Source organism: Tubulanus polymorphus, chromosome 2 (assembly GCF_964204645.1).
Source record: "Tubulanus polymorphus chromosome 2, tnTubPoly1.2, whole genome shotgun sequence".
In the NCBI taxonomy this organism is placed as follows: domain Eukaryota; kingdom Metazoa; phylum Nemertea; class Palaeonemertea; order Tubulaniformes; family Tubulanidae; genus Tubulanus; species Tubulanus polymorphus.
The window spans coordinates 28,236,388-28,453,990 of record NC_134026.1 but is presented as its reverse complement, the minus strand read 5'-3'; the positions used below and the strand labels follow the sequence as shown (position 1 = coordinate 28,453,990).

Genomic DNA, 217,603 nt, shown 5'->3' with positions numbered 1-217,603 from the left:
CTGAAATTTTATAATAAATATATCAAATCTACTTGTGTCACTCAGTTCGCGGATGCAACGTGGCTTTGAACATGATGAATTCTACTACTGAGTTGCTGATAGTTGGTCGACCTTACAACAGTTACATCGTCCTGTTGACTGTTGCACACAAGTCTGGAAGCTACCGTACCTTGACATTGGTCATTCTCCTTGTCCTGTTGTTGTTGGGAGCCTTTGGGAATTCAGCTACCTTTCTGATAATGATAAGTCGTAGATTCCGCAGTTTATCTTACGCTAATTATCTGATCGTTTTGTCCGCGAGTGATTTTGTGTTTTGTCTCGATTTTACGTTGATGCCGGTGTTGCAATTTGTCTTATTGCGCGTAAGAATCGGGCCGATCATGAGATCACTGATCAGTTGTCAAATCTATGAAATTTTTATGGGATTGATATCATCAAACAGTTCGTGGTTAATAGTGGCGATATCTCTAGAACGTGCGGCGGTTGTGCTCTTCCCGTTCACATCTCGTTTGATATGTACACCTAGATTCGCCCGATGTACGATTGTTATTATTTTCGTAATGAACACATTAGTAGTTGGTTTATACCCAGGAGTAATAATGGATTTTTATGACCAGTTTGGATGCTTCTATGAAATATTTGGCCAATTTATATATTTCATGACATTTGTGGTGTATGTTTACCTGCTACCTTTAGTTTTGATTATAACATCAAATTGTGTTATAGTAGTTCAGTTGTTCAGAGGTTCAGAAATGATTTCGTCTGATAAGAAAACTACGAAAGCAAAACGTACGACAATAATGCTTGTAACAGTTTCACTAGCATTCGCAATTTTCACGCTACCATCGTCTATCGCTGTATTCTTACCAATCTCCGAGGACCAGCGGGAATTTCTGTTCGATGTATTCACACAGTTCCAATTGTGCAACTATGTGGTCAATTTCTACATATATCTTTTACTGGGGCGAGAAATTCGTGAATATTTCTGTACGAAGATTTGCTGCATGAAGCAAACAAAATAAAATGAATCACCCATCTCTGTCGCTTGAAACTGTGTAGATGATGTACCCATTTGATTAATAGGCCATAGTTTTTCGGGGTTCATTGTATTCGTGTTGTGTAAATGGGTTCACATAGCCAGGCCTGGATCTTATCACTTGATATACAAAATGACCCCGATATTCATTTATATGTTAAAATGGAACTACATGTACATAATATGATAATTCACCATCGAATGTATTAAAAGTTTAATTATCAAAACTAATATTTGATTAAGATTTTCTTGGCCACTCCAGAATGCTTAATTAGAATGAATACACAAGAATAAATGTCAAACAAGAATCTCACACTGAAAAAAGAAACATGATTCGAAGAAGAATATGGCCACGGGTTGATTTCGACCAGGCACCGCGAGTCTACACTACCAGGAAAATTATCATCAGTCATGAAATTGAAAAAATATGTTTGGTTGGTCATTTACGACGTGTTTGTCTGACCAAAGAATTGTAATGACCTTAACATAACATATTCATATTCATATAATCTATGACCATGTCTATATTTGCTTACATTTTACACGTGAAAGGGCAAGCATTCAAATATCCTGTCTGGACGCTTTTGTATATACATATTTAGCGTTATAGCGTGCATTCCTATCAAAATCGTGACGACTGAAAAATAACATATGCACATCTGCAGTGTTAGTTATGGTTATGATGTTTTGACCAAAATTTTGAACAATTGTCGTATTAATCACCATATCTTATCGTATTTGATGTGAGAACATTGCGTAGTTTATTATTCGTAGACGTACGCGTATTACGAATCACCTGGTAACCGCGGACTGATTTAACGTTTCATTAATTAGTTACATACGGACGATACGATGAATTGACCTTTGATTATATCACGTACTGGAGACAACTGCATTTTGCTGGTGATTTCACTGTTGTTACGTTACTGTTGTGGTTATGAATTGTAATGTTGTTACGCTGGAGCATGAATCGAATGGAATAGACGATTAAGGTGAGATACATGTGATACAAGTATTTAAAAAAACTACGAAATTTTGTATTTAAATCGATATCTTATCAATATTAATTGTTTGATACATTCTTACATTTGTACGTTATATCATAACCCGGATATAATTGATAAGCTTTTTATTTTACTATGTCATTGTACTAAGCCTACGACCCCAATAGATTAATGATAAAGGGAATCGTGAAATTATAACTTGAAGAGAATAGTGAAGCACATTGTGTATTTGTTTTGTAGGCATGGGCAACGAAGAGAGTTTACAGAATCTGGATGAGGATTTCGACGAGGAACCGTCGTTACAGCGTTCAAATGAAACTCCAGTACAACATCCCAAGAAAACGAAAAATGTCAGCATAAATCTAGTTCCCACTGAACATATCATTGACGATAAAAATCTGGACTTGAATCGAGCAGGTGGCTGGGGAAAATTGACTAAACTATACAATACTCCGAAGGCCAAGGCGGTTTTAGCATTCAAGGAAGCGGCCAGAAAACAACAGAAGCAAATGAGTGTACCTTCAATGCGATACGATACGTTGAACTATGGAAAGTGGGAACCAAACGGGTCGCCATGGTCAAGTGACCCCAGAGATTGGGGATATGAGACAATTCCAGACTCGTATCCGATGATGAACGAATATTACCATCATCCAAATGTTCCCGATGATATGACGAAGGAATCGGAATTACCGACGAAATATGAATCATTAAATGACCTATATACGAATTACTCTGAATGGAAGGTCAGATTTCGTAGCTCGCCAAAACATGGCATCCATATAAATACTCGACCGATAAACAGAGCTGCTTATCGAGATCTGACGAAGAAGACAGTGAATCAAGGAGAGTGGGCAAATTATTGACTTGTTGTATTATATGAGAAATGATTAACGTAATTGGATATACAGATTACACACGGACTGATTATTCAAAAGAATATGAACATTTTTATTTACAGCACTATTTACAAAATAGCTAATATCATTCGTATGTGTTCGGGGCGACTAAATAAGATAAGATAGATGTAGATTTCATAATTGAATTAGTTCAATCGAAGTGGGTTTTTATAATGTGTGATAAGGGTACACCACGACGTATTGATCTGTCAATTGCCTCCATCAGAGAGCGCCAATTCTTCCGAGCTGACGTGCCTATCTTCATGCTGTGTCCGTCCCATGACGTAGAAATAGCATGACTTTGGTCCAACTTCGGTACATCATCGTTTATAGCGAATTCAACCAAACAAGTCGATTCGGTTCGGCTACGAGGTTTTCTCGTTTCCTCGAAATTAGTAAATGGATTCAGCGGGACACCGCCTGCAGTCGTTGCCCCGCTATGGTGAGGTACTGAAATTCCAGACGCTAACAGCACTGAAATATTAGAAACAAAATCGAACCCATTCATGTGGAAAACAATTATCAAAATAGAAACCAATACGATACTTTTACGATACCTTTGCTTGTCTCTGGGCCATAATCTGGCCCTAATGGATTGAAGTGTGAATTATTTAGTCCTTGATAACGTCTTTTTGGCAGCATGACAGGTCGCCTCTGCATAATACAATATCAATCACATTTCACCTTCAGCCTTAATGATTATGTGATAAGCAATGTGGTTTTCCAACTAGATATTATCATGCCATAAAATTGGAGTAATAAAATACATGCAAACCTTTTCACCAGCTAACGTTATCTTCGTCAGCTTTCGACTGTAACTTTCATCAGAGTAAACGTTTACTGACATGCTCCAAACAGATTCCTCCGAGTACCTGAACGTTTTTTCGAATATAGTTCCAATCGGCAATGAGCACGGGAATACCGTCTCGCCATCTTCTGATCTATATCTTATAATAAGCTGGCAGTTGTCGCTATTTCGAAGATATATGAATCTATCGCAGGGTTCACGTGACCGTGTCGACATGCTGTATTCGTCCAGTTTTACGAGTTCCATATTTGCACTAATTTCTCGTTTTTCAGGTGAAATATTACAATAACACCTGAATATGGCGATAGATTGGTTTAGATATTGCGACGTCTGATTAACGATATCTGTGTAAACTTCGCTCTTAATTTCCGAACAAATGACAAGATAGCTATAAAAAGAAAGGGGGAAAACATTGAATAAAACCTGTATACGAAATACAAATTATGAATAGCTGTTTATCAAGGCTCGCTGCAATGTTTTACTTACGTGCCGAATTTATTTCCAATGAATTTCAACCAGCCGTCAGTTCTATTAAACAACATATTACAAGACAAATACACACTATGCGTCACATCTTCCCAAGAACAGCCCCCAACTGGTGAAGCTGCGTCCGAGAATAGAATATGTATGTCTCTTTTGCATTTATTGAACATTTTCTCGTCGAATAAATTGCTCTTGAAGATTATCGGTGAAGCAATGGCCACGCGTTCAGAGCCGGGTAAGATCGAAATAAAACTTCCCAAAGTCACTTGGCTCAGATCCAAAGAGCGACATGATCTCTTAACTAACGAAATGGCGTCTCTTGTCAGAGCACATTTCTGAAAAGTCAGTAATATGTTCTGGCTATCATCGGGCTCGTAAAAAAGCAGATCGTGGCTATTTTGAAATAATTTACCCGAATATTGATACACTGTCCTGGTGTTTTCTGCCCGTTGAATTCTAATACCAGATGCTCATTCATCGGTTTTTTCGTTGGTACACTTTCTAAATATACAGTAGCAGTCGAGACAGTCAGATATTCTGGATCGGCAGGACGCCATCTGGGATCTACGAATAAGACATACATACATTGCTGAAAAGACGACATTCCGAGTGTTTGGCATTTTATTTCATAATCAACATGTTTACGTGGATCTTTTACAAAAACTTGTTCAATTCAATCGCATATTTCGTTCAGTATTCATTGTTACCTTCAGATATCAGTCGTTGTGATTCTTTGGCCCCATTATGAACTGGTGAATCTACAATTCATAATATTAAACTGATACCGAAATTCCGTGATACAAAAATTACGTAAACAGTGTATATAGATTGGTAGGTTATTCAGATCATTACCCATTAGCTCACGAAGCAAAATCTTGATCTCGTCACTGCTCGCCATGTCGCTTCCGTCGTTGAATTTCGAAAAGTCTAGTATTACGGTCTTGTCATCCAATGATGGAACGGGATGACAACGTTTATCACGTACGATAATAATCAGTTTTTTATCCCCGGCTTTCATACGTAACTGCGTTAGTTCATTGTCGACGATTTTGTCGAGAATGACCACGTATTTCGATGCGATTTCTAACGACGTCGAACTGGGTCGAGTTTCGCTGACGCAATGCCGGGGGTTATCGTAAAACATTGATAATTTGCCACCAGCTTTGTCTTTAAGCGTTTTCTTTAAATCTTTGAAAAAAGACTCAGATGTATTGGTGTCATATCCAAACCAAATCTTCGATTTACCAGTACATTGACTGCTGTTTTGTGCCTCTAACCGTTCTCGTGTTCTAGCTTCGGCGGCCAAGAGAACGATCTCTCCTTCGGCAGCATACATTCTTCACAACACTCACTATATCGGCTTATCCTCTCTCAAAAATGTGATCTTGCGCTCAACCTGACAGTAAAAACCATGACGAAGAATTCAATAGTAGTCGGATGAAACACTCACCCGTGTACGCTGTAGCTAGTCGCGACTTCTTCGATCAAGTAATGAATAGTTGATGCTTTTTACTACCAGCGATTAAGTTATGATTGATTTTGATACCAGAATCGTGAACAAATGAATTCCTGTATGTTTGACTTGGGCACCTCTATCTAGAAGCAGGCTGTCATACATAAAAATGTCGCATGTAATGATATATCATACCTAAATTTTCCATTTTACCTACCGTATATTTTCTATGAATGTATTCCAGGGTAAATTTGGAAGCTCTTTTGTTCAATAACGAATGAATAGTTGACCTGAATCGTTCGAATGAATGACTCCGGGAAATTCCCCGGTACTGTTTTTATCGAGTGATTAGAATCGTTTATCACAACAACTAGGTTTGTGGTACACTGAAGAAGATATCTTTATTATTGACTGTTGATACAACTAGGATACTGTATTTTACGATAACGAGAAAAGAATCCCAATAGCGATCGTTCATTTTTTAGAAGCTAATTTTAGTGTGTTCAGTTCAATAGATGGGAAAGCCTTCAGCCGTTTCGATGACATTTCGGTAATATTTGGCTCTTTTGGCGTTTCCGTTTGTTTAGTTCGTAAAATCTTCTCCCGATTGAGGGCTACTGCACCGAGTCGACATTGTTGCTCACTCGATGTCAACGACTCTAAACTGAACAAATCATCAGGCGCTGTTTCACTGATAGACGCTACCGAAAAATGAAAACGACAAATCTTTATCAGAATTGTTTATACGGCATAATGATGATAAAAATAATTTGATCATCTTTATCTATGATACCTACCGCTTCGCTGTCGGAAAGTTACGAAGGTGTGTTCATGATCTTCCTCTGGTTGTGACGGCAGTGACCAACGACGATGATACCTACGAGACACTGGAGGCCAAACCCTCTGCTCCTAGATAAACATCAAAACATTAATATATTCAACGAAATAATTCTATTATGTACATCTCATGGGCGTAGTTTCGAAGGGACTTTCGGGTGTTTTTTATTCAGTTCGTATACTATCTAAACAATCCGAGGTTTAACTTATCGATGAGAATACACGAAAAGATGAGTCTTGATCTCTGGATTCCTGCATCTGCAAAGAAATATTATCTGTATCATTTAGAAACATTCTTACCGTTGGTGACACCGATATTTTAGCTAGAAGTGTCTGAAAATTCGAATCAGAATAGAAAGCGCTTTTGAAGGACCATGCCTCAGATCGACGATACACGCAAGTTATGACATGGTTTGACGAGAAGTCGCTGCGGCTGTCGACATCAAACACTTGAGGCAAAACACATCGCTCGTCTTTTCGGTTGAGTTTGAGTGTTGTGACGGCGTAGCACGTACTATTCGGCAACCGTACAATCACGTCTTGGTAATTGAAACCATAATGAGAGATATATTCATCCAGACGTACGACGTCACATGTCAGGATGAGTTTTCTGTCGTAAGCGGTGTTATAGGCAGTACTGACGTCATTATTCTCGATGATGACGTCATCTGTACTATAACTGACGATTATTCTGGCGAATGCTCGGTTGATTTCGTTGCTGATGATGCTTGCAAAACTGATGAAATTTGCAACGGTAGATTTGCCACTTGTTACTAGATACCTACATAAATTGGATATTCGAAATTTGATAAATAAACAAAAGTTTTATGTGTGGAAACTTGATTTTACTACATCGCTTATATGCGTATATACATACGTTCCATATTTCATCGCCACAAATTGTAACGTAGTTCCACTTGCGATATTATATATATCGCTAGCTCTCTTCGGAAATCGAATAAGACATGACGTATCTGTAACGTCACACCAGGGAGACGAGCCAACAGGCGACTGACTTGATGAATATAAAATTCGGACGTCCAAATTCATCGTCTCGTGTTCATAATTCAGGAGTATGGTCGATATTAAGGGCAAGTCTGTATGAAGGATGTCATCATTAGCAGGATAAGGACCGATAGTGATATATGTCCCTCGGTGGATGTCTTTGTACAAGAATGGATCCGTTGAACTTATCTTTTGCACGAAATCTATTGTCTTTTCAGTTATGGTTGTTTTCTAAAAGAAGAAAGTTTTCTTGAATCGATTACGAATTATCCATTGCAGATTTACATATTCAAAGTTACCTGTATAAAGAAACACGTTTTGCCGACATCTTTAGTTGGACCTTGTACATCAAAAGTCACTGTTAGGTCGTCGATAATGTTGATTATTTTCGGTAGCCTTTCTAAGCATGTTACAGTGGGACTTGAATAAATGTAATCAGCATGACTTTCACCTTTGGTCCCTTAATAAAATCAGATTGAATAAAAAGTGTCTCTAAATGCTCGACCGAATTCGAACAGGTCTCATAACCTGATTTGAACCTTACAGCCTCAGAACTCACACAGCGAAAAAACTTATTTCCTGTTTATGCATTTCGGTGTTTAGCTCGTCCCATATCGCACCCGGCGTAACAAGAAACATCGAAACTTACCTACAGCGCCACCAAGTAATGTTGTTTAAAAAGCTGTCATAGAATCATATGATATATCAAAATGACGGTGATATTGATCAGACACGTGACGGCTTTTAGTGTGTGTCGGTGGTTCTTGTTATCTACTGGTACATAATCACGAAACAGGCCAGAAAAGCCTGTCCGTTTCATTTTCATTTCGTGCTGTGTGCGCAGGGCTATGTATATACATGTATTATACCTTTGAGTGCCGTAGCTCTGGCTTGAATCTTCGACCCTAAAAATTACAGTAAAATGTTATATAACGTAACGTGACGTATCGATCTCCTACAGTATACATAATAATGTTTTCATAGAGAATAACATGTACATTATCATCCACTGACCTATTAATTCACCAGCCAAAGTGCGCAACTCTTGACTTTGACAAAATATTGTATAGTCCAAATTGCACTGGCTGAAATCGAAAGTTGTATATTCTATGCTACACGGTATAGGTGGAAGTGAACATGATTCAACCTTGATAAACATCAACTTGGGAATTATCCAAAGATTGGTATTTTGCAGACGATTCCCTATTTCTGACAGGGCATGGTCGATTCGATACTGGAACCATGCATCATTCTCGACAGATGCATCTAATATAATCAAAAAATCAGTCGCAAATTCGAAAATCGATTCAAACGCCTCGATAGCCTTTTTATCTTCGTAGATTTTTCGATAATTTCCGTGAAAACAAATTGAACTTTGTTGCGTAGTCCGTTTATAGAATCGAAGGATGTTTCGGAGTAGCTGATAGGGCCGTACTGTGGTCGCCTTTGTTGGATATGCCGCCCACAATACCCGTTTATATTCCTGATGCTTAATCACCAAATCGTAGCCACCGTCTTCGCGTTTTTTGTATGAAACCACGCGTTTGTTTTCCATGATTCCAGTAATATATTCAAACCAATAACATACACTGAACCTCGCGTTTACATATAACTAACTTCCTCATTAAGAAACAATATTATAGTCCGACTAACCACCCACAATCTGCGTCAACACGTCGCGGATTTCTCAATCTACAAGTCAGTTTTTTTACCGTTTATGATACCAGCTCTATACAAATTACAAGTATTCTACGTATCGAGTACTCTGTCCCTGATAAGAACAGAAGCGACCATGATAAGCAATTGTGCTTAAATGCTCATTTACGGACACATTCATTATGTAAGGGACAGTCAGTGATATTTGTTGTTTAATCTTCAGCAGCTATGAATTTCTTACATCGGATAGGAACTGCACGATTCTGACTCCTTAAATGCGGTTATCGAATAGAGAATATACGAAAAAATATCCTTAGCAGAGAATACAATTTTATTGTTTCTTTCATAATTTACAGTGGTTGAATAGATTTAAAGATTTGTCATTGAAATTGGTCAAAATATATAGTTCCTTTATCGAAGAGACATTCGTTTCATATGTAATACCATAGAATACGTATATACACATATAAATATATACATTTATACACTGTTTGTCCATTTGACGAAACAATATTCTGAAAGCTATGGCGAATGTATCACTTGATACTTTCGAAGAACTGTTGAAATTTTTGTCTCGAATTCGATCGTACAGGAAGTTTATCTCCGTTGAAATCATTAAGTTTATCCGGATCTACAGTCAAGTTATCGTCGCATGACATAGCCCGCGACTTCCACGTTTCAATCTGAGCGTCCGTCCACTTCGATGTTTTGGTTGACGTTTCGTCGAGCGAATATCTATGTTGGTACCTCCCGCTACCGTTCTGCCGATCGTTACTAGATACCGTTAAATCATCAGCTTCAGCTGATCTTGCTGCTGCTACATTTAAATCATTTACACCTGTGTACGCTTCCTCGACAACTGGAAATTAGAAATTGTTTTTAAAAATTGGCCACTGTCGTCCTCGGGACCCGGTTCAGTTCTTGATTAAATTTGAGTCAGAAACTAACTGTGAGTTAGCTGACTATGCGTTAGTTTTGCGTGCCACAGTTCTCATTTAACTCAGAGCTAAAGGTTAATCAAGAACTGTGAAACCGGGTTCGGGATTAGATATATATATATATAACACGTCAATAACTTACGGTCGAATTCAGATAACTCGCTGGATGCCAAATCGGGAGGAGGGGAAGTCCAACATTTGGAGTAAACGTGATTCAAGGGCGGCCAGGTTTTACGACACTGAATAAATCAAAAATATCTATGAAAAATATCTATGAATCTATAGACAGGCAGTTTAAAAACATATTCGTTAAACCAATGGTCGTACCTTAGCCTGTGAACCAGTGCATATCTTAGCCAGGAGATTATTGTGATCTTTATCGGAGTAGAATTTAACGCGGAAGCGCCAGTTTGTACGATATTTCAGTTTGCCTAGAAATGAAGATTGTTCTGGATGATCCAAATGAAACTCGTGTAGAAACGAGAAGTCATTACCGGACTCGTCACAGCTGTATTTCATCGTTGCATAACAATCGTTATCTTCGAGACGAACGATAACGCCTTGAAAGTAGTTCCCGTAATATTCGACCGGTGTGTCGAGGCGAGCGATTTCGCACCTAAGCTGTAGATGTTGGGTCGCTAGGGGATATTTAGGTAAGTCATCGTAATGAACGATGAGGCGGGCGAAATTTGAGTTCATGTATTTACTGGTTAAGTTGGCAACTGCGCATGCAATTTGCGAGTTTTCTACGGACGTCGAACAAATCATGTATCTGAAATGAAAAAAAAGTAATAATAAAGGGATTGTGAGGTATATTCCACGACTGTTGGCCAGTCATCAATCAAAAATCTACTAACGTTCCGCATTGAAACGAATCGTATTGAAACCAACCATCACATAAACCACGTCTGGTCTCTAGTGCATCGCTCTTTGACGTAGTGCTACTTTTCGGAAAACCGCATATCAACGATGACCTTTCAGTGACGTCATTCCATTTCGCGCCTACTAGGGAGATACTATCGCTGTGAAGCACACGGACGTATTTTTGCAGGCAATTTTTGAATTTTTGATCGAAAATAAGCAGTGAAGCATTGAATTTCAGTTGGTATTCGGTGGGTGGAGATGGGAGTATTGAAAATACTGTTCCAAGTTCAATATTCTCAAAGATACCCTTTGACTCTTCATTCATGACCAAATCGCGCGCCTGATCGCTTAGATTACATTTCTGAAAATAAAGGGAAAACATCACAAAATCCACTGAACATTTGAGCTGATAATCATACAGCATAGATCATGATAATAGTGTATATAAACCTGTATTAGGAATGTGCTGTAGGCTGAATCAGTGTCAATGGATTTGAACGTTACATTTACTCCAGCTATAGATTTGCTTTCTGGGAGATTATTCAGATATAGGCCTACCAGTGATGGATGTGCGTATAGATAATCAACATCTTTTTCATAAGTCATTTCTATAATAACAAAATTAGATTAAGAATGAATATTGGAAAACCCACAATGGAATACCGGTTACAAACTAAATGTATAAGTATTGATCACATAACCATTATCAAATACATTATCTAATCAATATTAACTTGAAAAAAGAAACCCAACCGGTGTATACAACTTTTACTTCCTGGTGAAAATGGATAGAATCATTTGTGAAGCAATTTTTGTATGCATCCCACTTGTGACTCATTCCAAGAATCTAAAGTCACCTCTTGAAATATCTCTGATTTATCTTTATGGCTTACAAATCTTTGCACTTGACTTGTTGATGAATGCTTTAAAATTTCTTACCCGGAATTGCACTTTTTGCCCCGACAAATATAGAATCTAAAGTATTGACATTTCCAATGTGAATATCCAAATCTGGTGGAGAAAATAAATAATGATCAAAATACACCAAAGGCCTCCATCATTATAGACCTAGGGCGAAATATTACAGCCAGGAAGTGTTGCAGTTTGAAGATATCCTGATTTTTCCTCAGAAAAGTGGATTTAATTTTTGCAAAATGATTCCAAGATACGTAAGATGATACTATTTCATGAACAGTTTTGTAGAACATAAGGGCCTAGTTTCATTGAGGATGCATTATCTCATCTCAGAATGAAGTAAGAACTTACCGAGGAGTTCTTTTATGAGGACTTTGATTTGGTTGTTTTTACTTAGATCTTCCTTGTCCCAGTCTGTTCTCGAAAAGTCTAATGTAAGAAAGTTCACATTGTCCGTCGATATATCACTAAGATCAGCCTGACTGTCCATTTTTACGAATATCATGCGGCATTTGTATTGTTTGTTTTTATAACTGCTGATTGCACTCGATCTCTGGAAATTGAATCCAATATCCGTCTTATGATTTGCATCGAAAAGTACCACATACTTGCTAACAGCTTTTAAGCTTTTCTCCATGAAATAATTGTCTGGTTCAGTAAGGTGCGATTCACATTCTTGGAACAGACATTCTATCTGTCCGCAAAGTTCCTTGTCAAAAAACCTTTCGAGTCTTTTCACGAAGTGACGCCTCCGATTCGGATATGTTATCCACACTTTGCATTTATAGCAACATTTACTTGCGTCGTGTACGAATCCAAAATCATCAGTTATCGTTGCTGCAGACTCGTTCGGGTTGGCACGTTTTTTGAAATGTTTTGAAAGCACATTTTTCACTCGAGTAAACATTTTATTCGACGCCATTACAACGTCGAGAATTATGAGCTACACGCGACGATGTCTGCTTGTAAACTAAAAGGGAATTTCCCCGAAAAGGAATTTCTGCGCGCACGAGTTCCGGGTTTATTTGTTCAGTTATCAACGAGTTCTAAAACTTACTTCACCTTATTTACTGTCACCCCAGAACTATTATCGAGTAATATCAAAAACTATATCAATATGTACTTATTGGGTTTTCCCCACAAAAATGCACCCCTCTAAAGACGATACCGAGCTGACGTTAAGTCTCCGTATATTTCACCACGTTTGACCAAATGCTCCATCATTTTAGCTAAAATTGATGTTTGCTTCGATTCCAAAAATCACAATCTCATATCTTATAGATGTTTTGGGTCGCCGTCTGAAGTTGGTCGTTGTCAAGTGTTTATATCAGTGTCGACAATCATCACATCATGTCGAATGTGTGCGACTTTTTCACTTAGTCAGTTTCATACGATGTACGTGATAATCGACAATTGCTTGAATAAATATATGACGTATAAGGATAATTGAATTTGCTTGATGTTTTCATTTCATAACATATTCTTCTGAAATTAGCCTGCAAGATGTTTCGTCCTCTAAGGCAGCCTTGAATACATTTCGAAGAAGTGACCACAGACCATAGCAGTGACCATAAAGGTGGTGATTATAGATCCGATAGATGATGCCCAAAGCGAAACCAATCATTCAAAGAAACTTTTTCAAAGCTGATTATTTTATTAACGACGTTTATGTCTAAAGCATCGAATTACACAAATTATAAATTAACATCATTGAACATAAATACGAATAATTCTTGTGAATAAACGTTCATTTTTTAACCACAAAGCATTAACTAATTACAAGCATTGAGAGGTGCTAATTACGACAACATTAGACACAGGTCATTTATGTCGGAATACAAACTGGCAGATGAAATGTGTTTTGAATACGTCTGAGAAGTGAAAAATATGTAATCAATCATAAATTCAACACAAATGAAAATTACATTAAAAAAATCCTTCCAGTAAATCAACGCCCATACGATGTCCATACGATCAAATTAAGCAGAATTATTCTGATGAATCAGTTTTTTGGTAGGTATATATCGCATTCTCGTATCATAACTACAAGGTGTTGAAGAGAATAATTGGTGTGTTAGCTTTGAACACTGTAAAAAGCGTAACTTGCACGTCTTTAATTTACTTGGAGGATTTTCCACCAAAGAGACTTTTCTTAGTAGTTGGTTTTTCGCCCGGTGCCTGAAATGTACATAACAAGACATATTATAAACATGTATATAGTAGATAGATATACATTTAATATGTATTCATATATATGGTACCCGGTATATGTACACGTATAATCTTTATCGCGCAAGACCCAAAATGGTTATTCCTATCAGATGTTGCTCGCTGTTCATATGTTCGAATGTATCATAACTACATTGAAACTCGTTTTTTTTCAACCTCTGATATAATGATGATATAATGGTTAATCGGTTATCACAAACATACAATTAGGTCATTTGGCCCAAATATGTCAGTTTCAATAAATTCATACTGGATATATATGATCGGTCATAACGAATCATTTGCTAGTCCCCTGAAGTTTGTTGCAACAAGGTTCCAATGTTGTCAAATAAAAGTAGGCAAACGAATGATATTGTACATACCAGTGTACCAAATAACATCTTCGCTTTATCCTCCTCCTGTTGAACATCAGTCACTGGATCCTCATTTTTCGTCCTCATATGAAGTTTTTGTTTGATTGCCTATCGCCAATAATAAGATATTACGAAAATTGAACTGAAATTTTCACAATTCTGACCATGAGTGAGTCGTACAAACCTGGGAGACTAGAACTCTTTTGCAAGTGTTTTTAACAGCCATCATTAAATCCAACCACGTCCATGTTTGATTATGATATTCTAATGTTGGTAATACTATAGTTATATCATGAACATCTTCGATGTTCTTCTCCTTTCCACCCTGAACAGAGAGAAAAACAGAACATAGGTTAAAATCCCCTGCTGAATATCCGGCTTGGTAAAAACTCCACCCTGGATGGAAATTCATCAATTTTCTCATGTTGATTATGAAAACCTTAGATAGATTTCAGAATTGTAATTGCATAGCTTTATTAACTCTAGACGACAATAATTTCATTAATAACATGAACAATATAATAACTGAAGCACGATAAAGAAAAGTTACTTTATGGAAAATAATTAGATTCTAGTGGTATGAATTGGTTCATTGAAAATACTGAACTCAGGAAAATTTTTTTCTAGGGGATTTTCAACTGTTTTTCAAAAATCATAACGTATAGATTGGAATCAAGCAGATTGAAACATACCTTGTAACTGAGTCTCACAGGAATCTCAGAGATTTTCACGAACAGGAATGTATTATTTTGCGCAGCTCTTTCCTTCATCTTATCGATATTATCACCTAACACATCGCAATACTTTTTAAAAGCGGACTTGCTTTCTTTCTCAGCCTTCTTTGCATCTTTCTTCTTTTGTTTACTGATCGCCTCAACATCTTCATCTGTAATAAATACAAAAAGATGTGTACAAAAAATTACAGGTTCGTGTCTTCAAATCAATGTAGGTAAAAATTCCCAAATCTTCATTGTAGGTAAAAATCCCCACTTGGTGATTTTTTCAAGAACATTTCAAAGCGAGATATTTTTTCAATTCTATTCATTTGCAATAAAACTGCAGTATATTTAAACTGTGCAATGAATTTTCTTTTTGTTGCAATAAATTCTTCGAATCAAATAACTGATTTAAGGGATTTTGCTTACCATCTTCATTGTCAATATTCTTGCCAGGAAAGAAGAACGTCATCATAGCTCGAAAGAACTGATATGTCAATTGGATCGTGAGAGGTACGCAGTTTAACTCGAGGTGTTCTCTAACAGTTATACCAGCAACTGGTGGTTTGACACGGCAATATATACGCAGAGCAATCTGGTTTTCCAGCTGATCTTTTGGCACAATTACCTCCTATATATACAGTAATAAAATGCATGAACTGAATGAAATTCACATTAATTTCACATATTAGCAAACAAACCTTATATATGGTATTTGGAAGAAGGTTTTGCATCTTCAGCCAACCAACCTCCAATCGATGATATAAAGAATCATCATTATTGTTCACTTTACAATACCTGAACGAATACAAAATAAACACAGAATACAAATTTTCACACGTTCATAAAAATTATTCCATTGTAGGTAGAAATCCCCTGGGTAAAAATCCCCTAGGTAAAGATCCCCTAGGTAAAAAATCCCCTAATATTCAAAGTAGGTAAAAATCCCCACTTGTTGATTTTCAAGAAATTTCAAAGCAAGATGTTTCTCCAATTTTGTTAATTTGCAAAGAGACTTAAATATGTTTTTGAACTGTGCGATGAAATTTTTTGTTGCGAGAAATTCTTAAGTTAACTCTTAGCATAAAATAAAGTGTCAGAATTAATTTAAGAATAATGAACTTCTTATTTGTAGTATCTTAAAATTTGAACTGGGATATTTTGAACTGTGAACTCTAGTTAACTCGTGGTATATTTCAGCTGTGCGATGCTATGAATTATTAGAAATAATGAACTTTTAGCTTCAAATATTTTAGATTCAAGCTAGTGTAATATAGGCTATTCATAATGTGCAATGAACCCTTTCATTAAGCTGTGCGATCACTTTAAGTACTAATTTAGTATCAATGAACTGTTAATTTGGAGTGTTTTAATTCAAATAGTATACACTATAGTTTGTATGCTCATGATGAAATACTTATGATGTTCCACAGTAAAATATGAATAAATTTGATATATGTATCAACAAATATCAATTGATTGATCTTAAGATTGTATCTACTTGGACTGCATTCAAAAGGAGGGGGATTTTTACCTACTTTGAAGGATTGGGGATTTTTACCGATAACCAAACTATTCATCAACAACGAGGGTTGTAGGTAAAAATCCCCTCATTTTATATTACATTATGTAATATTCCAGTTCGAATTTTGAATATTACAAATAAAAGGTTCATTAATTTTAAAAATTTATTTAAGAATTTATTCTGATGAAATAGTTCAAATATATTGCAGTTTTAGTGAAATGAATTGGAGAAGTATGAATGGCCATTTTTTTCCTTTGCCATTTTTCCATTCATCATGAAATATGGCTATCTTGCTTTCCAATGTTCTTGACAAATTACCAAGTGGGAATTTTTACCTACTTTGAAGATTTGGGGATTTTTACCTAGGAGATTTTTACCAAGGGGATTTTAACCTACACTCAGTGGCAATCCATTCAAAATGTGGGAAATCAATTTTGGTCTAATGTGAAGAATTGGGAATTATTACGTAGATAGATCACTTACAAGAAATTACGAAGGACAATATCGGTTATACCGATTTGTCCATCTGTTTCAGTCAGTCTCCATTTTGCGTGTTTAAAACAAACTTCATTTCTTCGAATGACCGCAACTTGTCTCGCTGAAAATACACACAAACCATGAAAGTAATGATTAGTATCTGGTTTATTCATTTATATGGGTAACAGGTAATAATTCCCCAGTAAAAATCCCACAAAGTGAAAGTCTCCCCAAATTTAATTTCACAACAAAATTTAACAACCAATATTACTTATGTTGAAAAATCTAATAGATTTCAAATTCTCTGTTGTGATGGAATTTATTTGTAATAGTCAAAATTCGAGCTGGAATATTCTTGACCTCTCTTGACTCTTTTTTTTACTTGTGGTATATTTCGAAAATTATATTTCACTGTGCGATGTAATGGAATGGGATGCAATGAACATAGAAATAATAAACTTTTAATTTGAAATGTTTTAAATTCAAGTTAGTGTAATATATTTGTACTGTAAGATAAATGGTGATATAAGTGTAAACGAAAATCCACTGAACAAACATCTGAGAAACAAAAACTATTTTTGTGTTTTAAATAAAAAAACCAAATATATTGGGCTTGATGACTAAAATGCTATATTCAATTATTTATTCATAATCTATATCTATGTAAATACTAATACTAATTAGTCATCAGACTTAGTGGTGCCTTATACTATAGTAGACAAAGAGGTTTTTTTTCAAACATGTCCTAATCCTGTTCATATTTCACACAAAACAGTCATAATCTAATCAGTAAGTCCCCAATCTCATGAATGACCATCAAAGACAGATATGCTCCAAATAATAAAAGACCTACTTAATCACTAGAAAAACAATATACAACCCAAACTTCAAGCAGGTTTGCAGTTTTGTTTTGTCCACACACTTGATTATTCAAACAATGCTTTGCTCCACTAGCAACAAAACGTTTCCAGTAATTAACGCCTAATTGATTAGCAAGTGGATTGTTTGGTAGCATTGTTGACTGAGATACAATGTCACTTACTGAGCACTAACTATCTCAGTTTGCCTGGCACTAGACACCACACAGGTGTCCTGAGATCTGCCTATAAAAACCAGACCAACTCCATCAACCTAACTCACTACTTCACCAGACTTCACCAGTCACACTAAGGCAACTACAGATTGAGGATTAAAGGATTGGATTTACTAATGGAATAAAAAGGATTTACTAATGACTTTTTTGGTAAGACGCGTGTCACGGAAGGTTAACTTAGGAAAAGAAAAAAAAACTTTGGCTACAAAAAAACATTGGCTACTTTAGGAAAAAGCAACTGAGAACCAGGAGCAACTGAGAACCATAAAATACATCATCTAACTTAAGTAAACGAAATTAACGTAGAAATGTAGGACTCAATTCTTTATCTTTGTTCCAAGGTAGTTTAGGAAGTCTAGCTTAATTAATATACCTCTTCTTTATACGTCTCTCTAAATTACTACAGCTAAAAAACTACAGCTCACCACATTTTAGAGTTATAACTAATGCATTTTAGAGAAATTTTAGAGTTTCAATATATATGATAGTATCTGGGGTAAAAAAAACTTAGGACTAAAAACTAAATTCTAATAAAGATAAATATGTGTATCAATAATGTTGCTGAAATAAGCCTAAAACTATACTTAAATAAAAGATCAGTTTTAATGATATGGATCCTTTAAGGATAATCTTCTCACAATATATTTGGGTTTTTCACCCTTTCACGAGTCACTCTCCTCATCATCCCTCTATATCTGGGTGTGTCATAAGTCAAAAATGCAAGTTCTCTATTTCTCTACAATGGTTGGCCTGATTAGTACATTCCAAAAAGAATTATTACATAACTAAAAGATTAGTGAATAGGACCAGAACATAAAGGATTTCATTGTGGTTTAATCCTAGTGGCAACTAAAACATAATTAATCAATTGTCAGTGATTTTAGGGAATTTGGAAATCTTAGAAGCAGAGGCTATGCATATGGTCGGTCCTATGTATAAGCATTACAGCTTTAGGATCGAAGGCAAGGACAGTTATTGCATGTACCTTGTACTTATATTGGCTTGCTTTATGAAACAAAAAGAGTTAGCACATATGAGTACTGGGGACACCGAAATAACAAGTACATCAACTTAAATGCTTTAGAGTAAACAATTTAGGTCAAAAATGTTGTTAGATGCAACTGGGAACCTAGATCTTGAAACTGCAGAATCTGGGTGGTGGCATAATGTGTCAGTCTACACTGCCAGGAAGTGTCAACCTGGCAGCAACCAGGCTTCATGGATTGTTACATCATTATCTGGATATTAACACTTCTGTGTTTCTCTACAGACATTAGTGCTGGTCAGGTCATGAGTAGCACATGACTGTAGGGGAACTCATGAGAGTAATTAGACAACAACTTTAAAGACCATGGAGAGGTGTCACGCAGGGAAAAGCTGACTATCTATGTCCTCAACATTTATTGTGCTGATTGCTGAAAATATTAGCACATATATGTAGGGGAAATAGTTCTGAGCAGTGTCATCATATCTTTGTCGTCAACTAATTGCATTACAAATCGGACCCAATACAGACTTTGTGCTGGTTAGAGACATTTCATTAGCACATGTCTGTGCTGGTATCGTTTGTATATTAAACAACGCAGTTTTGAAAAGCTGCTTGATTTTAGAAGGAAACCATAATATTTTCCTCTACATTCATTGCGCTGGTTAGATAAATAGTTACTAGCACATGTATGTGGGGGGATAGATTTTGGTACACACAGCACTGGAGCTAGTCTGAATGAAAATGTGTGAATTATATCCAGGAAAGCAAAATTAGCAGAACTCTTTGACCCTACATTCATTGTGCTGGTTTTTATTGACTATATTAGCACATGAATGTGGGGAAAATGATTTTTTGTCAAAATACAATCAAGTTGTGTCATTAGTCATTGGCATGTACCTTGACATTGTTGTGCTTGTTGTTGTATTTACTAGCACATGTATGTGGGGGAATATGACGTGACCTTTACAAAAGTTACAAAACTCAAAATCCTTTTTGTGTGATATCATCATCTCATTGTTAATGACTTTAGACTCTACATATGTGAGCTTGTGATTCCTGATAATTAGCACATGTATGTGGGGAAAAACGTCTTAACATTTACTCCAGATTCTGATCTATCATTGTCAAAATTAGTTGGCTAGGTTTTCCCCTCAAACATCGGGCTTGTGTGTGATTTAAAATTAGCACATGTTTGTGGGGAAATTGCAGTTCACCTTCTCCTGCAGTCAAGTTTTCACTGTAAATGTACATGTGTCATAATCGTTCCGTACTGGACTTGGGCATCTTCAACGAAATAATATTTACTGTTACTGGTGCAACCTTTGTGAATTAGTTACTATATCACAGGTTTGCGCTAGGGATAGTTCATATTTCCATCATCTAGAATATATTTTAGCATCAAACAAGTCCCATCGCAAGTCCGTGAGTGGGTCATGTTAAAAAACCCTATCACAGGCTTGCGTTGGCACTTGTTTATTGCATGGTACAACACGAATGGAACCTCATGTGTCATTGTTGGACCGTCTTAGCTAATAGATATCTACTAGACAGGAGATTTCTTAAAACTTGAGGATTCTTTCAGATGGACCACCATAACTTGGATTGTGCTGGTTACTCCATATTACATTAGCACATGCAAGTGCTGGTGATAGATTTGAATGGGCAACAATGAAACAGTCTAACAAACAGTCAACTATCTGTGACCATAACTTGCATTGTGCTGGTGTGTGAAATAGATTATTAGCACATGCAAGTGCTGGTCATAGATTTGAACTTGCATGTTATTATTTTGAAATTTACAGCAATTGGATCATTCAATGGATATATATATATATATATATATGTTGATGGTTTCCGATCCCGATACATACCTTGTGCTAGTTCTTTCATGATACTAGCACAGGTCTGTGCTGGGATTGGAGACTTTTGAGCTGTTTTTTGAACTGTTTCAGGTCTGTTACCATAACTTGCATCGTGCTGGTTTTGCTATGTTATTAGCACATGCAAGTGCTGGTCGTAGATTTGAACTTGCATGTTATTATTTTGAAATTTACAGCAATTGGATGGATTCAATGGATATATATATATATATATGTTGATGGTTTCCGATCCCGATACATACCTTGTGCTAGTTCTTTCATGATACTAGCACAGGTCTGTGCTGGGATTGGAGACTTTTGAGCTGTTTTTTGAACTGTTTCAGGTCTGTTACCATAACTTGCATTGTGCTGGTTTTGCTATGTTATTAGCACATGCAAGTGCTGGTCGTAGATTTGATTCTTGCTCATTAGGATTTTGTGACACGTGAATTGAATAAGAACAAACCCATCAGTCTGTTGCCAATATCCATGTGCCAATTCTTGTACATATAAGTGAAATGGCACATTAGATGTTGGAGATTGGCGATACTAATCTACATAGCTAGCACTCAAGGAGAGAATACATTTGCCTTCGAAATGATGAAAATATGTTGATTTGATTTTTAAAAAAATGGATCTATACCGCCGACTTACCTTTTGATGTCTTTTCTTGGACCTTAGTTTGTGCTAAGTGCATTTCTTTAAAACAGCTCAACATAATTCCCAGTTCCTCATTTGATGAGACAATTTTTTCTTTTAATTCATTAATCTGCTGCTCCAGTTCTCCACTAACGACCAACAAACTGAAAAATTGTCATAGAAGATAAGAGATATGAAGGGGGCATCAAGTTATTATCAAATAGTACTTACCCCTCATTGAACGGATTTTCATCTAGTTCCCGGTGTTTGTTGTACAACTCACGCTCTAATTCTCTTAGACGGAGAACCATTTTACGCAGAGACTCTTGTAGGGCGAGGATTGGTGTTTTCTGGTCTTCAATTCGTGTCAGATGTAGTTCAAATCTCATCGATTGTAATTTGTCAGTTTGTGCCTGGTGTCATCGAAAAGATGTTAGTTTTTATGAGAATATACATTATGAATTATGTCTAAACTATTACTGCACTGAACCACAATTTGAATAAAATGTTCATTGAAGTTTTCACGCCATCGCTCTTGAAATAAAAGAATAAAGAATAAAATCCTAACTTACCTTTTTCTTCGGCTCCACGTACAGCAGAAGGTTGTTTAGAAGGTCCAGTATCATGAGGTACTGCAACTGTAAATTAACATTTACTTCAATATAAACGTGAACCATTTCTGAACATTTGTAATATGTGATATTACTATACCGAATTGGTACAAATATTTAGGTCATGGTGCAGCAAAGTCAGTGAGTCCACGCCTTCTTCTTTCTCAAACATGTTCTTCTGGCTTTCGATTGGCTTGAAAAGAAACAAACAATACTTGAAGTGTTTTGTACATCTTGTTAGATAATTGTTGTGACGAGTATGTTTCATGACAGTTACCGGCAATGGAACTTCAGTAAAGGATGTGGGATCTGCTTCACTATAACTTGCATAAAAGATATGACATTTACATTTAGATATGATCCGTTGTAGTTGTTTTGGGTTTTCTCCATCCTAAAATCAGAGCACCGGTATTAGAAAAGATTATGACAGAAAAATAAATATCCTACCAACTCATTCCCAAATGATGATTACCTCACATGACTGTTCTGAAGATACGGTTACCACACCACCAACTGAGTGTCCACTTCCAGCCATCTCAGCTATACTCTCATCATCATCTTCTGAGTGGTCCATAATGTGTTCCTCAGTCAACCACATGACATCTTCATCATCTATACCTCTATCTACTGTTGCATAATACTGAAAATACATAACTCATGCACATATAATCAGTTCATACTTGAATAATATAGTTTGCATGATTTACTTACTTGCATGCCCTCTACACTGCCAACCCAAGTTTTCTTGTCTTTAAGTTGTCGATCTCTCCAGACTGGTTGATGCTGACAAGCTAAAATCTCAGCCTTTGAAGCACATACAATGACGTATCCAGCCGACTCAGGACCAGCAAGCATCACTTGACTATTATGCAATTCAACTGAAAAGATCGAGCGAAAAGCTCTGGAGCATCTATTTCAAGCTCTATAATAGATAATAATTAACAACTATGAGGTTTATGAAGTCTTACTCAGCCAATTTTTCTTCAGAACATCAGCTGTCTCACAAGCTGCTATACCATGAAGCTGATCAACATGGTCCCCAGAAGGCTGTAATAGGAATGAACAAACCCCCAAATCACCATTCCACCTGATGATGGCTGTTAGTCAACAGCTGAAACGTTGTGGTGTCGTAATAATAAAGTTGATAGTATAATTTCAAATTCGAAGTGTGGGATTTCTTCATTTATCTACAGTTTACACGGATTATAGTGTTTATTCGACAACAAACCCCTTTACCTTCACAAGTAATGAATGAATGAAAATGATTAGTAGCAAAATAGAGCAGAGAAAAATGTTACCTCCTCAGTGAAGGCAACAAACTTGCTGTCTGTTTCAGCTACAAGTTTCTGTAACATGGAATGTGCATGTCCACTCTGAATGCGACTGGCTGGTGTACCACTTGTCAGGTTTGACGAAGAGTTTGTCAAGGAGTACGTTCTTCCTTTCTAATAAGAAAATGAGTATTTTTATTATCACTACTTGCAGATAATCATGGCATTATCTTTTTCATAGTTTATCTATAGCTTACCATAGGCGTAGAAGCATTGTCAACTTTGAATGTTTTCACAGCATCTGAAGACAAATTTCGTCTACATTCCTGAGCTTTAGCATAACCGTCGTAAAGACCAAATATTATATTTCTGTTATCAATGTTCCAAGCTCCTTTCAGACCATAGATAGAAGCGTAGTGCATAGGCTGGTCCTAAAAATTAACAAAGCGTATGTTAATCCAAATATTACTGAAATTCATTGAATATCTTAAGCAGTAAAGAATAAAATATACCTCAATACTGGGATCAACACCGTCAATGGGGGTAGGTGATTGTTGACTAGGATCTGAATATGGTTCCTCTTCACGCGAGTACACTAACTTTGATAAACTCATAAAGAATGTTCGGCGGACAGGAGATCTCATTGATCTGTTTCCCTAAAAACAAATCAGAGGATTTATATGGATTATTCCTAACTGTCAACAAACTATACGCATATCTATATAACAGATCTTACATTTAGAGATATGTTATGCCCATCGTCAGTGCAACACAAACAGCTACTTATCTGTTCCATCTCAAAATGCAGTTTTTTAACTCCCCATGTTGACTCCTGTCGATGATACAATCCATCGCCTTTATCATCCACTATTGTCTGTGGAAAACAAGCGTTCAGGTTTAACGAGCTTCCAGTCATGTTCATGCCCAACTGCTTGGCGAATGATGCCCAGTAAAATCCCTCAAATGTATTAAAGTTCATTGACACTGAAACATTCCTGTAATGTAAGTATTCAATAACATTCATGGATCTAGTAACAGATCTTTATATGACTTGAAATATCGGCCAAACATACTTAAAATGTTTTCCCAAAGGTGGTTTGCGTTTCTTCACATTGTTGAATAGAAATCCTCGACAAATTGGCCGGGAAACCTTTTGCATACAACTCTGAAATTAATACAAATTACCAGCATTTAATGCATCCAATAGTTGCTAACACTAAGAAGTCCTAATTTTGGCTGCAAATATCTAGATATCATACCTTGATTTTCTCGAGGAATCTCATCGTACTTGAATAGAACAAACAGCGAGGAATATCATCAAAACCTTCTTCATCAACTTGTGGTGGCTTTGTCTCAAAACTGATCGACATATTGACATTTTGAGATCGAAATGATGAATACGAGTCGTGTTCCTGTACGAATCAAAACACGAATTTCATCTTGATGAAATATGTGAATAATCTCTCGTGAATACATTTTCTGACTTACAGCAAGTGAGTATTCCGGCACTTTATCTGGAGCACATGGTGTAACGGAGTGGTGGTCATTCGGGTCACCACGACACAGCCATTCAAGAGCAATACTGCAAATAAAATATACAGTATCATAAGAGGCATCATTTTCTTAAGAAAGTATCATTTGACATAACCAGAATTTACTTACCAGAATTTCAGGTTTGGCAAATGTATCAAGTTACAGTCATCATATTTAGAGGCTGTTCGTACGTAGATGTCCAAATTACCATCAAAATCGAATTTCCCTAGTTTAGAAGATATCTGATTAGTGTCTATTTTCCTAATACAAGAACCACATAGAAATCAAATCGTCTGAATTCACTGATTTTACTATATTCAAACCTGGTGTCCAGTTGAGCTGTAATGCTGTCCACGTCCAATCCATAAACTCTGTTACATTGTATGGATCCAAAGAAGCGTGATACAACCAAGACATGTGATGTAGTTTCATCAACAACTGACCGTGAAGCAAAAGACGAAATTTATCCCAAATAGGCATTGGACGACTTGGATCGACGGATGGTTTGTTAACCATGTCTAAGGCTAAGTTAACCTGAGCAAGACATGGTTCCCAGTTAGCACCATAAGCAATGCGGAAGGTGTCAACCTCTGCAATATACGAAATCAACAATACCAGAGAATACCAGAGAAATATAAGACAACAAATTAACGTATTGTGCCTACCACTTATGAAATCATGATAGAATTTTAGCGCTGGCATATTTTTCTGAACCACTAAATCGTCCCAAGGTTCTGGAAGTGCAACCACAGCAGATCGCTTTGCTTGTAAAAGAAAGACCGAGTTTTAAAAATAGTGAATTGTCATATATGTACATGAATAGTCATAATGTAAAACATATAAACCCAACTGACCTCTATCAACACCTTGTTGTTCAGCCGCCATGAATCGACCTCGAACAAGCATTTCTCTTACATCCAGAAATGATTGAGGATAATCCCGGAAATCAATCATCCATGAATCAACTTTAACATTGACAAACCGACAGAACAACGTTACAAAATCTAAACCTTCCTCCGGATATGGACTAGAAGGAGAGGAAACGATATCATCAGGAAGGAAATGTAAGTCAATTACTAATTGAGAAAAGCACATATGAACAAGTACCTTTCTTTATCAATGTCTTGCATGTTTTTGATGCAGTTCTCTTTGCCATGAACTGATCGATCAGCAAGCGCAGTAATTTCAAGATTTTCCATGCGCCATGCAAAAAGATTCGTACGTATTGCGTGTGAAGTGTATAGTTTTTGTGACCTTTCAACGTATACTTTAGCATTGCTGTGCAGCAATGAATTGTGCAAATCAGTCTGCATCTGGTTAGCTGGAAAAACAAATTGATTCTTCATGAATAACTCTAGATCCGGAAGTATGATTGTAATTGACGCTTGATCCAAGTACAAGAATACCCGATAAACTACTTACAAACTTGGGCAAGTCCACGCTCTTTCTTGATTTCATTAATGCGTTTTTCAAGGACATTAAACCGTTTTTCACTCTCACTGGCTTCATCTTTCGCAAGCTTCAAAAAGAAATACGCGTAATTCTATCACCATTTTGTTAAGAATGAATAGTATTTGCTGAAATTTGTCTAAATACACAATTACAAACCATATAGTTATCTCCAAGCTTGACTTGAAATATATCATCTTTGATAAGGACACGAATATTCTGGAAATTCATAGATGTTAATAACTTAAACGATCTACCCCATAAGCCCTATGCAAATAACAAAGCCGAGATCATAGATCACTTAATTTACCTTGAAAATAAGTACAAGATCGGGTGGCAAAGGACTGTCAATGGTAAATTCTTTCTTCTTTGAAAAGTGCAGTGTCTTTAAAAACTTTTTGATATTCAATGCCTACATTATGAAAGTAGTCATTTATTTGTAAAGACAAATCGTTTATGGCAATTTCATTTCCGTGTAGAATTACTAATTCATTACCTGTTCAAGACATGCAGCAAAATTGTATTTATGCGGAAATATCACTGACAGGTCATCAAAAGACACCTTCCTATAAAACAATAATTTCATTAATTCAAGAAAGGTCTTTTAAAAATACCCGGTAAATAGTCAGAAATGCTCAGACAAACCATGCTTTGTTCGTAGGTAGCTCTAAGCCTTCAAATGATTTTCTCATAGCTGCTAATTCTGTACTGTGATGAGCTGTATATATCACAACTCCCTGAAAAACAATAAATGAAAATATCGTTGTATCACACAGAAGTTTACAATCTACAATACAATGACAAAAAGCACATATAGCCTACTTTGATTTCAAATATATCATGTTGATCGAAGGCGATGCTACATTCATCCAACATCAATGCAATTTTGGTCCTAGTTATGCTCATTGTTAGGTCTGGTGTACTGAAAGCTATCCGATGATCTTTAGACACCTGAGCTGCTATCATAGTATTTCCTCTCATGTTCATAGAAATGCTAAATGAAGATTTAGCAGTTGATTCAGTTTGTTCAGTAACTGGTGGCAAATTCATTGATTTCTCATCTTTATCTCTTTGTAAAGCTAAAAAGAAAGATTAAGTTTTAGAAGCCCTTATTTGAAGTTATACTTTTGAGAATTTGCTTAGGCTACCTGCTACTATGACTGCTTTTGTCTGCAAAGTCTCTTGTATTATCGTATGAAGACACATGTGAAATCCTGGATTCCACAGAACATACGTTTCTTCCAAAACATGCACAGCTATAACCTATAAATAACAATTAACTTGGAAACATTGCGGACATACAAAAAATCATCCAGAAACAAAAATTTGGAGAACACATTACCTTCGATTTGAATTTTGCATTGACCTTGACTGTTTTTAAATGCATTACATAATCATGTATGGCATCGGACTTCTTTATCACAATATACTGATCGAAAATGATGAAAATAGAATAGAATAGTATCAGTAATCCAACATCAAACTAAAATTTCTGGCTTCTTTATCAAGTTGCATCTGTTCAGTTTTTGATACTAATATATCTTATGTTGTTTACATTTGATGTACATTTCTTCTTTACTTATAGCTGTAAAGATTTTTATAAGTATAGATAGTGTTTTTCAAGCAGAAACATTAGATACATTGGAGCAGTGACGATTACATAGGCTCTAACTGAGGACAATTCATACCTTATCACATTGACTAGTGTACACAACTTTAGCACCAGATAGAATCAAGTTAGCAGTGGATGAGGTGAGACTAAATGTGCTCTGATCCAAATGGTAGTGTGCATAAACTGGAAAAAGATGAGTTACATGGATTGTCATGCGATTAGCAGAAACGAAATATCATTGTGACTGTTTTCAATAGGAACTGCGAATAAAGATACTTTTTAAAGTCAAAACATTTAATGAATTGAGGGCGTACAGATGAAGATTGGATTCTATAGCCAGTATGAATAGTACACAGCCAGCTGCTATCAAAAGAAATTACAGATATATAGTAATAATTTCAAGCTGCTGTTACAGATTATATTTGCAAGTGCAAGATCTAGTGAAAATTGTTGCAATATAACAGCTTTGTCATTCACACGCACACAAAAAAGTTTTTATCAGTTGTGTTATGAAATGAAATGCTGCCTGCCTTTCAAAGAAAGCCCAATGAGTTTACCTCCTTTGTGGGGTAGATTAAACCTGGATAACTTAATTTTAAGCCCATAAATTCGAAATGTAATAAGGAGAAAGCGCTTTCTGGCTTCACCCTTACTGAGTCCAACTTTAACAACAACCAAGCTGAAAATGAGCACAATTCACATAATATGTATATAGTATGTGATCTCCTTCGCGATAATATTAATTATGCAGCATATCTCACCTTTCTGACTGCTACAAGCCAGAATATTTACATCTGTACATTTGAACTGTACATCACATCCTTGTAATGCAGTAAATGGATCGGTCTTGTCCGATTTATCATCACCAGATATAACTAAACATTCCTCACTCAAATTCTCTCTATCAATGAGCTGTGCCCCTGAATCAGGAGGGGATGGAGAGCTTGATTTTCGTTTAATCATAGTGAGAAAAAGTTGACGCGCGATTTCGATAAACCGCGATGACCATTCCACTTGCAAACTGCATATTGTAGTTTGCAGTTGGGTCTTTCCTTCTTCGCGATTCAGCTACAAATGAGAGATGAAATAATGTTTCGTTTTAAATCGTATCGAAACACGTTCCATACATTCCATATTTGAAACTAACCTTTAATGTAAGAGTACCGAGGTAGAGCACTGTGTTCCAGTGATGATATTGGTCACAAAGTTCATCAACAGCTATCTGCGATTCAGCTAACTTACAGTATAAACCATCCAGTTGTAAATTAGTATCAACTTTATTGCTCTTTACGGAAGAAGACCCTATGAATTATGAAAATAATTCTAATCAAATTGGATCATTTGAAGCAGACCGAAAATATCAAGAGCCATAATACAATTTAAAACCTTGTGCACTCGGAACCATGATGAATTCTAGTTTAGTATGCTTTAAACCAGCTGTAAATCCACTGCATTCAGCTTGAGCAACAGAGGTGGCCAGGTCCCAAATCTGTACGCGACAGCTTAAGACCTTCTTTGATAGGAAATCCTTCAGAGGTTTGTTTTTACTGTAAATAAATTAGATCATCTTATGAGATTTACCGTAGCATATTGTAACACGTAGATAATTCTCTTTTTTCTCTGTATATAGATATCATATAATTTTCTCTAAATATACATATCATGTAAAGCCAATGAGCAAATTCGTTACACATTTATATATATATATATACATATTATATCATTATCGATTCAAAAATAAAAAATACCAGTATCAATGACTACCTTTCGTTTGCAGATTTCGATTTCACTTTTTTCTTCCTCGGAGGTATAATATTAGCCAGGACATTCGACCAATATAATATTTCCTCATGGTGATAAAGCAGATATGCTGAATAGACTTGGCTCTGAATATCTACACCGGTATCTTTCAGCTGAAGAATGAATCATTAATCGCATATAAACTATATGTACCAGGTTTACCGTAACCAACAAACAAGCAAACCTTCAACATACTTTCAATTCAGTTTGGACTCTGTTCAGATTGGCAAACCTGGCTTGAGGTGAACTTGTCCTGAAATCCACGACGGAAAAGTTTGCGAAGAGTACATTATCATTGTCAGATTGGCGTCCACCGTCAAACTGTATTTGACGCATTGTGACAACCAGATGCCTACAAAGATGACATACAAAGATACAAAATTATCAACGGTGAAACTTTCTATTTCAACAACTGACATTCGTAACTCCTACAGATAAACCGCAAGATAGACTCCGTAATAACACACTTTAATTGCACATGATGCTATAATAAGTATGAAGTTAATACATTTTCACATGATTATCTAAAACATGCAAATATATGTATAAACATACATATCACATTTAGAGATTTGAAGGTAGATGGAGTTGAAAAAAAAAACATATTTCATACGATCCAATGAATCATAATTATGATCCAATTTATCATAACATAAGGTAATTCGAAAAATTAGCTGAGGGAAAAGAGAAAATGATTAATTATTTTTCACTCCCAAACAAAACCAGCATCCAATATAAGCAGAGATGATGAAGCCAAGATGCAGTATATCCAAATACATGTACCTGTCATCCTCATCAAGTTTTCTAATATCAATGAAATAAAACATTGTAACATTTACCAGATACACGGACAATAGAACAAATCATAAGTGACTAATCATATAGACACCTCTTACCTCTGTGTTGAATCTCTTGTTATATTGACTATCGTATCTTCCAGCAATATTCCAACATTCTGTAGAGAGTAAAATACATGTTAAATTTCATCTTACCGGTATTATGATATCAATATAAATTTATTTTACTTACATTAGGTGCATACTGCTTCAGCGTTTCAATTTTTTCATCAATCGATGAATTCGTAGCTGGTGCACTGGAAATCAGTTGGGTGTTTTCTGTTGGTTTATCACTCTTTAATGTTTGTAACTGTGATAGGAATCCTTCTGTGAACATAAGATGTGGCTTCGTAACAGAAAACTGGACACTCTGAAATGAACAGAATAATATTTTGAGACTTGTGAGGAGTTTAAGAAATAGAATGTGCTATAGTCAAAATTCTACCACCCTAAATCAGAATTTGCTTACGTACCTTAGGGGGCAAAACCACTCCCCTTTCTAATTCTACAGTAATTGACTGGCTGAAAGATACTTCCGCAATGCATGGCTGAGGACTTTTGTTCTAATCAAGAAGTAATAAAACGTGTAGGATTTAATAGATATATGTTGAAACATTCAGACAATATTTTTTTCAAAAGCAATTTGCTAATTGAGAGTATTTTTGCACTGAGTGATTACTAACAGCATCGATGATATATGAACTTGAAATTTTTATATATGGCCATACATTACATGTACAGGTATATGGAAGCGTCATTACTTTACAGGGTCATCTTTACTTATCAAGATACCTTTAACACTTTTCCTGATACACATTTGATGTGGAAATTGGCACCAATACTAAAAAAGAGTAAGAACATATATTTCAATGAATAATTGATGAATCAATCTAAACAGAATATAGAACAGAATAACAGAACAGAATTCATCAGAATAAAAACAACAACATGATAAAGTGCAACAACAGCAGTTGATAAATGGGTATCTTAACAGTAGATTGAGCCACTGGCTGAGCTGAATACACCACAGAATTCAAATCAATGTCATCAATCAATGACAATTTCTTTAGTTCTGTGCCACGTTTAACCCTTAGCCCCGTAAAACATAGCAATGACATGCAATGATGGCCGTGTTAGGTCTAATCAACTGAGGCTAATCCCTAGAAATTAGTTGCAAGCTAATTCTTATAATGAATTGAAAACAATCATTTCCTAAATCATTTCAGATTCCGTGATCCCACATGGCAATACAATGTATATGATTTCAGCTGATGCATGAAAATATGCGAACGCTCACTGATAACACGAGTTTCAGCTAATGTACATATGTCCAATGTAAATCGGTGTTTTATTGATTTTTTGATGAGAGCTGGATACCCTTGGAATCGACTCATCGGATTAATAGAAACAAGCGACCACACTGACATGACCATCAGTCGTACGTAGAGAGAGCTGTGCAGGAAAAAATATCATCAGTATATCACTAGTGATGAACTATTTGTCACTGATGGCGAGTCAACCATGGTTGCAGGATATTCAATGAAATCAGGCCACAATTTTTATATATCTTCTTACTAAATCAGTCACTTTCATTCTAAGAAAAAGACTCTCAGATTTTAGTTGAACAGGTACAGCTCTGAGGTCGGTGTAGTGCAAGCGGCATGATTACCGTACAGTAATCTGTACACATTGAGCTCAGATTGATCATAATGTAAAGGAATGGTTTGATACTCTGGAAGGGATTTGATTGTATTCTGCACAATCTGTCTGGATAAAAATGAACTTTTCCATATTCATAACTATCAGTATCTAAGTAAATAGCTCGAACAACTGTGACATATGTGAAAAAATTGTACGCTTCATCACCCGCTGGACTTATATCATTTAATAACATAACGTCACGCGCAGCTGACCTTTTTTCTGATGTCAGACAATCCAAGCAGATCTCTTGAACAGTTAGATGTAGAAGACATTCTGGGAACGGAGCTTTCAGTAACATGAACTGAACATTCTTCACGTATACACCACAAAACTGGAAAAAAAGATGACAATAACACTAAGCTCTTAAATGAAAACAACACCTGAAATGCACAGAAACTCAAACTCGATAAAAAGATCAGACATATTCAGATGAAATAACGAAGCAGTTCGGTCAAATTATGTCCATAGCAAAAATCTATATCATCGCACAATATAGCTGCTACTTCCTTAAAAAGTGTAGCGTATAATAGCACTAGCACTGGACGTTAGTAACACAAAGAATACTACACTACCCCGAGCTCATCAATCTTAGTTTCTCATCAAAACACCAGAGGCACAAATTGAGAAGGTAGCCAACCATGTAATTAAGCCTACCAGTCAATTTTACTCATACAGATAGCTTTAAAATAATCTATGTATATTGATATAAGCTTCGTACTAAAGTGCTAGGAACAAACATCTATCTAAAACTGCCTCTGACAGATGAATAAAAATAATAATATCGCCGCAATATTACGCATCTTATATCATTCTCAATAAAATTTTGCTCACTCTCATTTCCCATTAATCTCAATGATAAAGTGGGTTTTTTTGTAGTGAATAAGCAGTAAAACGTACCTGAAGTATAGAAACAAGAGTCACTATATGACTACCACGAGGTTTATTTGATATTTTGTTTGAAGGAGGGGTTTTGGGTGCTGCTGGTGGTGTCGGTGATTTTTCTTGCAGCTCCGTTTGGATTCGGATTTCTCCCAAGCAAAGTGCCAGCGGCGTTCTACAATTTATAAGAAGTAGATTCCTGATTGTTGATCAGTAAAAATCAAAGATCTATATTCAAAAAAATCGAATTATTAGTATAAACCAATAATGAGGTGAAATGTGAAAATCATTTGAAACTACAAAGTATAAGGTGAAATGTTTTTTGGTTTAAGATTTGATGCTGACATTTCAGAATGCGTGCTGCATTGAAAGTTCAAATTCATTTAGAATGGAGGTTGTAAGACCATGTTTTTACGGGAAAAATCAAAAGTAAAATGGCAATCTTGTAAACATACAGCATATCATATGTACAAATCTCCTATCTTCTCCCTATGCTGGTCAGGTATCAATGACAAAATAGAAAAAACATACATTTGTTAGAGTGCGTTTGTCTTATCATTAGCTATGGCTATTGTAACAATAGAACCTGTCTGGAAGAATTTGGATTTATGCGGGCGGCATACTGTAGCTCATCACAACTGACCACATCAACCATCCATCCAGACTGTATATAGAATTATACACTGGAAAAACTGCTCCAATCACACGGTTCTTTTATACAAAAATATATCGACGTGAAACCTATTCTATGAAACTAATACATCACGCGTTTACGCGAACGGAGGACAACTATGGCTATAACAAAAGCTTATTTGATAGAATGATGCATGTGGAAAAGATTCTAATCGGAACAATCATAGCAGTTGATTTCATTTGACAATGACACGGTTGACAATCCGACAGAAATCGAAAAAAAGTTATGCCTAGAATCACGAGCACGCACAACGACCAATACAGAATCAATTGGCAATTATGATTTACAGCTCCGTAGCTTGATGTATGATGTAAGAGGAATCGCGGGTTTCCGTTGTTTCGGTGACGATGGGGAAAAATCTCATCAATTACGACCCGAACTACTTAACCATATTATTGACAGAAACAACAGATTTGCCTGGAAATTCTGAGAAAATAATGATTCTCGACTGAACCGATGAATAATACACGCGCGTATATGCGGTGGATGCATTACGGACTGATATTATGTGAATAACCAGCAAAACAAATTGTTGAATGAATATTTCAATAATTAAGACTCTTATATTTCACTTTTATAGGTGTAAATAGAACAGTTCAATGACGTCAATTATTGTAGTACTTATTAATAGTCAATAGAATCTATTGTGCAACTATACGCCTATTGATAAGTATTTATAAGCACAATGCTTAGCCAATCATGTACTTATGCATAACGAATCACAAAAATAACCAGTCTTTGTGACGTATTACCTCAGCCAAAATGCCTCGAGGTATTTATGTTTTATTACTATAATAATGCTACTACAAGGTATCTATCTACACGGTATAATATTTACCACGGTAGAATATAAAAGAAAATGTGTTACACTTTCAAATTCAAAAGCAGACTGTCTGCTACAAAGAGCAACAGTTTTTTATTCAATTCGAAATGAATTCAAAAAATCATACGAAAAAGAAATGGTTCGATGGCTATTTGATATATGAAGTAGTGAAAACAGTTGATGATGAAAACATTTAGATAACTACATGGGCGGCCCACTGGCAAATGTAGGTGGTAGAATTGATGGCAGTTTTCCATCTGATTATGTGTCGGCACGCTGAAACCCAAAGAGGAGTGGCACAGAAAACATAATCGGGCAGGCAGCAGCTCTCTCTGTCGATGAGAGGGTATTAATCCGTATAACACGTTCATTGATCAGATCTGATTAATATCATTTGATAAGGAATAATTGACACAATGAATCCAATATGTCGTTTAATACACCGTGCTCGTGGAACCTCTCGTAGCGGACACGCTATCAGTTTTGCCTATACGAGAGATGAGACGATACCGTTTTTAATCAAAGCATTAGGTGATATAAACAAAAGGCTCACTTAAAACCACTCACTGGTTTCCATGGCAATTCACCAAAGTAATACGGATAAGGTTGCTCTTTCGGCACTTGTGAAAGTGACAGTTTTTCATTTCATTTTCGATAAATTCTTTTTGCCACGGATTACTGCCGACAAACGCATCATTTTTTGAGCCGAGTCGGAGTTGAAAAAAAAGAGCGAGTCACTGAATTAACAAATATCGAGTTCAGTGCAATTTCAACAGATAAATCGATAATGCTTCATTAGGTTTTTTTCTATGGGTAATTAATTATCAATGAATTGACGAGGAATTATGACGACGATGCATATCTATATAAAGCATATATTATCAGACACCTATGATACACTCATCTAGTGGTTGCACTCTCATTCCACTCACTGTTCATTTTCTTGAGAAACTAGAGCACCTTGTCATATCGCCATGGTTACCTAATCTAATCCATGGACTCATAAGATGGCCCATCGTCTAGCGTCGCTTTTAATGATATAATCGGTGACTGCTGCACGCGGTAAAACATGTTAAGAATTATTTGCGATATCGCAATGGACCGATGTTAATGAAGTACGTTAGATTGAATATGTCTAATTTCACCTCGAGACGAAAATAAGGGACATTGACCTTTCTTTCTTTCTTAAATTCCTTGTACTTATAGAATTGCAAATATGATCGAGGTATTTTCCGAACCAACGGTACTTCGGCCTATGAGGATCCGAAGCGCGATATCTATTTCGTAAAAGAACCCTCGGGTTTTATTCATAGCCGCAGGCAGCGACGGAAAAATGTTTCGCAGTTTCCCCTAGTTAATATCATATCAACGACGTCAGTTCGAATTCGTATCAGAATGGTTTCAAATAACGGTTTGTGCATCCAAACGAAACTTGTCACACATCATTAGTGAATAAACACATACAATATCGATTTATATAGAAATAGTTCTGCATCTCGACTTCCCCTTTTCTCGCTAAATTCAGTCGCTCATGAAAATCAAAGAAGAAAATCCGAGGATGCGTATTTTTGACTCGACGAAATTAAATATGAGAATATTCTACATAGCGATCGGAGTTTCTTGTATTTTCATTCCCAATGCGAATAGAGCGGTAAAAATCACTGACAAAATGATGGTAAAGACTATTTCGAGTCAAAATGTGCAAAATATCAACGGACAGACGTACACAGTCTATCACGATGCTAACGACAAATATCCGAGTTTCATATCAAACACTCGCGGAATTTCTGTAAAATCTAAACTTCACTGCGCCGCGTTCTGCGCTTCATACACTGTTTGCAAAGGTTTCCTGTTCGCTACTGCGTCCAAAACGAAAAACTGTTCGCTTCTGAGCAAATTTTCCGGTTATAAATTCGATCAAATGGGAGTCATTTTAGGAGTTACAAAAGGTAAATTGATTATATTCTACTACCAGTAAATTGCTATGAAATTCGAGTTTTATTAATATCTGTAGAGTTATATTATCATTTTCTTGTCATTCCAGTGCTGAGAGTAGTTAAGGCAAAACCATGGATTACTGGAAATAAGCAGAACCTCCTACGCAACTAAATTCATGGAAATCGTTTTAACGGTTTAAAACTATTTAGAAACTTCTACACAAAAGGAAGTAATTTCAAATCGATCGAGATGTTTTAAATATGTGTTTAATGAAAGGCATCAACGGCCTGCATCGGGGTAAATTTATTGAGGATACAGACAGCGCATAACGTAGGTTTATGAATATAGCTGAATACTCTTACTCAAGCCTACTTAGGAGAATTGAATATGCTCATCAGGACCCATTAGAAAACGCGACTTTATGAAAATGTTAATCTTCTGATGTATATACTAACGACACTTTATGGAAGACACTCACTTGATCTCATTATTGACAAAACTACTTGAAATCCAGATACAATCTATCTCCTGAAAAAGTAGATAATTTAAAGAATATGTAAGGAGAATATTTTGATTGATCAAAAAAGGAATAGTGTGCCAGCAAATAAAAAATGTCTAAGACATAATACCACAATATAGAGCAAGTTTTTCATTAGTAGGATCAGACAACATCCCAACTTAAGATGGATGAGGCCACATCAAGATTTGGAAGCTTACTTACAAGGTCTGCGCTATTCTTCAGTAGAAACTGTACTCTCTTTAGATTGAAGAAGCCAACTTTCCCAATTCTGACATCTATACGGAGATACTTGCTAATCAACCAGGTCAAAACCCATGCAATTAACCTGAAATAAATCCCTAATTACATTTCAAAGACAATCAACGAACATCAATACAAACTAATTATCAATATTGCAAGTGAGAGAAATCCCACTATAATTCAGCCAAAGATATTCAGTTCATGAATAACAGATTTTGAGCAACATTTTGGCTTAAGACTTCAAGCCATCATCAAGTGTACTGATACAGAATATATTTATAAGACATTTATAAGGCAAAGGTACATTGCAATAGTACTTCATTGTTGCAAGGGTTGTCAAACATAGTATCTTATTCCATCAGCAACTATTCAAATATATCAGCCTCGATGATCAACAGGAATGGAGCAATTGATAATTAGGCAGTGAAAGTGAAACCAGTAATGGAAGATAGTAAAATTTAATTTGAATCAAATGGTCTGAGAGTGAAGGGCAGAGAGCGAAGCAATCATAGAACACCACCGAGATAAGCACGCAATGAAATAATTTTTTACTCTCAGGAAGATAACCAGAGAAACGAATCAATTTTAATATGCTCTACATCTGTCATGCCAAATAGGTGTGCAAAAAAATAGTTAATACGCCACTATCTACAGCCGACAGAATACGTTCGGCATATATTTACGCACCTAGTAACGAACCACAACAAAAACAAAATAAAGATCAACGCCCAAATGATTGTCGTCATCGTCAACGCTCATAATCGGCTGCGAAACGCAATAATTTCTCATCAGCTTCTGCTAAAAATTCGACGGATCATGGGCGCCGCCATTTTGGATTTAATGGGTCAATATCGATCATGTGACGTGAATTGGCGAATCACAGGCGTCTTTCCTTACCGCCTTGTTGTTCTTACAGTCGCCATTACCGTCGCCATTTTCTGCAATTACTGGATGATTTTGACGGTTTTAGCTCGATTTATGGACCTATTCGTCACGTAGTTAGGTTTCGAAATATTTGAACCCCGTATTAGACCATGGAGTGACCATGAGTCACCCAAATCCGCTGATAAACGGCTGTAGTCTCGAGGATTGCTACACTAATCTCTTCGCACTGGTAAGTTCCAAAATAGTGTCGTTGGTTTGACGTGAAATGATGAACTCTTCTTCCGTTTCGTTCTCAATGATTTAGTTATTTATCGGTATCTGCGCGAAATATCTTTCGGGTGATTTCGAATTGGGATTCGGTGTCTTTTTGTTTGCGAGAACGTGACTGAAATTTCGTAAACGATGCCAAATTGTTGACCCATTTTGACAGATGCTAAATCTAGGTAGCGCTACTGACATCGGATGAAAGCATCGATAGATTATTTTAGCCGGAATCAAATATTGGTAGGGAAAGACTGCAGTTCAGTCCACCTTTCTGCTGTGTGCTTATGATAGCAAAACTAAGGGTTTAGGCATTATTGGCGGTATGTTGGACACTTGAAGTGCTACCCTTGAACTTTCTTATTCCAGTACACATGCATTGCTTGACTGATTGACAGAGAATATTTTTTGGATATTGATTTCTTTGAACGCTATTTTAGATTCGTTTGGAATATGTTTTTGCCGTTGCTATACTATAGCTAGATAGAACGGCTTTTGACTGGTATTGGATTGCTGTCACGGCTAAATAATAGGATTATTTCGGGTAATTTGTATCATACGAGCTTAACGTTAATCATCATATATATTTCAGACTGATTTGACAGGAATCAAATGGAGGAAGCTATGTGCTGAAAACGATAACGTATTGTTAGTGGATCCCCTGGACGATCCAGTGCTGCTGACGTTCAGTCGGTGCATCCAGAATGATATCCTCTGCATCTGGAAGAGGGTTCCTCGAGCCAGCGTTCATCACAGAGGACCGGCCGAATTGTCACACGGCAAAGAATTGTGGATATTCTGGTACGGCAAAGACGAGCCGACGAATATCGATGAATTGATATCGAAGGATTTAACGCGTAAGTAAAATCAAATAACCATCTCATCGAGGCACCGGATTAGGAGACTACTATTTGAGAGTAGTTCGACTTCTCCCAAAAATATAGAAATAAGAAACATTACGGCGCAAGTTAGATATAGGTGAGAAATAGTGCTATTCATGTGCATTGGTTCGGGTTTAGAATATGGTGAGGTTAGGTGATAATAGTCTGCGCTATTTCTACTAATATCCGACTTTTGCCCAATTTAAGATACGTCAGGTAGTCTGGTCCACGTATCCGAGAAATGATACCAAATCTTTACGCCTCATCGGTAACGCTTCATTTTAATTCGTCAGAGTAGCTCCATTGTATTGGGCTGAAGATATGGTATCTAAAACGAACGTTGTGTTGTTAAGTAAGCATTGCTGAGAAGAGTATGTTTATGAGTGGAAGGATGTTTTCAGTGCTTGCAGTTTAAAGCTGTTGGATATTATGATCACCTGTGTGTGTTGTATGGAGTGCACTGTGTAATATGTGCCATTTACATGTTAACCTGAATCTACCGATAGTGTAAACAACGTGGTTCTCCTCGTGGTGAATGAAACGCAACAAAACGCGAGCAAAATTCAACTACGATCGAACTCAAGTCATCACAACATAACTTAATACGTTAGACCATCATTATGTTGATACCCGAATGACATCTTCCATTTAGTGGATTGAATTAGAAATACAAATTGGGACTAAAACAACTTATATAATATGGTAACTTGTGTGAGTTTGAGTAGTGGATCTTTTTTGAGCGCGAGATGTTTTTATAAATTATTTTGAAAATTTCCCAACCTACTGAACGTCGGCAAATGGTAGGTTCGATGATTATTTTGCCTCTTGTCGAGAAGTGACCTGAACCATCTGTTTGAGTATAATTCCTAGATTGTGTCCAGTTTCATGAAAATGTGTGTAAAACTTATTGAAAACGATTAAACCAATATTGCGAGTTAAACTTTTTTTTTAGAAGCTGGACAATAACGTTATGTATGATCAGATGCTGAATTGATTTATCGGTTTAATATCTTTCTCTTTCCTTCTGTTTTAGAACTTGATCGCGGAACCTGGGATAATGGATTGTCTTACGAGTGTCGAACGTTGTTATTCAAAGCCTTGCATAATCTCATTGAGAGGTATGAATTTAACGCTTTACTGAAACAAACATTGATTAAATTTATCACTTTGCCTGTGATTTTTTGATGTATTCTACGTATCTATAGGTAGGCAGCTGATTGGGGAATTCCGGACTTATTTTCCCTGGTCGAGGGTCAGGGAAATATCAGAGAATTTTGGATTCTTTGATCTGTAATAACCCTGTATGTAAAATTGTTTTTGTGGCGATATTGATTTGATTTTCTTTTTCCTGAATCTGGTGTATTATCTGATGATGATACTATTGGGAAATTCGATATTATGATGCATCAGTTGTATTGTTGATTAGGCATTGCAGGAAGTGAAACAAACACCTCCTCGTCTCCCCCCATTAAATACCAGTTAAATGTGCTTACCAGGAACTTTAGATGTATTGTTCATCATTAAAAGATCTCACTGAGATTGATCGTACCTGGGATACCAGTTATAATCAATCAGTCCATATTAGCATTGTGTGAATTACTGATAAGAAGAAAATATCTTGGCGCTTGTTCTTAAAACATGTTATTTTCAATGTTGGTCCTATACACTTGCTGGGAATGAAATGGGGCAAAGATGAGAAATCGAAGTACATAAGAATTGTTTACAGATTTTTAGTTCGAGTTCATTTGTACAAAATCGGAAATTTCGGTCCTGTTTTAAGTGAAGAATCTTCCGCCTGGCCTGAACCGGCAAGCTGAGTACCTGAACCTTATTGATACCTAAAAAAAAGTCGCAAGTAATTAGGGCCCTAAGAAAATATGTATTGTCCATATTAGCTGCAATTGATAAAGAATCTATTTGTCCTCGTTCGGACTAATGAATTGCTATTAATTGAGTTTGTATAGTGTGGTTATACCCGGTTAAAAGCATTTTCCCTCCGCGATGCAGGCCAATGACTTTACCGATGGGATCGCAGTCATTTCATGGTGGCCATAAATCATCAATGGTCTGTCGTCGTTGAGTTTAGTTGTAACAGAAGTAGCGCGATGGTTGCGTTGACGAATAGATGCGTCTCGTCACGGTATTGAAATACACGACCAACCAACCGACCGTCTTCTTCAACCGACCATCTTCACGGTGAAGACACTAGAAATTGATTAATCTTACATTATGCGCGATCATTCATAATCTTAATCTGAAGTCGTGCATATAAACATACACTGATTAGATCGACGATCCTATTGCTATTGACGCCTGGTAGTTTTTTTCGAGTGGCGAATTAAATTGATCAGCAAAATAGCGCCAATAAGTAGAAAAAAACAGCGCTATACTTCGGTATTGTCAGCGCGTACATGTTTAGGACGTGCACCGCAGTTGTCATTCGACTATCGTCGCTGATGGCTAGATAAATCAAAGTCTTGCACGCTCTGCTTTAGCCCGAATCCTTAATTACATCCACTAACTCCATTATCATACAATGATCTATTCAGTGAGTGATTCGCGGCTATTCGCAGCCACGATCTTTAATATAACCCGGTCGGTCGCATATTCACCAGGGTGGATTATTTCGACGGGGACCTAACTACCACTACTATTCGAGCTCAACTACGTGCTACCCAAAAATATCTTAATACTCTGAAAATCTGAATAAACTCTTGTTCATTTTCAATTGAGCTGCCATTTTCTATGTCAAATTCATCTTTATATGGTAAACTGATACGATTAGAGTGTGTTTTGATATTACCAGAAATGTCGATCGCGTACTGAGATAGCGATTTAATGGATTTTAGAAAAAAACTATTTAATTTAATCTTACGCCATCAATCATCTGGAATATTTAGTATTTTACCGCATTGAGAGCGAATTGTTTATTTGTCTATTGTGTCGTTTGTGTATCTGTTTCAACTTATAGTCATCAGAGTCTAGTCGGCGTAACGCAGTCATCGAGGGTTGGTTCATGTTGAACAATATGTATATTGTATCGACGTATAAGAGAGATGACAACTCAATCTACGGGTTCCTCCGGTGTACTGCACAGTTATTCAGTCACATAATCTATTTATTAGCTGTAATCACCGGAGGCTAGTGAGATTGCAGTTGTGTGTGTGTGTGTGAACGAAATTTGTGCAGTTGATACGTGTGCATCATAATGTCACACATACACTGATACCATGGTGATGCAAATAAATACGTTTGTCCTAGAAAAAAAAATGAAGCTTTATTAATAAGGCTTGTCTCGTAGCTGTGGTAACCGAATCACAATATAGAATATCTTATCTCGTAATTGATTATCGCGTTAATCAACTTCTTTTTTTTTTTTTTTTCTAAATTGAAGGTGTTTGTTGTCGCACAGTTTCGTCCGACTCGGCAAATGGTTTGTTCAGCCTTACGATTGGACTTCCGGGCTTTTCGAGAAAAGGTAAGTCGGTTATACGGCAGACATCGGTCGAAAAACGCTTTATTCACATTTATATATTTATTTCCATCGACATGAAACTTAGAACATAAAAGATCGTGTTTAGATAGCGTTAAAAACCCTTGTAGTTCCTCAGCCTAAGTATCTAGAAAATGTGAAACGAGCAGAACGGCGTATTTTGCTCATTTGCGTTCATAGCTTCGATGTCTTTTCTTTTTTTTTATTGTGCCACTGTATGACCCTGTCGCTGTAGGTTGTATAGCGCAGTCATTGAAAACCTATTGTGGTAGGTCACTGCGGATTGAGATTAATTTGTGAACATATTATTGATCTGAGAGTATACACGACAAACGGGCAATACCACTACATCATTATACACGCAAGCTAGGCATCTGTGTCGAGTGTTGAAATCTATTGACGTTAGTCGGTTGGCGGCTGGCAGTATGTTGTCTGTTTGCCCTGGAGACGTAGAACCTTCGCCGCATAATAGACCGGGTCTTGATCCATCCACACGGCTGGCGCGCAGTGTCGCCGTGCGGTAGACTATTGTAATGCATAGCAATACAAACCATCCTCATTTATCGGCTCTCAAATGTGAGAGTCGATTGAGTTTCTTATATGGATCAGGAAAAATCACGGATTTCCGGATCTATCTTTCCCCGCGAGGAAAATAGGGGAATTCTGTCTTTTTGTAAACATCGGGGAATTTTAATTTTTGATATTTCTTTCATGCCGGTGACGAGTGGCATAATTAACTTCTCGAGAAGAGACAGCCCGCACTGAGGATATCTTATCATTTGATCAGGGAATTCTTGGTCCAGGAAGTATTGGGGGGGGGGAATTTTGGCCATCCTGTAAAATACTGGGGTCAGTTGCTCAAAAGTTGGTTTGAGTTAAAAAAGTAGTGGATAAATGCCATAAAGTGACAATTGAATTTGCGCTGTCACTATTGTATTTGTTCGACCAGGTAACTGTAACCACGTTTAGACTGACCGGCCAGCTGTAAATTATTTCATTCATGTCGCGGCATTTTTCCGTCCTATCTTTCGTGTACAATAATTTCAACTATTATCAGAAAACGACCACTAGAGGTTTTTTAATTGCTTTTTCGTTTTGTGAACCGGTTTCGTAGGGCTTCACGGCCGCCGCCGATGTTCGCAATGCTCGGATATTCCGGTATCGGTAGCGCTTCTTATAGCCGATTTCAAGTCTTCCGCATCGCGTCAAATACATTACAACTGTCACAGAATATAAATTAATAATTCAGTTGTGTTGTCGTATGATGATACATACACGCAGTGTGCGTTATGTAGCCGGCGCGCGTGGGAATCATGCCTGCTGATTGAAAACTGATTACGGAATCCTGGCGCTTATTTAATAATGAAATCGCTTTGTTTTATATCATGAAGAACAAAAGATAACATAAATCGGTTACGTTTGACCCTTTTGTGAATAAGCGTTGAATGTTATTTTTTCCCCGTGATGTGTCATGTAAGAAGCATTCGAAAGCTGAAGAAGTTGAAAATGTGTTAAATATACATGTGTTGTGTATATGTGTGTAGAATCTACTCCCGCTGAGAGTAGACCTGTATAATAGTTTTCCCTCTCTCTCTCTGTATTATGATTATTCTGGTTGATTTGTATTGTATGGTATAAGCAGGTGGGCTAACTACCACAGTCTACTGGAGACCTACAAAACAAGCATTCTCTGAATATTTACAATTTAGGCCATTTACTGTGTATTGTAGTGTATAGGTGTCTAATTATCGTTGTTACGATACAACTTGACGAAAGCGCGAAATGATTTTTATTAGAGAAACTAATTTAAACTCGTTTTGTGACTTTTAGTTGATAATGATTTATTTCAATTTTATGGTCAAATGTCAAGTAATGTTTTTGTTGCGTAACCACCTACTTGTAATGACTGTTATGTATCGCGGATTTATCAATATATCCATGTCCAACATTTGCTTTCAAAAATACTTAGCCGTGACATGTACAGAATAAAGCCATTGAATATCAGACATATGATAATGGTATTTATTTATACAGTTGCGAAATAGATCGATTTTTCTTCGGGATTTTTTCTGAGAGTCTTCATTACTTTCGCGCATAGTGTAGGTGCATATGATTCGGTGTGTTATCATCGGCTGTGTACTGTATCTGCCGGACACGTTGCTGTGTACTGTATCTGCGCGGCACGTTGCCACTTGTCCAGACTAGTACAACAAGATCAAACACACCAGACACCATCTATATATGTACTAAGGCATGATGACAAACAAATAGAAAATCAAAGTTTTCATCTGCGCAGTGTCCTGACTCTCATCGCATGGAATAACACACTCACACATATCAGTTAATATTATTCACATAATTCCACCTGTATTGAATGAGTTGAATTCATTATGTATTTATGAGTTCTATGTCTAATCTGCGGTGTGTATATCATCCTACATAAATACATTATTCATTTCGATGAAGTTAAACGAATGTATTTTTACATGCAGAAATTCAATACTGTATTCTATAATCAAAGTGTAAATATTTACGATTCAGCTGGGTTTATATAAATCAATGTTGTAATATGCAATATTTCATATCTGTAGATAATGATACATTATAAAGAATCAATTGATCAATTTATTCTCTGTATGGTAAATATATGATATATGATAGCTTTGTCCTGTTCTTTGACTGAATGTTTCGAAATATTTTTAGGTTCTCGAATCTTTTCTCTCATATCATTCAGTATTTCTTCTTGTTTATATTTTCAGTCCACATTTTTCCATTGCATTTTCCTTCTTTCTCCACGGGGAGAGTACAGTGTGCTCAAGTATCGATGTCCGACAACATCCGCCTGTGCACCGCCTTACGCAGGAACTCCTCAACTCCGCTCAGGATCCATCAACTGAAATACAAGGTAAAAAGATTCCTCAACGATTCACGGCCATTCTAGGGGTCAAATTGATATGAAATGTGAAAATGTGAAAATCATGCGATCGATTTAAAAAGTGTCTCATATTTTTATCCCCTTTTTTATGCCATGTTTACTGAACAGCTCGAAATTTATGCTCATCAGTAACTGCTATGTGAAAATCATGGTATTTCGTTGCGAAAATGATAAGAAGATTCCTGAGTTCATCAATCTGTCCCCTGACTATTTTTATGTTGCCTCATGTTTTGACTTACGAATATGATATTGACTTCTGGTTTATTTTATTGTTGCTATCGTTATTGCAGTGATTCTGGCCCCTTATGGCCTAGCGGGCACGTTGACCGGGCAGAGTTACCGCGACTCAGACCCGTATACCCGCAAACTAATGGATGATTGGAGGCAGTTCTATCCGATAATGAATGTCAGAGATAAAGAGTATCCGAACTCGGATGAGAAGCTGCCAAATATGGTCGAGGTGAAAGTCGGTATGTATCTGAAAAGCAGGTCTACATGAAAGTCATGTTCATATGTATGAGGGGCTTGTTAGATTGTGTATCGAATAAGTTTGGTATTTTCGTTAAAATTTCAAATTAACACCAAGAGTAGCGTACCATCCTTGATTAAGTGTGGTATTAAGTAATTCCTTCATAGCAGAGTTTGACTGAACTGCAGTCAGACCGATAGTCGTACTGTTCCTGCCTGATCCTCAAGTCGGAACTTTAGTCTCGTTCCTGCTTATAAAATTTCCGAACGTTTTTAGTCAGTTTCTGATGGATTAATTTCAGGTGGAGTTCGGATGCGTTACCCATCGTGTTTCGTGCTGGTCACCGATATGGACGATACTACGCCGCACATGGCCACCCCGAACCACCCGGTAACCGGTAACATCCGTCGTCAGGTGTCGATCGTCTCCAATTCGTCGTTGACTCCTCCGACTTCGCCGTGCGATCAAACGAACGTTTGCGGCGGAGAAGCCGGCGCCAAATTATCGGGTTTATGCGGAGGTAACGTGGTCGATCCCGCCGGACGTACGCCGAACGGTCGACTGATGGGTAACCATGTGATCGAACGCGTTACGCAGGATGTAAGCGTCGCTCCTCAGGGCCGGCGTCAACCGGTTCAAAACATGGAAAACCCGGACGATCCAGCGAACTGGGATTGCACCGACCCGACTCATAAAAGTCATTGTGGCTGTTCAAAGTAAGAATTATATCCCGGACTTATTTTTGTTAATATCGCCGACTATTTCCAGTCCTAATGAATATGGGTAAGATACACCTTCCACCCATCAACTCTGAAGATGAATGGAACGATTCCTCCCGAAAAGTGTAGGAGAACAAAAAAAATATTCCCGAACAGCTAGAGCATATTCTGGTCGAAACGAATGATACGCCAGAAGAGATATTTTGGAATCGGCAAAGACCAATCGAAACCTGCCTCGGTACTCGTCGGCTCTAGAACTGGGTCCCTAGACTCGAAACTATCACCGAAATCTAATGATGGTGATGTTATAAAAAGCCATCCACATTGCCTGTTGTATAATGTGACCAATTCATGGATAGAATAACCCGGGCTTATGTAGAATGTGATTTCTGATTGGCTAAAGATGAGAAAGTAATTATACACATGGTATTAACAAGTACACATTTCATTTCAGGTTGAAGTTGAATAAGCCGCGTCCAGTCGGACTTAGTTCTCAGAATAAGGATAAAGCGTCGATGATTCCCGGTGGCAAGTATACGAAACTGGAGAAAGGCGACAAATCGGAGAAACTGCAATCGAAACATTCGCGTGTGAATTCATTTCATCGCCGATCGCACGTCAGCGAGGATATTATACAAAACGACGTCGATCTCGTCATGCAGAGGATCGCTAATCCTTCGTTAACGAACTTTAAAGGTCCGGCGACCGGCAGCAGCGGCAGCAGCAGCGGTGGAGGTGGCGCTAGCGGTAATAATATCCCACCACCGATACGGACTACGAACTACGAGCAGCAGGGCGTGGAATCACCGCATTCTGCTGCTCCGTCGCCGCTAGTCGCGTCGCACAGTCAACCGGCGGTGAATGCGGCCGCCGCGACTGACGCGACGATGCCGACGCTCAGCCCCCACCCGCCGACTACCAGCGCCGCCAACAACGCCGCCGCCGTCAATAAACTCGATAAAGATCCGAATCGTCACCACCACCAGTCAATCGCGCAAAATGAATCTCAACAACAAAACGGAATAATCAATAACAACATCATCAATCACCATCAAAATAATCAATCATCATCGTCTGCGAACTCGAACCCAGCGGCGGATATAGTTTACGGCAAACCACCGGGTTCCGTACCGAAAACTGAACCGTACACGCCTACATATCACATGAACGGTAGCGTCGATAGCTGCGCGTCGAAATCCGAGAAAACCACATCGTTCAGCGACGGATTATTACCGACGTGGATGGACGCGACGAAACACACCGATAAAAAAGGATTTAAACGGCCAGTCTTGCCGGGAACGTCTGTGGAAGGCGATGAGGTCAGCGAGTGTAAATCGTTGTACGATTTCTCATCACTGAATACCTGGTAAGTGCTGTATGTTGTTCAGGGTTCTTACTGATCAGGGAATCCGGATTTATTTTTTTCAGCAGGGAAACTGTTCATGAAACTGATGAAAAAAGGTCATGGAATTAGAATTTTGGTGTTTTGTTGTTCTCGGCGGGGCTTGAGAAGGAATACTTGGTATCTTTTCATCAGGGAATGCTGCAGTGAATTTTGTTCTGATATCACTTTAAGATTGATATGCTTTTAAAGCAATAATAATTCGGCACGATAGTTTAGAATGAGTCTTCTGTACTCACTGTAGTTTTGATCTAAGAGGATAGATTTGTGTTGACAAACTTAAATTTTCTCAATTTTAGGCTACAACATCCGGTGAAGAAGTTAAAATCAGACAGTTGTGGCAAACTGGATAATTCACGGACTATGAATCAAATGAATAGTGGATTTAATTGCCTCGCCGGTACGCGTGCACCGATGAGGAGTCCGTCTCATATGTCTAATGCGCCGAATAATCACGATATTTACGACCCGTACGAATTCCGCGAGGATTTTGACCCCGGTGCGTCGTTGCAGTGGAGTTCGTTGCGACATCGCGACGACTTCTTCCCGCGTCCGTCGCCGTTCGGAATCAAAGAGGAGGATAATAAAGATTTTAAGAATCGGAAAGACGAAAAATCGGGCAGCGTCGGAGCTGGAGGCGGTATGTACAGTAGTTTGTCAACACGCCACCTGGTGTTGTGACTAATAATAGAGTTTTATCCGGTCGAAATAAGTGAAACTGAACTTTTTTGGCCCAGTTGCAGAGTCTTGATATCAGTCCAAAAGTGGTCTTATATCTGCAGACTATTCTTTAGTAGTTAGGTTGGCTCTAGAACTAAAAGTTGGTCTTAAATTGTTAAACCTGTCTTTTTACTCAAGCTGATTGTTAGTCACACATTTATTATATATGAATGTTTTATGTAAGTGCCTTAAAGCATTGTTTATCGAATAAGGCACCAAATATGGTAAATGATGATAATGATAATATGTATTGTAGACATGACAGCTGCCTCGCCACATACTCCGACTGCGCCTACTAGTCTAATGAGTGAGAAGGATTTAGTACCGGCTTACGGTGATCTCGATCATATATTTGACACGTCGGGAGACGAGAGCAATGATGATACAGTAAGTTTCACGATTGTATGCGGCATTTCGATAACGATAAACAGAAGATTGAGTGTAAATTTTCTGATTGCGTGTTTCAGGCTGTCAGCCCTGTCATTATTCGGGGTGGCATCGTAAGTACGAGTGTAACTCTGTGCCTGCCTGCCCTGTGTTTTCATAACTATTTTGAATTTTGCTAATTATTTGAACTTGGAATTGATGATTGATATGTTGCGTATCTGGATGAATTGTAGTATATTTCCAAGTCTGATAGTACGCGCGCTAGATCTGATTTCTTCTATGTATTAGTTTCAGGAACCTTCAGCGATAAAGATAACCGAGGATTGTAATACTAAAATAAACAAGGGCAGCAGTTTAAACAGCAGCACTGGTTCAGAAATGATAGGTTAGTTTAAACACTTACAACATAAACTGGATCATGCGGACGTTATTTGTCCTGGACCAGATCATAGTCAAATTTTTGCCTCGGTTAAAAAATGCTTGTGTGGTCGAGGTATATCAGATATTGTCAATACTTGAAGAGATGAAACTATTCAAGTATATATTTGTTGTTTGAAATTCAGGTCCGACGGAACTGTCTCGGATGTTTCCCACTCCGCCTTCATTAGAGAACAACACTGCTCCATCACCTGCTGATAATGCTCACGATCATCTGATGATCATGGATCATCATATGTATACTCCGAAACCAGAACCGATTCTAACGCCGGAGGAACCGGAAAAGGTAGGTCATTTTGACCTGATTAAAAATTAGATAAACAGAACGGCATATGGGCCCTCAGCAGAAATACACAACTATTTAGAATGTGATCATTCATTATTTTCTATTATGGACCTTAGAAATAGTGATTGTCAATCTAGGAGGCCATACATATACACATACCTGATGAGGCTAAAGCGACTCAGCGAAATAGATTGTACTGTAATGTGCTATTTTCAAGGATGAATTTGATTATTGTTGTGGCTTTATTGATCGATCGACTCTAGCAAAGGTCTATACAAGTCATTAGTATATGTAGTTCACTTCAAATGCTTTTACGCTTGAGTAGTGGAACCAGGTCCTTAAGAGGTCTTTTCTTGAATGTATTTTAAAGTTAATTTTCAATCCGTAGGACTGGTCGTACGCGTTCAAGATTACGCCGGTGTCAATGTTCGTCGGTTCGCCGAAATATAACCCGATCGAGCTGCCTAGTTCTCATTCACCGTCAGTTCATATCCCAGCGACGTGTTTCTATAAACCGTCGTGGCAGTATCCGTTGCCTATGATCGAGAAGCAGCCTATGAGGTAAGGTATTTTAGTAATTATTCGTCGAAAAGTCTTGAAATTAATTTCAAAAGTCATTCTATTTTTGTCTGGGACAATGGTTTCTAGTCTAATCAGCTAAGTACCCATTGGCTAAACATATTAATTGCCATTGTAAACATCTATGAACTTTAACATTCTCTCCTTGAATACTCCTTAAATGGGGAACGCAAAAGTAACAACCTTGAGGCATTACTCAACTAGTAGAAAACTTCACTCATAGATTATTGAATGTCCTCTTATTTAAGTATAAAAGTATTGCTGAATTGTTATAAGTATATAGTTGAAATGTTGAATTGACTAGCTCTATCAAATCAGATTTTATTTTACATGCTTAGAGTGTGATTTTCATACACAAACACGTGCATAGCGTTTAATCAATGGTTTTGTCCTCTGTTTTTCAGTCAGTACAACAGTTTGCCGTCCATGGATAATATATCGTGTCGGGGACCGCCGGAGCGGATGATGGCGATGGAAACATCGCCGGCCATGTTCCAGGGCGGTTCGCAACAACGGACGCCTCTTAGTTACGAACTACAATCGCCGGCTTCCAACGCTTCGTCGTACATGAATAAAAACCTGAGCTCGATCGACAACCACGGCACGAACAGTCAGATACCCGAGGCTCACGGTCTCATAGTCAACATCGTATTGTCCGATTCCATAGTGAACATATTTCGCGATCACAACTTCGACAGTTGTAACATCTGCGTGTGTAACTTAAGTATAAAAGGTGCTGATTCGGGATTATATTTAGCCGATCCAATGGGCATGTACGAACCGCAGGACCGGTGCTCGTGCGGTTTCAGCGCGGTGGTCAACCGTCGCTACGGATACTGCTCGGGATTGTTTTACGAGGACGAAGTCGACGTCACCGGAATACGCGACGACCGCTACGACCGACGCAAACCGTCGTTGCTGTCGTTGGCGGCCGATAATAATAACCAGCAGGGCAAGGACCCAACTGCGGCGAGTGAGGACGTGCCGCATGATATACTGCATTTACTACAGGATCAAGTCGCTAATGTATTTACGTCGTGTTCTGTGTTACGTATGTTGGAACAATTACGGATTAGCGCGATGAACAATAGCAATACAAGTGGATTAGTCAATGTGCTAGAAGTCAAAGGTAAGCGCTGGGCTTAAACTACTACAGTCAAACCCGCTTAAATCATTATCAGCTTATGTTATTTAAGGTGAACTTGTACGTAGACATATGTAAAACGTCATGATTTTAAAATCGGATTTTTCATGAACCAAATAAATTTGGTCGGCCCCAAATGATGCGTAACCCCTTAAAGCTTTCAATTGTTTTTGGAATCCAAGGAATTGATAAGCACAAAATTCACAATTTTCACTGGTAAGCTTCCCTGGAGTTGCCATGTTTGTTTTGAATGAAGAGTAGTGACATCTAGCCTATCAGATATCAGGCAAACGAAATAACAACAAAGACGTTTAATTACTGTTGCGTGATTGGTGTAATGACATGAATTTGAATATACATCTGAATCCTGTATCATTAAGTCAATCGCTTTAAAACCTTTTCAAAAATGCCTCATGGCAGTTGCTTGGAAAACTTTTCCGGGTATGGAAATGTTTGGGAATTTGATAAATTTTCCATTAATCCTGGAAGTATTTGGGATATCCATTTAATACTTAATGTAGCATTGCAAAGGTCAATCAACTCTCTTCAGCTATCTTTCTTGAAAATCACCGTCATCTAACTAGTCACCACAAAACTGTTGATGTTGGTGTGTCTGTCAATGAAGGCTCCGTTTTCTAAAGGGAAAACTAAAATCACTGTAACTGTAGGCATTTATGTGATTTGTTTCATTTCGTGCTGTTTTGCAGATACTCGACGTGTGTGTTTGAGTGCCTTTGAACAGGGTAAACAAGCGATGGATAACTGTTCTCCTACGAAACTAGACGATCCGCATAAATTATCGTCAATTCATAAATGGCCGCATGTGCCAGGTTAGTACTAATTACATTGAAATTGTTATTTAATGAAATATTTTGAATTCTACCAGCGGAATTCCTCTTGCTGAGTAAAGGTATGATATCACTGATCGTTGAGTCGGTGAATCTTTCAAACCATAATGAACTTCAATATCGGTTCAGTATCAATGAACAGCTGTAGCAGCTGCGTATGTAAAATAATCGTTGTGAGCACTTGCGTATAGGAAATGTTAACAATTGAGTTGATTGAAATCTATTTTGTGAAGCAGATGATATTCAGAAATATTCGATCTTGAATAATTTTTTCATATTTGATGCGCGTTCAATAATGTGAATATCATTTAGAACCGATCATCTATAGACATATCGTATGCATAGATAATATGGTGCATGTACAATGCACGGAGGAACCTCATTAGAACAGATTTCAGGGAGTTTAACAATAATGGCTTCGATTTAAGACTGTATAGCCAATCTATCACCTTTAGATCAGTCTTAGACCAATTTTGGACTTAAACCTGGGCCAACCAGAAAATATGTTTACAACAAATAGTTCACAGCATTCAGTATGAAATAATTGAAAGAAATTCTAGGTTTACAAAAAATTGTTATAGCTGAGGTTTTTTTAAGAAGATCCATTATTACAAAAGTTATCTAAATCATCCGAAATCTATCAATATAAATAGTATATAATTAATCAACGTTTTTGATTTTCTAGCCAAAGTGCCTGCCAATACTCAGGATATGGTACGAATGTTAAAGTCACTACAACCTCTTCTCCAAGATGCCATACAGAAAAAACGTACGACTCGGTTATGGGAGGCGACGTACACGATCACAGGTCCGCTGACGTGGAAGGATTTCCATAAATTAGCGGGTCGTGGGGCGGATGAAGCGTGCGAGCCACAGCCTATTCCTCCATTACTCGTTAAATATGAGAAGGATTGGTTATCATTATCGCCTTACGCCATACGTTACTGGGTACGTCTTCTATTGACAGTGATTATTCAAACTCATGAACAACTAGAAACTGATGATATCGAATCCTACACGAAGGATGAAAAATGAGAGCGTAAAATGTTTCCTTCAGTTAGTAGTTTATTCGAAGTTTCGACTATATTCTTAAAGCCATGGTAATGTGACAAAATTGAGATATTACAATCCAGAACCAAGATACTGATAAAGTAATATTCATGAACACAATTGATCCAGTCTAAAACTAAGAACGGAGCTAGATTGGTTGTCTTGGTTTATTCTAAAACGGAACGGCCCGTAGAACAGATTTTTCACTAGTTTTCCTGAAGATGACTTCAGACGAGTCGAAACATTGAATAAATTACTTGCTGAAAGAAACATTTTTGAAACTGAGTGAATTAATGTAGATGAAAGGAATTAATGAGTGTTTTTTCTCCCAGGGAAACTTCAAGTGAATTAATGTAGATGAAAGGAATTAAAGAGTGTTTTTTCTCCCAATTTTTAGGAGAAGTTATTTCTGGAACCATACTGTCATACGAAGGATATCGCTTACGTTGTCGTTGCACCCGAGAACGACTATGTGATTAATCATGTTCGGACGTTTTTCAAACAACTCGGAGTTATTTACGAACAATGTCGATTAGGTCGACACTGTCCCGTCGATAAAGTGCTTCGCGACGGCATTCTACGCGTCGGCAAAAAGGCGGCGAAGAAGTTGGCCGGCTACGAAGTCGATGACTGGTTCATGAATTTGGGTTCGTCGCCCACTGCTCATAGGTTGAGGTTGTACGCTCAAGCCTGTAGATACCATTTAGGTAAGTTTCTCCGTACAAATGACAAATGATGATGACCAGATTGACACGAGTAACAACTGAAATGTTGTTTATTTGCAGCACCGCATTTGGCAGAACAGAATCTGGATAAAACGCTATTCGAATCGAGCTCAAAGCGAACGCCACCTCCCCCGCCACCTCCACCGATGACTCAACCATCACCTCATCCACCGTCGTCACTAGACGGACAACAACAGAACCAACAACAACTCAATCAGTCGACTTCAGTGTCAACGCCGCAATCTCAAGATGAAAAAGGTTCGTTAGTCTATGGGATATTATTCTGACAATGATAATGTGAGCTTCTGGGCCTTTGAAATCAACAGACCAACATTTTATTTAACGATATTTAGTATTTCATTCTACATCTTATTGTAAATTAATTCGTGAATAGAAATATATACATGTTATGAGGACCTCTGCCAAAACCTGTCCCATAAGTTATCATGCGATAACGTGGTCAAAATTACATTTAAATTCAAAGAACTTTCTTCAAGATTTTTGCCTCCCACACAGATATTATGCAAATCTTTTCTCTTGATAAAGAGATTAGGGTTCATATGTAGTGCAATTTTTGTTCATTGCTCATAAAATTTTGAAAAATTATGGATGGATTTTAATCGAATGTCAGAAATCCAGGCTTGCGAACTATTGCCACATCGGAGTGTAGTGATAACTTATGCGAAATTGTCAATGAATATTTTTTCCTGATTTCCAGATGCTGAAACGGTCAATCAACCGGAGCGTGCCACGCAGAGCGAAACCGAATCGGATGATAAAGATGGCGCCAGTTGTCCTACGCTGGTTATTTATATGGTAGATCCATATTGTTACGGACAGGATTACGAGACGACTAGTCGCTTATCGATGCTCGGATTAACGCGTGTTTTCCATCAGATGAAACAGAATTTACCCGAACAAATGCAATGCAATATACAGTTACAGGTAACAATACACGGTCAATTCGTATTTGCGATTCAATTTACTTAGTGTAATTTGTCGATGCTTTGATGGAAAAGTTTTGACCAAATAGTTACGATCATCATGCAATCATTCTATTTTACAGATCATCCCACTGCAGACGATTTTAGATAAGACTACAGCAGATACACAATTACAACTGCTGAAGTCGTTAGCATTTTCTGTATTCACGCAGAGTAAACGTCTGTTGGTGCACCAGATGGTGGGCAGGTCCCTCACTGGATTTGGACCAATTTCTGGCGGTGATGAGTTTCTCAAGAGTAAAGAGGTTAGTTCAATGCATCATCGGTATGAAATTGTATTCTCAATTTGAAAAGATTGTTGGTGGCTGGAGACGAATTGTCGGAAAGTGGCATACTGCGAATGTCTAGTCTTCCATCTAGTTCAAGATTTACCTGGCAGATGGCAGCACTGACTTGAAACAGCTGGGAATTGTTTCTAAATGTCGGAGTCAGTTCATAAATCGGCTAGCGAAGTAATTGACGATTTAAGAGTGGCACTGTGGCAGGATTTTGATTCAAAATAGTATGGAGGGGCTTACTTAATGCAAACCGCTGGACTAAGGCTAATACTATTTGAGAGTAGTTTCTATTCTATGAGCCTGACCACTATGAATATACTTAAGTACTTGTAAATGAGTACTTGTAAAATCAGTATGATTTATTGTTGATTTTTTAAAGAAAAAACCATCATTTTGATGTCAAATGTCTCAATTTGATGAAAACTATAATTAGAGATATCAGGTAGTCTGAAGGGGAACTCTAGGGGTTGTTGGTGAGTTTTTCAGGAATATATATTTTTTCAGCTTTCAAAGGGAGCGACTCCTCGACTGCATAGTCCGCTGTATATATTAGGAATGCCGTTGGATCGACCGTCTCTGATTGATTCCGGTGATAACGTCAGTTCCAGTTCGTTATTCTGCTGTTATTGTTTGTCGGAGGATCAGCGTTGGTTGCTGGCGACGATCACCGACGAACGCGGCGAACTATTTCAAAACTGCACGATCAACATCGAGATTCCGAATCGCAACCGTCGTAAAAAGGCGTCGGCGCGTAAAATCGGGCTTCAAAAACTGTGGGATTTCATCCTGGGAGTGATATCCATGACTACTATTCCATGGCGACTGGTCGTTCACCGTATCGGGCGTCTCGGTCACGGTGAACTGAAAGGATGGGCCGGACTATTGAGTAAAAAGAACCTGCTGCGAGTGAGTAAACGTATAAAAGAGATCTGCGGATCGTGTTCGCATCTCAGTAACAACGAGACGCCGTGTATACTGAGCGCGTGTTTAGTGTCGATGGAACCGCAGGGAACGTTCCAAGTGATGCCTGATCTGTTGAAAGAGGAAGAGAAACAAGCTAGTTATCGTCCGTTGACGACGCCTCGTGACGCGTCGGCCACACACATCCTCGTATTTCCAACATCAGCTACTGCTCAGGTATTTACAACTCATTTTATGAACTTATCATTGTTACAACTCATTACGCAATGTAAGTTGTTTGTTAGGTATTGAATTCTGACAATAGTGACCGAATTCATGTCAAAATCGTTCAGCTTTTAGGTAATTTAGTTTTTGATGTTCCCCCACCTGGAGCCTAATCGTGTAAGAAGAAATATTTCTTGTCATTTTCACGATCATAATTGCATAGTTTTGTCGGTGAAATTTGCGGATATGATTCAATTAAGATCAATTGCTACTAAGTATGAAACGTTTGAAGTATCAATGACTGGAGCTGTCAGAATAATGAGAAAGTTGTGATAATAACTTGTATAAATCATTGCAGGCTAATACTCAAGTCTACCAACAACAAGATCAGATTGACTTCTCATCAGCCATGGATGACGTAGGTTTAGACGATGAAGACATCAATCTAGCGATTGAAGATCACGATTTCAATTCATTCTTCGGTCTACAAGATTTTCCCTCGCCCGAAGGTTCGCCTCAAGGTGGTCCAACATCGCCCTCTGGCGGATTAGGTCTCGGAGTCGGAGGACACCATTCTCCGTCTCAGTTCTCCGGTATCGGTAAAAGCGGACTTGGTCTTCCACTAGATCCGCAAGAGGAGTCACCAAATCTGTTGCAGCAACCTCTCGCAATGGGTTATTACGTATCCACGGCTAAGGTTGGACCGATGCCTAAATGGTTCTGGTCATCCTGTCCACACCAGGAACACGTTTGTCCCGTGTGCTTCAAGGTATGTACATGTATTTGATTTTGATATTTTGATTTGTGTGAAAAGATATTCTTTAAGTTGAAACTCTTAAGGTTCCGAGTGAAAAGTGCTGGTTTTTACAATGAAAAAGAGATGATGTGAAAATTCTGCTATTCACTAATCCGGTGTGTGATAGTACTTGATCGCGGTTTTATGATCTAATCATTGCTCTGCTTTTGTTATAGTTCGCCCTTCATATCCACAGTCCATCTGTCCAACAAATACAAGATGATCTTTTCCATACGACGCAGACCAAAGTGAATCATCCTCTCGATTCTAGTTTTACCTGTGATGTCCTCCGGTAAGGTTCAAACCGCATTTAAAATATGTTCGATCTGGATTTGTGGAAAACCGGAATGATCCGAATTAAGTGAGTTCTATCGTACAATACAGTTTTCAAAACGAAATGTTTGTTGATTTTTATTTCAGATACGTGCTGGAAATGTATAACGCATTATCATGGCTGACAATGGACATGTCGACGAACGATCGAAGGTCTTGTTTGCCTATTCATTTCGTGGTGTTAATGCAGATGTATCACGCGCTAAACGCATTCGTGTGATCGCCACGCACGAGACCCGAGCATTTCGTAATCGCTACGAATGGATCGCGCCCGATTTAAATTCAGTAAACATTACTGATTACACATAGTCATTAGAAGATATATTGCGAAAAATATATATTCAAAATATTCAGGCTGTGATATTATAGTATTGTGAAAAAAAAATGCGGTTTTCGCGCATTTGAAAAGGATTTTTAAACATAAAAGCTCGACTTGAAAAATTAAACGTGAAAAACGGCAGCTAGCAGCGAGACGGGAGAAAAAAAGCAAGAATCTTAAATGCGGTCGTACGTATATACTCAGGAGTATGCTGTCGACGGGGTAAAGAGAGAAATGAAGTTGTGATATAAATTATTTAATTTAAAAGAAGAAAAAAAAAACATTGGGGGATACACACGTGTGTACAATACAGGTTGGATGAATCACAATGAAAATCAACGGCATGAACTTGATTACTGACGATGATTAAGTGCCATAAGGGATATATTTATATGAAACTACTCCGACCGGAGTTCTCCGTGCGTTAACTGGGATTAACTCCGGGAGTCCTGCTGAAGTATAAGATGACAAACTGTAAAAACTCGGCTCAAATTTAAACCGCGGCCGGGGATATTTTTACTTCTGGTCTCAATCGGTTATTTATTAGATATGATGATTACTGATGAAGTGATGTTGTTCGGTGCTATTGCACACATGCGCGCGCGCGCGCGCGCACAGACACATCGGGTACTCGCAGTGAGTACAACGTTGAAAATACTCTTTGAAACTTTAAGCATTTGCTCGGTCATCGTTGTTTAATAATAAGTCGCGTATCGATCAACTTTATCGTTTTGCGCGTATTTGAATATTTTTGGTTCGTAACACGGTATGAATCTTCAGTTGTGAAATATTCCATGATATGTGAACCTGCTATTATCATAAACAGCGTTTTAATGATTGTGTATATTTTCCAAGCACGGCGACAATAGGCGTGTGAAATGAAATTGTGCCGATTTTGTATATATTTATTATGATAAATTAAATGATATTATTATTATTAGGTAACCTATAAAGTAAGATTGTAGTTGAAAACTAAGGATCTGTAATAAGAGATACGACGATAATGATAGGCATTGGGATGAATGCAGAGGATTTTGGACAATTCCTCTTCATTTTGTCTTTAGCAATTCGTGAAAGACAATAGCATTATAATTATTTATGGGTTAAATTATTGTCAAAACATATTACGACTGTATGTAACTTCCTGCAGATAGGATATTATTATGAATATAGAATCGGTCTCTTGTTTGTTTGTATATTTTGTACATAATTGTTTTAAGAGATGAAAAATCTTTGTTATTACATTATTAAACGTATGATAATGAATGACCATGTGGTTTATCCCTAATAGATCATTATGTACCGTATATATGTATTATCATGTCATATCATTTCAATTTCGTGTCACACACCATTTGACGACAACTACAACGTGCTGCCAACTTCTTCATTACCCCACCAATAATTCTCAAACGCTGTTTCTTTCGAGTGAAACTTTGACAAATTTTTGGTAACCACTTTCGAAAAACTGATCAGATCTTTGTGTCATCGTCGTATAGCAGGGTTCTTGCGGGTTTTGGAAAGTTTTGGAAAAAGGAATTTTTTTCAATTTTTAGAAAATCTGGGTATGAAAAAGGTATGGAAAATGAAATTTGGAAATCCGTAAGAACCCTGATATTCAATAAGACCGTATTATGTATCAATGAAGTTACATAATACTAGTAATATATAATGTTTTATATCGGAGATTGCGCTATTAAGTTTCACCGTTATGAGTTAGGCTTTGACGATAGAGTTAACAATTTGAAAATGAAATAATCTAACTCCATAAAAAATTAAAGTTAAATTCAACTATAGATCCGGCTTCAGATTTCGGTTCTTTTAACGGAGACTAATCATCTATTCTTATTCCCTCTCATTAGTTGACATATTATATGATTTTTAGATGGCTTGTAGCTGAATTTGTGTAAGGCTCATTTGAGTTTCATGCCAAAGAGTTACTGTGATATGAGGTTGAATTAAAGGCCAGTAGCTTTATCTTAACTGTGGATACCCGTCATTGGTAAGGAATCTTTCGGACACCTCTGAAACATTTAAAACTAAACATATACTCATGAAATGTTGGATAAAAGTTCAGCTATTAAAACTGAAACACGGCGCATTTTTGAAGTTGCATTTTACTCTAAATTGTGCTTTCTGAATTGTTAAAGATGTCGGGTAAACAATTACGTAGTGATGCATTGAGTTTTAAAACGGATGTGTACATTCCCGAGAGCGTATTTTATAATGAATTTTTGAGCAGATAACAGACAAACCGTGAAAATTCGAATCTTTTCAAAATTATAAATCGCAGGTAGATCAGAGTGTAAGATGAAACATTTTTTCGAATCAAATTTCAGTTTAGATTACTTCTGTGTGGGTTGTTAATCCGGTTAAAACCATTTATCTGTGATAAATAAATCAAAAATTCAGACTAGACGGCTATTGTAGTGATTATAGCCATCGTGCAATAAGATATTGAATCCACTGAATTTCCCCCCATGTTTTAGCATCTTACAGTGCTGTTAAACAGATTTCATAAATTTTCATTCCAGTAAATTTTCCCAACTGTAATAAACGTCATTTAGATATTTTATATTCATCAAAATTGTAGCTCAATTGGTTTGACTCCTCCGCTCAGGTCAACTTGGTAAACATCTCGTCGGTTAATTTTACTAAAATTTATTTGGAAAAAAACCTATTTCCGTGATACACTGTGAAATATTTTGCAGTCCCATTATAACTGAGTATGGCGGAGTCTACTGTTTGACTGCGGGCATGTTTCTTGTTTCTTCCTATAGGGTAAAATAGGCCTAGAAATTGGTGAATGAATGTTCGGCAGAAAGTATTCGATGATATTTCTGTCAAGTGCTCAAATGACAGCAAAATCTACTATTACAATGACTTAAGTAAATGTGTCTAAAATGAAATAATGTGCATGCAATTTATACAGCAAAATCGTCCCAATGAATTTATCAATATGGTGACTGACCGAGATTAGCATTTTCTAATTTATTTTTTTTTCTGTACCATTTTGCATTTCAAGACTAGAAATAATCATGTCACTTGTAAATCCAACATTTCCGGAATATAGGAAGTTCGATTTAGTTCATTATTTTGTTTATTAACGGGTAATTGTGATTAGGATGAAGTTGTCATATCTTCCTGCAACATTCTTCATGAACTCGCAACCATTTCGTCATCAAAAAGTATTTATGATATTTTGTAAATAGATCGGAAGAATGGAAAATGTTTGTCCAGCATCATCAACGATCACAGAGTTTTTAACTGATACTATTGATAGGGTAGAAAATCATTCTAGCTGTTAACTTTATTGGAGAATTCTTCAGAAGTACTTTTCACGGTGGAAATTTTTATGCTCCCTGTTTCTTCCAGGCATCGTCGGAATATCTTCAATTATTCTCTACTCAACGCGTACTAGTGAACATATATTTCTGAGAACATGAAGTTATTTGTTGGTTTGGTACTCAAGATCTCTCTTGTGTTCTCTTTGAAAAAGAGCTAAATTCACATTGTAAGAAAACACTGTATTTTTGTACATTGTTATATCTAATAATAATAATAATAATAATGATAATAATAATAATAATAGTAATAATGATAATAAAAACTGAGCGGATATAATATTGGTAGGCTCTGTGATGTAAATTTAAATGTCCTCCACACTCATGGAAAATAATTACAATTATATCAGAAATGTATGTATTCTATACATTAACTCTATGTGAGTTATTTTTCGTAGCTAGTCAAATGAAAAATATTGAAAAAAACATTGTACTAGCTAATGAAAAATAAATGTCGGATTATGTAAAAAATACACAGGTGTTAACGTTTGTTTCATGCTTTTAACATTTGGATAATTTTGCATCTACTCGGTAAGACAAGCCGAGGAGTGCTGCCACCTAAGTGAAAAGCCACTGTCAGATCGGCGCTACAGTTCAAAAGAGGATTCCCCACTACACCAGTATGATTACCCATGAAAGTTCAGATAAAGCAGACATTATGTATAAATCAAAGAGTGGTCCGTGAAAAGAATTCCTTAATGATAAATATTCCACAGGGCTGTACACCGAAAGAAGACCCCATATTGGGTGGCATGGCTTAACTCTTAAGGTTTGATCGGTACAGATGTTATATCTTTAAAGCGGGGCTTAACTCAATTGAAAATTAGCTCCCGGGTTAAAGTTAATACCAGTCTATAAAACCGGCGCCTGATGTTTATAACAGTCCACATTGGGGCAGCATGGCTTATTAACCTTAATTGGTCATCTGATGTAAACATACAAGGCCACACCAAGGCGAGCATGGTTGACTAACCCTAGACTGTTACTGTGTTTCTATTCCCCATTGTTAGATATAATCCCAACATTTCACCAATCGGCCAACTCCATATCTGAGACTGACATTTCGTTACGTCATGGTTAGACAGGACCTACATCTCTCAATTACCACGAGTGCAATACGGGCTGCAAAACAACTAATTACAGGAAAAATTTATGTCCAATTATTACCGCCGGCACATATAATACAACAGAAAAATAGTGTAAAAAAGTTCATCTTTATTCAAGAACATTCAACAACTGATTTATATACTAATTCACAGGAGATATTCCAGCAAATCACTGACACAGTTGGAAACAATACAAATATAGGTTATTTACAAAATCTTAGTAGGGATAGTCTCCCCATGATTGCTTTTATTACAACAACCAACAAAAACATGAACATGCATGGTTTTTATGCTGAAATTCTTAAATATTACTGTTACTAACTACACTTTATCCTTTTCAACTTCAAGTGACAGCTCAACCCTGAATTCATGTGATAGCAAGCTATGAAAATATTCTATGAATAACAATGAGATCTATGAATTTGTGGTTAACATTTCAAATTAGAAAATGAATGATATCAAACAATTCGAAGAAGCAATGTTACAAGCATTAGCATCGCCAAATGAAGCTCTAGCTCTCAAACGTCTGACCGTGGGTTGATTTATACAGTATTTACACCCTAATTAAACAATTGAGTTGGCCGCTATCGTGAAAATTGACACAACTTTGTTGTATTTCTCATATTGAAAATTGTATCTCGCTACAATAGTTGATATGTTGATAAAGTATAACCTAAAACCAAAATATTTTCCTTGATACAATGAGAATCTATTCTAGTGGGACAAAAAATAATTATTTGTTTCTCTATATCTAGTAATTTCAGTAATTTAATCAAATTGTTCCGTGACATCTTCTCTATGAAACATCTGTACATGCTATGTAGCTAATGAAACAAATATAGTATGAATAATTGAAAAGCAAACTGGTGTAGAATAATACGCACAATAAAAATCTCTAATCAGGCGGCGATCAAAAACAATAAAATATGAAATGCAAAATAAGCTGATCTAAGAATCTTAACTCTGTTGAATGAAGAATTGAGCAGTTACCACTTACTCAAAAACAACAGAAAATTCATTCTATTTACACATGATAATATCAACAAAATAAACAGTTCCTTACATGAAAAAACTAAATGCGTTAATAAGCTAAGCAAAGCTGAATTCAAAATTGCATCGTGTTTTTGTGAGAAAAATAACTTTCTGATACACCATAAAAGTACCCAACACTAAGGTCAGTATTATGCTTTTGATGTGAACAAATACAATGCAATAATGTATAAAATAGTAATGTATGATGTGAATGCCTTCAGTAATAATTGACACGCTGATATACAGGTATAACAAATACATTGAATCTTATAACTATGTATAAAATTGTTAAATACAAATCGACGAATATTACAATAGATGAATATATATCTATATAGCAGCACACATACGATATCACATCTGTTCATAATCCAGGGTCGAGGAAAAACACAATCAGATTGAATATTCATAATTAACCAGCAGGTCATGAAATAATCTACCAGACTAGAGCCGTGTCCAGTTCGCAGTTGCCTTCTCCCCAGAAAACAAACCTCCATATATTCACTTGCATTTGCTGTAATGCATTATTAATACCATGACATCAAATCATCTAAACATGGATCAAGTCCATAATCTACTTAACTACAACAGACATAAATACTAAAACTCGATCAGCGCTCTTTATATGAGACATCAACTGTTTAATTTCATCCAATATTCATTTTATACAAATTCAATAATGTCAACAACCAACAGTAACAAGTTTTTCAACCTTTTTTCTTCACATTAAAGTTTGAAGCATCTAAATTGATAATCGTTAAGTATCTAATAAATGTAATAACAAGAATATGAAATATGCATAGAAGTATATCAATTCATTTAGGTCTGTTGCATGAGGAATTATGCGGGTGGGTTCATTTCTTTTAATTTGGTTGGAACTGAACGGGGGTTAAGGGCCTTCTCCCCGGAAAAAATTTGATGCTCAGATACGGCCCCAACCCCTCAGACTCCAGGGTCCAGTTCCACAGTTCTGAGTTAAGATTTGACCCTGGGTTAAAACATTGAAAATGAACTAACTTTAACTCAGAGTTAACTCTAACTCACAACTGTGGAACTGGGTCCAGGCCTGTTGTGGACAGGAAAAACTAAAATTTAGTTTTTCATTAACACATTCTGTTACATAAAGAACCCTCCTCTGCAGTAATCAATTATTACATACCGTAGACCATCCCTATACGTATTCAATTCCTCTAAAATAGATCAGTTTCAAATTCCTAGATATTTTTTGAAATATTACACAACTTCAAAAATAAACAAACTTTATGTTTAATAAAAAGAGCCGAATGAATGATTTTTTGCTGCAGGAGTTTACAACATATTCATACTGGTACATCAAAAGTATAACATTATTTACAGGTTTATCCATAATAATATATATTTACTACCTGACATTTACCCGGTTATATCAAAAAACGCTCATACAAAATATCCCTGCCATTTCCATCACCTTATGCTCAGCAAGACATAACCACACTATAAGTCACATTTTCATTCAGCAATATATCGCTGTAAGTACAAACATTAGAACTCCCTCAACTTAGCAATTCATGTGTCTTTACTCAATCAAAAAGTCCACATACTTAATTTTAGTACAGACAAATTAATCTAACAAAAGCAAAAATGATGTTATCAAGAACATTTTTCAAAAGAGAAACTAAGCTTCATTTTATCAAAGAAAAACCCGCAATTCTTAGAATATTACAGATGGAAGTCAGTTGGAAGTAGACTCGATGTTGCTGCCATTCAAATTGACTGGTAAGCTTGATGTTTTGCTGCCAAAACTAGAGAAGTTTTCCACAATTTAACCACAGCAAGTTCTAGTAAAACTTATAGTGATCTAGTCAACTATGATTAACCGGCGAATGTAAAAAATATTGCTAACCTTTGATTTACGTATATGAGTACCAGTAAAAGATGCCACCTCGGTTCAGTCTTAAAATTGTTAAATTCTTACAATGTATAGTAAATATGTAGTTAATATGGCACGTTTATTGCATGATAATATGAATATTGATATAAAATTGAACTACATTGCACTAGTCTACTACAGCAGAAAATAATGACTTTTGGATATTTCCTATTTCAAGTTAGTGGTATATTTTTCAGGGCTAAAATCTACTAATTTCAATAAACCTTCCTATCTGAAGCGAAACAAATCACTCTTCTCCTCAATCTATGTACACAATAATTTTATATCCATATGTACAACAAAATACTATATCAGACAAATTCATCACATCAGTAGAAGATAGTTTCACTATATCAAAATGCACCATTTACACGACTTCAAAAGATGGAATCAAAGATCTGTCGAAGTTAAAAACATACATACAGCGTGTATGAATCCTTCATTACCTTCAATTCAGAACAAATTTGTCGTAGAAAATTTGTCTTTTTCTATGAGAGACCAAGAAGCTCTCTCGAACTTTTTCATGACAAATATTATCACAATCGCCACAAACTCATAACAGTCACAATCATCGATAACACAATCCAACAATTCACAGTCACGTTCAAACCGCTACACATAGCGTATTCTTCACTACATGATCCAATTTTAAATCCAGGCTTGTAATATTTATCATTCACTTGCAAATAATATTGTCTAATGTGCTCTTGCAATACAAAGCGAACCTTCACGGTTATTTTTCTATAATGCCCAGTACCCTGCAAAGATAAATTCAATTTAACAGGTTATAAGTTTGATAAGTATATTTATTCCATTGGAATGAACAGCATTCAAAACCACAACTAACCTCTATGATAATCTCAGTATTGTCACTGTTATGAATGGGTGTATGGTTCGGTCCATGAAGAAGTTGAATGAAGTTTATTGGATTTGCATAAAATGATAAACTAATCGTAACATTCTCATCACCAACGTTGGCATATTGATTTGTTATATTAAACCTTTCTGGATCATCTGAAACGCAGTAAATGAAAATTGTGATAGATCATGTTTGTCTGTTCAATCAGTGAGTCGCTAAATTCACCCTGGATTAGAAAGTACAAATTCTTTTGTAATGAAGATAAGCTAATTAGCTCATACAATAGAGAGTTTGTTACAGTATATGTATATGATAAGATATGTAGATGTAACATTTTCCTTACATAAAACTGTAAAACCAACAGTGGCAAATTTCAACATTTCACGTGGCAATGTAGCCAGACATTTCCCCATTTTGCCATCATCCGCTTGTTTGTTAATCATAGTAGGTAAAACTGGATGCGTGGAATAAGCTGTAAACGAACTAACAACTCTGAAAAAGGAAAAGAAAATAAAGTACTGGTACTGTACTACCGTACTACTCAATCAACAAACATGTATTAGGTAATTGAAGAAGAATTTCTTTAAGAACACAGCACAATGTTTCCTTATTCATCGAGCAGCAGAAATGCCACAAAAATTCGTAAGTCATCAATGAGGAGAACTTACCCATCAAATTGTGTAAGATTCAAATATTTCTTAGTATATCTGGTACTATTCATTTCTCGATCGCCAATAATAACATCAATATACGGAGGCATAGACAGTGATGTCGCCACACACCTAGAAAAACAGACATGAAAAATCATGTTGGATATAAAATATTCAACGAAGTCCTCAATGAATTGAGTAAATGATGGATGAGCTCAGTGACGGATACTGTCACGTTTTGATAGAGCTCTGATGATGGCTTAATGAATTCCAGTCACGTTGAGAGCGCCGGATCATGTCATATGTTTATACGAGCAGCAGGTCTTCTCTATACTCTCATATCCGAAAGGAATCGACGACTGCTACGCCAGTAATTTCTTGTCACCTCAGTGCGCGAGGTTAATGGCATTTAACATGTGCGTATAACAACCATGTTTGATTTCATAAACCAGTTTTTCTTGATTTGAAATAAATAATCGATCAATAAAAACTACATAGACGAACCCCATTTTCTGCATATGTTTGAATTAGCAGTATAGGAGTGGTAGATCTAGTAATTGGTGCCCATTATAAACTACTGAAGGCTGTAAATACTTCTAATGTTTTACAGAGCCTAGCACACATCTATTAATTGAGGCTATTAATATTATGTTTAGTGGCAAGGTGTACCCAGAACTGTGTAACTCAACAACTGTTGTACAGGGGCTGATCGATCGAGCCTCAGTTCCTGAAAACCGCTCAGTCCAGTATCGCAGCACCACACAGGGTCCTCCATCAGAACATTTTGATATTTTACCAATCTGATGTCAGATTTGATTTTCCACACATCTGAAATACTGGTAGATATCCTTCCATCGCACTGCTCAAGCATTATTGGCAGTTTGGCTTGATTTGTGCTCCTATTGTAGATGTTTTTTCTTCCAATAACGTCATCACACAGTGAATATTCCATGATTCTATGTGATTGCGTAATTATTTCATTTGATTAATGCCTTTTACTATTATTTGGGAGCGCACAAACCATTGGCATTCAGAAGATGAATGAAGGGTACAGCAGCGAAGATACGCCACGACAGCTGAGCAGTATTATTAATTGGCAAGTGACCAGGCTGAATATATACCCCTAGACTTCATCCACGTCAGAAATATAAATGCAGTCTGTTATTACAGGCAATGTTATCTTACAATTATCCTACGTACATTCTCTTAATACAGAATTTATTAATGGGTAGAGGTAGATAAACAACTCTCTCTTCTCTTATAGAACCTCAGGGAGTAAAAACCACTTTTCTTCACAGATCGAAATCATAAATCCATAAATCCTCTGCCACTTAACGCATGGAAGGAGCCATACATATAAATATCCTCTCAATGATGTGAATTCGAGTCTTAAAACTGATCAACCTCAACATAACCCCACACATTTTTTATCGTTGATTTAATGTTGGAAAAAAAAAGAACTAAACATTCTTAAGACTGAAATGCCGAGCTCTTAGACGAAATTAAAAATTCAACTGATTCTAAACAGCTGTTAGGTGAAAGTGCAGTCGTCTGGTTCGGCGTCTATAGCGATATATCAATTAACCCCTTACCTTACAGCTCTATAATTAGATCCATTGTTTCTCAAGTCTAACACAACACTTGCAGATTCATTCAATGATACGAAATTCAAACTATTATTTTTTGCTTGAGGTAGATGTTGCTGCCATACCACTGATTCTATTGGTCCTGAAAATATCCATGGGAAAATAAGGTAGTCATTCTTATCAGGTAAAAGAACATTTTTCTCTTTATTAATAATGAACAAAAATCCCCCAGGAATAGCCGAGGGAAGAGCTGGAGATGGATTTCCACGAGCTAACCTTGTTTATAATAAATGTCAGTCAAAAATGATCTGAAGCATGGAAAAATAGTCCTGATATATGAAACAGATAGTGCAATGTATTTTCAACCAGTCACGGGTGACTGCACAAGTTCACTTCAAACAACAGGCGTGGACTGATATACACCACGCCACAGTACAGATACCATACAAAAAATAAAACCAGCAAACGACCAGAGGATTGAGCATTAATGGTTAGGAGGTAACAGAACTTTAAAGTCCACACCTGCACTACTAACATCAATTCATGTAAACTTCAGTTCAATGTATTGATGAATCATTTACATTGGGTTAATTGCCGTTCACTCAAATTACATGTGAAATACACGGATAGTTTGTTAAGACATCAATAGATCGGGTAAAACCAGTTCAAAATGTTATATATTTCACATCTGTTACCCATGATCACATGTTCGTCAGAAAGATGATTCATATCGAATTTCAATTGCTGAAATATCAAGAAAGTCGTACCGGTAAATATCGATATCATTTTTATACTTACCATAAATCATTATCTTCTTCATCATTTTATATCCTGATAGTTTGCTACATCCATAAATTCCGGAATCTCCGCCATTTACGCCTGAAACATCAATTACGAAACAATATCTACATTATCTACAATCATTTCCCAGAATTGTCAACACAGAAATCAACATGCAATAAACAATTTTTAATCCAACATTTGATTACGCTGAATTATGATGGTCACAACCCCCACTCACGAGAGCTTGTTTCATTTGCAAGTGTTTACAAATCTCATGAAATGGTCATCAATGTAAGCTTAGAGGTGCACTTTTCTGATCTGAATGACTGCGTTGTCAAACATTTCACAAAATACTCGAATCTTGGAGTAATTCAGTCTGATTACTCTAAGCTCAAATACAGTAGAAGGAAGAACCTCGAATCTTTAGGGAGCGAATATTCACAGACGGATCAAGCCTCAGATCCTGAGTGCTGCTTATAACCCAGAAAATTTAGAAATTTTATCGACGCCAGATGCAACCTGTTTGTGGGGAAGTCAAATTTTATTTTCCATACATCCTAACTTATTATTATTATTAATATTATCATTATCTAAATTCGGGGATCATATTATATCTGAGCTTCGTTCATTCATACCGCTCAAATGGTAATGGTGGTATGCTCGATCTGCCCCTGATATTTTAGAAGTGAAACATCTCCAAGTGACCCTATTCTATAGTTATCGATATAATCCGACACTGATTTATTAAATCATTCATTAGTGTAGCAGCAGTGGGTGCTATAAATTTGATTTTATTACTGACGGATCATTGATAATTGAAACTTACGTTCAATACTGAGCACTAGTTCAGCGATGCCGTTACTATCGTCGCTGGTTGAAATGTATCTCCTGCTGGAGACGCAATAACGACATAGTCTCGTGCTATTGGTCAAATAATACCGCTGACCATTGTCTAATTCACGGAATATGAACAAATCGCTCGACTTCGTGCCGATGGTTTCCTACAAAGAAAAGAACAAAATGAACTCGAAAGTTCATCAATCAACGCCTTGAAGATGAACTAATACACATTGCTTAAATTGTCGAAATTATATGATACAATATGATATAAATAATTGATTTGAATTAGTCTAAAATAGACCCAATATTACCTAAAAAGTGCATATCGGCTCATACAGTAGGCCTACCCCTTAAATAACGCATAGAAGTTTATAGTAATATATAAAGATATTTTTGTAGGGTTTTACGGCGTCAAATTATCCTAACCTCATTTTCTCCCAACGTCACAAATAAAGTTTCAGGGAACCCTGTTTTGTTCCCGATGGGTGTGGTGAATAGAAACATTAATACAAAATCAATCAACCAAAAAACATAAGAAGTCAAGGTAAAAAAAATGAGTTTCAAGGAAATCTATAGACATTTGATAAATGTTACATAAATACTTTTTTCTAGTTCTGCCTAGAAACGTAATGGAATCATATTTCAATATTTAGAGCTGTTTCCGTGTACTGTGATAAATATTTTGACACGAGTATATTTGGAGAATACCACGCACGGAAAATATAAACCCATTAGCAAAGGAAATACGTGTACAGGTTTTATGCAAAAGGCAGAAATTTAGGAGGGAGATCACGCATGTGCATAAACTACAAATCAGAATACTACTAACCATATTGTTTCAAGGACATGAAGTTTAACTGAATTATGCACTTCAACATTATTAAGTCCTGGAACTAGCTCCCAAATGGATTCAGTCAACAGGAAAATTCATATACTATGTAAGGAATTTGCTGACATTTTTGACTAGATTTTCAATGTAATCGATCATATGAATGGAGAGAAATGTGTGAACATATCTGATGAACCTTATTAAGCTACGACATTTCAAGAATGCAAACCGAAGTCTCCAACATAGAAATACCAATCAGGGAGGTGGTGCCAGATTCTAGAATACGCCATGATATATATTTATATTAAAATACCATTCTATTCATTCTTTACAATAAAAAACGGCAACGATAAACTTTTTTCAGATACATAATTTTGGCAGCTCTCCGAGTAGTGGAATCACTGTCAATAGGCTGAAGTAATTTTATGCCCCGCACTTTGTACACAATATATGGGTACATTCATACTGTACGTGTGTGTTATTTCGAAACAGATTTTTGTGAACCGTTCGCGACAAAACAAAATCAGATTTCAGATGTGAGTAGGAGTCGGGACACGTGCAGATCCATTGAATCACGAGTACCTCCTACTAATAACTATCATTATTCCGAGCCAAATCATCCCACATTTCAAAAATAAAAAACTTCACAAAGCCCACAACGCAAACAAATCCAGTAGATTTTGAGGTGAAGAACTCTTCTAAACGTTATCTATAGTGAACAACAAGGTTATATATAGGCCTACAACCATGCATAAAATTTCATTCAAAAAATGTTGGATTTTATTTAGGGTGATATCATTTGGATTGGGTACAGCTATTCAAAGAGCTCTGCATCAGATTACAACATTCAGTGAATAAGATTAAATTGATAAGACGATCTAGAGACTACTTATACAGCACCAAAAAATGTGTCAAAAATCTACCTTATCAGATCAAATACTAAAAACATGTAGATAAGATAATTGAAGAGATATTATAGGTCGCAGGTGGTGTATATATTCATATGACATTTTGTGGTTGTCATAATAGACACAGATATCATTATCCAATTATTTTACCGACTTTTTCCATAAATTACAGCAATTAATGTACGTATATTATACAACGCGAAGCACCAGCATATCTCAAATCGAGCCCTCATACCTTAACACGCTAGGAAAAAATGTTGTTATTCAATTTGTTGATTCATAAATGAATCGTGTATTTTTTACAATTCTATATATGCGAATCAAAGTTGAAGGATGGAGTGGAGGAGTAGGCATAAGAATGCGTAATAATAGGGCGAAGAATACTGAATGAAGATATCAACCCGGCGTGCTTCCTTACTCCTACATAAAATAAATATTTATAGGACTAAAGAACACTCCTTGCTTCTAGAAATACATATCGAGGAAAGGCCACAGCAGACAGACTGAGGAGTAGCGTTTTAAATGTATCTCTACCCGCTCACAGATACCGCAGACCTTTGAAGCCTCACACATATTAGTAATCTAGCTGTAAATTTGTCAGGTTCAAGAGAATCGTTGCTCTCCTCTTTACTGCTAACCGTATCAAAAATTTTTTTCCGTGATTTCGAGTTCTTGCGCAATCATGAGCCTACTACCGATCGTACTGATCTACGCGAAAGGGAAATCCTGCGATAAAAATTCGTGAAAAACCCCAAACGATTTATTGAAACTACTTCTCGCAGGCATCATCAGGTGGAATTCCACTTTATAAATATACATTTGAATCTGTAACATCGATCTATATGATCTATATACCACGTACAGACAACGTACTGCCGAGGATAATGAATATAACTGCTGTAAATGTAATCAACGAACTATTTCAAGACCGACTTTAAAGTTCTAGGTCCAGACAAACAGCATTACGGACCTGGTTTGAACCGATCAGTGGCCTGACGGGGAGACAAGAGTTTGACCTCAGTAGCTTATTGATATCACGTACGTCAATCATAGTTGATTACTTTACGAATTACTTCCACGACCAATTAACACAGGAAGTATCATTATGCATGTACAGAGAGATATATAATCAACCTAACCCATATGATACTGACATTAAACTCGTGTGCTTCACTTTCAAAGATTGCAGATATCTCTAAATCTGCTCGAATCTCTAGTAGATAAAATTAACTCTTAATCAGTTGAAATGTAATGATGTTAATGGAATCGTTTACTAAATGTTTAACAGTAATAACCTCGGGCCTGCGGTACTTGCTGAGAAAGTTGGGGGAGACCTGAAGGTATCACATCACCCCACCTCTACTTGTTCCATTCATGATATATCCTGGCAGACGTTCAAGGGCGCAAATTTACACTCTCCCGCCGATAATACCATTCTTAAGTACAATGATAAGAGTTCAATGAGGTTGGTATGTAAACCATTACTTCTTCAATCCCCGTGAAATCCAGTACGTTACTTAAAACACTGTATTTAGACTCACCCATAACCCCGTAAGAGCTGATACCCACAACAGATACAAAGTTTTCTAAATCGAACATGAAAATGATCTGCTTGCATGGTTTACGGTTATTCGAGTCCGTGCAGCTTAATATCGATATTTCAAGTGGATTTTGAGTAATTCTGATATTCATTGCAAGTAGGATAAATACTCACATTACAAAATTATTCCAAATGATATGAAACTTTCATACATTACTGAAGTCTGTATCTGGGTAGATATACATCTTCTAAAGTCTATCCAAAATTATTTGATCTACCACGAAAAAAACCTCATACCTTCGTTAATAACCTCAAACAGAAAAAGATTCTTAACAACGTTGAAGTCTGAATGTAAAAACAGAAAAAAAAAACGCTAACTAACCCTTAAATAACGAAAGTCAGGTGAACTAACAAGCTGTTTCATAGAAAGGTGAGCATTCAAGACCCCCGAATAAAAAATAACTGGATAATTTTCACGCCGTGATTACTGGTGAAAGATCTGCTCCAGGCTGCAGAAAACAATCAACATTATTTATAGCGCTATTCTATTGTTTCTGCATCTAGTAAGTACATAGGGCACACTGAACAGCTATAGACTTTAGTTTAAACGCTTCACTGCACTTTTTGTTTCCACTGCTGTAAGGTGTATACCTCCTCTCTCTCACTCTCTCATACCCGGTGTGTGAAATACATGAAGTTTCTATTCACAAATGTCTGAATAATAACGATCGAAGTAAAAAAAGGAAGATTTACGAATTTCGAAAACCGCCGATAATAATTACATTCCTATCTGAAAAAGAATTCAGGCAATAAATGTCGGTTGGAGATCGATAGTTCTTTGAAATTAATATCCCGAACGTAATCAAATTGCGAAAAAATAATTCTAGACCACCAGAATCGATGGTAGGGGAGGAGAGTGCAATATGGGAAATATTCGCGGCGACAGACTTGAGGAGGGTTCACGGTTGGTTTGTTTACTTACATAACATCTCATAGTTAGAGTTTCACCCACTGCCACGCCAGGATTCCATTCAAATCCGAGCCCATTCACATTACCTACAAACAGAAGACATAACAAGATATGCATAAAGTAAATATTCGTACTGGTACAAAAAGGAATTTTCCGGTCTTTAGAAGGGGTTCGAAAGGTCAGAGTATCAAAGTACGCAAGTAATTGGATTATTTCTGTAATGAATAGATGGATTAATAGCAGACATTAAAAAAGAAGAGAGGCCAGACAAGTGACACAGCAAAAATAGCTGAAAATAACAACATCTGGACGAATGCAAAATTCAGCAATCGATTTTTCATATCCATCAGTCAGTTCTCCTCGCACAGATTTCAGGACAATTACTGTTACCATGGTAACAACTGTCACAAACAACATCTCGTGGTAATCGCAAAAACATGTGTAATCTTAATCTATTGGTTTTCGATATATTGAAGTGTGGACTGAATATTCGATATAACACTATTCATTGAATATCCGCTGAAATTTTAGATTTACATTTTAGATTTTAATTGTCTATCGGGCCTAATGATAGGGTGATATTCAGTTGCAGTGTTAGAAAGCCTGTATTGACTATTTGTGACCCTAGATCCAGTTATGTCAACACCATATGTGCGTAACATGACCATATGAGTAATGCATACATATGTTCAAATCCTACTAAACATTTTTTATAATAATGACAGAAATTGTGTCAATATCAATATCGTCGATGTAGGGTATAGATTTTTGACGGGACATTGTCAATTTTTACAATCTATGAACTCGTTATGATTCAGCCTTTTCAGAACAGTTCGCTACCTGTGCAACAATGAAACATACCAAGAGATAGAGAGAGTATCTATAACAAACATCCGACTTTAAAAAGGAAAGTGCGTTATTCAACTCCTATCTATCGGACGAACTAACAGAAAGAACATTGATCTCATATCTCGTAATGCATACACATTCATATGTGAAGAATGACATTGAGAAAATGCCTTCAAAATTCAGGCAAGATTCAGTATAGATTCATGCCCTAATAATAACATTTCTTTTGAAATTAATTCCCATCAGAATGCATATGAAGCGTGTACAAGCATGCAGTCAAAAAGATAGCACGGAGTAGAAACTCTGTAACCACAGTGACCACAGGTACAGAACAGTACTGATCTGTCTATACGCGTGACAAATCATTACTAAATTGATAGTTATTAGATACCACAGAGTATTAGCAATGTATCGGGCCCCGAGGCTTCATAACACAATACAATACAATACAATACAGTAAGGTACCATAAACATTTCTTCTGCTGATATCATCAATTCATCAGTTACTCTAACAGAATATTCCAATTTATCAGATATGTAATAATAACTATTAGCGATAGATTATATGATTAGATGCAAGTGAACTTTGCGTGTGGTACCTTATCGACATGTATCATGTATTCACAGTCCAGGCACGTTTTAAGCCCAGGTGTGATGTAGACTGTGATAGACCTTATTTAACCGATTCAACCGCTATTACATAATGCTTGTAACAGTAAATCGCTGCTCGGGTGTAAGACAAGCATTTTCTGAACATTGACGAAAATCGACCAGAAATTCAATACCAAAATTGACGTGGACGTTCAGATCTTGGTGCTGTGTCTGTGGAGCTGTGATGACCAAATCTGTGACACATAAAACACATTTCCGTACAATACGTTTATAAGTACTAGCGGGCACAGATCCAGTCTATTACTGGCCCAATACGGTCAAGTGCCCTTTGAAATTTTGACCGCCATATTTTTGACGGCACATTTGACATCATATGTTAATCTCTAAAAACACTCTGAATGCCAAAAAATAAACCTAAAATTTCAAAATTGTGTGGATAGGTCTAAAGGAAGCGCCTTTATTTCACAGTGCCCTAAATCATCTTCCAATTAGCTTTAACCCTGGATTGACACCGACAGGCCCAGCTAGGGCTGGGGCAGCAGGGCTAACAGCATTGATACTTAAAAAATACCAATCATCCAATGACGAATTTCTGGATTCAGTTTCACAAAAAGATTTAACTTTAATTTCTTCATCAATTCTATTGATCTTAAATCCATTTAGGATTCATCCTTTTTGTGAAACTGAGTCCAGGAAAAATATCCAAACACTTCGCGCCTTTCAACGGTTTATATTTTTGAAAATAACACCCCTTAGGCTTAGAACAGGACTAGTTATGGGAAATCAGAGCAAGTCTTACTCTCTACCCTCTACCTTCTGGTAAAAAATGAGCACCCTCAGTCAGCCCAGGCACGTCGACATCAGGGTTTGCTTGCTAAAAAGCTGATCTACTGGAATATCTACCGGTAGTCTATGCCGACACTACTAATAGGCTAGAGTAGGCAACCGCCCAACATTGAATTATACCATCGAGATATTAGTATACCTGGGCTATACAAAACTTACATTGATTTCACACTTTTACTTGAAAAAAAATGAATGAACTAAGGATTCATTTGATTTGATGAAAAGAAAGTGTAAAATAGCGTTAACAATTGTACTTACCACTGTAAACCAACAATACATGTATCACAGATAATATCCTTAATAGGTTTTTCATCGTTATTTTGTAATCACTTGGAAGGAAAGCCGGCATATAAAACGATAACCAAACCATGACATTCAGCAGGTACCGGCGACTTCATAACTGACTTCACTGACACCAACGCTTCCACGTTACGCCATCTGGGTTTTATACCGAAAACTATTACTTCCGGGATTGGAAAAACCCAAATCTACAAGCCGACTACTTCGGCTAGGTTCGAATCCTGTTTAATTCTGCTCCTTCGCTGCAGGAAAAATCACCAGAAATGCGTTCAATTCTCTTAATAAATGATTTTATTACAAATATCAAAAAGAATCACTGATACAAACATGTTTTTGTGACACGGAATCTTTAAAAATTCACATCATGAACACTTCTCGATCAAGTAGTATTTATTGAAGTGTATGAATTGAGTATTACAAAAATATAGAAAGTAAAGGAGCGCTCAATGTAAATCGCGTACTTCTAAATTCGTTCATTCAAAAATCTCTCTAAATTCTCGGACACAAGGTCTCCACCTGGCAAAACGCTTGAAACATTACAATCTAAACACTCGATTCAGGTGCGATAAATGCTGGTTCTTTGTAGTATTTATATTCAGTTACACGTTAAACTCTTATTGATCAAATGAAGAGAGATGACACGAATAGTTCTAAATAAATTTAAGGAGTGTCGTTGGCAGGATTACTATTTCAGTTCAAAGAATGAGCTAAATGTCAAAAATTGATTATCTTTCATATGTACGGTATATATGAGTATATCGTAAGTAGAAATCTGCCTGTAATTCAAGGCATATTCGCCTGAGGTCATCATTGATTCATGGAAACGTTTTCCACATTTTAATTTCAATTATTCTAACAGCTAAACGATATTGTAAATATACACCACGCATTTATATATAATATATATATATATATATATATATATATATATATATATATATATATATATATATATATATATATATATATATATATATATATATATATATATATATATATATATATATATATATATATATATATATATATATATATATATATATATATATATATATATATATATATATATATATATATATATATATATATTATATATAAATGCGTGGTGTATATTTACAATATCGTTTAGCTGTTAGAATAATTGAAATTAAAATGTGGAAAACGTTTCCATGAATCAATGATGACCTCAGGCGAATATGCCTTGAATTACAGGCAGATTTCTACTTACGATATACTCATATATACCGTACATATGAAAGATAATCAATTTTTTTTAATAATAATTTTGAATAATATATATATATATATATATATATATATATATATATATATATATATATATATATATATATATATATATATATATATATATATATATATATATATATATATATATATATATATATATATATATATATATATATATATATATATATATATATTTGAAGTTAAAAATCAATAAGGCTAATCTAAGCATTTTAGGAGCCGTTCCCCTTTACCAAAACAGAAACCTTATTGATAAAACATACATAATAAAATACTTGTACTGGCAGCGTGCATAAAAGCTAGAAATTCCATAATATTTGTACGAGATAATAAAACCATTGTGACAGTCACAGTCTGCGCCACTGATTCAATAAAACGTTAAAAATGGATCAGCCTTGTACACAGATAATGTAAATAACAATCGTTTCCACAGAAAAATTACCAGTCTAAAAACTTCTGAGCTTTTATCGTTATTACAAAAGGATATTTTGACTTGAACGCCCGGGATTATATGGGGGACGTGCAGAAATATTAGCATACAGACAATATGCCAATTCAGACCTGAAAATTCAATTCGTTGAAGTGGTCTTTCCGCTAATATCGACGTATACAAACATGTTTACTTATTCAAGAATTTCAGGAATGAAAAAGTACTATCTACTCTTTGAGTTTCAACATCAAGTACAATCCCTGTTAACTACATGCGATTAATAAAAATGTCTATTGCACTTGTGTCTATTCCGATAGAAAATTGAAACATTAGAAATGATAAGTCTCTTGTTCCAATCACTGTTTTATACTCGGATATTTTTTAGCTTGGAATTTAGAAATACAAATTTCGAAGCATGATTTGCCCAGGAAGCAGTCGAAAAAAACATTGGCTTCAATTTTGGCACTTTTCACATATTGGTGAATAAACGAATTATCAACTTGATTAAAAACATCTTTGGACGAATCAGATACTAAATTGGCAGTGGTGGGAACGGTTTTGTAGACATTTATTATTAATCACAATTCAATCATCCTCAGTACTACCGTCATCTAATCAGGCTTAAAACATACTATAAACAATTAGTATAAATTACTGTCATTGACGAACGTGATGTAATTACATTTTTACGATTCTACTTTATATCGATACAAACAATTTACTATAATACTGGTAAGCACATCGAAAATACATCATCATACATTATGAGATTATATAATAGTAAATGACTATACATATGTCAATAATACATTTATTCACATATCAATCATGTGAAGATATCACTTTACATTTCATTAAAAAAGAATTTAGATCTTTTTTCCTTTGGTTTATCATATTTACTCTGTGGCGATTAAGTATTTTAAAGTTATTTGTGAATAGCACCAACGAATTCGGACATTGCACCGCCGATCTGGTTTGTTAATTCATACATGTTGCTCGCTCTAGGGGCGTCTTCAGCAGCTGTAACGACAGAAATACGACAAGATCAGGAATGGAAGAATGTGGGCGAGTTGTTCAGGCATTTCACTGAATGCCAGGGGCCGGTTGCATAGTCATGGCTTTATAGACTTAAGACCAGTCTAAGACCAACTTAGTTCTATAGCTAATCTAACAACTTAAGACCAAACTTAAGATTTAAGACCACTTTTGGACTTAAGTCCCGACTGTGCAACTGGCCCCTGGTCATGGGTTTAAACCTAAAACTTCACTGTAGTGTCGCTAAGCAACACACAATTTATCTTCATTGCCTCTCTCTACCCAGCAGCAAATGGTAACATGACTTCTGAACACTAGTAGTTAGAATGTCACTTCTTCCAGGGACTGATACGCAGAAATATAGGCTAGGTGTAATAATTGTCCTCAGTAAGATGATTTTTGTTAAAAGTTTGTATACCTTAAAAATAATACTTTATTATGCTGAGGTTCGAAGCAACCATATTATACTGCCTCTCTTGAAAAGGAGGTAATGTACCTTGAAATCGATCGACTGTATTTGTGATTTTCAGTAATTGTGATTTCACATATATACAACATTTGAAGGATGAATGAACACTGTTGTGTTTGTTTGGTTATGGCTGTTATGAGTGTTACTGATCATTCATTGTAGATATTGGGCACTCGTTCAAATATTCTTAAAATCATCATCGACCCTATTGTAAATGATCATAACAGAAATTTGCCATTACGAAGACAATGTTCCCAGAGTAAACTAACCTGTTTGAGATATATTTTGGGGAATATCAGTTTGTAACTGTTCCATTAGATACTGTAATTCAGCCTCTTCCTCCGGGTTACAACACGATTGAACCATCGATGGAATATTAAACCTCGTTCGACTCATCAGATCACTCGGCGCGCTCGTTCCAAAAGTGTCGAACTCGTAAAACCGATCCTCGCGATAATCATCGATCTCGACGGGACTCGCGAACATCGGCGTTCGTAAATCACTTAATGGAATGTTCGTTGTTGGAATGACGTTGACTTTCGGGGTACTGATCGCCATCATTCCGTCGAGATTACGAACGAACGGTGGTTTAAACCGAGCTGATTGCGACTGATAAGGAGGTGGATCAACTAGTATTCTCTGAGGTGAAGATAACGGTGGCCGCGTTATTGTCAAATCGACATTATTCAGCGTACTCCCCGCAGCAGCAGCAGCACCAGCACCAGCAGCAGCACCAGCACCGCTGTTGTATGTTACAGCGTTGCCTTTCCGAGATTCTTCATTCTTAAAATGATCAAAGACAGTCATAAACATTCTGAATTCAAAATACTATCAAGTAAACCCTATCAATAGTAAATAAAGCTTCTCTTATCAAACTGCTTTGTTGAACAGAGTCCAATTTTTCAAGATTTCTACCATTTCACCTCATATCCGAAACAGACCATTGGAGTATTTTAAATGTGCTTACAAAGACATTATTTATTCAAAGAGTTTTTGATGAGTCACTTTTCAAAATAGATTTTGTGAATTGTTTCCATGTTCAGCGCTTTAAAATGATAAATAATCATAATCATCATAACTACTATTATTATCATTACCTGTTGAAGTAATGTCTTTAAACGACTGACTTGTTTCTCGAGTCGCTGATTGTATGACTCTAAAATCTCTTGTTTGGCTTCGAGGTGATCTTTCTGTTTCTGTAAAACTTTGACGCGTTCGTTTTCGACGCGGCTATCCACGGTAGATGGCTCTTCGTACGAGATATCGTGTAAACGCTCAATCTCGTCCAACAGGTCCCTGTGAAAATGAGATAATTGTGAAAAATTTGAGGAGTTGATACAGGATTTTATTCGATGAAATGTAACTCCTGAAAGTTTGTTCGGTTTTTGCTACTATGGATTTTCCTCTATTTGAACTCTCTACCAAAGATTTGATTCAACCAGTACCTGTTTTCATCCTCTAAATGACCAATGATGCTTTCAAGTTCATTTCGTTGACCTACCGGCATAGGTTTACTCGATAGTTGTGGTGGGGGAGTGAAACTAGTCTAAATGAAATACGCATGCAAAAACGAAGTGATAAAAACTGAACAGTGAAAGCAGCAAATGCAAAAAAAGTGAAAATCTGTCATTGATTTCTGTCAACTCCTGATATACTGTCCACATCGGTGATTCAGAATTTCAGTGGTATAGAGAGTATGTCGGTATATCGGGTCGAATTTTGACTAGTTCAAAGACAAAATACAGATTCTCTGTTCTCAGAGAAAACCTGGCATTAGGTGGGGTTGATGACATTATCAGGGGTTGACTGTACTCACTTGTTGTATCTGCTGTTGTAATTGTAAATCAATGTGTGGTATATTTTCTTTCTCTGCGTATTTCTCGATGCTACCAAAATATTCATCGAAATCCATACCATTAGCACCAGCAGCTAAACTGGACCCGCAATCAGAGTTACTGCCTGCACCTCCTCCATCAGGTGCGCTTTCAAAAACAAAAATCAGACAGGTTAGGAACCGACATAATTTAGTTCATATGGAAGGCATCACTGCGCTTAAACTTACAAATCATCCCAGTCATAACTGACATCCGCAGGAGCTGTCGTACCAGTATTCTGATTTATTGGTAAATAGCTCGGCTTGTTGATTTTCTTCTTGTATTTTTTACTGATATTATTGCGTATTGTTTTCAGTACAGCTTTTGTGTTTTCCTTCGATGTTGTCTGAAATATTTTGATTAAAGGTAATGATGAAGAAGCATTTAACTATTTTCTGTGAGAAACCGTATACAGTAGACTCCGATTGCCTCTGATTCGCGTGTGCCCCAGACAATTTACAAATTTCCTACTGAAATCATGGACTTTACAATAAAAGTTTGTAGAATTCATCATGATAATGACCCATCCCTGCTCTGATTCGCATACCTCGCAAAGAATTCATTGGTCCCGCAAGATCCGAGGCTAGCACAGTCTACTGAATTAACGTATATATATAAGGGAAATTGAAAGCGTGAAGAATCTTACAGAGACACAGTATTCCTGTGTAGGATGAGTGACTTTGTGTTTACTGTTGACGCGTCCAGTGTAGAAACAAGTTTGACACATGTCAAAATTGAAACATTTCAGACATCGATACCTACAGAATAAAACCATACAAATTACAGAGATCGATTCATTACCATTGAATTCTAGCACTGTCCTTCAGGCTTCTAATTCCATATACATTTAGGTATTGTTATCATATTATTTTCTGTTTGTACATATTTACATTCCAATTATTATTCTGTATATCAAAATTCATTTGTTTCAATTACTTGGCATTTTGCGACCAGTCATTTCAATTTACTAATATTACAAATACTACAATATCACTTGATATCTCTCAGTCACTAACCTCAATCCAGTGATTGGATTTACTTTACATAGTTTACATTTCACATCGTGTTTGACAGTTTCAGCTGAGGTTATTCTATGCAACGTTGGAAGCCATACAATTGTCTGTGGTTCCTCAAACATCCAATCGAGAAATGCTTCTTCATGGATACCAATTCCATTCGCCACCTTAAAAATATTTATCAGGTACGTCAGGGTTTATACATATTAGTGAATACAAAATTTCCTGATTTTCCTTGACCCTTGACAAAAATTCCTCAGTGGAGGCCGCTTCTAATCAAGAGATTCTTTGTGCCACTCATCACCAAAAATTCAAATTTGCAGATCTTCAAGAAGTCACAATTCCTTGAATTTCCCTAATGGGAAAAATAACTAGAATTCCCTAATCTGCAAGAACCATAATTCATCTAGAGTTTTATCTTAAGTCACCGCAGAAATAAATCTCACCCTCTGAAAGCAGTTATCAACGGCTGCACCTACACTCATACCTCCAAATGGACTAGATTCATTTAACAGATCAACAAGCTGAAAAAAATACAAGTATAAATAAATCATGATGAACTCAGGCAGCAACAGAGGGTGGTACAAAACCTCTATACACCTCTTACCTGCATCAGATCTCTTAGAAATATACCGAACCGTTTCCTATCAATCACGTTTCCATTGCTACTCGCTTGTCGAAAAAAATCTACAATGAAAATACCGCAAAATGCTACGTATAAACGACTGTCGGATTATCAACAGAACATAACATTAAATCTATAAATCCTAGATTAGGGTAACCCTTTCACAAATAATGATTTACTGATACATTTTCATTAAGGGATCATCCAATAAGTATGTATATGCATCAAGAGAATTCTGGAAGAGGGCAAAAAATTGGATACTTCTAATTATACACTTAATGCTTAAAATTGCCCAATATAAGGGGAAGGATTTTACAATATGAAATGAACACGGAGCAGTTTTATGAGAAAATTAAGCTAAAATTTTCGAGTTAAGTTGCTTTTGGTTAGTTCATGTTTTCAATGAGCACATCATGAACGTTTTCGTAAAACCGGGCCCTGCCCTCGAATGTTTGAAATATACCCTACTCACACTTGTATTTTTCGATTAATCGTCCAGCTGATAGTGTGGCTAGAGCGATCATTACCGATAGAGACCGAATAGCTCCAGTACGATGCCTGAAATATAATATCATACAATCTATGGGTTTTGCTCACTAACTCTGAAACACTGAGATTAATGTCAATCTACCAGTCAAGTAGATGGACTGGTAAATGCGATTGATCCACTTACACGTCGTATAAATTCAGAATCCAGTTCAAAATCAATTCAGCGTTCAACGAAACGTCAAACTGTAATAAACGATCTTTCTTAATCTTTCGACACAAATCGATCAACAAATTCTCCAGTTCACCGCACGTCATCGGAGCTTCATCGATCGATCTCGCGGTGTATCTGTGTTTATCAAATACTACCGTGATCGTATGCAAATCAAACAAATCAACTGAAAAAAAAAAAACACAATAAATCATACTATAATCAGGGGGGGGCCTCTTTCTGTCCATTTACAAATCCCCTGAATTTCCATGTGATTACACAAAAATCCCTGATAGAGAATTCATTCATTGATTCACATATTGATAAAGAAACACATGGTCAATAACATATCCAAATTCCCAGAGTTTTCCAGGATTTTTACAAAATTTGTCAAATTCCCTGATTTGTTTTCTAGATTTTTCGCCTAAGCAATGTCAAATACTTGGTACTGTATGCTAATGGTGAAGTGACAGCGGTGAAGCTGTTATCTACGTAGGGTAAAGTATTTACTGTTTTGCTGTAGGCGAATATTTTACAAACAAGTAACCATGAACTTTCCCAATTTCATCTGTTTTATTAAAACTACTTACGTTGAAGTTTTTTCTGCAAATATATAAGCTTCAAAGAAGTTCTGTAAGCAGCATATTTTATTCGATCGAAATCACCTAGAAAAAAGTAGGTACTTAATGAATCAAGCTCTGATTGTAATCTATAATTCATCCCACGACTAATGCACACTTACCGAGATCTTCAAATATCTTTTCATAGATCGGATGATCCCATTGAGTCCTTTCATACTGATGGCTGAAAGTACACGATAATGATGGTTTGAATTACAAGTGCTACATATCGGTCGAAGGCAATTAAGAAAATTGTCGATGGGATATACTACTTTTTGTACATACTTCATGTAATATGGAATTCCTTTCGGACTGTCTTGTCTTTCCCATCCTTCCATAATCCGATCTGTTGTTGTGAATGAAAAAATAGTTTTAAAATGGATCATTTCTAATGTTAATGTTAAATTCACTGAGAGATGGCCATAAAACCACAGGGGCTCGTATCAGAGTTGTACTGTAGGTAATGTAAAAACGATAATCTGTTAATTCAATGTCTACAGTATAAAAGTTATTTCATATATACGATTGGATTAACAGATTATCGTTTTTACATTACTTACTACTCTGATACGACCCCTGTGCATTAAATTGCTGTTTTACTCGAACAAACTCTAGATATAGGCCTATGTTGGATCGAAAATGTATTGATTGGGATTGTTGAATTGATTGACAGAAATCCTGTTCTTAGATTAATTATACCGTAAAGTTCATCAGAAGACTTCACAAAAGCCATTTTAATTCTTCAAAATTCACTCTGCAGTGGTTTATTTCATCGTCGTCATCATCACCGATGTAGCTAACTTTCTAATCAAAAAAAATCAAAATCAAAGTTTTCGTTTGTTTACAAAATTCTTCCATGTAGGGCATTCTTATGAACCCGCTGCATATATGGCGTCACAAGTCCCGAGGCTTGTCGCGGCAAATTGGGGCCTGACACGCAATGTGGTGAACATAAAATGAAAATCGATTGTATGCTATGGAAATGGAATGTCGACTACGTTCAAATATTTTTAACACAGTCAATCCCGATTTCAAGATCAAAAAATCTCACTCCGCTCCTACGATCGGTGTACGTTTCCCTGTTATCACTGCGATGCTGTCCGCACTGGGCAGGGCCTGTAGGGGCGGAAATAGAGGGGAAGGGGTTCAACCCCCTATAAATTTGACAGAAATCCTAAGTGAAACTTTTTTTTAAAAGTAAGTTGAAAATAAAATAAACATAAGTGTTATTTGCCCATGATGACAATACAATGGTATTTTGATTGTGGTATGTGTATTTATGATTAATGGATATTCGTAGAAATCGTACCATATTCCGTCTTGAGAATTTGAAAATTGTCAAGTGGAGGCCGTTTCTTGCATCGTCATTAACATTTCGAGTCGATGTAGGCCGTCCTTTGGCCGAACGGTTCCGATTTCAAAACAAGTGTACTAAAATTCGACGCGAGAAAGGATAACTATGAATAATCGGTGCCCCTCCCAGTTAGCGGAGCCTTGTCAGTCCTTGCTGATTTCAAATATAATCAAATATTGAATGAATTACACCGAGTGCCCCGTAAAATTAATATTACAAATACCCCGATTATTGTATGATTTGTTTGGGAAAGATAAAGATAATTGATAAACTTGAGGCGTTTCGCGTATCGGCCCGACTGGGGCGGCCCGGCGGTACGGTACAACTTTTGACTTCTGAGAGCATTTAATCTAGGCCGGGTAGAAGATAGAATTGGTCAGTGTGGTCGATTTATGAATTTACAATGGTGAATCCTTTTTTGGTCTGACACTAAACGCGGTATATCGTTTTCATGTTCGAGAAGTTTGAATTGGTCAGTGGTGGTCAGTGATGGTCAATTCATAAATTTGCAATGGTGAATCATTTTAGTCTGGGACTAAACGCAGTATATCGTTCTCTGATCGAGAAGTTTGGATTGGTCAGTGGCGGTCAGTGATGGTAAATTAATGAACTTATTAAAGAAATCTGTGGTTTGAATAGAACAGCGATCAGTTGGCTGACTTGGCCAACTTGTCACACCCCGCGCAATTTAAAATGACTTGATATATTATGTCTGCTGACTAGCTTTATCTCCCGATAGCTGTCATCATAAAGCAAACGTTGTATCGTAGCTATCTCGGTATGATAGTCTCTTTCTTCCCTGTGCCCAGGGCAGGAACGTTTTAAGCCTAAACGGGCTTAAATGTAGAAAAGTTATAACATGACTTGAAAGTTTGGTTTGAGGCATGATCATAAAAACTTTCAAATCATGATATCACTTTTCTATATTTCAACCCCTTTCAATGAAGACTTTTTGGATTCAATACAGTTTAAAATGGATTCAAAATCAATGCTAGCCGGGTCAACTGCCAGAGTCTTTTCCTAGCCGCACCCTTTCATTCCCGGCTTATGATGTAACTAATAGTTCAATCTCTAGAATAAGACGAAGATAGACCCTAGTTCAATCTCTAGAATAAGACGAAGATAGACCCTAGTTCAATCTCTAGAATAAGACGAAGATAGACCCAAAACAGAATCCAGTATTTCTAGATTTTCAATCAATGTCCCTATGGCAGCTAGGCACTGAATTGACAACAGGGAATGAATGGATGCAAAACAATTTCTAAAAATTATCCTAGATTACGAAATTAAAGGCATCAATCTAAAGATATATGTCAGTCACCAATAACTATCAAAATCATTGCCCTCCTGTGCATCTGTAATTTAGTGAAAGTACCGGTATTGTCAATATATTTGGACAATACGTTAAGATAGAATAGAAATTCATTGCCCATTGGAATACTAGAATGATATTATCTCATTCAGGTTTTACACGTCGTATCATTGGCTCTAAAGCGTTCGATCGAGGCAAACATATATCTTCGTTCCGCTTGTAGTATATGTAGTCTGCATTTTACTCGGGGCCATGTTCTACGCTGATCCTTAAGATTGACTACACGCTATTCTTCAGAGTATGCGAATATGCCGCGAAATCTTAACTCTTCAATGGCATTTTATTAGGCGCCAAAAATCAAATTTTTGAGTGATGTGTCTCAAATAGATCACGAAACATTAATTCATTTAGAAATAAAATAAGACACTTCATAATAGTAAACCATTTACCACTGGTAAACAAGTTTAGAATTAAAAGGTTAGGGGTAGCGGGGTAATGGTTACGACGTTTCGTTTTTACTACTATAGTAGAAGCCTCATATGGCCTTAATACGACGCTCACTAATGCTCCCGATGCCATACCGGTGATTTAAACCGAACCCGGAAAAGTTTTTCAATTTTTGGAGGTACATTTCGGGGTACATTTCAAATCGTAAATGATTTATAAAACAGTAAATTTGTTTAATCTGCACCGTGTGTGTGATTATCTAATGGTTAGATGAGCAATTGTAAGAATCTTCCTAAAGCTTGCCTTTGATAAAGAAAGCGATCTCCAAGTCCAAGAAGCCACGTAAAATAAAATAAATAAACAAAAGCCAACTGCAAAAAACAAACGAACGAACCTCAGCTCAAACAGATTAATCGCAATCATAAACTGTTAACTGACACTAACAATTAGAATTTCAGGCATCCGAATCGCTATCCAGCCGACAATGAATTCGTGACTCGTCAATTAGCCAATATTATTATTTAAGCCACTTTTTAAGGCCACATTCCTATGGGATGTTGATGTTTATATCTGATTCTAATCTAGGCACCTAGAAATCATTCATTTTAATCTCACTTTTTCCCTGGACACTTTCTGTCTTTTCAGGTTTTTTTTTAGTGTATTTTGAAAATTACAACACCACTTCCTAAGAAACCATGTCTGACACAGAAGAAGCAATGAAAGATATATTCAATGAATGTCAGAAAGGTTTACACAGCCATGGCCAGTTAATCAAAAGATTACAGAAAATACAAGCCAAGGTATCCCATCATTAACAAACTAACCACTGCAAATCTTGTAAATTTGTATAGGCCGATAGTGGGTTTTTATCTTATCTATTCTCCACATCTAAGTGCAGCAATTCTTCTAAAAAGTCATTTTCATGTAACGGGCTGACCTAAGGCGTGATGCTGTTGCATTCACCATCAGTGCTGAGTTACAAGCAGGTTCCAGTCCTGCTTGCTGCTCATTCATGCAGGCAACACTTCTAAGGCCATCCTGTGGTGAGGTTAAATGAACAATTAAATGGGGTTAGTTTTGGAGAACTAAGATTCGAATGATGTAAAGCAATATAAACCAACAAACTATAAAATCATATCTTGATTTTGTTTTTCTCAGGTTGAAAGCAATGATTTCATTTCTACCTTCATAAACTTAATGAAACACAGTATGATTATCTATAAACGAGAACCGGCCGTCGAAAGAACGATTGATTTCATTGCGAAATTCACGGTTTCAACACCTGCCATCGATCAAAAGGTTAGCGATTCAAACAAAGATGATGAGATGGATGGATCCGTTGATTCAGAGGAAAGTGAAACAGAAAATGAATTTCTCAATAAGATTATCGACTTTCTGCTCAAGGTATGCGAACAATTACTGACATCAAAATTTAAAAAAATAAAATATGATTTCATGACAGGGTTTGTAGTGTGGCTGACAAATTCTGAAAGGTGTTAAATTTTGAAAAAAAAAATAAAATTAGACCGCGATTAGTGCTGATTCAGGCAAAATCCTTTAAGTGCTGAAAAGTACTTTCTGGGCTCAATGTCTTCACAGGAAATTATTGAATGCAAATGTGATGAATATTTCAGTCGCATCAAGCTTCCCATCATGCCGTGCGTTTCCGTTCCTGTCAACTGATTAATAAATTATTGCGCAACATGGGTGAAGACGCTCAGATCGACGATAACTTATACGACAGTATTTATCAGGCGATGTTAGAACGAATGAGAGATAAATTTCCGTTAGTTCGCGTTCAAGCCGTTCTTAGTCTAACCCGTCTACAGGACCCGACTGACAAAGATTGTCCGATTATAAATGGTATGATTGTTAAATCTGATGCATCTGATAATGACAATGAAAACTTTTGAATACATTATTCAGTGAAAATTGGAATGAATATTTTATCTTGCAGCGTATCTGTTCATGTTATCGTGTGATCCGAATCAAGATGTTCGTAAAGCTGTTCTACAGTCGATCGCTACGTCCACTCAGACGCTACCTCAGATTCTCGAGCGAACGCGCGACGTAAAGGACGTCGTCCGTAAAGCGTCGTTCATCGTCATAGCCGAGAAAATTCACATAAAAGCGCTCACGATCGCTCAACGGATTAAACTTCTGAAGGATGGACTCGGAGATAGGTCAGGTAAATGTAACGAGGACGCACGCAGTGGACTGCGGCAATCGAGGATTCCGCTTTGACACGCGAGATCCACCAGGTGGCAATAGTGTACTAATATATCCACGCTGGATTTCTTCTCAAGTTCAACTACAGTAGAGGTTTATCTGCTGATATGATTTGTTTAAATTTTGATTTGGGAGGTTGTGTAATATGGATGAAAAAGAGAAATTGAAAAATTATTCTATTGCTGGTCTGTTGCTGTCATTCATTATTACGATTGGTGAATAATTTCCCGAATTTCAATTTCAGATGTAGTAAAAGAAGCGTGTGCTTCACAGTTATTACAAGCTTGGTTGCGTCTGTACGGCGGAAACATTTTAGAATTGCTCAATTGTTTGGACGTTGAAGATGCGGAATCGATGAAAACTACCGAACTAGCGCTTCAAACTATGTTTAAGAAGTCGCAGTCCGCCCAACTTGTAGATGACTTTGATTTATTAGATGAAAAGTAAGTAGTGATGCTATCGCGATGTGTCGTATTCATACTGTGAGACCATGGAATATGATATATCCTACAACCGAGGTCAGATGACACATTTACCTGATGGTAAGCTTTCACTAAGTGTTTAGTAGCTTAATCAGGTAAATAGAAAATTTATCTGATGATGCCAATATACAAGATAAAATAAAAAGTTGATCTTCATAGGACTACCTGCCTTCACGTTCATTGAATTCAATAACACTGTGTAACTGTGTATATTTATTTCAGGCTGGTTATCCCTGTTGACAATCTGACGTGTGAAAGTGTTTTCTACTGGCGCTGTTTAAGTGAATATATCCGTTCAGGTGAACAAGCCGATGATCTAATCGATCGACTGGTGCCGACTGTATCTGAATTCTGTCAGTACGTCGCGTCTTACGCAGCGGTTTACGAACGAGAAACGGATCTAGACATACGCCTAGAACAGGAGTATATATTACAACAGTTGTTGTTCCTGGCCGGTGTACTTGATCTGAGCGATGAGGTTGGCAGGTAATTTACCAAACAATCGTGAACAGGGCCCAGTTTCACGAAAAGGTTTAATTCAAATTTTTGGTTTAATTGCTATTGGCAGCTTCATGTTTTCAATGAGGACAAAGATTAAAACTTTTACTCGAGTATTTTAAGCTTTAACGTTTCATGAAATGTTCATAATTGAAGATGATGGTTTTTTCTTCAGGAAATCGTTGGAGAAATTGATACACGATTTGCTCGTTTCTGATAAAGTCAGTTACACAACGGTTAAACCAATTTTGATGCTGTTGGTTAAGCTGAAAAAAGATGACAAACTACGAATACAGTACCTCGTAGAGGTCATAGCAGATATTAGAGAACCGATAACTACTGTGGAGACCTCTATTAGTGCTGATGAACAACGCCGACTTGACATTCGCGTATGTATTTATAACAATCATTACTTCCCAATCTTAGAACAATTCTTACTTTACAAAGCTTGCGAAATCGTAAGGTGAATAAGCTGATTACAACAGATTGAATGTTTGTTCAGATTGCTGCCATCCGCGTGAAGTTAAATGAATTGCGCGAGGAGCTCGAAATCAGTATCAATGAACAAGATTTCGGCAAAGCTTCTGAACTCAAAAATGAAATCAACAAACTGGATGAAGAGAAAGAAAACTTACTGAATGACGCAAAACCGCAATCTCAGGAAATCCGTACCGAGAAGGTATGTTTCTAATGATCCTTTCTCATAGATTTACCCGGTGATTACATATTCTAATTACCTGGTATCTGTTTGTTTAGAATGATGCGCAAACAATGTTAAAATGTTTGACTATTACGGCCGAGATGCTTCTAGAGGTGACATTACCAAACCTAACACCAGCCTTACAGACACTCACCGAAGTTCTGGTACGTTTAACGCAAACTCGGTCACTTTCTTTGCCCACGTTATGTAAAGTTTTGTTTACGCATGTATATTTCGATTGATTTGTAGATCATTCCCGGAATACAGAATGCGGATCCAGCTGTGCGAAATGTTGCCGTTAAGAGTCTCGGATTGTGTTGTCAGATGAGCAAAACAGCAGCTAGGGCTCATTTCTTATTGTTTATTCAGGTATTTAATCTGATCTTGTTTCTGGTGCAACTAAACACGTAAGTAGACGCACTTCAACCAGTAATGTATGTGAATGTATTTGTAGATAGCGACTGTGGATACAGTTACAGTACAAGTTTCCGCTTTAGTATCCATCATCGATATGCTGTTAACGTTCGGTCTGGACGCGTTTAAAATCGGAGAAGAAAATGACGAAAATGAGAAGGAGAATGAAGCGGATCCCGATGATCGGAACGACGATGAGGATACTGACGATTTTTTCGAATCAGATGAAAAAAAGACGAGCAATAAATCTAACCAGAGCGTGAATAGTCTGGTAACGATTCTAACTGCATTGTTGGATAGTGAGGTATTTTGCTGGTATAGCACACAGTCGAGTTTAATTTTTCACCTGGTTCATAATGAAATAGCGAAGGTAACTTTGAAATTTGTAGATATCTGAAATGCGAACAGTTGCGGCTGAAGGTTTAGCTAAGTTATTGATATCGGGTCGAATGGTGTCTTCGAAGCTGCTGTCCCGTCTTATATTACTGTGGTATAACCCGACTACGGAGGATGATATACATCTGCGACATTGTCTCGGAACTTTCTTCCCTGAATTTGCGTTTACTCGTCGGTATGTATGTGAACCGCGTTCTCGTGAGGGATTTCGTTGAACCTCAAACCAAAATGTTCCGTTTCTTTCTACTAGAGCGAACCAGGAACTCATCGAAGAAGCGTTTATGCCCACGCTTAAAACATTGTTCAATGCACCGGTGTTTAGTCCGTTGAGTACGATAAATGCCGGCAATGTTGCAGATTTAATGGTACAGCTTACTAGTACGTGGCATTTAACAGATAAAAACAAGACGAATATTGATCCTCAGGTATGTTAAGTATTTCTCCTATAAGAATTTGTGTAATTTATCATGTTTTATGAATTTTTATACATGTATTTTGGAATAATGAATATTTCAGGACTGTAGCCTTCACAGCAGTTTAGCCATCAAGTTGTGTAACGAAATTCTGAATGATCCGAGTTCATTTAACGTGCGAACATTGGCAAAGATTTTAACAAATCTGACTTTAAATGAAACCAATGAGACCGATAATCGAGATATTCACGCCATGATGGAACAGGTTATCGTGGTAAGCTGATACTTTCAACTCAGATAAATCATCACATTGCTTTAAGTCGCCACTTTTTTTGAGTCCCATTCCAGCAATTTACAAAGCGTAAGTTGTCATTTAGATAATTCCAACATGATGATTGCCCCACCTAGGTCAACAAATTTGACTGTATTTAAAAAACATTGTCAACTTTCAATTCCCAATTGATTCATGTCATTAAGATATATGAAACTTAATTACTTTCAGGCTGTGAAAGATAAAGTTTCTCTAAAAATCTGTGAAAGATTTCTCAAAACTGTCGCAGACTTATTGCAAAACCTTCATCCTGAAGAAGGAGAAACTGCCATGGATACAACTCGATTAGCTCCAACTGAGGTGAAAATTTACTTGTAATTGTTTTTTTCCCAATTTATTCAAGAAATAAAACGTTTCATATTTGCAAATTCTTATCTGTTCAGACAACTTTGGTGGAAACAACAAATATTACAGAAAAAGATGCTTCAATTGTAAATGGTAAGTCTTACTAAGATATAACGCCGAGCTCCATATCGAAGAAAGTAAGTTACCGGTGGGTAAATATTTGTCAATACTGTTTTTCAGGGGATGGAAAGAAAAAGAGGGGAAAAAAGGTTTTGCGTTCATTAGCAGAGCAGTCAATGGATTTTAGCGCAATGGAAATGAGGTATATAAAGCCCTTCTCATGGAAATCTTATCTAGAATCAGACATGATTGTTTCATGTTTTGTTTATTCATTTCCAGTCAACTTGAAGATACAGTATTTGGATCGCCCGATGTACGGCAGTCCAATAGGTCAAGACGTTCAAAGAGAACTCTCTCATCAGATCCGACTAAACTTAATTTAGAAAAAACTCTTCTTGAAGATGAAGAAATGGAAATTTCAGAACCTCAGAGTATGTATTTATGATTTATGATGATCAGTTATTATTCTAAGTGATTTAACTTGTTCTAATTGCGATATCATTTTTAGCTGCCTTGAAGGAAAAGAATTGATTGTTAACATAAATGAGGAATCAGTTCAAACATCTATGCAACAGAAATCCTACCACGCCTTCTATATGTACATGTATAATGGTGTATTTGTCTAAAACGAATATTGCATTTACTTTTAATGGAATTGTTATTTTCGTCTTTATATTTAATAAATTAATTATCTACATTTAAAGTGTTACACATTTAGTTGTTATACCAAAGGATCTTTTGACATTACACAAGTGTGAAAGAGTGGAAACTGAACATGGAAGTCCGGTAGTTCCTTTTATCCATTTCCCGGTTGAGTTTTAGTGCTGTGTTAAGATTTTGATAATTTTCTCCGGCCGCAAATAGGTAAATAGTTAGTCTAGTACCTAGCCGTTGTTCTGAAACAACAGTTGTACGGAACCGAAACAATGACTGGTATTCAGACTAGTAAATAGTTTGCCAAGTACGGCCATTCTAAGACTTTGGAAAGCCATTCTAAGACTTAGGAAAGCGAGTATTATGTTAGTTCACGTTTTCCCCGCTATCGCTATAGATAGTGGCAGCACTAGACAGTCGAGGTCGTTATTTCACTGCGGCGGGATAGACATTGAATGCTATCGTATAATGCTTTATTCTATGAAATTATTCTCTTAATAATGAATTTAGCCCCACTTTTGAATATAAAAAGATTCCAATTTGTTATATCCAATAATGGACTTTGGTTATAAAGATAAGTAGGCTTATTGACATCGTGTCACAGGGTCAGTCTATCCATGAATTGCCAAGAGCAGTGATTGAGCAGTTACGTCTACCATGGGTGCGATTCATTATTAAGTACCACCACTTTTTCTGCACTTAAGTACTGAAAAGCGCTTCATTTTATACAACGAACCGTGTAGGTATATCAAATTTAAGGAAGATGTAGAAAACCTGTTTGTCCCAAAGGAAAACACTGATTCATGCCCAAGGTGTTGCAGCTCCTATGAAATTTCCTCCAAACGTTCTCAGAAAATCAAACCAAAATAATTACTTGAAATGGTCTGTATTTATAATACACAATAACTGTACAATTTACTTACAATTCAATTATTAATATAATACAATCTACAAGTGTGGGTTCCAACATTACTTGGTTTACAGTAGAGTGGGTTTTCTAACAATTTGTTTTTCAACAATGCAGTTCTTATATAGACAGAATACACATCAACACCATAAAAGTATGATGTTTGCAAATAACATAAAATAATCCATATACGTCAAGATTCCAAGGAGAAAAAACGTTTCAATTACCGAAACTCTATCTGATACATGGGAAAGTGTGCAAGTTTTTTTAAGTGCCAAATCCAGGAGAAATAAGCAAAGCACAACTATACCTGATATTATTGTTCAGGGCTTATACGTAATATCTATGATATCTAAAACCATACCTTTTACTCGATGATGCAATCAATAAATCTGTAGGATTTGTTCAGACAGCCGTTGTAACAAAATATTGGCTTTTGAATATATTGAACAAATGCAAACAAGCTTTATATCAATTATAAGGTTGACAGCGGGATACACGCCCTCATGTAGTAGGCAAATATGTATATTTATATATATATATACCCTGTACAAACCCTGCATCTCATTCATCTTTTTAATCAACTAGGCTAGTAGGATAAAACATTGCCATTGAAGTTAACAAATAGCATTTGGCAGTGTTAAGGCTTTATGTTAGTGGAATCATGTGAAATGTTCACGTATACACAACACAGTATTATAATTGATATCGACCGAACAATTAAAATAGAATTACTTCCTGGTTGCTGAATACAGATCCCCGAAAAAAATCACAAATACAGAAACTTCATACATGTACATTAGCATGGAACCAAAATATAAATTCTTATGATCGATACAGAAATTACAAAATAACATCAAACTTTTAAAAAGATTTGTCAACAAGTTTCCAATAACTTCGAATTCCATTTTTAACTAGAACGTTGAATAATAATAACATAGAAGAAATAATGGATAAAACATCCAAAACAAACATAAACTCAGTCATGATGCATTAGGCAACGATTTGTGAACGATATTTTTTTGCGAAAACTATTTCAATATTTAGCATAATCATGAAGTAAGAATCAAAATCATTGGAAAATTATTCATAAGAGATGATCATTTTGTTAAAAACAAGAAAAAAGTCAAACACGAAACCATTTATAGAATCATGGGAAATACAGTAATCTTTAAATATGCAACGGCACTTTTACGTAAATAAAAATGTAACAGAATTTCTTGCTGAGAGGACGAGGAAGGTTCAGGAATTTATTACGAAGCCATGTATATAACTCGGAAATGATAAGCTTTAACGTTTATACCTAGTTTTAATGAGAGAGGCTCTACGCGCTGAAGTACGCGGTGACAGTGGACTAGTTTCAACTTTACGCTTCTTCGCCGGAGAAGCATCGGACAGTTCAGGAGAAGATTTACTGCGAGCGTGACGTTTACCGCCTTCCGACGACCGAGGTGCGAGCGTCTGCCCTTCACTGCGTCGACGCGTTACATTAGCCGTTTTAAACTGCACATTGTGCATCGTTTGGGGCTTTTTGAATTCGATCTCGCCGCTATCTATAACACCGGAATCGTCGCCATTATTGATGAAATTTTCCTCGGATTTTCTACGTTTCGTCGCCGAATTATCATCATTCGCGTTAGAATCGACGGCAACGTCATCGGCTGAAACGAGCAGCGACTCATCGATATCATCTATAAAACTTTCGTCGTCGGTTGTTTTTGAAGCCGATGAATTCACATCGGGGAACACATATTTTTCGAATGAGAACAATTGTTTAGGTTTTCTAGCGCGTTTACTCTGTCGCGTACCCCCTCCGTTCAAGCTGCCTGTAGAATTTGTCCGATCGTGGACGCTGCTTTTAGATTCGTCGAAATTAATCGCTCGGACAGTTGCGCTGTTCGGCTGCTGCGTAGTTGAGGAACCGTTGAATCGTTTCTGTCGGATTTGGAATTCTTTCCAACGTTTCGCGTCCTGCAAAGTCGGCTTCGCATTCAAAAGTCGGAGCTTTTGCGGAACTAACACATCAGCGAGTTGTTGCGAGTTGTTTCTACTGTGCAAGTGCTCCAGAAAATCATTCACCGAAAAGAACTTGTCGCACTCGACGCATTTCAGACATTGGGCAGTTTTCGTTCCGTATAAATCCAAACGTAGTTCACCTATTTGTGAGCACCCGCCATTCTGTTTTACATTCTCTGATAACGGATTATCGTAATGTTCAACGATCATTATTCGAGAATTATTCTTCGTTGTTGCCGTTTTATTATTTTCGGGACTAGATGGAGCACATTTTTTCGGCGATGTATACTCATCGCTGAGTTCGATTACTTCAATTTCATCAACGCTAGCTTGTTGTAAAGTCCGACAGATATTTACTGGACTCTGAAAATATTTTTTATTCACATTTTCAGTTTCATCCGTCTCAACAGGGGCACTACTATCAACATCTTTGCACGTGGGCACGGTTGGTTCTTCTTTTAAAAGAACAACTTCATCTTCAATGTTTTCCGACGAAGTTTCATTTTTAGTCAAACGCTCATTGGTCGTTCCAACATTATCAGAGTCATCATTTTCTATTTGCGCCGAACTATTTATGGAAATTTTCGGAATATCATCTACGACACTCTTAACATCAGTTTTTGTATGTGTATCACGATCGTTCTCAGCTGATGTTTTTCGATTGATAATAACGGGAACAGCGTTCAAAGATGGCTTTGAAACAGTTATTATTTTCGAAGTACTTTTCACATCTGTAGACAGAAAAGATGGCTTCACGATGGTCAGATCGGCTTTTTTACAATTGTTGATTTTCACACCTTTACCAGTTACTTTCAAGGGGGATTTGCCGTTGTTTCCAGAAACACTGACTACTTTAGTAACTGGCACTGATTTAGGTGCTTTAATCCGAATTACGTTATTATCTTTTGAAACCGAATTAAAACCAACACCAGGAACGCTGATGTCTATTTTTGTTTTGCTGTTACTGCGTTGCTTTCGGCCTACTTTCAGGATTTCACTTCGGAGATACTTGGCTCGATTTCGTAATTTACGAATCTGTTCCAAGCGATCGGTCGTATCATCAGAGTCTGAACTCGTTGCTGTATTCACATCACTGTCAGAACTTTCCAAGTACATAGCAGTCTTTTCAGGTGAACTGAAACAAAATTTTATGACATTTTGAGATGACTGTCCTAAACCTGAGGAGGTTGTCGAGTTGTTAATCTGGTGTTAAATCAGTAAACATGAAGACAGATAGTATTTGGAGGTTATCTATATTTCAATAAAAGTACAAGCTTTCGCTACTTAAGTATAGCAGCTTCATCCGGCAAATGAACATTTATATTATAGTTTGGTAAGGTATAAGGTACCTGACTTTACCTTTTCAACACTCAATAACCAGGGAACCAGTTCCCAAATCTAAACTCAGAACTGTGGGACCCGGTCCTGATAAAGCTACTATGCACTGACAGGGAAAGTTTGTAATTTTTGATTAATTCAAGTTAACCTAGTACTAAAGTACTACCTGACATTTACGAATTCATCTTAAATTTATGAATTCGTTTCGCAAGAATAACATACCTCGGTTTACCCTTAATTGCAGCCTTAGCTTCTTTCAGATTCACCAGTAACTTAATCGGTTTTTTCTTTTCCGGTCGACGGTTGACGTTGTTTTTACGTTGTCTAGCGAGTCGTTGTTGTTTACGCCTGCGCTGCCATCGAGCCAACGTTCCGCCGCGCTTTCGTTTTCCTTTCCCGATTTCTTCGTTCGACGTGATTGAACTCGCCGGAATCGACATCTCGTCGTCGGAATCGACATCCTCTTCCGGTTCGTCTTTGATATCGGTACGAGACGCCCGCGGCGGAGGATTCACGTAATAACCGATCAGAATCTCGGCGACCTCTTTCGTGACGATCAACGTGCTACGCGACGCGGCTGCATGCGCGTAACGAATCAGGAAGTCGCGCTGAAGTTCGGTGGAATTCGTGAATTCTAAGTTGAGGGCGCGACAGCGATTTTTTAACAAACCAGTCGGCTTCGCCGGAAGAACTTGTTTATGGATATCGACGAGACGAACGTATTCCTTGCCTTTGATGTAAAGCCCCGGTAAATCGTTCCAGAACATATTCACCATTATAAGATCAGGCACGCCGGGGTCGGTGACTTCAGGCGCGTCGCTGACCAGTTTCTTCATGAATTGAGATTTAAACATGCTCTCCGGTTTACCGATCGTGAAATTGTTGCCCTGCGGATGGTTATGAATAGCGGTGCTGCGCGAGTGATCCGACGAAATGCTCGATACTGAATCCGACTTCGAAAAATTGGTCGAATTGGACGCGTCTCCCGCGCCTGTCATGTCGATCTGTGATTTATCATCGATCCCCTCGAAATCTAATTTACGCGTTTTCGTAATGGACGAATAGCCTTGACTAGAATTCACTGACTTCTCGGGAGACTGAAAATTCAATATCGAGTTTATATTTACACATTCGCTGAACAGATCGCTGGTGTCGAGATCGAACAGGTCGTGAGGAGTGCTATCGTTCGCCAAGTCGGCTCCGAGTTCCGACGGCTGATGTAGAGCTTCTTTCGCTTCGGTTGTCGGTAGCGAGTGAGTTACGTCAGTAGTTGGTACCGGGCTCGATGTTACTACCGTATCATTTATAAGAACGTCACTATTCGTCGACATACCCGACAACATCGGCGGATTATGGAGAAGAGTTTCGCTAATGGTCGAAGTTGAAATGTCTTGCGCGACTTCAGACGGACCGGAACCATCCGCATTTATCTGATGATCGGTTGCGATTTTCAGATCGGGATCGCCGGTCAGTAACTTCGCCGCTTTCTCGACGCCGAACGTAGCGAGGAACTCTTTCACCTGCTCGGGAGTAAGATTGAATCCCATGTTGTCGAGTTCCTGCGAGAGATCTGCCGCTGCGTGGTTCGGTTCCGCGTGTCCGTGCACGTCGTTACAAAGAGTCTCGAGGAAATTGCTCTCCTCTTCGGTTACGCCGACCGCGAGTTTTCCCTTCGGAATCGACGGGTTGAAATCGGGCGCGAGATCGAGATGATCGATCTCCGACGTTAGATTCCCGACGGCGTTTCCGCTACTAGTAGGAATGCTACTAAATACGTCATCATTGTGCAATTCATTCTCTGCATCCAAATATGGAACGGGATACTTTGGTGGATTGATGAGGTTCTCTTCTTTTTTCTGTTGCGCGGCGACAAATTTCGCCTTCGCCTCCAGATATGTAGCGTCTAAACCGGGCAGGAATTCCGCCGAATTCGACGGTCGAATTCCTTTCGTTTGAAGATTGTCGACATCCGGACGAGCGCGACGCCTCGGTTTTTTCGTCGCGTAAAACACGAACTGATTTTGAAAACTGGACGTTCCTGTGATTTTAACCCTGTCGTCGTTTCGCATACGCAGCGACTGCTGGTGCTCTTTCTTACGCAGAGAACGACTTTCTTTACCGTAAAACGAGCCGGGGGACGATGGCTCTGATTTTATACTGTCACTAGCCGCCATTTCGCTGCTCGTGTCGATAGTTTCGAACTTCAGTTCTTCGCCGCCGAGTTCAAAGTTCACAATCTCGCCGGGTTCCGATTTGATCAATTTTTCCGGGGAGAAATCGGACGTCTCCGAACTATCGAGAGATAACTTCTTCTTTTTCTTCTTATTTTTGTCGATTCGTCGTTTGTATTTGCGCGATTTAGACGATTCCGATTCGCGCATCTTTTTCAAACGAAGCAGTTCCTTCTTTTTCTTTTTCTCCTGTTTTTCTTCCAACTTCTTCTGCTCTTTTTCCTCTTTGATTTCGCGTTTTTCTTCTTGTTTCGTGAATGCGACCACCTGATAGAAGGAATGCAGGCAGTAATCGTGATCGCGCAGCGGATGAGGGCGAAGGTTCTCGTGAATCTGCGTCGCCGCGTGATGAGACAACGGTCGAACTCCTTCGATCCGCGAACGCGCCGAAGACACTTTATACTTGTTCCGTTCTTTCGGCGGTCGACCAACTGGACGATTCTGAGCGCGCAGCAATTGTTGCGCGAGTTCACTTTGGTACAACGAAGAAATACCATTGTTATTCAACTGTTGCATGGAAACAGTCGTCGGTAATCCGGTGAATGTCTGTACAATCTGAGGTACAGGTTTAATTAACGCCGACTTATTTACAGTAGGTACCGCGGTCGCTGTAGCCGATGCTTGGATCAACTCAGCTATTTCATTCGTCTTCGAATCCGACTGTATTTCCGGAGATACGTTGGCACTGGATTCCGTTGGAGTCGTTTGTACACTGCTGAACGGTACCGGAGTTATCGGCGATTCCGGTAAACTCGGAGTCAGTCGATACCTGCTGAACTTATTCGGACTTGAGAACCCTACCTTAAGCGAAGCGTCGGCCGGAGAAACGACATCGATGATTTCATTGTTATCGTCGACATTTTTCCGACAATCAGTAACAGGCGCGATCTTTCCGGTACCGGATAAATCGTCGATAATTCCGCCGTTTAGAGTTGTTAACGACGTGCTACCGACGTTACCTGTAACTAATTGAAACGAGCCGGCGAATCCTAACGATGACGACTGGGCGCCTTTAAAAAGATTAGTTCGTCGAGCTGGATTTACGACCGGATTTTGTACGGTACTAGTCGTCGGCACGAGAATCGTACCCATATTTGTCTGATTAACGCTGGTGAATGTTTGTCCGGCGAGTCGTGGCGTTAGAATCGTACCGGCAGAGGGAACGTTTTTATTTACAGGAACGGCGATCACGGGAACGGCGATCATCGGTCTCTGTCCGGGAATAACCGTACCGAGCATACGCGTCGCACTCAACGGTGACGTCGGTAACGCCCGAATTATTGGATGAGTTCGAACTGGACTAACGACATTATTCACTACGATACTCGACGAAGTCGCGTCATTTAACGAAACTTTTGGCGCTTCAAAAGTGGGTTCCGTTTCTTCCGGTAGCGAGTCATTTACGTTTGAATTAGAATCAGCACCGGGCACTGCACTAACCGTAACAGACTCGACGGTAGAGTCCGATTTATCTGGTGGAGAATTCTTATTATCAGCGCCGACCTTATTACAGTCAGTTAGATCAGTTTTATCCACAGATACCGACGAATCATTCGTAATGGGCGGTGTATCTATATCAGGTTTCAGCGAGGATACATCATCTACAGAGACTGTAACATCAGGATGTGGTAACTCGGCACTTCGACAATCCCCATCGGGCGGTTTCGGTTCCTCCAGTTCATTATTCATAGCTTTGTCTTCAACGCGGTCGACAATAGAACTAGAGTTTGAAACAGACGCGTTATTATCGTCCAGATTTTCAACATTCTCCGCACAGTTAGAACACGTATCGTTAGCCACATTCTCGTCATCAACATTCTGACTATCGGTACTATCAACGCAATCAGCGTCGATAACAGGATTATCCGTCGAACGTTCTTCATTCGGAGTTACAGCCGATGAACAGTTATCAACTAATGCAGAGTTGTTTAGTGCGGCGACCGAACCTTCTACACAAGTCTCTAATTCAGACTCGAGTTGACACTGGTTAGTTTTACTCACTTCAACGCGATGTTTGAGATCATTAGCTGCCGGTGAGTTATTAGTATCACACGTATCCGATGATACACCGTTCAGCTCATTGAGTTTAACGGTCGCGGTATCATTTTGGGCGTCTTTCTCGAAATCATCGATTCCCGCGGCACTCGGTGCTGAACCTAACGAATGATCTTCACAGTTGACGAATGGACATTTCGTTCGATTGTTTATAGATCGATCGTGCGATTGCGTATCGTCAGTAGCGACTGGCGATCGCGACTGATCTACGAGATCCATCGAATCTAGCGAACGACTGCCGCTTAAATCCCCGTTCGCCGAACTACGACCCGCACGTGAATCCTCCTCTGACACCGCGGCGTTTAAAATAACGCCGTTATTTACCGCGTTCGAAATATCGGCTGATGAGGAATCGACAGGAACGGAATCGGGTGAAGATTCCTCGTCGTCGCTTCGCGAGTTCGCGGTAATATTACGAGATTCGTCGCGTTCGAGGATGGATTTCTGTTTCGCGCGTTCTACGTCCTCATCGTCGCTTTCATCGTCGTCGCCGTTCAAATCATCGGTCATCGTTTTATCGTCATTGGCGGAGAACGCGACGAAGTTCGCGTATGAATGATCGAGGTAGCAGCTGTTACCGGTGGTCGCCGGGTCGCCGCACGACGTACGACGACTGAACCACACGCGCGATTCGTTGTTACTGCGCGTACGCACACGATGCCCCGCGACCGGCGGCGCCCTCGCGCCGCGACTCGGCTGCTCGCGTCCATGATTACCCGCTACGAAACTACGACTTCGCTTCACCTGTGGGGCGTGATCCGAGTTCGTTTTACGCCGCGATCGTGTAACGCGATCGGAGGAATCGTCGTCCGCCGTCTCTCCATCATCAGTGGTGGCACTTTGTAGAGCAGCAGCAGCGGCCAATACATCGAGCGGGTTGAACGTATCGATGTTATTGTGCATTGCGACACCCAGAGGAGTCGTATACTTGGGTGCCTTCTTGATAAAACATAATACACGTGACTTATCAACGAATCTGAAAATATACGAAACGAATAATCGATCAACAGCAGAAACATAGATTATATACATTTCATTCATCCACGCGAAAGGAAATTCTTGTAATGACTAAGCGTTGGTAAACCAGCCATTAAAAACTGGATTCTTGTGAGAGAGAGAGCAATAGACAGGATATCGTCATATCAGGTTATGGCAACAGGCCTTTAACCCTTTGTTACGACTGACATAGCCGATATATCCTCCCAATGGGACGCACATCGAGGCTTAGGCGAGTATCTATGACAAACACCAGATCTATTCGACGCGCTAGAAACTACCGAATATGTATCGCCGCAGTATTACATCGAATCGATGCTTTATCAACTTTTATCGCCAATTATCAATAGTAAAAACGTAAATAAGCGGCGCAGACTTCAATCAACTGCAGTAAACTCTTACAGTTATTACTAACGGAACAAAGGTTTCATATTCGGTTTCATCACTCCACGATGAGTTGTACGTGATTTCTGTAACGAGCTCACAATTACAGAAAGTAGATTTCTTATAATAGTGCGTTACATACGAGCTTAACTATAATCCCCATTAACATGAGCGCGTTTCAAATTTTTCAGGATCTTCACCGCGCAGAATAATATAATAATACACACGAGGCATGATCGCGCAATAAAAATAAACTAGCTAAAAGATTAGTGTTTTTTTTTCTACCCATCTCTGGTTAATACGTATGACGTATGCAAGGACTTTATAGTAATCATTTGATTAGTTTATAGCAGTACGCAGCAATTCTACTGATGTCGTCAGGCATCGGTAGACTCTATATATTTATTATTAGTGCCCGAGCTCTATGTGTGTGTGTGTGTGTGTGTGTGTGTGCGCGCGCGAGTGTGTGTGGTGCCATGAGGCATTGATTAATATATCTGTGTTGATATGAAAACCACCACCATTTAATAATAACACGCTTTTACGTTTCAATATCCAATGTTTCCAATTTGGAAATGATCGAGCGAGCGCTGAAAATTGCGCCGGAGATCTTAGGAGAAAATTAATCAGAATATCTACCTGGGGAAAACAGTCACGTGGATCTATTTCAAAAACGGCTCATTATTTGAAATAAGCCGCTCAAATATTCATCAACGATTTATACATAGACGGTGACAGCGCAGACGAGTGGTGGTTTTCACTTCCGGACCTCGGGAAAATTCGCGAACGGTTCAACCGAAAAACCCGTATAAAATGTGTAGTTAAAGAACTATAAATCTCGGCGGTCGTCTCTCGCGACGATGTCATGCTTGGAAACTCCGGCGTTGTCAAGACTGTGGCGCGATAGTTACCGCACGGCGATATATCAAACAGCCAACAACAGCTTCACGTTGATAATTCACCGGCGAAAAATAGAACCGACTCATCGACTCAAACTATAGAGCTAAAACCACATTAATTTCATACGAAACAAGAGAATTAATTAACAGCGTTTGAAATAATGACGGAACGCGATGCATTTATATAGAATCATACGCATAACATATCTCAACCACATCCTAAGGCACAAATAAAACAATAGACACGCGTGTATGTACAATGATGATTACGCAAACATACTACGAACTTGTTGTGGGGAACTCTTAGCTAAATCACTAACACACGGGGGGGGGGGAGGGGGGAGGGTAGGTAGAGGGGGTAGTCTATCTAACGACATTCCTTCTCACTGGTTGAAGTCATTTTCTATAAAGTGACTTAAAATTAGATAGGATTATAATTGAGCCGAACTATGTTGTATATAGCACCTGTAAAACTATAATAGCAGACTATTATACGCTTAATGAGCAGCCCGCAACTCATATTCACACGCAGTATGTTTCACAACATTAGCCTTCCACTCAAGGAAGGTGCGATCTACATACGTTTTTAGTGTTGAATCACAGATGACCCTGTTTCACTGTTGAGATTACAATGTCTCTGCCATTATAGCCCTTGTATTATTATTCTCTAGCAAAATGTCTACACCTGCAAAATATGATTCATATAAAGCGTATTAACATTTTTTATCCGTGTTGACGTGACAGTTAAGTAATCTTACGCCGAAATATCAAAAATGTTCATCGAATATCCCCTGTACATCAGACCAGCGGAGTATAAGATCGTTTTAAAGATATCTCCTCCGTGCACGGCGAGTCAAACAGTACCTTTATTCATGATCTAATGACTGACGGTCGTATTCAATACATAACGAGATACAAGAATAATCCAAATTTTTGATTCAATGACAACCGAACCAATAATAAGAAGCACCTCTACTCTTTCAGTAGTGACTGCCGACTTCAACATTATCAACTATCCATTGGAGTTAATGCTGAACACCAACAGGCTTTCTGATGAAATGTATTAGTTACATCAGCTTCAGTCAGTCCATGTATGACTATCAGTGCTCATAATCATATCCAAATATAGAACATCAAAGGAAATGGCGATTTTCACCTCACCAATTTTCGCCGCGATACGGGGAGTTAAAATATATACGTACGCGCATTTCATGACAACCGAAAAACTAATCACGTCATTTTAAGATCGCTAACTGTATTTTTTCGACAGAAATTATAGCGTCGCAAATGTATATTTACGGCGTTGCGTTTAAATTGAAAAATGACGTGTTACGATCTGTAGAGAATTGTTTACGCAACTCGCACGTTACACTAGATAATCATTCTGATCTATTAGTCGTGTTTGTTATTTTATGAAATCGATCGAACGTCCTTTTCAAATATATATATATATATATATATATATATATATATATATATATATATATATATATATGTTCAAATGTTGTATTTTACGGGAAGAGTTCCATCGAATTCTGTCTTTCAAAAGAACGACACCATTACACAACAATCCAATACGTTAGATATTGATACGCTTTTTATCAGTCGCTGCAAACAATAAACAATCGCGACAACATCGGTCGGTAGATCCGTTCGAAATCTACTGTCTACTCGCGAATAAGGGCGCAGCTAGATATCATAGATAAATATTTATGAAACCGCAAAATCGCGTGATCTTAGAGAGTTCGGATAAATAGTTGAAAATCCATATCCGCGCAAATACAGTAAAAATCCCATTTACAAATGAGTAGATATTGCCACAAATATTTTCTGGAGCTACATTTGTAGAAATTTGTACAAAATTTATTGTACAAGTTTATTCATTCATTTGAAAATGAGATTTTCGTTATTTTGCTCGAATCTATGCGTTTTCAAAAATGACGCGACCCTGGAAACAATGACGAGCCCAATTCGCTCTATACAAAGTGAATAGAAATTGTAACAATTCACGTCAATAACCAATTGATTTCCATTCATCGAATTGGATAATCTTTCGGGCGGTAGAGCATACACTGGCAAGCGAGTATTACATTCCATTCAGCTTATGAAGCAGGCACTGTTTCGTGTATACAGCCTGATTGATTCCCATACTCATTCGCTCGAAGATTCCGTCAGAAATGAGCGCCGAAATAAAGCGTTAACTCGCTCTCTCTCTCTCGTTATTTCCATGTCGCCAGAGCAGCTAAAAATCACCACGCAACTAGATGAAAACAAGTATTGTATTACTATCACGCAAAAAACGGGGTGTTCTCAATTCCCGGCACCCCCCCAGCCCGGCACCCCCTCTCCCCGTCGTAAACTCCCTTATTCAACCCGTATACCTCTTTTATGTATTTCCACAGTGTTCAAAACAACAGACCGCATTACACAAACAAGCCTGCACTATGTTTTTAATAATTCATCAAGAGTTATTTCAATGCACCAGTTGGGGCATACGTATTACACAATACATTCTACTCGAATAAGAATTATCCTTAATCATTCTACGGAATAAACTAGAACATTACGAGAACTGCTCGCTGGTTTAATCTCAGTTTAACGACATATTCGGCTAAACAGGGTTTCGTCGTTTATGCAGGACACTCGATAGTACCATAGAATAGCCCGTATATTCTGACGCGGAGAAAAGATAGGCATAATTAGTTTAAAACCCACCAGAGGCAAAATTAAATCTTATTCATCAAAAATTAAAACCAAAATACCAAAACGTTTCGGACTCTCTGTAGAGATCATCGTCTCGGGCCAGTTGCATAGTCATGGCTTAGACTTAAGACCTGTCTAAGACCAACTTAGTTCTATAGCTAATCTAACAACTTAAGACCATTCTTAAGATTTAAGACCACTTTTGGAGTTAAGTCACGACTGTGCAACTGGCCCCTGGGGTCAGTTGCACAGTCATGACTTAAGTACAAAAGTGGTCTTAAATCTTAGGACTGGTCTTAATTTGTTCGATTGGCTATAGAACTAAGTTGGTCTTAGACTGGTCTTAAGTCTAAGCCATGACTATGCAACTGGCCCCAGGTGTCTAATACCCTCAGCTAGTCATTTTATTCATACACCTGACGATGATCTCTATAGCGAGAGGCCGAAAAATTGTGTCTCTAGGTTTTAATTTTTTATAAATAAAACTTTTCAATCATTATACAGAGGGTTTTTAACTCAATATCTACACACCGACTACACCTTATCAAACCGAACCTAGAAATTTCCAGTAGTCGCGAGGGAAAATCATTAATGAGAATTCAGTTGAATTTAATTTTCATTATCGAAACTGTTGCCGAGCTGTTTAAATATATCATGATAGATGCAAACAAACATAGGCCTATAGCAAATGATAACCTTTATTCAATACCATTTAGCTAAACGTCAGGCCTTCAGTTTCATTGACTGAAATTGTACGTGGGTACCAAAAACGATACATTTTCAAACGCGATCAAATTCATACCCGTACACATCAGTTCTTGCTTTTATCTAAAGAGAAAAAAACATACCAACTAGACCTACATAACCAGCAGTACCATATATAACTATCAGTACCACCATACGCCTGCGTTATGTCTTTGTTCGCCAATCAGTTACACATTACAGATGTTGCTCCAGAATTACATGTTCAATCATTATAGATTTATAGTGTTATCAGTTTATACCCATATAGGCCTTACACGCACACATACACCGCGCTGGAACCACCGCCGGTTTATCACTAGTAAACCATCATTCACGCAAACTCTCCCAGCAGTGACATATATCAAATATTGCATACATATCTCCTCACCTCGATAGAAGAAACGTATTTTGAGTAGTTATTTTTTTTCTAATCAAATCCCATCACGAGGAAAGTGAAATTGATTCAAAACATATATATATATATATATATATATATATATATATATATATATACATATATATATATATATATATATATATATTCTTCATGTCAGTAATGTATAAACGTGGAATGTCAATATTCGGTTATAAATAATCGAGTTTGTCACAGGTTCAATAGCTCGTGTGTTGAATATGAGCCTTCACTTCGTGAGTTTATTATATTGTAACGAGTAATGTTTGATACATGCATGAATCGACTAGGCCCCCTCTATGTATGTCCTGCGCGATCGAGATGATGACTGTATAAAATGCATCATCTTTTTGAGAACATCGCCGGCGCAGCTAAACCATAGACAGGGCGGCCACTTTCATTTGACTCGCCTTTTCCCACACTACTCCCTGACATGCACGTTGTTTTTCCTGACTTCTGATCTGCTAAGAATCCAATCAATTAAATACGTATCTCATAGACGGAAACTGTTTGATTACACGCACGATCTAGCAATCTCAACAAATTTCCCTAAGTTTTACCTGATTTCCAGGTTTAAGTAGCCACCCTACTAAACATTTAAGCCAGGCCTAGGTTGCAACTGCTTGCGAGTTGTTGCAACGCGATTGTCAACCGTGCCAGTCACGATGAGTCATACACGGTCCACTTTCTGTCACTCCCAGTCGCAACTGATAAACCCGGCTCTTGCAACAGATAGAAACTAGTCACACACCGAGGGTTGCGTCACAACTATAGTCGTCAGTCGACCGGCGCCCGCCTTAAGAAACTCACTGAAACGAGACTCGAATTACAATTTTTCTCTATTGTTGATTGAAATTTAACGGTAGATTATGTTTCTCACGTGTACACGGCTCTGATTCTCGAGTCACGCCGGTAAATTGGTTACCTAGTTACTGAATACACACGCCTTCCTGATAAACGCTAATGAAATGCGGAAAAAAAACCTATAAAATCTCAACCGAAGAATGCACTACCCGGATATCATAAAAAGCCATCAATATCGATAATAAAACCTTCGAAAAATCATTACAGCCAAATATTCATTATTCATGATTAAAACTGTCTTAGACTACCGAAGTCGAAGTCAAAATGTCACCTTCAGGGAACGTGTACTGGCTTTGTTAATCAGACGCAGTTTGTAGATCAACAAATACCAAATAATGATTAACCATGTGACGCATTAGTAATCTCTCTATACACGTAATAAACAACATTCAGATCAAATTTTCTATTGCATAAATCTGGAAGCCGAACAAGTCGCTATACTACACTATAATCAATTCACTGAAACCTTAGGCCGAGCATTCCTACCCGATTTTTACCTCGTTTTAGAGCAGTGTACTTTTTATTGACCCCCATATGATTTGTACTTCCTCATCTGTTATACAGCGCTCATCCAGTTGATGGATCGCTTCGAACATTTGAACGGTTTTTTCTGCTGTACAGAATGAGAGAGACAGACTCAATAGGACAAACATCCTATATGAAACAAGCATAACAATGTATCTTGTTGAGACTCGCGCTAAAGGTACTGAGCAAGAAAATTCGAAGTATTCAATTTTTGGAAATTCCAATATGTAAACAAATAGGCCTACAATATCAGAGAACTGTGAACTCTACAGGGCCCAATATACAGACGCTATCATAATATGAGCAACTAGAAACATAACATAATTTCCTAGGATACGATATATCAGAAAATCTGTCATCTGTTATACATTACAGCCAGTTGAGTAATCATATAGTCCATAAAAAAACCTCTCGGCAAGCTGCTAACATCATCGAATCAGTCATCATTTATTAACCTTTTTAGAGCCAGAAACAATTTTGAAATGCCTTCAAAACCATGACGACAATAAATCTGTTTTTAGTTTTAATAATTCACTGGCTTCTTTACGAGATTAAGTTCTTCCTCGAAACGGTTTTTAATTTCGAAGAAAATATTAACGCAATTATGAAGTTGACGCAAATCGCAAATGAAATGCGGCGCGATAGCGATGGAACCTGGGGGTGGGTAAGTCCTTCGTGGCTTTATAGACAGACACATACTGGTTCGTGGAATATATCTGTAAAGCCTGCAATTTGTGCATTCAGCATTCCCGTGTAAACTGCATCGGATCAATACTCTTGACAGAACTCTGGCTTCATATCAGCTCCACCAACCAAATATAAGTATCTAGGTTTATTACGGACTTCATCTAAACTAAGACGCGAATCATGATTCATTTACTCATCGTAATCAGATATCATTGATCGTTAATGTTATACGATTATGAAAAAAACAACAACAACCAGATTTCAAAATGAAATCTAGACCTGCAGAGAAAATCAATGATTGAGGAATTGTTTCAAATGATACAAAAACTGGTAAAATACATTACAAATATAGTAACATATATACAACATTTCTTCAAATTATCTTTAATCATGATTTTTAAAGGTTGCAGGACCAAATAAATAAAACAAAGATGCGCACCTTTATATACGAAAAACTGACATTGTATAGGCCTACAAGTTTTTACCATTTTGCACTTAGGCCAAATTTTTTTTAGTAGACTGTAACAAATCAAAAATAAGCTGATATCTGATCAACGCGCACTCGGAATATGCTGCACCAAAATAATCCATTCATATTGATATTTCAGTGAGCATCTGTAGCATACGTACAAGTGAAGTTCTATCGTATTCGAGAAAAATGAGTTATATAGAACTATTAGGCCTAGCGAGACCTTTACTGCGCCTGTATATACCGTAATGTATAAAATAAATGCGACACATGGTTGTATTGCGTTTTTAAATTTCAAGCTTATTATCATACTGAGGCAACGGAAATATAGGTTGCTCACCTAAAGACCCTTCTGAAAACAGCGCAGGCTTATAAACAATCTGTGTTTCTGACAAATACCACTATGAATTGTGAACAGACTTTACCTTTACAAAACCGAGGTACGAAATAGGTTTCTGAATCACAATGGTATCAGTTTTAACTAGCATCTCTACTATCTAGGCATATACCATAATACACGAAGCTATTGACTGGGAATTCCAAACCTGTTTCTACACTACGAAACAACGCAGTCAATTCATGTGCGTACAGATCAATGCTTAATATGAGTTAGTATAGAGACCCGCGATAATGAACGTCTATTGACAAATCCGATGCTTTATCAATCGAAAACAACTATATCACGACGAAAATAATATCTCAACTTCGATATTTCAGTTCGAACGTTTGCAGTAAATTCACCCGATAGGAACGTTTCATCTATTGTCATCGTTCATACCTGACTACACAACCAGATGGAACACGTGAATGTAACAGTACATCATCACCGTACATCGGGGTTCACTGTAAACAAAGACAGCCCATTCTGTCACCAGGATAATCCTACTCACGTGTACATGTGTACACAATGAACAGAACAACTCTATATGAAAAACAGGTTTTGCCAGAGACGGGGCAAAATGACTCAAATCATTAACGCATAACTATATATGGAAGATCGAACTGAAAATAGGGTATGATGTTCTATTACTGGAATAGATCAAAATATACATAGGCTTTGAAGATAATAAATAAACCGATGATTGTATATATTTACAGTCAAACTCGCCCAAAATCGTCACAGTTGGGATTATCATTGGGGTTGCCGGCTTATCCTAATGATGACTTACGCTTAGTAAATAGAATCTGAAATACATCTAGGACCCAAAAATAGAGATGACTTGAGTAATGTGATGACCTATCCAACAGGTGACTTATACTTAGAGATTGAATCGGAAATACAAATTCAGGACTAAAAAACAAATGATATAAGAAATGCAACTTATATTAAGCAAATTGAATTGGAAATAAAATTTGAGACAAAAAACAGTGATGACTTAAGCATTGTGTTGACTTATCTGATGTAGGCCTATACATATTGACATGGTAACTACTATTATAAATAAATCAAGAATCACTTGGTCTCATCGAACGAGGAGTCTTTGAATTTAATAATGTAACTGATCGATGTGGCACTGCATGCATGAAGTGTCAAAGAGATAACCTGTACTTTACTTACCAAGAGTCTTCTTTCTAATTCATAGGCCTACAACTTCTTTTCTTTCTTTCTTAGGAAGTGTGCCTTTGATTATTATGTAATCCAGATAGGTTTGAATATTCTCTATATTGTTAACCTAGAAGATAAAAATAACCCCATTTACACACATCATAGTTCTTGACATTTTAACGAGGCCAACAAATCCACAATAACGTATGCCAACATGGCATAGCATATCGTACAGCACATGTAGAATGCTACAAAAAAATGGTTATGGAATTATCAGAGAATCAATAATTAATAGTATCCAGTTAGGTTATCCGCTCAAAAACTGTGTAACAACATATCCTGAAAATTCAAGCGTATTAAAATACCAAAAGTATACATTTAAGATTCTGCGATTAGGCCTACATTTTGACTTAGTTGAAAAACTATACTATCAATCTTAAAAACAGCATATAAAATTTAGATCACTTTTTAACTTCGAATATGGATTTGAAAAATTGAAATAAATAGGGGTACGAAATTTAATGCAATAGCACTACCATCAACATTCTCCGGTCTAGAAAATTCTAATAATTCGGACAATAAATGCCAAACGAAAATAACAATCAACAGAAATAAAGTCCTAGTGAAAATCCAAGAAGCCAGTGTGTAGCGAGACTATGCATAGTATGAGGTCATTACAAAATATAAGTTTTCTTAAAGAGAATTAAACATTTTCTAATAAAGCACCTTTTGGACGGATAATCCGGTATATATAATCCAAACAGCGCCTGGTGTTTTGTGCGGATTATGCTGCAAAACAGTTGAAAATTAGTGAATTATCGGAGCGCGATGTTAACACCGTGCACCACCATTCCGCCATTACACTCTATCACGTGATCTCATGAATAAATTGACGCAATTTTCAAACTTTGCGATCAAAATGCAACCCTTTTTAGTCCAAAAAATACAGTTTGACATAGTCTGTGAATTTCTCTAATATCCGCTTTATTACTAGAACACTTGATCTAATCGTATTTCGGGTATAGAAACACGATATAAGCGATTTTATTGCGAAATCGCCAGGCTAGACTGCAAGTCATGTGATCAACAAAATGGCGACTGATCATAATAATTGTTGAAAGGGTTTATATTATTTCTGGCATTTCTTGTACCAAAAGGAAGGATATAGCAGTTGAGTTACGACATCATGTAAGTTCCTATTTTATTCAGCTTTTTGCCGCATGTAGTATTCGTTGTGCTTGACATTTTGGTATTTATTTGTAATTCGAATTTGTTTGCAGCCAGGTCGTTTGACATCGACTAGCGTTCACTTTTAGGATCTAGTGCAAATCATAAGACAAAGTGAAAGTTCTATAGTTACTACTAACCAAACCGAGACCAAAAAGAAAAAGAAAATCCGCTTGCTTTGATATCATTATCCTGAGAGTTAGTACTATGATTTCAGAGAAATCAACCACCATTAGAATGAGTTCCAGGGACGCTCTCCGCGCCCCCAACCCCATCCCTTAGGTTGTGATTTATGCACTCAAGCTATATATACCTAGGGGTACAATGGTTGACTCGCCCTAATAATTAAGATTGTGGTCACTCCACTCCGCACCTCTGATGTGGCTTAATTAATTGGCCTTCATAAGAAAGCCAATTCGACTATTATTATTATCTTTTCTCATTTGTTTATGATATTCATCACCCTGGACATGCTGGATGTATTTGTATTTAAAATCTTTAATGCTGTCTTTGATGAAATTGACCTGATGTAACACTGACGCCACAGGTTGCAGCTGTCCGATTATCACTTGAGATGCGGACTCAAGCAATTAGATCATAGGCTTTTATAGCGCTCAGATTCAAACTTAGTAACTGTGGAACTGGGTCCAGATTCAAATAAAAGTTGGACTAAATTGAACAAATTTCCAAGTCTAATTAAATCTGGGTCCTAACAACTGACAATCCAAACCAGATTTTTGTCATCTCCACTTGGTACCCAGATTTTAACCCCTGTAATTACAGGGCAAGTTGATGAAGAGTACCTCATTTTAAATTACCTCACAAAAGCCTATGACCAGAAAGTGCTATAGATCCATCTCTGATTAATGGTGCAGTAATATCTATCATTGTAGGCTACAATATATCAATTTTAGTAAAGATCGGATGTAATTTTTAAAATGTCTCAAGCTTCTTACTACAGTCTAACTCGCTTAGTCATCGTAGCTTGTACCATGATTATGTTGACGATCATGCTTACGGTAATAAACTACTGATGACATTTCTGGATTATCAAAGTAGGAAATTCAATACAAAACTTCAATGGGAAACTTTGACCTTTTTATCTGGAAGGCATTTCATTTAGTTTCACTTAAGCGTGAACATATTCTGTTATAGTCTTGAGATAAATGCATATTTTGAATGATTGCTTCTTATTCCCATTTCCAGTCAATAGAAATTATTAAGGCACAGTTATCATATTCAGAGTCATATTTTTAAAGCTGTAGATTTGTAATTACCATAAACGTATTGTATTTCCAAAACGGAAGGTCAAGTTGGTCACATGATGTATGATTAAACGAGAGTGTAAAACCAGAATGTGGAAAGTTCCATTAGTACAGTGTATATGCTTATCGTTTTTGCAGGTATTTTCTATCATTCTTAGAATTTTTGTGAGGGTATGGATGTGCCCGATATCCCAGTAATTACATTTGATAAGTGTTACGATGCTCTTTTGGAGCAAGAAGAAACATGTTGGACGACTCCAGAGGGACTTCAAGATCACGAAACTGAATCTGCGGGTTCAATACTTTTGAAGTAAGTCATCCACTTTTCCAGTCATTGTAAATTAGTTAATGATTTTGCTATACCTTAGATTCTCTTCTTTTTCTATTTCTAGAGCTGCTAAAACCCATAGTTCGATCAATCAATATTTCAGCAAGTTCAAGTAAGTAGTTCCCTACCAAAGAAAATTCTTGGATTGACAAGTAAAATTATTTTTCTATCTTTTTCTTTATTGTGCTCAATTTATGTATCTGTAAATAAGCAGCTGACATAGACCAAATTATTGAGGTCAATAGTAATCAGTAAATGATAAAATCAAATGCCATCAGTGAGCTTTCCGGCCTGACACAAAAAGTTTTTTACCCTCGTATCTTAGGTACTATATGTAGTACCTAGAATACTGGGATCGAAAGTTTTTGTGTCAGGCCCTGTGATTAATTCCTAAGAAGATTTCTGCCATTTTGTTGCGTTTAATTTTGTTTGTTCATGCTACTATGACTGAATTATCTAATTGTTTATTGAAGGCCTCACAAATGTCGAGCAAAATTGACTTCAATTGGATGTAAGACCAGTTTCAGTAGTGTTAGAGTAGTAAGTGAATTAGATTGATTCTATCACAACCAGATATGATTTATCATATTTAAAATCCTCCATCACAACAATCATTGTTAAAGGTACGTGGTAGCATCAAAGATTTGACTTTAGAAGAAGGAGCGATGACCAGAGACAGAAAAGAAAAGCTGGATGTGAAAAGACTGTCCGATGATGTATGTTTCTTTAAAGAATAATCTGCCAAATTATTTAACTCCTTTTAAATTCAATCTTTCTTACAAATATTTCATTTCTTTGATTTTTCTGATAGGATCACTGTCTATATAAGGATGCTTTTTTATGTGCATTATATCCAAAACTGTGTGCACCAGATCTACCTTCCCCTACCCCACCAAAGATGATCCCTCGGCGGCACTCTGTTGCTGAATACAGGCTTGAAATGCATCAGATTCCAGTTGATAATCCACAAATGGAAGTCGATGATTGTGATGAAAATACATCTGTCATATCATCAGAAACATTGTGCGATCTAATACGACATGCATTTGGTTTGGACCGTGATGCTACTAAACATTACGATCGGATGATTGCTGGAATGTTGCATAAGAAATCTCATGCACGGGTAAGATTGAGATATTGACTGTATCTATAACCAAACTGCAACTATATAGGCCTATGGACATTACATGTGGGCATTTATGAATTTTCAGCTACTGGCTGAAGAATTAAAAATGCAGCTAACACAACTAGAAAATAATAATGATCCTTTCTATAATCCACACAATTTTGTGGTAAGTTCATTTCAGAATTAATTGCTAGTACCGTTAAGCTTACAGAACACTGAAGATTTCTTTTTCTGCTTATTAGAGTCCACATGCCTATGATCAATGGCAGCAATGGCGTCGTAAACAGATAATGCTTTTAGTCAGTAAATTCTGGACTAGTTCTCTTCCACACCAATCATTCTATAGATTGTCTTTACCTTCTCGCCATCAGCAGTATCATGCACTTATGAAGAAACTCCTGAGGTATTGTGACATTTCTACTGTACTATTTATGGTATAAATTGGTAATATTAAAGTATGCTATGTTGTGTGTATTGATAGATATGAAAGTACATACAGATTCCAAGTGGATGGAGTTGAGAATGAAACTATCAAACCGACATATCCACAATCTTCTGCTACAAAACGTCTCCTGAAAGAATTTGGATTAAGATATGGCGTTGTATGTTTTGAAAATTGTGTCAGGAGCTAGATCTACATGATTGTCATTTATGGTCACATTTTCATCTTCTATTTTCAGTGTGACATGTTCCAGAAAGTCATATACCTTCAATATTTGACTGAGAATTTTGAGCATTACCCATGGTTTGTGAACCATGTTTCAACCATAATCGATGAAATTAGCCTAATGCTTCCTGCAAGCCAACAAAACATTGTCATGGTAAAAAAAGAGGTGAGGGTGATCTATTCTAAATCTATGTACATTGTGATAATAATTGTATTTGAAAATGTTCACAATTTTACAATCTTTTATCTTTTAGCTCGAGATTTTAACTGAAACATTGACATATCTGCATAAACAATGTGAGAACTCACTGACAAGGGTAAAGCGCTTGTTTCCTGGCAACAAACCGTCTGATGGTATCAGTAAGTATTCATCACTAATTACGGTGTACTTTAATCGTAGGATAAAGATGGTTAAAGTCTGATAATGTCATATTTGCTTTTATTGAAGCTGCGTTCTTAGATCTGTTGGAGAAGCTGTTACTTATGAAATCATTTTTTGCCGGAAAAGAAGATATATCAGTCAAAGATTACGTGCTCAAATATATGAGGGTAGGGAATCATTGTATTTTAGTAAATATTTTCATCAATTTTTCTTACTATTTGCAATATTACATATTGATTTCAGGAAAGTTTCTCCACAGCATATGAAAGACATAAAATGTTGCTGATTGATGAACTTGAATTAGATACATTTCTTACTTCAATTCACCCATGCCTTGTATGTATTTCCTTATTAGTTCTTTTAATAGATTGGTTTACTCCTAATTATGTATTCATGTATTCATTTTAACACATTTTAGTTGAACAAACTTCTGCATAAGATAGAAGATGAAGTAACTGATTATAAGGCAAATTATAATCACAGTTTTAAAAGGTAATAAGAAAATATTGGTGTAAACCCTCTATTTTATAAAAACCATTGATGTACCTGTACATGTATATAGTATTTTTGTGGTAATTTCAGATATTGTAATATTGCTGCTGAGGCTGCTCAAACATTCTACATGCTTTTGATGGCTGATGTCGCACTACTGTGTGAAGAATTTATCAATAAACCAGTTAGTATTCATTATCTAAAAATTGCCTGGAAAGCACTGTATGACTTAATAATCTGGTGCTATTTTTCAGCCAAATGACGAGAATATGGTATTGATGATAAGTTTAGCTTACAGTCTGAAGTGCTTTGATGAGGAATGGAACTGTTTTCTGACAGATGAGTAAGTATGTTATGCACAAATTTTTCAATTTCAATCAATATTTAAAAGTATGTATATAAGCACGCATTCATGTATCTTGATTTTCAGCATGAAGACCTGGCATAGTAGTTTCTATCCTTTAGGGCAAGTTTGGTTATCGACAATCAAAACGCATTTACAGTGTCTTGTAATAGACACTATTGAGCACGAAGAGGTAATCTATTTTGCAGTCTATTTTGAGAAAATGTATGTCTTTTGTCTTCGTCTGTCTGTTACAATTACCTCATTTTACAGTTTGATGTCATTACTATTCCATATGAACCTTCAGCTGTGATATCAACCACTCACCATCGTCTCAGATCAAGTTTGGCATCTTTAACACAGTCTTGGAATTCTGCCTTCAGTTCACATGTACAGTCCAATTCAAATTCGCCTCGAGAGGTAAAGCAATGTGTTGTGATTTTTATTAGCCTTTTCTATTCAGTATCATAGTTTTAGTTTAGGCTTATTGTCTATTTGCGTTTTGCAGCAATCAACTCCAAGATCAAAAAGGCGCACACCAATCCAACAAATTGGTTCTGAGACACCAATTCCAGAAAACTTGGAAGCTTCGCTTACTGATAACCAAACAACAGTTTCGGTTGATCTTCATCCGATTCCTCATCAGATTTCAACTCCTCTTGCTATAAAAAAAGATATCATGCATGTCACAGAGCCAGTTTTAAGCACGTCTCTAGATCCCAACATTTTCCGCGATGCTCCAAAGATTGAAATACGACAGATGTCTTGTGATGATACTGATGTTTTATTCTTCAGCAGAACAAACCGTCTTCATCATAGTATATCCTCTCCCACCATGCGACAGCATCAAAAATCAAAATCTAAAAGAATATCATTTTCCTCTCGTTCAGAAACATTAGATACATCTTCTGAAACATCAGAAGTGTCTACTGGAAAAACTTCACAAGAATTTGAGAATCAGTTGATAACTGAATTCATGCATAAACATCATGCAAATGCATACAGTGAACTTAGTCCAGAGGAGCAAAGGAAACTGAAAAAAGTTGTGCGACTTATGATTGAGACAGTTTCCAGTAATGAATATCTAAACGTACATGAAAGTGATGACAAAACAGTAGGTGATCCAGTTACAGAGAATATTCATGACCATAGTATTTATACATATATGAGTGATTTGATGAGATTTCCAAGGATGATCGCTTCATCACCATCAGCAAACTTGGTCTACCATTCTCCAACAAGCAATCAAAATAAAAAGAAAACCCCTAGAAGACTGAAACCTATTCCTGTATCAAAAGTTGAAGTGTCTGAAGTTGGGGCTGAGAAACCTAAAGACACAAATTTTGATGCAAGTAGCAAACCCGGGACTAGCCAGATGGACAAATCAGTGGATTCACATAAAGTCAATGATCCTAGCTACTTAGAACGCTTTAGCTCTGCTGTTAGAAGTTTGAAGGATAGTTTATTTCAATGGGGTAATGACAAAAAAGACATTGAACATTCCATAAAAGATTGTGGTGAATATGAAAATGAAAAATGTCCGGCCCAAGACGACCAATCAAAAGCAAAAGTTTCATCCGGAAATCCAAGCGATCCAAAACTCCTGCTGGTCACTAGTTCAATGCTTGATGTTGCAATAATAATTCACAGATATACTAAATTTGCTCAGTGTTTATTATTTGGAACACTGATGCCATTGTTGCCTAGTCTACAAGTGGGTGGCAATCTAATCGACAACCCTCTATTCATCGAGACAATGCAGATAAGAGAAAAATTGTACAGTAAATTCGTTTTAGTAAGTGTTGATTACGGTACTACATGTATGTTGCATCTTCGAAGCTCCTCTCATTATCTTGAGGGTTACTAATGGCAAATTTTTAACAGGGAGTATGTGCTGCTGTGATACTATACTGTGATAATTTGATGTGTATTGATTTGTGTGGTGCTGCAACTAGACTAGGAATTAAGATTCTAGGACGAAAGGTAAAATGTTCTTTCTTTAACATGTATGCAAATGCATCACTTTATCGTTTCATTGCAATCAATTATACATTCTATCTCATTACTTTCAGATGATAAATCATTTGAGTGTCCAGTTCAATAGTGGACTTATATGGGGTTGCCGTCATTCAAAAGATCCTGATGGTGATTGTTTTAGATACATTGACTGTAATGCCAAAGTCATAGCTGATAAGTATGAGCCTATAACGAAAGAAGTAAGTAAACTTGATGCCTTGTGGAATTAAGTCGTTTCTTTGCAATTTGATTGTTATATACTTTTCATTGTTCTTTATGTAGATGTGTTTTCGAATTAACAATATGTACAGCTTACTGCAACTCATCACTAAGATCCAGAACTCTGTCGAAAAAGCTGCTGATGTTGAAGGCATGACAACTCTTAAGAAGGAGGCTCCACAAACTGAGAATGATAATTATGATTATGGAAGAGAACATGGTAATGATCATTCATTTTATAACACACTACACGTATGTAGTAATTACTAACGTCAGCATCTCAAAATTTAGACTTTGTTTTACAGGGTTTGAAGTAGTGAAATCGTATACACCTCCTTCTATTACAGAAGAGGAAGATGAAAGTGACAATATTGAAGATGAAAAACCTGTTGAAAATACACTGCTGAATGAACAAACATTTCAAATGTGCATGCAGCATGTCCAGTCTTTACTCATGGCACAGTTGAAATTGCTGGCTTACCGAGTATGTTTTGTTATTAATGTCTATTTGAAATTTTCATTTATTGAATTCTCTTTGTTCTTTTCCAAATGTTTCAACTACCTGATGAACTAATACACAATTACAGGTGAACCTATTCATCAAAGAGACTTTGCAACTATTGTTGGATTTACCAATGAAATCTGAATCAATCTCTTATCGCATGAAACCTGTTTTGGAATTTCTGGAGATTAATTTCAAAGCTCTTAGTCGTTGGTTATATGGTGATATGCTACGTCGTGTACAAACTGAACTCTGGCATTTATTGGTAGCAAATATGTCAAATGAGGTCGACAAACTCACCCAGAGTCCAGGCAACACTGAAAGAAAGGCAAAAATCATGATCCAGGCATTAGCTGTAAGTTGATATCATATAGAATAAATTTAGAGTGACACCCAATACTGATATTTATGAAAAAAGAAAATCTGACTTTACAGGTTCTGATTCAGTTTATGCATGAGAACGGGAGTGGAATGAATTTACAGGAGCTAGTAGATGATACAGTAAGATTGATTTAGATTGAAAAATGAAAAATTGAAGAAGTCTGTTAGATTTGTCAATATGTAATATATTTTCATTTCTAGGAAACGGTTTTGTTGAAGTTGAATCTGTATTCAGAATCAACAGCAAAACTGATTGCGTTGTATCGTCAACTGAGTGATGCATTTGATGATGATGTTGATAGCACTGATAGCTCAATGCCACCTCCAGATTACATGGAATTTATGCAGCACGATTTGCATGCTATTAGGAAATGTTTCAGTGGTAAACAGCTCATTGACTGGATTAAGAAACATCCAATGGATAAATTCGTTTCGAGTAAGCATTTTTTCTTAATATACCATGTATATATGTATAAATTTTAAAGAATTTAATCTATACATTCTGCTGATCATGGTAATTCTGTAGAAGACACGACAACAAGCGATGAACAAGCCGTCATGACACTAGCTCAGACACTTCTAGATGAAGGTGTTATTTGCAGCGTTGATGACCATGATATGATGGCATGGGGGAACAGCAGTGGTATGTAGATGAATATCTTCAATTTTACAAACAGTCTTCTGTTTCGTCTCAATGATAACTGAAGAATTTCTTGATCTTACAGGTGTTAGTTCTGTTCCTAGTGAGACATCCTCTTTAGAAAGTGGATATTATCCACCGATAACGCCATGCACTTCTGCATCTGTATCAAGAGCTATGACATTATCGTATTCTACCGAAAGTGAGAAAGATTCTGACTGTGATGAAAAGCATACAGATAGAAATCTGTCAGATGAGAATGTACTCAAACCAGAGCAGTTAGAATGTCAACAGGGAATCAAGATTATTGTTTCAAATCATCAGAACGAGAGTACATCATTGCAGGCCGGTAATTCTTTAATTGAGAATGGTCACATATACGAGACCAGTGAACATTGTGAACATGAGAGTGTTACTATTGAAACAAACAATAATTCAAGTAAAGATGTGTCGCATTCAAGTCCGGATGATCAGTTAAACAGTGTGTCAATTTGTGATATTGAAAATGACGCTGCTGAAAATGATGAGGAAGTTATTGCTGAGGTTTCTTTGATTCGTGAAAAAGATGAATGTAAAAAAGAGTCTAACGATGAAAATCTTGTATCTGTAATTGAAAATATTGCTAGGTTGACTCCGCTAGATCGAGCGGGATCTAGTAACTCTGTAAGGTTTACACTTAATCAGACAGATGGCGTATCTGATGCTAGCTCCAGAACTGTAACGCCTGCTTCTACGATTTCGCAGCATTCTTCGTTTAGTAATCTGTCTATCAGTCCATCAGTATTGTTTTACCCTTCCACCAAACAGTATTACTGTTTTACGAACAATTTAGACATCAGCCTCGATGTGCGAAGTATAACTAGCTCAAAACTTGAAGATTTCTTGACGCGAATTCAGGCCCATCCACAGTGCCGTAATGAAGGCACGCTACTACGCTCAGCGATCGAAAAGAAAATTCCCGCAATATTCTTGGTTACTATTTTGTATACACGTAGAAAGAGGGACAAATTGGCAAAAAATTTTATCTCTAGAGTTCCGAAAGATGAGATTTACAGCGTAAAACATCCCGACAAAGTTGAACCTACTGGTTGCTTCGGTTGAAATCAATTTTTTTATGAAATAATAGTTCTGATCTTTACCACCACATTCTATTTTTCTGTAACTGAATTCTTGTTATTCATCTACGTTAATTCACGAATATGATTAACGATGCTCCACAGATTTTCACACCTAGGTTGTTCAATTTATGTCTAGTCCGACCATGATTGCATTTTGTGTTTTAAATTTTTGACTAGTAGAATGGTTGATGGTTGTATTCCAATGGCTGTTATCGTAATTATTCCAGCCAATTATCAATCTATAGTTAGGATCAAGGGCTCGCTGTAATGTAAGAGATGTTAGGATAACCGGTGCTAAATATATACAATGTGATATTATATTCATTGTATAATGAATTTGTTTGTATTTATGAATCTTCATTATATTTACATCATACCTAATGTGCTTCGATCAAACGTATCCGTGATACATATTTTTGGTGATATTTACCTAGTTTTGATACCTATATAAATTCAATTCTAGATGATTTTTGTCATTATGAGAATCAAAGAGAAATAAATACATGAAATTGAAATGAATAATCTATTACGTATCCCTTTGCGTCTGATTCGTATCGCGGATTTCCAAAATGGATTTCAATCGGTTCTTTCGGATCTCAATTGACTCGGGCGCGGTTCTAGGTATGAAAGATTGGCAAGGAGGATTACGAGTGGTTCAGTTGATAGAAGACCTTACCACGAGGCACGAAGGTGTGACGCATTGGTGGAGTCCTCCCCTAAACGTCTTTGAAAAATAGATGTTTAAAGGTTTAACACTTCATGTCCTTAGAATTTGGTCATCAGTACTCCTGCGAAGGAAGCTTCGCTTTTTGGAGGTTGCCATTTGGAATCTCATTTCGATGAATTCGGGTTCATCTGTTTTACGCATGTATGATACGCATAGAATTTCTTTATTGATAACGCCACTGCGTAGGAAAGAGCGTAGATCCTGTGTTGTGGTTCACCGTCTGTTGGTTGGAAACAGTATTTGGCGCGAACCAATGATTTCAGCAGTGATTCCTCCTCAATCGCGATGATCATATTCGCGCGTAATTTCACCGGCTCTATCCCATTAACGACCTACCCCGAAGTAATAACGATCCATCTCCGCCACATTGCTCGCTTATAATTTTTGATGTCAGTCATTATCCGATCAATTTAATATTTCATTAACAATATGATTTTCCTATAAAAGACAGGAATTATTAAATCCTATTCATTGTCAATAGCGCAAGAAATACAGATCATTCCTGCACGCATTCCTTAGTGAATGCGATCGCGCGCAAAAATCCCGTTTCCGCCGACTCGTCTTGATATATTAAACTTTGTTATGAGATGGTTGACATTTATCGTCATTCCGTCTATTCAATTCTCTACTTAATTAAATCTGAGGCCTCTTTTCATCGAGCCTGGTTCGCATTTAATGACGATTATTAAGGCACGTTAGGAGCGCCGCCGGTGACACCAGAGTTTAATAACCGAGTAATTTGCCAAACACGGCTGTCAGTTGGCGGGAACCTTGCATTACAGACGACAGCCGCAATAAACGCTGAAAAAACTCGTCAGCCAAATCTCAGCCATCAAACGCGTCCCATCATATATAACAGCGTAGAGGAGAAATTCGTCGGAAATTCGGGGAAAGTCGAATAGTTAGACATCATTTCGCCGCGAATACACATTATACATCCATTAACGCCTTATTTCAGCGAATTAGGAATGCCAATTACACAGTCAAACATGTCTCCGTCTTATCAACCGAATTCTCTCTATTTTTAGCTGACTAATGTAGAAGAATAGGGAAATGAACTATTCTAATCACTGGATTATGGCAATTATCTAGTCTCCGAAAAGATGATAGAACGCATTTGAAAATATTTTGAAGTAATGTAAATCTGTAAATTTCATGGATTGTGGTGGTATGATTGGCATTTCTGGTCATCTGTAGTCTTCATCGCAAAACTACGATTAAAATTCATTTCTGGTAATGGCTGTCGTTAAAAAACATGATCCACGTGTGACACTTGATTGATGAGCAGAGGACGCTTCTCATTTCCTGTTCTTATTACCTGCTAGTTTATTAAAGGATATGGATGCCATCTCCGCGCTGTCGTTTATATTTACAAATAAAATTTCAAACAAAAAGGGCCTGCCTCAGAAAAAGAAATGACAAACAACAGTCGTAGTGTCACTATGAATTCGATTTATATGAGGTCAAACTGATAACAGCTTCCTTTGTGAACCCACAGGCATGACGTGAAACTTCAAAGCCATAAACGATGATGAAGATTATTTTGTTTTCATATATATATATATATTATACTTAATCATGATATTTCTGCTGATAAACGAAAATGTACACCATACATACATATATACATATATATTAGATATTTACAAGACAAGACGTAACAAAAATGACTAGAATATAATAACAGATTTTTGTGACAGACACAAAAATGTCAAAAATATATTCGCAAATTCAATCAGAGCTGATTCTTAAGGTTGGAGAAATTGTCGTTTTCGTTTGTTCTATTTCCGCTGTGGTAGAATAGGAATTAAAAAGTTCCGACTGCTGATTCGCAACGGAAGAAGTCGCATGAAAGTTCATGTACTGTTGCATGACGGGAGATGACGTTTCGCTTCGTCTCTCGTCTGTTTCGTCGTTTTCACTGGCGGAATCAGCCTCGTCATCGTCACCGCCATCTCCAACGCGAAGTAAATTTAATTTAGCGAGTTTTGCGTGTTGTTGTTCAAGATTCTGTTTTCTCCATTTGATACGCCTGTTCTGGAACCAAACTTTCACCTGGGCTTCTGTGAGGTTGAGACTAGATGCCAAGTAAAATCTGCAATCAGAAAACATGTTATATCGTAGAAATATGAGTAAAAATGTGTCGTTTCAGTTTTCTAATTCCTTTCCTATTCACTTTCCCAGATGAATGACCTGGCATTCTATCACCAAACAACGCGAAACTTAACTGACACGATTCGCTACTTATTCGTAGAATTCTGTTTTATCATGGTTTTAATTGACTTGGTTTATTTAACCGTGCACAGTAAAATAGCGCAAAAAGCTTACCTTTCTGTTCCGACCATATACTGCTGTAACTCAAATTCCGTTTCCAGTCGCTCTAATTGTTCAGGTGTAAAGATAGTTCGCACCCGTTTACTTTTTGTCGGCTTCCAGTCTGTTTTCCCGCAGATCTTTTCCACTTTTTCTGTAAGACACAAAGAAATTATTTCGTTAAATAAGACATATCGTTTTAGAAAATCGAATTAGAAAACAAATTAGAAGTTTATTTCTGTGTTGTAATCAACCTATTATTCACGATTCAACAGTTACAAAATTAACATTTACATTTGCTTTCAGCTGAAATATAAACTATGAGATTTCAATGTTGCACAGCAAAGTCTAACAGAAAGTTAATAAGAACAGAGTGTAAAAGGAGAAGCAAGAGCTCAGTGAAGTTTGATATCTACCGCACATTTTCCCCGTCAATATTTTCTCAAGATAATTTGACCCCTTGGCTCGTTAATCGGCCGTTATTCCGATTCAATTATTCATAGAGAATTTCACCTAAACCAATAATTAGATTGTAATTTGTAAAAGGGTAAACGATGAGGTTTGCATCCGTATTGAATAGCATCGTTTAATAATTCATAATGATGTAGTGATTATAACACCTCGTCTCATTACAGACGCGCGCTCAAACATGTGCCAAATGGCTTCTCAATTCGATCAGATCAATGATGAGAGGTTGAATTGTATTTCGATCCAAAGTTTCGAGAACGTGCGACTTAGAAATTGAAACTGTAGGAGGAGGTGAATGATCATCAGTGAATAATCTCAGGACCCTCATTTTCACAGTTTGACGACTGATTTTATGTGTTCGTTTTCAGCGTTTTAACCCTAATTGTGGAGTCATTGCCCAAATCAAATACATATCAATATCTTCAAGAGCCGTTGAATTGAGTTTAGAACGAAAACTGCGCAAGAATGAACCAGCATGAGAAAGATCACGATTCATAAAACACTTTATTCATGTTGAAGCGATATAGAGCGAATCCCACAATAATAACGAACAAAAAGTCCGAAAATGAAACTGAAGCTAATAGCAGTTTATTGAGAATAAACTACTAGCTTCAGTTACATTTTCGGACTGTTTTTGTTATTATTGTGGGATTCTCTCTACAGCGTTAGAAAGATTTGTTAAGAATCCAACCGCTGGTGAAAGTAAAAGAAACGTCGATTTTGTCAGGACAGAATACGAAAATGTGTCAAAAGAAATACAATAATACTAACAAGTGCAACGTTCGAAGTGGTTGATGTGAATATATTTGACATTGTTTCTGATGTAACTCAATAATTGCTATTCATTTGTTTTCGATTCGTTTAATTATACGAAACTATAGCGCAATGAAATATTGGCTCGACGCGCAACCAGATGTCGAAAAGCATCTGAAAATGAGATTAATTGCTTACAATTGATATTTCAATGATATTAATTTCATACAGGTGGAAATACTCTATAATGAGCAGTTTAACACGAGAACATTGAACATTCTAAAATCTATATCGGTTATAGATATATCAGTCGGGAATAGGGAATAAACATTTCACAATTCGGTGACAAATGAAAAAGGACACGAGCAGATCCCGTATTTTGATTTATTTGAAAAGTATCCAAAATTGTATTGAAAATATTACAATCCATATCCTAAATACGGTGCAGAAAAGTCAAAAATGTAACTAGCATGAAACTATATGAAAATACATTATTTAGAAACCTATTTCCACAATTCTACATATAGACACTGCCTCGAGGGAGGAAGCTATAAGATTTATTTCTGAATATTAAATTTTATTAATGCTATTGACGCTTAAATTTACGAATATAACCCAATTTTCGACCACGGCTATTAATTATCGTATTGAAGTATTCGTCACTCGAGATTCGAGTTGGCACTTGTCGAACTAGAATTCTCAGCCCATCAGCTGTTGAATGAATGAAATAATATTTATTTCGAAAGATAACTTGAAATGTCTGTCTTTTATTTTTCACAATCTGCCCCATCGTCGCGCCGCGTGCCCCGCATTTTGTTTATATTTCCGGTGAACTCGCGCTGTCGCATGTCAGCTGGTGTATAAGAAAAACTAATTTTCAATATCTTTTACGGCATGAATTAACTTCTTAATTTCTTTTTGTGTTGTACTGAAATTGATCACTAAATGCTACTAAATCATCCATGAAAATTGCGACTCTTCCCGGCATAAAAGTTTTCATTCCGTGACAATTCTTATTAACGTAAATGTTGCGGACAATGTCAATAGTTTTGAAAATTCGCAGAACTTTTGCAGCGCAATCACAAAATATTAGATAGAAAATAAAAAAGCAAGGTCTCCTCGGCCGCATACAGAGTAACATAGTTTCTGTATGTTTTATACAATGATTAGTTTTCTTTTTAAACAGATGTTGAAATATTACACCTCGTAAGAAAATCGCATCACTGAGTGATTGAGAGGCGCGGTTAAAATCAAACGTAATCGATGTTTGTTTATCAATCAGGGCAATTTAATTGGTATTACAGTTATAACAAGTTATAGCAGTAGTGCCTTAGTTTCATTGAATCATATTACAGTAGTGTCTTAGATATATCAAATTATATTGTAGTAGTGCCTTAGAATTTATAAACGTTTATTCAGAATTCTGTTTAAATTTGGAAAGATTTGTTTTCCTTTGTAGATATTTATTCAATTTGTCAATGACGATTTTTCTAAAAGTTAGAAAAGCGAAGCTTAGCCTAAAGAACGATTGATTTGATGCTAATATATAATCCCACACTACAATAAAAAATTAAGGAGCCCGAAATAGTAGTTTATTACGCTTCGATTATATCTTGATAGTCATCTTCAGAGGAATACTGAATAATAAATAAATAATGGTGACAATCGTCAAAACCCTCTTGATCTCATAATCCTTGTATGAATAAATCACTTTAAACATGCATTCGTTTTAGAATCCATGGTTTAAAAAAACTTTCACTTCAGCTCAGATTCATTCGGTCTTACCTTTTTGTGAATGTAGATCTGCAACTGATTGATTAGTGTTGAATCTCATGTGCGATGTTAAAGCGTTCAGATACGGGTGAGATTCGAACCTGCGATGTCTTCTGTGGATGATATTATCATTTTCCTCGTCGCTAGATCTGTTGTTATCGCTGCTGATATTATTAGCTGAATCATTGCCCAGTATAGCGTCGATAGTGAATGACCGGCCCTTGGACGCGGTTCCTACTGCTGCTGCTGCTGCTGAGAATGCTGAGCTATGATGTCCCCCGGATGGTGCGGTCAGCGAGGTCGGTGGCAGGAAAGCCGGATGAATCGGCATCGATGCTTCGATGGATCTAAACGCGTACGAAAACGCCGGATGAAAAAACGGCGACGCCGCCAAATTCGTAAATTGCTGTTGTGTCGAAGAATGCATTCTGAATCCGTTCAGCTTTTGAGTTTAAAAATGTCTTTAAAGTCGAAATACACGAATATCAATAGCGAGTAATGGAAAGTGTTTCCGAGAGAAAAATTGATCGCCTGCTCGAATCGGAAGTCTTCGGGCAAGTGTTTTCCGCCACACGCTGTGCGCCGTTTTTATACGGTCACGGAAGCTATTATACACCAATTACCCGCCCCTCGGAACAATGGACAACGATCCACCGTTAATGAATTCTAGTGTACACAATAAGTGTCGTACAAGTGGATAATGACACCTGGTTCGCAAACTCCCATCTATTAATAATAAGATGAGCGAGCGCTTCCCCGAATATATTTATCTCCGAGTACCAATATAATTTTCGAGAGGTTATGCGAAATTTAATTCTCCAATTATAGATTCGTGTTGAAGTATTCTAATCGAATAACCTTTATGGTTTTTACAGGTGATTATTCATAAAACAATGTGCCGTCTGTATTGAAATAAATTTTATTGCTTTTCGATACGTGTAATTCATTATCATAAAAGTGGTACGACGAAGAGAAATATTTAGTGCAAAATGCCCTAAATCGCAATATCATCATGTCAATATATCGAAGATCCTAATAAAGAAACAAAGATTAAATCGTAAAATAAATGAATAAATCAAACACGAAAATAATGCCGAAATAATGTAGGAATTGATAGAGTTTGATTAGTTAAAGGTTTTTGTAAACCAGTTCCAGAGTAGAAATTTTGCTGAGTTCAGTTTTAGTTCTTAATTCGTCTTACAAATAAAAAGTTACCCCAGGTAAGTAGTTTCTTAAATAAAATAATGACTCTGGAACTGGGCCCATAAGTGTCACTGTAATTTCACATAAATACTGTGTAATATTTACATGACAGTGTATTAGCATATAAGTCATTTGAAACAATGAAATACGTAGATTTCGCAAATAAGTGTTTGATTATTATTATATTGATCATTTGCATGATTCGACGCGTCTCCTAGGCCTTATCTACAGATCGGCCCCATAGGATCAGCGATGGGCGTCGACTCGGTAATAAAATAGCAAATTGAATTTCACATGTCGTCACTTTGTGAAATCACAAACGAATTTCTCGCTTAGTTGTGATTTCATTTCACGAGATTAATTGAGTTGCTTCGTTTCTAGGAGGATTATGGCAGTTGATTTGCTTATAATTGAACGACCGCGGCGGCGCATTACCACTATCAGCCGTGACGTAACAGCATTATTTAACACAAATTTAAATTCAAATGGACAATAGGTGTTATCGATATCGGTATAGAAATGATATGCCCGATGATCTTTTCCGTTATTTTCTTACTTTATATAGCATAGTCTCAATAAATTGAATATGCATTTTCAAATAAAATTGGAAAGTTTTATTTGCCTGTTTCAACTCGCGCATTTTGTCAGTTTCACAAATAGAAATAATCAATCCCTGTGATCGAATACCTTACTCGACTCTATTGTACAGATGTATACTTATAAGCTACTATAGTTAACGCCCAGTTAAAATTACTTCAGTTTCAAATATTTCAATCTAAATCTGTATTCTCAACCCAGAACCGCGGAATGCTGATTTCGACTTATGGAGAATTTCGAAGTTGCTAATTCTTAGATGGTGATAATACCGCGGTATCCAAGCGTTATCTTTGATTTTGCGACTCATCGTGAAATTGTTTTGAGAAAGATTTGCACATCCTTTTTTATTGAAGATCACTAATAACAGAAATGTTTTTCTTAAGATTATCTATTAAATTGGATTAACCAGCGGCTCCTTAGTAGTCTTTAAGTGACCGGGTGATTTTGTTTTTCTAACGTTTTCTTGTGAACGAGATTCGATAAGGTCACTTAGTCAGTAATAAAGACTTAATAAGGTGTTTTCAAAGGTGACGGCGATGGTTGTGGAGTGTGTTTGTACGGCGCGGTCGCTAAGCCGGTCCGAAACGACCGACCCCACACATACACAATTACCAGCGAAACCAATGGTCCGTTAAAATGATAATTAAACATTGAACGATTTTCAACCAAACAAATCCAGACTCGTAATTACAACAATTAAGAAACTCTAAATTCTAAATTGATTCGACCAGATTTTCTCGAAGAAAATATGATGGTTCCGATAACTGAAATTCGTGTAAGGATCATTTGATAGATACTTATTTCAAAAAACTCTACATCTGGTAACGTAAGCGAAATATACTCGTGACAAAAATTCTAGATGACCAAAGCCGCTGTATTTCTTCTAAAACACGTATAAAGCGCTAAAGATATATCGATTAAAATGCTTTTCGTGTTGACGACAATCGAATTCAGGATTACATGCAAATGACCCCAACTATAGTAAATACACGTTACTTTAAAGGACCCCGAAATTTTGATTAAGTGAACGGGCACAATACATCATCAATTCAGAGGCGGACACGCATGTGGTCTAATCGATTTACTGACTGAAACTATATAAATCAGTTTGGCTATTGATGACAAGTACGTATATATGGTTTTTTGATTGAAATTGAATATCTTTACTATCTCAATATCTTATGTCTACAATTGATAATTGATCAAATCTAGACATAGCGTCAACTAAACCGATGATGACTAACATTTCTAAAACGTACGATCGTTCCTGTTACGTTCTGGATCATTATCCGATGATCCCTTAACCAGTGCATTTCATTTCCTGATTGTTGGGATCCAGTCACGAGTGACACGTTTCCTAAATTTCTCTTGTCTTAAACTTTTCGTAAATTCTACGATTGCGATGCGACTCAAAAAGGGGACCATTTCTGACCGCTTTCTTGGATTCAACACCTGTGCAAATTTACTAAACACACAATTAAATTATTCATAAAGGATATAATCGTTTGTGACTTCACAATTGAAGTTGAAGTCGTTACTGTGTATTTGTTTGTTTGTTTATGGACCTCTGATAAAGACACGAAGACACGTGTGGGATCTGCTGATCTCTATTCATATGACAAGCGTATAATAGATGATTTATTAAAATCTGTCTGAAGTGTACTTATGGAACTTCATTTTAGATAGATAGCCATTATCGAAGAAATACACGTATAAGTCAGGTTAAGCCCATTGGTCACCCGAGTGTAGACGCCCGTGATATATAGATTTCTTCCAGAACACTTCTAGATCAAGTCAAAGAAGACTTGCCCAGACCAAGATAGAACATTAGGCATATTTGTTTCGTCCTATTGCGGACGGGGATATCTCAAAAACACCAGTATGACAACAAACAGATCATTAACGTATCAAACGTTGATCAGATTTAACAAAATTTGATATAAGCAGTTTTTCAACATTCGAAAGACCGAAATTCAGTAGATTAAGTTGGTATAAATAAGTACACTGATAATTGTGGAATTCATTTTTGTTTGGATATTCCGATAAACTTAGTCAAAGAAGATTTGCCCGGACGAAGATAGAATATTAGGCATATTTGTTTTAAGGTCCTATTGGCGGGCGGGAAATCCCAAAAACACAAATATCAATAAATCAAAAATTAATCAAATTGAAAAAAAATCATGTTATTAGTTTCAGTTGGTATAAGCACACTGATGATTGTGGAATTTTTGTTCAATATTCCAATAACCATCTTCAAATGTCTTTGTGAAACCAGGTTGGTTTAAGACAACAGTTTCAAAGATTTATACGCTCTTGCGGCGAGTGGAATCGTTGTCTTACAGTCGTTATACGAGGGACGATTCCTTTATGTAGTCCGTGGTTTATCTAACTTTAAAGGTTCGAACCAGAGCCCCGACTCCTCCGTCCATTCATCGGGCGGCAGGCCCTTCCTATTGATGTAGCAAAGAGATGGGAAAATGAGACAATAGAAAAACGTTACCTTTTAAACATAAAAATAATCTTTATTATCTTTTAGAAAAACACTAAAATTTACAACCAATACAGACACTACAAAACTTAAAAATGCATTTCCAGTTCAACTGTTTTGCTTTTGGATACAGTAATTAATAAGACAGTAGCCAGATAATCTAACTAATAATCTTCAATGTGAAGAAAAAGTTTGGTCAATCCGCAATTATTCGATGACTGAGACAGAATTCAGACATTGGACTGGAATAACTTAAAATATTGTGATCATTAATTCACCACTTTATGATACTACATCAGCATAAACTTTATTGCTATAGGTGCGTGGTCTGTTTAACTTCAGTTCTTTCAATGTATTGATAACCATATATGTTGAAAAGATCATGTGCAAGTATCTAAACCAAACCATTTGACTTTTATGAGCCTGAAGCGCTTCCTGTAAGACAAAATACAAACTTATTATCTAGGTATTTTACATAAAGCGATGCATCGTAGAATCAGAAATAAACTTACCCTAGCTTGAATAATAGATTTCAAATTGGAGACAAATAGAAGTTTCGATCTGATAAAACTGACGGGAAGTTCAAATATAAATAAGTATTTACGAAATAAACTTATGGATTGTAAGGTAAACACTTCAACACCTGTAAATATATAATTAAGGGACATGAAATATGAAGATATCAACCATTTTCTTTATCTCTTTTATACTTTCACATCTACAAACCTTTTGGAATCCTATTCTGGAACAGGCATCTCCAGAATGCCCAGTGAAGATTACAGTGATTATTGTGACCACTAACACCACCAGCATCAAATGTAATTATCTAAAATCACAGATTTATAAATTAAGACATAATTGAGATTGATTAACAATGTTTCAATTCAGAATAGGAATTCTTCGCTTACAGTATTGATGTCATGTTTTTTCACCATTTCAAATGTATGATAGCAAATTCGTTCCGGATCCCAAGTAACATTTGGATTATCCGGAAGAGCTCTACAAGTAGGAAATGTTTGAAAGGTCATTCATTTTAAATATAAAATTCCATCAATTTTCGATTCATTTTGGAAGAAATTTCTAATAACATACTTATCATCTACTAATGATACATTCTCGACTGGTAAACCAAGAATTTCACAGCTTTCGAATAATTCTTCTTTGCGTTTTTCACCTTCCCCATAGTAATCTCCTACAAAGAACATATAATCGATACACAGATTGAAGTTAAAATAGAATCCCCACTGGCTATATACGGTACATCATAGTTTCAAATTTAATCATTCATGAAGCAGATATTTGCAAATCTGTTCTACCACAAAGCCGCAGCAATAATTTACTGAATGGCATTTTCACTATAATACATACCCGTTGACAAACATAAAAGGTACACAGAATGTCCGCATGCTATCATACTGAGTATAGATGGAGTAAAGAACATGCATTCATCATCTGGATGAGCCGTCACGAACATAATCTTTCTTTTCCATCCGATTCTTGAGAAACGATTGCTGTACACGGGAAAAAGCGATAAATACACATAAATCAGTGCACATATCAGCATGTACAGCGTCAGGCAAAACAGAAGTATCATGGCACGTCAATATACCACGAATAGGTTGATGTTTAATATAGTTATTCGATGCCTTGCCCTTATTCGACAGTAAAATGGCCAGCCACCATTTTGAGCCGTGGCAGTCATGTGATCAATTATTTTTGATGAGTTGGGTTCGAGTCCTGATTTTCGAGGCTGCCTGTCCTGAAGATGAATACGCGGCGTATTGCAGTACGGCGTCCTTAACAACGGCTATGGTTGAGAAGTGAAATATTAGTTTCATTTACTCCATTAATTGAAAAACCCTCCTTATATGCACTTTTAAATTGCAAAAAAGCAAATTTATTCAGAATTCGAAAGAGTTTCTATCATAGTCTTACGGCTGAACAAATATTTGGAAATAAACATACGCACTATTTCTACGCGCATGACTCGCACCTGTACTGATGTTAGGTCGTTGTTGGATAATTTCAGTAAAACTTTTGCAGTAATAGTAACCGACCGAAAATGACGATATTTTCATGAGAATTCTATAGAAACAACGAAAAAAACAACAGTTTTATCGGCAAAATGGATGACCCGAGAATCGAATGGTTGAGAAACCGAGTATTTGATGGGTTGAATATTTTGGACGCAGTGGTTTATGAGGAATTATTGAACAGAGATGATGGAGTTTTTGAACGAGAAATTGCTAAGTTTTTGAATGAGACTCCAGAAGAACACAATTCAGCTTTACTGTTTTATAAAACAGAAGTGGAAGAGGAAGAAGAAGTTGAAATTGAATGTGGTTAGTATTTTATTTCGGTTTTTTAAGCTAGACATTTTTTAATTCCTCATAGGAGCTGTCCCTAAATAATATGCCATCTTGAAAATTGATTTTCAGAGCCCGAAATTCCTGATATTCAAGAAGAAGAATTCACCGATACACTCGATGAAGAAACTCCTGCACAAACTCCTGCAATTGAAGAATTAACAACTGCTTCATCAGCGCCTGCAACTCCTGATACTGATGGCAAAAAATCAAAATGTAAGTTATCGCGCATCAACTCATTGAAATAATCACTTCTTGAATCGTTAAACTTAAAAATCGTTTTCATTTCGACCCAGCAAAGAGAGGAAAGAAAGGTGGAAAGGCTGGTAAAGATACCCCTTTGACGGAAGAGAAGAAAGATTCCGAAGCAGAAGCTGAACCAATGGCTGATGAGGCAGCGCTGGCTGAACTAACAGAAGGTGCTGTCTCTGAACCTGAAAAAGTTGCTGCTGTCACAACGGTAAATGATCAACGATTAGAATGAGAATTTACTGTCTTGATAATTCAATTTCTGAACGAAACATCTTTATTTCTTCTTCAGAAAATTGTAATCCAGAAAGTTTGGCACACATATCTACACATGTGCTTTCAACATTTGCCCGAAGATGTCGCTGCAAATAAGGATTGCGTTTATTTCCTGCGGAATACACCAGGAATGGTTCCGCTGCCAAATAACGTAGAAGAAGCCGATGAAATGTTGCCGGCGATGTTCGAAATTGGAATCTTAAATGGGCATTCGCTGGTCATGTTGGAACAAGTCATTTCAAAGGTAAATTGCGATAAGATTGTTCTGCCATTGTTGTCCATTTCTGTATAATTCCATTAGTTCACTCTTCCATCTTAAAACACTTAGTCAGAACTGCTATTTTGAACCAAACTGCATGTTTTATGACTGGTAGACTGATATTAATCTCAGTATTCAGAGTTAATGAGCAATTACAATACTTTTGATATTTAATACTTTTGAAAGAGCCTGAACGTTATTTTTGTTTCTCTGATGGTGAAGTTAAGTCAAAACTTTGGAATTGACAGAATAGATCGTTAAATCATCAACTGTGGGTTTTGCCTGTTTTGTATTTTTCTTACTCGTAAATCAGCTACTATTTTGTGCTCATACTCGAGTTAAGTCATACCTCGTTCTATTTTAGATATATATGCCATTGTTATCATACACGCAACAGAAAAATGGAGAAGCGGAACATGTAAAGGCGGAATTGTCTTCGCGTGAGGAAACGACTGTATCTAAAGCCGATTCGGAATCATCTCGAGTTGAAAACGCCGCTGATTCTAGAGCTAAAGCGATGTTACGCGACGAATTCCTGATTAATATGCAGAAGTTCGCCGTCAGTATCAATCGCACGATTCAACAGATCGAAGGCGAAGTTCGACTGGAAATTCCGGACATTTCGCTGGCGAACGACGATAACGAAAATTTGAAAAACGCCGAGTTGATGTCGCAAATCGAGAAGATAGCTTCGAATTGGTTGACGCAATTACAATCAGCACTGGATCAACAGTTGAAGAAAGTGCCTCAAGGAAACGGTCCGTTGGCCGAAATCGATTTCTGGCGTGAAAGAAATGCAGCCCTCAGCGCTCTGGTCGAACAACTGAAATTACCGAAAGTCGTTCGTATTTTCGACTTGTATCATAAATTAGAATCCGGTATCGAAGATCACCACGGCGATTTGATCAGATATCACACGGAGGCGAAAGATAACGTCAGATTTCTGTCGACGCTCGAACGACATTTCAAGAATATCACGCACGGCGCCACGTTCAGCGTCGTGATCGACACGATTCCGTCGATGATGAACGCTTTGAGAATGGTGTGGATTATCTCGCGTCATTATAACCGCGACGAGCGTATGGTACCGCTGATGGAGCGCATCGCGTGGGAACAAGCCGAACGCGTCGCCAGAGTTATCAACGTTAGAACGCTGTATAACGGAACGCCGGATGAAGTGAAAGCGATGACCAGCGACGCTAAACGAATGCTCGATCTATGGAGAGAGTCGTACTTCGAAGTGCGCAACAAAATCGAAGCATCGGGTCGAGATGCCCGATGGGAATTCGATCGTAGACGACTTTTTGAAAGGACCAACTACATGGCTTCGATCAATCAGGATCTGTACAACGTAGCGCAAGTTCTCGAAGAGTTCTATAATATTTTCGGACCCGAGTTGAAAGCAGTGACCGGCGACCCGAAGAGAATTGAGGATGTCTTGAAACGAGTCGATGCATTAGTGCGACCATTAGAAGAGGTACAATAATGTTATTTCTAAATATTATTTAAGATTGTTGATATTTATTTGCTTTAAACCGTATAAGATGTTACAAAGAATACACAAACATAATTTCAACAGTTATCTATGAGGCCGGATGCATAAAAAGTCAAATTCGGCTGTATAGAGACTTTGGGCTTCACACACTTGATGAAAGAAATGTGTAAAATTTGTAATCTAATCTTGACTAATCCATGTTCTCTGTTTTAGGTTAGCTTTGATCCGTTCAATATTCGCCATCAGGCGTCGTGGAAAAGTGTGATGGACTGGTTTTACAGAGAGGTGGAATCTATTGAGAATGAAGCTAAGATGTTCATCGATGAATCATTCAAATCTCTTCGTTCAGCCGAGGGTGCTTTTGACATGTTGTTGAAATTCAAACACATTCGCTCGCGTGAAGCCATCAATTCTCAGATGATGAAGAAATTCAACGATATTCTTCTACAGTACGGAAAAGAAGTTGATCTAATGGACAAACTGTATCAAGAATTTAAAGAAAATCCTCCGCTGAATAAGAACAACCCACCAGTAGCTGGTTCTATTCACTGGGAGAGATCTCTGTTCTATCGAATGAAACATACAATAATACGATTCCAGACTATGGAAGATATGATGACCAGTGACCAAGGAAAAGCTGTAAATATCGAGTATTTATATCCAACGTTTTAGTTCTTTTAATAGAGGTGAAAATGAACTTATTTCTTCTCTTTATTCGACCATAGGCCAGAGCCAAATATCTGCATGTTGGTAAACAAATGAAAGCGTACGAAGATTTGAAATATGATATGTGGCGCGAAAGCGTCGAACAAGTGCTGCCATCTCTACTGAAACGTAATCTGCTCATCAAACCATCCGAGAAAACTCATCAGCAGCAAGAACAGGCTGAGAATGATGCCCCTAAAGAAGATGGAGGTAAGTTGAGTTTACTGAAGATAACGAACTTGAGTTTTTCAGTTTTATATTTTATTAACGCATATGTATACATAGGTCCTGTGTCAATCAGAATTGAGGATGAAGTCATAGATCCTAATATATTTGGTAAAACTGTTGTTGTTTGTATTGTTGATTTCTTCTCTATGTAGATGGTGTTGTACAAATGTATTTCTAGTTCCATTTTTCGATCAATCAGGCACCATTTTTTGCTCCTTTATAGTATAGCACGTGAATTCATTTTTCTCTTTCTGACAGTTAGCATAGTTAGTTTCCTAGTATAATGCTGATTGTTTTAAATTTTAGAAGGTCAGGCGGAGATCAAGTATTTAGTTGATTTCGATCCGCTTTTGTCTGAGATAGTGACTGAAACCAAACACATGGAACAGCTAGGATTTTCAGTACCAGAACTTGCCAGAAATGTTGCTTTACAGGTAGGCATTAATCATTACCATTTCTGGTGTACAACCTGACAACACTGTATATATATATTGTATCAATACATATAAAAGTATAGGTAGTTAGTTTCAAAATTTTTTTGTAGGAAGAAAAATACATTAAGTATGTTGATGGATTGACTCAGATGTTGAATAGATACCACAACATACTGAATTCATTGGATAATGCTGAGGTTTGTACGATATGATATTACACTAAACCAGTTTAATTCTTTGCATACCCGAATAGTGTTATTTTTTCCTTGTCATCATAGACAAATCTGTTAGAAGATCATATGAGAGACTTGCGTCGTGTGATTCGTCCAGGAAGTCGACGTTTGAATTGGAATTCTCTTGGAATCAGTGATTTCATTGCTAAATGTGACTCGGTATGTCAGAAATACACTCATCAAAAACCTGATTCTGCGTAGATGATGAAGGCATTCTTTTATGACATCTGATTTGTTTGACAGGCAATTGGTAAATTCGAATCTCTAGTCAACCAAATTCAGAAGAATGCCAAGGATATATTGTCGAGATTACAGATCATTGAAAACAGCAATCTGTTCAAACCACCACCTCCGAAACTGGGTGAAGATTTGCCGGGTTGTAAGGTAAGAGAGTCGCTCATAAAGTATTCCAATAAGAAAATTTCTTATTGAAAGAAATTTAAGGTTTTGTATGCAAGTCCCCTAAATTTTTCCCAGGAATTCTATGAACATATCGAAAAAGAACGTGCTAAAGATTTGGAGACTTTGGCGAGAAAATACCGGGCTATCGGTCCATTACTCACTAAAATGGAAGGTCTGGTCGTACACACTAATACAGGAAAGTCACTGAAATTAGCGCAATATTATTCATTCTGGGAACGAAGAGTTTATGATTCTCTTTGCAAGGTATGATTTGTTGAATTCTTTATTACGTATATAATGCCTCAGATGATGTACAGATATCTTCAAAGGTTTCATTGATTTTTAGTTGATAATTAGCAACTTACAGAAGTTTAACACGGCAATAACGGGCAAACAGCCGCTGTTTGAAGTACAGACATTGCTCGCTGTACCAGACGTCGTCCTTCATCCATCTGCTAATGAAATGTATAAACTAACTGTTCAGTGCGTTCGAGACTGTGTAGAGGGGTATGTATAGAAAATGTATCCACAGCAAACTAAAATCTACATTCACATCACTAACCATCTTCTTAATTCTACTATCAAGGGCCAAATTCTTCATACGATGGATGAATGGAACTTGTATTGAGACGTTACCGCAGAAAGTTGACGGCGAAGATGAACCGTATTTCTTCACGTTCTTCTCCGATATTTCTGCTCATCCCGAAGTTGTAGAATTGTATCAAATGATTCAGTCGAACATCAAGAACACGATCACGAACCTAACCAAATATCTGAACACGTGGAAGAAATATCGCACCGTCTGGAAACAAGATAAGGTATCATTTAGGAATCCTAGAATTAGGCAGGTTTTGTTTGAACCTATTTTCCGGTTTAGGAATAGCAATTCGGGAATGCTTAGTCGACTGGCTGCTTCTATCAGGTTTACAGATTATTGGTAGAGGCCAATCAAATCCTACCTTAGAAATATTGTTTTTTGTTTATGTTCTATTATAATTTCTACCCATTATTTGCAGACGCAGCTCGCTGAGAAGTGGATGTTAGGAAACCCGTCCGTGGTTAACTTCGACGATCGTTTCCAATTCTTCTATAAGATAATCGATGAATTAGATGCTAAGGCGATGGTGAAAGATCAAGAATGCATTCGTCTACACATGGAACCACTCGCTCGTGCTGTCAAAGAACACGCTAAACAATATATTGATTGCTATGGTAAACTGTTGGTTGATTCTGCTAAATCAACTTTGTATTCTCTGAAAGAAGAAATCGAGGTAATTTTTGTAAGGTGAAAAGTTCGTTTTTCCTACAGTCTATGAAATATTGATTTTTACTAATTTCAATCTTCAAATTTAATTTCTAGACGAAGTCAAAGGATTTGAAAGAATCTCCGGATACATTAGAAGATTTGAAATCTGTCCTTCGCACGATTTCTGATATCAAGAATATGTCAATGGAAGTTGAATCTCGTGTTCGCGATATCACAGAAAGATATCGGACATTAGATATGTATGGCCTCGAGGTAAGTTCGAAATATGATTGCATGTCGGTATAGATAATTAGTTTTGTATGGTATGTTCACTGTTCTCAAACTTTGAATTCATTAAGGCAACGGAAGAGGAGAAAGAATTACAATTAGTTATACAGGAGATGTGGAATGATCTCGTGTTGGAGTCGAAAAATGTCGACGCTAGTCTCATCGTAGTGAAGAAAAAGTTCACGGAAATCACGCAGCAACAGATCCAAGAATTCGGAGACGAACTGAAGAAATTCCAAGAGGAATTTCACATGGAAGGTCCGGGAGCTGTTGGCGGCAATTTGGACAATGGTTGGTGTAGAACTAGTTATCTTAGAAATACTATATATGAAATTGTCGCGTTTAATATCAATAATTTAATCGCGATTAATTTCTCTTGAAATCAGGTTTGCAGTTGATGAAAAAGTACGGCGAAATCCTAGCCAAGCATGAAGCTGAGAGACAAGAACTGGCTAATGCTGAACGATTGTTTGATCTACCCATTACAATGTACCCCGATCTTCTTCAAGTACAGAAAGAATTCAAGGGCATGGAACTTGTCTACGCGATATTTGAAGAACAAAATGTAAGAGATTACGATATATTCTTGTTCTAATTATTTCATTATAGAATCAACAATAAATTTACCTGTATATTATTTGATTCTATAGAAAGCCAGAGAGCAATGGGCTGAGACATTGTGGGCTAATCTGAACATCCAAGTGCTTCAGGAAGGTATCGAGAATTACCTGAAGAACTTAAGAAAACTACCTCGAGATATTAAATCAATGCCTGTTGCTCGAATGATCGAAGAAAAGATGAGGGAATTCCGCGATTCATTGCCGTTGTTTATGGACTTGAAAAATGAGGCATTACGTGAGCGGTAGGTGCACCTCTCCCTTCTCCCGGTTTGTGTAGTTTAACTCGAAGTATTCGATTAAAGATGATCTATGTTATTTCAGTCATTGGAAAGACTTGATGGAAAAAACGGGACAAGCATTCGAAATGAACCCGGATACTTTCACGCTGGAGAATATTTTCTCCATGGAACTTCACAGATTCCAAGATGCTATCAACGAAATAGTGACGTGCGCTACTAAAGAGTTGAGCATTGAAAAGGTAACATATGAAACAAGAATGAAAGAGATTCATGAATATTGTCTGTGAAATGTACCCCTAAAACTTGGCTGGTATTTTCTAGGGCGTAAGAGAAGTAGAAGATACTTGGAATAATCTGAAATTCAATGTAATCAGCTATATGAAAGGAACGTCAAACCGAGGATTCATTCTGGGCGCGATTGATGAAGTGTTGCAGGTGCTCGATGATAATGCGATGAACTTACAGAGTATGTCAGCTTCACGGTTTATCGGTCCTTTCATGAATTCCGTACAGAATTGGGAGAAAAGTTTGTCACACATCAGCGAGGTTCTTGATGTAAGTAAATCAGTGTACTGTATATCGGTGTTTGCCTTTTGATAGCTCAATTTCTGAAGTCATCCGAAACCATTGCGTTTATAGATATGGATGGTTGTACAACGAAAATGGATGTATTTAGAGGGTATATTTATCGGAGGTGATATTCGATCTCAGTTACCCGAAGAAGCCAAGAAATTTGATCAAATTGACAAAACATTCAAGAAGGTAAAATTTCATATACATTCTCATTATCATCATCATCATTGTCCATGTTATGTTTCACTACTATAACTCGTAATCTAAACCACATTTCAGATAATGAATGAAACTGCCAAAGTTCCAAACATCAAACAAGCTTGTCACGCGCAGAATCGACTGACTGATTTGGATAATTTGAGTCAAGGTTTAGAAAAATGTCAGAAATCATTAAACGATTACCTCGATTCTAAGCGTAACGCTTTCCCGAGATTCTTTTTTATTTCGGATGATGAATTGCTCAGTATTCTCGGTAGTAGTGATCCTGAATGTGTACAAGAACATATGATTAAGGTAAGGCCTTATTTTTCAATAGAACCACTGACTTAATTTTTTCATTCCTGCCCTCGAAATATCGACTGTGAAAAGTTCCTATAATTCTTAATTTTAAGTTGATATTATATGAATTCATATTTTCCATTTAAGATGTTTGACAATATCGCCTCTCTGAGATTCCACAAAGGTCCGAATAATGAAATGTTAGCCAATGCGATGGCGTCGAGTGAGGGTGAAATCATGGAATTCCGCACTAACGTCAGCGCTGAAGGTCGCGTGGAGGAATGGATGACGCAAGTTCTCGGTGAAATGAGGAAGGCAAATCGACTCATCACAAAAGAAGCGATATTCTACTACGGCGGAACTGGTAAAACAAGGTGAATATCATTTTTTTCTCTGGTGCAGATCCAGAGGGTATTGTGCGTATGTCAAAGATCTTCTTGTGTTTGGAGTTGCCCTTTTCTTTTTGGTCAATGATAATCTATCTGACCTATTGATGGTAGATATCTACGTTTCCTTGTCTCAGACCCCATGTTATATCTTAGAAGGATGCATCTCACCCATCCAAAAATTTTCAAAGGCGACGCATTAATTGCTAATGCACCTCCAATGTGCCTTTTCGATGATAAAATAGCCATTGTGTCACGTAACACCTCTAAAGGTGGTCCTGGGTTTGCCTTTGATTCTTATACAAATCTTGATATAAATGTTTACCCTCCCAACTTTCATGATATTTTCTCTATTATACACAGAGTTGAGTGGATGATGGATTATCAAGGTATGGTTTGTCTAGCCGGTAATCAGGTGTGGTGGACGTGGGAGGTCGAAGATGTTTTCCGAAAGGTAAAGAAAGGCCAGAAAATGGCGCTGAAAGATTACGCGAAGAAACTTCACAAGCAGATTGATGCCCTGGTCGTACAAGTACGATCTCCGTTGTCTGTGAACGATCGTAAGAAATTCAATTCCGTGTTGATCATCGATGTACACGCTCGTGATATTATCGATGGTTTTGTCAGAGACAGGTGAGAAATTACGATTTTCAATTACTCTTCCTGACCCCTTTTGGCCTGAGAACGAAGTACTTAAAACTGATTTTCTCCTAACAGTATAATGGATGCGCGTGAATTCGAATGGGAGAGTCAGCTACGTTTTTACTGGGAACGTGAACCTGATGAGTTACTGGTGCGACAATGTACCGGAGAATTCGGATATGGTTATGAATACATGGGTTTGAATGGTCGATTAGTTATAACACCACTGACTGATCGAATCTATCTGACCCTCACTCAGGTATGTTAATTTTTATGATTCGGATATCAAATTCTGCATTGATTTATGTGGTGGTAATTATTCAAAGAATGGCTGATTGATTTTGCAGGCATTATCGATGAACCTCGGAGGAGCTCCTGCAGGCCCTGCTGGTACTGGTAAAACTGAAACCACTAAGGATTTGGCCAAAGCTCTTGGTTTGTTGTGCGTCGTGACAAATTGTGGTGAAGGCATGGATTATAAGGTACAGTAATCAGACTGAACTTGAAATTTAAACAATTTGATGAAATATCTTATGTTTGCAAGTATTCATTTTCCAGGCTGTTGGTAAAATATTCTCTGGTTTGGCTCAGTGCGGTGCTTGGGGATGTTTCGATGAGTTTAATCGTATTGATGTATCTGTATTATCTGTCATCTCAACTCAACTGAAAACCATACAAAATGCGCTCATTCTCAAACTGAAGAGATTCCACGTTAGTTTCCCTCCATATATTTTATTTTCGAAAATGCTTGAAATTATGAATTTTTGAACGGAATATTATTTCTTGTAGTTCGAAGGCCAAGAAATCAACATGGATTGTCGTATGGGTATTTTCATCACAATGAATCCGGGTTATGCCGGCCGTACTGAACTGCCTGAATCTGTGAAGGCATTGTTTCGTCCTGTCGTTGTCATTGTACCCGATCTTCAACAGATCTGTGAGATTATGTTGTTTTCTGAAGGTTTCCTCATGGCTAAGGTTCGTTCTTGATTGTACTAATAGCAAAGATGAATGTAGTCAGTAAGGATTTTGAATTTCACATATGTAATTTCTATTGTAGGTTCTAGCCAAGAAAATGACAGTATTGTACAAGCTTGCAAAAGAGCAGCTTTCTAAACAATACCATTATGATTTCGGATTAAGAGCCCTGAAATCCGTGTTGGTTATGGCTGGTGAATTGAAACGTGGCTCCCCTGATTATCCCGAAGACGTTGTCCTCATGAGAGCTTTAAGAGATATGAACTTACCTAAGTTCGTTTATGAAGATGTACCGTTATTCAGAGGTCTGATTTCTGATCTGTTTCCCGGTCTCGACTGTCCTCGTGTTCCGTATCCAAACTTCAACGATGCTGTGGCAGGAGTTCTGACTGACAATAACTACGTCCTTCTAGATCAACAGGTAAATTAATAGCTCGTAGTAACTTGAGTCCAAGTCGTATCAGCATTTTGAAAATATCTGTATTGAATCTGTGTCTGTATCTATTGAAAATTGTAGGTTGATAAAGTTGTACAGATGTATGAAACAATGATGACACGTCATACTACAATGATAGTCGGTCCTACGGGAGGTGGTAAATCTGTAGTAATTAATACCCTTGCTCAGGCACAAACCAGGTATGATTTCATTCACCCCTTGCTTCCACTCGGTTTCTGCCATAAAAGTTGATTAAAACAGTATCAAACTAAATGATTCATATTTCAGACTGAGTTTACCGACAAAATTATACACGTTGAATCCTAAAGATCGAAGTGTCGTTGAATTGTATGGTATTCTGGATCCGAACACTCGAGATTGGACCGATGGATTGTTATCAAACATTTTCCGCGACATCAACAGACCGACTGACAAGAAAGAACGTAAATATATCGTGTTTGATGGTGATGTTGACGCGTTATGGGTGGAGAATATGAATTCTGTTATGGATGATAATCGTTTGCTTACACTCGCTAATGGTGAACGTATTCGTTTACAAGCACATTGCGCTTTATTGTTTGAGGTAAGTTTATGATCTTTATTAGTTATATTAATTGAAATCACTGCAGCCACATTCACCACTACGTTATTTAGAACATACTAAATTTAGTCCGTTCCAAGTCATGTGGTATGTTCTAAATGGTACAGGCCAAATTAGAATGGATAAACTGGCAATAGTGTGAATGTGGATTACGAATCAAATCTACAATTATGTGTGTATTTCTAGGTGGGTGATCTGCAGTACGCCTCTCCGGCTACGGTATCTCGATGCGGTATGGTGTACGTCGATCCTAAAGATCTCGGTTTCGAACCCGCCTGGCTGAGATGGGTCGGTCTACGACAGTCGAAGTTTGAACGTGACAATCTACAGATGTTGTATCAGAAATACGTACCTAACTGCATCGAAATGATCATCGAGGGAATAATCGATGGAAAACAAGGCGATAAAATGAAGACTATCGTACCTGTGACTAATCTGAATTTGGTAAGTTTAGAATCAAAGTTCGAATAACGATATGTTACTTCTCCGTAAGATTTAGTGGATGTAAAATGATTGTGTATGTATATGGCATATTTCCAGTTAACACAACTCACTATGATGCTCGAATCACTGATTGTCAAAGAAATCACAGATCCTGCGATATTAGAAGCATACTTCTTACAAGCGTTATACTGGTCTGTCGGCGGTACATTGTTAGAAGATGGACGGACAAAATTCGATAACCACGTGAAATATTTAGCATCATTATCGATGAATCAAGACGAGGCACAACTCGCTGGACCCGGTAAGATATAGATTCTACGTGTAGATTCTATTGTCTAGAATATTTGCAGGTGTAACATTGGTTTTCTCATCTTCTCGTAAAAAAAGCAAAATACGTTCGGAAAGGCAGCTCTAATACGACTAGCAGTTTTGAAAGCTATTCTAGCTATACATCTGTGAATAGATTTAGAGCTGACCGAGTACGACTGGATCCTGAGGGTCGAGGTCAATTTGTTCGTGAGTAAATCGTCACCAGCATGCGTTTTATTCTACACCGCATGTTTGACTCAATGAGTCAGTCACTCTCACTTCAAAATATTAGACAGACTTTTACCGAAATATATTTCAAAATGTCTCAAAAGGTTGATGCATGAATTTCTGTTAGAGTTTGATAATTCATATTTTGTGTCTTTGAAATCACGTTCGCAATCATTTTAATAGGTGAATTACCAAGTGAGAACACGCTGTATGAATATTTCTGGGATGGAGAACAAAACAAATGGATTCCATGGAATACCCTGATTCCGAAATATATCCACGATCCCGAGCGTAAATTCAATGAAATCCTCGTACCTACAGTCGATACAGTTCGGTCGACTTGGCTCCTGAATCTACAAGTTCGAATCAGGCGTCCGGTCGTGCTCGTCGGTGAAACCGGTACTTCAAAAACAGCAACAACGCAAGATTTCCTACGAGGAGTCGATACTGATACCACAGTATGTATTTCATAATAATGATAGATCCAGCAAAGCTGTTCAGAGCGCGTTACAGATATGCTTCCATTAGTATTATTACCCCAAGTCTATATCTGTAGCTCTAACCATCATCTCTCCCTAGTCCTACGGGTAATTGAGGATAAGTGTCTTGCCCGGGGAAGCTACACAGTAATGTACAGGTTTTGAAACTACGATCTGGCATTTTAGGGTCGAACTCTCTAACCACTCGCCCACATCACTCCTAGTAATTGTGACTATTGAAATGGCATCCAATGAACCGTAGGGATAAATGGTTTCATCTTCATCCGATTTCAGTTGGTGTTAAATGTGAATTTCTCGTCGAGAACCACGTCACTCGACGTGCAACGTAACTTGGAGGCAAATGTTGAGAAAAGGACGAAGGATACGTACGGGCCACCACCTGGAAAACGTCTGCTTATATTCATCGATGATATGAACATGCCTCAGGTCTGCATTTAACTCATCCACTCAACGCTCCTATTTTTCTGCTCTTGTCGCTTGTTTACTGTAATTAAATCTGTTTTCTTTTCTCATAATTATTAGGTGGATACATATGGAACACAACAGCCCATTGCCATGTTGAAACAGCTCCTGGAAAGAGGAGGCATGTACGACAGAGGTAAAGATCTGAACTGGAAGAACATTAAAGATATCGGGTGTTTGGCAGCTATGGGTAAAGCTGGCGGTGGACGTAATGAAGTAGATCCAAGATTTATTTCATTGTTCTCCGTGTTCAATATGACGTTCCCATCGGAGGCTTCTTTATTCCATATTTACAACTCGATACTCGCCGGTCACACTCAGTCATTTTGCGATGAAATCCAAGAATTGGTGTCTTCAATAACGAAAATGACGATGTCATTGTATTCGTAAGTTCTTTAGGTTAATGAATTCTGGTCGGTTATTGATAAAGTACATTTATGATAAAGTCAATAAATGTGAAAACAAGTAGTCCTTTGTAGGTTAACTGATTTTATTTGCAATTATGAACTCTCGCTACTAGTAAATAAGTAATTCTAATAGAATCAGTTAACCTGCACTGTATTACCTGTTTTCACAGTTATTGATTTGATACCAGGTTACAACTCTTCTGATTTTATGACTAAGTGTAATTACGATTGTAGGTCAATTGTAAAGGATTTACCCCCAACACCGTCGAAGTTTCACTATATTTTCAACTTGCGTGATTTGTCACGAATCTACAGTGGATTGTGTTTAACGACTGCCGATCGTTTTGATAAACCGGATGCGTTTTTACGTGTGTGGAGAAACGAATGTATACGCGTTATTTCTGATCGTTTGATTATCAATGAGGACAAGGTGGTAGTCGCAGTAAGTAAAACACTGAGCTCCTCTTCTGTTCACAATCAATCCCTGCTAGTCGTCCCTTGTAAATCTAAACTCAGCCCGGCATAGAGTCTTCTAGTACCCTGCCCCAGTACTACCTAACCTATTCCCATCAAATCTAGTCCATCAATCAATGGTTTTAATGAAAAAATCGATCAAAGAGCTTGAAATGGTTTTAGTATTCTCTGTTCATTTAGTATCATTCAAAGCCAATGAGCATATTCTTTACGGAATTTAGGCTCAGTAAGTTATTATAGGTATCATAAACTTTGTGATGTAATCCCTAAACTAAAATGTATCAAACTGTCTGTTGTAGGAACACATGAAGAATCTGTTGACTGAGAGTGGTACTAAAGGACTCGACTATATTCTCAGAGAGCCGAGTTTATTCGGTGATTATAGGACGGCCCTCGACGAATCTGAACCCAGGTTGTATGAAGACATTCAAGATTATGAAGCGGCTAAAGCTCTATTTCAAGAGGTATGCATTAATGATACAATAATGCCACAGTAAGATTGATGAAAAAATGTTATAGATTGTGAAAAATGGATGTCTGCTTAAAAAATTTGAAAAATGTGAAAATCATGAAAATGTGTGAAAAATTCAAGAAAAAAGTTAAAATATTTTGGTTTTTTATGCCGTTTACCATGGAAATTTTAATCTGTCCATTGTGATCGTTAACCACTCATTTTATTCAATTTGTCTAGATATTAGAGGAATATAACGAACGTTACACCGCGATGAATTTGGTTTTGTTCGACGACGCATTGGAACATTTAACCCGAATTCAGCGTGTAATCCGTATGGATCAAGGTCACGCGTTACTCGTCGGTGTCGGTGGAAGCGGAAAACAATCATTGACTCGATTAGCGGCGTTTACAGCTGAATGTGAGGTATTCGAGATTACTCTTAGTCGAGGTTACAGCGAAACCAACTTACGCGATGATCTGAAGATTTTGTACAACAAACTCGGCATGGAGAATAAAAAGATGGTGTTCTTGTTCGGAGATCAGCATGTGGTCGAGGAAGGTAAGTAATCAGAAGGAAAATCCCAGAAATGGATTAAGGAATTTAGAATAGAATAGAGGTCCCAAAACTTCCTAGGTCTGGTTGTATTTAGATGTACATGGTACATGAACAGTGGGCACCATAGGTGCAAAGTCTTTCAAGAAGGTTTGGGGGTCCTCCCTCAAGAAAATTAGAAAAAATTGATCATTTTCTGAGCATCTAGAAGGATTCTAAAACAAAATTACCTTCAATTGGTGAAAACATTATCTTGGCAAAAAATAAGTTGACCTGGATCGAGATAATAAAATGTTGAGCTGCTGGAAGTGACTCTCATGTTATTTTTCTTCATTTTAGGTTTCCTCGAATTAATCAATAACATGTTAACATCGGGAATGGTTCCAGCTCTATTCGCTGACGACGAGAAAGAGCAAATTATTGGTTCAGTTCGTAATGAAGCCACGTCACACGGCGCAGCCCCTGCTCGTGAAAGTATTTGGCAGTATTTCGTTAATAAATGCGCCAGTAACCTTCATATAGTGCTGGCTATGTCTCCGGTTGGTGACACCTTGAGAACTAGATGCCGTAATTTCCCTGGTAAGTTTCAACAAGAATATTTCAGATTTTCTTGTTTTATGCTTTATGTTCACTACTTGTATATCAATCTGTTATATCTATGTAGGTCTGGTTAATAATACTAGTATTGATTGGTTTTTCCCATGGCCTGAACAGGCTCTGTATGCGGTTGCGAGTGTCTTTATTTCTCCTGATGTAGGTTCATTGTAACATGAAATTTTACACTTAATTAGAGTTAGTTTCTGGATATTGTATACAATAATCGTTGCATTTGTGTTTTCAGAACCCGTTGATACCTGAAGAACATCGAGATGGCGTAGTCAGTCATATTGTAATGGTTCATCAGTCAGTTGGTGACTACAGTATACAGTTCTTACAGAAGCTACGTCGTAATAACTACGTAACTCCGAAGAATTATCTCGATTTCATCAACACCTACTCGAAATTATTAGATGAAAAGGATCAATTTATACTTGGCCAGGTAAGCAACTTATCAACTGTATCAACTATTCTAGTAGTTCAATTACATTTTATCAATTTATTGATGTACTCTTTATGTTTTTGTAGTGTGAGCGTTTGGTCGGTGGTTTGCAAAAGATCGCAGAAGCCAGAGAACAGTTGGATGAATTGAACCAGAAACTAGCGGTTCAAAAAGTAGCCGTAACTGAGAAAACGGCTGCTTGTGAGGTTCTGTTGGAGGAGATCGCTAATGGTACTGAGCAGGCTACTGAAAAGAAAACGCTCGCCGAAGCTAAGGGTAAAGAAATAACCATTCAAAGCAAAGAAATAGGCAGAGAAAAGGTTGGTTTGCTGAACTGATTGTACTTTTAGATATATATTGAATGTGTATGGGTGTATTGATTGACATATCGGTATTTCATTTATAGAAATCTGCTGAAGAAGCATTAGCAGAAGCTCTTCCCGCTCTTGAAGCTGCTAGAATTGCTCTCGAAGATCTATCCAAATCTGATGTCACGGAAATTAGATCATTTGCAAAACCTCCAAAAGCCGTACAGGTGGTTTGTGAATGTATTGTTGTTTTGCGTGGTATCAAAGAAGTATCTTGGAAATCGGCCAAAGCCATGATGGCTGAAGCTAACTTCTTGGGTACTCTACAAAATATGGATGTTGACGCAATTGGTCATAAGCAAGTAGGCACAGTCAAAGGTACATATTGAAGCTTTATTCACTTATAATGAAATGTATAAGTTAGTCTTTTGGTTTCTAATATGGATATACAATATATATGATTGTTTATTTGTTTAAAGGATTCTTGAAGGATATGGATATGACAGTAGATGAAATGAAGTCAAAAAGTAGAGCGGGTGCAGGATTGTTAAAATTTGTTGAGGCCGTTATGGGTTACTGCGACGTTGCAAGAGAAATTAAACCAAAACGTGAAAAGGTTTGTATAATGATTTCAGGAATATGTTGATTACAGCTGAATGTTATTGCACCCGATCTACAAATTGATTCGTTTGTGATTCATGTAGGTCGCACGTCTTGAAAAAACTTTCCATCAAGCGAAACGTGATTTGGACAAAATCAATAAAGAGGTCGCTTCATTAGAAAGCGAACTTAAGAAATTGAATGACAAGTATGAAGCGGCCATGTTAGAACAACAAGCGCTGCAAGCGGAAGCTGAAATTATGGAACGTCGTCTGATAGCCGCTGATAAACTCATCTCCGGTCTCGGCTCGGAACAGATCCGTTGGACCGGCGATCTCGAGGGTTTGAAAAAACAACGCGTCTGGTTGCTCGGTGATTGTCTGTTGGCATCGGCATTTTTGAGTTACATTGGCGCTTTCAGCTGGGAGTTCCGTACGGAAATGGTTTATGATAAATGGCAGGCCGATATTTTAGAGAAAGAAATTCCTCTCAGTCAGCCGTTTAAGATGGAAGAATTATTGACAAACGATGTCGAAATTAGCAAGTAAGTTTTGACCTGTTCCTGATGATGTGACATAATTTTGAAAAAATCTCATCTATATACATATTTTCTGGTATGAACATATCTGCTACATAATCCTTGTTCATGTCTTTTCTGTATCTTAGTGGTTATCTCTTAGTTCTTGTTCCTAACCTTTCTTAGTTTCCATCTATATTTCAAAATTACTGTATATCATCCTTATTTCATTTTCATTTCTCTGATGATGAAGTTTAGTCAAAATCTTCAAAACTGTCAGAATAGATTGTTAAATCATCAACTGTAGGTTTTGCTAATTTTCTCTGATGATGCATAAAGGTTTCCAACATCTTTTCAGGTGGACATCAGAAAGTTTGCCCCCGGATGAGCTGTCGATTCAAAATGGTATTTTGACGACGAGGGCAAGTCGTTTCCCGATGTGTATCGATCCCCAACAGCAAGCTCTCAACTGGATTAAAAAGAAAGAGGAACCAAATAACCTCAAGGTACCGAATATCGTCTCTGTTTTGTCATTTTTCTTTATCGTCTAAGCTTGCTTTAACGTAAGTTTCTCTGTAAATAGGTTTGCACATTCAACGATGCTGACTTCTTGAAACAACTCGAGTTGGCGATAAAATATGGTTTCCCATTTTTGTTCCAAGACGTTGATGAATACATCGACCCCGTGATCGACAACGTGTTGGAGAAGAATATCAAAGGTAATCAATCTGAAATAGTGTATCGTAAAAATTGATCAGTCATCTGTCAGTTATAGATATTAATTGAGAGATTCTCTTGTACTCATGTAGTTAAAAAATTACCAGATGGTAAGATTTTGTGTCAGAAAATTCACATCTCTCACAGCAGTGAGAGGATATCTGATATATTCACATATCAATATAATCACGTTGTTTCATTCGATGCATGTCTATCGTATACAAATGTACCTGTTAAAATGCATGTGTCGTATTCAAATGTACACAAATTGAGCTTCATCACTTTTACTATTGAATTTTCACTTGATCTTTTTGCATAAGTTACATTTAGTTTATAATGTTCTGTTTGAAATTCAGTATTGTTTTGTTCGATGTTTAGGCGCTGCTGGCCGTGAATTTGTGATGCTCGGTGACAAAGAAGTTGACTTCGATCCAAACTTCCGTCTTTATCTCAACACTAAACTATCCAATCCTAAATACGGTCCGAACATTTTCGGAAAGTCGATGGTTATTAACTATACTGTGACCCTGAAGGTATGTTTTCACACATCACAAACGACATTATCATGCTGGTATTAGCCGGAAACCAGCGTTAAATGCTCTGTCTTATTTTCTAGGGTTTGGAAGATCAGTTACTCAGCGTTATTGTTAAATTAGAGAGAAAAGAACTTGAAGAACAAAGGGAAAGATTAATTCAGGAGACAAGGTAAATTATTTTGATTTGTAGAATAAGATATTAATTTTTGACTTCGATTCATGTTGTACATGTGTCTTATTTCCGATCTTTTTTAGCGTTAACAAGAAACTATTGAAAGATCTCGAAGATTCTTTGTTACGTGAGTTAGCTACATCAACTGGTAACATGTTGGATAATGTGGAGCTGGTTTCGACACTAGAGGAGACCAAAACCAAAGCTACTGAGGTAAGTAGTGTAAATTTGAATCTCCACGTTGCAATAATAGACAGATTTTATTGTTGGAATTCGGTATTGTCACAATAGGTTGGAGAAAAACTGAAACTTGGAGCTAAAACTGCCATTGATATCGATAAATTAAGAGATGGATATCGACCTGCTGCTCGGCGTGGAGCTATTCTATTCTTTGTATTATCGGAGATGGCTACAGTTAGTTCTATGTACCAATATTCGCTAGCTTCGTATCTGGACGTGTTCGAGTTTTCACTGAGGAAAAGTTTGCCAGATTCGATACTTCAAAAACGTCTTCGTAACATCATGGATACTTTAACTCATAACGTCTACAACTATGGATGTACAGGTAATCATCAGAGATCATTCTCTCAGTTTTCATGCGTGAATTCTGTTCTTTTAGGAATCGTGGTATATCCTATTGTGCTTTGTACATTTCAGGTATCTTTGAAAAGCATAAACTGCTATTCTCGTTCCAAATCACGCTGAAACTTGAAATGGATGAAGATCGCGTGAAACAAGAGGAACTCGATTTCTTCATAAAGGTATTGCATATGAAATCCAGTATAATGTTGTCTGTGGTGGAAATACGAATATTTACTAAAAATTTTTTTAAAAACTTTTCAGGGTAACATAGCCCTCGAGAAAAGCAAGCGAGGTAAACCATTTAAATGGTTCCCCGATGAAGGATGGGAAGACTGCGTTCGATTGGCTGAAGTTTCACCAGATTCATTCGGTAATCTGTTGACTGATATCGAAAAGAATGAATCCATTTGGAAAAACGTATGTTTACTTCATATTCTCTCATAGTGATGTTTATTTTTGCGAATGGATTTGTCCTTAATTTACTGTTTTGTTTCCAGTGGTTTGATCTAGATGCTCCCGAATCTGCCGCGTTCCCGATGAAATACAACAATCTGAATGATTTCCATCGTTTGATGTTGATCCGTTGTTTCCGCGTCGATCGTATTTACCGCGCGATCACCGATTACGTAACGAAGGTGATGGGCGAGAAGTACGTCATGCCCCCTATTATCAGTTTCGAATCGATATTCGAACAGAGTACACCCATGTCGCCGATAGTGTTCATTTTGAGTCCGGGTTCCGATCCAGCCAGTGATCTGATGAAATTAGCGGAAAGGACAGGATTTGGAGCGAACAAGTTGAAATTCTTATCGATGGGTCAGGGTCAGGAAAAGGTAAGATCGCAATAAACAGATTAGATTGATGATGTTTGGATTTGTTGTTTTGATATCGAAATGAAATTTGATTCTATTTTTAGCTCGCGTTACAACTATTAGATACAGCTATTGCTCGTGGACAATGGTTAATGTTACAGAATTGTCATTTGTTGGTACGATGGTTGACAGTGCTTGAGAAACATCTCGAGAAATTAACTAAACCTCATCCAGACTTCCGACTGTGGTTGACTACTGATCCTACACCGAGTTTCCCTATTGGTATTCTACAACGTTCTCTAAAGGTATAAAACGTGTTCCGACAGTACCAGCAAATATGGAACTTCAAAATGATATTTCCCGGAAATATTTCATATGTTACTGAGGCAACGATAAAACGTCATTTCGGTTTTCATGAATTCAGTTTTTGACTGTGTATTTGTTATTTGAAGGTTGTCACTGAGCCGCCCAATGGTTTAAAACTCAATCTTCGCAGCACGTATTTCAAGATTTCGACCACGGTACTCGGAGAATGTCCTCACGCAGCTTTCCCATCGCTCGTTTATGTGCTCGCATTTTTCCACGCCGTCATTCAAGAGAGAAGGAAATACGGAAAGATCGGCTGGAACGTTCCGTATGATTTCAACGAATCCGATTTCCGCGTTTGCATGCAACTACTAGGAACATATCTGATGAAAGCGCACGAACAAGGAGATGCTAAAATACCTTGGAGCAGCTTGAAGTATCTGATCGGTGAAGTAAGTAAATATTCACATCGACAGTATCGTAAAAAGCTGACAGATTTTAATAATGTGATTGTCTATTAGGTCATGTACGGAGGTCGAGCTATAGACGATTTCGATAGAAGAATACTGCGAACTTATATGGATGAATACATGGGCGATTTCATCTTCGATACATTCCAACCTTTCCACTTCTATAATAATGAAGAAGTGGATTATTATATACCTGAAGATGGACCGCGAGAGAACTATACAGGTAGATAATCTCACAGCCTGAGAATGATGATTTGAGGGGCAAAATATCTCGCAAACTATGATTTAAATTTTAGATTATATCGAAGCACTGCCATTAGCTAACACTCCTGAAGTTTTTGGGCTACATCCAAATGCTGAGATCGGTTATTACACGCAAGCAGCCAGAGATATGTGGGCTAATCTTATTGAATTGCAACCTCAGACTGGTAAGTGGTCAAACTCACTATAGGTGGTAATCGTAAAGACGTTTTAGCTTCAAGCTTATATATGTTGATGTTCATTCTACAGGTGATTCTGGGTCGGGAATAAGTCGTGAAGATTTCATCACCAAGATTGCCACGGATGTGCTGACGAAACTTCCCGAGGAATACGACCTGGACAAAATACGAAAGAAGTACGGTCTCGATATCAGTCCGACGACTGTAGTGTTACTACAGGAACTCGAAAGAATTAATAAACTTATCAGCAAAATGAGAGTAACATTGTCTACACTGAAGAGGGTTAGTATTCTATTATCAGCTCAATCTATTGAGTATCCTGGGATAAAATTGATCTAATGAAAAAGTATAATTCTTTTTTTCAGGCGTTAGTAGGAGAAGTAGGAATGAGTAATGAGTTGGATGAGCTTTCAAAATCGTTGTTCAACGGTCAAATTCCAGCGATATGGATAAGATTAGCACCCGACACATTGAAATCACTCGGTAACTGGATGTCTCACTTCCAGAGAAGACTTGATCAATACAATACTTGGGTATGTGTCAACATTTTGTCAATTATACATCTACCGATAAACAAAAGTTGTCATTTGGCATTTCAAACATTTCATAGGTAAATGAAGCAGAACCGAATGTGATGTGGCTGTCAGGATTGCACATTCCCGAATCATATCTGACTGCTTTGGTTCAGGCAACTTGTCGTAAAAATGGCTGGCCTCTTGATAAATCAACCCTGTATACAACTGTTACTCATTTCGCTACAATGGAGGATGTCACAGAACGTGCTCATCAAGGTAAGATTTCATTCCTATTCATTTATCAAAATGTATCCATAATTTTCTATATTTCATATATTTGGTGTATATTCAGGTTGTTTTGTAACTGGTCTGTACCTGGAAGGAGCCGCTTGGGACCTGAAGAACAGTTGCTTGATCAAACAGAAACCAAAACAGTTGATACAAGAACTGCCCGTCCTGAAAATCATTCCTATAGAAGCTCATCGACTAAAATTACAGGTAAATATAATACCGGTTATAACTTCAGAGATAATTTAGTAGAAGTCATTGATTTTCATACAAATATATATATTTCTTTTCACAGAATACTTTCCGAACTCCAGTATATGTAACCTCACAACGTCGAAATGCTATGGGTGTTGGTCTTGTGTTCGAAGCTGACCTGGCAACAACAGAACATCCGAGTCACTGGGTTCTACAGGGTGTGTGCTTGGTTCTCAATACAGATTAATCACCCATGTCCCAAGTTCACACAATGGTTGATGAGAAACAATGTCAAAGGAGTAATGTGACTGAATGAATGAATAAATGCTGTGATTCCGTCCTATTTATTTTACATATTTACACGGATAAACAAAAACTGCTGTATTATTTCAAAAGAGATTCCAATAGACAGATCCGTCCAGTGTAAAAAATGATTGAGTTATCGTTGAGAAATTATTTTCTTTTTTATCGTGATTATATTTGATTTGTTACACAAGTTTATTCTTTTTTTACATAAGTATTCATTTATAAAACTTTGTAATGAGTACAACAATGAAATAAATCAATTCATATACAATGATTTGAATGATTTTCTTATTCAATAAATGAATTGGTTATGTTGGTATTCATCCCATTAATGTTGTGGATTAACATCATTTTGAATTGACACAAGTGTCTTCATTTTCCCTCTCCTGATTATTTCATCACAATATCTACACTGTACATGTGATCGCGTATAGGATTTACGCGAGTATTTGAGAATTTGAACTTGTTCTGAACAGCTGCACGAAAATGATTATTTAGAGAAACGTACAAAACAAAATTCAGTGAAAATGACAACATAGACACGCAATGTGAAATTGATCTGTATATCTTGAAATGTGAAGATTTTGTTGCTGTTATATCCCCTCCAGCAATACTTGCCATGTAAATGTGCTTGTAAGCGAATGCCACTGGTATATTTCCTATCAAAAATAGAACAACTACTCCCAGTAACATGATGGAAAGTTTCAGTTGGGCTTTTTGTCGTCTGATATCTTGCGATTGTTGAAAAACGAATGATTTCCGACGTTTTTCGATCATCCAAACAGTATGAACCAAAACTCCATTGATAAGTATCAGCACTATGAGCGGAAAAAATTGGACAAACGTCGCTCGTAGCCAAGCATGAGTCTGTTGATTGACCAGAGTTATGATGAGATAAGGAATATTCAGTGCTATAGAACCGATAGTTAAGACACCAACTGTAATTCTCATATTCCTTGTAGTTATAAGACTGCGTGCCAAGTTAAAGTATTTCAGATTCAAATATCTTTCAACGGATAATGCAATTGTAATCCATACACTCAGCGCTTCAGATACATTCGTCACTGAAGAATAAATATAAGTTTCATAGAATTTCATAGAAACTGAGTCTGAATATTCTGTTGAAACTCCTGAATTCCAGCATCGAATAAATCCAATCGGTAGAGTACATATCAAAGTAATACAATCTGCAACAGCTAACGACGACATCAATGTGTAACACGGCAACTGGAATTTCTTTCCAACAAAAATGTTGACGTTTAGAATGTTAAGAAAGATGCCAATAATACAGATAATTGGCATAATAATCATATAACTAATCCATTCAGTGATATTCGAGGAGTGGAGCTCTGCTTCCGATACATTATAAAGTGCCATAGTTTAAATAACTGTTCGTTTCTTCCCAAAGATCATGATTATACGAGGCTATCGACAACAAACTACAGTAAACTCAAGTCAATTGCTGATAAGAATCTTTACATTGATCTAATAAAAATATGAATTCATCATTTCTGCCTACTGGCAAGGTTATAAATCAACCTGTAAGCACTGATTGAAGAATACTCTTCTTGTGAGATATATTTATTAATTTTCATTTGAGAATTTTACCAAGAATATCATCATAGTGTATTACAGGGAAAGAACTACGAATTCTAGTCGCGAGGCAACGAACGATAATTGAGTTATGAGGCACCATCATGAAATCTTGAATGACCTTCCACTTGCAAAAAATAAGAATTGACCTTTTATCCCTCCACATGCATTCAATAACAAATAGCTTCTTTATTAAACTTTATAGACACTTTATTACAAAGAAAAAGTTTCCAACAAACTGGTATATATATAGATATATATATATATGTGCAATACTTTGATCATTATATTATACCACGTTATAATAAAAAACAAGCAAATACATTCTTTATAAAAAAACTAGTTTTAATGTTAAACTGCACGTTTCATCTTTATACGTTATAAATAAATAAAGAATATTCATAACAAAAGAATCAGGTCAGGGAAATAACCCGTTAATTCACTGTTAACTCAACTCACTGTTGCTAGATAAGTTTCCTGTCGGACGGAATCGAAAATTGAATACCCCATTAAAACTACTAAGAAAATCGTATAATACATGTAGGATATAGATAGACCCACACAATCAACATCTAATACAATTTTTTGGTAGTCAACTAACATTATTTTGTCATGGAATCTGAAGGCGTTATCTATTGAGATTTCTTGAACAAAATCACAGAAATTTACAAAGTATTTGGATTCAGATTTTAAAAAGTTATATGAATAATATGCACATATCACAGCTGTTTATATGAATCTAATCAACTTGATTCTAAGTCAGCAGTTGTTGCAATAAACAATGACTTAATATCTACATTTCTTAACAGTATTGTAACAATAACAGTAAATCCACATATAAAAAGACAGTGTTAGAACAATAGAATTCAAAGGCTTTTTTTATCATAATCAACAGTAGACGAAAAATCCTCGATACACAGAGAATTCTTTAAAAGATAGCAATTAAATACACGTGTATAATATACAGCAAACGATTTCATCATGATAATATTTAGAGCATTCTACATCAATAGATGAGTATTATAACACATTACAGAAGAGAATTCAGAGAAATTACAAAGACTAGCTTTAACTTGATTGTTGAATGAATTCGTTTTTTTAGCTAATCAGAATTGCTATAAACAGCATTATTATACAGGCCAATAGTTTCATTTCACAGGGTATGTATCAGTCGAACTGAGGCATAAGTCAGAACTTTTCAGTATTTTTGAAAGTCAGAGGTCAGCGCTTTTTCGTTCCTGAATGCAAAGACAAATTTCCAGGATGATTTTTCTAAATCAAAAATTGATTCCAAAAGTGTGCGCTTTTTTCAGACTTGCTTCATTCACACCCTGTTTCATTTCTTCTGATTGATAACTTTGTAAACGGCTTCTAAAACTTTACGCATGTTCATTTTATAGAGTTTATCATTGCTTAAATCGACGTGCGCACAGCGCGACAAGATCTTCCGCACTTTCGACGAGTTGCCATCTGGTGGCCACGCGATGTATCGCAACATCACGGGAACGATCGGTTTACGAAGCGAATCGGCGAGCGCCAGATCTTTCGAAGAGTTATCGCTTTGCATATATTTCGGCGTTATACAACACAAAACAACCGAAGACGCTCGCATAATTCTCTGAATTTGTCCCTGTAAAGTTTCCGACGTAGATTCAGCTACCGAGGTGGCGCCGTTGCGATTACTGATACTGCTGTGACTGCGAGTCATTTTTGTGCTGATATCCGCCCAACACGGGAATCCATTCGATTCTAGCATATGACGAATATCGTCAACTTTAGATTGAACATCCCACTGATAACTGATAAATACTTTCGGTTCATTCTCATCTGGAAACGCGAATCTCTTTGTCTCTGCAAAATAAATATTTGATAACGATAGTGAATTAATCCAGCGTCTCTAAACTGCCCCGTATATGACTAACATTTTCCATTCTTCGAGCTAATTTTATGGAACCATTATTTACATTAAACCTTACAGCATCTAATCATAAATAATGTAGCATCGAATTCGAAATAAATACCGCATGAATTGATGTTAATCGTTTATTTGAATCATCGATAAAAGCGATAAACCTTTAAATACTATAGAGTCATATATTTTATTACTCAGCGTGTGAGGATGCTTCGATATTAAGTATAATCATCCGTAAACAAGTTAAAATGAAGCTCAATAGATAACAGGGAACCGAGCTACAGAAAATCAAGTGAATACACGTATTAGAAAAACGCACGGGGACAAAATCTTTTTTGCATTATTCATGAGTCGATTTTCAAAGACGTGAATTCACGGCTCGATCATACGAACAATGCCACGAACGAATTTTTATTCAAAATGGCCTTCGTTTGATAGAGTTGTTAACTACGCCTAGATAGATGATGATATTCTGCGTTGTGCGCGCAGACTGACAGCGAACGGGACAAGGAAAATATGATGCCTAGCGCCAACAAAATCGATAACTCGACGATAACCAGCTCTATCACGGAAGAATTATGCTAAGGCATAATAATTAAAGATTAGTCAACAGTGATTCCCATTAATTTTTGTACAGCGTTGCTCCATACATCGGCCTCGAAATACTGAGAATTAAAACTGTACGCGATGAATGATTGAAAACTCATCAGTCTAACAATATTAATAATTATAATATGCGGCGGCGGCAGCGTTTATGCGGGAGACGACTCAAGAGTATTTCATATCGAAGAATTCAACCGAGCAAAAATTTCTATTCGAACATAAATTGACTAAATGCCAATTTAACCATAAATTCTCATAAAGAAGAGAACGTTATTCGGGATTATGCGCAGTAATGCTGAGTCGCGTTTATGAGGCAGGCTACTATTGATATGTTCGATAAAACACCGAGAGAAGATCTTTCCCTTGAGAACGAATCTTGAAATAGATTCTAAATCAAAGCTATAATTCTGATTCATACAGAAAACAAAGCACATTCATAAAGGGCTCTCGAGGTTTCATGTGTGTGCCTATAGGGTATGAAGACTGATCCATAGATTGTCATTCTTAGCTCGTTTCGTCGATAAAAATGAAAGAGAAAAGTTGTCTTTCAGCCCTAGGCTTATTCTACATTTTAGACTCTCAATAGACTGAATTTGTGAAGCTAAATTTGATGATTATTGTAGGATTCTCACCATTTGCTAAAGTACCGAAGTGCTGTAAACCATCAGCCATCTTGTTCAAATAAGCCTGTTCGAGAACGACCCCGGGCATCACTTTCATAGGCCGCACATAATGTTCTAAAACATCCATACTTTCGTTGTACATTTTTGTTTCGAAGTCAATAGCTACGCAATCACCTAGAAATACAAAAACATCAGAGAAAAACTAATGAATAACAAATGAAATGATTCATCATTACTCATTACAGTTGAAATTGTCTCAATGAAATGATGGTGAAGACTTTATTTTTATCAAATATTGAATGCATAAGATATACCAAACAAATATCATCGTCAAATAACTACAACGCAATTACAGCGTCGCGTTAGAGCTGCATAAAAAAATCTTAGATATAAAAGGGTTAAAACTAATCAACCAGAATTACTTTTAATGATTGCTACAACCAATGCTTGCATCCCCTGATTCATTCCGCTGTAGGGGATTAAATTTATAAATTAGATTATGAACACAAATTTCCATGCGCTGTGACTAATACCTTCATAATAATGCAACGATAATGATCTTTGTGCAGTAGAACAAATTCAAACCGGCAAGTAATACTAGACTGGCCATTTTATAGCTATTTTAAATTTCACATGGCGCGTCAAGCATCGACCATCATACTGATTGCACTAAACTCAGAATGACTGATGTGGAATTCTAATTATTCACATAAAATCAATGTCAACAAGACACTGGATCAGGGCAGGAATTTTCAATAGAACAAATTTGTAGAAGACATTTTTAAGATAAATGATAATTTGATATCAATTGATATATGTGTCGACCTTTGAATGCGAGGCGTAGCAATTTTACGAATTAATTCCCGTGACGTTAGTAGTATAAGTTCACTGCCTAAATTCATGGATAATTTAATTCTAACAAATACACAATGGATCATTTATAAGGGTTGGTATTACTGCGCTTTATCTTCATTACGGCTCCATAAAAACAGATTTAAATTTAGAGCTGAATACAAACTAGATTCCTATGGTTGAATCAAGACCGAGTTTATAACCGAATAACATTAGCATGTAAAATATCTCATATGAATTTTAAGCAATCTCTTACCTAAAACTGCTTTCAGAGATGGTCGAAGTCCATCCCAAGTATTTCTAAACATTGCCGTTACCAATTTCTTACCGAGCCAGTCGGCAAACATGATTTCATGAAATACGAATGGCGAGTTTACCGCGGCATCAGTCATCAATACTAGAATATGAGTTGATGTGGCTACAGTCGGACCATTCTGCAGCAGAAATTCATCTTTACTTTGGCCGAGATTCTGGTGATGAAAAACCTAATGGGAAAGTGAAGGTTCAATTTGACTGAACAAATGTGAATAGCATGGAACCATAACCTGCCCCAGAAGGCAATCCAGACGAACAGCCCCAAACCTGTCATCACAGTTAAACCTGCTCCAGGATTGCTAGTAGAGATAACCAGCCCCAAATCTGTCAAATAATAAAAGCCTGTCCCATATAACCAGTCCGATGACCTGTCCTATCCCAGATAACCAGCCCCAAGCATATCACTACAACTAGATAAACATAAACCCATTGGAACCCTTTCAGTTATAGTCCTAGTGATTCAATGCTATCACAGATTCAAAGAATCATTCACTAAACCAGTTGAAACGCTTCGTACCAATAGGTCATCAGAAAATGAGAAGTTCAAGGGAATTTTCCACGTTACTATTATTGCGAAAATCGACAACCTGGTGGGAACCATCGTGTTAATAGAATCAACTATCACATTCCAAATATTTACTGGTTGTTACACCGAGAAAATAGTGAATAACTGTGATCAACTGAAAGCCTTTTCGGAATTCCGTCAAAAATATCAGAAGAAAAAGTTCTGTTGTATTTTCATGATTTCTCAAGAAAGATTTTTAGTCCTCCTCTGTTTTTCCCATAATTTGAATTAAAACACATTTTTCACTCATTTCTTATTTTTTTTTACTACGGCGGTCATTTTAATATTTCATGTGGAAAATACTTGAACAATAAACATATTTCTTTTTTTTTCGCCATTCCCTTCATTTTCCTATCCTTTTTTAAATCAGTCCTTTAAGTAATTGAAAAAGGTCTAACAAATGTTCTTTTCATTTAACAGTCAATCTATAAGTTCTTATGGTACCGCAATGATTTTTTTATCATTACAGGCTCAAACGGATCTACACAAAAAAAAACTTGACAAAAACTTCTAACTGCCAATTCTTCAAAATTGAAGGAGTTTTTGGGCATTTTGCTCAAACTAAAGCCCGAGTTTCAAGCACCTTCAAAAGCATTTTCTGTTTTGAAGGAATTTCTAAGGAATCAAGTTGTTGGGACCATCTTGTTTCTTCGCAGCCTTTTTCTGGAATAAAAGTCGTGATTATTCGGTACTTACCGAGATGCCTTTCCTGCTCAAGTCTCTTTTCAAACTCTGCGCCATTCTGACATCGGTAGGATCGTAAACAATATAAACGGAGTTCGGCTTCGCCCTCACAGTCCGCGCTCGTAGGTGCCAACTTTCCGGCAGTTTATGTTCTTTATCCAAAGCTACGAGAATTTGTTGCATCATTTTCTTACGCACGACTCGACTGTCGATGCCTAAATGTTGCACCATTTCGTGGTCGGTCAGCGACATCAACAAGAATCCGTCGACGAGACTTTCAGCGAGACTTAAGCGATAAAACTCTTTAATTCCGAGCGCGAATAACCAATCCTGAAGATCGGTCGCTAACCACTGACAAACTTTTTTCTTCTTATAGTTATCAGTGGGTTCTTTATCGGAATACACCGGTACGGGTGTGGCAGGAGACGCGAATACAACCGCGTATTTCTCCACTTCCTCCATCAACGAACCAACGACGACTGAAGTTTTTTCGGCGCAACTATATTTCAGATATTGTCCTCGTGTTAAGTCGACGAAATGCGCGCAGTCTCGAAATTCCGCCGGAAGATCGCACTCCGTCAACGCGCTCCATAAAACGGGAAACAATTTCACGCCGTTCGAATCCTTTCGGAGTCTTTCGATGAAAATCTTACTCTCGTAAATCGACACCGGACACGTGAAATAACTGTCCGACAAAAACAAAATGGCCGCTTTACACTTTTCGGCGGCTTCTAAACGTAAACTAAACCAGCAAGGATGTACGATATTGTTTTCATCTTTATCGAAATGTATATCTTCGGCTAGGTTGTTGTCTTTAAATTCTCGAACGGTTTCAACGACAAATTTTCTTTCTAAATAACCGGCATCGGGGGAATAAGAAATATAGATGGATTTTTTCAATTTTTTTGGTTTTTGTTGATTCGTTTCTAGAGGCGCGAGTTGAACTCTCTTTCCTGGTTTCTCTTTTTCTGGTGCTTCATTTTCCTTTATATTTTCTTCTTTATCTTTTTCCTCATTCACTTTCTTCTCTTCGGAATCCTCATATCCAGAATTCTTCTTGTCATCAGTCGTGGTGGTGATAACCTCATCATTTATGGTCTCTTCAGCGTTTTGTTTATCATCCTCTAGGCCTATTTGTGGCTCATCACCTTTGATATTGTCAGATGGAGCTTCCGCTGTATCTATATCAGGTTTTTGCTCACCACCGATATTATCATTTTCTTCCATTATATTTCAAGAAATCATAAACATCACCTAAAATCAGAAATTGGACGCGATCAAACACAATGGCCGGGTAAGCCTAGTTTACAATCAATTCATTCCCTCAAAACTGTTCTGACATTTATTGCATCATAGCGGGTAACCCTTACTTGGAGCTGTAATAATGAAATCAATGAAATTCATTAACGGGACGCAGCTAAATATTGTAATTTGGGGCAAACCTTTTCAGAGCAAGGGGTAAACAGCTGACACACAGACTACAAAATAGCCAACTTTCATCGATCTATTTGTTCGTTTTAACGCTCAAATATACAGAAACCGTACCATAACTTCATTCATTCGACTTCATTTAGTGGTAATTAGTCGATGCGATCTAATGACTCATTGTAAATCAGGTAATTACTCTTAATTTTATTCAAAAATTCACCTTTTCTGGTTGAAAACAACACATTTACTTCCTGGTTACCGCGTAGCAGGTGCGCGCAGCTATTCTATTCTTCTCCCTCCGACAATTTTTTTCTTCACCCTCAGTCGATTCAAAAAGTCTAAATCTATTTACAATGTGTATGTTTTATTGATAACTCCATATTGTCTTACAATATAATTTACTTTTGTGATAGTATTAACATGAAATGACGATATCTTTGCAATCTTTAGAATTTAACTGCATTTGACTGCTATCAATCAAAACCAATTAATGGCTATTGCATTCTCCTCCACGCGCAAGATATTTTCGTTAGCAAAGACGAGTAGGGTAGGTGATTTTTATTTTTAAATATATTGTAAATTTTAATGCAAATTTTCTCGATTATAGTCGTGTTGTATGTGTTGATACGTTTTGTTTATGTGACGTGATGTCGTATGAAATGTAATTTCATATTCAGTTCACATTTCGAGCGCTTATTTTAATCATTTTCTGACGCTACCAAAACCAGTATCATAACTTAATTACCCAATATGGCGGATGTGCTAATGTATTATTAACCATTTCTTTATCGAAAACCGTAGCCTACTAACTCGACACTCTTCCAAAAAAGCCGGCTTATGTACTTGAGATAATCTTTGAGTTTTGCAGCTCTTTTTTCGATTCGATTTCCGTGATCTTGAAGGATTTAAACCCACTAATTTAGTAATAAAGTTTTCTGAATTGACAGCTGTCAAGAGGGAAGCTTTCAATATACGGTTATACACTTGCTTTGTCCAGCTATGGCAACTTTGACTTGTTTTTATCATTAAATTGGGCAATTGATCTATAGTCAGAACTGACCAGTTGGTTTAGCAGACGCTACAAAGCCATGTGGCCGCTGATATAATGTGTTGTTGTTATCCTTAGATAATTAGAATAAGCCATTGAATCGTGCTGCCCTCTATCAGAATCAACATAAACTAAAACATAGAAAATTATTTCTAAAAATATGAATTAAATTAAAAAGATATCAAAATCGCGCCTTAATTCTGTTTTGAATTATTTGATAATATTTGTATAATATTAATTATTCCTATAGTCTAGAAGAATTCTAAAAATTTGAAGTAAGAAAGTCATATTAGTTCACAAATACCATTTTTTAAGATTAATTATAGGAATTAATAAACAATCGACAATTTTTTGATTATTATCAACTCAATTCGTTATTAGCTGTCAACAATACAATGCTGATTATTACCAGTGATGATAGTTAATCACCAGTTGAACTGAGCGATTAACTTTTTACTTCTTTATGAAGTCAATGAATTGACTCCATTCTAAACCTATTTGCAATTTACATTAATTAATATTAAATGATTCATTGGCCTAGATTTTTTCTCACTCTAACTCAATGATTTAAACATTATTTCCCAAACTATTATTAGATTGCTTTGAGCCTTCAGTGATCTCATATTTTTTAGAAATATTGACATAATAATTCGAAAATCCCACACTCAAATAAAGGAAAATGAGTTCAGAAAGTTAATGATTTACTTTCGACTATATCCTATTAGTCATCTTCAGAAATAAAAAGCATAAAAACTTAGTATTTCTGAAGATGGCTATTTTTGCACTAGTCGAAATGTTGAAAAGAGTGCGAGATTTTCTGTATTATAGTTATAGGCCTACCGGTAGGCCAATCTATTTAACTTTTAACCTTTAAAAAGTTGTTCCTATATTTTTCAGGATAATGTAACAGATCTCGGTCACAATGAGTTTATTCACTATCGAACAAATTGAATTGTTGCGCCGGTTGCGCAACAGCGGAATCACTAAGGAACAGATAATCCAAGCTTTCGACTCATTATCGCGACTCGACCGAGAACTAGGACAGACGTACAACGTGCCGATCACCACTCAAAATAAACCGGCAGTTCCTCTTCATCAACAGAACGGCTTGCCGCGGATATCGAGTAATACTTCGCAGACGCCTCGTTCGGCTGGTACAAACAATGCCGCTCTTCCACTGTCTCAAGCTTCTCTGACAAGCGTGTCTCAAATGACTGTCGCTAATTTGCTTCCCAATATTGCCAACGCGCAGATACTAAACGGACATTCCAATTCTCATCAGAACAATGCGGTTCTCAGCAACAGAAAACGTTCTTATGAATCAGTATTTGATGCCGGAGAATACCTGTTGCCGGGCAATGTTCCACCGGAAGAGCAAGCTGATGAAAATGAGGTCACAGAGTTTTCACTGTAAGTTTGAAATTGCGTCATATGCATGTCAAGACCGACCCTAACAAAAAGCTATTTATCTGATTTTTTTCTTGAATTTCAGTCAGGGAGAACAATCTTGCTTTGATATTGTAAAAGATTTTGTTGTTAAACACAGCATCAAACAGCATCAACTCGCTTACATGTGTGGTAAGTACAGGCCTATTGGTCTCTCAGCAATGTTGCTACATTTACAATACACTTTGATTAAAAGTTAAATGTCGTTTAATGTAAATTTATAGGATTAAGTCAATCATATGTGAGCCGTTATCTGAGAGGAGATTATCAAGATATCTCGGATAAAAGTAAGCGTGCTATCTATAAATGGTATCTGGCAGCCCTAAAACACCCTAACACTCTAGGTATGTTATGAAACTATGTGGTAATATGTTTCACAGTTCTTTGATATTCGAAATGTTCTAGATTCGAGATTATTTTTTTTTCATTCGAAGCCATGACAGTTAACTATCCCACCGCTAAAATGCAGTCAATCGTTGCTACAACAACCAATGAAGGAGACATCGTTTTCACCCCTCGACGAGAGCGTTTTGTTTTCCGGCAAGCCCATCTGGAGGTTCTCGAACGAAAATTCAAAGAGTGCAGCTACCCATCATTCGAACAAAGAGAGGACATCGCTAGAGAATGTAACTGTGTTATGGAAGTTGATGGTAAATTATTTCGACATTGATAACCTTTTTGTCAGTCACCTGGGACCTGATATTGCGATCTTACAGTAATCTCCCACTACCGTGTATTAACCATCATGATCAATTACTCTGGTATTTCCATTTCCAAATTCATCCCTGTATAGATACATACGTGCATGTGCATAGGGCCTTTATTGAGTATGCGCATCTATGTTGTTATCTCTTCTTCATTATTTTTTCCCCTTTCATTTTACATTCTCATTGTTCTAGGGGGCTTGGCCAAAAAATGTACCGCCATTGTGATACAAACTTGTAGAATATTGTTTATTTCGCTTATATTTGTATTATCATTGATACAATGAAAAATAAATTCATCTATTCATACATTCGTACATTTTCATTCAGGAAAAGTACTTCCGGAAAGGGAACGCGTTAACGTTCATGTCGTCACTAACTGGTTTGCTAACAAGAGAAAAGAGCTGAAGAAAATCGCTAAAGATGGAAACTGCGGTAATTTTCGTAACATCCGCGCAGCTTTTACTCAATTTGTTTGAATTGATACAGTATTCAATGTGTTTCTATTTTTCAGAGGGTTTAGAGAATTTCTTAGCCACAATGAGACCGTCGCGAGGTCGACCTCCGAGATCTGATAACCATAATTCGGTCGGGTTACTGAGTGCTGTCGGGCTGAATCCCGTGCATCATCCTAATACCATTAGTAACCAATCGAATGATAACAGCAACGGTAGCATTAACCATACTGATTCAACGAACCACGCAGACGCGATGGCTCCGAATTCCAAATCACGAGGCAACACCATTCCAACCGATGATCAACAACTATCTCTGGCAGTTGAGGTAGCGGCTGTGAATCAGGCTATTTTAGCACTATCTGGACAATCTCTCGCGACTGCGGAAGGAATGGCGGGAGTTAAACGAGAGCGACTGTCCGACGATGGCTACTCGGAGGGTTATGACGACTAGGTCCTAATTCTTTGAATCTAGAGGACGATCTTTGTCTCGCGTGAATTTTCTTTGCGGAATCTCGTTGCACCTCTTGAGAGTTAAAATACACAATGAGATTTAAATGTCATTCCAGCTAAAGATTAATAGTTGATTATCAGAGATTCAGCATTTGTACGCTTATGTTATCCATAGTCTTCAATTTGCACAGTTATCGTGATTCTTATTTCTTCTTTATCTCGGATCATATTGCGTTGTATATTTATATACTAACATTCCTTTTAAGAAACCAATATGCTTCCTATATACATGCAAATGTATTCGTAGCTTATTTTCATTTAAATCAACAGATTATTTGAAACTACGACAGTGTATGATGTTTATCTTTTAAGTTCAAATCCATATGTATTGAATTTATCTTGTGTCGAAATGATCTGAAGGTAAAATCAATCATGTTGTTGATGTAGGACTAGAATATTCTTTGCATATATTTATCAATGTCCGTGTATGTATATGTATATATTTATATATATATATATAGATTGTATGTTGTATACAATTATTATCGACATGATTATTGATCAATATACAAAACCATTTCGGTTTTGGACCATGTATTTTTCAGGATATTTTCTTGTCTTCCTGATGATAATTCGCAATTCTTCATTAAATTTTGATTACGTATTTGGGTTAACTTTAAAGGGAATACCGCGAAAAATGTTGCTACATGAATGTAAGAATTATTGATGAGAGTAGCTGGTTGTTAATACCGGTACTTGAAAATTCAAATGACAATTTTTACTCAAATATCACAAGTATCTTGAAATTATATATACATTGCACAAAGTATAACGATAAATCTCAGGTGTAAAGTGCTACTTTTTGCCATGACATGTGTACAACTTAGCAGCAAAACTGTCTCGCCCGTAAAACACCAACAACTTCAGGTGCTTTACTCGAAATGAATCATCAATACTCTTAATCAGAAATTAACAATGAATTGCTTGAAATATTAGTTCAAACCAAAATTATACAAAACATATTGGAACCTGCACGCTTCCATGTTAATGGGGTGCTGCGCCTAATGCGTAAAATAACAAGTTTTTTTGTGAATCAAAAGAAGTTACCGTGTACATAGATATTTATATACGTATTGTATGATGTGAATTCAATTAGCTTCCAAAGTATTCGTACGTTGTATATGAATTACCTGTAACTTATAAAGTAGGTGTCATCATGTCTCGAAATTGTATTTTAAACACGTTTTTTTCCGGTTTTGTTTTTATTTTTGCAAAATCCTTAGCTTAGTGCTTAAACTAGTTATAGTGTTCAGAGTATTGCATTAGTATACTTTCATCTCTCAAGCCATAAATCTGTGTTAGTTGCTACTCGATGCTAGTTTCACATCATTGGAACTGTAACCACTGATCAGATTCAGTGTTATCTCGGGCAGGCCTGAGGCAAATTCACTTTTTATGTCGCCTATGATGATAGCATATATTGTTATTTTGAAGGGTAGATTGGTCATTCGAAATCTTTAGATAATAATTATCAATGTCGGCCATGCAAAATCTTTTTGAGGAATATACGTTACTAACTATTAGTTTAATTTGGTTTTTAGAAGATCAATACAATGATAATGTTTACATTCCAATAAGGTAATGATTAAAAAACGTTTGCCAGTTCCATGTCATGCGTTAACATATAAATGTGCTGAGCTCTGCAGAATGGTTGGAGGTGTTTAAAATATTGAGTATTTTGAAAAGATTCAAGACAATTTCTGTGAGCTTTTAATCATTTCCCAGAGGAAATATTTGATAATTTTGTCAGTACAACATTATGTTGCATTTATTTATTTGATACAATAGCATTCCATGGCTGCTGATAGACCAACATATATGATTATATTATATATATATATATATAATATACATATGATTATAATTCAATTATAATTAAATATACATTTTATATTCAAATCGATGTTTGTGGATTTGTTTTATGAGACTGAAATAGGAGGTACCTATCAGAAGATGTGCTGTAAATATTTCCGAAGTAACTATGACACTAACGAGTAGTCAAATACAATGAAAAGACTGCCCATTAATGCCAAATTACCTTGAAAACTAAATCACATAGATATCCTTGTCATGAATTCTGAATCCAAACATCCGAAGCGGTTATAACGCCATCCTTTTAAAATACCAATGGTAACTTCATAGCAACATCTATCAAACGGTCTTTTCTTTCATGCAAAATACAACTTTTTCTCAATGTGAGGTTCTATATTCCCAAAATGAATTTGACACTTGGTGAATAGTCTAGTACACGGATGACTATCCACTATTTGCCAAATCATTTTAGAACATGATGAATAATTAGTTTGCATCTAGACCCCCTGAAAATTACAATATACGCGACAATTTCTCTGTGTTGATTAGAATTTTCCAAATAATTCTGACGTTTTGTGAGTAGTCGGTGAAGTTCGGACTATCCACAAATGCCAAATAATTTGGAAAATTGTCATTTCTACGCAACGATTCTTAGTATTCAAGTATCTAGTACTATAACTGCATGATTATGGCTTACAAAATGATTCGGACACAAGGTGAATAGTCGATAGTAGCTAAGACTATCCACTTACATGCCAAAACATTCTGAAAACCAAGTTCGTGATCATAATCCCCGGTGCTTTTTCGCAATCTCGTATCTTGTATTGATAATCATTTCCACACTGGTAATAGTCCATTTACACAAGACTGTCTAACTTATGCTACCGGATCAAATCTTGAAAAATCATATATAACCTTTCAATACCGATGTAGATTGCAATTGATATTCAACATCCTCGATGTCGGGTATTTCCAGGAGAATTATGGCAATAAATGAATAGTCTATAATTTTGACTACCCACTAATGCCAAATACTTCTAGAAAACATATTCCCTCCTTCGTCTGTCATCCTTGCATATATAACTCGACGTTGCGATATTTCCAAAATAGTTTTGACATTCAATGCGTAGTCGTGTTAAAATTATGACTACCCACTAATGCCAAATAATTCTAGAAACTAAGATCACGACATTTCTTATCCTTCCATTAGTTTTAGAGTTAAATGCACCGGGAGCCTCCGTTAGTCGTGTAAGATGATGCGATGTTACTGATGACTACAGTCAGTGCTCAAGCGTTTTATAATCAGAAATTTTGACAAGACAGTTCTAAAGGTGTTACAATCTAACTGACGATCAGCGATACATGGCAAAAACTAGAATGATTAAAACATGTGATAACTTTAGCTGGGGGCATGTTTGACACCACCGTACGACCAATGCAAACGTGTTTGACACCACCGTACGACCAATGCAAACGTGTTTGACACCACCGTACGACCAATTGACGCAAACGCTGGTCGCGACAAACATATTCAGAATTCCGTTACCTATTCATCAAATTAGGAAAATAATTTCATGATTTGGATATATTTTCTGACACGCATCTGAATGTTTGCCGTTTTGTGAACTTCAAGTATTGTAGAAATCGATCCTAACGTAATGTCGAGTGTCAAGTTTATAGGTTTTTGGTCTCAATCTCTGTCTTGACGAAAAGGGACCTCGATGTGAAGGTAGGGGGTCCAGATTCCCGAGACCAACCCGTGGTTTTCAGTCGATATATCTTTATCATTCATTCGCAGGACAGTTACGTTGTTGGAGTCAGACCTCGTCAGCCTCTATAAGATGTGTTTTGTTTAAGAAAGCGAATGGCAGCCACACCAATTATATTCTCCATTGAATCCTCTGGTTTTCCTGACAAGATGAAAGACTGCCTAGAATGCGGCAACAAATTAAACAAATAAAAGTTTCCATCTATAATTCAAAAAGGTCTATTTATTTTCTTGCAAATTTGTATTCGTTTTACAAATGGTTATAAGTAGCAAAATTCTAATACTTCATATTTCCTAGAAATATCTCTAAGAATTCAATATTATTAAGTACAGGCACATGCAGAAAGACAAATATATTGTCAATTAATAGTTTATGAAGCAAATTTATACTTTCTTCATTACGATATAAATTCAACTGCACAAATGCACATTTAATGGACGGACAAACATGGGAGGATATTTTGAATTTTGGGCTTTTTAACTCATGGGGATCATCTTTTTTGTTTATCATGGGAAAAATTTTTAAGATATTCATTTGAACAACTGTAAGTCATGATTTAAAACGTTTGATAAACATCTTTAGAAAAATATCAATAAATAACATCTCTATGATGATGAACTATTTACAAGTAAGGTGTTTAACGTTGGAATATCTAAAAAAAACTGTCATTGCTAACAGCAAGTTATAGGCAGTTGTACTTCACTTGATCATGGACTCTGGATTCATGGTTTGATGGTGTTAGGACTGGAAATGTTTCACCGAATTGAGTCAGAGGTATTATTTTCACTGAAAAGTTTTGACATATTTTGGCTAAATCAGGCAATTTATTTAGGAAAATAAATAAAATCAGAATGCTTCTTTAGAATTTCATTTTAAAACAATTGTATACCCTACAGGTCTAAAAGAAAATTCAAATATATAACTAAATAATATTCATCTATATTACAAAAACATGAAACTAAAATCTCTACGAACATATAATCATTGGCACCATTGAATTTACTGTTACAGGCATGCAATTGTTTACATCGAGTGTTTGTCACAATTGCATGCCACCGCAAACAACTATCGTTTGTTACACCTCGCGCTTGTCACTTCCTTGATTCACCGCGAACAGAGAAGTGGTTTCCTACTATTGAAGTATTATAACAGTAAAATGATTGTTTCAACTACTGGTTCTGTTTTACGCTACTGTTTCCTGAGTTTTCCGAGAGGATCGCCGTTGGTGACCGGACAAACTGCTCGCACTTTCTAATAACATTTCTCGAGATCCTCGACGATTTTTACTGCTGCTCCTGAATAAAAGAAGACAGAATACTGTAGATGCAATACACTAATATAAAATACAAGAATGACAAATACAGTCAACAAAGTTTCCTTGAGCTGGTCGTTTATTTCAAGACAGTTAGTTTCATCTATATCTTAATAGTCATCTTAAGGAATACATGAAGATAATTTAGGATATAGCTGAAACGTCGAACATGGATTGAGTTTTTAATCAATGGACATACAGGGCTAGGTTTATAGACCAGTTTTACTATGAATTAAGAGTTAACTTCTTTCGAATAATCTTGTAATAATTCATTACGTTAGATTTACTTACCGAACATTCTTTTTCTTGGGAGTTTCCTCACTTTCTGATACAAATTTCAGCTCCCCCGAATCTGATATAACCGCAGTAGTCTGAAAGACAATCGATATCATATCAAAGATGTGTGAAACATGAACTATCTACAACTGAAACAACTAGAATCCTACAGATTAGCTACCTTTGCTCTGACCGCACGAGACTCCTTTACATCAACAGTATCATCATTGCTTTCATCATCACTAACAGCACCAGCAGCTTAGATAAATATAAATCAAAGAAATAAATTTTTCCATTCAAATTACGCTTAAAATGTTTACAATCGGAAATTTCAGAATCAATTGATAGTCCACACGTTCATACCTTGTTCGGCGACGTAATTTGAAGGGAAAAATCCCTGTTGTCCCGAGGATAATTCACCCATCCACCAATTATCACTGTCTTTGTAGAGTACATTGATAACATCTCCCCTCATCAGTGTCAACTCATCTGATCTCGCCGCTTGATAATCGTACAGTGCTACCACCTACAGAATGAAGCCAGTACCAAAATTATAACAAACCTTCATTAAAGATAAGACAATGCATTCATATCAGGTTAAAGACTGTCAATGAAGTATGTATGCTCAAAATACCAAATTGTAATCCCCATTTGCGTGAGCATTACGTGATCAGTGTACATAATTAATGAATAACCATATATGAGGTGAAATTACCTTTTGAGTTGGTGTATGCAACCGTAACTGTAAATAGTGAATTATCGTGTGGTTAGTATCAGTGATAAACAATAACTGAAAGACTTTATTCCAGCACAGCCCAGTTGGTAAAAAAAGGCAAGAGTTAACCTTCAGATAGATACTATGGTAACAATGATGTTTTAACTGTCACTATGTCAACTATCCACTGGTTAACTCTAACTACTTTTTGAGCAACTGGCTACAGAAATATTTTGTAGCTTACATTACTGTCCAGTTCTATAGTTGTAGGTTAAAACTTGCGTCTAATGACACTTAATCAACTTATTCTGACTCACAATCTAACCCAAAACTAAGGAAACAGTTCCAGAATTATAAGTAGGTGAATAAAATCACACGTGTTCTAAACTATATTTATGAAGTTGTAATATAATTAAGTAAGTGCAAACCTTAAACATAATCATAACACAAAAAAATATTTCATTGAATTTCCAGTGACTAGGTGCCAAGTAGTGCAACAAAAGACCATCTTCTTACACATCACTTACCTGTTTTAGGTCGGTCACTGATTCTTTAACACCTTGGAAACTGAACTGTGGACGACCCTGGGACTGCAACGAGTAAAAAACCATGGTTGAAAATACAAAATATACACATGTACGAAATATACACATGTAATTAAATTCGATATAACTTCGAAACATGGAGGTGAATTCTACTTACAGCATCGAGGGTAATACTTGGCTGTTGACCCAAATACGGTGATGAGCTGCGCCCAGCTGAAATAATCAAATCTTACTCTTAGTTCCATTTTGATAAAAAAAAAAAAGCTTAATCAAATCATATCACTTCAATTGTGGTGCAATCCTACCTTGTTGGACTCCTGGTCTCCAACCAGAACTGTGTTTGAAGTATTCATACTGTGATGAGAATTGTTGCTGTTGAATCGATGTGTTCAGATTGGTCGGCGCATGAGGAGAAAACATCCCTGGCTGTGGACTCTAACAGTAGAAAAATATTGACACTTCATTATAGAATCATTTATGTACAACTACTACATATGTATGTTGGTACGATAACCACACTCAAACGTGGTGAACATATTTATCTTATCATACGTATGTTTTTTTATCATATTGGTTTCTTGAATAGCTTATTCATACTACAAATCTTCTTTAAAAAGCCCCCATACAATTAACATACTTTTTGTACCCTGGGAAGGATTATAATAGCTACAGGGGAAGTCCTTGGAAAAACCAACGGGGAAAAACCCAGTGCGTAGGTGTACAACTGCAGCATTGTCAAAAGGCCCGGCGACATCGAACAAACAGGACGTCCTACACGAGGTCTCCTTCAATATACTGTAAGTATTGGGATCCTATGTGTTATATTCATCAAATCTTATACACGTTGAATTATGTACATTATCTGATAGTAACAAACGCTTTATCATTTAGATTTGAACGTCTTTTTGAAGACTGTGTAACGGCTGCAATATTTCATTGTATTGCGTAACGTCGTTGCTAAGGAGTGACGCAGTCCGTTGCTAGAGATTTCAACAGGGAAGCAACCATGCCGGCACCGGATGACATGATATACATGTATAACCAAAAAAGAATCATCTCGATCCTTGGTTTTCTACTTATGGCTATTATAGTGAAATGTTATTCTAGGAACCATGAAGGTATGTAAGTTATAAATACATTATCTTTTATACCAATTCAAATGTAAAACATTCAATGTCCTAGATTTTTTATGGCTCTCTGCCAAATGTGCCAACTCTATTCACTAATACGACCATTTTCGCTCGATCATTGTATAGAATCAAGAATGGTGATGTATCCTATGGGCAAACCTAACCTAGTTAAAGATGGGAGCAGTGTACGAATAGAGTGTGTAGTCCCGAAAAGGCTTCATAAGCCTCATATAGAAGTGTGGCTGAGAAAAAGAGAACAAATCATAGCACGAGGATGCAACGCCATTGACAAATCATGGCGATCAAATTGTCGTAAGAACCCTTACGCAATAGATGTCGTTAAAAATAGATTCACTGTAGAAGATGCCGGTTTGTATATTTGCTCGTATGGAGGACTACATGAAGAAACGACATTCAGTATAGGTATGTAGTTTACGATGTCAGCACTGCGTATATTGTAAACAGGGTTCTAAAAGATCGGGGAGTAAAAAATTCCCTGATATTTCCCTGACCCTCGACCAAAAATTCTCTGATTGAATTAAGATATGCCCAGGAGGGGGCGTTTGTTATCAAGAGGGTTCCTTGTGCCACTCATCACCAGCAAGACATCAAAAATTTCTTGATTTTTCCGTGATTATCAGGAAATGAGTCCGATTTCCCTGATTTTCTCTGCAGGAAAATAGATCCGGAATTCCCCGATTTCCTGATCAGTAAGAACCCTGGTAGTATACATCTTGTACATGTTCAATACAATAAGGAAGCTTCATTTCAGATGCGTTAACATGGACGATATCACCTCTCCGTGTGATTAAATATAACAATAAGATACACGGAGAATGTAGTCAAACAACATCGGTCAATTATAACAAGCACAAGATCATCATATACCATCCAAGAACAGAATATGAAGATGAGAAACAGATCTCATATGGATGCGATGTGTCCCCAGACTCCGGTTACTCAGCTGAAATTGTAAGCTGTAGCAAAGATATGAACAAAGTTAGAATCGTCGTGTCGAATGTAACAGAAAATATAACGCTTTGTTGTGAGCTAATGGATCAGAAAAAATGCCTCGATGTAACAACAGTATTCAATCATACAGGTAGTAGAATATTTGTGCGCTAGAAGGGAAATGAGGTAAAATTCAAAAATTTCTTAAAATGGATTTGGATGTATTTTTCAGATGTGTATGTACCAAGAGGGCCTGATTATGGAAGACAAGTTTCAGGGAAGTCATATTCATACCGTATTCCAAAAGATCAACAAGGTGAAGTTAATTATCTCAATTTGATTCCATTACTCGCATTCATTATATTTTTGGTGATATCAGCAGTATACATAATATATTGGATCCGTTCGGATAGAAAGAAAAAAGAACCACAAGGAAAAGATTGTATGGTCAATTAAGGCAGTTAAATGAATATTCTTACAACCTACGTGGTGTTATAGAACTAATGTACATATGGTTAGTTTAGAATTTACGTTCTTGGAAAATAAGGTCTTCTTTAAAGGAATGAGACTTGTAAAAAATGATTGTATTCCAACTATTGAATGATAGATTTGTAGGAAATGATTGTTTTCTGACGAAAATGGTCAATTATAACAAGCACAGGAAATGATAGGAATGAAACAGGAATGATAGATTTGTAGGAAATGATTGTCTTCTAACTATGGAATGATAGACTTGTAGGAAATGATTGTCTTCTAACTATGGAATGATAGATTTGTAGGAAATGATTGTCTTCTAACTATGGAATGATAGATTTGTAGGAAATGATTGTCTTCTAACTATGGAATGATAGACTTGTAGGAAATGATTAAGATTGTCTTCTAACTATGGAATGATAGATTTGTAGGAAATGATTGTCTTCTAACTATGGAATGATAGACTTGTAGGAAATGATTGTCTTCTAACTATGGAATGATGACTACATTAAGGAACTGTGATAGAGGCTGGATGATTTAGTGGAAATTATCGAATGTTGTGGGAAGAAGTCAGAATGTTAGCGTTAAGCTCAGGGAATAGAATTATTCAAAAAGTCTTGATATAGAGTCTTGCCTTGTGTCAATATTTGTTTTTTAGCTAAGATGAATGTTGTCATGTAAAATACAGCCATGTACGTACTGTTAATAGTTGTAAAAACTATACTTAATCTATTTTTGAATCTCTATTCAAAGTAACTACTTAATGAAATTCAAAGGTACATTCAAAAGCAATGCTTTAAGTCTAAATCGTCCAATTGAATGTACAAGTGTATTTATTTTTATCCCAATGTGATTCAAATTTGTGATATTTTTGTGCGTTTCAAAATATAAGATACCAATCTTCCAGTCATAATGAAACAATGCGTTAACTAGAAACCCTCCAATTTAATGCACAAATTTTATTAATGCAATTTTTTTTCAAAATTTTTGATATTTTTGAATAAATTATTAGTTGTGAAAAAATTCAGACTGTTTTATTTCTACTAGCTGTTCATACTGGAATTAGAGAAATGACGGGTCTACTTACCGCGCTTCGAGTGTAGTCGAATGTTGATCCCCAAGTCATCATAGTCGGCTCGATAGTTGGATACATGCCATGGTCAGGTGAAACAGCTCTAGGAGTGACCCCTTCTTGAAACGCTGACACTACATTCTGTCAAAAACAATTTGACCCTTTTAAAACCACACGTACATTCACAATTCATGATGATGATGGATAGATAAATAATACATGCGGTTCTCTTCTTACTTGAATTGATAAGTGAATGTTATCATTTACCAATACAAAAATTAGTCATCAAAATTACGGCGCAAACATAAGAGGAAACATAGACCGACAGTTGTATTTAGAAACAAAGAACCATTTGAGTTAGTAAGTGATGCTGCAAATAAACAACTTCTCTTGGAAGGAATGAATTAATGCATGAAATTGAATGAATGTGAATAGAATATTCATTGATATTCAATCAAAAGCTACATGCTCTAAACATGTGCCATATTTGACCAATCTCAGACTACCCGATTCCACCATGAATGTGCCATGCAAAACCCTGATAATCAGTTAGAAACCCAACCAATCAGAACTAACAGAAAATGCCAATAAACATGTTAATATCAAACAAACAATCTCACCAATTCATACACTGGCGAATGCTGAAATTCATATAATCGTAAGAATAGTATCAAATAATCTTTATCTATCATACATAGTTTGAAAATTGAGGGTGAAAAGCCAGAAAAGAAAGAAGAATCAATTCAAATGAACATATTATTCATTACAGAATCAATTCTAAAGCTTTTGACGGACTGGACAAATTTCATCGGTAAACCACTTAAAAATCATATCAAACATGTTAGATAAGCTCGAATTGATTCATCGAAAACAAAATGTGCATTGCATCCCTAGGAACACTATGCAAAATTCCGACAAAAATCGATTTGTCGATGAAATTCAACAAGTCTGTCATTAAGCTTTAGAGACAACTGCTCTGTGACTATAACTAGGGATTAATTGAAGTATTTGTTCTAATATTTACAAACCTGAGCAGTCTGCAAATGTAAAATAATTCGTAATAAGGTAAAAGTTAGGAAGATGGGCAAATTGTTTACTAGAACATAGTAATTGACTTCCATGTTTGATTTACTATTCAACTCACCAGAACAGTATTCAGTTTTTTCACGGCTTTTCCAAATCGTACTGTTTGAGTGGTTGCGAAATCATCACTGAGTGCATCCGTTTTCATCCAATTGTTCGCCCTTCAAACATGAATAAATGTTGTAATCACTAATGAGTAATTGTATTAGATTTGATTAAAACAGTGTTGTATGAATACTTACAATGGATCTTCACGAATAGTAACTGGTTTCATCGAAGGTGAACCAGGTCGACCATCTAATGATGTCACTTCTAAACCTGCTTCCATTCGAGCAACTGAAAAAAAATTCGAATGTCATCATACATTCTTCATCTCGATGATACGTTAAACATTGAACAAAAATGTGCAGGATCCAGTTCAACAGTTTGACTGTAGAGGTAAACATCGGTTCATTTCAGATGTTTTAACTGTAGCGTCAAATCTTAACACAAATTTTGGATCCAGGTTTAAAGACAAACCTTTTGGATCGAACGTATAGACGAGGACTGGATGATTATCGCCGAATGAACAGAATGCCACCATGTGATCGTGTGGATGGAAGTCGCTGTCTGATACTGTGTGTTTATATTTCAATTCAGAGAAAATTGCCACTTGATCTCCTGTAAAAACCAATGTTTTATTCATATGAAAAATAGATTTATATAGCGCAGGAATCCTATGAATAGGAGGGTCTTTAGATGTGTCCTGAACTTTGCTAAACCCATTGATTGGTAGCGGAAGAGAGATTGTTTGAGGGACAGGTAAGATTGTAATGTGTAGTTTGCTGAGTTTATAGGAATGAACTGAACAGAGAGCTTGATCCAAAAGCGCTTAAAGTCTACCGGAGTTTACAGAGTTGATAGAGGTTTCTAGCAGCAGAATAACATTGGATACAAATAGTTACTGTAGGTTTAGACAGACACGGTACCTGTTTCAGTATTCCATACATAAGCACAATCATCCTCACTACCGGAGATTACAAAACTACCGCATGGAGTCACACAACTTCTTATTTGCTCACGGAAATTCAAAGCACCCATATAACGCTGCATGACCGCATAACTATAATGAGACCACAAGATAAAGAGCTGAAAAAGGTAACTCTGTTGTTATAGAACTCGTGGGTCTCATTTAAACATTATCTTACACTCTCAGATCCATTGTTCTGATCACATTATCTCGCGTATGAATCAACAATCTACGATCTCCGTTATAAACTTGTAAATTATTAATTACAGAGCCCTGAAAAATAGATGTGTTATAATAAATTTGTGGAGCTTAAAGAAAGATACCAAAGATTTTGTTTATCCTCCATCTTAGAACCCTTTAATTACCTTTAGTTCATTTTCTTCGATATCTTTGAATTTACTCCAGTTTTTAAGGAAGCCTTTTCTAGTAGGTTGTTCAGTAACATACACATTCCAAACGCTGATCCTTCCCGTGCTGTCACCTGAATACAGCTTCTGACCATCCTCATCGAAACACAGCGTACTGATATATCCTAGATGTTCGTCTAGTTCTTGAACAAGCTGCAATTTACAACATTAAGAATAACAGAATCTTATTTTCAATCTTAAGATCGAGCCCCTAGGACCCTATAGAGATTGTGTATGTGACCTCATAGCCTAGTTTGCCAGACTTGAAATATTGAAAATGAACTGATCTAATTCACAATTGCCGGTATTCTCGGAATTCAAAATGCAATAGGGCAAAATGCGCAGACCTGTATTATTACACCTACCTGGCCATGGTTGCCATCTGATTTGACATCCCAGATTCTGATTACGCAATCATATCCACCGGTAACAATAACTGTACGAACTCTAGGATGATATTTTGCTGTATATACGAATGCTGGATGTGGAAGAACTTTGTCAGCGTTTCCCTTGTAATTACCTATTGTCCACACTCTGAAATATGAATTACATATAGACAACTCAATGGTTCAGGCGAATATCTTAAAATCAAAAAACAACTTTTTTTCAATCGTTACCTTGAAGTGCCATCCCCAGATGAAGAAAGTAAAAACTTGTCCTTCCTTGACCAACACAAATCATAGATGATACCATAATGGCCTTCAAATTGGCCATGCAGTTTACCAGATGGAATCTAGAGAAAATTAGAATACAGTCAATGTCTGCTATAACGCAATCCTTTTTAATGCCACGCTCACTTAAAGCCAACAAATTTGCTCTAACTCAATTTCAATGGAAATGTCATTCCTTACGCCAAATTCGATCTTATATCACTCACTTCATACACTAAAATAGGGTAGTCTTGTTTATCATGACATCCACATGCCAAAAATCTACAATTAATTCAGTTGAAGAACATTAAAATTCATCTATAGATCATAGTCATTCAAAATTGTAAAATCATTGAAAGTAGTCAAAATTACCTTCCATCGTGAGAAAATCGAATTATAAAGCAACCCTTCCTGCCAGCTGGGAGGGATAGAGACAGACTGTTAGGTATTTTACACATTTGACCGGGTAGGCGACCCCAACTTGATATCGTACGTTGTTTATCTTCATCTCTGATCAGAACAAAACAACAAATTTAGATTAAGATTTTTCAATACAGTTAGTAATATGTAGATATTTTCATAACTCTATTATTCAACAAACCTTCCATCTTTTCTACGTCCAGTTAGAGTTTTCTTTAATTCTTTGTAACTGACGGTTCCGGCTTCCTATTAGAAAAAAGTACAGCGCAAATTACTAACATATCTTCAGATTTAAATGAACGTCATATTAATACGATTACTAACCTTTTGAGTGGCAAACATTGATCGGATAGCGGGCTGAACGGTGTCAGGAGGTATGAGACCTTTCACGGTGACATACATCGTAGACGGGTAATGAAACTTAGGACCATAGAACCACCACTGAAACACCTGCAAATATCATTCAACATTTTGAACATAGCTCTTAAAATTTAACATTTATGAAAAGCAATTTTAGCAAAAAGATTTTACGTACTTCAACTTGTGTCTTAGATGGACGAAACCTTCTCGGTACTTCATACAACTGCAGACGTACTTTTCTATCACAGTTTAATTTACCATTTTTACCGACCAACTAAAAGTGATTTAGTAAAAATCTATATCGCTGCATACAAAATCATTTATATATAGAATCTTTTAGTGAAGCGGGTTTCCTATTTACCTTCAGGAAACCCCAAGCAATATGATGCCATCCTCCATCCTGTCCGACATAATCATAACGTTCTTTCGCTTGGTTCATCGTTAAGAAATCCAACAACTACGAAGATGTATTAGGTATATACATGAATTAGAAAAAAATATATATAGAAACCCTGACGATGTGAATATATAGACACTGGAATATACCTCAAAGAACAGTATAACATTTGACTCTTCATTCAAAAAGTAGTTGTAATTCTCATTAAACAATATTAATTCTTCCCACACAGGAATAGTTGACTGGTGTTTTTTGAAATCGTACGGTTGGCTCATCATCGGTAACACGAAGTTAACGTGATCATTTTGAGTTTCATAATACGACGTCACAGGTCGTCCACTAGATAAAAATAGAAGAAAATATGATAAGACGAGCGCTTACCAAGATTAGACAAACAGATTTCACAAGAGATGACTCTAACCTGCTTTGTTTAGGTAAATATGTTCCAGTCTCGCTATTTACAACGTGGACTCTGACTAGAGGATGCGACACTGATAAATCTGTCTTCAATTTATCCGTCCGATGTATATTCACTCCCAAAACTTTGCCTTCATCCGGAATCGGAGGTGGTTTTTCCTCTTCGGGAACATCATCTTCTACTGTTTCAGCAGTTTCATCCTCTTTCGCTTTATCTACAAATTATTTGCACATCATGTATCACTAGCGTTTGTTATTCCGATGAGGTAAAGTTGCTCAAACAGACGATGAATGAAAAATACCTTTCTTTTTACGCCGAGGTTTCTTTCCCTTTTTATCTGCTTCAATGGTTTCATCTTGCACCTCGTCTTCCTACAATATCATCAAACAGAAACAAATAGTGATTATCTCCACAAGAGCTTTCACTTTTACATCTAACTGTTATATCATACAAATTATGTAAAACTTTCACTCAATAAACAATATCTAACCCTCTGAATATGTCACTACTTTTTAGAAATATCTGCTGCCCTCATTATGATGTCAATTCTATCAATGCTTTAAAACAATGAATGCTTTATAGGCTAAACTAATAAGTTAATAAGAAAAATAGCAGATTATGCCAAAATCAAGCTTAATTTTCTGTATTATCCCCGACACCAAAAGCTTGCCTACTTTAGCAGACACAATATTATCCACCAAAGGATAAATGAGATGCATGGAGAATACTGAATGTTGCGGATAGACTAACAGTAACAATAATAAATTACTTTTTCAGCTTCGTCCTGACTTCCACCTGTCGCTTGTTTCTTTTTCTTTTTACGAACTTTAGCAACCGGTTTCTCTTCTTCTTCGTCTTCTTTCTCAAGAACTTCCTTCGATGAACTTCTTTGCGGAGACTTCTTCCTGTGATTGAAATTATATCAAAATAGTATTAGGCCTATAATGATGATATTCAGGATCGGACATTTTTAGGGTTCTTACAAATCGGATTTTCCTTGACTAAAGTAAAAATTCCCCGATTAAATCTTCAGGGGGCTGTTTCTTATCAAGAAAATCGCTGTGCATTTTGTCACCAGCAAGTAGGCTACAGTAAGACACAAATTTCCTAACTTTTCCCTGATTTTTAAGAAAGGGCGACATAAATCTGGAATTGCAGGATTTTTCTCGATTTCGCTGATCTATAAGAACCCTAAGACTTTGATTCATATTGTGCTAAACCAACCTGCGAGGAATACGTTTTCCTTTAGCAGTTTCTTTTGACACATCTTCATCTTCAGTTTTAGTTTCTTCCCTATTTCAAACGATCATAATATAACTTACTATTCATTCTATTCTTAAAAATCCGATTAATTGAAGTCTTTAAATGATTCTTACTGTTCTTCTTTTTTTGGTTTCTTTTTCTTAGCAGATTTCACTGGCTTGCTGCTCTCGCCTTCAAAAGCAGGATTTTCTGATCCGTCCAATTTAGATTTTTCCAGTCGTTTCTTAGGAGTCTTTTCGGTCTTGTTTTTTATAAGGGCAGTATCATCATCATCATCAGGCTTCTAAAAATCAGTAAATAATGATCAACTTGATAAACTTTTCACCTGAGGTTCAATGAGATAAAAAATGCTATAGGCCTAACAAGATTTAAGAAAAATATACCCTAGATCTTTAAGGAACTTACTTGTAGACTAGGTTTTGGTTTCTTTTTCTTCTTCTTAGTGGTTTCTGTAGTTTCACTGGAAAAATCAATGTTAACTTTTTTAAAACCTAACCAACCCTAGGCCTAATGTCTATTTATTAATGGATGAGACCTGTTTTTCTTGGATATTTTGCTTACTTTTTGGGGTACATACCTCATTTATGTCTTTACAGAATGCCAAAAATCGCGGACAACAACTGAATATCCGATATATTTCCAGTTCTGTACCAATTAGATGGATTGGCAAAAAGACTCCTTAAGGCCAATTGAATGAGAGAGAAAATCCTCCATTTTGTGAAATTTCTTGAATTTTTACATTGTCACCATGCCTACGAAATGAAGTTATTTTTCTTGTGGGGTCTCAACAACTAAATCAGGGTGGCGTAGGCATGGTAACAATGTTCAAATCCAAGAAATTTGACAAAATGGAGGATTTTCTCTCTCATTCAACTGGACTTAAGGAGTCTTTTTGTCAATCCATCTAATTGGTACAGAACTGGAAATATATGGGATATTCAGTTGTTGTCCGCGATTTTTGGCATTCTGTTAAGACATAAATGAGGTATGTACCCCAAAAAGTAAACAAAATATCCCAGAAAAACAGGTCTCATCAATTAATAAATAGACATTAGATAAATTGACTGAGGATGCTTAGCCTTATTAGCCTATACTACTACACTACATAGCCTACATGTTGCCTTCAGTAGCTTGCTTCAATAGATTTTCTATGCTTCCTTTGGTTCTTTCTTTTGATCTTGGTGGTGCTGTATGAAAAGACAATAATTCAAAATTTAAACGCATCCAGATGCGATCAATCAAATGTCGATTCCCCAGGAAAATCCTACCCGTTCAACTTCAACTTCTTCGAATCGATTCGAAAAAACTCCCAATATCAACTTACAGAGCGGCATCGTTTCTTCTTCGTGATTTTCTTTATCGCCAGTTTTTGTTCTTTTTCGTCTTTTCACTTTATCGACTGCCCTTTCTAAAAATAGGTGAATCAAAACTTACCGGCTAGATTTTCAGGCGTAAAATTTCGAAATATTTTTGGAATCTACATACCAAGATCCGCCATATTTGTTTACTACGCAACGGACGGGTCACCGAGCACGAGCATACTCTGGGTTCGAATCCCAGTGAAGTCAGTTCCGGATTCGAAAAGGACTCCTCGTTCCAGTTCACCGTGGTCACCCGGAAGTAAAAGCTGTACATGCATTTATTATCGTCCATATCCCTAATAAATTTGGGCTGCTAGTTCTCCCTGAAAACAGCTGACAAAATATGTCTGAAAATATATTCCTTTTCGTTCCTAATCTAATAGGTGAGTTGGCAATGGGGAGTTAATACTTATAGGTAAATTTATGAAGTTGAATACCAGCTATTCAAATTAATGTGAATCGATCTCTTCTGACTGACTAGTGACTGAATCATTTCGAAGACGAAGGAATTCTTCTGAGATCATTCATTGACATGTCGTGACATATTGGCGTTTATTAATCTATGACTTTCTATCTTCTCCCCCGAAAGGATATGCGAGAATATTTTTGGCGCTGGTTTCATTTTGGTTTATGGCGACTGACTACGTGACCGCCACTTGGTGTTACGCAATCAGTGCTCTACTAGATGCATTTGATGGTCACGCGGCTCGGACGCTGAATCAAGGTAAAATTTAGAAAAAATGTCTATGTAAAAGAACCTTTTTGGTTTTAAAAGGCATTGCAATAATTGATAGGCCTATATTTAATTTTTTCCTATTTCAGGGACAAAGTTTGGAGCAATGTTAGATATGCTGACGGATAGATGTGCTACTATGTGTCTACTGGTTACGTTGTCAAGTTTCTATCCTAGTTGGATGTTCCTTTTCCAACTGAATATGACTATTGATATTGCCAGTCATTGGCTTCATTTACATGCGTAAGTTGTATGAAACAAAGTAGCTATTCTTAGATCTCCCATAAGAATTAACTTTCCAGCTCTGTTAAAATCTGTAAAATTTTCCTGTTAAGGTACACATTTCTATTTATTCAAATTATAGTGACATGTATGTACATCATATATGAACATGAATATAACATAAAGATTGATACCCAGCCCTAATTTAGACTTATAAGTCACTTTATATGAAATAATTACCATACATAATACCACAAACACATATAGGCCTAAAAGGAATGTCTCTGCAGAATTAATTGTTACAAAATTGGATTTAAAAGTGAATTTCTTTTTGACCATGCAGTAATTAGAAAGTTTGAAAGTAAAATTTTGGTGAGTCAACATAATCCATATGAATTGGAAACTGTCAAGGTTTTCAAAAAAGAAGTCAATATCTTCAACTTTATTCAGTAAAACAGATCATTAGTTTTCGAATTGAGGATATTCCATGGCAAAACGAAATTCACTTTCTACTGTCTATTAAGTTTATGGAAAGGTGTTAGGGCTAGGGTTCATTTTTGGGTGAGAAGAGATTTTGTATATAAAACCTTGTTTTCGTAATGTATCACAAAATGAATGGATTATGAAATGAACGCTGATAATATTGTTATTTTTCAGGTCTACTATGAAAGGTTCAACGAGTCACAAAAGTATTGATCTGGAAGGCAACCCTGTTCTGAGATTATACTACACATCTCGGGTATGTCATCTCTATACATGTATACATTCAAACTTGATGTAATTGTTTAATAATGATGAATCAAAGCTATTTTAAACTTAACGATTTATAATTTCAGCCTGTCCTCTTCTCGATGTGTGCTGGTAATGAGATGTTTTTCAGTATGTTATATTTGTGTCATTTCACTATTGGGCCAGCCTGTAAGTATCAATATTAACACATTATGTATAATGAACTTTTTTGCAGTTTTTTTAATCATCTAAATCTTTGTTCATGTAATTATAGTGTTTGGAATTGGACTCTGGCAAGTGCTTTGTGTTTTGTCGGCCCCAGTCGCGATAGTTAAAACTGGTATTAGCCTAATTCACTTGTACGCAGCCAGTCTGAATATGGGCGCCATTGATGCAGCAGAAAGGGAGGCAGCTGGAATCAAATCTGATTGATCAAAACTTTTGTTGAAATGTTGTCGTTAAAAAACAGTAATGTGTTCATCTTCTCAATCGTAGTATTGTTTTATGTCGTATTTATTCTTAAATGTTTTACAATAGATTTTTAACTGGGTTATTGTGAGTTAATTGTCTCTATGATTGGATAGTTACTGTTAGGGTCTGTCCACTGAAAAGTTCAATCTGAAGAAGGGATTCGGTCAATATCATGGTATACTGGTATGTACATGACATGAATTTTATATGGTAATATTGTTTAATCGGAAAAGAGTGCTGGTCACTGTTTTATGGTAAGGCTAAACAAAAATGATACCTTGTTTCTCCGCAGCGGCCAGGTCATTTTTGTAAAATATGATAAAATTTATAAACAGTTCATTTCTATAGCGGCCGGGTCTCTTATGGTAAAATTGATCACGATTTTAAAAAAAAGTAATGTATAGGGTAGATAGGCGGCCGGCCGGGTCAACATTTAAGCTCAGCAGAGCGTAGAAACAAGGTATCAATTTTGTTTAGCCTAATTAGCATGTACACATGTATGTATATATAGACTGTGCGCTTATTGCTATCGTTTACTTCGTATAAGTATTCATGTTAATAGCAATCTCAATTACAGAATTCTATTGATATTATCTGAGATTAAATGTCATTCCACTATTACAATAGACTTGTTGAATATTTAGTTTTTTGTCGTATAATTATGTAAACTACGTAAAGAATGTTATGAAGTTCGAACAAGTAAAGTGGTTAATTTGAAAAAATGCTGGTTTTTCCTTTTATTCGAGGATGTTCGGTTTGAGGAAAGATTTGAGTTCTGATGCCAATATTCCAGTTGATGTTTTATTATCATTGAATCTACAGTCAAGCCCGACATACCGTTCCAGATAAACCGCCATCCAGGATTTATTCAGAGAGCAACACTTCACCTCTATTTCAAAGAATAAAGAACGAAATTCATTGATCAAAAAATAGAAATCAAGACGTGTTTCGGACTCGCAAGAGACCATCGTCAGGTTTGAAGAAATGCCTCAAACGGGGGACAACAAGTAAATTTCCTATTGCGGTTTTACGAGGCATTGAATGGGTTTTGATCTAAATGTTTGCGTCTCGGGCACCTGGCCATATCACTATGCCTTTGCCTAAGTCTCTGGTAAAGTAAATGCTGTTTTCTTGTATTGAAAGCATATTTCGTGTGTATTGACATTGGAGACATGAAGTGATTAAAAAAACAAATTGTATTTCGCTGCTGGAGTTCAAAGATATCTAAATGTTTCAAATGATAGTCATGATTGCTAATCGTTACCCGTAGGTTACGTTGCAGTTTTACCCGCTCTGGTTCCTAGAATTACACATCTGGCACATATTCTGAAACGACTTGAACTCAGGCAATAGAGATAGAAATTAATGGCTGAATTCATTATCAAGGAAGCTCGAGATATTTGATACAGTAGAACTCGAAAGAAAAATTGCACTTTATCGGACAGAGATATGTAACGTGCCGTCCACACGTGCAAATTATACATAAGAAATGGAAAATGAGTTACAATTAAAAAAATTGAAATCGTCACCACAATTCCGTTTAGTGAAGATGATAATGACGATGAAGCGTTACTTTCTGAGATCGTTTGTCTAAATGACATTTGTCGTCTAAACGAAATCAACATAGCAACATTAGATATTACTACCAGAAAAAGTGGTAATGTCAGCACAAATATTAAATTTGAAAAGGCCATAAAAATCCGTGAAAATATCTTGGGAACTTCTTTATTTAATCGTGAAACGCAATCATTGAAACCCTCTACGTCTACACGGGCTCCCGCCAAAATCCCTTGTGGAATAACCCTAAGTATTCCTAATAAAACTATACATAGTGTGAAGATATAAGCTTTTCTCTTAGTACAGAGAACTTTAGCTTTCAACGGGAATCTGACTGCTATAAACCGGTCTATACTCATTAAAGCCAGTATCAAACTGGAGGTTGAAGACGAACCACCGCCGAGTACTTGATATAATCTACAGAATGGAGTTGATAGAATTTGCTGATCGTAATGAATTCGTAGAAATAAAACCGGCAAATAAAAACAGATGACGTTAATATCAGAAAAAGCGAGAGCTACTAAATATACACCGACTGATGTATCGCGAAAGCGGAATCTCGGCACCAGTAGAATTCGCAAAGATAAAATATTACCAATTGTCCCGATAATGAATATAGTTGGTAGTACAATATATGTTATAGCATAGTGAACATTTTCCTTCAATTCTGCGTTACGCGTCTGATCTGTTTCATTCATTCTATGTAATGACAACGTCAGAAAGTGAAATATACAAACCGATAAGAAGATTGAGGGAACATCGAAGACACTCGTGAAACGAATAGTTATACATCGGTCTCCGTACGACTACTGACACGTGCATCTATTTGATAAACAGTGAGTATAAGTATATACGTATTTCATTTCCATATTAGCCAAAGCTGAATTCGGTTACCAATTAGGAAAGTACTCGATGACGCTAACCGTGTACTAACGGTGTCAAATAACTAATTGGTTTGGAATTTATAGTAATTTGAAATCGACTGTATGATATCGTATGATGATTTTCTCGTTCGCACAGTAAAAATCTAAAATACTTTGCACAAAAATGTAACGGGTCGCGAAGCCCCCGGAGGTGACATAGTGAAAAATAATTTTTTTTTCGTGGGAACGAACTCGAACGAAATGTTTTTAGTGAGTGATCTTCTCTGTAAGGTCTAGGCGTTGTTGTCTTTGCCTGTTTGTTTGAGGCTCGGCACTGCTTAATTTACCTCATTTTCGCAAGAAAAAGTTTGCGTTTAATCTGGGGATTTTACAGTACACGTAATATTCTGGTGGTGAGTGAGGTTTTTTCCGATTATCGGTTAGATTCTTACCTATGTTATTAAAATGTTGGTTTTGTTTGGTTGGTAGTATCTATTTTAAATGAGTGAGCTGTGTCCCTTTTGATGTTGGTTTTTCCAATTATTTCTTCAAGGATTTGCCACGTGAATGATTGCCATTTGCAGTTTGTAACCTATTTTTGGGTTCGTTTTAATGATGTACTGCAAGCAAAAGTAATAAAATGATGGGAGAGCCTTGTTGTAAGGATACCTGAATAATATTGTTCTTGATTATTACCAGTAGTGAAAATGTTGTCGATGAGAGTAACACTTCGTATAACAGCAGTGCGAATTGACGATTCACAAAACACTTATTGAAGAAGTTTCCAAGTAACGATTTAAGGTGATCTGTATATATATCCTAAACGACGTTAACGTTTTTCTCCGGATAGTAGATGGTGGATGATCCTAAAACTGCTTCAAGTCTTACTACTACTATAAACCATGTGCATTGCACATCCTCAAAACAAATAAAACAAGAATAAAAACAGTAAAATTAAAGTTGAAATAGTTTATTTGATACTACCGAGGGTAAATCTTATTAAAAATGGCAAGTGAGAAAAATTAACAATTAATCACTGCTTTTATGAATTGATATTGTGAAATGATCTGCTTCACACAACAAATGTTAGTATTAATCTCATGTGATGGAAGAACTTACACATGAAAGGGACAAAACAACACTGAAACTATTGGGAAAGATCTATTGGTACTGGTGAAATGATATTTTTGGTGGAGATAAATATCATTCTACGGAATGATGATCTAAGTCTGATTACCAACAGTGGAATTGACAGACTATAATTTACTAATAAATTATTTCCAAAAATATTCATCTTAGAAAAAATGTACATTATAATGGCATTTACATTCTAAAAGGATCCTCCCTAACCAGAACTACACATAGAATAGCAACACATATACCGATACTACTGTGACTAGAGGAAGATTCCTTTTTAAAACTATTCTATGGAATTAATTATTAATATCTGATAAAAATGTAATATAAGCTTATAAAATTAGCATATCTGTATGGAACACAGATGGACAACTGGGGGTAGACTTGGACGGAATTTACATAACTGTATATAATAAATTTCAACAGAGAAATGTAGATTTTTATTTTGGAAACAGCTCCTTAGCAATGCTTGCAATAAACTCTAATAAACATAATCAAATAATACTCTTTGTAAAAAATATTCCATATAAATCCGTTTTTAAAATCTTTGTTCATATATATCACAATTCAATTCACGACTTATCCAGTTTCGTTCTCAACTCATTCATGAGCTTATTTTTTTCCTTTATCGTTTTGTTTGCTGCTTCTAATTTAGCTGAAAGACTCTGACACATCTGGCAATCCTGGAAAAGTATGGAAAATGTGGCCTGTATTCATTTTGATATCATATGCGTTCACACATATTTAGAAAGTTCTAAATTTAGTTCGAACATATTGTTTTAGAACAGACCGATTTAGACAAACCAAAAAAAATCGATCCAGGTCCATTCTAAATCTTAGAACAGACCATTTCTCTGTGAATGAATAGAAACTTTACTCCAATTTCCTGTCGATCACAGTGCTGCATCTATCTGGACCAGTGAGGAACAGCAGATTTAAAAACGTGTTAATGAACAACATCAACTAGGTCCATTCTAAATTGGTCAGTTCCAGCTATGGGCCAAATCAGCATGGACCAACTGATTGCGTTAATGCGGCTTATGTTTTTCACTTTGATCAGACCAATGAAATGTTCTCATACGAATGTATTGAAACAAACCTGTGAAGCCCGTCTACTTTGCTTCAGTTTCATCCTCAACGTTTCAGCCTCATCCTGTATACGAGACAGTTCTTTTGTTAATTCCTCTAATTGTTGTTGACGCTCCCTAAAATGATTATATCAATTAACTCTTTGTAAAAATCTTAACTCAAGGCCTAGATATGGATTCTTAAAGAAGGCGAGCTTAAAATCGCACTTACCAAGAATTTCCCTGTAATGAATCTGCCATTTGGCGTTTCAATCGTGCCAGTTTTTGGTCACGTTCATCAAGCTCTTTCTTATATTTCTCTTCTAAATCTCTAATTTTCTTTTCAAGCTAAAAATATCATCATTCATTTTTCATTTGAATCTATAGAAACGAACATCAACTCTGAAGAAAATATAGCTTACTGTATCCTTCAACTGTTGTATTTCTTTAGCATGGGATATTTTCAAATTCTCATGTTGCTGTTTTAAAGTGTCTAGATCCATTTCAACGGACGTTAATGAACATTTAGTTTCTTCATGTGCTGCTTTTTCTCTTTCGTACTTCTCTTTCCAAGAAGAACACTGAATAATAAATCAATAGAATAGCAACTCTCATGGAATATGAATCAGACTCGCATCGAGTTAACTGGCAATTATTGTCTACCTGTTCAAGATTGCTGTTTAATTCACTTGTTAACTGCTCTATTGTTATCACTTGACTCGATATTTCTTCTTTTGACTTACTGGCAAGTTTTTCAAATTCAACTACCTTCTGTTTCAGTTTTTTCTCCCTAGCCTAGAGCAAAAAATCAAACATCGATCTTTTATACACAAAGATAATACAGCGTTGTGAAATGCCTTCAGTCCAAGATATTTACCAGTGCATTTTTCAACTGCGATTCTTTTTCCTTTTCACCTTTACAATTAATACATGTTTTTTCACCTATGTCGCCATTACTCGATATGGAAGATATGCTGCTTCTCTTGCTGGAGTAGTTTGATGGAGGAGTCACACGATCTTCTTTACGATAAGTATCTTTTTCTTTTTGAGGCGGTATCTGCATAGAACACCCGACGATTTTTCCGATATCGTGAGGTTCAGATTTTTTAAGGCGGACAACGCCAAGTGGTCTCACGGTTCCGGTCTTTGACATTTCTTAAAGTCTCTAGTTCTCTGCATGTGGAGTCTTTTCCATCCGAGAAAAATAAGATAACTATCAGATTATGTGGTGTGATGATACTTGATAGATAGATCAAACTAAAATAGTAAAGTTGAATTAGCCTAAGCTGAAGTCGAAGGATTAAAATGAATAGACACACAGTCAAAAATTGCTTAAGGGGTTGTGGATAGAATAAATTGAAGTGCTCGTTAGAAAACTACCTATAAATTAGCGTTAGGGGGTGCTTACCCAATGATTGTAGATGAAGACAAAATTTTTTGACAGAAACCCGGAAATGAAAACCGGAAGTAAACAATGACCTGTCAAAAGTGAGCGATGGATTCACGATTAACTAATTATCGAAAGAAACGTTTTGAGCCATTAATCATTTAAACTGTAAACATCTCGATAAACGTGGAACATTCATCGTTTTAAGATGGCCTATTTCATTCAAAATAATTTTGAAATTGATTTGTCTTCTTCAAAATGGAATAAAATGGAGATTTGTGATGAATAATGAACAATTAGTTTCGGTTTAAAATTTTCTATTTACTGCAACAAGACTTGTCAAGTTGTTATGGTAAACGAATTTTTTAGTACCGGGTAATTTATCGTGTGTATTAGTTAAGCTGCCTGTCGGTGCGCTGGTCAATTAGGGAGGCTAGCTACATGAAATATTTATTCAAAAATTGAGCGATTGCACCTCACATTTGAAAATAGATGAGAGCGTCCTATAGCTGGGTCCTGCAAAAGACCTGCCAGTGCCATGCCACACTGACAGGTATAAGATACAACTCGAACTTGTGTTAGCCTTGTAATTGTTGTAAGCCTAACCTTATAACCAAGATTCACATGCCATTTTCCTCGCATTATTTGTGTTATTAGCCTTGATTTGCATTTTCCAGACAAACAACTGGCTGAATTTCAATACGCCAACCACTTAATCACGTCACACAGAACCGATGAAACCAGTAGTGATGCTGCTCGGAAAATATGGGCTGCAGTGCTAGTAATATGAATAATGCATTTGGGACGGAATGGACGCGAGATGAACCTAAAACCTCAATACAACACAACGATGTTAACATGTCGTCTAATGAAATGAATAAATGGGATGTTGGAACAGCTGGAGATTTACCAGCTACATTCAATTCAAATTCATCATCTACGCGAAGATCCTGGCTGGATAGAAATGTCGATGATTATTACGATGAATTGGACGAAGCTCTTAATCACATTCATGTAGATATTCGACTTAATTTTCATTATGTTGGCATTAACGTACAAGCCCTTTCTAGGACTATGTGTTATACTGATAGAGCTATATTATTAATTTCAGAGTAAGAATAAGATTAATGAGTTGTTGAGTTTACTCGGTCCTGATGAATTATACTGCGATCCAGACTTTCCTGCTGATGTATCCTCTTTATCTTATATTGAGGGTATGTGGGAAGAGCAAGGCATTGAATGGCTGAGACCAAAGGTAAACGGGTTAGAGCGTTAATTGTATATCCACCGATGGGCTGGGGGCTTACATTGCACATGTAATGAATATGTAAAATGTTGGAAAATGTAAATATGTTAGAAGCATATCTACAAAAAATTTAACGTCAATGAGATGAATTTGAACAGGATATTACTGGTGCGCATCAAACTGCGAGGTTATTGAGTGAAGGAGTATCTAGAGATGATATCATGCAAGGGAGTGTTGGCGATTGTTGGTTTCTCTCTGCTTGTGCGGCTGTCTCACAAAAACCGAAATTCATGCAAAAGGTAATGATGATGATGTATGTTTCGTTCTTACTAATATTTACGCAGATATTAACTCCAATCTTTATACATTTATAGATTATACCTTATGATCAGCCTCTGTGTGGTAAGGATTACAATGGCGTGGTGCATTTTCGATTTTGGCGTTTTGGTAAATGGATGGATGTCTTTATCGATGATAGACTTCCAACGAAACACGGTCATCTCATATTTGCTCATTGTCTAAATCCTGCTGAATTCTGGATCGCTCTTCTCGAGAAAGCGTATGCGAAGTAAGTCGAATAAAGCTTAAAGTATTACCAGTAATTAATTCGGGTCTTAGCTTTTACTTGGTGGATAACCGGGAGTTGACTACTTGCTGTCTTGTTAACAATTTTGAAATAGCGTCATAAAATTCTCTATTGTAGACTTCATGGTTGTTATGAAGCGATAGAAGGTGGTCAGACTATGGATGCTCTAGTTGATTTAACGGGTGGTCTCGCGGAACGTTACGAATTAAACTCATCTGATTATACTATGTTTGGTCACATACAGAAAGCTTATAGATCCGGCGCTTTCATAGCCTGTTCCAAAAAAGTAAACGGCTCAAAACCACTATCGGGGATAAACCGTAATAAATATTATCATGTTTTTAATTACAGAACTCATAATCTATGCAATATTTCCAGGGCGATTGGAGAAATTCCAATGAGGCTGATGCAAATGGTCTAGTTTCTGGTCATGCTTACACCCTCACAAATGTATTAAAGGTAAGTACAGTTATTAGTGAATATATATTCTCACATGCTAAAAGTATATTCTTTTTAATGATGGTAACAAACTTTCAGATTAGACATCAAAAAGGTGAAGTTAAACTGGTGCGAATCAGAAATCCTTGGGGTGATGGGACCGAATGGAAAGGCTCATGGAGTGATAAGTATGTGTTATGCTATTATTTTAGCATCTCAATTACAAATCTAAGTACTGATAGCAAACTGATGTTTTCTTCTTTCAGAGATTCCAATTGGAAATGGGTGGATGACGACACTAAAAATAGAATGAATTTCAATAGAAAACCCGATGGGGAATTCTGGATGAGCTATAAAGATTTTTGTAAACATTTCACTGAAGTGACTATCTGCACAATAGGACCGGATTATGATGGAGATGGTGTCTCAGATAAGGCTGGTATGTATTACACATATATCTGGTATATAAATGTATGTATGATATCTGTAGCTTGTAAGTGAAAGTCTAGGTATGGATTTGATAGGTTGTGTCCTTATGACAAATGGTAAATGGGTGTCTGAAGAAAGCGCTGGTGGTTCCCGTAATGACTTACAGAAATTCGCAACGAATCCTCAATTTCTGATTAGTCTGGAAGAACCAGGTGAGCGGCTATAACAAATCGTGAAAAATTCTTCTAATCAGTTTCAATGTTTCTTATATTACGTTTTGATACGTAGATGATTTTGATGTTGATGAAGATGATCCTGATACTGAAGGCAAATGTAGCATTGTAATATGTTTGATGCAGTTACCGAAATTCCAGAGAGGAAAATCTCCAGCTCGGTCACTTTTACAAATAGGCTTCGTTCTTTATAGAGTGAGTTTATTCGAGCTGATGCTTTCTATTTTGAGACAAATCTCAGTAAGAAAAACCTACTCATCTCATATTTTGATTACAGACAAAAAAACCCGATTCTCGGTTACCAGGTAAGCATTTCCGTTACAATTACGATTCAGGAAAATCAGGAGTTTACATCAACTATAGGGAAGTCAGTGCTAGATTTGAACTAGAGCCCGGTCATTACGTACTCATTCCGTCCACTTTCAATCCAAACGATTCTGCAATGTTTAGAATTCGTGCATTCTCGGAAAAGAAGTTTACAATGAAATCGTAAGTTGGAGTTTATCTTTTCGCTATGTTGTCGTTTTCAGTAGCAGTTCATTCAACATTTATTCCTCTATTTTTAGTTTGGAATGAAGAAGTCATGTGCGTGTTTCAAGAGCTAAGTATACAGTGCAGCAGTCCTCGACTGTTCAATGTACCGTCCGTAAAACTAGCGATGATTTAGGAGTTGAATCTGTAGCTGGTTGATATTGTACACATCTGAATTGTGGCTTATAGTTTATAATATAGTTTAATATAGTTTTAATATAGTTTTGTACAGTGCGATTAGAATAATTACTGCCGATACGTTATAGAAGAGCTGCTTTTTGTTAATTTAGGTGTTCACTCAATTTATCATGCGTGAAACATGCGAGTATATTCATGTTAAGAAGTACGTGTTTTTCAGAAAAATATAATTTTATACTTAGTAATTTTTTGGTACGCTCGGAATATTTTTACTTAACAGTGTAAAAGTATACCTTGTATGGCTAAACATGAATCTGTGATATGAAATATTTGACAAAGAAATTAAATTTCTATATTTTAATTATAGTTAGGATTTATATCAAAAATTCATATGAATTTTATTTATATCTACAGTACGTATTCCATCCAGGTTGTTGTTTGTGATCCATGAAGTTGTTTTATATCGAGACGATCATTCAATAAACCTAAATATACTGTTGAATTATATGTATTCATTTGTTTTTGAATGTGAAAGGACCTGCATTTGGAAATGAACTACATCGTATCTCAAGAAAGGCATAAAAACTAACGTTGATATTGTTGTTGCATGTGAATAAATGCATATCTGGTTTATTTAGCACTCTCTGAAAGACTATTTGAATATAATATATTTTTGATCGATCTCATATTTCTTTATAATTCTTAATAACTTGTTCTAAACCAGCGAAACAATCTACAAAATCATCTTCACTGATTCCATGTCGTAGATAATGATGAATATAAGCTCTTGAACTGAACATCGACCACGCTTTTCCAACCATATTATCTAACGCTTTAGCTGAAGCCTGACAGTTACTTAATAATGTGGCAGATTTCTCGTACTTTCTCAGCTGTCTTTGTTGTTTCCATATCGTGAGGGCACAAGAGTCAGGCACCCAAGACGAGTACAGTCTTTTATCACGAAAACTTGAAATGTTTGCAGATTCAATTTCTTTTCCCCTCAGAACTAGGAGATTCCCAATACATCGATTATACATGGAATTAACTTGTACTTGCCAGTCAATACCTATCAAAGGACATCAAATACAACAGCTTATGATTTGTCTAGATAATATTTGTTCGTAAATTCCATATTATTCGATTTACCTTCCTCCATTTGGGCATTAGCAATGAGCATCTGTCGTAGGTGTTTAATCAAACTGTACCACTGGAATGTACTAAACTCTACTGAATGATCAGACATCATTGGAATTGTGCGTAGAGACAATAGTTTATATCCGGGATGCGACACAAGATCTTCCATTATTGATGCTGCAACAAAAAATGGTATCCATTAAATATGAATGATTTATCATCACTACTCATTACCCGTTGCATAAACGCTCTTAATTCGGATCAGTTGCCGGTAAATCAACTTCCGGTCTATCCATTTACATCATCAATGTATGTAAAATGTGATGTTTAACCGGGAATTTCAAAAACTGGATGAATTTCATCAGTCCCAAATGAGCTGAATCAAGCGGGTTCTAATCTACTGTAATAATTGTAATACATGTTTTAGTACCGTATTTCTTACCAAGTGGATTACGAATGAAGTAGTTATTCTCGTAAGATCTGGCCGGCTGTAGAATACTAGCCACTGCGTGCGAGATCACTTTATTCATATCTCTGAACGAAATATTCTTAATATTGAGTAACTGAGCGCAGATTTTATGCAGAACGTCGTTTTCAAGGCACAGAATAGCGTCTGATGAACTATAGAGATGAGCTAACGATAATACAGCGTTGTAGTTCTGTACAATAACCTCTCCAGTGTTGTACGGACCGACGACCTGATTGAGGATAAACGAATGAGGGAATTCATCGCGAAGCGTCCGCGTTAAATATGTCCCTACACCCGAACCGGTTCCACCAGCTAAACTCATAATGTTCAAAAATCCGCCAAAATAGTCACATTTCTCCACTTCGGACTGGACCAAATTCAAAATTATTTCTCTCGCCTGCGGACCGTGCGTACAGAAACCGTGTGCCCAATTATTTCCGGAACCTCGCTTGTGACAAAACTGTTGCCGCTCCGAATACGACCAAACTTTCGACATTTTAGCTTCCTCTTGAACTTGCGCGATAACTTTTGGTTCCATGTCAACCATAACAGCTCGAGCTTTCAATGATTCCTGATTTTCCGTGGGTCCACTTATGATAGACGTATTGAAGAAAGTTCTCTGAGCTTGTTGGATGTAATTGTCATTGCTTGATGCACTGATACCGGGGTTTTTCATCAACATATCGTCAGCGATCGTAGAAAAAAGCTGACTACCAATCTGGTTCCCACACTGACCAACTTGAATTGTCACTAGTGACATGTCTGCCTCGCGGGAGCAACGAGGATAGGCAAATCGAAATTCGTAGGATAATTTTATTTTTCTTTGGGTCAACGACCTTGGGCTAAGTGCTGTGGAAGTGAGATCGCTTGCCAGAGCCAGTAGCTTACCGATGTGGTGGCAGCACTTTCCGGTCGAGGCTATTATTCATCGTGTACAATTAACTAGCTTACAACACTACTAAGATTACTTTTATGGTTCAACAACCAATTCGTCTTGGGTTTGAAATAGGGATGTGTTTTGAGCCCCTTTACAGTTACTATGCAATCTTATTGTACATGAACTCCCTGACCCTGGCTGAGATATAATACTCGAGTCACCCGGAAGTAAAAAATTGTAATCTTGGCCTATTAGGTTTTTCCTTTCTTGTTATATTATTGTCAGAAATTTGTGTTTCGTTGCATATCTTATTCCTGTCTTAACGTTCATCATAAATTCGGAATCCGCTGAAAAAAATTTCACTGGCAAAATATGTCTGAAAATATATTTCTTTTCGTTCCTAATTTAATAGGTGAGTTGGACGGTTGTTGATGGTGTTAAGTTACAGTTGCTAATTAAGTTTTTCCTCTTATTATTCAGAATAATTGCCTTCTTAATTTTCTTTAATTTATGATATATTCTGAATGAAGGAAGTGTTTGCTTACACTTCAATGATCCTTCATTGACATGTTGCGTTTATTGATTTTTGACTTTCTGTCACCCCTAAGGATACGTCAGAATATTTTTGGCACTGGTTTCATTTTGGTTTATGGCGACTGACTATGTGACAGCTGTTTGGTGTTACGCAATCAGTGCTCTTCTTGATGAATTTGATGGTCGCGCGGCTCGGATGATGAATCAAGGTAAACTCTAAAAAAAGATGTCTTAGTGAAAGAACCTTTTTGGTTTTATAATGCTTTAGAATAATTGACAGGCCTATATTTCTTTTTTTTCTATTTCAGAGACAAAGTTTGGAGAAATGTTAGATATGCTGACAGATAGATGCGCTAATATGTGCTTACTGGTAGTGTTGTCAAGTTTCTATCCTAGTTGGATGTTCCTTTTCCAACTGAATATGACTATTGATATTGCCAGTCATTGGCTTCATTTACATGCGTAAGTTGTATGAAACAAAGTAGCTATTCTTAGATCTCCCATAGGATTAACTTTCAAACACTATTAATGTCAAGGTTTCCAATTAAAAAAAGCATCAGGGTTCATCTGTAATGTATCATAAAATGAATGAATTATGAAATGAATGCTTGTAATCTCTTCATTTTTCAGGTCTACTATGAAAGGTTCAACGAATCACAAATGTATTGATCTGGAAAGAAACCCTGTCCTGAGATTGTACTACACATCTTGGGTATGTAATCTCTGTATTCATTCAAACAAACTTCTTGAAATTATTTGATAATGATGAAAACTTAATGATTCATAATTTCAGTCTTTTCTCTTCACAATGTGTGCTGGTAATGAGATGTTTTTCAGTATGTTATATTTGTGTCATTTCACTATTGGGCCAGCCTGTAAGTATCAATATTAGCACATTATGTATAATGAACTTTTTTGCAATTTTTTTAATCATCTAAATCTTTGTTCATGTAATTATAGTGTTTGGAATTGGACTCTGGCAAGTGCTGTGTGTTTTGTCGGCCCCAGTTGCGATAGTTAAAACTGGTATCAGCCTAATTCACTTGTACGCAGCCAGTCTGAATATGGGCGCCATTGATGCAGCAGAAAGGGAGGCAGCTGGAATCAAATCTGATTGATCAAAACTTTTATTGAAATCTTGTCGTCATAAACAGACCTGCTTACCCGTATGGTTTTACCATACAGTAAACCTCAGGTAAAACATATCAGCTGAGACCAGAAAATATTTACATTGTATCCAAAATACGGGGTAGGGATCTGAAACGGCCACATGTCTGGAACATGGCCCCGGTCGCAGCGGCAAACGTCTTAAACACTAAGTTCAGATAGTTCAGACTATTTCACTGTAGGGCTTTAGTCAAGTATTAGAATGATGGCAATTTAAGTTGTCTTCTGATTCACCATTCTTAACCGATGCATTAACTTGCAATAGTAGAAACAAGTATTTTTGTAGATAATTTTAATGTGATGTGATTTACATGGATGATAGGTCTCAGTAGAGCTGAATAATTGATGTCTTCCAGCGAAAATTAGGCATCTCACCCCCATAGTCATCGTACTCCACTTTCCCCTTTGTACGTTAAATCTAGACCGATAAACATATGAGCTATAACTAAATTGTTGTTTATGTACCTTGCCGAAAATTGATGATGTTAAAATGGTTTATTGGTGCTAGGTCTGTAGTATACTATTTATGGGTGTTACCCCAGGCAAGGTCTTACTTTTAGTAAAACGATCATTTGCCATGAAATCATTTTAAAAGTTATCTGAAAGAAATTACTAGATTTTAAATGCAAATAACTGCATGTTTAGATTGGTATTCTTCTCTTAGATTTATCATATTTTGTATTACTGTAAACCAGCCTCGGCTGTGTTTAAGACGTATGCGGCTTATTGATGTCTGCTCTTTCTATTTTATTCTTTTTTTCTTAAAACCCTCAGCCCATTTTTATTATCATTTCTTTCTCTTTCTTTTATCTGAAAATATGCATAATCCCATAATGCTTTTTGATTTAAGCTCATGAATAAATATTTGGCGGCAGTAAAAATTTGCGGTTTGTTTCATAGGTAAGCAATTATCAATCCTGTTAGACTATGGGAATATACATTGTCTGAAGTATTCTACAACATTGTCTATTGGCTGCTACACAGCTAGTTAACTAATTACAGTTGAGTGTGAAATTTTCATATAAAAGTATGAAAATTTTCATATAAAAGTAAGAAAAATATGGCAGTCAATTAATGAATATTATATGACCAGGGGCCGGTTGCTGAAAAGTTGGTTAGAGTTAACCAGTGGATAGTTGATATGGTGACAATTGAAATTTCATTGTTACTATGGTATTTAATGGCCGGTTATCTTTAACCAACTTTTGAGCAACTGGCCCCTGAATATTTATCTGAATTTGTAACTCCATACATTCCACGCTGTCAACTACGCTCAGGTTTGAATAAGTCAATCCTAGGAGGAATATTGTCTCTAAATCTTTAAGCTATGCACGTCCTGTTTTATGGAATTCATTGCCGAAATCCATTTGTGATAGCGAGTCACTATTCATTTTTAAGAGGCTAAAAACTCACTTTTTTAATGAAACTTATAATTGAAATATTTTATTGGCTTTGTATCATTTTATATTATAATCTTATTGCTCATTCTGTTTTATATAAAGTGTTACGAGTCTGTAATGAGAATGACGCTATTATTTTTATTATTATAAAGTTATAGTCTAATGAGGTTGTTACCTGCATATACCTTTAAGTAGCAATTGTATCGTTATTTTATTTTTATATTCTATCTGTATACTCTGTGTATCTCAATCCGTTTGGATATTACCGCTTAATAAAGTTTCATCGAATTATTTAATATTAAGTGAAACGATTTCAAAAATTGCGTCATGAATATCTGACTGCGGATTTAGGTTCCAATTTCCCGTTTGACAAGCGCCATCAAATGAGAAATTCCAGAACTTGAATTCGTCGATATCTCATATTCTATCAATCTTGGTCCATCAAAGCTCAACGAATAACGGAAAATTCTCCTTTGTAACGATTAACCCTAAAGAACTTTTAATTATAACGAACTCTTTATTGTTATGTACATTTCTGACAATTTTGATGATTTATTCAATTATGGATCGATAGATTTTGAGAATTTTCTGGTGACAGTTTATGATATGGTTTATTGACGTCATCAACAAGTACAGAGCCATCAGTATCCAAGGCAAAATTATAAGACACTGGGTCTGAGTCCAAAAGTTTCTCAATTTCAGCGTCTAATGTCTCCATTGTAATGAAAGAACCAGCATCCTCCTGCGAAAAAAAATCGAGGAAATATTTCAAAAATTCAATATTTCAAAGAATACTGTAAGAACAGTAATGATCCATTGACTATCTCTACCTTTAATAGGTCGACTTCATCTTCCTTTTCTTGAACATTTTTGATTAAGTTTTCATTGAACCACGTTGAATTTTTTTGCCGGTCTTTATAGAAATCAATAATGTCATGCGCAAATTGCACTTCTCTGAAATAAGAAAACAACTCACTTTTTAAGTATCCTTTTTATACTAAATGTGTTTGATTCTCCACCCTCATTCTAACCTTTCTGTTTTTATCTTATTGTTCCATAAATCATTTAGTTCCATCAGTCTTGCCTCTTCAGCTTCATCTTCAGCAGCAGCTAAACCAAATTCTTGTTCCTTTTCTTGTGCTGCAATTTCTTCAGATAGGTGTAACCTCAAATAAAAAATTGTTACTTATTGTCACCTCTTATTAAAAGGGTGGATCTAGGATTATTTGAAAGGGGTTGACCTGATAATTAGAATAGGCACTAAATATGAGAAGGGCAAATTCGGCAATGCAAGGCTGCAAGCCCGAACATTGGTGTTGGTCCAGGGGACCTTCCATAGAAATTTAGGTCCACTTGGTATCATCTCATCATTTGAAAAAATTTCTTCGCGAGAACAAAATTTCCAGACGATTTGGAGGGCACATTTCAATTTTTAAGGGGGTGGGGCAGTCTACCCTAATCCGCCTTTGTTATAGTTCGAATAACTTGCGATTCATTGACTATTTTTAGACTATAATAGCGAAACCGAATATCAGAATTGAAATCAATGTATAGTCATAGTCTATGAAGTGTATATAAAAGACCAGGACCCAGTTCCACAGTTGTGAGTTAGAGTTAACTCAGAGTTAAAGTTAGTTCATTTTCAATGTTTTAACCCAGGGTTAAATCTTAACTCACAACTGTGGAACTGGACCCAGATGGCAGATCAGTATGGAAGACTCCTCGTCCACCCTGCTCTCTGCTACTAACATTTCGCATCGTACGATTACAGATTACTCACCCGATTGACTTCATATACGTTCTGTAATGATCGTACAACTTTTTCAACTGTGCTCGTTCCTCTGGATCCTCGGGGGTAACTTCTCTAACGACGAAAAATTTAGTTTTAGCTCTCGGCAAGTGCATCGGTTTACGCCACCGTACGGACGTGTTTAACACTGTTTTAAATTTTAGACGTTGATTTAACGTTTCGCACACGAATTTTCCCGTTAAACTTGACATCCCGTTCTCAGAATACCATAGAAATAGCAAATAAATACCAAAATGCAAAAATGAGAACAATTCGATATTTAGTACAGTGTGGAGTACGGTTACGAAGACACTGGTTTGAAGTACACAATGTTTGGTTACAAGCAAAATTACACGTAGTTTGTATGGTAGACTGGCGGGTCCGTGCATGGCGTAAGGTTTTTAGTGTCTGGCGATTCACAAAGATGGCGCATTAGTGAAAGGAGTTTCCCAAGATTACCGTGTGAAAACTTTTGAATAAGGGAGATGACGCTTTTTTGTTTCAGATTTTCTTGATCGTCTACGGAGGTAACGGGGCCGCCATGAACAGGGCAAAATTATGCGCAGTCTGGTGCGGCTTAATCAAGGTTTATCATTTGCGCGATTGGTTTACGCGACGGCGGTTACACAAAGACATCCCCGGGCTCTCTTGCTTAAACGACTAACCATCGATAACATCATTATACACAATTCATATTCGTCTCTTTCCATTACGGCAGATCGAGTGGCGAGATTCGCCGGATTATGCCCGGCTTACGTGAATCAATACAGCCTTACAAAGACCGTCAAAGTCTTCATAAATCGATCCAGACCAAATTGAAGATGCGGCGATAAATACATTACCGCCGACACAAACACAAACTCTCGGACAACTGGAAAATAACACTACACGTCAGTCGCTATAAACTGACGATTATCAATGAGAACTTCTCTCAGATTCTCAGCAGCACGATGACCAACGTTTCTTACAATAACGACAACAACAGATTCAATTCAACTTACATAAATCAAATGATCTTTGAGAATGTGGAAAATCATTTAGTTGAATTTGAATTGGAATGTTTTCTTTGAATGTCATCGATTGTATTTCAGTAAAGTTCCATCGTTCATTTTGCCGGCTCTAATGATGAAACTTCGTTAATCTTCTGAGAAGAATTTCACGCTCCATCAACTACAAATATGATTAGAATTTCTACAAATCCTTTTGTATCTGACAAACTGCTTTATTTGTCAGTTTCGCCGATGATCAAGATAAAACGACAGTTTCTAAGTCATTTTTCTTTCGAACTGTCGTCCAAACGGCGCCGAGTCTTGATAAGCTCGGCGAATAATTGTATTTTCACAAACACCAGATTAATCAATCGAGGTTACTTTATCGAACTAACAGTTGTAAAAAATATGATGTCTAGCGGAGAAGGAAATCTACCATCGCAATTTTCAAATGAAAATCGTTGTCATTTTGAAAAATAGATGGTATTTTTGCGAGTAAATGACAACAACTTTAAAGGGAGGGGGCATGCTATATACACGAGATACGAGTAATTTCTAACAGCAGATAATTTAGTTTCGATTAATCAGACTCAATCACTCTAAACCGTCGAATTGCGTCTTTAATGACAGTTGTAAAACCGCATCCTCTAAATTAACCGAACATTCGACAAACGATGCTTTCATATAATGTCAATAAATCGGCGCTAGCGAATCGGCGCTATGCGTGGAGAAATTAATTTATCAGCTCGAAGACGCAGGGAGACCTTTTGGCCCTCATTACATGGCGGATAATGCCGCTGAAAAATCGCACATCTGAGCGCACCACTGGGACTGCGCCGTTTATAGTTTATCATCGTTATGACGAGTCTTCTCGGAAATATATCAACTTGCTTACTGCATTTTAAAGTTATGCCGCGAAAGCCGTAGAACCTTATTATTAGGCCTTCAAAGTTTCACTGAGAATTTTATACAAGTTGAAATAATCTATTGTATTTTTGGTAACTTTTTCAATTCAGACATAAGAAAAAGATCCCCACTCGGTTATTATATATATTTACATGGCGCCGTTCTACAATATTTGAAAGATTATAATACTTTGAGAAGGTTATAATTACATTTTACATTTTTAGTGCATAGAGATGAACGATAATATGTTTTAGTAGCCACCCAAGTCAACACTATATTCCATTAGGTTTGTTGAGCCATCAATTATAGTCCGGTTCGTGAGCAACTCGACTCCAGCGAGCAGAAAATGATACTGTCAACTACATGTCATAACGCGACCTCATGGGAGCCGGGTCGATGCTCCTCAAACGTAGCCAATTAATATGAAAATTGGATTTGTAAAATGGTCTTCGGCTTCAGGTCCCAGTAGAAAACAGTAAGAAAATGGCTTTTTGTATATGATAAAGTAGGCAGTAGACATATGGACACAGGGCTATAAGAGACTTTGTGTAAGCTTGTGGCGTATAAAATTGACACTTCTTTCACTAGTTCGGAAATAGTAATCTTTTTATGCCTATATATCGACTAGAATATCAGCCTACAACAAATAGTCAGATATATCCCCGTTCCAGATTCCCGTGGGATGTATTACGCATTCATTGTTCAAAAAAACTGTCGGCAAATTACTTTATGATTTGATTTCCTGGGGCGGATTATTCATCGTAACCTGACAATGTTGAGGTAAATCAACTTTGCAGTTCGACAAAATTGGAAAACACTTAATAACTGATGATTTGATGTGGCATGTACACTCTCTTTAGAAAATAGATTGCGGCACAAACTGTAGCTAAATTTCAGTTAACGATTGAACGCATCGACATGTAAGCTTTTTCTGAAATGATATCAACTGAGAAACCTGACTTGCCAGGAATACTTTTTCAGATGCCGTTTCCACGTGTTGGAGCTGAATATGATTTATACGATTTATAGTAATCGAAAGATATATACCGACCGCGCTTTGGAGCTGGGTCCTTTAATGACTGTAGAATAAACTTCGAGATTATTGTTATTTTGTATGATGGACCATATTCTTTATAAAAGCTGTGTATTATGATGTTGAGAAACAAGTTATCACTTTAGAAGATTATCTCGTGACACTTGTGAACGGCGGTTACATTCGTTAGTCAGTTTATGAGAAATTCATCTCCATTCCCCGTCTTTGTCGTACAGAATCGGACGTTTTGTCAACTAATCGAAAACATTTAGACAAATGGCTGCGCATCTCTTACGACCACGAAGATATTTATTCTAGCCCGATGAATTGCATGACTCCGCAAATCTATCATCTTAACTCGCCGAACAAACCGGAGCATTAACGCACCATTGGACGGGTCCCCAGCGACCGAGAATTACCGTTTTGGTTGGACGAGTCCCGAGAGATGTTGAATTACAGTTTCGCTCGGACAGTTCCCGCATGATCGGGTTTAAAACATGAGTCAATGAGTCGAATTGTTTTAGGGGAAATATACATTCTTTACATTGTATATTGGAAAGCTTTGGACATTCTTTTGAATTGAAATATTGAATGTCACGTCACCAATATGAGAAGAGTCGATGATCAAAACTATGACCCGATATCAAAATCTTACACTAATAATTTTAGACCGAATACTTTATTACTTTATATGAAATTATTGACTTGATGAACTACATTGTGCATGGACTAATTGGTCCTCTGGTTATATGAGTTACAACTCAAATATTTGATAATATTAATCAGAGCTATAGAATTACGAATGAGATGATAGAATTATACGCGACAGCTATCGCAATTAATGCTATTGGCAATGAAATTGAGTTAATAATCCTACAGTAAACTGATGGAACAAGGTAATACGGTCGTGATACAGGCTCCTTATTTGCGAAGTGTGCGACCTTACGTACTTTTACAACTCGCTTTTATAAAACATAAAACGTTAAGCCACGAACTTATCCGATTGAATAAATTTGATGCGCGTTCCTTTTTATTGCCATCTTACAGAGTTTAGTGTTTTATGTTCACCTAATCAGATCGTGCGCCACATAAATTCGACCAATTGGATTCCCATGGCAAATCGTATAACACTAAATATTAATCTGAAATGGCGCTCGCTTTGCTTTTGACGTCGACGTCGAATTCGGTATCGATTTAACGGAAACTTTGTCAATTCAAATCATAATTCCATAAAGAATTTGAAATGAAATTAATTTGCACTAGTAAGCGCTTCGTCTTCGCCGGGATTCTTGATTGTGATTTGACTGATAAGACTAGAACACGAACCGATACCGATAGATGGATGTTTTCTAAGATTGGTTTGAGCACATGACTCGAATGAAGATATCAGCCACTAAGATAATAATACTGGATTAGTCGGCATTATTACTCTCAACCAGGAATCAGGCAATTTTAATGTTTTAATTATGAAATCCGATCAAAAATCGTACCCTCTTTTACTCGCAAATAGTATTCTGACATTAGTTTAAAGCTTCATTGATTAGAATATGATCTACTCTTACTTCTTTTAATCCTAAATTAAAGCCTATCTAAGAGGATTTGAAGTCATTCAGAATCATCTAAAATAAACTTTTCACCTAATGCCTTATAAACAATGAGTGAAAGCGAACCGTGCTCAAAACATTAATTCAAGTTTATCACGAAGAGATAATTTATTTGCAAAGCGTCTTTCTTTTTGAAATCCACCGATTAACTTTAAGATAATACAGAACCATCGTATGAGGCGACGCATGTCTTCAATGAGTAAAACATGCTCACAAAGTTACCAAGAAATTTACGGACTACATTTATCATAGAAAACGCTAAATACTTCCGGTTTGTACTGGCGCTGTAACCAAGCGATTATATTTAGAGGAATATTCACGATTAATGGTCGATATGAAGGCGTGTTGAAGGTAGATTGTGGACGCAATGAATTGTTCGGTATCAAGTGTCGTTTTAGCTGACTCTGCGAGCTGGTGATAAAGTGCTAAGCCGATCATCTCATTCACCTGAACGACACACACGGCGAGAGCCACAAATTGCTGACAGCGTCACAACATACCACACCGTTTAACAGTTCATCCCATCGAGAAGTTAGAAAAATTGATTGACCTTTTCAGACGCTATGACCGGAAATTCGACCGAAAGTCTTCGAATAACTTTTAGAGACATTAACATCAACAATATTTTATTTCGCCAGAAAACCTTTCTTTTTGAATGCATTTATATACAATTAATTCATACGCGAAACTGAATCTGATACGTAATGAAGAACGCCCAACGCTGTTCGCAGGATTCTTCTATAAATTGCGAATATTAGCGATGAAGAGACGAATGAGGAGATCACACGACTGTCGTTATACCCAGAGGAAGTCCTTACCGACGAGATGAAATACACAATTAATGTTCTGATTCTATTGATGTAAGGACATTTACTGATTAAGAGCTAAACCGAGCATTTACAATCCAATAAATGCTGGTGACTGCTTTATCTACCGACCAACCGACTAATTTAAATACCGCCTAACTCCTCAGGACGTCGTACGCTGCCGTCTATTTCATTTTGTTCTATTTGTTCCGGATAATGTAGATTATTGTTTTTGACTCCATTAAAAGCTGATACAAAAATGGTTTATTTATTGATTACTACTTTTATTCAAAGGGTGTGTCCGTCGATGTGCACTACGTCATCAATATGGGCGTTCGAAAATGTAAATTACAATTGTGAACATTAGCGTATATTTTGTGATTAAATAACATTTCATGACTCTTATTTTCTATTGAATGAATATATATTCTAGTTTTGTTGATGATATATTTCAATGCCAATTAGGACATTGTATGAGTGGATGTGCGCTACGTCATCAATATTAGGGCTAGACTGGTTGCCAGTAAATTCAATTCAGAATACCTTTATTGATCCATAACATACAGTATTATCCTATGTTGTATCATTCAGGCAATATTAAGCAATATTTATATGTTATTTTTCGAGGCACCAATAAATTTTCGAGTTAGTTTTCTTGGTGGATGATAGTTTAATGGTTAGATTCAAATTAGGATACGTGTATTTATGTAGTTCGGTTGTGTAATTCTATGATTAATAAAGCGAATGACTCGCCCACTTTTTACGGGGGCAAATTTACCACGTACTCAACTAATCCCATTCCATTCTCTTGTCCAGTTTTTTTTAATAAGAACAGATGGGCAGATATTTAAGACAAATCACTCGGGAGTTTCCTGTCAGACAAAGGAATCACCATCCTGGATATTATCAAATTATGAATTTATTCCTGATGGAGAATTGTATTTACTATTTCCATCTTCATTACATCTACTGTTACTGTCGTTTAACCAGAATATACTCACTCGCAGAAATCCGATTAAAATAGTTTAAACCGCATATTTTAGTATATGAATGTTGTTTGGCTCTTGGTGGAATTCATTCGTTCTAGTATATGATACTTCTGCAGTGTAAACGTGGATTTTTATTTCTTTTAAAAATCATTCATTATCAAGCTATTCCTCGATGAATGGAATAATCCTCTTTCTCCTCAATGGCATCGAATGGATCCGTTTTCTTATTAGAACGTTATAAACATCGAAAGGATTTTGGTTAGGTTTCTAATTGGACGAGGTGATAAGAACACAGACAAACAATCGACCGGGAAAACGGCTCGTTTGGAAATCTGACCTATTCGTGGTTGGAGTAGGTGATACAACATAGCCACAAGGGGCTCGACTAACGGTGATGATCACAGCCCCGGAGATAATACAGTTTCAGTCGGATCTATACATGTCTATAACTGATCCATTGATTGGTGAATACGCGACTAATCCAGCGTTGTCATATTAAGTTAGCAGTCTTGTGAAATAAGATATCGCCTAATAACCAATCTGATATCTTCATTCACTGGTCTATAATTGGAGGAGAAATGTAAAAGGGTGACGCTATCCCCAAATGGACTGATTGATTCTAATGTTCGCCTTTCTTCGTCGGATTTTTCTTTTCGCTTCGTTTCTTTTTCATTCACTCTCATTTTGCCGATTCCTTATTGATATGTTTTTAATTCAGCCATAATTTGGCTTTCCTCGCTAGTCCTTTCGTAATCGGAACTGGCTTTTCAACGACATTGAGCGGCGTTATTTGTGTATTGCCGACGCGAAAAAACTGCAATTTCTGGGAATGTAAAATACTCCGCCCTTTTTCGGCGAAAGAAAGGATAAGTAGTTTTTCTAAGAGAATTTCACTTTGACGTGAAGACGTAGAGGCTTTTATCGCGCATTTTCTTTTGGCTCCTTCTTCGCGTGATGTATTCGTTTGACTCGAGGTTAAAATCTCGCCAGATGTTTGGTATGTAAATGTAGCAAATCAGAATAAAATTGTGGAAGAATACGGGATTAAATGAGCAGCGTCAATTGAATTAATGATTCGGGGACTTAAGTGCCCGTCAGTAAATATCTTACAGGCGAGAAATTAACATTCGGTTGGTTAATCAACGACTTCTAAAGAGGGTACAGCTGCGTTAAGCCGCACGTTCCGGTCAACGGATACTTGGAGCTGGCAGATATCTCCACTCACCTCGACTGACAGCTAAATCAACCGAGACATTTAGAAGAATTCTTAAATCTCTTGAGTTTTCAGTGAATTTCCATGTTGCACACTTATACCCACGCATTTTGTTTGCATAAACGATTAAGTTCCTGTATTTGACGAATTTACATTTGTACAGATATAGATCAGAAAAATATTTCGTCAAACTAATGTTTCTGTAAAACACCCGATTTACTTGCTCAATATTCCATAAATGCTGACACTCCACGCAATGGTCTGCTATTCGAGATTGCGCTGAAATAAATTAGTAATTTTGACAGAGACAAATCATATCACATATAAAATCCACGGGAATCTTTGTCCAATTTTCTGTTGATGGGTTTTCGCATTTATCTGATCATTAGTCGTGTATTGGTGTCGGTCAGACGAGGCGGAAAATTGAAGAACGTGATTTTAATTACGATTTTATCGGCTCGAAATAGAATTCATGATTTTATATAGCGACAACAGATCTCGCATTGAATGGACCGGCTGGGAATGGAGCGACTATTTTCTTCCATGTCCATACAGATTTTGACAAGAGGGAATGATGAATGTTTTCGATGACATTATTCGGAATATTAATGACCTTAATCCAATCTTTGATAGCGGGCCAAACTAGACACTTTGAACATTGAAAAGTGTTGACCCATCCGCTAATGGATTTTACGGTTGACTCTCAATTTTAATCCAGTTCGCCTTTTTTCCCTTGTCCACTACTTTCATTGTTATTACACCCTTCGAATATTATGGC

At 36.7% G+C, this 217,603-nt stretch overlaps 24 protein-coding genes across 38 annotated transcripts; 11 read left to right on the top strand and 13 right to left on the bottom strand.

The window, feature by feature from the left end:
- The first annotated feature begins 2,016 nt into the window (after window positions 1-2,016).
- LOC141899921 (uncharacterized) lies at window positions 2,017-2,907 on the top strand. Its single transcript, XM_074786543.1, has 2 exons — window positions 2,017-2,028; window positions 2,281-2,907. Exon 2 carries the CDS (start codon window positions 2,283-2,285, stop codon window positions 2,904-2,906), a length of 624 nt encoding a protein of 207 aa, XP_074642644.1. The 5' UTR covers window positions 2,017-2,028; window positions 2,281-2,282; the 3' UTR covers window position 2,907.
- LOC141899920 (uncharacterized) lies at window positions 2,879-5,992 on the bottom strand. Of its 2 annotated transcripts, none has more exons than XM_074786541.1 (8): window positions 5,901-5,992; window positions 5,083-5,626; window positions 4,938-4,988; window positions 4,643-4,794; window positions 4,234-4,565; window positions 3,715-4,135; window positions 3,497-3,593; window positions 2,879-3,413 (listed from the first exon to the last, which is right to left on the bottom strand). In XM_074786541.1, exons 2-8 carry the CDS (start codon window positions 5,564-5,566, stop codon window positions 3,091-3,093), a joined length of 1,860 nt encoding a protein of 619 aa, XP_074642642.1. In that variant the 5' UTR covers window positions 5,567-5,626; window positions 5,901-5,992; the 3' UTR covers window positions 2,879-3,090. The 2 variants fall into 2 exon arrangements, with proteins under 2 accessions (XP_074642642.1, XP_074642643.1); XM_074786542.1 differs by having other exon boundaries at window positions 5,083-5,826; window positions 5,901-5,942.
- A 72-nt stretch (window positions 5,993-6,064) lies between these two features.
- Window positions 6,065-9,315, bottom strand: LOC141899390 (uncharacterized). Its single transcript, XM_074785654.1, has 7 exons — window positions 8,540-9,315; window positions 8,395-8,430; window positions 7,825-7,985; window positions 7,398-7,756; window positions 6,821-7,301; window positions 6,481-6,592; window positions 6,065-6,384 (listed from the first exon to the last, which is right to left on the bottom strand). The coding sequence occupies exons 1-7, from the start codon at window positions 9,078-9,080 to the stop codon at window positions 6,158-6,160; spliced, it is 1,917 nt and encodes a 638-aa protein (XP_074641755.1). The 5' UTR covers window positions 9,081-9,315; the 3' UTR covers window positions 6,065-6,157.
- A 208-nt stretch (window positions 9,316-9,523) lies between these two features.
- On the bottom strand, window positions 9,524-12,872 carry LOC141899833 (uncharacterized). Of its 2 annotated transcripts, XM_074786392.1 has the most exons (7): window positions 12,250-12,872; window positions 11,923-11,994; window positions 11,434-11,591; window positions 10,977-11,344; window positions 10,447-10,891; window positions 10,262-10,358; window positions 9,524-10,040 (listed from the first exon to the last, which is right to left on the bottom strand). In XM_074786392.1, exons 1-7 carry the CDS (start codon window positions 12,818-12,820, stop codon window positions 9,718-9,720), a joined length of 2,034 nt encoding a protein of 677 aa, XP_074642493.1. In that variant the 5' UTR covers window positions 12,821-12,872; the 3' UTR covers window positions 9,524-9,717. The 2 variants fall into 2 exon arrangements, with proteins under 2 accessions (XP_074642493.1, XP_074642494.1); XM_074786393.1 differs by lacking the exon at window positions 11,923-11,994.
- Window positions 12,873-13,559: 687 nt separating this feature from the next.
- Window positions 13,560-38,510, bottom strand: LOC141900785 (protein hobbit-like). Its single transcript, XM_074787821.1, has 51 exons — window positions 38,372-38,510; window positions 37,646-37,769; window positions 37,403-37,452; window positions 33,488-33,644; window positions 32,803-32,921; window positions 31,682-31,730; window positions 31,363-31,452; window positions 31,083-31,259; window positions 30,950-31,008; window positions 30,837-30,857; window positions 30,249-30,405; window positions 30,018-30,166; window positions 29,640-29,800; window positions 29,401-29,555; window positions 29,015-29,321; window positions 28,330-28,436; window positions 27,984-28,070; window positions 27,790-27,904; window positions 27,464-27,720; window positions 27,287-27,378; window positions 27,138-27,207; window positions 26,952-27,053; window positions 26,801-26,860; window positions 26,615-26,711; window positions 26,300-26,513; window positions 26,047-26,219; window positions 25,858-25,956; window positions 25,516-25,782; window positions 25,322-25,418; window positions 25,148-25,241; window positions 24,919-25,071; window positions 24,733-24,824; window positions 24,396-24,654; window positions 24,172-24,315; window positions 23,917-24,090; window positions 23,687-23,833; window positions 23,357-23,435; window positions 23,100-23,266; window positions 22,861-23,028; window positions 22,666-22,779; window positions 22,489-22,581; window positions 22,350-22,415; window positions 22,009-22,190; window positions 21,793-21,941; window positions 17,205-17,319; window positions 15,898-15,994; window positions 15,626-15,827; window positions 15,173-15,366; window positions 14,665-14,805; window positions 14,490-14,588; window positions 13,560-14,076 (listed from the first exon to the last, which is right to left on the bottom strand). The coding sequence occupies exons 1-51, from the start codon at window positions 38,428-38,430 to the stop codon at window positions 14,017-14,019; spliced, it is 6,660 nt and encodes a 2,219-aa protein (XP_074643922.1). The 5' UTR covers window positions 38,431-38,510; the 3' UTR covers window positions 13,560-14,016.
- A 106-nt stretch (window positions 38,511-38,616) lies between these two features.
- LOC141898611 (mediator of RNA polymerase II transcription subunit 13-like) lies at window positions 38,617-62,295 on the top strand. Its single transcript, XM_074784607.1, has 24 exons — window positions 38,617-38,798; window positions 39,423-39,687; window positions 40,745-40,829; window positions 43,106-43,189; window positions 45,964-46,109; window positions 46,430-46,609; window positions 46,910-47,324; window positions 47,782-48,693; window positions 49,029-49,369; window positions 49,706-49,836; window positions 50,125-50,221; window positions 50,400-50,560; window positions 50,949-51,121; window positions 51,544-52,268; window positions 52,991-53,113; window positions 53,817-54,079; window positions 54,579-54,888; window positions 54,967-55,164; window positions 55,625-55,851; window positions 55,973-56,155; window positions 56,693-57,325; window positions 57,672-58,082; window positions 58,286-58,401; window positions 58,530-62,295. The coding sequence occupies exons 1-24, from the start codon at window positions 38,730-38,732 to the stop codon at window positions 58,660-58,662; spliced, it is 6,381 nt and encodes a 2,126-aa protein (XP_074640708.1). The 5' UTR covers window positions 38,617-38,729; the 3' UTR covers window positions 58,663-62,295.
- Window positions 62,296-63,228: 933 nt separating this feature from the next.
- Window positions 63,229-77,823, bottom strand: LOC141900288 (uncharacterized). 2 transcript variants are annotated; one of them, XM_074787099.1, is made up of 10 exons: window positions 77,683-77,823; window positions 76,752-76,811; window positions 75,130-75,203; window positions 70,857-71,031; window positions 70,046-70,126; window positions 69,254-69,389; window positions 67,680-67,793; window positions 67,355-67,503; window positions 67,000-67,166; window positions 63,229-66,910 (listed from the first exon to the last, which is right to left on the bottom strand). In XM_074787099.1, exons 1-10 carry the CDS (start codon window positions 77,792-77,794, stop codon window positions 66,689-66,691), a joined length of 1,290 nt encoding a protein of 429 aa, XP_074643200.1. In that variant the 5' UTR covers window positions 77,795-77,823; the 3' UTR covers window positions 63,229-66,688. The 2 variants fall into 2 exon arrangements, with proteins under 2 accessions (XP_074643200.1, XP_074643202.1); XM_074787101.1 differs by lacking the exon at window positions 76,752-76,811 and having other exon boundaries at window positions 63,230-66,910.
- A 2,496-nt stretch (window positions 77,824-80,319) lies between these two features.
- Window positions 80,320-86,605, bottom strand: LOC141900338 (dystrophin-related protein 2-like). Its single transcript, XM_074787182.1, has 16 exons — window positions 86,456-86,605; window positions 86,042-86,102; window positions 85,879-85,940; window positions 85,727-85,801; window positions 85,113-85,323; window positions 84,912-84,997; window positions 84,422-84,501; window positions 84,261-84,338; window positions 83,815-83,981; window positions 83,445-83,556; window positions 82,987-83,144; window positions 82,741-82,906; window positions 82,370-82,470; window positions 82,022-82,220; window positions 81,194-81,707; window positions 80,320-80,440 (listed from the first exon to the last, which is right to left on the bottom strand). The coding sequence occupies exons 1-16, from the start codon at window positions 86,487-86,489 to the stop codon at window positions 80,346-80,348; spliced, it is 2,199 nt and encodes a 732-aa protein (XP_074643283.1). The 5' UTR covers window positions 86,490-86,605; the 3' UTR covers window positions 80,320-80,345.
- A 2,398-nt stretch (window positions 86,606-89,003) lies between these two features.
- LOC141898860 (condensin complex subunit 3-like) lies at window positions 89,004-95,379 on the top strand. 2 transcript variants are annotated; one of them, XM_074784998.1, is made up of 20 exons: window positions 89,004-89,047; window positions 89,515-89,669; window positions 90,028-90,273; window positions 90,504-90,732; window positions 90,827-91,057; window positions 91,343-91,541; window positions 91,803-92,066; window positions 92,254-92,467; window positions 92,581-92,757; window positions 92,835-92,942; window positions 93,028-93,147; window positions 93,233-93,496; window positions 93,582-93,763; window positions 93,839-94,013; window positions 94,105-94,275; window positions 94,504-94,632; window positions 94,716-94,770; window positions 94,858-94,939; window positions 95,017-95,168; window positions 95,246-95,379. In XM_074784998.1, the coding sequence occupies exons 2-20, from the start codon at window positions 89,565-89,567 to the stop codon at window positions 95,266-95,268; spliced, it is 3,126 nt and encodes a 1,041-aa protein (XP_074641099.1). In that variant the 5' UTR covers window positions 89,004-89,047; window positions 89,515-89,564; the 3' UTR covers window positions 95,269-95,379. The 2 variants fall into 2 exon arrangements, with proteins under 2 accessions (XP_074641099.1, XP_074641100.1); XM_074784999.1 differs by lacking the exon at window positions 89,004-89,047 and adding an exon at window positions 89,056-89,149.
- A 900-nt stretch (window positions 95,380-96,279) lies between these two features.
- Window positions 96,280-114,238, bottom strand: LOC141898763 (uncharacterized). 2 transcript variants are annotated; one of them, XM_074784844.1, is made up of 4 exons: window positions 114,180-114,238; window positions 106,800-106,902; window positions 99,875-104,914; window positions 96,280-99,449 (listed from the first exon to the last, which is right to left on the bottom strand). In XM_074784844.1, exons 3-4 carry the CDS (start codon window positions 104,839-104,841, stop codon window positions 97,589-97,591), a joined length of 6,828 nt encoding a protein of 2,275 aa, XP_074640945.1. In that variant the 5' UTR covers window positions 104,842-104,914; window positions 106,800-106,902; window positions 114,180-114,238; the 3' UTR covers window positions 96,280-97,588. The 2 variants fall into 2 exon arrangements, with proteins under 2 accessions (XP_074640945.1, XP_074640946.1); XM_074784845.1 differs by lacking the exon at window positions 106,800-106,902 and having other exon boundaries at window positions 114,180-114,237.
- Window positions 114,239-115,287: 1,049 nt separating this feature from the next.
- LOC141899782 (uncharacterized) lies at window positions 115,288-125,362 on the top strand. Of its 2 annotated transcripts, none has more exons than XM_074786306.1 (28): window positions 115,288-115,355; window positions 116,798-116,969; window positions 117,052-117,099; window positions 117,461-117,527; window positions 117,611-117,703; window positions 117,799-118,110; window positions 118,199-118,279; window positions 118,356-118,516; window positions 118,595-118,715; window positions 118,794-118,946; window positions 119,035-119,140; window positions 119,229-119,329; window positions 119,406-119,498; window positions 119,581-119,654; window positions 119,745-119,838; window positions 119,909-119,997; window positions 120,085-120,190; window positions 120,271-120,417; window positions 120,506-121,792; window positions 121,882-121,980; window positions 122,070-122,213; window positions 122,296-122,452; window positions 122,580-122,716; window positions 122,820-123,089; window positions 123,170-123,235; window positions 123,317-123,551; window positions 123,642-123,758; window positions 123,841-125,362. In XM_074786306.1, the coding sequence occupies exons 2-28, from the start codon at window positions 116,833-116,835 to the stop codon at window positions 124,854-124,856; spliced, it is 5,511 nt and encodes a 1,836-aa protein (XP_074642407.1). In that variant the 5' UTR covers window positions 115,288-115,355; window positions 116,798-116,832; the 3' UTR covers window positions 124,857-125,362. The 2 variants fall into 2 exon arrangements, with proteins under 2 accessions (XP_074642407.1, XP_074642406.1); XM_074786305.1 differs by having other exon boundaries at window positions 122,538-122,716.
- Window positions 125,363-135,265: 9,903 nt separating this feature from the next.
- LOC141899999 (N-acetylglucosaminyl-phosphatidylinositol de-N-acetylase-like) lies at window positions 135,266-136,885 on the bottom strand. Of its 2 annotated transcripts, XM_074786684.1 has the most exons (7): window positions 136,805-136,883; window positions 136,564-136,706; window positions 136,288-136,387; window positions 136,104-136,194; window positions 135,922-136,021; window positions 135,708-135,838; window positions 135,266-135,630 (listed from the first exon to the last, which is right to left on the bottom strand). In XM_074786684.1, exons 2-7 carry the CDS (start codon window positions 136,667-136,669, stop codon window positions 135,478-135,480), a joined length of 681 nt encoding a protein of 226 aa, XP_074642785.1. In that variant the 5' UTR covers window positions 136,670-136,706; window positions 136,805-136,883; the 3' UTR covers window positions 135,266-135,477. The 2 variants fall into 2 exon arrangements, with proteins under 2 accessions (XP_074642785.1, XP_074642784.1); XM_074786683.1 differs by having other exon boundaries at window positions 136,564-136,885.
- Window positions 136,886-137,309: 424 nt separating this feature from the next.
- LOC141899146 (uncharacterized) lies at window positions 137,310-137,809 on the top strand. The gene is made up of 2 exons (XM_074785301.1): window positions 137,310-137,537; window positions 137,634-137,809. The coding sequence occupies exons 1-2, from the start codon at window positions 137,321-137,323 to the stop codon at window positions 137,807-137,809; spliced, it is 393 nt and encodes a 130-aa protein (XP_074641402.1). The 5' UTR covers window positions 137,310-137,320.
- An 83-nt stretch (window positions 137,810-137,892) lies between these two features.
- LOC141898287 (dynein axonemal heavy chain 10-like) lies at window positions 137,893-160,257 on the top strand. Its single transcript, XM_074784130.1, has 63 exons — window positions 137,893-138,021; window positions 138,103-138,330; window positions 138,710-139,822; window positions 140,054-140,479; window positions 140,566-140,755; window positions 141,080-141,207; window positions 141,318-141,404; window positions 141,486-141,599; window positions 141,684-141,824; window positions 141,918-142,106; window positions 142,189-142,349; window positions 142,429-142,660; window positions 142,859-143,113; window positions 143,203-143,361; window positions 143,448-143,667; window positions 143,763-143,941; window positions 144,027-144,238; window positions 144,318-144,474; window positions 144,557-144,790; window positions 144,875-144,997; window positions 145,088-145,321; window positions 145,454-145,680; window positions 146,056-146,325; window positions 146,410-146,593; window positions 146,682-146,816; window positions 146,893-147,045; window positions 147,124-147,312; window positions 147,395-147,733; window positions 147,830-147,948; window positions 148,037-148,331; window positions 148,536-148,793; window positions 148,890-149,094; window positions 149,514-149,788; window positions 150,104-150,256; window positions 150,353-150,678; window positions 150,934-151,141; window positions 151,473-151,637; window positions 151,865-152,186; window positions 152,520-152,759; window positions 152,845-152,933; window positions 153,022-153,219; window positions 153,306-153,539; window positions 153,626-153,905; window positions 154,007-154,143; window positions 154,232-154,671; window positions 155,003-155,150; window positions 155,228-155,363; window positions 155,740-155,894; window positions 155,978-156,066; window positions 156,153-156,282; window positions 156,361-156,634; window positions 156,727-156,830; window positions 156,913-157,068; window positions 157,149-157,484; window positions 157,568-157,768; window positions 157,916-158,221; window positions 158,291-158,462; window positions 158,536-158,667; window positions 158,750-158,961; window positions 159,045-159,212; window positions 159,290-159,470; window positions 159,547-159,692; window positions 159,778-160,257. Exons 1-63 carry the CDS (start codon window positions 137,944-137,946, stop codon window positions 159,922-159,924), a joined length of 13,494 nt encoding a protein of 4,497 aa, XP_074640231.1. The 5' UTR covers window positions 137,893-137,943; the 3' UTR covers window positions 159,925-160,257.
- A 1,563-nt stretch (window positions 160,258-161,820) lies between these two features.
- Window positions 161,821-168,357, bottom strand: LOC141900130 (uncharacterized). Its single transcript, XM_074786885.1, has 4 exons — window positions 167,143-168,357; window positions 165,823-166,051; window positions 164,724-164,888; window positions 161,821-163,427 (listed from the first exon to the last, which is right to left on the bottom strand). The coding sequence occupies exons 1-4, from the start codon at window positions 168,355-168,357 to the stop codon at window positions 162,913-162,915; spliced, it is 2,124 nt and encodes a 707-aa protein (XP_074642986.1). The 3' UTR covers window positions 161,821-162,912.
- On the top strand, window positions 165,589-173,108 carry LOC141900131 (homeobox-containing protein 1-like). Of its 3 annotated transcripts, XM_074786888.1 has the most exons (9): window positions 165,589-165,660; window positions 168,369-168,424; window positions 168,581-168,746; window positions 170,504-171,016; window positions 171,099-171,184; window positions 171,277-171,396; window positions 171,487-171,702; window positions 172,087-172,191; window positions 172,271-173,108. In XM_074786888.1, exons 4-9 carry the CDS (start codon window positions 170,529-170,531, stop codon window positions 172,663-172,665), a joined length of 1,410 nt encoding a protein of 469 aa, XP_074642989.1. In that variant the 5' UTR covers window positions 165,589-165,660; window positions 168,369-168,424; window positions 168,581-168,746; window positions 170,504-170,528; the 3' UTR covers window positions 172,666-173,108. The 3 variants fall into 3 exon arrangements, with proteins under 3 accessions (XP_074642989.1, XP_074642988.1, XP_074642990.1); XM_074786887.1 differs by lacking the exon at window positions 165,589-165,660 and having other exon boundaries at window positions 168,284-168,424; XM_074786889.1 differs by lacking the exons at window positions 165,589-165,660; window positions 168,369-168,424; window positions 168,581-168,746 and adding an exon at window positions 169,071-169,105.
- Window positions 173,109-176,526: 3,418 nt separating this feature from the next.
- Window positions 176,527-190,300, bottom strand: LOC141898525 (jouberin-like). 2 transcript variants are annotated; one of them, XM_074784462.1, is made up of 34 exons: window positions 190,273-190,300; window positions 190,112-190,195; window positions 189,902-189,974; window positions 189,193-189,247; window positions 188,901-189,070; window positions 188,749-188,817; window positions 188,294-188,429; window positions 187,826-187,895; window positions 187,528-187,738; window positions 187,256-187,445; window positions 187,071-187,166; window positions 186,885-186,983; window positions 186,674-186,799; window positions 186,531-186,595; window positions 186,302-186,439; window positions 186,157-186,211; window positions 185,897-186,012; window positions 185,645-185,813; window positions 185,238-185,432; window positions 185,051-185,145; window positions 184,832-184,965; window positions 184,383-184,523; window positions 184,106-184,199; window positions 183,925-184,024; window positions 183,401-183,421; window positions 182,796-182,921; window positions 179,459-179,588; window positions 179,311-179,366; window positions 179,136-179,198; window positions 178,609-178,635; window positions 178,257-178,419; window positions 178,075-178,151; window positions 177,909-177,988; window positions 176,527-177,600 (listed from the first exon to the last, which is right to left on the bottom strand). In XM_074784462.1, exons 1-34 carry the CDS (start codon window positions 190,283-190,285, stop codon window positions 177,489-177,491), a joined length of 3,549 nt encoding a protein of 1,182 aa, XP_074640563.1. In that variant the 5' UTR covers window positions 190,286-190,300; the 3' UTR covers window positions 176,527-177,488. The 2 variants fall into 2 exon arrangements, with proteins under 2 accessions (XP_074640563.1, XP_074640564.1); XM_074784463.1 differs by lacking the exon at window positions 183,401-183,421.
- Window positions 179,865-182,673, top strand: LOC141898526 (uncharacterized). The gene is made up of 5 exons (XM_074784464.1): window positions 179,865-179,950; window positions 180,045-180,271; window positions 180,410-180,706; window positions 181,056-181,385; window positions 181,467-182,673. Exons 2-5 carry the CDS (start codon window positions 180,160-180,162, stop codon window positions 181,688-181,690), a joined length of 963 nt encoding a protein of 320 aa, XP_074640565.1. The 5' UTR covers window positions 179,865-179,950; window positions 180,045-180,159; the 3' UTR covers window positions 181,691-182,673.
- Window positions 190,301-190,373: 73 nt separating the features above from the next.
- Window positions 190,374-192,953, top strand: LOC141899391 (CDP-diacylglycerol--inositol 3-phosphatidyltransferase-like). Its single transcript, XM_074785655.1, has 6 exons — window positions 190,374-190,531; window positions 190,738-190,872; window positions 190,971-191,124; window positions 191,761-191,842; window positions 191,940-192,021; window positions 192,107-192,953. The coding sequence occupies exons 1-6, from the start codon at window positions 190,492-190,494 to the stop codon at window positions 192,262-192,264; spliced, it is 651 nt and encodes a 216-aa protein (XP_074641756.1). The 5' UTR covers window positions 190,374-190,491; the 3' UTR covers window positions 192,265-192,953.
- Window positions 192,954-195,709: 2,756 nt separating this feature from the next.
- On the bottom strand, window positions 195,710-198,400 carry LOC141900034 (uncharacterized). 3 transcript variants are annotated; one of them, XM_074786733.1, is made up of 7 exons: window positions 198,336-198,400; window positions 197,805-198,113; window positions 197,591-197,722; window positions 197,350-197,508; window positions 197,160-197,275; window positions 196,960-197,065; window positions 195,710-196,543 (listed from the first exon to the last, which is right to left on the bottom strand). In XM_074786733.1, exons 2-7 carry the CDS (start codon window positions 198,078-198,080, stop codon window positions 196,433-196,435), a joined length of 900 nt encoding a protein of 299 aa, XP_074642834.1. In that variant the 5' UTR covers window positions 198,081-198,113; window positions 198,336-198,400; the 3' UTR covers window positions 195,710-196,432. The 3 variants fall into 3 exon arrangements, with proteins under 3 accessions (XP_074642834.1, XP_074642836.1, XP_074642835.1); XM_074786735.1 differs by having other exon boundaries at window positions 197,805-198,140; window positions 198,336-198,384; XM_074786734.1 differs by lacking the exon at window positions 198,336-198,400 and having other exon boundaries at window positions 197,805-198,203.
- Window positions 198,401-198,649: 249 nt separating this feature from the next.
- Window positions 198,650-202,372, top strand: LOC141899664 (calpain-B-like). Of its 2 annotated transcripts, none has more exons than XM_074786094.1 (13): window positions 198,650-198,666; window positions 198,992-199,328; window positions 199,426-199,569; window positions 199,719-199,859; window positions 199,935-200,128; window positions 200,264-200,432; window positions 200,525-200,605; window positions 200,684-200,772; window positions 200,851-201,023; window positions 201,109-201,225; window positions 201,302-201,441; window positions 201,524-201,735; window positions 201,813-202,372. In XM_074786094.1, the coding sequence occupies exons 2-13, from the start codon at window positions 199,080-199,082 to the stop codon at window positions 201,820-201,822; spliced, it is 1,719 nt and encodes a 572-aa protein (XP_074642195.1). In that variant the 5' UTR covers window positions 198,650-198,666; window positions 198,992-199,079; the 3' UTR covers window positions 201,823-202,372. The 2 variants fall into 2 exon arrangements, with proteins under 2 accessions (XP_074642195.1, XP_074642196.1); XM_074786095.1 differs by lacking the exon at window positions 198,650-198,666 and adding an exon at window positions 198,721-198,867.
- Window positions 202,373-202,545: 173 nt separating this feature from the next.
- Window positions 202,546-204,335, bottom strand: LOC141900062 (tubulin delta chain-like). Its single transcript, XM_074786771.1, has 3 exons — window positions 203,492-204,335; window positions 203,062-203,226; window positions 202,546-202,981 (listed from the first exon to the last, which is right to left on the bottom strand). Exons 1-3 carry the CDS (start codon window positions 204,276-204,278, stop codon window positions 202,599-202,601), a joined length of 1,335 nt encoding a protein of 444 aa, XP_074642872.1. The 5' UTR covers window positions 204,279-204,335; the 3' UTR covers window positions 202,546-202,598.
- Window positions 204,336-204,594: 259 nt separating this feature from the next.
- On the top strand, window positions 204,595-207,732 carry LOC141899549 (CDP-diacylglycerol--inositol 3-phosphatidyltransferase-like). 2 transcript variants are annotated; one of them, XR_012618633.1, is made up of 7 exons: window positions 204,595-204,807; window positions 205,004-205,138; window positions 205,238-205,391; window positions 205,560-205,641; window positions 205,723-205,804; window positions 205,890-206,124; window positions 206,947-207,732. XR_012618633.1 is itself a non-coding variant. In XM_074785920.1 (6 exons), exons 1-6 carry the CDS (start codon window positions 204,768-204,770, stop codon window positions 206,045-206,047), a joined length of 651 nt encoding a protein of 216 aa, XP_074642021.1. In that variant the 5' UTR covers window positions 204,595-204,767; the 3' UTR covers window positions 206,048-207,732. The 2 variants fall into 2 exon arrangements, 1 of the variants encoding a protein (XP_074642021.1); XM_074785920.1 differs by having other exon boundaries at window positions 205,890-207,732.
- A 280-nt stretch (window positions 207,733-208,012) lies between these two features.
- Window positions 208,013-209,568, bottom strand: LOC141900351 (small ribosomal subunit protein mS26-like). The gene is made up of 4 exons (XM_074787209.1): window positions 209,277-209,568; window positions 208,528-208,662; window positions 208,327-208,450; window positions 208,013-208,238 (listed from the first exon to the last, which is right to left on the bottom strand). The coding sequence occupies exons 1-4, from the start codon at window positions 209,495-209,497 to the stop codon at window positions 208,053-208,055; spliced, it is 666 nt and encodes a 221-aa protein (XP_074643310.1). The 5' UTR covers window positions 209,498-209,568; the 3' UTR covers window positions 208,013-208,052.
- Window positions 209,569-217,603: the final 8,035 nt, after the last annotated feature.

Bases quoted from the DNA above. Each gene is read 5' to 3' on its own strand.
- LOC141899921 (XM_074786543.1), top strand. From the start codon at position 2,283: ATGGGCAACGAAGAGAGTTTACAGAATCTGGATGAGGATTTCGACGAG.
- LOC141899920 (XM_074786541.1), bottom strand. From the start codon at position 5,566: ATGTATGCTGCCGAAGGAGAGATCGTTCTCTTGGCCGCCGAAGCTAGA. The intron at 4,989-5,082 runs GTAATGATCTGA...TATGAATTGTAG, and splicing joins TTTGCTTCGTGAGCTAATGG to ATTCACCAGTTCATAATGGG. The intron at 3,414-3,496 runs GTATCGTAAAAG...CTAATATTTCAG, and splicing joins TGGCCCAGAGACAAGCAAAG to TGCTGTTAGCGTCTGGAATT.
- LOC141899390 (XM_074785654.1), bottom strand. From the start codon at position 9,080: ATGGAAAACAAACGCGTGGTTTCATACAAAAAACGCGAAGACGGTGGC. The intron at 6,593-6,820 runs GTAAGAATGTTT...ATGTTTATCTAG, and splicing joins AAATATCGGTGTCACCAACG to GAGCAGAGGGTTTGGCCTCC. The intron at 6,385-6,480 runs GTAGGTATCATA...ATTTTTCGGTAG, and splicing joins AACTTTCCGACAGCGAAGCG to CGTCTATCAGTGAAACAGCG.
- LOC141899833 (XM_074786392.1), bottom strand. From the start codon at position 12,820: ATGGCGTCGAATAAAATGTTTACTCGAGTGAAAAATGTGCTTTCAAAA. The intron at 11,995-12,249 runs GTAAGTTCTTAC...TTTCTCCACCAG, and splicing joins CCTCATAAAAGAACTCCTCG to ATTTGGATATTCACATTGGA. The intron at 11,345-11,433 runs GTTTATATACAC...CTTTATTTTCAG, and splicing joins ACAGCACATTCCTAATACAG to AAATGTAATCTAAGCGATCA.
- LOC141900785 (XM_074787821.1), bottom strand. From the start codon at position 38,430: ATGACGACAATCATTTGGGCGTTGATCTTTATTTTGTTTTTGTTGTGG. The intron at 28,437-29,014 runs GTGAGATATGCT...ATCTTTTTCCAG, and splicing joins GGCTTGTAGCAGTCAGAAAG to TTTATGCACACTACCATTTG. The intron at 26,861-26,951 runs GTAAATTAAGTG...ATGAATTTCCAG, and splicing joins ATCTTGTACTTATTTTCAAG to AATATTCGTGTCCTTATCAA.
- LOC141898611 (XM_074784607.1), top strand. From the start codon at position 38,730: ATGAGTCACCCAAATCCGCTGATAAACGGCTGTAGTCTCGAGGATTGC. The intron at 48,694-49,028 runs GTAAGTGCTGTA...TCTCAATTTTAG, and splicing joins TTCTCATCACTGAATACCTG to GCTACAACATCCGGTGAAGA. The intron at 54,889-54,966 runs GTAAGTTTCTCC...GTTTATTTGCAG, and splicing joins AGCCTGTAGATACCATTTAG to CACCGCATTTGGCAGAACAG.
- LOC141900288 (XM_074787099.1), bottom strand. From the start codon at position 77,794: ATGGTTTGGTTATCGTTTTATATGCCGGCTTTCCTTCCAAGTGATTAC. The intron at 76,812-77,682 runs GTAAGTACAATT...TATGTGTCACAG, and splicing joins TGTATTGTTGGTTTACAGTG to ATTTGGTCATCACAGCTCCA. The intron at 71,032-75,129 runs GTAAGTAAACAA...TTTTCTTTGTAG, and splicing joins CTCTAACTATGAGATGTTAT to GAAACCATCGGCACGAAGTC.
- LOC141900338 (XM_074787182.1), bottom strand. From the start codon at position 86,489: ATGGCTTTTGTGAAGTCTTCTGATGAACTTTACG. The intron at 84,998-85,112 runs GTAAGTGGATCA...ATTATATTTCAG, and splicing joins ATTCTGAATTTATACGACGT to GCATCGTACTGGAGCTATTC. The intron at 83,982-84,260 runs GTGAGATTTATT...AATATTTTTAAG, and splicing joins TTGATAACTGCTTTCAGAGG to GTGGCGAATGGAATTGGTAT.
- LOC141898860 (XM_074784998.1), top strand. From the start codon at position 89,565: ATGTCTGACACAGAAGAAGCAATGAAAGATATATTCAATGAATGTCAG. The intron at 91,058-91,342 runs GTAAATGTAACG...TTTCAATTTCAG, and splicing joins TGGACTCGGAGATAGGTCAG to ATGTAGTAAAAGAAGCGTGT. The intron at 93,497-93,581 runs GTATTTTGCTGG...TGAAATTTGTAG, and splicing joins CTGCATTGTTGGATAGTGAG to ATATCTGAAATGCGAACAGT.
- LOC141898763 (XM_074784844.1), bottom strand. From the start codon at position 104,841: ATGCACAATAACATCGATACGTTCAACCCGCTCGATGTATTGGCCGCT. The intron at 99,450-99,874 runs GTATGTTATTCT...ATTTTGTTTCAG, and splicing joins GCAATTAAGGGTAAACCGAG to TTCACCTGAAAAGACTGCTA.
- LOC141899782 (XM_074786305.1), top strand. From the start codon at position 116,833: ATGGATGTGCCCGATATCCCAGTAATTACATTTGATAAGTGTTACGAT. The intron at 118,716-118,793 runs GTATGTTTTGAA...TTCTATTTTCAG, and splicing joins TTGGATTAAGATATGGCGTT to TGTGACATGTTCCAGAAAGT. The intron at 121,793-121,881 runs GTAAGTGTTGAT...AATTTTTAACAG, and splicing joins TGTACAGTAAATTCGTTTTA to GGAGTATGTGCTGCTGTGAT.
- LOC141899999 (XM_074786683.1), bottom strand. From the start codon at position 136,789: ATGATACTTCTGTTTTGCCTGACGCTGTACATGCTGATATGTGCACTG. The intron at 136,022-136,103 runs GTAAGCGAAGAA...CTGTGATTTTAG, and splicing joins AAAAACATGACATCAATACT to ATAATTACATTTGATGCTGG. The intron at 135,839-135,921 runs GTTTGTAGATGT...ATATATTTACAG, and splicing joins CCAGAATAGGATTCCAAAAG to GTGTTGAAGTGTTTACCTTA.
- LOC141899146 (XM_074785301.1), top strand. From the start codon at position 137,321: ATGGATGACCCGAGAATCGAATGGTTGAGAAACCGAGTATTTGATGGG. The intron at 137,538-137,633 runs GTTAGTATTTTA...ATTGATTTTCAG, and splicing joins AGAAGTTGAAATTGAATGTG to AGCCCGAAATTCCTGATATT.
- LOC141898287 (XM_074784130.1), top strand. From the start codon at position 137,944: ATGGCTGATGAGGCAGCGCTGGCTGAACTAACAGAAGGTGCTGTCTCT. The intron at 156,283-156,360 runs GTAAGTAGTGTA...TTGTCACAATAG, and splicing joins CCAAAACCAAAGCTACTGAG to GTTGGAGAAAAACTGAAACT. The intron at 158,962-159,044 runs GTTAGTATTCTA...TCTTTTTTTCAG, and splicing joins CATTGTCTACACTGAAGAGG to GCGTTAGTAGGAGAAGTAGG.
- LOC141900130 (XM_074786885.1), bottom strand. From the start codon at position 168,357: ATGGAAGAAAATGATAATATCGGTGGTGAGCAAAAACCTGATATAGAT. The intron at 166,052-167,142 runs GTAAGTACCGAA...CTTTCCCATTAG, and splicing joins TGAGCAGGAAAGGCATCTCG to GTTTTTCATCACCAGAATCT. The intron at 164,889-165,822 runs GTAAGAGATTGC...TTGTATTTCTAG, and splicing joins ATCTCTGAAAGCAGTTTTAG to GTGATTGCGTAGCTATTGAC.
- LOC141900131 (XM_074786888.1), top strand. From the start codon at position 170,529: ATGAGTTTATTCACTATCGAACAAATTGAATTGTTGCGCCGGTTGCGC. The intron at 171,397-171,486 runs GTATGTTATGAA...TTTCATTCGAAG, and splicing joins AAAACACCCTAACACTCTAG to CCATGACAGTTAACTATCCC. The intron at 172,192-172,270 runs GTAATTTTCGTA...TCTATTTTTCAG, and splicing joins CGCTAAAGATGGAAACTGCG to AGGGTTTAGAGAATTTCTTA.
- LOC141898526 (XM_074784464.1), top strand. From the start codon at position 180,160: ATGCCGGCACCGGATGACATGATATACATGTATAACCAAAAAAGAATC. The intron at 180,272-180,409 runs GTATGTAAGTTA...ATCATTGTATAG, and splicing joins TTATTCTAGGAACCATGAAG to AATCAAGAATGGTGATGTAT. The intron at 180,707-181,055 runs GTATGTAGTTTA...GCTTCATTTCAG, and splicing joins AGAAACGACATTCAGTATAG to ATGCGTTAACATGGACGATA.
- LOC141898525 (XM_074784462.1), bottom strand. The intron at 179,589-182,795 runs GTAAGTAGACCC...TTCTACTGTTAG, and splicing joins TCGACTACACTCGAAGCGCG to AGTCCACAGCCAGGGATGTT. The intron at 178,420-178,608 runs GTAATTTCACCT...TTCATTCTGTAG, and splicing joins TGCATACACCAACTCAAAAG to GTGGTAGCACTGTACGATTA.
- LOC141899391 (XM_074785655.1), top strand. From the start codon at position 190,492: ATGTCTGAAAATATATTCCTTTTCGTTCCTAATCTAATAG. The intron at 190,873-190,970 runs GTAAAATTTAGA...TTCCTATTTCAG, and splicing joins GGCTCGGACGCTGAATCAAG to GGACAAAGTTTGGAGCAATG. The intron at 191,125-191,760 runs GTAAGTTGTATG...GTTATTTTTCAG, and splicing joins CATTGGCTTCATTTACATGC to GTCTACTATGAAAGGTTCAA.
- LOC141900034 (XM_074786733.1), bottom strand. From the start codon at position 198,080: ATGTCAAAGACCGGAACCGTGAGACCACTTGGCGTTGTCCGCCTTAAA. The intron at 197,276-197,349 runs GTAAGCTATATT...TGATATTTTTAG, and splicing joins TACAACAGTTGAAGGATACA to CTTGAAAAGAAAATTAGAGA. The intron at 196,544-196,959 runs GTTTGTTTCAAT...ATACTTTTCCAG, and splicing joins AAAGTAGACGGGCTTCACAG to GATTGCCAGATGTGTCAGAG.
- LOC141899664 (XM_074786094.1), top strand. From the start codon at position 199,080: ATGGGCTGCAGTGCTAGTAATATGAATAATGCATTTGGGACGGAATGG. The intron at 199,570-199,718 runs GTAAACGGGTTA...GAATTTGAACAG, and splicing joins TTGAATGGCTGAGACCAAAG to GATATTACTGGTGCGCATCA. The intron at 200,433-200,524 runs GTAAACGGCTCA...CAATATTTCCAG, and splicing joins TCATAGCCTGTTCCAAAAAA to GGCGATTGGAGAAATTCCAA.
- LOC141900062 (XM_074786771.1), bottom strand. From the start codon at position 204,278: ATGTCACTAGTGACAATTCAAGTTGGTCAGTGTGGGAACCAGATTGGT. The intron at 203,227-203,491 runs GTAAGAAATACG...TTTTTGTTGCAG, and splicing joins CTTCATTCGTAATCCACTTG to CATCAATAATGGAAGATCTT. The intron at 202,982-203,061 runs GTAAATCGAATA...GTCCTTTGATAG, and splicing joins TAATGCCCAAATGGAGGAAG to GTATTGACTGGCAAGTACAA.
- LOC141899549 (XM_074785920.1), top strand. From the start codon at position 204,768: ATGTCTGAAAATATATTTCTTTTCGTTCCTAATTTAATAG. The intron at 205,139-205,237 runs GTAAACTCTAAA...TTTCTATTTCAG, and splicing joins GGCTCGGATGATGAATCAAG to AGACAAAGTTTGGAGAAATG. The intron at 205,392-205,559 runs GTAAGTTGTATG...TTCATTTTTCAG, and splicing joins CATTGGCTTCATTTACATGC to GTCTACTATGAAAGGTTCAA.
- LOC141900351 (XM_074787209.1), bottom strand. From the start codon at position 209,497: ATGTCAAGTTTAACGGGAAAATTCGTGTGCGAAACGTTAAATCAACGT. The intron at 208,451-208,527 runs GTTAGAATGAGG...TTCTTATTTCAG, and splicing joins AATAAGATAAAAACAGAAAG to AGAAGTGCAATTTGCGCATG. The intron at 208,239-208,326 runs GTAGAGATAGTC...TTTTTTTCGCAG, and splicing joins ATGAAGTCGACCTATTAAAG to GAGGATGCTGGTTCTTTCAT.